Consider the following 261,694-nt stretch of genomic DNA (forward strand, 5'->3'; position numbering starts at 1 on the left):
AGGTCAGTGTTGACGATGAGGGGCATCTTGGCAGGGGGCAGGAATGAGCAAAACAACAAAAAGATGAAGGAACATCAGGATTACAGAAGAGAGAGAAAGATGCTAATAACACAGTATTTTGCATTTCTTTCTTTATTAGTACTCATTTAGGCACTGTTATAAAAGAAATGCATTTTCTTGTGTAGTCAAATGTTTAAGTGTATGAAAACATTTTCTTGGATGTACGCAACATGACGGAATACACTTTATTTTCTAAAATACTTTTTTTTTTACTGAAATGGCTTTCATAAAGGTATCGTAATAAACCTTTAGTAGAGAAATTTTTAAGTAAAAATCTAAACTAAATAAAAAATCTTTTCAAACTTACAGAACTGAGTTTTTGAAAAGTTCTAAAAGTTCAAGTCATAGGATGTTCTGCTTGTTTTAAATAAAAAGACTAAAAACTTGCCTAATTTTCTGTGGTGGGGTTGTTTCGGGCTAGACAATTATGGAAGTGCACGAGCAGCAATGGATGCAAGATGTGGTTTTATGAAATAGTTTCTTCTAAAACCACTTTATCAAGAAATTGGAAATGCAAATAAAAATTTATGTTTTTAATTTTTGTGCCAGGAAATAAAGTACTGGTTTTTGACTCCACATACTACAAAGAATATATGTGGCAAATGTAGCACTGTTGAATTTTAAACAACAAGAAGCATCTCACAGTTATGACTGAAATGAATCTGAATTGGAAAAAAATGTAGTAAAGAATTCTTGGTTAATGGATTTGAATACGTTTTTATTTGTATTAAATGAAAAGTGATATTTTTTATCATAGCCTTAAACTTTTAAAACCATTATTTAAACAAACTAAATACTTAGGCTAGATATTGTGCACTCCTTTAAAAAAAACATACATTCTAAATGTAGGTCTAGTACTTACTTTATATGCAGTACACATTGTAAGGGGTAAAAATGTTTTACACGTATTTTTAAACTATAAGAGAAAAAAAAGCTAGTCTTTAATGCCTTTTCCAGTGAAGGGAATTAGTAAAAGGCAACATATATTTTTCTTTTTTGTAAATTCAAAAGTACTACAGTACATTATTTTTTTTACGATTATATACGTTTAAAAATTAGATTATCTTTAAAGTAGCCAATGTCTAGGACTGTTTTATTCACATTAGCTGTATAGTCACATTAAAATGTTATTTTCCCCAAGAAGTGCTTAATTTTAAATGGAAATGTTTAAACTAAACATGCTGCTTTTTTCTTTGATACTTTTTCACTGCATGCCGTCATGAAGCTGCTGCAATGAGTGTTTGCTACATTATCGCCCTCTAACGACCCGGAGGTAGAACTGCATCACATCCCTCCGGTGTTTTTAAACGAGCTTCCATCGAATCGATACTTAGTTACAGATGTACAGAGATGGCATCTCCATTTATTCAGCAACATTTGCTTTAAATAGAATTCGTTTATTTAAAGTAAACATGTGTAGGGGATGTGTTTGGATTATTGTTTTTTAGTTTATTTTTGTAATACTGATTTGTCAATTGAAAAACTATTTATTAGACAGACTGAAACTAAAAATACTATGTAGATATGTGACACACACATGCGCGCGCACACACACACACTGAAGGAGGAGGGTTTAGGGAAGAGAAGGAGGGCGGTAAGAATGGGTGTCCTGTCTAGGCTACCCCACTTTGGTGGGACACAGCCTGGGTATATAGATAGATAGATGTAGATATGTATAAAAAATTTAAATAGATTTTATCGCGTCAAATGACCAGGGTTTAGGTCCCTGATGAAAACATTCTTGTTTAGTACATTTGAAGGTTTTTTCCACGATTCAAAAAACAAAGTTAGTCAAATGTATTATTTTCTTTTACTAAAAAAAGTGATGTAAAGAAAATCTAAAAGAAAAAAAAAACACTGACATAAGACTGATTAGACTAGAACAGAGCACTGTAGTGATACATTAAGTATCGTTTAGATGACATTAAAAAAGTATCCATACAAATTAAATTAACTTTTTAGTAAATGGTAAATTCGGTTTAGACTCATCATAGTCATAAGAAGGCACTTGTGCTTAAGTTTACAGCATAACCGAAAAGAAAAAAAAAACAAGAATATGAATATCTGCAAAAACAGCTGTATTTGAACAGAATCCACACAACAAATTTAAAACGCTTCACCCTGGACAACAGAGGAATGTAGTGCGTGCTGGTTCATCGGTGCTCGTCCTGAGAGACAAAACCAGAAGAAACACATTTTACACACATTAAAAAAAAAAAAGATGCAATGGAACAATAACAGTACAACAAACAATTATACAACTAAAACACATAAAACAGAAATACTTGGATTAAGCTTCTTTAGCCATTTCTTGATTATTTTTAGACTTCTGACATAATTAGCTGCCCGTTAATTTAAAAATCAGAAATTTTGGCACATTGGTAATTCCATCCAATTCATGGGATTTGCACTGCTACAAAAATATTTAAACAGAACTTGGGCCACACAGTACTAATGGCAAACCATAAATCATAACACCCGTCAAACAAACAGCTGACTGTTATGAGTAAATCAAAAAATCCTTTACAAAGAAAAGTGAAGACATTGAGAAATTATTTTAAAAGGTATATCAACCAATGTACCCCCCAAATATAAATTAACATAGCAACAAAATAAGAAAACTTACAACTGTCCCCTATTTTAGTTCCACTTTGTTTCAATACAACAATGTTCAAGAAAAAAATATGTAACCAGTCAATCTAAAAATCAAATATGAGCAATAAAGTATTTCAAAACAATTCGCCTGCTTAACAGACTGGATCTGAAGATATGCATCAACACATGATATGCTTAGTGTTTGTTAATAAAAGGCCAAAACGAATCTTTCAGATCACAAATTACTGATCAGTTTGTGTCTCAAAGCTTGAACACAGCCGAAGGTCATGGCTTGTCCAACTGAATTCCTACCAGCATAACGCAAAATAATTTGGCAGATATTTCTGTTAAAAACATTTCCTAGAAAATTTCTAGCATCTTCATATCTATTGTGTTACAAAAAAAAGTATCCAACATTCATTAAAACAAAACAGAAATGTTGGAATTCTTCATTTAAAAATGTGATGCAGTTCAAAGACGACTGATTATGGGAAAACAAAGAGGATGAGGGGAACTGTAGTTTGTGCACAAAAGTCTCTGTTTAATTATTCCAGCTAAAACGTGTCTCTAAAGAGAAATGTTCTCCGGGGAAAAAAGGGATGCAAGGCCCTCCACTTCACTGTCCACGACATCTTTGTCTTGTTTAGGCCTCTTAAAGAGCGATGGAAGATTGCGGATATGTACCTCCTTCCTGAACTGCTCGCACAGAGCTTTCTATGGTCAGGAAATGGAGAAAAGAGAGGTTAAACATCCATGAGCACGGACACCATTTCATTTGATTGTCCAGCTTGGTTGAGGCACTGCCGTATTTTCTTCTGCCGAGCACAACCAGCCAGAATCATCATGCTGCTGACTAATGATGGAACCAGCTACTGTACACAGCAGGTTGCCATTACGTTGCCAGGCAAAGTAGCAGTGCCCTCTAGTGGCTAAATGTGACATTACCCCAATGGTTCCCGCAATGAGTTTCCTGAACTGGTCCTTCCTCTTTTTCTCTGTAGGTTTCTGAACGCCGGGGTCCATGAGCTTCTGATCAAACTGGTCAAGGGCCTGAATGTTGATGTTTGGGATTTGGATCATCACGCCTCTCAGCTCCACATAGCGTGGCCGCTAAAACAGAAACATGTCCTTTCAGAATAAAAGTTCCAATTTTGGAAAAATTGTATGTACATTGTATGCAAATATCTCCTCCTTAAAGTAGTGATAAATAATTTTAGCCTTCAAACATAAAACACCTACAATTGATTTAAAACAAAAAAGTAATTCACACTTTTTTAACCATTTCACAGTTTAAAAAAGTGCAGATAAATTGGTAAAACGGTTAAAAACAAACTAGTCAGCAAGGGGGTAAACAGTAACTGAGAAGGTTTGGGCCAGCAGCCTCACCAGGTTTTCATAGATGACCATAGCAAGTTGAGAGAGGGTCAAGTTGCAGGGTTCATGCTGCCCATGAACCTGAAGCGCCCTAAGAACACTGGTGAAGAACCACGTGACTGCTTCAGGAAGGAGATTCCCTGCTGCAACCTGCAAAGCATCAAGTCACAGAATGATAAGGACAAAACGATAACTTCTGATAAAACAATAAAGTGGCATAAACAGTGTGAAATGAAGTGTTACCTGTCTGAGAAGAGTCCAGCAGACCATGGAAGCTGTGCGATTACAGTTAGTGGCGTCCTTCCAGGACAGCGAAGTGAAGGACAGCGTCAACAGCAACATGCAGATGTCCTGAGAAAGGAAAAACAAGCAGGTTTACGGAAAATATACGCAGTGACGTCCTTTAACCCGCGTGGCGCGCCTCAAACCCACCTCGTGTTTCATGAGGCACTTCCCCAGCTCGGTCAGGTCTTCCGGGACGGACGAAGTCTGCACCGAATCCATCATCATGTCTTCCTCTGCAAGAACAAGTTTCAAGCAGAAAGTCCTGACACGCTGTGAGTAGAACACCAACTAATCAGAATTTCACTCTTACCCCCATTTTCTTCTTTGCTTGCTGCTGGTTCGGCCACTTTTTTGGAAATGCAGCTCAGATCTTAAGGCAGAAGAAGGCAGGAATTATGACCATCAGAACATATCTCATTTCATTTTCAGCCTGAAAGTAGAGGCTGATCAGGCAGTAATGAAAAAACTTCCTCAGTCATCCTACAATGCAGTTTTCTCTTCTGTCTATGGGTCTTTTTAGTAGCAAATGGATTCAAACATTTGTTTCGCATTCAAAAACAATACATTAATATTTGTACACATTCCAGTTAAGATTAGGTATGCATAATCATTTTAGTCACATAAAAGGAAGCGGTATATCTAAAAAAATGTAGCTAAATATATATTTTTTTATATAATTAATATAAAGAATAACTTTTGTCTTTGAAAGTTAAAAGAAAATCTGCTTCAGATTGCAAACATAACTGAAAATTCCCATCAATCAGATTAATCTTTCATTCATTTAAGTACAAGAACCCCGCCAGAACTCAAAGAAAAAGAAATTAACCCTCATTCATGAGGTTTATAAAAATCCATCTCTTATCTTTAAAGGTCAAATCTGACACAAAACTCAACTAATGGTGTCCCAAATGTGGGGTGAGGAGACCAGGGGACCCACACCAATTCAGTGCTTGAGTCGGGCTGCCAGAAAAACAATAAAAAAATTAAAAAAAAACAGGTTTTCTATTGACTACAGTTTTTCCTGTTCGGTTTGTTTTTTCTAACCCAAAGGGTTTCCTTTTTTGAAGGCCCACTCTGATAAAATTGTGCTTTTGGTGTCAACACCAAATAAAGGACATTTTTGAAGAAAATTAAGCTTAAAATGGCATTTCTGAAAATCTTTATTCAAATCATCCTGAGTCAGGAGCAGACAAAAAAATGCCGTTTGAAAAAGCTTGTAGCAGTGACGTAGAAACTACAACTGGCAGGGGGACAAGGTCCCTGCTCCGCTTTATTAGAACACATCCACTTTTAGACAAATGGATCCATGTATGTCTTCATTTTCCTGTAAGGCTAGATAGCTCCAATATTGCTCACCATTTTTGTAGCACTGTTAGTGTTAAGTTGGGGTTGTGAGGGGATGCAAATTAGCGGGAGAGTGTAAACAAATGGGTGACAGGATGTGGCTTGCCCTGCGCAAACAGTCCCACTCAGAACTTGGAATCAAATTTCTAATTAATTACTGCTGCCTATATTTCTAAACTATCTAGAAAATAACAGGTTATTTTTTATTTTAGCAATAAACAGCATAATCATAATTAAAAGACCACTTTATAATAGATCAAAAGATGATCGGAGTGGGCCTTTAGCCGGATAAAAACATGGAGGCAGTGAGAGCAAACCGCTGATAAAGGGGGCTCACTGAGAAGATCCAGGACTTCTTTGGTGAGCAGCCGCACCAGCTGCTCTTCCAACATCTCCTGCGTCACCTCGCTCTTCTGGCAGACCACCTGCTCCTCCTCATCATCACCACTGAAAAATGCACAGTTCAAAAAATACACAGTCAGTGAAAATGAGGACAAACTAAAGCTTTCAAGAAATTATTCATTTCTAGCCCTTTAGACTTCATTTGTCTTTTGACAAGAAATACACTTTAATCTAAAATGTTATGACTCTTAAAAAAAAGGCCTTACTCAGCAGATGCTCTCTGGCTGATGACCTGCCACTTCATGCTGAGTCTCTGTTTCAAGAAGCAGAAATTCGATGCAAAATGTGACATTAAAAGTTCTCAATTGCAGAAATAGTGGGATTCTAACCTGCATCATATAAGCAAACAGAGGTGCCAGCAGGGGGCGCAGCAGACTTTCATTATATTCTGGGGGACATGAAACCACAAGTGGCTTCAAAAACAGACGTGCGATTGTCAAGGTCAATCCGGCTTGATAGAAAAACATGGGAACCCAAAAGGAAAGTCGCATCACAAGTGAAGCAACGTCAAGAAAGGATATGAATGATGGAACGGAGTCTGTGGTCAGGCACTTGATCGAGTGAGACGAAAGCAGAGCCGGCGATTAATTCAGCCAGCCCGTCAATGGTGTAGAATTCCTTCTGCAGGGATGCGCCTGCGCTCCCGAGCAAAGAGAAGCTGTGAAGTGGAGGAGAGGAGTAGGTGGAGTTTAATCTGCAAACACCACATATGGTGCATCAACAACGAACCAAATAATAAAGCCGCAGGAAAACACACCAGTTGTCGTATAAAGTTCCCAAAAACCCCTGCATGCGCTCCAGGTTGCTCCTATACACGGGCGAGTCATAGAAATCCATTGGGAGTTGAGGGAGACCTGAGAAGATCACATGACCAGAAATGATAAGGCTCACGCTAAGAAGAAGAAAAAAAAAAGACGTGCAGAGTTTTACCCACCAATAACTATGTTTTTCTCTGTGTCCATCAACTCGTGGGCTCCAACGAAAGTCTCACTGAGACGAGCAATGTTCTCTGGCATGAAGAGACTGTTCTGAGTCCTTAAGGCAGGCAAAAAAAACACAAAAAGAAAGAAACTTTTAAAAATTAAACTAAAACTGTAAAAGGGGAAAAGAGAAAAAAGATATAATTTTAAAGAGAACAAGTTTGATCAAAGACTTTTAAAAACCTGATTAGTGCCAGCAGGTTGGGCATAAAGGCCAAAAACTGGGCGCTGCAGGGGTTTCTGTAGATGGGGGCTCCGGTGAGGTCGTAACCCACAACAAACCCTCCAGACTTGGCTTCTTCCACATCTGCAGGCCAGCGTGCTCGCTTAACCACCGCCAGCACGGCGTTCAGGCAGAAACTCATCTGTAAGACAATAAAGATGCTCATAGTCTGCCGTAAAAAGGATTTTGAAGACATGAAAATGCTTGGATTCAAATAATCTGCTCATCTCTTTGGTCCAAACTCAAAGTTTTTATACCGTTTTCAAAGTACAGAATGTGTTTTTTAATACCCTTCTTACAGGTTTGTCACATTCTACTTAAAAAATCTTGAATTTATAATGCAATTCTAACAAGAAGCGAGGATGGACAGCAGTAGTCATGGCAACAAAATATTTACTTTTTTTGCGATTCTATAAAGCACAACAGATAAAAAAAAGACTCACAAAATAATGTGAGAGAGTGAAAACAGAATCAGATCAGTATTTTCCAAATGACTGTTTATTACAGTAAATATTTTGATATTTAAATGCTGGAAATGGACCAAGACACAAACAAAAAAGTGTTAAGGCTTGTTGATTTCAACTTTCCACAATACTGTCTTGGTATCAAAGTTACATATTTTTTTAAATATTTAATTTGCAATTAAAATATATAAAATGTCTCATTGTCAGGTTAAGTCGGAGTAAGTATTTGGTGCAGTTTCTATTGATTTACAATGTTTTTTATAGTAAAAAAAAAAGAAGGTCAAACAAAATAAATCATCATAGAAATTTTAAATGAGGTCATTTTACATCTCACGTTTCAAATATGGACTTACCCGTCCCCTGTTAAGGCTTGCCATATTTGTGTGTTCATCTTGCTCAGCGACCACCTGGTCAGCCCCAACAAATGACAATAACTTGACCGGATCCCACAACACACTAAAAGACAAGACAAGCAAAGTGAAAAAAAAAAAAAAAAAAACTTTTTCAGATGTTATTGAGTATTACTGGAAGAAGAAGAAAATAAAACATGCCTCCTCATCTCCTCTGAGGTCCACTCTGCAAGAACAGGAGCCAGCAGCTCATCTAGAAACGCCTTCTGCTTTTCAAAGTCTTGAAACTTGTTACTGATGAGCACCAAGGATTCCACCAGGGAGGCCTTCTCCATGCAGGTCTGTGAGGCGTCGCTTGACAGCAGCTTCTTCACGTTACTGTGAAACATGTCATAGCAAGGCTGAAGAAAAAAGAAAAGTCACACATGCATCATCGCAGCATTTCAAATCGACGGGGATGGAAGGATCATTACCAAGATGAACTGTGGGTAATCCCGGCAGATCCTGATGATGGAGGAGCAGGCGTGTCTCCTCACATTCTTCACAGATTTGGTTCGAGGTCCCTAAAAAAACAACATGTAATTAAGTAAAAAAAAAACATTAACTTGAAGAATGAGAAAATGGACATTAGGCTGGTGAAAACGTACCTTATTTTCCTGATCAACTTCAAACGTCACCGCCTTAAATAACTATATGGCAAGAGATAAACAGACTTACTGACAATTATATGTAAAAAAAAACAATTCTATAATTTTACATTTTAAACAAGTTTATTTCCATCTAGCAATTCCAGCAGATTTTAATATGAAATATAACATACCAGTACATTAAAAACACAAACATCTTTTAAAATGTATATACAATGAGACCTTAAGGAGAACTTGTGGCACCAGCTGTTGTCTGTGGACGAGGAAGGGGAGAAGGATAGAGACGGTGGTGAGCACACAGGAAAGGATCAGCGGGTCTTTGGTGTCGTAGTTCAGCACCGCCTGCAGCAGCTCCATGCTCTGATCTACGGGTAACTTCTGCACGCATGAAAGTGAAAGAAAGAAAAAAAGGCACTTTATTTGTGGAAAAAAAGAAAAAGTTCTACCGTTTGATTGTAAACTGGATACCTCTTCTGGGAGAGTTTTGAGGATCTGCGACACCACGCACTCCATGAAAACAGTCATAGCATCCCACTGAACCACTGATGGAGACATGAGGGAACACGAGCCCTTGGAGCTCTTCGCTGAAAGAGGCATGCCATGAAAAGATCAGTTATTCATGTATTTATATAAAGAACAAAAATAAATGACAGATACACATATTCAATTTATTTAGGAAAAACGTGTTTAATTTGGGATAAAAAGATGAAGAAATGAATTAATTGTTTCTTTTATTTTTTTTCAATATCCACAAATCCTGGTTTATTTCTACAAAACATTTTTTTATGTTTTTTTAGTTAGTGGTGCTATGGCAACCTGAAGGCCCCACCCAGATCCTGACAGCAAAAAGAGCTAAAACCAGTTCCAAATTTTTTTTTCCACAATTTATTTGTTCTAAAGTGCAGAAACACAAAAATCTTCTGAGTTGCCATTTCATTTTGTTATGGTTTTGTTCTCCATGTTTGCATATCGCAATTAAAAACGTACATCGTGTTTTCTAAGGCTGTTTTAGAAACCAACATTGAAGATGACGGTTTAATCTTCCTCTTTGCTTTTGTATGTGCAGAATGGGATTAAATGCTTACAGGCGGTTTGTCCGAGATCAATCGGACAGGCAATCTGGTAATGCAACCAGTCTGCTGCAGTCTGGAACGCCTCCAGAGGAACGATGCGACTTGCGGTCTTCAAAACGTCTCCCTGCTGTCCTCGGAAAGCTGCGAACAGCAACCACTGTTATTTAGAAACCATGCACACCATGAAACACTGATCACCACATGGAACTTGTTACACCTACAGTAGAAGAAAAAGTGGAAGTCCTCATCGCTGTGGAAGTCCATGCGGGAGTATTCCGAACTCGGGTTATCGTTTTGGGATGGAAACCCGGTCTGGAGAGGCAGCAGGAACATTTAGGTACAGTTTCGTGTCAAGCTCCACATCCACATAGACACCAAAGTCTCACCTTGACAAGGTTAGTCATGGACACTTTGAGGTATTTGACAGCCATCTGCACAATCACAGCATCTTTGGACAGAACCTCGTGTTTGAATAGAGCTCCCCATGTTGCCAGAGTGCAGGATTTTAAAAACTGCAGGGGAGAGGAGGCAGAATTTGATGATTCACACATGGATTTGCCAATAAAAGAGCCTTAAATCCGTTTTCTCACCTGGCTGGGATGCGTAGTGAAGGCTAATAAAGCTTCTGTGTACTTGCTAAGATTTGCAGGGACTCCAACATTTACATCTGACCCCTGTGGGGAGAAAAAAAAACATTTCACTTTTGCTTGTGTGGACAAGATCCTAAAACAAGATGTTGCAAGATATCAGTGAAAAATGTAAGCTTTTTAAAGTCTGTTAAAGAAAACCATGAAAACAGAAAAGTCCATAATGATGAGCCCTGCAAACTCGGCATTAAAAGTGCAGGAAACGGTACTACGGGACTTTTCTGGAGGGGCAAACCAATTCACTAATGGTTCCCACAGAAAGCCCTAGAAAATGTCGGAATAAAGTTACTGTAAAAGTGAAACTACCTGAACTTACCACCACTGAGCAGAGCTGGACTCCCAGCGCACACAGCACCTGACAGAGCCTCTTCAGGAAGACGTAACGGCGCTCCACCACATCTCCTGCTCTACAAACAAAACTGTTGACTTAAAGCCTTTTGTGTGACACAAACGCTCATTCCTGTTTGCTTTCTACAAAAACAAACCAAACACTTACAATGGTTCAGAGGAATTCATCGACGTCGACAGTCCATCAGCTGACCTGCAGAAGAACCACACCAAAATTAAATGGAACTGAGGGGTGTATTGAAGATGACAAGAGGGACTTCACTCACTGAGCTGCAGAGAGGATGCACTGGATGGCCACATCATCAAAGAGCAGCATAAATGGCTCCCTGTCCTCCAGTTTGCCCTACATCAGAATGGCACACATTCATGTTTTGTTAAACAGACATAAATTCAATCAGCACAAATAGGAGATGAGCTTGCTACAATATTAATAATATAATCCCTTATGGAGAAAAATAAATATACCGTAAAAGGAAATTAAGAAATAATAATCATCCAGCGAGAAGAAACTTTGATCAAATCATGAATCAAGAGTATGCAAAACTAGGCTGTTTGAAAAGGAGCTTATTTGTGACGTAGAATACATGCAGGGCGAGCCACAGGCTCCCTGTTCCGAGCTCTCAGGAATAGGAAGGGAAAGGGGGGCGGGGCTGCTCCAATCTAATAGTCCCACCCACAACTTTGAGGCGAATTTCTAATGAAATACTGCCGCTCTACAGAAACTCTTTTAAAGGTTTGTTTAACTGTAAGTAAAATACCAGCTAATCAAGAAAGTATTTTTAAATGCCTTTTGAAAAATAAACTATCCATTTTGGCATATCTGATAGCAAAATTCTCTTGATGCCTCCAAGAAAAACATCTAATAATAAGATAAAGATACTTTATTGATCCCAACTTGGGAAATTGGGTTGTTGCAGCATCCGCATTAAGCTCAAAGATACAAACACACAAACAATGGGTGACAATAGAAAAACAGAACAATCAGAAAAAGAACCATCATTGAAAAACAATTGGTTTGCATGGCAGATCTGGAGAAAAACAGACAGACCTCAAATGAATTTATCTAGGATGAAACTGGAAACTGTTCCACTACAGTTCAGGGTTAAAGCTGGAATGAACTACAGCCTTATTTCCACTGAACGGTGCCGTCCAGTATGGTCCATTTTAGAATGGTCCAGGCAATTCAGGTGAATGCTTCCACTCAAAGTTGGACCACCATGGTGCTTGTGGGGTGAAGCTGACAAGAACAATGGAGGTCATCCAGCAGCTCATTTTTTCCCCATTTGGTTTTTGGTACGTCGTATAAATGAAGCATTATAAGTGGTTTGAGAGAAGATTGCTGGCAGCAAAGAAAAATACATGCGCTTTATTAGAACTTCCAATCAACAATAGCTTCACCCTAACCCGTCCATTCCATTTTTCTATGGACCTACAATCATGGGGGGCCCAAAAATGGCACAATTCGGTTGGCTAAATGGGTCCATTTTATAATGAAAACGCTCAAAATTTCTGACCGGACAGGACAAAACCGCTCAGTGGAAACGGAGCTAAACTGAGCTGCAAATTGTCTTGTGGTCCTGCACTCAGTCATAACCGCTGGGTTATTTTCAGAGGTTTGGATAGTATTGATCTAAACACATTTATTGCCACAAAGCTAGAATACTGGATGTGATCTCAAACTCACCTTTCGGCTCAAAGCGATAAGCAAACATTCTGAGGCCTCAAGCTGCAGCTCCGGCTCGCTCAGCAGCAGACACAGTGTCTCCAACAGATGACAGTTTCCACAGGTGATGTGGGTCAGCGAAACCCAGTCGATGTAGCCTGCGAGTGTGTTCAGCGTAGCCACGGCAACTCGACAGTGAGCTCTGACCTGAGTATGTGGAGGAAAAAAAACAGGAAGTCACAGCAGAGAACATAAACAGGTGGATAAGAGATGATTGAATAATTTCTGACCTGCAGTTCATGACCAGGCTGTCCTTTCTACAAGACAAAAAAAACAAACAAATAAGGGACCTTTAAACTGATGCTTCAGTTAATTTGCTGCTCGATGTGAACCTCTCACTGACCACTTTGTGATAGCTCTCTACGTGGACATGCAGAACAGCCAACAAGAAACTGAAGATGTTATCCATGTTTTGGGTGAGCGTCTGCTGGATGTCTCTGCGCCTCTGGCTTGGCAACGTCTGGAAGGTGATCACGTCCTCTGCTAGCCTCAGCAGAATCCACATGACCACCTCTGTCTGCACGTCCTGTGTCAACCAAAAGTCGATTCAAACGATTTAACCGATGCTTGCCTTCAGAAAAAACAGTCAAATCTTAAACCATTGGCAACCATAACAATGCCCAACCTCACAAGATTAGGTCATATGTAAATAAGAATGAGTAATCATTTGTATGGAAGCCTTGCATAACTATTCAAATTGAGCCACACCAGCAAAAGGGAAAAAGGGATACTTCCTTTACAAGTCATGACTCACCCCTTGGCTGGTGAGAGACTCCATCTCTTTCAGCATGTGAGGCCAGTGTTGAGGCCACTCCCTCTTGATCATTTCCACTATGATTCTTGACAGAGCATCCTTCACATGGCTCTCTTCCTCCAGGATGGAATGGGTACCCTATTGAAATCCACACAGCATTTAGGCTTAAAATCCCACTGTGATCACCTTTTGATCCATTTAAAAACCGTTCAGTTTTTCGCTTTTGTTTTTCATTAAGATTATGCTGTTTGTAGCCAACATATATAAAAAAAACTTTCGTTTTCTAGGATATAGTTTCTGCAGAGCAGCTGCAGCTCATCAGAAATGTGCCTCTAAGTTGTGGGGACAGTGAACCCACCCCCACATCCCGTCATCCATCTGTATACACTCTCCCGCTAGCTTACAGCGCCATCATAACCCCAAACTAACATTACCGGTGCAACAAAAATAGCCAGCTATCTTGGAGCTTTCCAAGTGTACAGTTCTGAGCCAAATGCCAGTGGGGAAAACAAAGCGTAATGTGCTCCAGTTGTTAGCAAGCAGATGCATCAGAATGGAGCGGACCAGGGGCAATTGTGGCTCCTACGTCGCAACTACAAGCTTTTTCGAAAGCATTTTGGCCTCTGCTCCTTATTCACAACAGGATGAAATAAGAAATACTCAGAAATGCTATTTTAAGCTGAATTTTCTTTATATGTGTCCATCATTAGAAAAATGCTACAAAGACGTTAAAGACAGCAAAGACATCATTTTCATGAGAGCTTTGTTTTTTTAACCAACACATCCACACTTACACTGGATAAAAGCTGCATGGCACACTCCTTAATCTGCACTTTCTCTTCTTGTGGCATGTTGTTCCACCTGAACCTGCAAGAAGGAGAAGATCATTTCAATATGAATCCTTTTATGTATTATTATTGTTATTTAGAAATGCCCTGTCGGTGCTTCACTCACTTAATGACGTGCTCCAATGTTTGCAACCCGAAGTGTCTCACTACAGCCGGCTTGGTTTTGTCAGCTAATTGCAAAGCACATGGGATGCAGAGGTCGCTTGACTCTTTAAAATCTTCACAAAACTGTGAAAAAACAAAAAAAATATAACCCAATAATGTCGGTATTAGTTAGGATGGAAATTGTTTAGCTTATTATGGAAGTATTTGTGGAAACACGTGAAACGTAGTAAACGTTGAGCACATGTCATGACTTAAGAAATCAATACATAAACATTACAATAAGTGCAACAAATCAAATAAAAAATTATCCTGGAAAATCTACATGTATACTTTAGTTAACATATTTTAATTTTCCACCAAACATTCCCATACGTATTAACGTTAATTATTATGAAATGTTGAAAATTAATTTTGCGAGAAACCGTAGAAAACACAGAGCTGTTGTTTGTTACCCAGACACCACCAACTGATTAGAATCAACGCCTGATTTGCAACACAAATAGAATCCTTCCAGGCTAATAATAATAATAACACCGCCGATATACTATTACAAGATCAGCTAGCTAGCGGCTAGCTAGCAGCTAGTACCTTTAGGGCCTCCAGCCGGTAAACTTGGCTTGTTTCTACATCCATCATCACGAGCACAGCTTTGGTGAGCTGATCGCACATGGCAGCCACCTGGTCAGCCATGACTTCAGGTAGCGCGTGACACACCGCTGAGGAAAATGCAAGCAACTCCCTTATGCAAACTACCTACGCTACCGTGAACTGCAGGGGGAAACCGACGTCAGCCAACGTGCACAAAATGTGGTTCGTCTTCTGGTTGCTGCTGCCGAGGGGGTTTCTGGGTAATGTAGTGTATATTTCTTTTCTCTGTTTAGACCAGGGGTTTGCAACCTGAGGCTCTCGAGGCTCTTTTACGCCTATTGTGGCTCTCTGGTTAAAGAGAAATAACGCGTTTGTAATTTAAAAAGTTACCAAAGAAGTAAAGGTGGGTAAGTAGTTAAAAAAAAGAACTAATCCAAACTTTATTCAACTATTTTAACAGTTGAAGGACAGTAGGTATCTCTCCATAAGGCTATTGCAGCTGTAAATTTCCAAGGATACATCAATCTTTCGTTATGTACTAAGGTCATATCAAAGCACAGATTTCTGTGCTCTGTGTACCACTGTAAATCAATCTGAGGGCAGTAAGACCAACCACAATTTGTACATAAGGCTTTTTTTTAACAGATTCAAGGATTTTAAGTGTGCCTAATGATGAAAATACAGTTAAATTTATGAATTTCTGCCTTAGATGCACCGCAAATGATAAAATAATCTTCTTTTATTTTCATTTTTACTGCTGACATTACACTACTTACAACTAGGCCTACATTTACTGCACTGAGATGATGCTATGTGGCACAGGGTGTCTTTTATTTCGAAAGGAAGTCATGTCAATGTTTGTCAATAGTTATAAACTATTTCATATTTTTCATATATTTCATATTATCATTAATGCCAGGGGTCGGGTAGAACATTCCAACTCTTAACGAAAAGTCTAAGCTAGGATTCAAAACAGGGCCTTAGCTGTGAGGAAAGACTATACCACTGTGCCACCCGACAGCCAAAGTTCATCTATAGCTATCTTAATAGTAACATTAAACTAAATACAATTTCTGTCTTTTTTTTCTAAAGAAAGAAAACTTAATGACTCCCACTGGGTTTCGGTCAGTGCAAAATTGAGCCGAATGGCTGTTTAAGGGTTGAAGTTTGCATTACCCTGATCTAGACTTATGGTTATTTTCTTCTTTCTTTTTTATAACAGTGTTAGGGGTAGCTGTGGAGCACTCCAGAAAAAATGTCAGATGTGAACATTAAAAAATAAGTATTTTTCTATATACAAACAAATCAATAAAAATCCTTTCAAATTAAATTATTTAAATGTGTTTATCCTTGACCGTTTTTATAACCCATAAGTTTAAGAGGTGTAGCAATTGGAAGTAGACACAAGGCATGTGTTGGGTAATTGGAGTTAGGCTTTGTTTAACAGTAACTTTAGGTATGTTTTATGTCAATAGTTTATTGTTCAAAGGCTGCCTGAGCTTTTTATCTTATGCAAATCTCTTTGAATTGTCACTTTATGGAGGGTCCTGTCCTGTACAAATAAAAGTGGCTTGCACTGCCTAGGGCACGTGTCAAACTCAAGGCCCGGGTAAAAATGAGTTTGACAACCCTGGACTAGGGGGTACATAGATTTTTACTGTGTTTTACATAATGCTTGGAGAAAGAGGGGGAATAAATCATTGGTCTTCTGGACAATAAATGTAAATTATTAGTGGGTTTTAAAAATTTGCATTTTGGTGATTTCTGGTGCTTAGATCATATTTAGCTAATAGTTTCACTAGGTATTTTGCTTTCTGACTTCCACGTGTGGAACAATAAAATAAATACATATATGGTTATTCTGCACTCAGACTTAGGCTATTGAAAGAATAAAACATGTCAGACATACTAATTTATCATTTTTTTTTATCATTATATGGTGGCTATTCCTAGAAAACAGTTTAGTCTGCCATGAAAACCACAAAAAAATAAAGAAAGAAAATAAGAGCTTTCCTTTTTTACATACACTATTTTAGGGCCACGTGGATCTCGACTGTCCATGCAAGTAGCAGGACAAACATGAGTAAGCCTTAAAAAAAACTTTCATTACAAGGTCATCCAGAAAGATAAACAAAAAATATTAGAGAGAAAAAAAGACCAATAGCATTTTAATTTGTTGTTATGTTGTTAAGTGCACTATTTTTAGATTTAATTTTGGATATGCACTTAGAACAACAAGCAAAACCAGACAATAATGAATTAAAAGCATTTTTTAACATAGTAGGATGGGTCACTGTAAAATACCATAATACTGCTTGTTCAAACCACTTCAATTTGCTTTCCGAAGTTGTCAGGGAAAAAGCAGAGTGAGACCTCTTACTTTTGTCGCTTATAAAATAATTTTTGCAGTTTCCTTTCAAATTCACTTTGTTGTGACTTGTTACACCTTTTCAACTCTCAAATCACAATTCAAATACATTTCAGTGGAAACCGGATTTTATGTCTTGCTTTAAGAGTTTGTTTAATCTACGTGCGCGTGTCGCCAGTGGGGCTGTTTTCTGCTGGGAGCCGTGTGGGGGGCGGAGCCTGAATTCCAAAGTGGAATAAACTTCCTGCCGCTTCGGCACTACAGGATAGGCTGCGAGCGGAGGAGCAACGCTGTCTGTCAACGGGGTTTCGACTCGATTACCTACGCAACCAGGGGTAAGTAAAACATTTGAAAATGTGACTCATTTCCACAATACATCATAAAATTTGTATTTTGAAAAAAATGTGAAAACTTGTGGCGTTTTTTTCCCGACGTCTTGTTAGTGTCCAACCGTCGTTTTGGAGTTTTAAAGCGATGCTTGTTGCTCGCAGCGAAACTTTTGTCGTCAAGCCAAGGCCCTGTGTATGTGTAGCAACAGGTCCACGACGTAGGATGCCATTAACAGTAGTTTGTTTTGAAACTGTTGAAAGTTTTAACCATTTTGTGAATCCAAGTAATTTCTGTCTGTTTTTAATAATGCAGGGCGGGAACCTCGGAGCTGGAAAAAGTAGCTGTCGTCGAGGTCAGGCTTTGGGATTAAAGGGATCGCTGGTGGTTTCACCGTTTCTTCATCGAAACTGCCAGGGAGGATTCATGCCGAGAGTCGGTTAGCTAAATCAATGCGGTACGAAACTAAAATGATGCCGGTGAGTTCTTTAAACTTTATTGAATTATTTTAACGTTCAAATGATTTTATTTTTTATTTTTTAGTCTTTATTAGTCGAATATTTTTGTCGAATTGAACCTGCATTGTGAATTCACTGGACATTTAAATTGGCACAATGGTACAGTGCCTTAAAACTGCCTTTTATTGTAGACATGGTGAATTTCCTCTCCCTCTTTTCCAATTAATCTGATTTTATATATATATATATATATATATATATATATATATATATATATATATATATATATATATATATATATATATATATATATATATATATATATGAGAAAGAGAGAGTTGGGTTGTTTTTAGATGTATATTTGACGTATAAATTCTCATTTTACTCAAGAAGGAATTACCTGCCAAATGTGCCAGGTAGTGTCTTGCCTAAACTCTGAACTCTGGCTGATTATCCTCCTCTTCATCTTCAAAGGTCCATTGCTTTTTGCTGCAGTGCAAGGCTCTATCTCAGCATTTCATTGATGCGTGTAGAGAGGGCAGTGGACAGTAGACCGCCTGCAGGGGAGAGACACCTTAATCCTTTCACAATTATTATTTGAGCAATTTAATTAAACTATAACTAGACTCCAAATCTGCTCTAACTGCAGCCATCATTGCAAATGAAATATGATTTTCTATTTATTAACCACATCAAAGGGACATTATCCCTTTCTCTGCTCGCAACTTAACTGCAAATCCAGTGTGTTTTGTTTTTTTATTTCTGATGTTGCTTCAGATTAAAATTATCATGTGGAATGTTTCAAAAGTCCGACTCCCATTCATCTTTTAATATATTTTAAAAGCGTTCCAAGTGGTCTTTTAATTATTTAATATGCTTGTGTTGTTTACTAAGACATCGTTTCTGCAGAGCAACTGTAGTTCATTAGTAATTTACCTCTGAGTTGTGTGCAGGACCGCTGTTGGACAGTAGGCCCGCTCCTACTTCCTGTCATCAATCTCTTTACACGCTCTCTCACTGGCTTACAGCCTCTCACAACCCCAACCTATTACCAGGGCAACAACAAAAAATGAGCGATATCGGAGCAATTCAGCCAGACGGTTTTGAGTCCGATACCAGATCAGACGATGACAACAAGACGTACATGGATCTAGTTGTCTACAAATGGATCGAATAGAATGGAGCAGGGAGCTCGAGTATTTTTTGACTGCTCCTGATTGACTTAATCCAGAAATAAAATTTTAAGATTAATTTTCTTAATATTTGTCCTCCATGAGAAAATGCTACAAGAACATGTTAAAACACTATTTTCATTAGAGTGGCTCTTAAAGGTTGATGCATGGTTGTTAATGAGTGACTAGCATCTGTTTAGTCTTTGGTTGCCATCCATTTACTACCAACAGCTTTAGTTTTCATTGCTACAAATCATCACCCTTGTGTTTTGGATGTGTACCGGTGTGCTCAAGTGAGATACGGCTTGTGGTGGTTGGCTGATAAACACAAAGTGCCTTCTATAAAGCATTGTATGATGTAAGGTATTGTCTGGGAAATTGCACCAATAACCAATGACTTCAGGCTAGTGGGTATGGGGGTGGTGAGATTATAGTGTCATAATTGCTTGCTGAAATGCTAAATAGGGGGTCAGTGTTTACTGAGCACATTGAGTCCAAGACTCTTTAACAATGTGCTGTGGATGGTGCATTGTTTGTGTGTCCTTTTAATGGCAGCAGCTTGATGAGGAATTCCCTTCCCTGAATTAGATCGTAACTTCTTTATTTATACTTCAGACAACTTTGTTGTATTCACAATTGGTACATTTTGTTTTCAAGCCCTCAGATAAATTGCTGTGCTTGCTATGCTGAATGTTACACATATTTACAAATTAAGTGATGTAGAAACTAAAGTGAATTTGAATTAAAAACTGCCACAGTTACTTACTTCTTTGTTACTTTTGTGACTGATAAACTAATTTAGGTTAAGATGTCCACTTCACTCATCATTTGGTTAACCATTTTTTCTTTCAATGAGCAGATGTTGCAAGATGTCATGAATACTCTTCAAGAAATGTTTTTTTTTAATATAAATATCTTACTTGCGCTGCATGTTATTTGAAACACAGAGAACATGTTTTTTTTTTATGTCTCTCCTTTTTAACTAAGACGTTTTTATTTGTTCCGTATGATGATTACCGGTATTCTCTGAGATTATCCTCCTCAGCATATCAGGATATTTTCCGGCCACTTCTTAGTCAGCTGATGCCATTTTTCTACGTAGGGGCACAAACTTTGGCTGGTAGCGATTCAGGAACCGATGGAAATAGCTGGGGAATATTTCTTGGCACCTTGCAAAAATGAAGACGGGTCGGCAGGCTCTTCATCTTTGCTCCCCTCTTCAACTGCGGCAAGCACCTCCTTTGGATGCAAAAGTCTCATGCAAGCGTCTTAGCTGAGTTTTTGTGATGAACCAGAGGAGTCACATGACTAAAAAAACGCGAATACGTGGAACGTGGGGAACACTGTACCACGTTCAGTCAAGTTCCATCACAGAGCTGGGTAGTCAGCGCTATGATGGATGCTTGTTCAACTTCTGTTTATTTGAAAGAAAATCTAAACTAAACATAGCAAAAGTTTTTTTGTGAAACAAACTTTTTACATATAAAAAATGATTGGATTTGATCAAATAATGATTATTTGAGTGTAATAGTTTAAATATTAGTTTTTTATAATTTTAGTATAAATGTCATCCATGAGCACCAGTTTGTGGTGGTTGTGATGAATAGTCCATTGATGTGTGTTTGACAGAGATTCAATTTTTCCTTTATTACTCCTGTAATGACGTTTTTTGTGGTCTTAGTTTTTCTCAATGAAAAAGCTTTTTCTTTTTTTAAAGTCAAAACGCTTTTATAAGTGCACCAGATTCTGTTTAGTTTTCTTATTCTTGACTCCCATTTCCCCTATTTAGTTGATAAGCGCAAAACAGGAACTGTCTCATTATGTAGACAAATAGTGGAGGAGTATTGCAGGAGCAGTAAAGGGAGTACTGCAGTGCAGACAGTGAGAGGACATTACCCCCTTGGAAGTGTCACAGCTTGGTGCAGCTTCAGCATGTGGTTAAAGGACATTGTGTGTTTTTTTTTTTCCCCTTCACATTACATTCGGCAAAACCATCTTGTTCTGATTGTCTGTCTACTTGCATGCACCTTTATGATGTCTGTCCTCTGTACTGCAGATGCCTTAGTAAAACTGATGGGGTTTAATGAGAGAGGTGAAAACAGTAATTTGGGTGTTTTCTGTTGCTTCAAGTAGTTGAATGGTTACTAAGCAGCGATAGAATAACCCCCTCAAAGCGGTAGACATAAAACAAAGCCCCACAGACAGATGCTGCTGCAGGGCTGCGCGGGAGGCAATTAGATGCAGAACCAACCTCTTTGACAAAATCTAGTTAATGTATTCGCCTAATGATCTCTGAAACTACAAGAGTGTGAGGTAAAAGGTTCAGCAGCCCAGATGAGGAAATCTAACTCGATTTTGTAAAACATAATTGATGCTTTAAGCTATTTAAGAGCAATGATTTAAACATAATTTATTCACTTACAGACAGTAAATACTTGTTGTTCATAACAAGTAGTTGACAATGTAATTATGTCACTCATTAAAGGACATTCAGTCTTGATTTTATCTGATTAAGTTGATAAAAGTGACTTAAATTAAAAAAAGAAGGTGCTTTTGGTATTTAAGCAAATTAAATATACTTTACAACCAGTGAACTACAGCACAACTAATTTTTTGGGCAAACCAAGACGCTAGACACAGACACTTAAATGCTGGCCTCCTCTATTTTTTTTACTGTGGAGCGATGTTGGTTCCTTGTAACTGGATGGGACTCTGTGTGTCAGTTATTTTGATATTGCGGAGTAATTTAATTAAAGTCAATCTCCTGCAGATTAAAAATTGCAGTAGAGGATGGCTTCGCTCCCTTAATTTAATATATGACGAATGGCATTTAGGAAGTGATCTCCAGAATGTGCGGCTGCAGAAAAGACCTTTCCATGGAGGGTCATCTTGAAGGAGAAACCTGAGGCAGGATTTTCAGATTCCCTATTGAATCTTTTTTTTAATAGTATCAGAACTAAACTTGATTCTCCACAAATTGATATTAAGTCAAGGTGTGGCTCTACATATTTGCACCAGTCATGTTCCTCCATGGATGTTATCTGAGTAATCAGTAAGGAGTGCCCCACACATACAAAACAGCAGTGCATTTTTCTTTGTTTCTGGTACAGGTTACATTACTGATACTTCAACTATGGTCATCTCATGGTCTGTTTGAGAGGCTTGAAAAGCCAGTTTAGCAGATAGTTTCTTCCCTCTAGAACTCTGTGCAAGAAACAGGGTTTCTAAAAGGCGTTTTAACATTAATAATCTTAACCCATAAGAACCCATGGTTACATCAGTGTAACAGAAAAACATCAGGAATGGATTCTGTGGTCCACCTGGTTTGTGGTAAAATACACATTTGTACATGTTTTATCCTGTGGTTGTTCACACAATCTGTTATACAGAGATAGAAGTTGTTGCCATATAGTGTACTCGAAGATGGATATAGAACTGAATGTTTAACTGAATCCTCTAAGTAATGTATTTGTTGTCAATATAAATTTGCCTTGTATTAAAAATGTAAATGGAAAAAAAAAGGCAATCATTGCTTACCAGGATAAAAAAACTTGTTTTTTTAAATTCAAATTTTTTGTGGACTGAGACTAGTAATTATTTTGCAGGTGAATCATGTTAAATTAACTAAATAAATTCTTTTTTTGGATTTGCACAGATTCTGGGAAAACTGATACATTTTATTCACTATTCAGGATTCTAAATTCTCTACTTAAACGTGGTTTTAATCTAAAAAAGATGCTTTATTTGTGTCATTGACTCCTGCAGAGATTTATGTTAACATTTCTATGGATGTATGTTAACCACGTTCAGCCTATTCTAAACGTCAAATGCTATATGGATTTTGCTACCAGATTAAGGGAAACCATTGTCTGAAAGCTTTTCAAAACCTTTCAACTCCTTTCAAACGGGACATGTCAAGCACTGCCAGCTGCAGTCACTCTCCTGTTCTCAGATGTCTTATTAAAGTCTCTTTGTTTGATGTTTTTTTTTTTTTTTTTTTTTTTTCATGTTGTATGCTTTCATCACTGATAATCTGCGATAGTTTCTTCAAGTCATCTTTGAAGACTATGTAGGTTTTAGAAATGATGCACCTTTAGCTACACCAGATCATTTGTAGGTGAAATGGTGTACTGTTTGGTTTGTTGTCCATCCATACAACATTAAATTTAAGCTTACTATTGTAAGCCAGTAAACTGTTAAAAGGCTATATTTTATAAAGCAGATTAACATAATCTCTGAGATGCATCCCTAGCGACCTTGTCTGATGGGTGTGCTACTTTGCAGCAAATACATGTTTCCTCTTTTTTACCATGTTTGTTGTAATAGTTCAATTCTTGGTTGTCACATCAGTCATATTCTGAGAGACAGCTTTAGGGGTGTTTATGCTGTGATTGAATACCAAATCTATTGCTATAATGCTGAGCCACAGCTACAAGGGAACCTTCCCTGCCTTATTTTATAGGTAACTGCTTTATTATATTTGACAAGACAGAAACGCAATTGCTTCAGTGTTCGGTTTTGTACTTGATGGGTTGCAGGCAAGTTTTCCATAGCTATGTATAACATGTTGTCATTCAGATCTTAAGTTAATGTTTTTCGGAAAATAACTCTTTTTATTTTTTTTAAATGTTACAATTTTTCCTTTTTTGTTTAAAGATTTTAGTTTTTTTGTCACAAAAAATGTTAAAAAATCTGACAGCAAAAAATATAAAGTCCTTGTTTGATTTATTACAATTTAATGTTTTGTCAATCTATCTGGATAATTCAAAACTAAAACTGAGCAAACCTTTTTAGGCTCAGAACTCTTGCGCTGAGGGTCTGTTAAAGAAAAACAGTCAAACGAGCTACCCAAGAAAAAAATAAAACAAAATTTACGATGTATTTATTCTCAGATGGCATCTGCATTACTGTACTTCTTCTATAAATGCTATAAGAACAGGGTTGGAGGTTGGCAACTGTATTAATTTATGCAGAGGGATGCCACAACTGGACAGCGTTAGGTCTGGATCATTAAGTTTAGTATTGAGGTGAAATGGCTTTCTGTATTGGAACATTCAGGCTCTGGATTCTGTATTGTGTTGAAATAAATGGTTCCACCTTCTCACTATGGCAGTCAGGCATATGGTTTATGATCCTAATAAAAGCAAGGTCACTTAAATGACACGGCTACTTGAAGTTTAGTTTGTTTCTGACTTTCTTCTTTTGTAATTAATAAAGAATAATATGTAAACATGGTTATTAGCCGAATTCTTTTTTATTTAAATTAGAGCCTAGTTTCATTTCCGTGAGCATGGTAGATACTATTGACAAGAATGACTCACCATTCTGTAACAAAGTTATTTATGTATTTTTCTTCTTTTCTGTTGCCATACCCATAAACCAAACCAACTGAGTCAGGCTTACACAGTCGGGCCATTAGCCAACAGCTGTCACTTGTAATATTAAAAATGTATGCAAATATGTACTAAGCGGTACTTAAACATCCATGGAACACCACTGATCACAGGACTGCTTCACTTTGTTCTGTGTTTTCTTGTTTTAAAGCAACCTTTATTTCTTTGTGAAGAAAACAGCTGCTCGCCCTTTCTATCCCTTTGCACACGTGACCCAGTGTGCCAGCCACGGTCCTCAAGGCATGCGTGTTCACTGTGGCTCTGCATATTAAAAAAAGGCAGTCCAACATAGAGGTCCAAAAGGAACAATAGATCTTTGCTTCAGCTTATTCACTGTAGAAAAATTACTACAGAAGCAGTGATCTGTAGTAGAATGTGGAAAAAAATACTCTTTGATTTTCAATAAGTAGTTTTTTTTTTATTAATATAACCTTTTATTAGTTTTGTTAAAATGAAATGTAACAGATTTAGGATTACCTTGTATTAAACAGAGAGATTTTAATAAAAAAAGTATTTAAGTGAATGTTTTTGGTGATAACAGGTTATGTCACCTACCTGTTTATTTTGACCCAACACACATAATCATATTCTGAACTGACAATACATTTTTTTATCATCATATCCTAATGTCAGATAATCTTAAATGTTACATTGGATTTATGTTTTTATTTTTATGTTGACAATAACTAACAATGAAAATCAGCGAGTTGCCCCAAAAATGTATACCAATTTATAAGTGTCAGAGAAAGTAATAAAGTTTAAAAGAAAAAATATGAATGCAGACGGTTGTAACATAACACAGCTGTACTAAATCGACACCAAGGAGAATGCCTATGGGTATTTTCCTTCTGGTTAGCCTAATTTATTAACCAATGAACCTGAAGAGATTTAATAAACCTATACCCTCTCTAATTCTCTTTCTGTTCTTTGCTCTTATTTTTGATTTATTCAAATCTTCATTTCAATACAGCAGGATCTTTTTTTCCGACGAGTTGTGCTCTGCCAGCTGTTTCATCTTTGCCGTGCCTGACATCATTTTTTTCCTTTCATCTTTTTGGCATTTCAGTCAATTTCTTCCTTTTCTTTTTAGATTGTCGCAGACCATTTTACAATCTGTCACTCAGAAATCCAGTTTTCTGTGTGTTGATGCAGAACGGTCACTTGTTGGGGACTGCTGTTTGTCCCAGTTGTGTGTTTTGGATTATAGAAGAATTCTAGGAAATTACTCAGAAACTGATGCTGCCACCATGAAAAGTCCTATTTTATAAATTCACGTAGAATAACATACACAATTCACTTTACCATGATAATTGGTTAGGGAACAAGATTTCCTATTTTGTGTTTAATTCTTTTTTTTTGTCTTTTCTTATGCAGATGTTCTTGACTGTATACCTCAGTAACAATGACCAGCATTTTACTGAGGTTCCTGTGACGCCCGATACACTGTGCCGGGATGTGGTGGATTTGTGCAAAGAGCCCGGGGAGACGGACTGCCACCTGTCTGAGATGTGGCGCGGCTCTGGTGAGTTACTTCTTCCTTTCCACTAGTAAAACAAGGTTTTATTGCATAGGTTTTAACCATGTTTATATTGGTTTTTAAACTGCTTCTAGCTTTTATTTTCTTAAGGTAAAAAAAAATGTTTTTTTTTCTAGAGTGGATTTGCTCACTCAAATCTCCAATTCAAATGAATAAAAGAGCATAACCCTTGTGATTACAGATACACCTACATGTCTGATCTGTCTATAAAGAGAGGGCTTTCCATTTTTCCTCATCTATTTTTCCCAATTCTTGAGTCGATAGCCATTCAAAATCAGAACTCAAGGAGCCAGACGCTCTAGCTGTTCCCATGGTGATCCCGCCACAAGAGTTTTTAGAGTGGCAATTTTTCTGTTCGAGTACTTCTACGTACTCTTGTAGGAGAAAATGCAGCATACTGAGAAAGCGAGCAAACAGTCTTAAGTGACGGTCTATATCAGCTGTAATCATCAAGTTGTAGTAATTGATCTTTTTCTTTAGCAGGATGCAAAACGGTTTATTTCTACTGATCTCTGCATCTTTCTGAAATGTAATTAAGTCCTTTTGTGTAAATAAAATAGACTTTCAGAAGAAAGTATTTCAAAAATGGAAAATGAATGCTTTGAACAAGTGACAGTTAATATAATTCACAACATTAAAAATAGTTTTCCCAGAAACGATTGGTCTGGTTTTAAAAGGACCTTTAGTGTTGGCTAGGAGAGATTTGGTAAACAGTATATGACTAACAGGTCACATGCACATCGACCTACCCAAGTCTGTAACCTTGATCACTTTTATTTAAAGCTTCATGGTGGAGTTTGTTGTTTCCTTCCCAAATCTGAGCTTTATTCTTAATATTTAATCTGCAGAGAGGCCTGTAGGTGAAAATGAAAGGATGTTGGATGTTCTTCAAAGATGGGGGCCACAGGGGTCTGAGGTCCGGTTCTTCCTGCGTCACAACCGACCTCCCAGCAGGGAATCGGGTATGTTTTGCTTTTAAATCACTTATCCCTTCACATCTAAAATAACTGACGGGTCATTTAAAGTGTTTGCATGTTTCCCTCCATCGCACATACATGATTGGATGAGGTCTGTCTGCCCAGAAAAGACAAAGTCCGTTATAACAAGATTCACTTACTGTATAAATCTGTAACTTGCCTGAAGTTCTGTTACTGTCTGCTCTTGTGAGACTGCGCTTGAACCACACCTGTCTTCACTACCTCCTCCCTTGTCTGTAACAAAGATTCGGAAATGACACGGATAAGACCGTCTTTATCCAAAAAATGTTTTTCTTTTACTGCAGCTTTCTTTAGTCATAAGGCAGATGAAAACTGGGTGTGCCAGCCTTTTCTTCTCAAGTCTTTCACTTTTCATGTTTTTAGTAACAGAAAATGATAGTGTTTCAGAAAAATACTGTCTGGGTTTCATAACGAAGCTCGTCTGCAGCTCGAAGCCGTAGTTCAACCGAGGTATTAAAGATGAATGTTTCCTCTTTCTGTTATACTTTGCACAACCTGTCTCCAGTATCGAGATCTTGGCTCTATTTTTGGATTTTTTTGGATATATTTAAAAAGTGTCCTTGATTTGTTGTATTTTTCTTTTGTGTTGAGATTGGATTTGGGGTTGGTTTGGTCATCAAAAGTCACACAAGCCTGGAGTCAATTTTCCTGAGCGTGTGTTCCAGCTGAATTTAGGTAGCTTTGTATTTTTGCCACTTTCTGGGTTCAGCGTGAGTTTTATTTAGAAATTAAAGAGTTTTCTTTAAAAAAAAACCATAAAAGAATTGTTTAATTAAAAAACAAACAAACTGAATTCTCTGTTCAGTGTGAACTTACTTGTCTCATTATTTTAGGATTATTGCATGAATACAAAAACCCCTCTCCAAAATGTGATGGCCATTAGAAATTTTTAGGCTACTGCAAAGCAGCTTTTACAACAAACCCAGAGAAGCCTCTGTGACTAAAGAGTTGTTTGTTTGAGACACTGATGGTCAAAAATCAAAGCAAACATTCCAGTCATTTTTTAACATTGGTCTGTTAAAGCTGCTGGTTTATTCAGTGTACTGTTCTTAGTTTTGATTTAATTAAAATAGTTGCTTATTGTGGTTTTTGACCCTGTTTGAGATTTTGAAGTCTCTTAATATGTGCATTTCTCAGGGGGACCAAGAGGCTCTGATTCGAGGAGAAATGGGGCGAGGGCTGCTCCCGAAAGAAGAACGGAGAATGGAGTGAGTTGTTAGCTTTGTTTTTTTTAAGAAATAAACACAGGTTAGATCAATTACAAAAACAAACATGTTTTAACTTCTTTAGATTTGGTGCCCTGATACATCAATGTTGAGACTTCAACCATATTTTTATAATTGATCCACACTATTGGTGTCTCCGTTCTCTATAGTGAAAATAGCAACAAGGAGAATTGAAGTGCTTTATAGCTATGTAAATATGAAAAACGTAATTTTTTTATGTTCTATATAAAAAATGAAGAATTTCTGACTTTCACATTTCTCCAAAAGAATAATCTTTACCTCTAACAAATGAACAAATTCTTCATTTTAATCTTTAATTTTTTCTTTTATGTGTCCAGGTAGCAACGCCCCGAATGGACATGACACTGACCGAACTACAAGAAATGGCTGCCAGGCAGCAACAACAAATAGAAGCTCAACAACAGCTCCTCGCTTCAAAGGTGCATCAGAATGTATAAGATAAAAAGAAGAGGGGGTTGAGAGCAGAGATGCAGAGGAGCTTGACTGAAGAGTGTACTGGGAAGGAAAAAAGCTTTTAGAGACAAATGGAAGCTAAAACAGTAACAAGAAAACACTCATGAGGCTGTGATGGAAAGGTTTGCTGAATTGCTGAAGGTTTGCGAACGTTGTTGGGAATTTGAGAAGCCTGAGATGACTCTTGGCTTCTGGTTCTAATTGTGTGGAGTATATCTGGTTCGGATTGTTTTGTAGAGCTTATTTTTTGCTTGGCTTTTAAGCTACTGGTTACAGAGTGAGAAATAAAATAGTAGAGAAATGGGGAATAATAAAACAATACTAATAATTAATTTAAACCAGTATTGTTTGGAACCTTGTTGGGACTCCATTTAAAAAGGTTCTGTAAAGACATTTGTTGTGGTTTTCTCTCATTGCACCTCCTAAGGACAGTGTTACACATCAAGGAATGTGACTCCCAAGCAGGCATGTCCACTTTGCACAGGAGTTGAGCAAACATACAGGAACAGGAACTATTTGACTTGCTTTTCCCTTAAAACCTGTTTTGAAAAGCTCGAGTCAGGCGCTTTGTGTAACCTGCTTCAGTTCAATACTGCTAAATTCCTAAATGTATACTTCAAACGTATGTAAAACCTGCCCCTGCTTGAATAATTAAGAAACTAGTGTACTAAAGCAGATCTATGTTTTTTGTTTGTTTTTTGCTTTTGTAGTTGACCATTCCTGTGCTTATTTCTACAGGAGCACCGACTACGCTACCTGAAGCAGCAGGAGCAGCGTCAGCAGCAGCAGGCCTCTGAACAGGAAAAGCTCCAGCGCCTCAGAGAAAACATTGAGAATCAGGAAGCCCGGCTCAAGAAGGTCAGGGCCCTCAAGGGCCAGGTGGAGCAGAAGCGCCTCAGCAACGGGAAGCTAGGTAGTCTGATTTACTTTGTAAATTTGACTTCAAAACTTTTCATAGCATCAACATACAGCAAATCTAGAGATTTAATTCCAATTAAACTACTTTCCTGTAATATATATATTGGTGCTTTACCATTGTTTTCTCTCCTAACATGCTTCCATCATCATTACCTTTCCAGTGGAGGAAATTGAACAAATGAATAACCTGTTCCAGCAAAAGCAGAAGGAGCTAGTGATGGCTGCATCAAAGGTGGAAGAGCTCAGCCGACAGCTGGAATTACTAAAAAATGGCAAAATGGAGAATTTCCATGGCAACCAAAGCTCAATGGCTGAGTTAGATCGCCTCTACAAGGAGCTTCAGGTGGGCTTAACTTAAATTTTTTTTTCTAAAAATCTCAAAAGACAATATTTTGTAAAGCAAACGCTACATTTATTTATTTGTCTTTGCCTTTAATCAGCTGAGAAACCGACTCAATCAAGATCAAAACTCTAAGCTGCAGCAGCAGAGAGAGAACTTGAATAAGCGCAACCTTGAGGTGGCTGCAATGGACAAACGCATCAGTGAGCTCCGAGATCGTCTGTGGAAGAAGAAGGCAGCCCTTCAACAAAAAGATAACTTACCTGTAAGTATTTTCTCACCACTGCAACACTCAACTTTTGATTGGGGAAAAAACATTTGGACCTGACTTTTAGTTATTGAAGAGTTATGTTTTTCAGCATTCAGAACCCCTGGTTTTATGGTTTTGCACTGAACATTCATAGAGATGCACTGCACAAACCTGTTTGTATTTCGGCATTGTTTCTTGCAGCAAATGCTAAGTTGATGAAGTTCTAAGAGATGCACATGAGTCTATGATGCATCTCTATAGCCTCATTCAAAACCACAGATTTGGCGAAAGGCTACTCACTTTTCTGTTCTCCTTTCTGGGAAAAACATGCTGACAACGTCGTTATTCCGACTCTGATCTTTGATTAGGAATTATTTTCTGTGCATGGACCACTCTTCTCAACATGCGATTCTTTTCTATTTGCAACTGCGTGTCTTTGCTGAGTTTTCTATTCCTTCTTTGCAGCAACAAGCTGTGCAGAGCAGAGTGACATAAGCACAGAGCCTGTCATTACAGGCAGCATGGAATGTTTGCAGTGGAGATCTTATCTTTGCTGCCACTCTCTAAAGTTGACTGACCTGTTTTCTCAAAGGCAATTGATGTTTAAGCCAAAGTTGAAGCATAGATTTGTTACATTTAGCTTAATCGGAGTTATCTGTTAATTACTGACCTTCACTAGAATTTGTGTATTACAATTTAGAAATATTTTTTCCCTGAAGGTCATTTCTCTACAGGCTGCAAAGAAACCATGAAGACATTTTGTTAAACTGCGATGAAAATTGTTTTTGATGTCTTTAACATGTTCTTGTAGTATTTTTCTCATGATGGAGGACATGTTTGAAAAAAAATTAAGCTTAAAACTGCATTTCTGAGTAATTCAACCATTTGTTGTAAATCAGGATCAGACAAATGTGCCGTTGTTAAAAGCTTGTATCAGTGGTGCTGCAGTCGACAGACATAAGCTCCCTGCTCCGCTCCATTCTGATCTTGTAGACAAATAGGTTCATGTACATCTTCGTTTTCCTCGTCCGAGCTGGCTTCTGGCTCAAAACTCTATAGCTAAATATTCTTTCCATTTTTGTTGCACCGCTAATGTCAGCTTACGGTGAAAACAAAGGGATGATGGGAATTGGTGCCGGGCTTACTCTTTGCCAACAGTCCAGCCCACAACTCGGAGGTGATTTTTCTAACGACCTCCTGCCGCTCTGCAGAAACTGTCCTAGGAAATGACAAGCTTTTTGATTTTGGCTAAAAATGGCATAATCATAATTAAAAGGCCACTGGGAACGCTTTGAAAATAGATCATAAGATGATTGGAGTGGAACTTTAAGGTTAGATGCTAAATTACATATTTAAATAAATTAGTTGGGAAAACTACTTAAGAACTTACATAAAATGCATAAAAATGTCTTGAGTGTTTATCTTTTCGTGTGCACAAGGCAATTTAGATTTCCACATACTTTTTAAAGTTGTAAAGTAAAATAAAACACACATTCGCTGCAGGAAGAAGCACTTGTCTCAGATACTGGACATTCTATTCTATTTACTTCTACATTTTACAATATCTTTATTTGTGACAAACGTCTGAGCATTTCCAATGCTACTTTAAAAGTCATGAGCTTTTCTTTAAATGTGGTTTTGATATACTTCAGTAGGACCAGCGCATGAAGGCATGTTTCAGACTTTAGTTGTGTGAATTAGGTGAAGACCTGAATAGTGAGTGATTTAACCACTCTCTGCCTGGAATTATAATGAGAAATGCTTTTTCACACCAGCACAAACACACGCCTTTCAAGCCACTCTCCGCTTAAACGACAAAAGTCTTCCTGCCATGATCCGACCAACGCACGGCCATATTGACTGAAAAGTACTCCAGCGTTTGCCAAAGCAGGCCATTGGAAACAAACCAAACAAAATTTGAAAGAGACTTATTTGGGATTTTGAACTGCTTTTGCATGTTTGTGCTTTTGTTTTCCCAAGAATGGCTATCCTGGTAAAGAGAGGGCTTCAAAAGACACTCACACTCAGGTAATAATAATAGTCTTGGAGATGTTTATCTGTTTATTTTAAAATATTTTAAGTTTCATTTGAATCAACAGATTTACATAGTACTTCTATTTATATTTTATTTGAAAAGTATATTTTTTTAAGTTTCTTTGGCCAATGCTGATTTAAAAAGCTACAGATTGCATAAACGTAAAAACTGAACTATCTCCTAAAAGAAAAAAATAAAGGACTCTCAAAATACAAAGATTTTTTTATCTTAACTTTTGTCCTTCTGTAATAAATAATTAAACATATTTTAGAATTGAGCTGTTTTATGACATGCCACATTAACTTTTTTTAGGACAAATTAAAAATAGGATTTCTTAGTTTCTATTTAGCTTCATAAGCCTTTGTCAATCTGAATTTAGCCTCAATTTTACCTCCATATTTGTACACTTTGAAAGCCTCACACTAGTAGCACTACCTGCTGGTCAGAAACAGTGTCTTACATTTTTGAGAATAAATTGCATGGATGTTAAAAATGAAACCATAAAATGGTTTTAAGACTTCTGAAAACAATTCAATATAATACTTTTTTTGTGTTGGCCTATTCTTTTTGGATGCTTTATCTGGCCTTAAATGGGGGTATTTTAACATGCTTTTTGTCTTCCTTCTCCATCCTTTTGTTCCATGTAGCAGCTACCGTCTGAAAGCACAGCTGGACAGCAGCCTGGTGGCTCTCGTGTGGCAGCGGTCGGCCCCTACATTCAGTCGTCCACCATGCCCCGAGGTCCAGCAAGACACGATCAGCCTATTAAACCAGCCTACCCAGACGGCACTTCCACCTTACCCGCTCAGGACCCGCAGAGCAAGGCAGGAGCAGGTGAGAAAAAAAAAAAAAACTAATTTCTGACATGTATCCTCAATTTTCAGCAACTGTTAGTCAATTATCCCTTGTGTGTTTTGTTTTAACTGTTTTGGTCTCTGCTAAAGAGTGTGGCTTACCTGCTGATAGTGACGTCACTCTGAGCTTAGAAGGTATTCAGTGGATGTTGTGCTTAATCTTTGCCTTATGAGGTTTGCAGTGTGTGAATCTGTGATTGAAAAACTGTTGATTCTGTGTTGCATTTCTCATATGTTCATATCTGAGGAATTTACCAGAAAAACATGTGATGCTCCTGTTAAAACCAGATGACAATGAAATAAAAGGATGAGAAATTCATTGGTATAAAACTCTAATTTCTAAATGTAAAATCTCAAAATCGCCCTAAAGGAACAGGAATTTGAGTTATTTGCCAGCCTTTTAAGTTTAGACTTGAAGTCTTGAAGTTCAAAAAGAAAGTTGTCTTTTGTATGTTGTTTGTGATCCAGTTATTATGCACGTTCATATGCAGTATTAATATTTCATATTAATATATAGAATTCTACTCAATTGGCTGTGAGTAGAATTCATCATGTCTAAAGTGTAATTCAGACATCAGGCAGCCTCTCTGTATGCCGCCCCCCCCCCCCCCCCTTTTTTTTGGGGGGCCACAGCCTGAGCCAAGCCAACATTTGGTTTAAAGCAAAGGGAGATCTGGAGCTTTAAAGCTGCTCTTGTTTTGTGTTCCGATGCTTCTTCCTTAGAAGCCAGGTTCTTGCTTGAGCCTTTGAAAGAGCTGCGGGCTAAGAGAACAGGTATCAGCCTGTGTTTGCGTCTGAATAGTTTCTGGTTTGAGAATGACAGTCTGGCCACCTTTAGCCAGTCGCTTGGATTTTGTTTGCTATGTCTTCTGTTTTGGTGACGTGCTGTGCTTTTTGGAGTTGTTCCCTCTTTTTCCTGCGCTCTAGATGTGTCAGAAAAACAAATGGAGGGAAATAACTGATGACCTTCTCTTCTTTCAAGCTTATTTTTGGATTCTGACCACAAAAATCAAATCTTTAATCCATTGCTGTAAATCTGAATTGCTTCATTTACCAGGAGAAAATACTTGCAGCCTTCAAGCTCAATAATTAAAATATTCAGTGTGGCTTTTGATTGGATGCTAATGTTGCCAATGGCAATTCTTTTAAGACTAGTTGCTCAATTAAAATAACTTGTGAAGAATATACATTGACTTCTAGTCTGAAAGATTTGTTTTAAGATAGCAGATGGTCTTCCTGCTTTGATTCATCTTTCTTAATCAATTCATCTGTACTTGGTTGATCCCCAGGCCTTCAGTCCAATAAACAGGCAGACTGGAGGTCCTCAGGTCCAGACTCGAACACCAATGGTTATGGTTCAGCTTCAACACTCCCACGAATGACCTCTACCTCCAAACCAAACACAGATCAAGGTGAAATAATAAAAAAAAAGTTTTTTTCCATTGTTTTTCTTTGAACATATTACTTCCTTCGACTTAAAGTTCTTTATTTTGTCTGTCGGAATAAATTATAACACATTTTTGTCTGCATATTTAATTAGTTGAATCAGATGTAAAGAGGGACAGAAAGGTGCGTCCATTCTCCATGTTTGAACCAACGGAGGCTGCTGCAACCACCCTTCGCAAAAACCCGAGCTGTGATGATTTGATCAGAGATGCTCAGGTGAGAAAACAAGTTAATTCCATCCCACCCTGAAGAAAGATCTACCCAAACATGTTTTTTCTGATTTCTTTGTCCTTTTTCCTCTTCTCCCAATTCTCTAGTCTGCCCCTAAGGCTCCTGTTAAGGTCCCTCCACCTGTTCCCAACAAGCCAAAAGGCCCAGTTGCTGTGCCGTATGGCAAACCAGGCCTCAATACAGGAACCTTCCCTAAAGCTAAACCCCAAATCCAGCAGCCCCAAGCTGCACAGGGCCGCAGCACTCTCCCTCCTTCACAGAGCCAGACACTTCCTTTACCCCCGAAGCAGGACATGCCAATTGCAGCCGCTGTTCGACCTTTCACCCCAGAGCCTCAGTCCTCCAGCCTCACTAAGCCACAGATTGTAGCAGCCAGCTCCATTTATTCCATGTACACGCAGCAGCCTGGTGCAGGAAAGCCCTTCCCATCTGGCTCCCAGAGTTCTCTCAGCAGGCCTCAAAATCGCAACGCTGGATTTATCAGCAGTAAGGAGGAGATGTTTTCATATGATGTATAAACTTTGTCTGTAACGTTGATCATTTTGAAACACCAAAAGAAAAAAAGCATAAAATATCTATATAATAAAAATTCAGGGAGCAGTTTGAACCTCGGAACCAGAAAGTAGAAGACTTCTGTTTTTAAAAAAACCCAACACGAAACCTTGCTGAATAGTTTCCTTTGAAATGCTGTAAAAAGTTTTTATTCAAAAAGGTCAAATGTCAGTTTGTAGCTATTTGAACTGATTCATATTGAAATTAAGAATCAAAATTTGTGCAATAAATATGCATAAGATAACTGACTACTTTGAAATGCATAACAAAGAAACATTAAGTTTGAAAGTAAGAAGCTTCTGAAATAAGATTGAAAAAGTTGACACTTTGATATCTTATTGGGGTTAGATGCGGTGGTGGTAGTTGGCACATCATCACTCTTAATGTGGGAGTTAAACACAAGTTTGTCTAATTTCCTGTCTTGTATGTCTTTTTTTTTCTTAGTGTATGGCAAACCAGTGATCGGAAATGGAAGTTCTCCGATTCCAGAGAATCCATACCTAGAGCGCCGTTCACCTGCACCGGAAAGTGAAGTTGATCACACAGGAGCCAACGGTGTGGGTCCCAGCTCATCCGAGGGCCCCCAGCCTGAGACTGAACGCATCCCTCGGCCGCTGAGTCCCACCAAGCTGCTGCCCTTTATTTCCAACCCTTACAGGCATCAGAGTGACGGGGAATTTGAAGCCTTGAGGAAGAAGCTCTACAACGCCCCAAGACCTCTGAAGAAGCGCAGCTCCATCACAGAACCAGAGGGCCCTGCGGGGCCCAACATTCAGAAACTTCTCTACCAGAAGACCACATTAGCAGCCATGGAGACTACTGTGACCACACCAACCATTCCCGCCTACGCTCGAGAAGCAGAAAAAGCAGAGGAGAGGTCTGTTGGGCCAAAAGCTGCAACTCACCTTAGTAATGCAGATAATACCCCAGCAGTAACGGGGCAGCCTGCAGAGCCCCTGTCTTCTGCCACCAGTGACCCAGTTCCAACCCCGAGTGAGCAGACTCTACCTCAGTCAGCCATTCTGGAGACCGAGGAAATTATTCCTCCTCCTCCACCATCACACCCGGCTCCAAGACCTGAAGATGCCCTGTTTCCCCCTCCACCCTCTGAGAGCTTAGAAGATACAAGCCTGCCACCTCCACCTCCAGAAAGTTTGGTAGAAGAGTTTCCTCCTTACCCACCCCCCCCATACCCCAGTGGAGCAGAGCAGGAGAGCCTGGGCGAAGACACCTTCAACATGAAGGCACCTGAGGTCACAGGACAAGTTGCTCTTCCACCGGTATGTATCCTCAAGTCAACATCCAATCTTCAAAATCAATCCTTTTTCATTTATTCTCCCACGGTTGTTTTATTGATCCAAAAGCCCTGAGGTGCTGCAATCCTCTCACAAGCCTGTTCATTGTTCATAAGCAGGTTACAAGGTTACTTTTCTGTACATTCTATTTTCTGATGACTTCTCCACCACAGTAACTTGGCCTGCTCTTATATAATGGAAAAATCCCTGTTAAATACTGCCATTGTTACAGTAGAAACTGCTCTCTGTTCCCCCTGCACCTCATAAGAGAAGACTTTAAAGCCTAAGAATAAACACCAAATTAGATTTTGGTTGCAGCTAAGGTCTACTTAGAACTTCTTAAGAAGGTTTGACTGTGAGGTGGTTTGAAAAGAACAATCAGAAATCAGGTCTGTGGCCCATTTCCCCCCAGAGGTTCCCTCCTTTCCCACATTCACGTTACGCCAATAAAGTTTTAAAGCGATTATTCCTTATCTCGTTGCATAACGGTGGTTTGGTGCAAGCTTTTTTTTTTCTTTTCTTTCTAGCTTATACTCATAAACTGGATTGTAGTAAAGCTGGTAAAACAATCCACTTTCTGCTTCAACTTCAGGCTGGACACCACAGAGACTGTTGGAGGGGCTGAGAGTCGCACCTTCCTCTTTAATGTTGGAATTGCTTTTCAGAATGAAGTAATGAACTTTTGTGTCTTCAGGGAAAAAGAACCAATTTGCGCAAGCTTGGTTCCCAGCGCATCGATCACAAAATGAGGGTGAAGTTCAACCCGCTGGCTCTTCTGCTGGACTCTTCCCTGGAGGGAGAGTATGACCTGGTGCAGAGGATCATATATGAAGTAAGTCGTTTACCAAAATAAAAGCAGTCACTGTTTAGGGTGCTTATTTTTCTGGATAATCTAAGTGTTGCTTTCCATTTTTTGAATTATTATTATTTATTTAATAGGTGGAGGATCCGAGCCAGCCGAACGATGAAGGGATAACCGCTCTGCATAACGCCGTCTGCGCTGGACATACAGAGATTGTGAAGTTCCTGGTTCAGTTTGGAGTTAATGTTAATGCTGCTGACAGTGATGGATGGTAAGTGTGCTGCTGATCAGCCAGATGTGAAAACAGCGGATTTTCAGCAGTGAATGACGATCAGTTGAGAATCTAGACTTGTATTTTTTTCCAATTCCTACTTTGTTAGATTGTATTAAGCTATCAAACTTTACTTCTTCTTTATTAATATTCGTCCAATGTTTTCCCCGTTCTTTTTATTCCTCTAAGCCTTTTTTTTCTGTTTTTATTCTTCAGCTGATTTCAGCAATTAAAACATCAACTCATTTTGGACAATATTACTCTTTAATCAATGTATTCAGCAAACGATAGTTTAAGATTGATCAAAACTGCAGAAAGGTTTCTACTTCAAAGGAATGAGAAATGCAGCAGCTTTAGCGGTGATGTCATCTTTACAGTGAAAAGAGATCAGCATAACCTCAGCCTTTTTCTGACGCAAAATGTCGGCTGTTTTGTTGGCTGTTTAAAATCTGTCATTTCAGTCGAACAAACGCCTTTTAAAAAAAAAATAAACCTCCAACTTTTGAGGGAAACCGGTGTCTAATCTCGCTGCCTGCCATAAAACAAATATCAAGCGGCCACATTCACCTCGGCGGTTATGAGCCTCTGAATTTTAACTATCCTCATTGAAAACCCACCCAAATCAAAAAAGCTCTGTTGTTTTCAAGGACATAGTTTCTGTAGAGCGGTAGAAGTTCATGAGAAATTTGTCCGAGTTGTGGGCGGGAGCAGGGAGCTTCTGGCCAGCCCAGCGTATTTATTTATGTCACAAATAAGCTCTTTATCAAACTGCATTTCTTCCTCTGCTCCTGATTCAACTATTTGAATAAAGAAATACTTAGAAATATCATTTTGAGCTTAATTTTCTAAATAAATGTCCTCCATCTCCATGTTAGCAACACCAAAAACACTATTTTAATCTTAGTGGTTCTTTAAATGTTTGTTAAATACATTTAAGCTGTGGAAGTCTTTTACATATACATTTTTTAAATAAATATTCTATCCCCATAAATGTATTTGACATGAATATGTATTTTTATTTTATTTTATTGTAGGACACCTCTTCACTGCGCTGCGTCCTGCAACAATGTTCAAGTGTGTAAATTCCTGGTGGAGTCTGGTGCAGCAGTCTTTGCAATGACATACAGTGATATGCAGACAGCAGCTGATAAATGTGAAGAGATGGAAGAAGGCTACACCCAGTGCTCACAGTTCCTTTATGGTGGGTATCTTTTGATTTCTACTCCTTCTTGTGTTGCTGATGCATCAGTGTTCTTAGTTTAAAGAAAAAAAAGCTTAAGATGTCCGTTCTCATCCTTCCTTAGGGGTGCAGGAGAAGATGGGGATCATGAACAGGGGTGTAGTCTATGGCCTGTGGGACTACACGGCTGAAAACCCAGATGAACTCTCCTTCCACGAGGGAGACTGCATGACCATTGTTCGCAGAGAGGATGACGATGAGGTTGACTGGTGGTGGGCGCGTCTCGGTGACGCTGAAGGATACATTCCTCGCAACCTCCTGGGGGTAAGTCATAAATCACATGTGATATTTGTATTTCGTTGAGCGTCTAGATTTTACTGTGTTTCTGACTCCTGTTATCGTCTTTTTCAACAGCTCTACCCAAGAATAAAACCAAGACAGCGCACCCTGGCATGAAACCCGCAGCAGGGCACACACAGGCTTTAACCAATCAGAGAAGAGGATTCTGCCGAAAATGGAGGAGAGGTCGGACCAAACCATATGAAGGAAATTTCTGGCACTTTTCTGTAGCTTCAGTTAATGAATTTATCCTCACTTTTTTCCCCTAGTGTGTTATGTATTCCAGACACCAAGCTGTGTTTTTTTATTTTAATGTTTGTTTCATTATGTTTTTGTATACAAAAATATATGTGAAATCGCAACCTCACTAATGTTAGGATTAAAATGGAATAAGCTGTATTTTCTCTAGAAAGTAATCTGGAACACTTTAAAAAGTCTTAAGATCGGTTTGGTCGTCTAGTTTTTACAGACTAATGCTGATGCTGCTCAGGCATCTCTACCATTTAAAACTCGGCCGGAAATGTAAAGTTTGACGTGTAATCCTCATACTTCTGGTGGAACAACTTGCAAATAAAAGGAGAGGATCAAACATCAGCTTTTAGTAGTTGTATCAGTGTTCTCCAGTCTTCACAGGTGACCTGAAAGTCAGTCAGCTTTGGAACATGGTTTAGATGCCATAAATACTACGCATTATTTCTTTTATAGTAAACTAATTAATTGTTTCTGTAGAGTTTATGTTGTTATAAACTTGACTTTTCTTTTCCAATCCTTTCATTTAAAAAGGTATGTATGCAGTATGCTTTTTTTATTTTGTGAAAACCATTCTAGTAAAGGTCATTTTTGATTTTTGGAAGGAAAAACCACAGGAGGAGAGTAGAGTAGAGTAGAGCAAAGTCTCAGTTTGAAACTTCCATTGTAAAAGCTTAAAAATGAGGAAAAGAAATAAAATAAAAAAAGTCCTTTTTCTGTCCAAGCAGATTTATTTATTTTTGTTACTTGGTTCTGTAGCGCTTTTGTTAAATCTATTACCGTAAGTGTACTGTAATACTTCAGTTACAATAAAAGACTTTGTACTAAAGGTTGTTTTCTTGTTACATTTACAAGTTGAGAGTTTGTCAGCTTATCACCATTAGCAAAAAAATGTCAAATATTCTGATACATTTTTTTTTATTTTAGTACAATGCATGTTTCCTGGAATGGAAATCAACCAAACGTTCTACTAAACCGTTTTGAAGTCTTTTTAAATGCTGCCCTCTGCTGGTGAAAGAGTGAACTTCACATACGTTCAAACTGCTGTGTATATTTATCTTCTTCTAGATGTTTTCTTAGGGCCTTACCTCCTGTTAAATTACTGTTCCTTTCTCCATTAAAATGTGGAGAATAGCAGCTGACTTAATTCTGGACATTTTACCTGAGAGTGCACCCATGAAATCAAGGAAATATAGAAAAAAAGATTAATCTTAACAGAAATCTCTTCCTGTAATGCAAGTTACTATCCTCCAAAATGTGCTGTATATATCTAGGTCAAAACTTTTTTTTTTTTTTTTTTTGACAAATGAAATTAACTTTTTCATTTCTCAACCACTTAATAAATGGTCAAAACCTATACTGAGGCATGTAAACTATTTTCAGGTAAATTGAAAATAGAACTTGACAGATGTTTTTTTTTTTTATTTATTTGTTGTCCATATTCATCTAAAGTGAAGAGAAAATGGTTCAAAATGGAAGGATGCCAAAAAAACATGTAAGTATGTCATGTTTAAGAAGACATGATTACATGTAAATTCAAGACAAAAATAAGATGGCATTCATTTTCTGTCAATTATATATTCTAGTCAGAGGTTACGAGTGTTTAATCATGCTTTCAACTAGGCAAATCTTCAATTACGTTTTCTTTTTGTCTTAATTTTTTTAAACATTTTTTTTAAAGACAAGACAACTTTTTAAAGTTTTCTCCCTAATGTTTATTGTGAAGAAGGTTTATATGTTTCACAAGCCAACCGGATTACACTGATTTCCAAACACATTCCATTGAAATAAAGATTTTTATAAAAAAACAGCTTTCTCACATGATGCTGAAGCAACAGTTCAAAACGTAGTGAGAGTCAGAAGAACTTTGGTTATCTACAATTTTTATTTTTTTGAGACGTTCAAGGAGTTCAAAAAAGATGATTAATTTGAAATGGTAAACAGTATTTTACTGTGAGTTCATTTAATCATGTTCTAAATGATCGTTTCTTCATGAGCCACAAAGCAGAAGAATCTGTTTATTTTCTAGACAGAGGCAATGTTACTGTTATCACAGTCAATGCTCCTCTGCTATTTTCTCCAACAAATCCTCTACAATAACAGGACAATTGCCATGGTAACCAGCAACAATGGCGCTTTCTTTTGACATGGACGTCAGCTAACTTCCTCACTGGAGTCTTCTCTGGATGAGCTGTGCGGGGCGAGGAAGACTGGCCTGTCTGAGACACAAGGTCATTGCTGCACAAAGCCTTTACTGAATTGGAATAAGGAGCAGAGATAAAAGGCCCATCTCAACGCCAGGACTGCCCCCTGAACACGACTAACTGCATTCATAATTGATGTGCACATTCATTATGGATTAAAGTTGTGATGGGCTAATATGAGGGGAGCTGCTCGATGGAATACAGCAGCTCTTTCATAGTAAGAGATTTGGCTGATTTTTGCTGCACACACGTAGAAGCTTGTCTGTTTTTATAAGCTCAGTGATGAGCCGCACAGATACTCTGATTTGTTTACTGATGTCTTGTGCAACGAGTGCCACGCTGATCCCCTCTGGGTATATGAATTCCTTGATTTCGTGCCTCTGAGGAACTCAACGGAACGTCTGTTCATTGCACGCCTTCATTCAGCGCTGCATATAGAAACTGCACATTTACTCATCTGCCACACCATTATTGTTGCTCATCTTAGGAAATCAAAACAAAGCTTTTCCAGCCCTGGAATTCATCTTAGATTGGTTTTTAGATCTCCATAATAACAACCAAAAAATTATGTACCCTTTAGGTCCACAGTAATGAGTTCATATGGTTATTACAATAATTAGTCTTTTTTATTGGAAACTTTTTCTATAAGATAACCAAAACAGACAAGTTTGACTAGTTCAAATTGCATAAACATTTCTTGAAATGTACTTTAAATAAATACAATTTCCAAAAAAAGTGGTTCCAGACACATTGAAAATAAAAATGTTGACTTAGTTTATTGATATTTGCTGTAATAATTGGAAAAATATATATACACCAAAAATATAAATTTCTATCTACAATGTACCACAGAAGTTAAATGTTTTCATGTTAAAAGATAAAGTATTTTATAACAGGTGCAATTTATTTTATAACCTAAAAATGTGGTTTCTTATATTATAGAATGTGGAGGTTTCTGTGGGAGAGCCGCTAAAAAAAAAACTTAAGTTCACATTTTCGGTCCAAACTTTACTGTTGAACTGTAGAAAAAAAGAACCCAGTCCGTATACTTTTAAGGTATTATTTAAGTTATCCAAAAAAAGAAAAAAGAAAAACCCCTTACACCCTTGCACATCCTCATTGTTTATTATTCCTGCTCTTGCACATTTAGAATTTGCACATCTTTTTTTGTACTTATTTATATTTTTATTTATGTTATGTGTGAATTTCCAGTTTCCTGTACATATCCTACTACTATCTTTATTTTAACTCAACTTTAACTTAACTTAACCTTGGCATTCGGAGCAGACAGCAAAGTAAGAATTTCATTGTACAAGGAACACCGTTTCTTACTGTGCACATGACAATAAACCCTTTATATTTTAAATATTGAATTAAAAACGGGAAAAAAAGAATTAAACATAAATAATTTTAAAAAAAAGTAAATTGTGGGTAATTCCATCAATGGACGCTAGATGTCACCACCTGAATTGGTGCAGTGGGGCAGGTTGTGCTTAATAAAAAACTCTTTTTGTGTTTTTCCTTCCCTGTATTTCCAAATTTTCTATGTCAATCATAACAGTTTATTTTTTTAAGCCTCTCTCCCATTAAAAAAGGTTGGTGGCACAGAAAAGGAGCGGGTAGTTTTCCCTCTGAATGCGTCTTCAGGAAGAATGGGGAAAGGGGCGTGGCCTAGTCGGGCCACCTGTGACAGCAGTGGGCTGAGGAAGAAGCCTGCAATGCTCACTGCTTGACAGGTGGTGTTCAGCCGTTCAAAGTGCATTTGGAAATAGTACGAACTCAAAAAAACAACAACTCGCGAATTATCCTTTTGAGGATTCAGCCAACCAACTTACGGTAAGTTATCCTAAATGTCACGTGGTAAATAGCATCAACTCTGTGCGTTTTATGTTTTTTAAGGTCCTGGTTGCGCTTTTTTTAATACTCAATTCATTATTATTTTGTGTCCTTTGAACATTACTATTACTATGTCATCTTCTTACATGCGTTTTATGATATTACAAAAGGATTTTACAGATGATCAAATCAGTGGAAACGCCAATAATCGTCGTGAATGAACGCGCGCTTACCTGCACCAACACACCGCGGCTGTTTCCTGCCTACAGACACACCGCTGCGTTATTAAACGGACCCGGTCAGATTCGGATCCACTAGATCACTTGGACCAAATCAGAAACATGAAGGGGAGCCAGCTCAGAGCGCAGGAAGAGTGGAAAACTTCCAGCTTCTCTTCTTTTTTTTTTTTAAAGGAAACCATGGATCATTTAAAGGCTCCATTCGATTTAATCATTTGGAGTAAACAGAAGCCTGGTGATAGAAAGCCTTATCTTACTGTCAGCAAAATTATTGACCTGTGAATGGAGGGGAAGGAAAGTCACGTGAGTGAGCTATTGGTAAATCTGATAGAAGAATAAAACACAAAGAAGAAGTCAATAAAAGAGTAAAGAGCAAAAATCAGAGTGAAAACAACTCAAGAATACATTTTCAGAATAAAATTGATAAATAATATCACGTGGATATTGGATGAAAATTTGTCTTGGAAACCTCATATATCATATGTTAAAACTCAAGTGTCCATAAATATTATCTGGTAAATCTATGGGAAGGCTGTATTCATTTTTGTTTTTGTTTGTTTTGTTCATACTATCTGAGATCTGAGTGAAGTAAGTATTTTATTGGTGTTAGACTTTGGAATTCACAACAGATTGATTTGAACAGATCTACACATGTTGTTCAGGTTAAAAAATCCATATCAAATTAAAGTTCTGATAAAGATTATAGGTGTATGTTACGTTATATATATCTGTCTATTTTTCTGTTTTTCCCTTATGGCGTTAGACATAGACATTGGGAAGTGATAGCTTATGATGGGATCATCCTAAAATATGTCTGCGTATATATAGCCCATTTAATTTAAATAAACATATTTTTCCGTATTAATTAGGAGGCAGACATAAAATAAGAAATTTACTCTTCAAACGGCTCCTTTCCATTCATGAAGTTGATTTAAAGTTGTAACATTTTTTGAATTCAGTACACGCCTGTGTGCGGAAGAAAGAAGGAAAGAAATAAAGCAGTCATTTAGGAATGATAAATATTAAAACACATAGAATCTTTTGCATATATTAAAACATATTTAGTGATAGTTTAGCAGATTGATGCCAATGATGATTATATATTATAATTTGCCTAATCTCAATATAGACACATTAGTGTGCTAAACTGTTCTGTTCATCATAACTGGGCAGATTTTGACAACCTTTTAAGTTATTGAAACATTTAAAGAACTAAATTGACTGTAAACTATAATTCTCTAAGTCGAGACACTTGAGTTGAAAATGTAAAGTTTCATTAGTTGTCACACAGATTGGTGTGTGAAATCCTTTCGACCCATCCCCTGGGGGAGCGCCAGGCTGCAGACTCAGCCGTGCTTGGTAATAATTTGGGTGTTTAACCCCCCCAATTCAAACCTTTCATGCTAAGTTGTTAAGCAGGGAGGCACTGGATCCCATTTTTAAAGTCTCTGGTATGACTCAGCCATGGATTTGAACTCACAACCTTCCAGAATCGGAGCAGACACTCTACCATGAGGCCACTGAGTTGAACATTTAACAAAATAAGATCTCAGTTAGACTGATCACAGTTTATTGCTGTGTTGAATTGTCACTTTGTTTCCTTCACACAATAAAACTACCAAATATAAAGCTATGGTGCAGCTAACAAACAGAGATTAGCTCTGATGGTTTCCTTTTATTCCCCGTGAAACACGGGTTTGTTTTCTGTGTGAGAGCTGAATCCTCTCTTAGTGGCTTTGACAATAACCCTTCATTCTATTTATCACTCAGTCACATGCGTAAATGTCTAAAACTGCAGTTTTTGAGTCCTTTAGATTCGGGGCTGTGTGTTAATTGAGCCATCACCGCTTTCTCTATTGTTTTTATAAAAACGGCCTGTTAAAATCTCTTTCAGTCAATGGATGCAATGGGACAGAGAGCTGACAGTGATATTACAAGAAGACGTATCAGGAGTTCAGGTTGGGGGGGATTTGCTCTGCATCTGTGTCTTTTTATTTCCATTTACAAGAAGAAGACAGTGAATCGCTTGTTTTTTAGACAAAACATAACTCAAAAAAAGTATGGAAATTCTGCCAAGTGGAATTTCTGCTGATTGCAGATTCTCATCTTGATCTCAAGTTTGCCTTCAATGTAACAAACTTTGTTTTTCTAGTGTGGGAAAAGCTGCCCCCCCACCATCATACTGCCTCCACCAAAATATGTTACCCAATCAATGCAGCAGTCAGCAAAGTGTCCTCAGTGCCTTTCCAACACGTTGACCCTGTGGTCCACCTGCTTTCTGCAGAATCGTGGCTGTACATATTGTTCCTCCACATGAGCAGGTTGCCGTGCATGTGTTGTCAACACTTTAGCAAACGAGTGTGAGAGGGAAGGGCCAGTCCTGGCAGCACAAACAGACTGGAGATTAGCGTGAATTCTGTTCTGGCCGTCTGGGCAGAAAGCTGTCGAATATATGGTTCTGCAAATCTGTTGAAGACGGACAAGCAAACATAACTATTTGCTGACAGGGTGAGCTTTGGTCTTCCTGAGACACTTTTTGGTGTGTCTCTGAAATAGCTTCTTAATCAGAAATAAGCATTTAGTTGGATCCCTCTAAGAAATGGGTTTGACAGAACAAAAACATCCTGTTCAGATCAGGCGAAACATGGCATGCTGAGTCTTAGAATGGACACCTACTGACCATTGTAACAGTGCCCATGCTCACACTTTCGGCTTTTGGTATCCTCAGCTGCTTTTCTTATTGGTATTGAAAGCTGGTTGGCTGTGGCAGAGAGGATGGGGCAAACCTGCCATAGGTGTCACCGCCATACCTCCATCAGCCTTTCTGCTCATCCCACAAATTTCTTGCAAATGTGGCACAGTTTCACAGCGAAATAATCATTGGCATAAGACATTGTTACCAAAAATAAACAATCTACCAACCCTACATTTCTATATTATGCAGTAAAACATGAGCCTGTGCCTCAATTTTATGAAATCAAATTAGCCGTGTGTCCTTCACTTACGCCTGCTGTGTTCATTCATTACAACGCGCGGCACTCAGCCCAGCTGTTGTCATGGTGTCAGCCTTGATGGACTGCTGGGACTTTCTCTAAAGTCTCAGTCAATCTCTCTCAGACTGTTTCAGTTTTTTTTTTTTTTTTTTTTAGATATAGTGTTACACATGAAAGTGTGTTCACATAAATTAAGAAACAAGCGGGCTACCTGGAATGCCTGCTGTTAAAGACATATGTGTGTGTGTGTGTGTGTGCACTGACAGATCCTCTGAGGAGCATTGATTCTCCGGTCCAGTCTTACTTTAGTTAACGGTGACATCTCTATTTCTCTTGCTGTCGTTCTCTGTCTCTTTTTTTTTCAATCACCCCCTCCTCCTCCTCCTCCGCTCACCATCACTCTTTGCACCCATCCACAGTTGGGGTTCTCACTCTGCAGAAGCAGCATTGGCATTCATATCACAACATACACACATCATATATAGATGCATACATTTGACAACCCTTCCATTCTCAGGTTTGGCTGCTCTCAGGTATGTCTGCTGTGTGAAACGCTCACACGCCTCATTCTTCGGGATTTCTTCACATCACAGTTTAATCCTCAGATGTTTACCTGTGATCCTGGTGTTCCACACTTGTTGTTTAATGTTTTCTGACTTGTGCGTGGAGTCAACGGTTGCTGCTCGCTCTCTGTGTGCTGTGAGATTGATGCAGTTTGAATCTCTTTTAGCGCCATCCTTTTGAAAGACGCCACCTGTGCGCTTTCAATTTGACTCAAGTCTGCGGCACAAACTTTTTATTCTTTTTTTGACATGTCGGAATTTGTGTGTCAGTCACTGACTGTGAAACTGTGTTTGCTCTTTCAGATCCTCCGGAGAACCCAGACATCGCCTGTGTGTGTTGGGTCTGGCTGACTAAAGTGTGCATGTGATGAAAATGTTGGTGTGAATGATTTTTTTTTCTACACACATTGGGGAGTGTCTGTCTGAGAGGATGCAGGAAGCTCGACCTCTGGCATCACAGCTCCTGCTGCTGAGCTGCTTGTGTGTGGCGGCGTCGGGTTACCCATTCAGACCGCCCCTGGACCTGGATGTGACTCCGCGCGTCACTGTGTTAATCAGTGGTAAGGAGAAACTCACACAATCACATCCCTGTCATCCATTCACACTCCGATGCAGCATCTTCTAATGTATTCATTGAACAAAAACGGGGATCTTCTGCTCCAGTTTTGTGAAGATAGAATTCTAAGATGTTTGATTTTGTCATTACTTTCCTGGATTCATATTGATTTTTGTGTTTTAAGGTGTGCTTTAGTTTAGTCTTGTTTTACAAACATTTTTGTTTTTTTCCCATGAATCGGTCCAATGCTTCTTCTTTTCAATGCGAAACTTTGGAGATTATGTTTCTGTCACAGATTGTGTGCTCACTGATCACAGATTTTTACTCGCTATATTTAGTTGTTAGACAGATCTTTCTTTGTTTGATTTGGCTAAATTTGGGGGCTTGGACTTAGTTTCCAAATGTCTTCTTTAAATACTTAAATTCAAGCTTTGGATGCAAAATTCTGACGATGCCCACAGGGTTTTCTTCTAATTGCCCTTCCATTAGAGTCATGACTCATGCATGTGAGGCTGCATAGCAGAGTTTAATATTCTTGAAGATCTTTGACACCAAATCAAGTGTTTAATTAGTCTTTTCTAGCAGTCCTTCAGGCAGATAGGCATGCTCCTGCTTAGATTCATGCGATGCAATGGGTGGACTCTATCAATAATACTGTATTTTATATATCTTATATAGTGAGCTTTGCTTACTGTTTGCTCACCCTATGAGGGATGGCATGTATCACAACAGGCTTCAGAGACATCGGCAGATGTGTGAATAGCTTTCACTTGGTTCCCTGCAGAGCATCCAAAGGAGTCTGACATCACTATAACACAGTAACCATGACAACTGTTTAACTGTGTCGCAAGACATTGGTATACAGTATATAATTTCAATTTATATTGTTCCCCGTGATACAGACCTGTTTTAAGACTGAGCTTCTTCACATCATCGGGTGATCTTCAGCTCAGCCAATAAGCATTCCTACACCTTACACCTCCTCCTTCAGCCATCCTCGTCTCTATTGGCATGCTGTTCTTCTGAGTTTGCATGTTTTGTGATTGCTATGTCGGTTCTCTCTGTTCTGTTCTTACTGCAGGTCTTTGTTTCATTTTTTTTTTTTTTAGATCAGTTTGATATGCAAACTCATGATCTTTAATCTCTTTGTTCCTTAGCAACCTAAAGGCAAGGCCCCTGAACTAAAGTGGGAGGACACATTTGTTTCAGCAACACAGATTAGAAAAACAATTTTTTAGTCATTTTTGATAAACGGCAAAAACGTACTATAGACCAAAAAAACCCAGATTGCTTAAGCTCCATTCACACGTACCAAACTTTTGAACTTTTTGAACAGGCTCAAAGGTAGCAAATTCCCATGTTATACTGGAACGTCACTGCTCAGATGCTTTGAACTCCTGCTTGTGTTTGTGTGTCCCTGAACTGTGTGTACTTTGTCCATCAGCTGAGGTAACTCTAAAAGTTTGCATAGTAAACAGAGTCATCTGGACCCCTCATGCTTGCTCACTCCTATCATGTTTTCTCCCATAAACCAACCCATAGACGCCTTTTCTGCCCTGATCTCATAAGCCAAAGACAAACTGTGCTTCAGGACGTGGTTTAATTGTCACACAACCCAGATAAATCTTCCCGTGTTGCGTCACACTTCGGGCTAAACTGCTTTGAGTCACCGGGCTCCACTAACAGGACCACACGCACACACGCACATTAGTCAGAGTCTTATGTTTGAATCATTTGCAGGAAATGCAGTCTTTGTCTTTGCTATGTATTGTTTTCAGCCCCAATAAAACGCTCATATTGCACAGGAGAAGTTTGTGTGTAAAACAGACTGAACTCGTTTTCTTTCTTTTTTTGTTCTTTGGAAGAAAGAGAATGGAAAGTAGACACTTAAGCACCCGGGGGCAGCATGTGAGATGAGTAACTGGCTGCTGCTCCTCAGCTGAGCAGACAGGAAATAGTTTTATGGCAACTGATAGGAATCTTAATGATAACCAAGTTGATATCCATGCAGAGGGGGAATGAACTGGCTACAGATACAGGAAGTCTGACATTTTTCTTCCTGAGTACAGCATTTGCTTGACGGGGAAAAGAAATTTGCTTGATGGAAGGGGTAAGTGGTTCACATTTTGGCTTCATTGCTAACAGTGACACCAAGAGTCGATTCATTTCAGGTTTGCTTTGCATCACTGCACATGTTGTTGTAATTTCAGCTGTTTCCACGTCTGCTTCTTTTGACAGCAGCGTTATGTTTACCCTCAAAAGATGGACTTCTGATAGAAGTTGCATAACTGTCCACATGACTGCTGCATTATTGGTCTCTGAGTGTGTTTGCAACGTCAAGAATGTCTCTTTGCAGAGTGTTTGTGTGACTGGACCTCATTAGTATCTCCACTTGTCAAACAAAAAGACGCTGATGTAGCCTAAAGAATTTTATGGGGGACAAAGATGGTCTTTATTCTGTTCTTCAGTGCTCTGAGGCCTTGTTTTTTTCTTGTAGATCAGTCTATGATCACTTTATCGTCCACTGTTGAGAGTAGATGTCTTGTATGATCAATGTATGCAATCTAAAAAAATAGAAAAAAATGGTGACATAGGAACAACTGCTGCTTTTCTCATTTACAAACGATGTTAAAGATGAGAAATACAAAAAATATGAACGTTAGAAAAGCAGAGAGGGTGTGACACTGGCTGATTATTATTTTAACATGATTATTTTTTGTTTATTGTTCACTATCCATGCCAACTTAACTTTGCATACAAGATATTTAAAAATGAAACAAGCTATGGACAATTGGAAATTGACAGAGGAACTTGCAGAAAAGGAAACATAGAGACCTAGTTAAAGTGTAAATTGTATGCATACTGTATTTTTTCCTGCAAATGAATCCTTAATCTCAGACTTGCAGGTTCTTTCAGTTGGTGTTTATATAAAATTATCTACATAAGAATTTACAAAAAAGGTACAGTGTTTAAAACTTTTGTATATTAGGATCATTTATTGAAGTTATTTAAAAGACAAACTGAATTTAAATTCAGTTTAGCAAAAAAAATATTAAGCACTCATTAAAGCTGTGATGAAGATTTAGACTTTTTATGTAACTTTTGGTTTAATTTGACACCATTTGAAAACTTAAAGCATATTTTTACACATATTGATATTGTTAACCCTTCCCCACTTACTCATCTGAAAGGTTGCCATGACAACACCACATCCAAAAAGTCACAGCGCTCAAGTGCAGGTGGTGGAAATCATAATACTTTCATAAATACTGGAGAGTGGACATCCTTTAAGTAAAGCACAGACACTGTAGCATTTATTTCTAATTCAGAACCTAAATTAGGGCTGCACGATATGAGGAAAACTTGCCATATGCGATATTAGTGATCAATACTGCGATAACGATAAATTTGCGGTAAATAAACAAATAGAAAAATAAACAAAAACATCATTCCCATTTCATTGCAACAGTTTAAAAATTATACTCCAAATGACCCTCATCGACATGGGGGACAAATGTCAGGGTGGCTAACCCTGGTCCTCAAGAGCCTCAACCCTGTCTGTTTTCCAATTCTCCCTAGACTGCTCGATAATGATAACCAAAATCAGGTGTGTTCAGTCAATCAGGATGTGAAATCACTTGAGTCAGCCAATCAACAGCAAGCTGGTTAAGGAGAGCTGGAAAACAGGCAGGGTTGAGGCTTTTCAGGACCAGGGTTAACATAATAGGCCTCCATCTGATTGGTCAACAATGGGAAGGCGTCCATCTGATTGGTCAAAGCATAAAGGGATTTATTTGATTCGTTAAATGCTTCAAGCTGCTAGAAGATTGTTTTAACACATTTTGGGTTTGCGATTTATTGCGATATTCGCAGTCTTTTGCGATATGCATATTGCAGAGCTGGATATTGCGATAACGATAAATTTGCGGTATATTGTGCAGGCCTAACCTAAATGAATGTTTCTCATAATATTTTTATGTTCTAAGCTCAATATCACTGCACTGGGCACCTGACAGGTTGCCATGGTAACATCAACATTCAATTTGAATTACATTTATTGCAAAATTGTTCTGCTCTGTTTGTCTGTCATTTATTTTTACAGGCCATTCAAAAGAAATCCCCTTTACTTGAAATGACAAAATATTTTTTGCTCTTGATACAGATTTGGAGCTAAGAAAGATTTTAAAAATTTGACTCAAACTCAAAACATGTAAATAATAGAGTTTGTAAGACATTGCGTTACAGAACTTTTTAATTTTTCCCCACATCACTTGATCAGTGCATTTCTTTCTGTTCTTGACCAGGGAGAACAGACAGTTTGTGTAAAGGTGTTTTCTGTCATTTCAGTAAAACGTTTCTGCTTTTTCTCCCAAAAAAATCCTTGTTTGCATACAAACTTCTCTCTTATCAAAAAACAAGGTCATCACACAGACATAGCGAGAAATCCTTCCCCAAATGTAGAAATCAGGTTTGGCTTTTATTCTTCTTCTGCTGTCGGGTCTGGTTGAAAAAGCTCTCCTGTTTGAGCTTTTATTTGATCACACCATGCTGTAGCTCTGCTGACATAGAAGCAATAAAGCAAGGCTGATCACTTTAAAATGCAATTGAAAACAGTAACCTGCGATTTTTTTTTTTGGAAGCGTTATTTTTGAATCTGCATTTGTTTCCATAGAGACCGGCTTTGATCGATGGTCTCAGAGGAAACCATTTGTGCTTTTTAAAGTCCAGGTAAATGCGAGGCAATATAGAAACAATGTGGTTCTCTAAACATGTCTAGCAGGGGGTACTATTGCAGGCATGAGTTGTTTATAAAAATGAGTCAAAAGACAAATAAAGTTGAAGTGTTTTGACAAACCCATTTTGAGTGGGACTTCTTGCCCATTAAGATGTTTAATCTGTTCTAATTTACAGATTTTACAACAAAGTCGGATTTATTAAAAATGTCATCCTTTGATCTATTTTAAAAGATTTTCCAGTGGTCTTTTAATTATAAAGCTATTTTTTAATTATAAAAACACTGTGTGGTTTTCTGGGATGTAGTTTCGGCAGAGCAGCAGGAGTCCATTAGAAAATTGCCTCTGAATTGTGGGAGGGACTGTTGGTACGGAACAGCCCCACCACCCCCTTCCCCTCCCCATTACTGAGAGCTCACTGTTTATATGCACTCCCACTAGCTTACAGTCCTTCACACCCCCAACAAATACGGTGAGCAAGAGTGGAGCTATCCAGCCGAACCATTTTGAGCCAGATGCCAGATCAGACGAAAATAACAAGGACGGATCTATTTGTCCCCAAGTGGATGCATCAGAATAGAGCAAAGGAGGAAGCTTGTTGCCTGTCCAGTGTAATTTCTACTGCATTTTCTATGTCTGCTCCAGATTCAGAATGATATAAAAAAGGAAGAATACTCAGACATGCAATTTTAAACTTAATTTACTTAATATATATATCCTCCTCATTAAAGAAATGCTGCAAGAACATGTTAAAAACCCAATTTTCCTTCGACACAATGAACAGTTTTTCTACAACGTGTGCAGAAGCAGCATTATGAAGTTGAAATCCTTTTCTTTGCTCCTCTCTTATCTAAAATTTATTGGTGAACATCACACTAAATAATGAACTGTATCTGGGGAGGTCATCTTTGATCTTTAGAATGGTTTAAATTGTGTTGTGCCTTTAAATGTTTATATCAAGAGACCCTTGAAAGCCAGTATGGACCTCTCCTCTGCTCAGGTGTCCAGGGCAGCAGACGTTTCCAGTCTTCTACAGTCAACTACAGCACACTGCTGCTGGAGGCTGACAGAGAGCGTCTTTATGTGGGGGCTCGAGGAGCTGTTTTCGCTCTCAATGCCACTGACATTTCAGCCAACCCTGCACCGTCTGTAAGTACAATTGTTGCTGCATGACTGCACGAGCGCCTTGTCTGCCACGTTTCTTCATCTCGGTCACAAGCTGGTTTGCATTGCACAATGCAGAAATTTTTTAGGGGAAAATACATTTCATTTGGAGGAGAAAGGTTTTTGTCTTTCATTTGAAAATAAAACAAAAAGAAAAGGTGGCTTTTTGATAATCACATAAATGAGTACATTTGTAACCCATTGATGGCAATCCATTTTGAATGTTTCCTTAAACTTATTTATATCGTATTAAAAACGTCAATTTTGAAATAGTTTAAATTTGAAGACAGACGTAAATCTGAAATCCCAACAAAAAATTTAGTAGTTGTCAAGGTCAAGGTCAACAAACATTCTAACATGTGCTGGTCTTAGTATGCTGTAAAAACTAAGACTTTTCCTTTTTATGTCTCATATTTATACTTTTATTTAACAAAATGTAATTTTGCTGTTTAATTTGAACAAATTTCTTTTTAGGTTTTTAAGTAAATACCTTATGAAGAGATTGAGAATTTAAAAATGCATTTAGCCATTTTTGAAATTCTGAATTCATTAGAGGACATAAAGACTAGCCTCTACAAAGTGTATTCTTTAGGTTGATGTTGCTTAATCTTCCAGCAGATTCTTTATCTTGTTATATCCTTGGTTTGCTTGCAGATTGAGTGGGAGGCCTCAGCAGAGCAAAAGTTTCAGTGCCTACTTAAGGGAAAAGACAACAAGGTAGGCATTAGGTTGTCCATTTACCTCCAGTCTTTTATTTACCCCTTTTTGGCACTTGTTTCCTTCCCGTCTGTTAATTTTTGTTCCGTAATTGCCATATATTTTCTCTTTTCTTTTAGACGGAGTGTTATAATCACATTCGATTACTCCAAAGGTTTAACTCGACTCATCTCTACATGTGTGGGACTCACGCCTTCAGTCCGCTCTGTGCTTACATAGTAAGACCTTGGATAAGTGTCTACAAACACATATACCATACACTTCTATGCTTTTATTTATGACTTTTGATCTGAGAAACATGTACAACTTTTTCATTTCTATGCACTTTAGAAGGGATTTCAGAATGTGTCTTTCATTGTGTTCCTCTCTCTGAAGGAGGAGAAAAGGTTTGTTATGTCATCACAGCCAGAAGAAGGCAGGGATAAATGTCCCTATGGGCCAACGACAGGTTATACTGGTCTCCTCGTAGGTAAGCAACCTAAATCTGTTCCATTACATAAGACTTTTGTTTGGATAAGTTAAAGTTCTTTTTTTCTTTAGACCAACAGTTGTACACAGCTTCCCAGTATGAGTTTCGGAGCTTTCCAGATATTCGCCGCAACTCTCCGTCTCCCACTCTGAAGACAGAAGATGCGCCCACGCGCTGGCTAAATGGTGAGATGACCCCCTAGCGTGATGAGAGCATGTAGAAAAATGCTTTTCAGTCTTAACTGAAAAGTGAGTGTACAGAAAATTCTAATAATAAGGGCCCCCTTATTAATGTTAGTTAATGCGTAATTAAGCATTAATTAGCTATGAACTAAAATGTTAACAGCCACTTTTATGCTTTACTTTGCAATACTAAGTGCACAAAAATCTGAATCATAAAAGCTAAAAAGAAATGTGCATTTCTCTTCCAACTTGCAGAAGCGGAGTTTGTGGGTTCATCCCTCGTGAAGGAGCGATTGGACAGCAGCAATGGCGGCGATGATAAGATCTACTTCTTCTTTACAGAGAGGAATCAAGACTACTCTGGAACCTACGGCCAGAGCAGGGTGGCACGAGTGGCTCGGGTTTGTAAGGTGAGGGCAGACCGAGACAGATGCCTGTAGAGACACTCGTTTGACGTATCTAACAGGAACCTTTGTAAATAAGCAAACAGACTGTTTGATGAACTAGTAGCAAAGTCGATGAGAACAAGGGGACTTGAAGGTAAGGTTTCACATCTGCCTGTAATGTAAATGTTTTACATTCCATTCAATTCCATTTTACATACCCATTCAACATGGGCATATTATGATAAGCTGTACACATTTTTTGTTGGCTTGTTTTTTGTTTAAATTGGGTTGATTCATAAGCCCTGTACTTGGCAATAAGCAAATTCCCTCTCTGATCTTTGGTTCAACATGTACCATTTGCAGTTCTTCTCTGGTTGAGTTCATTTAGAAGTGTGTGCTGGAATTTCAAAAGAAAAGCCTCGGCTTAAACTTTTGTTGTCCGGTATGAAGCCCATTGGTGCAGATACGCATTAAATCACTTCTGCTCCAAACTTACCTTAATTTAGCATACATGAAAGCAAAAACATAAGTAGATTTTTTTTTGTCATTGTTGCTGGTTTGGAAACAATGCAGCAATAGGCACATTATGAAGATCCTACCATCAAGAAAAACATATAATATAATCAGATATAGGACTTCCACTACTACTAAAAGATAAAAATATATCCATCTATTTTTTTAACCCACTTTGTCCCTCTTGGAGGCATGGGGCTGCCAGAGGGTACATTTTCTACTGTTGGGTGAAGGCGGAATACACCCTGGACTGGTCACCAGCCTGTCACAGGGCCAATAAAAGTATATTATTACTGTAAATGATATTAGTATTATTATTGGGCCTGCATGGCAGTGCACTGGTTAGCACTCTCACCTCATGGGGAGAAGGCTCTGGTTCAAATCCCAGCTTTTCTTTGTGGAGTTTGCACATTCTCCCCATGAATTTTCTCTGGGCCCTCTGGCTGCCCCTCAAAATCCACAAACATGCTTCGTTGGGTAACTTGATACTCTAGATAAGGTGTATGTGTATATGTGTGGCCCTGCAATAGAGTGGTGACCAGGCTGTACCCTGCCTTTGGCCAATGGAGGTTGGGTTGGCTACAGCAACTCTGTGACCCTGAAAGGGATTAATCACATTCTGAAAATGCATATATAAATGGATGGATAGTAATATTGTCTCATCTTGAACATTTTTTTAGATAGATAGATCTACCTCTGCTCCATCGATGATGATGGGTTGAAGTTGAAGGGTTGCAGGTGTTCGACGGAAGTCCAGCACCATCTCCTTTGTCTTGGTGGTGTTCGGGGGGGGGGGGGGGGGGGGCAGTTTTGTTGGCTCCAGTGTACAAAGTCCTCCACCAGCTGTTTGTACTCCCCCTTTATCTGTTTCCTTTTTCCAAACACCAATATTCCTTGTTTTGCCTTTCTTATTCCCTCAGGGAGACCGAGGAGGTCATTTGACTCTCCAAAAACGCTGGACTTCCTTCCTTAAGGCCAGGCTGACTTGTTCCCTGCCTGAATATGACTTCCACTTCAACATGCTGCGCAGCGTGTTTGTTATGCCTGATGTGGAACAGCAGGAACCCCTTTTCTACGGCATCTTTGGCCTGGAGTGGTGAGTGGAAATTGATGTCCTGTCAAGATCATACAGGGATGAGAGATGATGAGAAAAGGCAGCTATCAATATTTCTATATTTCTACATTAAGGCCACTAAAAAAGACAGGATGAAATAAATAAAAAAAAGGATTTACCAAAATTTCTGTAATCAGGTTTGCATTAAGTGATGAACTCAAAATGTTCCAATAAAGTTTAAGTATGATAAAATGCTGAACGTAACATTCAGAACTTTTTAAGACTCAGGAATACTTTATTGCAACAGTATAATGAAGCTATTATACCATTTTTTATTAATAAAGAAAAGTAAATAAAAGAGAACTCTACGCTACAATGCAAAACACATAATCATAAGAAAGTAAACAGACCCATTTTTCTCAGGAAAAATAACCTTATCAAGAACGTTAACGAGAGATTTTTTTCTTAAAATTAGAGATCTTGTTGAGACATTTTTTCTTACCTCATTGGCAGAATTTTTAATTGTTTAAATAAATATTTTTGGAATTTTTGACTTATTTCTAGGGGTCTGTTTTTGCAGTGTTTTAACCACTACTGGGGCTTATACGGCTTTAGTGAGTGTAAATATTAAAGCTGTTCCAATAAATCGGAAAGAGGGAAAAATGCAGCCTCCCCCCAAACAAATTCAAATGCCTACACCCACCTCATGAGTGGAGGCAGCCAGCATCTCCAGAGGGAACGACATGCCCACATCAACCTGCATGGAATGCACTTAAAAGGTTTGCTCCAGTTCTAAATCAGTTTACTGATATGAAAATGTGCAGAACTGTCCTTTATAGTCATTTAAACTATACCATGTTTTATTACATGATTGTCAAGCAATATTGACGAAAGTCAAACCTTTTGTCGGCTGTCATTGGGTGTTTTTTTTTTTTTTTTACTGAATTTTCACCTCATTGATTTTTTTTTAAAAAGGGTGGCAACCTAAAGACACTAAAACTCTGTAGAAGAATCTTTGTTTTTCTCAGAGCAAATGTATCGGAGTGAAAAAAATGTATATCTTCCATTTTAACAACGGAAGTTCATTTATAAAATCACCATTAAAAGGAACTGCTGCATGCACAAGTTAGATCAGGACCTAAAAGTATTAGCATAAAAGGGAACCAATAAAAAAACTAAATCAAAAGAATGAAAACGGTGTTATTTGATTATACAGGAGGAATTGTTTGTTCTGGTTAACTGCTTCCTTTTTATTGCCATTTCATTACTTTTAATCAAAGTCTGAAAAACATTTGCCAAAACCTAAGCATGAAATTATATCAGCACAGTGACAGTAAAAAAGCAAATAACGGTTGGTTTTATCTGAAAAACTCTTTTACAACCTTGCTTTTATCTCGCATGCAAATAAAAATGCTTAAGAAAGTGAAGTAGATCTTTGTTAATAAAGCAACACAAACAGAAAAACAGTAATAGGGCAGACAAACTGTTTTTATAGTGTTTTCTGTTCACTACTAATGCAGTTCTTTCATCTGTGCCCATATTTTAAATATTTTACTCCCTAAACCATTTCTCCTTTGTTTGAGTTTTCATAAACATCTTATTATTTCTGTCTGTTTGAGGTCTCCTTCTCTATTGCATTGCTGTTTTTCATATAAAGTTTTTTCTTTTCTTTTTGACTAGCTACCATTCCTCTCCTCTCTGAGTTTGGTAACCATAGAAACATACGGTTTTTCTTGAGCTGCTGACCATGACCCAAGATCTGTTTTTTGTCATTGTGTGGCTCGGTTTCTAAAGGAAAAACGTAAAGGCGTCTGCAGTGTGTCGCTTCAGCCTGGCTGAAGTCCAAAAGGCTTTTCAAGGACCCTACATGGAGACCCAGGACTCTGGCTCTAAGTGGACGGAATACACTGGAAAGATCCCGGAACCGCGGCCCGGAACTGTAAGGAAATGCTAACCTCAGTGATGTCATCTCGTGCAGGAAACTGTTCCCTATCCCTGTAAAGATGAGACTGACTTAAGCTGAAGATGAACAAAGAGGTTTAATCTCAATAGAAGCAAAGCATCAGAGAGGATGGGTTGAGGCTCAAAATGCAAATGGAAGCCATTTCCATGGCGATTAACTCTAGTTTATCACTTGTTCAGCGAACACTTAGAGGTGCAGCAGCCATGACATTGTTAGCGGGGTCAGACACTACCCAGGGCACAGTAGTTTCAACACTTTGTCGGACTCCATTTAACTTTGCTATTTGACAAAAAAGGAGAACTGTTGAAGGGTTTGAACTCGGAAGCGTGAAAGCCTATTTAAGGAGCTCACATGAAAAGGACAAAGGAAGAAGAAAAGAAGTTCATTTAGTCAGGTGAAGAGAGTTTGAGCCCGGACTTAAAAGAATTTTTTTCTCTTCCACGACGCCCACTTCTTTTTCTTGTTCTCTTCTGATCTAACCTCCTCTCATCTCTCTCTCTCTCTCTACTTCTTCCCCAAAGTGTATAAATGATGCTTTGAGGGCCAGGGGCATAAACATTTCCACCTCCCTGCCTGATGATGTGTTGGAGTTTGTCAGGCGCCATCCTCTGATGTCCCATCAAGTCCAACCTCTAGACAAACGGCCTGTTTTGTTTAGGCGGACAACAGACTACACACATATGGCAGCACATGTGGTCCAGGGACTCGACGGAGAAACGTACCATGTTTTATACATGGGGACAGGTGTGTATGAATAAATGTCAGGCACTGACTCTGCATCCTAAAAATCAGGAAAAAACATCCTTTATGATAGGGCTGCACGATATGAGGAAAACTTGCGATATGCGATATTAGTGATCAATATTGCGATAACGATAAATTTGCGGTAAATAAACAAATAGAAAAATAAACAAAACATCATTCCCATTTCATTGCAACAGTTTAAAAATTATACTCCAAATGACCCTCATCGACATGGGGGACAAACGTCAGGGTGGCTAACCCTGGTCCTCAAGAGCCTCAACCCTGTCTGTTTTCCAATTCTCCCTAGACTGCTCGATAATGATAACCAAAATCAGGTGCGTTCAGTCAATCAGGATGTGAAATCACTTGAGTCAGCCAATCAACAGCAAGCTGGTTAAAGAGAGCTGGGAAACAGGCAGGGTTGAGGCTCTTCAGGACCAGGGTTAACATAATAGGCCTCCATCTGATTGGTCAACAATGGGAAGGCGTCCATCTGATTGGTCAAAGCATAAAGGGATTTATTTGATTCGTTAAATGCTTCAAGCTGCTAGAAGATTGTTTTAACACATTTTGGGTTTGCGATTTATTGCGATATTCGCCGTCTTTTGCGATATGCATATTGCAGAGCTGGATATTGCGATAACGATAAATTTGCGGTATATTGTGCAGGCCTACTTTATGATCAATTATTAAAAAAAAAAAAACGACTTTGCAACTAAACTTTGTTAATGGTTAGGCTTTGATTTCTTATACGTTAAGGCTTTGAGAAACTTTATGTCTCTGCAGAAGATGCGTTAAAGCCTTAGTCACATGCACTCGTTCAGCGGCTGACCCATGCAGGTACTGTCGTTCTTTGGGTTGTCTGGACCCCTGGAGGGTCCTCGAAGGGCGTAGTTGTATTATAAGGGGAGTACAGGTTTGTCCTGCAGTTCCCCTGAGGCTCAAACAGCTACCTCAAGGGGAGCTATGAAAGCCGAACGTATGATTGCTGTGCGCGTGGTAGATGTATCGTGAATATTATTTAGGATAATGTAAGTTGCCCGCTCTTATGACGTACGGGTGAAGCTGTTTTACAGCGCCCTTATAAATGTGCAAGAACAGTTTTGCTCTATGAACTCTCTAAGCGGTCTGGGACCATGATATTTCGTGCAGGCTACCTGGCTGTCCTATACAGCTTTACCACTTCTTTGTCCGCTGACAGTCCCTATCCACCTTTAAGGGCAGTTGTGACTAAGGCTTAAGCTAATCTGACTGTACAGTTTTATTAAAAAAATACTCCTAACATGTATTTGTGTGGTAGGTGATTGCAGGGAAAGTGTTTTGTCATTCCTTCCACTTCTGTTGCAAAACTGTCTGGATTTCATTGCACAAAAAGGGCAGTGTCACACGGTCAAAAGCAACTTTTGGTTATGTCAGTGTGTTTCTATAAATGTGCATGGTCTGTGCAAATACTGAGCTGGTCAGATGACACCAGCTAATAAACCAATCCGATGTTCTAACCAACTAAAGCCATGAGTGTCCTATTAAGCACTAGTACTGCAAGATAAATGAACATAAAACAAAAAAAAAGTTTAGAAAAAGCTATTTTTGTTGTTCGATATGTTGTGTTAAAAAAATAAAATAAACTATTTTTCTTTTTGCAATGTTCACTTAGATGAAGGCTGGGTACACAAAGCTGTGGAGGTCCAAGGTCAGATCCACATTATAGAAGAGCTTGAACTGTTTGAGGAACCGCAGCCAATCACAAATCTACTAATATCCACAAAGCAGGTAGCCTTCCTACAGACATGCAAGAATGAATTTTCCAAAAAAAAAAAAACTCTTCTTTTGTGTAAAAATAATTCCTCTCCCTTAGGTGAGCTTGTATATAGGCTCTCCTTCTGGTGTGGTTCAGCTTCCACTCTCCAACTGTCGCAGATATCCTACCTGCTATGAATGCATCTTTGCCAGAGACCCACACTGTGCCTGGAACAGCGAAGAGTGTGTGGACGTTGTCGCACAGGCGAACAGGTGGGTGTTGGAATCTGCATGTGAGTTCACTGCTGGATAGAAGAACTGCAGGTGGCGTTTTGTTCATTTCATGTATCCAACTTGAGGTATCGCTGTACCCTATCTGTGTCAGCTGCACAAACAGTTGTGTAATCTAAGCGAGTGCTGAAAGCAGATACTGGATGTGACCACAAATGTAACATACAGCTGTGTACTTGAATTGTACTGATTAATCTGCACAGATAAACGGAGTCAGAAGATGGAAATACGCAGCACAGCACAGATCTTGGTGGCCATTTTTTCGAATCTTCTTGCTTATTTTATCACTCCTTTCAGATCCGCTCTCATACAAGACATCCAGCACGGCAACAGGGGATGTGAGAAGGCACACTACGGTAAGCAGAAGTCTCATCTGCTATTCAATGCTGCCGCTTCAATTTTTTGTTTTTTTAAACACACTGAAAGCAGATTAAAAATAGGGAATGCAAGGTTCAAAAGATGCACAGTTGTCATCTGATAGCAGGAAAAAACTCTTTGAAAGTTGATTATGCACACTGTGTTAATAAAACCCTCTCCTCCCTTTTTTTTAAATCACATCTTTACCATCTCTGGAGAAAGATCTGTTTGACATTCTAGGCAGGCAAATGCCTTCCCCTTACTTCTCAGTTTTAGTCTGATGAAATGTAGCCTGCTCTTCTTCCTCACTCTCTGTACGAGGCAACTTGATAGCAGAAATTCAAGCATTTCTAATTGGACGTCTGGCCCTGATAAGTCAGACAGTTTTTAAATGCCGCTGTTGTAAAACAATTGCCATGTGAGAGGAGTCAGAGGCTAAAATGAAAGATCCGATTTCGATTTTGTTTTTTAATAAAACATGTGGGTGTTCTTGTATTTTAGATGTTGCTCAGAAAAGCCGCTCCGTGCGTGTGGGTGATGACGTCCTGCTGCAGTGTGAGCTCATCTCCAACCTGGCAACACCTCTCTGGACTCTGAATGGCAAGGAGCTGCAAGGCTATGACCTTAACTCTGGTTTCAGGTCAGGTACGGATGGCCTGCTGGTCATTGAGGCCCAAGTGGGCCAGAGCGGTCTGTACACCTGTCATGCTGTTGAAAACAAAATCCGAGTTGCCATAGTTACCTACAATGTAACTATTGTTGCTGACCTGCCTCCTGCACCACCTGTTGATCCAGCTTCAACGCTCGTTGTCACTCAGTCGAGAGCATCCGAGGATACCTCTTTTGAAAGAACATCACTGGAACCCCCAAGTCTGCTTCTCACACCTTCAAAGTACTTGTCTCCCAAAAACATGGAGGCCTTGTATCTGTCTCTTATCACAGTCCTTTCTGGCATTGTTGTGGTCCTCGCTGTGGTTCTCGTCTACATGGGCTTTTGCTTGCAAGTTGGCAGCAGTGGGAAGTACTCGCTGCGTGCTGCAGCTGCTGCATATCCAAGAAACAACAAGAACAAGAAAAGCAAAACGCAGCACAGACACTCCTCCCACTTGGAGTTAAAGACCATCTCCAGTCACTGCAAGGGCAACGGCATTTGTAATGGAATGTCAAAGCTGCATAATGGCAGCATGCAAGATTTGGGTTTTCTACAAATAGTCCCTGGTGAGGGTCACACTTCGCCCAGTAGAGAGACTCCTCCCCCAGCCCCACCTCTACCTTCTACCCCCCAGCATCCCTCTCCAGAGGGCAACCACCCCAACGGGTTTGCAGCCACGCTGCCGAGTGTTTTAAGGAGAATGAATGGAAACAGCTACATTTTGCTAAGGCAGAGTGATTCTGAAAGCATATCTCCATTCCCTTTTGCTGATGAGCTCAGTAAGATCTTGGAGAAGAGAAAACACACTCAACTGCTACCCATACCAGACGAGAGCTCTGTATGAAGACATGATGGTGTCCTCTAGGACATTTTTTTTTACCTGGTGCCTGTCGTGTGACTCACTTTAGGGCTAAAGCGACGACAAAGTCTTATCTACAAAGGCTTTGGTGCGAATTTAGATTTTATGTGACTTGAACATCAGCCTGTCAGTCTGGATTTTTTTTTGTAGCATCTAAGAAAAAAAAAAAGAATACCAAGGAAAGACTAAGCCGGAAACAAAAAAATAAAAACTGCGATCTACCTCACCTCAATGCTGCCCAGAGCAACCTGTGCAGTCAGACTGGTGTAATCTGAGTGGAGATTTACGCATAACAAACTAACAAGGTATGCAGCCGCTTGGGGACACTAATAAATGTGAAGAATCAACATGGACGAGACGGCAGCTAGCCAAAGTTTGTTAGCACTAAAAGTGTGCAAATTGCCTTTGTGTTTTTGAGAAAGGACTCTCGTTAAGAGTGTTGAAATAAGTGGATTTGCATGGGAATGGGGTTTTGACTTTGAACCAAGACACAAGTGATGTTTTTATTTTGAAAGGGCAGTCACATGACCCAGAATGGTGTTTTATAGGACCACGTTACTGTTGTCACCTGCTTCTCTTTGGATGGACTTTAAGGAGCTGACGAATGGAGTATGTGCATGAACTTGGTTATGTGGGACGAGGACAAACAAGTTACCAGGGAGAAAATGTAATCATGAACACAAACTGATATGTTGCACCTTAAATAAATTGTGATTTATATGATCACAAAACAGGAACTCACAATGGCAATTAACATGCCTAACAACCCCCATCAGTAACCACTGGTGAACTAATCATCATTTAATTCATTTTAATTAATTTTTAAATTTGATGACTGAATTTTTGTTGAACAGTTTAAATATTGCCTTGAATTAGTTTTTGTAATGTTGGAACTTTTAAACAATTTGTTGGTTGTGATCATTGCAAAAAGTATTTATGCAAACTACAGTTAATTCTCAAACCATCATAGAGTTTTGATTTAATGCTTAAAATATTTCTTGCTTTTTTTGTGATTTAAAATCCGTGTTGCAACATGATCAACATAAATCAGCAATATGGCATTTATGTAATAATGATTAAATAAAAAACAATAAATCAGTCAGAAATATACAGTAAATTATTAAATAATGATTATTTCTGCAGGCACTGATGGGATGTGTAACAGTATTATTGTTTTATTGCACGTTTATATAACTCGTCCAAAGTGCTTTGTAAAAGTTAATAGACATTTTCGCCTGAGATTGTTTTTACCTTCCATCCTGGTAACACTGTAAAACCTTGGCTGTGTCTGTTGTTTGACACAAAAGATGAAAAGAAAATTACTGATTGTGTCTGAGCTGAGCCTGATTCCATCACTGAAGGACAGCTGCCACAGAACAACTGGACAGAGCGACTGCGAAGCGTGCCAGCTGAATCATTCTTCTGTTTTTACAACGCACCTCCCACGCAAGGACTTTGGCAAACAACAACTTGAAGATATAGATCATGCTTTTAAGGAATCCATGATGACTTCACTTACTGATATCTGCCTTTAAATTCCGAGGAAATGCATGTCAACAAGCTGTCAGCAGATGTTTCTAATGTGGAAAAAAAACAATTCTTTAGGAAAAACTGTGTAAAATCCACACTGATTGGGACAATTTTACAAAATAAAAGCTTCTTATTTATGTTTGATAATTTGTCACAGAAAAGTAATTGAATTGTTCTGCATGTATTTTTTTTAAACAGTTTTTGTAAATTTGTGGTTGGAACTGTATTATTACAACACCTCTGCTTTACCTGTCAGGCTGCCTCTAACATTGACCACTAAAAAGAATTCCCTCACCACAATACAAGAAAAGTTTTAATTGAGTGGCATGTTCTGTCAAAATGCAAGTCTCTCTCTTTTTAAACCCTTGAGCAAAGTTCAGGAACTTTAGAGTTTTCTGTTTGACACTTGAACACGCTTTCATTATGTGGTTTAACATTACACCTGTTGTGTCATTGCACACTCAACTGACTGAACCAGTATTTTCAGGGTGTGTGATGGCAAATGTCCAAAATCCTTTTTTTTTTTTTGTCAGCTAATAATTAAACATAAAAGATGGACTGCACCTTTTACAGTAAATGCCACATAAAGAAATCAAACAAAGACTTTGGGCTTCAGGTGGGTCAGAAATATAAATACTATTGTATGAAATGAAAAGAGCATATAGAAGACCCAGTGGAGTGTCCACTGACTGAAGAAATGATAAAAACAGAGACTAACTAAATAAAAAGGAAAGCAAAACCTATGATAGAAGTGAAGTGGTTTGAAAATATGAAAGAAAAATAGGTTAAAATGCTAAGAACGAAAGAAGACGCAACACAAACAACAAAAAGTATAAACTTTGCTAACACCTTTTTTTTTTTTAAACCTCTGTATATAATTCTTGATACTTATGGAATTATTGACTGTGTTTGGCTAAACCAAATGCAGTGCAGCGATTGTCCTCAAAACGACACAAAGCGTGCAGAGGGGACACCTCGCCAACACCTGAATATTTTTACAACTGTCTCTTGTTTCCTGGTGACTGAGTCGGGATGAATCTCCCTCTTAGTTTAATTTATGAGGGGAAACTCATCTCCTAAACTGTCAGCTGGCAGCACAGGCTGCAGAGGTGGTGTTTTAATGAGCAGAGGAACAAAATGTGCCACCTTCAGTTGACAGCCAGGTCAAGGGAGAGGGCATCAACATGATGGCCACAACACTCACCTGAAAAAAGTTGGTGCTCCACAAAGCAGTTTTTTTTGAGTAGTTATTTCTGTGTTACATCCATAATTTTGCTCCATTATTTTGTTGCGTCAGGAAGGGCATCCGGCGTAAAACATTGCCAAATTTACCATGCGACTTGTTCGCTGTGACGACCCCTGATGGGAGAAGCCGAAAGTGGAAGAAGATTTTGTCTGAATTCCTTCCCTACTCCCTAACTACTACCAGAAAACTATGTAGTGTGGTACTATAGTGCCTTGGATTATAAAAGCAGTTCAGACATGTTATGATGTCACAGATTTCTTGCAGTAAAAACTTAATAAGTATGAACATTTTACAAAGAGATCTGATGATGAAAACTTGGTCGGGCAGTTAAAAAAAAGGGGAAAACAGTAAAATACACTTTTTGTCACAGATTTGTTCAAACACAATGCATTGTGGTTTATATTCACCAATCTAGTGAACATCAATGGACTTTGGTTTTCTGCAGAGACTTCTGGGAAATTTCCTAGGCACTGGATTTTGAAATTTTAGATTTAAAGAAACAAACAAAATAAATACACTTTACAGTGGGTAGTGAAGCAATCCAGACACAACAATTGAATGGACACAACCTTAACTTGAATAAGAACCTCCTTCTTAGCTTGCTACATAAATTACACCAGAGAGTCAAAAACAAGTGCCATATTGATCTTTAAAAGTACTTTGTGGGCCTCTATTATTGCAAAACCAGAAGAAAATACATTTTTTCAAATAGGGACTAGTTCTTTGATAACTCCGTAAATATACTTTTCTGAATTATACTGTCTTATGCTCTTGTGAAACTGTTCCTAAAAACACATTTAACCATAAACAGGAAAAAAACTAGCTTAAAGTGTGCTGAGAATTTAACAGCTCAGTGTATATAACCTGCTAATAGTAGGAAAACTCACCAGTTTAAAGAAGCAAAACCACATATTTACATTTTTAGGATATTATTGATATTTTCAAACTTTTTGGCGCAAACAATACATTTGCTTGTTTGCCAAACGTGGGGTTCTTGCCAAAACTACTTTTCTGAATTAACACAAAGAATACTTTGAAAGTGCTTTCCTTCAAATGTTGCTATTCAATTTTTATATGTCAACATTTCCTTTTTTACTGTTTGCTTGAACATGAAAAAAATATGTTTCTTTCCTGTTGGAGCTACAGAAAAAAAGCCCAATTAAGTCTCATTTGTAACAGGACTCAGGCTCAGCCTTGAGGAATCTGTCTCATTTCTTTCAAAAGCTGCCTTTTTTCCCTATTCTCTGTATGACCTATGATAAGGTAACTCCCAGATTTCAGTCAGTACCACACAAAAATTATTAAAAATCTAAATAAAACCCTGAAACATGACGTCAAACATGCGTGTGATTTTCAGAGCCAGCTCCCTGCAGGGCCAACAGCTCACCGTGTGAAGAACAAACTGTCACGATTTGGTCAGATTTTCCCATCAGACTCCTTTTGTTTAGTCCACAAGAGAAGAACTAACAGGACTAAATGAGAAGTATCCACGTCAGAGATTTGTAGCAAACATAAATTCATAGGAAGATATTTTGTATCGATGTGATGGAAAAAAGGGGAGTATTGATATTTCCACATTCAGGAAATGTTTTCATATGAGCAGCAACATTCTAATAATTTCCTTTTGCTACTTTGTTTGAGCATAAGAAATAAGAACATGGAAAAGATGCTAGATATCAGAAACAAAGCAGTAAACGGGAGTATGAATGAGAAAATCATGGCTGGAATCTCTGCAGGAGCAGAAATATGTGACGGTACATGGTGGCAGCAGGCGGCATCACATGTGGGTGAAGGTTCTACTGATGCTGCATTTTCTCTGGTATTTTGGATAAATGTGTTTTTATAAAGGCAGTATTTCTAAAGGTTTTTTTTGGTTCATTTTATCTAGTAATAATTCAACAAAGTTTTGACTTTGTAGACACAGATTACCTGTGATCTGCAGTTAACATTTGCCTGTTTTTTTATTTTAAAAGCAAAAACATGTTCACAAATCAAAAACATTTGCTAAAAGATGCGATGGGTTTGAAAGGTTTGTCATGAAAGTTAAACTTTAGCAAATGTCATTGAAATTCTGAGATAGAGTTTAGATTTTCTTGTTGAGGAAATCCATTTTATTTGTGCTTTAAGCTTTCCATTTCTAAGAAACATGTAGGTTGGGTCAAGATGAAGTCATCAATTTTTCTCTTACATAAGACACACATCTCAAGGGAAATGACTCCAAGAAATGTTTGATTTTTATTCCAGAGTATTGTTCCAAAATGTGACAAACCATCTCTGGAAAGTGACGTGAAGGAGCTCTTAACGGTAGAAGTCTCCAAATGTATTTAGACCTGTTGTAAATCAACCGTAAATCAAGGTAACCTTTAGAGTGGGCTAATATAGGATTCCTATTGGAGTGGTTAATAATTCTCAGTGAGTTTTCCGTGTGAGCTCAGTTCTCTTGCTCCTATGACTGGTTGAAAGTTCAATTAAAACCACAGCAGGATTGTTTCACACAGAAACAATAGAAACACAATAGAAGAGCTTTAACCTCAAATAAACAGATTTGCCATCTGAGCAGAACATTAAAAAACCCTCTCTATTCTAGATCAGATTTCTTTTCATCTGTGGTTTCTGAAAGCTCTTTTAAGTCTTGTCTTTTGTTCTCATCGACCCTCCCTGTCCAAAGGTTCCTCATCTGATATGTTTTACATCAGGGTGTAAGAAACAAAAGAAAGACAGAAGTTGTCTGTTGTTAAAAGAGGATATACAGTCTTTTTAAAATCCAAAGTGCAGTTGCAAGAGACAAACAGGACTGCACTGTCAGCCTCTTTTTACATATAAACCCTTAAAAATAAATGCTGAGTCTGTTTATTCTGTAGTTGTGATGGAAGCACTGATGTCACCATTGTAGCGTACAGTTAACAGATTTAGCCTCACAACAATAATTCATTATTACTACAAAAGCCTGTCTCTTTTTGCTGACAAAGGAAGGAGCGTCACGCCACCCATTTGCCTCCAAAGCAAACAGATACTGTTGCTGTTTCACAACAATCAGCTCCGCTGCCTCCTCCTCCAAGACTGGTTTGACACCCGAAAGGACTGACAGGACCCACATCACTGTCAAATCTCAATCCTCACTTATCAATCAATCCCTTTATCAGCGGTCTGCATTTACACCATTTGCCGACTGTCAGTGTGTTTGTTTCATTAAAGGATTACAACTCAGTTTCCTTTTACTTTTCAGGTTTTTGTCATTGAAATTAGGCGGTTTACTCATTTAATAAAACAAGGCGTTTGGTGGTTGATTCACACACAAAGTAATAGGTGGAGGGAAACCTAAGCTGAGGTCAAAGAGCAGGACAGACACACCTTGAGACTGCTGCACAGACACGTCATTGTGAAGATTGGCTCAACATCCGCTCTGCATTCTCACCCACATAAACACACTCGTGCGCGAGCGTTGCAGTTTCTTTTGAAATCACGGTTTCACAAAAGATGAGCAGCTTAGGTTTCAGCGAAGCAATATTCCTAAGCCTGAATTTCATGAGCGAGGGTGTTTCTCTTCTGAATTAGACAAACACTACTGTTGTGTAGACATTCAGATTTCAACAAGGTCGTTCCAGACCAGCTAATCAGATAAACATGTTGACACGGAAAAAAAATAAAAAAGATTTTATGGCCTTTGAACTAACCACACACAATACACTTTACATATATTATCTTAGAACTGGACAAACATAAAATAATTAAATGTTTATTTCCGTTTAACATTCCAGATTTGTGTTTTAGTGTCAGTGAGATTTATGTACTCCCCAGAGCCATGAGTTACACACCCCACACCCTGTAATGGGTCATTTTCTCTTACACAGTGGCACCTAGTGGTTATTTTTTGCACTTTTTGTTTCCTTTACCACTAGAGGTCATAGATGTTCTGCTCATGAAAATTCACCTCAGTCAATTCCAGCTATTAAACTCAGCACAAACAATTGAATTATGGATTGTGTACCTTCCTAACACAACAATTTAAACTGGCTATGAATATTTTGGAATCTGTAGTAATATAGTGTTGTTTTTTTAACTATGGCTTCTGATGCTTTTTTATGTCTGTATGATCATATAAAATACATGGTTGAATTATATTTTTTCTGGTATTTAAATCAGAGTTTTATCAAAAGGACACCTCAATAGACAAGTCAGTTCGTCAAAATGTAATTCCTCCTCGCATTTAGACTAACTGCAGCTTCCAATCGCATAATCAGCAGCAGGGATGTCTGACAAAACAGCAGGACACCAGCCTTTGATGCCGGGAGTTTGACATCCCTTTTTTAGCTGTTTAAAATCATCCTGCTCTGCCATACAAATGTAATTCCATGAGGCAGAATCTGATGAGGCTGAAGGTTGAAATTGTGACCTTGACCCTGCCAGCCTGGTATCACTTCTTTACGTCAGCCTGCGTCCTCTGAGATGACTGTGTCATTAAACGAGCATGAGGCTAAACTCCTGCCAGTCCCACAGGCGATGCTTCGTTTCTGACTTTGACCTCTCCTTTCAGGAAAAGTAGACAAAAAAACAAACAAACAAAAAACTCCCCAGAGGGAGTCCTAAAACTGGTGGAGGTACACTTCACTCAAATTTAAAACATACTTATAAACTACAAACTAAAGGGGTGTTTTAACTATTATCACACATCTCAGAAAATAAAGATACAGTTTAGGGAAGTACTGAAGAAAAGAGCCACTTAGGTTTAGACTGCAAAAACTAAATCTTAATAAAGTAAAGGAATAATATCTTGTTTTTTTTTTCTTGCAAGAAAAATAAACTTGGTAATACTTTATAATAGGGGTTCTTTATTAATGTTAGTTAATGCATAAATAGTCATTAAATAAACTAATAAATAAAGTGTCATTACTGTTTATTATTTAATTCATTAGTTAGCAGTTAACTAATCTTTATTTGACCATACCTAATGCATTATAAAGCATTAATAAAAGTTTCCATATGCAATTGCTTAGCATTATGTGTGCATCAACAAGTTGTTATTTAATATATATGTAAAGCCTTAAAAATGTGTGACGTAATCATTTACTATTGTTGCTTGTTCTGAATTATAAGAAGCAGAAGGTAAGCAAGGTTTTACTAACTGTTTTAGGGTGATCTAACCCTTAATAAATGCTGTAAAACATTATAAACATTATTCAAGAATAGCAAAAAAGGTTTTAAATTTCAACATATACTTAGTTTAGGGGGAAAAAAATCTTAAAATAAAAATTATTCATCAAACCATTTTTCGAAGCCCTTGGCAAAGTTTTTCCTTTGCTTCTTTAAGAAAAATTGTCAAATTTCAGGATTTTTTACTTATCTAGGTGGTCTGTTTTTGCAGTGGACAATGTTTAGCTGCTATTTGGTGTTTTTGTTTTTCCTCTTTCGATATTTTGCTCCATAAAAGCAAAATCTTTTGAAGAAACAATTAAATGCATAACTCAATAACCATATGAGTGTGGCTTTACATTCGTTGGCCTTTCTCTGAATTTCAAGTTTTCAAAAAGTTGTTGCTGATCAGAATTTTAAAATTGATTGTTGTTTAAGATACGTTTTTAAAATTCAAAGAAAATCTCTTATAGGAAAAAAACTGTATATAAAAATAATCCCGAGCGTATATGTTTTTGTGTCTGGGACAGAGAAGTTTAATTGAGTTAGTGAATCCAGCTCCAATCCTGGATTAATATTCCCTGGACTTTCTGTGCGGCAACACAGGGATTTGACCCAGTTAAGCACATGCACAATCACACACTCACGCAACAAAAGCAGCAGACAAACAAAGGGTCACCACGCTGCAAATTGGAATGGAAAACAGTTTGAGGATTACCATGTTTACCGATGAATCAGCAGAACAGCAGCAGGTGTTTAACCTGCAGGGAAAGACTTCAGACCGAGGCTGCGTGATGCAGGGAGATCTGCATTGCAGCAACTGAGTCTAACACCATCACACAACTTCTCCACAGGTTTTAATACCTAAATGAATCACCAGTGGTACCATTTGAAAGCCAAGAAATAGAAACTCAGTTTTCTTTAACTGATAATCCATCTCCAGCTCCTTCAATTACCCGGTAAATTCTCTCACAAGCAAATCAGTTTTACTTTGTAAAAAACGCAAACTAAGATGTCTAAACATGACTTTATGCTACAGTGTTTGCTCCTGTAGTGAGAATCACTCTGTTTTTGGACAGGAGTGGAGCTCTGAGCTTTGTGAACAAGTGAAACACTGAATTTTACTCCTTTTAACCAGAATTATTTTCCTTTCTTCTTCCTTGTTATGGGCACACTTTGTATTTCTGAAAAGTATAAATATGAAAAGTTTTGCTAATTATTCAGCCGATCAAACAAGATCTAAAATGTGTGAAGTGAATTTAGTGGAGAACACTGAAGGAATGGTAGTACAGGTTAATCGAACTCTTTTTGACAATTATTACATTTAATGAATTCAATGTTTCATGTGTGAGATAAGTGCAAAAATGTTTATTTATGTGTCAGAAGTCAGAACTCTGTTTCCCCCTTTGGTCATTGGCGGGAATCATCTTCAGAGTTCTAAATGCACTTCATCTCCCAGCAACCCCAGCGCACAGTTTCTGGATGCCACACACCTGACTTTCATTTGCAAATCACTCACAGTCTACTTAAGCACTGCACTGAGCATTCACGCAGTGCGAGGTATTGTTTGTGCCACTCTGCCTACATTACAGAGCGTTATGTCCAGATTCGATTTTATGATTTCCTGGCCCTTTTTGTCTTTGACTCTGTTTGCCTGCAGCCAGCTCTTGCCTGGATCCTGACCATTCTTGTTTCTCTGATGCTCCCATGCTCGTTATCAACCCCTGCCTGCCTGACCCTGATTTTTCTTTGTGGACTTTTAGCTGAGCTAATAAACCTGCTGCAACTTGAACCGGTCATCTACCTGTTTTATGACATGATTAGGAACAATCACAAGCCAAAAAAACAGCATGACCGTCTTTAATTTTATTTCCAAATCTATTTTTGAAATCTTAAATTCAATATGTTAATGGGTTTTCTTTTATTTTCTTTAACTTTTTTCCCATTTTGTTTTACTGCGGAAATGGTTTGAATTAAAGAAATCAATTGAACAGCCAATCAAAATCTAGGAGATAAAAAATGAGAAATTTAGGAAAATTGATTAGTTGAGCGGCTCCAGTTTCATTCATTCATCTTAACTGTTTTGTCCCTTTTAGAGTCACTGGGCTGCCGAAGCCTATTCCAGCCACTTGTGGGAGAAGGCAGCAGTGGACGCCCTGGACAGATTGCCCCAAATCACACACCGCTGCACACTCACAGTCACACCTATGGACAATTTAGAGTAACCAGCATGTTTTTGGACGGTGGGAGGAAGCCAGAGTCCCAGGAGAAAACCCATGCAGGGAGAACATGCAAACTCCACACAGAAAGGTCCCCCCATTGGTGTTCTGTTCCAGGTCTCCCAGCCATGACTTGAACCAGGGGACTTCTTGCTGTGAGGCAAGAGCGCTAACCACTGCGCCACCGTGCAGCACCAGCTCCAGTTTCCTCTCCAAAATTTGGTGGGAACGAATCAGAAAATGTAAGAATTCTGTGCTGTAGTTTGGTTCTTTCAGTTGTGTTTTGGGGTTTTTGTCATATTTTGCTTTCATTGTTAGTGTCACCAGTTTCAGGTTGGTCATCCACAGCTGTCCTCGTTTAGTTAACTACCCTCAGTGTATATAAGTGTCTGGTTTTTCAGTTCTTCTGTCAGGTCATCTGCTCTGTTTTGCCACCTTTTTGGTTCGCCATTGTTTTAGTCAGAAGTGAGGTTATTTTAGAAATGTTTTTGTTTCTGCCACCATGCCTCGCCTCCTAAATTTTGGGTACTAAACTACCAGTTCCTGTCAGTAATTCCAAAAATGCATACATTTTTCATATTTTTTACACAATGTCAGCATAAAACTTTACTTGAAAATCTTTGGAACCCTTTTTCTTACATTTCATCTTTAAATATTTTTGTACCAGTGGCTCACATCTACACATACTTTGAAATGTATCTTAATACCTCAGTGCAATAGCAATTTTTTATATTCTCAAGTACTATTATAGAGTATTTATAATCCGTCAAACACAGCCACAGGCCTTCTGGCTCTTTTCAACTTTACCCAGCTCTTTTGAGAGAAGCTACTGGTTTTTGCTGTCATAGTAGGAGCTGTTCAGATCACACCGGGGACAGAACATACAGAGATTTTCAGAGAATCTGGGGTGGTAAGGAAGAGGAGAACAGACCGAAAGTCGTACGGACTTTAAAAACAGTTGCTCCCTTGACTGGGCCTGTCTCTCCACATTAGTGTGTCACACAGCCTCCACCCTCTTCTGTCCTTTTTTTTCACCTCACATCTGTGTCTCTCCTCCTGTTGTAAAGGGTGGGCATCTCCTGGTCCCTCCTCACCTTTCTTATATGATCCTTTTTTAACATTGCAGAACCACTGTCTTTTTTGCCTAGACACATTTTGTGATGTTGACACATAATCTTACCAAAATGATCTTGTTTGTATTTGTGGTTTTCAATTACTCTTACTTTCAAAACTAGATATATTCTTTAAATTAAATCCTTCACATCTCGTCAGTCATGAGCTTTTTTCAGTTTCACAAATAAGCCTTTACAAATGAAATAGGCTATTTCCTGACTATTGAATCGATTTGATGTTACCACATTCTATTCACTACAGGGCGGACTGGTTCATGTCAAGCAGCCAGATAGCTCCGTTGGTTGAGTTCTGGACTGGCACATGGGAAATTGGGATTTGATTCCCAATTAGCTTCATCCAGTGTGGATCCTTCACACTACATGCCTGACTCTGTAGCCACAATGGGGGCCAGGTCTGGGTCACCCTGTGCTGGTCCATAGCCCTGATAAAATACACATCTTTGTCATCTGGTATAAAAAGCTCTGCCAAAGCTCTGCCAAATCTGCTGTGGTGACCCCTAAAGGGCTGTGCCAAAAATTATACATAGGGTGCACCAGGTGATATATTGTCAATTACAAATTACAAGACTACAAGTTAGCTGCATTACAATAACACCCAACCTTGCATTGAATTCTTAAAAAAAAAAACAGACTGACCTTTTGAGAGGGTGCCATGTTCCCTTTCAAAACTGCCTCTCAAAATTACTTTGAGATCGGTAAGCACAACCAGGAATAATCCATAAATGAGGCGCTCTGGATTATAAGGTGCACCGTTGTTTTCTGAAAAAAATTAACGCTTTGAAGTGCACAGAAAAAAACAGTAATACACAAGTTTACAGTTTAAATTCCCTCTACCGTTGATTAGATTTCAACAAATATCAATTCAACTTTCATGTTTCCATTCATTCACTTTCATGTAAGGGCACACATTTAAATTTGAAGACACATCTAACCTTTTTTCTGTCCAGCAAAGATGTGACTTAAATCGCGTTGCCTGGAGTTCATGGATTAAAAAAAAAAGCATTTATAGTTTCAGCTTAGATGACCTCAAGCATGATCTGGGCAGACACTACAGAAGGATTTCTGCGTGTGCACACGCACATCTGCAGTCCCCAGGCAGTCACTGTTTTTGCATCGGCGCAGCCAACCCAAACATTTCCACAGCTGCTGCTTTAATCTGCATTCTGCTTTTTTTCACACGGCGTCACATCTTTGCGTTGAGTTTAGGAATGAAACAAGGGTGAAGGGAGCATAAAAATAATCTGTGTTTTGTGCCAGCACAAAACAAGCGCAATTTGGCATCTTGATGCTGAGCTGTGCTGATGTGACACAGTGTTGCTGACTCTTTTGAAATTAGAAGCTGCTAAACCGTCCAGTTTCATGATCAAACACGGTAACATTTGATAACAGCAAATACCATCAAGCAAAAAAGGAGTAGTACCAGCAAAACCACTGATTCAGGTAAATAAAGGCACTCATTGTTTTGGTTCACCCTAAAGGTCAGTAAACTTTAATTCCATCAGGGCCACTGATACAGAAAATTGTTACTCACCAAATGCTCATGTTACAGAGCACAAAAAAATTACACAATATATTTTTTCTCTTTTCTCATCCATCATCCCTCAAAATATGTCCTGATCTCGTCATGAACCTGCAGGGATGAACCACTTTTCTACAGTCAGATTTACACAAAATGACAGTGAGCCGCCTGCAGCCTCTGCCTGACAAGAATAACCATCTGCACTAAGTGCTGTGGGCCACGCGCTGCCTAACTTATTGGAGCTCAACGCGAACACACATTTGTGTTCTAATCTGAGACTCGGACTTGTTTTATATTACAACTTCACCCCTTCTTGTAAGTCACGGCGGGTGCATGGACTCCCTCGTGTTTGTGAGTAATTGTGACACTCGCGACATTTAGAAAAACCTTCACAGGAAAAGGTTGGGCTGCGTATTTTCTACTTGACCTCTATGTATGTGATCTGTGAACAAATGTGTCCTGAAGGCTGCAGCTGCCCAAACAGCACATGACACTATGGACTCTACAGTAGGTTATGTACAGTGGTGCACTCCATACTTGCAGAAATGCAGGAGAATTTGTTTTGGCAAGATTGGGATGTTGTTGCATAAAGCACTGCAGCAGCTGAACTAAACTGCACATGCATGTGTAATTTTTGCAGCTAACCTCCAAAAAGAAAAGTGTGGTGTCTGTGCTTACGTTGAGCACGTCTGAGGTTCATTTCTAGTTATGGTGACATTTACTCTTTGGGTTTTTGCATATCAATAATGCAGGATTATGATTGCTCTCCTTTGAAGTGATTAAGGGGATTTCTCCAGGCATCCAATTTTCAGCTCAGTGAGAGGAATGAGTTGCTCAACTAACAAAAAATAAATAAAAGAACCCACATTGAGGCTAAGACGAAGAGTTGGTTGGCTGTATGTTGACTGATTAGCATCATGCAAAGTTACAGAAGCAACAAGATTTTAGGTTCTGGCACGCTCCTGGAGTTTAACCAATCAAATTATTTCTTAGATTGTTAACCTCACTGTAATTTGACCAGGGCTGATGTCTTATTGTATGCAAACCTTTTTATCTTTAAATGCCAAAAACATGATTTTTTTTCCCCCTGACATCAGGCCACACATTAATCCAGATTTACCTAATCTTCAACGTTAGGTCATGAATTTCACGCTTGGCCAACCAGAAAAATGTTCCAAGAAACAACTAAAGTGGAAAGCATCAGATGTGGTTAAATTTAGTTCATATGCACAAAAGGCTAGAAACCTTACACGGTACTTTTGGTTTTTTTTCCCAACATCTTAAAAATAATAAATTAGAGTCTAAACCAAATTTATGTTGACCATTTAATCTGTTTTTTTCTTATTGTTTATACTGTAAGTACATGTTGTACAAGGAGAGGATGAAGAAAATAAGAAATCAATTTGATTCATGTTGTTTTATTTCTGCATCAGTTTATCCTCAATACAGGATATGAATAGCCACCATCTCATTAGTATAAAAGCTGCAATGGTTAATAATATTATGGAAAATGTTTCCTTTGCCATAACATTTTTGTTAAGTTTTTGGGTTCAGCTGCAGTGCCGCAGAAGTTATTCCCACATATGGGACAGCAATTAAAATGTATAAAAGCGTGTGAAAAAAGGAGAAAAAAAAGAGGATCAAAGGGGTGGCTGGTAACTGAATAAATTATATGGAGTTTTTGTTTCACAATTAGGTCCTAACGAGCATGTGCAGAAAAGCTGCATTAAATAATCATCCTCAGTGTGTGGTTGAGTGAGTTTGCACTGCAAAGGACCCGACTGTAGCAGCAAAACATTTCAGAGAATTAGACAGAAACTGAGACATCATGTTTGTTTACAAGACTCAGCTTGACAAAAAGGGATGAGATGATCTGAACAGAGCGCGGCCTGAAAAAAGGCGTGATGCTCATTTCCGTTCCTGCTCTTTTCATGTTTTTTTTTCCTGCAGTCATGGTGTTTCTCCTCATGGATAAAAATATATTCAATATTTGATGGGCGCAAAAGAGCGAAACCTCAGGTAATGAAGTGTTTCATGCTACACTGCACTCTCCTGATTTGGTCATTATGGAAATGTGTAAAAACACCTCTGCATAGTGCTGGCAGAGCAGCAGATCTCCAATTAGGAGCATAACAGAGATGTCAGAGTGCTTGATGAATTTTTAAAGAGCCACAAAGATAATTGCATTACTCAAAATCCTCCCACACGCACACACGCGCTGCTTTTTTGTGCGACTGATTAACCCATGGTGCACTTTGAGCTTCATTGTTTATTGATCAAGCAAAATGTATCCATTTTACAAATGGATCATGAACAATTAATGAGCTATTAAAAACAAAGTTTGCTTGAGTGAATGCAGCCTTAAGTTGGATGGGTTGTTTTGAGTTGGATGAATGTTTGTGTTAATCCATGGAGAAGCCTGCATGAGACCCCTTTGATATTTCAGAACCAGGATAGGGCTGAGGGTCAGGATTTGGTATGGTCTCTGCCGATGGCTGAAGACCCCGAGGGGACCAAGCATGTGCGAGTCATATGATCCGGGGGTCTTGGTATCAACAGGGATAGCTGTGAACGGGGCAAAGAGGATTGGAAATTAAAAACAAAGGCTTGTGTTCAGCATTCCTGCTAAATCATGACGGTGAAGAATTTCTCTATTAACCTGCAGCATCTTGTTATATGGAGCTGTGACACCATGGCTGCTCTCAGCTGCATGTCCATTCTCACTGTTTTCAGAGATGTAGCAGCCGTGGAAACGATAGCAGACTAACACAGCATGAACAGTTTACACTGCAAAGATTCTGAGAGAAGCTTCAAAGACAACAAAACATTTGACTAACCCTAGTTTTTTTCTAGTTGGATTGGAAATGTAAAACACTCTGCTTGAGGAAAGATTCAAAAGACTGCTGGGAGACAAAGTTTGATCTTCAGAGGTTTTGATTTTCTTTCTGGCATGAAAATGTAAACTGTTTTGCTTGCATCATTTACAAACCACAAAGACTGAACAAGCCAACATTTTGGGAATGAAAGTCAGACTCAGTGGATCTTCAAAAACAGAACATTTTTCTAGTTGGAACCCGTGTTTTGAAAGACAGAAACAGATGTGAAAGTGCATCATTTCATAAAGAAACTTCATTGTAAACTTAGATATACTATAAAAAAAAACCAATCAGGAGTGGTTATCTGCCACTGCTGCTACGTTTGGAGCAAGGATGCAAAGAAAGAGATATTTTTTAGACACACTGATGAAAATCGTGTGTTTTTAACAAGTTTTGGTAACATTTCTTATCACAACATATTAAGAAAATTTGGCTTAAAATGGCATTTTTGAAGATTTCTTCATCCAAATCAATGTGAATCAGGAGCAGAGAAAAAGTGCTGTTTGAAAATTTTGTAGTTGTGACATTGAAGCTACAACAGTAAGCCACAAGCTCCCTGCTCCGCTCCATTCTGATGCATCCATGCGTAGACGGTTAGATCCATATACTGTATGTCTTTGTCATCTGAGCTGAAATCTGGTTCAAAACTGTTCGGCTGGTAGCTCTGATGTTGCTCGTTATTTTTGTTGCACCTGTAATGTTAGGTTGGATGCGTAAATAAAGTGTTGCAATAGAGTGTAAACAGATGGATGACAGGAAATGGGGACAGGCTCTCTCTCTCCCAGCTGTACTGCTAACAACTCAGAGGTGAATTTCTAGTCAACTACTGCTGATCTAAAGAAAATACATCCCAGGAAACCATACAGACTTTTTTTTTTGTTTGGATTAAAAACAACATAAAGCAAAATCTCCCACGAGGCATAAAAGACTCACTCTTATCATCTTTTGAGGTATTTTAAAAGCGTTCCCAGTGATATTTTTTAATTATAATTATGCTATTTTTAGCCACAAAAAAAGAAACATTTTACATAATTTCCTAAGACATAGTTTCTGCACAGTGGCTGTAGTTCATTATAAATCACCTCTAAGTTGTGGGATGGATTGTTATGGATCAACCCCCTTCCCTCCCTACTGGTCCATCAGTGTATTTTCTGAATCAATGATAAGCTTATATTCAAACAGCATTTTTTCGCAGACAAAGGTGACGTAAGGCAATGTGGCCTTTTGCGTGAATTTGAAATTGACTACTCATTGTTTCCTGAGCTCATCTGCAAAAATGTCACTCAAATTTCTGCACCATTTTCTGGAAGCCTGAAAGTCTTTGGGTGTGTAAATCCCAGTTCACTACAATTCTCTGAAAAACTGCTCTGAACCAGATCATCTGGCACCAACAGCCATCTTTTTGAAGTGTTTTAAATCACGCTTCCTCTCCATTTTAATGATTAGTTTGAGGGTAATTTTACAAAAAGATGGAACATTCCTTGCGCAGGAACGGTAAGTGGCCAGACTTTCAGGACATGGAAAAATGAAGGATGTCTTGACAAAGAACATTAAAGTCCTGCAGTTTCTTTCTTTTTTTTTTAACTTTAAACACTAGAAAAGGATTGTAAAATTTCAAAGTAAAAAGAAGCCAAAGCAAATGGTTTTATTGAGGCTGAGCAGAGGCTTCCATGTTTCATTAAAACTGCAGCCTGCTCAAGCCTGAAGCCAAAATAAACCATGATTTGAAGGAGCAGCGAAAAGGGTGAAAGGAAGCTGAAAACAGGAAAAGATGGAGCGGTATTACAGGACAGGTGAACGCTTGGAGAGAGTGGGATTAGGTGGAAGAAAACGAGCAGAGGTGGTTCTGAAGGGAAAGATGAACAGAAAGAGAATCACATATGGGAAGGAGGACCAGCCAGGGAAAAGCTGCGGGTTATGTGCTCGTCTTCAGTGAATGAAATATAGGGATTTGTTGTAAGAGAAGAGGTCATGTGAAGTTCAGAAATGGCAGGACTCTTTAATACCCAGATTGCCTGCTGAACATCAAAGACACAGACTGATGCTCTGCTGGTGGATTAACCATGACAGAGATATGTTTCTACAAAATTGTCCAGGTTTTTGCTCACTTGTCAAATGCCGGTTGGTTTCTCTGTCAGGTGTAGAAGAGGTTGGAACATTCCACATTGTGCTCCTTAGCAGGAGGTTTTTAATGAAGTATTTAATGCTCCATACACTCCTGAAGTATTGCACGAAAGAAGCAGATGAAATAGCAGAGTGTGAAATTTTTTTTCCATTAACAGTGACTTATTGTCACTGTCACTGTCTGTATTTTTTTAGTTCAAACAAGTTAAAAAAAACTAATACCGGTCATGTTAAAATGTCTTTTTTGTGAAATTACTCAGCTTTAATTTCAAAATGAAATGCAGATAAGGTTTAAGTTAGACATGAATTAAAGTAATAAAAGTTTGATTTGTTGTAATGGATACAAGCCAGTCCATAATGAGCAACTTAAACTAGAAAAACTAACTTTTTCTTCTTGACACAAAAGTTTATTTTTGCTTTAATGCCAGTTAAATGTAAAAAATAGAATTCTTTTTATCTGCATTGTTTAAATCCCCCATCAGGCTTCATTTCTGAAGAACCACCAACTCTTTGTTTTTTTTTGTTTTTTTGCCGGTTCTATATTTTTGTTTTTTCTCTGAGAAAAAAAAAATCCTGTCATTGATTTAGGTTAAAGCCATACATTTTCTTAACGCTTTTCTGCCTCTGTTGAAGGCCCAAGGTGCTTTACAGTTACAGTCCTATGCGCGCACATTCAAACGTTGATGACTGCTTTGCTGCTGAACACTGACACCAACTTATAACCACTAGTGTCTTGCCCATGGGCACTTTGACACATGGGCAGGCAAGGCAAGAACTAAACCTGCAATCTTCCAATCAGAGGTTAACTGCCCTACTTCTGCACACAGGTTTGGCTAAAGTTGAATCTAATAGTGCAAGAGAAATTTAACTAAATTTAACTAAAGCTAGAAACAACCCCACAATTTCAAGTAAAAACAATATCAATGTTTTAAATGCTAGTTTGGTTTTCTTTTCCTTTTCCCACCTAAATTCAGTTATTTTTTAATGCATTTCAGTTATTTACCAAAGGAAAATGACAGCAAAAAAAAAAAGAAGAAAAAAACCCCAATTACTTTAACACAACTCTGCCACCAAAAGGATAAAACTACAATTTTTTCCTCAAAAAGGTGAAAGGAAACAAGGAAAATGAGCTACTGTTGGGAACTGGTGATGTAGGACCTAAATGCAGGAGAGCAGGCTTGGCGACAGAAACTTATACATTTATTACATTTATTTTATTTTTTTAACTTGTCCTGTCCAACAGCTTGAGCAAACAGATGAGAGCTGAAGGAGCTTAAACATTTAGTAAATAAACTGAAAATGAGACAATCAACAGAAATGAAAACAGCTGTGGATCATTGATTAATAATATGAACCTGGAGTGACTGACAGGGGACAACTCAAAAAATGACCAAAACCATTGCTGAAAATCCAAACTAACTGCTTAATCCTCACACCTACTTTTATGGCTGGCTCTCACTACTAAACCAGTTGGATTTACACATTTCTAATTCAATTTATGACATTGTATTGTTCATCTTAAACAAGTACTGAATAATACAGTACTTGCAACAGCTCAGTGGCCCTGTGGAAGAGTGTCCGCCCTGTGAAAGAGTGTCCGCCCTGTGACTGGAAGATTGTGAGTGCAAATTCAGGCCGAGTCATACCAAATACTCTAATAAAAAAAAAATAAGGGACCCAATGTATGTTTGACACTCAGTATAAATGGATTGCATTGGGGGGTTAAACCACTTAATGGTTCCCGAGTGTGGTGGCTGTGTCTGCAGCTCACCAAGTGCAGATAACAAATTATACCTATAGCTGCATAAAAGCTGATGGGACTTCAACTTTTAACACTTAATTTGCATTTTTTTCTTAAATTGGCATTTCTAAAAATGTAATGTAAAAATGTTTTTTTGTTTTTTTTACTCAAAATTTAATATGAAGTTTTGGAAATAAACATGAAATGTTTGAAATACAAAAAAATGTAGAAGTGGTCCCCCCCAAAAATAAAAAAAAAAAACTTAAAAATTATAGCTATACAGCAAAAACAATTCAACAGCAAAATGATGCCATGACTGCATGAAACAGTCATGAAATGACTATTCTCTCCTCTCTTATTCCTCTATGGACCAGAGAAGGAGCGTCATTGACCGTCGCAGCCCCCCCTGGCTAAGCCCCTGCCCTTCCTTCCGCTGTTAAACTCCGGACCAGCAGTCCGCCCCGCTGGAGCTCAGACTGTACGGCGGGCTCTGGCAGTGATGGCATCAAACAGACTGGAGGATCTGACTAGTCTGAGGGTCAAAGGCAGAAGTGCAGAGGAAGGGTCTGCAGTTTGATGAAAAGTTGTTGTGGAGACGCGGCCGGGCACCCCCCCCCCCTCCTACGGGAGACCCCCGCTGTTTGGGTTGATTGTGGATTCGGTGAGTTGATTCCGATTCCTTCAACAGAGACTTAATAGATTTTAAACTATTTGGCATCTTGTTAAATGAGATAAAAGTAAAAATGACGGACTTCCTTTAAAAGAATAAAAATAACGGAGCGCTTGTGGATGAGAGAGGATGTTTGTGTTTACCAACACGTGTGTTCGTGTCTGCTGTGTGCGCGGTTTGCACTGCGTCAAATGCTCGCGTGGATGTTCATTGCTTTCATGAACGGCAGCCTTGTAATCTGCCCGAGATCCAAACAGATTATGTCAGCTGTAAATCACTTTGCAGGTTTTGTCAAAGCGAGAAAAACTGAGTTCTCGTGTTGTGCGCGTGCGCGCAAAGGACAAAAACCAGTGGAGTTTTTTTTTTTTTGGTAATCCAGCTGTTTCTCTCTGTCACTCACACGCAAACTCCTAAGCACAGCTGCTTCTAGAAGGCACTTCTTGTTATGCCAGTTTCCTCTCCGTCTCCAGCTGCTTTTACTGTTGTGCAGCAACAGAGGAGGATTTGATGGAAAGGAGACAAGACACACAATGAGACGCTTCTTACTTCATGTGCCCAGAGGCCTCAGTAAGGAGTTGATGGCATAAATAATTAATGCAAAAAGAAAGTCTAAACTTTGCCAGTCATCAGAAAGAAACGTGTCAGGTAAAAGCAAAAGGAAGCTCATAATAACATGGTTTGCTGTGCAGAATCCTGCTCCTAAACCTGAACATGCAATATAGTTTTTTTATTTACCAGTAGGAGTTCATCCTAATCATCTTTCATGTCTGTGTGCTCCTGACTTTTTAAAAAATTGACAAAATGTTTGTTAAAGCTTTTCACCCCTCAGGTAAATTTACAGCAGAAGATTTAGTTGTCAGTGACCCTCCTGTTATTGTAGTTTAAATTAATCCATGGTAGGGGTACACATGACCGCACAAAAAGACAACACTTACTTACCCCTAATGGATCATTAAGTCATTAATTAGGGTGTAAAACAGTTTTATTTAGATTGTAGAAGGATCCATAGTGCCTGTAGGAAAAAAATCCACAGGGAGAGCCTGCTATCGCCACACTAAAAGGGTCTTTAAACCAGGAATTAATTGCTGCAGTGTTAACAACTGTGCACCTCCCTGCTACATTGTTGGAAAAAATGTAATATAAAAAAGGATGACGAACATAAAAATTCACCCTTATGGATATTGAATCTAACCTTAGAGGCACAAAAAGGATTTGGAAACAGAGTTTTAGCATTTTCTTTTCTGTTAAATGGGCTGTTTTACATTGAAGTGATGTGTTTGCTTCAGTTTCACCTAAAAAAGCTGAGCTGGCTGCAGCTTCACAGAAGTGAAAGTGTGATGCCTGGTTAGAACTGTTTTATCCAACACTTGCTAAAAACGCTGATATGGGACATCAAGATTACAAAACCAAAATTGCGTTTACATATTTCCTGTGCTATTTAGGAGTTAATCAAGATTCTTGTAGGGAGATGTGGACAAACAATCCCACATCTCCTTACTTATGCTTTCCAGTCTCAGTAGTAAGGCTCCATGATGCTAAAGCTAACTTATTTCACCATAGCAGATAAATCAAATGGAGGGCGGGGCTTTATGAAGGTCAGGTGTTAGTGATGGATTTGAGCAGTGGAGGCTGGAGTCAGGTGGGGAAAGGAGGGTGTGATGCTAAATGAGCATTTAAATCTAATGGCTTCCTCATGGAGCAGAAAGTTATTGGGGGATGGAGGTGGGCAGCTTTAGTTTTACTGCAAAAATTATGATAGACATTTTAATCCTAAAAAGCTGAATGCTGTTAAAGTCTCTGTTGTCACCTTTTAATTTATTTTAAAAGCGTTCTCAGTGGTTTTTAATTGTGATTAAGCCGTTTTTAGGAAAAAATAGAACAAGAGCGGCAGTGGTTCATTTGCCTCCGAGTTCTGGGTGGGACTATTGGCGCACAGTAAGCCCACCCTCGCTTCCTGTCATCCATCTGTTTACATGCTCTCTGGCCGTATTCAACCGTACAAATTTGAACAGGATCCCAGCTTGGATGATGAAAACAAAGATGTAATGGATTTAGTCGTCTACAAGTGGATGCATCAGAATTTTCCTAATATGTGACCTCCATCATCAAAATGCTACAAGAACTTGTTAAATTCACCAATAACACAATTTTTTCATCATAGTGGCTCTCTAATGGCTCGTAGTTTGTTTGCAACTGAGTTTATTCAATTCATTTCAATTTTATTTGTATAGCTTAAATTCACAACAACAGCCATCTCGATGGGCTTTGTATACGTAATTGAAAAAGTTAAACATAAAATCAAAAGGATCATGAATACATAGAATTCAATAGGAAAATACTAAATTGAACTAACAAACTGACTAAGCTGAACTGGACATCCCTGCCCTTAAACCCCCCTTCGCGGTAAAGAAATACACAATTACATAACACGGCTATATTTAACAGTTGTCAGTTAATCTCATCTTATAAAATCGGGTTTTTTGTGCACTGTGAGGCTCTACTATGTAGCTTATAGGTGAAAATCCTTCATAAAGTAAAGACAACTAACCAATATATTAATTATAAGTTAGAAAAAAGAAAACAAAGGCATTTTGATACACGCTTTGAAAGCTTATGAGGAAAAATATGTCTCTAATCATATGGGGGGAGGCCGTCGAGTGACAATCATCTCATTAGCTGCAAAAATGATGTGACAGCATCAGTGTTGAATTCCACCACAACATGCTGCTCTTATCATTGCATGCTCTTAAGAAAAAATGGGAGGAATTTTCTTTTTCAAAAGCTTTGTTTTTAATTTCCGTGTTTTCTTCAGTCTGATTTGTTTAGTGGAGCCTGGTCCTGTTTTAGATTACATGTTAAATCAAACATCTGTTTGATGCAGTGCTGTTGTTGGATGTCTCATTAGGATTTGTAGTGTTCAGATTCCTCTGTGCTGCTAATGCTCCACCAGTGATTGTGTCATGTAGACTTGTGCTGGTATCTACCGTGCGGGCCATCAGTGCAGAGCGAGAGCACAGCAGGGGAGGGACAAACTGTCAGACACAAACGCAACACAAACACTGTCCTTGTGTTTGAAAATGGAAGTAGAATCTGCCTCGGTGTGCAGCCATTTTTTTTACTGCTTTTACAGATTAAAGTGTCAGAGTGGCAACATGATGCTGCTTTTATGTTATTTTCTTTTTAACATGATTTCTTATAAATACATTTTTTATCACAACATTAAAAAGGTTAGAGCAGCGGAAAAGCTCCAAAACATTGACAGTGAAGTGGGTTCTCAGGTGTTGCTTTCAATGATGCGTTCAAATGTGGTTAATTTCTAAATGCCTTTAATGAGCTTGCAGAGATTCAGACATTCTAATTTAACCGGATGAAGCAAGTTTGACCGTTTGGAGCAGGAAAAGGGTCAGACCAAAGGACATGTTTGCTCTTCTGTAAGATGTTGAATAAATCATGTGATAAACAGCCACCTTTGGGTTATGCAGCTTAGCTTTTTCAGAATTTACATTATTTAACAATATCAATGATGTTTTTTTTTTGTTTTTTTTTACATTTGAACCTTACCATAATGATTAACAACCAGTAAACTTGTTGCTTTATGCTGCTTCATGGTCTTATCCCCCTTCCCCTCCTATTATCACCCCCTACCCCCCCTCTCTCTAACGTCCCTCTCTCTTCTTCCCCTCTTTCCTTTTCCGTCCGGTCCAACACCAAAGATTTTCAGACATGTTTGAAATTAATAAAGTTTGGCCTCAATTACAAAAGGGGTTTATTCAGACATACCTTTGGTTTGTCTGAAGATTAATAAAAAAAAATAAAAAAAAAATATCAATGATGTAGAAAGACAGATTATTTCTGCAAATTTGTTTAACATTTCTTAACGCAGTATTTTGCAGTTCTTTTTTTTTTCTTCTTCTTGAACAGGAGATAAAAAAACATCTTATATTTACATAAAAATAAATTTTGCATTTTTGCTTTTTAACCAATATTTTTGCTAAAGAGAACTGGATGAATGATTAGGGTAATCATGACTTGACAACGCATGACGTTATACTGAAAGCTTCTCAAAAAAAGCACATGTCTGCAGAGAGTTTATTAGTTGTTACAGTGATTGAAAATTATTCCATTGTATAAAACTGCAGCCTTTTAAAAGATAGATCAAAGTTTAAGCAGCACTGGCTAAGTTACGCAAACTAGACTCTAAATTATGCTTTCAGAGTCAATGTCGGCGTTGTAAATTTCATCAGTCTGTTGGGATTCGCCTAGTTGCCCCTGCAAAATAAAAACACTTGCAGTGAAAGAGTTTGCCTTTTTTTAGGTTCAGTGTGGAAGCTGAATTTGAAAAGTGTTGCACAGAATTGTACTACTTATTTCAAATAGAAGCTCAAAAAGACAGAAAGTGGACATGGATTCATCCATCCCTAAAACTATGGTAAAAAATAGTCAGAATAAAAATTATTCTCCATCATGGTTACTTTAATAAACAAAGAAAATTCCTAGAAACTATGAAAATATGCATCAACATTTCAATTACAAAACATTAAATGGATCTAAAGTTTCTGTAATTAGGCGTTTATTTTACTTTTCTTCTTCTGGTGCAACTTGCACAGTATTTAGTTATTTCTCCTTTCTGAACATTTACAGATTTGGAGTTCTGTTGTGTAAAGCCAAACAAAGATAACATACAATTAAGCACAGCTTTAAAATAATCCCTGCTGGTGTTCTGTTAAGGTGTCTTGCAGTTGTGACTGCTCCAGAAGCACTCTGTGCATCTAAATCAAAAGAAAGTGGGGATATAAAATGCATGAATAAATCAGTATCTGTTTGGCCTTTCCAAACACTTCAGCTGCTAACTGTCTTGGGCAGTATGTGGGGTATGAAACTCTGCCTCAGAATTTTCAGCAATGTGCTTCTAAGAGTTTTGTCTCTGCAACAATTTTTTTAATGGATTTTGTTGCGTGCAGACATGCATGTCCGCACTTCAGTGTTTGGTTGTGACTGAAGAGCAGACTGTAAACAAATTCGTAAATCAAAGACAACTGGCATCCATGTTATGTTGCACAAAAACGGAGTAACTGTTCGCCTCAGTCCTAACCTGTCATTTCTTTGTAGAAACGCTCAAAAGCAGCTATAAAATATCCCCTGATCATAAACACAGCAGATCTCAGATTATGGCCTTGAAGGACTCCTTTTAAGCTTAGAGGAGTCTCGGAAAATGTTTTAAACAATCACAAGCTGATTTCACCTCATTTAAAGACCCACTCCCATCATCTTTTGATTTAAAACGTTTCTCCAGTGGTCTTTTAATTATGAATATGCCTTTTTATTTTTACTCAAAATTTAGAAACCTGTCATTTTCTAGAACAGTTTCTGCAGAGCGACAGTGGTTCATAAGAAATCTGCCTCTAGTGGTGGGCGGGACTGTTGACACGGAGGAACCCCCCTTCCCTCCCATTTGTTGAGAGGTGTCTGTTAGCTAACAGCCCCCACCAACATGTCGAGCAATATCCAGCTGAACAGTTTTCAGCCAGATGCCAGCTCAAACAAGGAAAATGAAGATGTACATGGATCCATTCCGATCTCCACGAGTAGATGGATCAGAATAGAGGGGAACAGGAAGCATTCGCCACAACTACAAGCTGTTTTAAACGGCATTGTTGCATCTGCTCCTGGTTTACTGTTAGAAATACTTAGAAATGAAATTTTAAGTATACTTTTCTTTTTATATGTCCTCCAAATTTAAAAAAATGCCACAAGAACATGTTACAAACACCAAAAACACAATTTTCATCCAAGTGGGTCTTAAAATTACTAGTGAATACTGATAGTTTCTATGCCAAGAGAATATAAAAGCCCTGGTACTATGCATATAAAAGCCCTGGCAGTATGTCAGTAGAGACAGAATCGATGTAGAGGGGAGAAAGTCTTGGTAAATTGGACATTAGTGGGCAAGAAAGCTGGTACAAATCACAGAGGAGCCTAAAGTGCTGAGTTGTGATCGTTCACAAAACGTACTTGCTCAACACATGTATTTGGTCACACCAGAATGACTCCCCAGCGTGAAGAAAGTATGAGAGACGCCATGAGACTTGAAACCGCCCTCCATCTGAGCACAGTTTCTGGGTTTTCTCTGGCCGTTCCAGAGCAGCGGGGAACATGGCCTCATATGTCACAAAGTGTCGCTTCATTTCTGTCAGAGGGGTGATGTATGAGAAGCCAAACGGCCGGTGCTGAAACAGCAGACCACACACGGATACAATCAACATTGATGGATGACACAAGCATGATGTCCAGAGTGAGCCTGGTTGCTCAGTGGCACAAAATTCATTTGGGAGGCGATGACTTATGGCTGCACCAATCATATGTTTTCATTAGATGCAATTTTGTCCCTGAGAAATCATAAATGGGAAATCTTTAACCCTTGTGCTATCTTAGATGACCCCACCCTTTCATTGACGTGTTATTCTTACCATGACAAAGGTGGATAAAGGTGGAACGATTTTATATGATCCTCTGAGGCAGTGGCCCCCAACCTCAGAGCCTTAGATTGGTACCGTTTGTACCAGGCCACAGAGGGAAAAAAAAAACAAAAAAAACACAACCTCCATCTTTTCTGTTTTATTTAGAGTCTAATTCTGAATAAAGTTTATTTTGGAAAACTACTGGATCCACCCCACCACATGCGACACATTTTTGATGCACGTCAAGTCGCTTGGTCATGTGTCAAAAATACATCTGTTACTTTCTTAAGGCGCCTGCGCCGACAGCTATATTGAAACCCCCAAGCTAGCAAAGTTAAATAACAAACATATTTAGAAAGTTTTTTTTTTTGTTTTTGTTTTTTTAGATGAAGGAGCCAGTGAAGAAACAAATAAAAAAATCTGCTATTGACAAACGAAAATCATGAGTTTTTACTTAAATATGAATTTATTGCGACAGTTTGTTCCCACAGACCACAATAATGATGCTTAATATTCAGCAACTGGCTGTTAGAATGTTGCCAATGAAGTTGCTCAAACGGTGGATTCAGTTTTATGATTATATTCAGTGACCTTTTTTTCAGTATTTATCTGTCTGAAAAGTCAGACGATGGTAAACTTTTTAGCTTCCACTTTTCTGTTATGAGTTAGGTTAAGTTCATAAATCAGTATGTGGCCTAAAAAGGTTGGGGACCACTGCTTTTTTACAAACTCTTCCATTCTTTATTTACATTGTTTTTTTCTCAATGTGGTGGAGACCTCTGAGCTGACATAATCGGATATACGGTGACACCCCGTTGTTTGGACATGTGTTTAGTTCTGAAATTGGATTTCCTACACTCTCTAGGCCGGCTTCTTTCCTTGTGTTTGTGCGAATTTGCTTGATGAAGTTAAGCCAGATTGGAGGACGCATCTGCCAGATGACCCCTCTGCTGAGAATCTATCACCCAGCACCCAACCCCCGTCCTGCGTCTGCTGACAAAAGCTCAGCTAAACTGCGGTCTTGAGTGGGAAAGAAAAAAAAAGTGGGCGTTGGGAGTATTTACCATGAGAAAAGAAAAACTGTATCTGTTTGGCATCATCCTAGGATCAATCCTTTCCTCATAATTGGTGACAGATGTCTCCTCCTCATCAACCATGACTTCAGTCCTCTTTCTCATACACATGTTAAGGTTCCCAGAATTCTTCTAGGTTCTCAGAATTCTTCTGGGAAAATCTGGGATGCTGTCCCAGATTTTGGTAACTTAACTCCCACCACTCATCTTAGGCAAACCTCATCCTCCATCAACCAGCCTGGAATCTGCTTTCTTGTGAAACATTTGGGATATTGTAAACTTTTTCTGTGTGTATCTGGTGTTTAGTTCCAGCTAAAATCCTTTATGTCAGTATTCTGCTCTGAATTATTCCAATGGAAATTGGTTCTGGGGGATTCTGTTCATCTGCTAAAGGAGATTACTTTGAGGTGAGACAGAGGAAAGAGGGGTGGTGGGTGAAGAAAAACACAGTTTCTCTTGCAAATGAACAGCAGGAAAGTATAACCACGTCTTCAACCCGAGGAATGAGTGTTAGGGGATCCAGCTAAATATTAAACACACACAGTATGGAGAATCCAGATTTCTTTCAAACACACTCCGGCTGAAGCTAGCCTCTGCTTTTTGACATTCAAAGAAAGTATTGTCCAAATCAACCTTTCATATTCGCATAATTATGAACAGGCAGGACAAGCGTGAAGTTCTATTACACCCCCTCCCTCTAGGCCTTCTGAAAGCACAGACTGCCAATAGACAGAAGTAGGTCAAAGTTTAGTAGAGCGTCCCGTCTGAGCAGGAAAACCGGAGGGACGGAGGGGGGGTTAAAGGGTGTTGAAGCCAGGAACATCTTTCCAACAGATGGTGGGCTTCTCTATTTTATTCAACCACACTGACCAGCTCTTTTTAAAAAAATTAATAATCACCACCTTTAATATTCAGAAAGAGATTATTTACTTTTATAAAATGTCGATACAGTCTGCAGCAAAGATGAAGCCTGTCAGACTTGTTCTTCAGAGGACACACAGGCTTCTGCTTTCAGCTATTAAATATAAAACTAACAGCATTTGATTGATAGTCAGTCTTATCGGACGTTATAGTAAATATCTTTTAATGTTGCAAAATATGCTCAATTTTTGAATCATTTCATTTCTTTATGAAATGAGTTTTATTGAATTTTAACACACAGATATGCACTTCTGCACAATGCAAGCTTTTAATGATGCATTCCAACATGCATCATTAAAAAGACTTATGCTCATACGCTCAGTTGGAAGGTGGAGGGTTCAAATCCCCAGATGATGAAGGTAGGATTCTTCTTCAATATCATGTTGATTCTATTGTAAAGTATCAGCAAACTGAACTTTTTGGTGTCTAACGAGTTATAATGGAATTTTGAGCTATCCAGAGTGTTCACCACCTTCGCCCGACAGAGGCTGGGATAGGCACCAGCATTCCTGTGAATGAGTGAGCGATGTAGGGATTGTATTTTGCTCTATTTTCACAGAATTCCCAAAGCTCTTTTAATTATGAATATGCCGTTTTCTAGCCAAAAACGGCATATTGTGTAGTTTTCTAGTACATAGATTCTGCAAAGCTTCCAGAATTTGATTAGCAATTTGAAATTGTGTACACGCACTCCCACAAGCTTACAGTCCCCCACAAACCCTATCTAAAATTAACGATGCAACAAAAAGCACCGAGCAATATTGGAGCCATCCAGTCATAAAGGTGTCAGATGCCAGCCCAAACAAGGAAAACGGACATTAACGGATCCATTTGTCTGCAAGTGGATGCATCAGAATGGAGCTGAATAGGGAACTTCTGTGTCACAACTTCATATGCATATGAATGTCCCGGTGATGGTCAGAGGGACCTTAGGCGTGTAGTTGCAGCCACGCCTCTGTCAGTCTGCCCCAGGGCAGCTGTGGATACATCAGTAGGTACCATCACCAAGTATGAATGAGGAGTAAATGAATAAAGGACACATTGAAAGCGCTTTGAGCATCTGGAAATGTGCAGATAAATCCAAACTGTTATTATTATTACAATTTTTTTAAATGACATTTTTTTTGCTCCTGGTTTACAATTTGCACAAATACTCAGAAACATAATTTTAAGTTTAATATCCTTTCTATATGTCCTCCATCATCAGAAAACAGCCACAAGAACATGGTTAAAACGCCAAAAACACAATTTTCATTGGAGTGGGCGGGTTTAAAAATTGATGAACAGATACTTTTGATATATATTTACTTGAGATTTAGACTTTAGTGTGCAAAGCATTTCTCTGCAGATCAGAGGGCGTGCAAAATCAACAGGTGGGTTAAAGTTTAACTTGGCTCAGTTTGGGTGTAGGAGGTACCTTATTTTGAAAATTCAAGTTTAGGTGCTTTTTCAAAAACCGAGTAAAAGTCATTGTTGTTACTTCTGCACAGATTTTGTCAGCAGTGATCACTGTCAGGATGGATGTGAGATACCAGTTTTCTGTTTTTGATAAACCTCTGAACCTTTACTGGATCAGGTTGACAGTTGAATGACCCATGCAACTTATGATGACACCTCCTATCTTGTTGAAAGTAATCCTAGTCATACAGTGGAATTCACTGTTTAAAGTGAATTAAAAACAGAATAAATGCTACTGGCATGTTACTTTAAGTGAACTTTCAAAATTAAGTCATTGTATGAGTAACTAAAACCTTTCATCTTTAACCTTTTTGCTATTTTTGCACAGCAAACATAATTTCTGTGGAGAAGTTGGAATTCTCCAGTCTTTCTGCTCCACTGAGTGAAACAGGAAATGTCACGTTTCCGAGATACAAGAGTGTTAGAGCAAGCACATACGACACAATAGGGTTGAAATAAACGCAAATTTGTCATGACCTTCAAATTCTCTATTGGAGGAAATTCACTTTTTTATGTGGTATTATGACACACACAGATGTGGTTGATAGAGATGTTTTTAAAACAAACTTTCTCCCCTCCTGGTTGGAAAAAAAAAGTTTTGCAAGTTTAAAAAAACATTACTGAGCATTAATCATTTTTAATTTATTCTATTCAGCCCTGCCTTGCATTGCAAGTGTCTGCATGCTTGTATGCTCTGGTGTGACTTGAAACTGAATCACTTTACTCACTTATAAGAGACCCTGTTTAAAACTTAATAGACTTTCTGGATTTGAGATATCCACTATCATTGATATCCTTTAGTTCAGGGGTGTCAAACTCATTTTCACAGAGGGCCACATCAGCATAGTGGCTGTCCTCAAAGGGCCAGATATAACTTATACATGTAACTAAATGTAATGAAAAATAAATATAAATACTCCTTAATGTTAAATAACTCATTATTTAGTTATTATGAAGTGACAATTCCAGTTGCATGGAAAACATATGTTTGCTTGTTACTTTAGCATAAATCCTTTTACATTTGATTCTGTCAGGTTAGGTTACAAGGACAGTGTTTAAGTCCTACTGTATAGTTGCCCAATCCGATATTCCCCCTAGATATGAATAAAAACACACCAATTTTTATTTTTACTTTAAGAGATTAAAAGCTTGTAGGCTCTCGCGGGCCACAGAAAAAGACATGGAGGGCCACATTTGGCCCCCGGGCCTTGACTTTGACACATGTGCTTTAGTTAGTTTTAGTTTTTCCTATTCAAGAGAGCATTCCAGGATGCCATCTAAAAAATCTTTTATGCCCATAATGGACTACATTGAATTTAAACTTTATTTTCACACTAAAATTAGTCACACTAGATGATACACATCAGAATTGTGTCTTGAAATAGTGGCATTCCCAACATTCACACATGCACTTTGGACTGATAAATGTCATTTTTAGCGAACATTAGATGTGTGAACGGAAACAATAATGTTAATGGGAGTTTTTTCAGTTAGCTTTGTTGCAGAAACCCCAAAATCAACAATCTGGGTATCAAAAATGCAGGTTTGAATGTTGACATCTTTTCTTATAGAGTCCGATTTCTTCAGTAATTTCTAAAAAGGAGTCATCCTGCAACAGTTAACAGAAAGAAGAGTGTTCTTCAAGGGTTTACGTACAGCAAATTTGTGTACGGAGTTGCAGAAAAGTGGAGGAGCACAACAGTGTTGATTTATTCACTGAACAAGATTATCTCTGGTCATCTTAACTTTTCATTTTTTCTTAAAAGGTAGTTTTTCTCAGGTGTTCTAACTAATAGACCTCAAAATGAGGGAGTTAAGTTTTTTTTTTAGTTTTTTTATTTATTTGTTGTTTTACAAACTTTGTGTTCTGGTCAGCCTTTTAGTCAGATGTTTGCTAAATAGAAGAACTAGGTCAGCAGAATAACCTGGAGCACCTTCATGCGAAAAACAAGAGTTGCATAATGGCTCATCTGCTGTGTTTCAGTCTTGCCCTCATCGTCAGTGCGAGGAAAGGACTGGTGTGCAGAGGTTACGACTGTAGCTGCTGCGAAAGATCAAACGCAGATTAAGGTGGAGGCTGAGCGTTTTGCAGGGGTAGTGGCGGCAGATGCAGTGATAAACAGATAAAATGAGGCCAGTGTCGTTCTGTCTCATTTACCATGCAGGGATGGAAGGGGGATTAGCCTCACTTGCATAACTCAATAACCCCCCCCCCCACCACCACCACCACCACCACCACCTCTGTCTTTAGCAACCCTTGACTACCCCCCAATCCCAAACTGCACACATGATCTTGGTGTTATAAATGCTCTGTTATTTACTCGTTTTTATTTTTTTCTCCATTAATGAAACACAGAAAATATCCATGAAACATAAGAAAAAGATCAGACATTTGAACAAATATGCTCTAAAAGCAGATTCCCAGCTGCAGTAAAGTGCACATAAAGTAAAAGGGGGAAAAATAGGAGGAAAATGGGAGATGGTGAGTGGTGGTGGTGGGGGGGGGGGTGTAAGAGACTATTTATAGTTTATCCCTGCTGTTGGGTTAGACCGCTTGGCCCAGTGAAGCACAGCTCAGCATCCGTGTCAGTTCTCATGTCAGTCTGTGTTATCTCTATACACAGAAACACACATGCACGCACACGCATGCACACCCTGAGGGTGTAAAGACAGGTTGTGGAGAAAATATGGTTACCTCTGATTTGAAGATTGAGAGGGGGAAAAAAAAGGTCATGGATGAACAAAAATGAAAAAGTTAGGTTTCTTTTAACAACTTTTGGGGCAAAAAGTTCACTTTTAAAGAACACAAGGTTCATTTTAATACACAGAATCACATAAATTATTCCTCCTTTGGAATAAATTAGCAGCAAGCTCTCTTGTGTCCTTAAAGTTCACTTTTTATTCTCTGGGCTGATTTGCACATCTGTGAGTTTTCCGCTGTGCAGTCCTCTCATGAGAACAGGTGCGTGTGCAGGTGAGTGCATGTGTGTCTAGTCGACAGGCTTGTTCACTTCTCTCAGGCTACCTTTAGGCATTTCCCCGTGGCTTAGTGAAGACTCACTATCATACTTTTCATGTTTCCTCTGCAGGAAAATGCACATATAATTATATTTATATATATAATTGCACTTCAAACCTGCACTTTGTTTAAAGATAAAGTCCCACTATCTGTCACACACCTAGGTGTGTGCTTGGGAACCATTTGGTGGTTCAACCCCCCCAAGCCAACCCCTGAATGCTGAGTGTCAAGCAAGGGGCATTGGGTTCCATTTTTAAACTCTTTGGTATGACTCAGCCTGGGTTTGAACCCACGACCTAACAGTTACAGGGCAGACACTTTAACCACAAGGGTATATAACAAAAATAAGTTTAAACTGAAACTTGACCTGGCATAACATATTGATGATGATATGTGATATTTACCATTTTGTTCTTTTTTTATTGATTTTAGCCCCAGTGTTTCTTGTGGGGATCTTTTCCTCCAGGGCTTGCCAGCTTGGTGAGCGGTTGTTGCTGCAGTGCTTGCCCTTGCTGGGGCAGCTGGGGTCTAACTTTGCAGCTTCACGGCTGTGAAGTGGACCCCAGTGTTGTCCCAGTCTGGGTGGGCGCTGTGGCAATGCTCCCGTGGCCGGGCTGGCTCCTGGTATGAAAGGATTCCCAAATACCCGTTTCCTCACAGCTGAGCCAAGCCATACTTGTTTGTTTGTTTGCTTATTTATTTAAAATTACATAGTCATTATTCTTTGTACGTGGGGGCCATGGGTCATATGTTTTAACGGAGGGGAGTGGGAAGGGTGAAGGGTGGGTTGGGTTTTTATTGTAATATTGTGTGTTTTCTGTTTTTAATGTTAAAGCGCTTTGAGCTGCACAAAATACATGAGAAGTGCTATTTTATAAATAAAGTTTGATTTAATTTGATTTTGATTTAAGTGATGCATTTGAAGTATTTCAGAGTCAAAAATGTACTTTGAAAGCCTTTCTTTTCATTACATTTGGAACATTTCTTAAACCAGTTTTGGCCAATCAAGAACATTTCCAACTTATCAGTTTGTATTTTTATGTTAAAACATAAAAATACATGCAAGGTAAATTCAGACTATTTATTTTTTATCATAGTTTTTGCGCACAGAATGTTGATAGCTAAATATTTTATTTTATTTTTGACTGGACAGCTGCTGTTTGTGTGTGCACGAGTCTTAAAATGACCTCAGCAAAACCAAGGCCCTTGTTTGTTTCAGTGATTTGTTGATCACTCCAAGCTGTCAGGCTTATCCTAGAGCAGATAAAGACTCCTTTATGGACCCAAAAAAGGTAAACGTTCATGACATAAACATGTGCAAAATCATAAAGAAACTCACTTATTTACCTCTGCATATCACCCAAATCCTTTGATTCCAGCTGTTTTAGTGATTGCCTCCCTTCAAGTTGCACTTTTGTTTAGCAGTAAGTATAAAATATTGAACCTTTTAGTCACCTGAAGCTTTGCAGCTGCTGCCCTCACATGTTTTATTTGTGCTGAGTGCGTCTTTGACAAATTTATGCAGGTTTATTGCAGAGCTGCTGCCTGCCTGAGCCACAGCGGCACCACTGAGCTCTGCTTTGAGCTAAGACAAAGGGAATCCTTGCACAGAAACAGTTGGAGATTAGAAGCAAAAAAAAAGCCAAAAAAAATGAAGAATTTGATAAAGAAAGGATCGTGAGAATGAAAAGAGATCACCCTCCAGACAGGCTCAGAGAAAAAAATCTGTTTTGTGCTGGGGCTGTGATTAGAGCCCTGAAACAAATGTAAAGATTTCGCAAGTCTTTACTTGTTTACATTTATTTTATCCCACGGCCCTTTTTTTTTCTATCTTTTGTGTGTTCACCTTTTGCTACTGCTGCCCACGTCTCACCGTTTCCCCACAGAAGACCCTCATTACTCAACAGCTGTCAGTGAACATGCAAGCTCATCACTGGTAAGCCTTTCATACTAGAGGCTGATTGTGTGCAGCTGTGGCAGAGCTACAGCTGCTCTGGAGATTGCTTTCAGGGATCGACTTTACCCACATCGTCTGCTGCCCCCTCATCTCATATCATCCCTCATAATCTGGCCACCAAGGAAGATGACTTGACATCTTAGTGGAACATTGCAGGCATATTATTGATATGTGTATATATATATATATATATATATATACATATATATATATACACACATAAAACATATTCGTTTGTCGAAATGACATTTATAAAAACGTGCCCTCTAACATTTTTTAAAACTGTTTGGACTCCCCTGATAGTAAACATTTTAAAGCTTTAATCTAATATGGTTTTTAAAAAAAAGCTTTCTCCAAGAGTAAATGGAATTTTTCTTTTTTGATTCCTGCTGGAAAATAAAATTTGGGAATGAATATAAATAATTGAAACTGTGCGGGACTTTTGTGCACAAGACAAATTTGTTCTAGGGAGGGTTACTAAAGCAACTTTAAGAGAAAAAAGTTTATAGACAGTTTTGAGTAAAACCAGATGATGGATGCTGCTGAGCTCTTTAAGTAACTGGATCTACTGGAGCTTTCATGTAGTCTTTCTGCGTTTTATCCTGCTTTTTTGTTGTCCTTTTGTTGAAAACTGTATATTAATAATCTCTTACAGGGCTTTTACTCTATCCTCCACAGCCTGGATTGCAACAATAGTGATTAGTTTCTTTTTTGCTTGTTATATATTTTTGTGGAGCCTTAAGACAACTTGAGACTACACTCTCCCCTTACTTCATTATTATTAAGATTATTCACATTATTCATTATTTGACAAACTACCTTTAACTTCTTTCAAACTATAAAGGCTGTTGCACAACGCGCTGTTTCTATGTGAAACTTGCTAAACACTTATAAGTTAGGTTTATACGCATTTATACACAAAATTTATAAGCATTTTTCATGGGCTTATCAAATATCTTTTTTATTACCAGCACGAGCCAGTTTAGCTCGTGCTGGTTTGCGGCGCCTTCCATCCGTGAAACCAGGGTTCAACTCCAGGCTGCTCCCTGTTCCCTTCTCTACCTCTGCCGGTTCCAAGCCCGGTTTGAGAAGGTTGCGTCAGGAAGGGCATCCGGCGTAAAACATTGCCAAATTTACCATGCGACTTGTTCGCTGTGGCGACCCCTGATGGGAGAAGCCGAAAGTGGAAGATGTGTAATTTTATTAAACAGCGGGGTCTGATGCTCAGATTTGTTTTTTCATTGCTAAAAAAACATTGATTAGGAACCAAAAATGTGTCACTTTTCACCGTGTCTCTATTGCTAAAGAGAAACTTCTGAGAATCGAGACTGACAGTCAGTGTCGTTTGTACCCCCCTCCCTCCACCCCCCTTTGTGTCAAGCTCCTCACTCATGCAAGACTCAGCTTACAGAAAGGGGTGGATCAAGGGCGGGGCTACTCAGCTCAGCACCACTGGCCACGCCCACGCAGAGTAGATTTTGGATAAACATGAAGTATAGCTTTTTAAGACATTTAGGTTTTGGGGTTTGGTTAAATCATAATTAAATATAATCATAATTAAAACACTAATGGGAACATTTTTATTTTAAAAAATTGTCATAGGGGGACTCTAAATAGCATTTTCATGTCTGCTCCTGATTTCCAACAATTTGATTAAAGAAATACTAAAACATGAAATTTTAAGCTGACTTATATTTATATCTGTCTTCCACCATGAAAAAAACGTCATGGTAGAAACCAAAAACACAATTTTCATCTGAATGTTTTTGTAGCACAATAACATTAGGTTTTTATTCTTTTGTTTGGTTTTGTTTCCCCCCCCCCCAAGTTGGATCAGAATTATTCCAAGGGGACTCTTTTAAATGTGTTGTTGTCTTTGAGTTGCATATCAAGTGAAGGAGCTATAAGAAGAGTATAATCACTACAACAAAAGTGCCTAATTAGTTTTTTCTTTTGTGTTATTTGCAGTCTTCCTTTTTTCAGCTTCTATCCAAGGTTAGATCTATATAGATATTTCCTCAGATGCATTTACTTTAATTTTATCAAACTATTTTAAGATTAATTTTATGATGACCCAAAACTAAATTTTTTAAATGACATTTCTATTTGTTAAACCTTTTCTTCGAGATCTTCAAATTTTTCCTTAGAAATACATTAAACCAGTTATTTTTAATGTTTTGTTGCCACATTTCAGTGTCAGATGCAGCTGCTGTATTCCTACAGACCGCCCTCTAGTGGTCCAAACTGGATCTGCTTTGAGCTTGACATGGCTTCTCTGATCAAATGTGAGCAAAACCTAAGAGGATTGAAGTTAAAATTTACTGCGGCTACATCGATCAAAGCAACACAGACAAACATGGTTCCCAATGTCCTGCTCCGAAACAATAAGATGAATGTCCCTCATTAATCATGGTCTTCAGCTGCAAGTGTAGAGGTCAGTGATTAAACCTTGTTCTCTGTAACGTTGCCAACTCTTTCTCTCCTTGTTGGGATCAAAGGGAGAGTCTCGTTTTTTTTTGTTGTTTTTTTTGGTTGCTGCTCTGCTTTCTCTTTCATGGCTCTGATGTTGTCTGCCACCAAATCCCACCTGAATAAAAGTCAGAAACTGAAGCAGCAAATCATGTTTTATGTATGTGTGCTTACACAATGAGAGGAGACAGAAAGTGGGCCAAGCATCACACAGGGCATATTATGGCAGCAAAGCAGCTTTCCACTTTCTTGAAAGTAACGACAGGAGCAGCGATGAAGTTGTGGGCACCATCAGTGAGTGTTCAGGTAATAACAGAAATTAGGTGCATAGACATTGAATTTCGTAACTGCAAAGTGAAAGGGGAGTGTTCTGTTATTCCTATTGATGCTTTTCTGGCATAAAAACTGCACTTGAGTTGTCTGCTTTTTAGATGTGTGTGTAAAAGTGAGTTATGTTTTTTTTTCTTCTTAATACCGTAATTAGATCTAGAGTCATCCAAGTGTTTTGTCTGAACATCTTGATCAGGAAGTGCAGAAACCATGTCCCAGAAAACGACAGATTTTTTTTTTGGCCTAAAAGGACATAGTCATAACTGGGAATGCTGTGAAAATGAATCAAAAGATGATCGAAGTGGGGCTTTTATTAGAAAATCAGGAGATTAGTGCAAAAAATGTGGGGGGAAAAATGAAAACCTACAAGCATTAAAGGAATACGCTGAGACATCTAACAATCAAAAGCAACATTGGTCAGTGGCACAAATCTTATGACCTCTTTAGATAGAAATTGGCTTATCAAATTGTGATTAGACTTGCGTCAGACTAAGGAATTAAGAGCAATGCATTTATTTTCGCAACTGATCATTGAATTCCTTGTGTAAATATAATCAGTGTGTACTCTTGTACTGACAGGTTAATTAAAAAAAAACAATCCTTACTCATCTACAGCCTTCAGTTACTCAATCCTACATGTATGTTTGGATTTCTTTATCATTTTATATTAAAAGGACAATGTTTAAAAAAAGGTTTTAATCACAAGTTACATGTAAGCATTTTGTAAAAACTAAACAACTGTGGCAGTGAATGTAGAATTTGACAAATACATTTGTTTCATTGAATTGAGAAACTTTAAATTAAACATCTTTCAAAAGTTTTGGAGCAATACCCAGCACCGTTATACGATCACAGACAGAAAAATTGGGTTTTCGTAAGTTGGAAATTAAACAGTTTTATACGAAAACTCTGTACCTTCTTTTTGTATTTGTGGTAAGAATTTTCTATTATTTACATATTAATATTAATGCTGAGACGTGAATAGATCAAAAGAACAACTGTGGTTATGAAACAATGTCTTGCAGCTTTCTGCCTTCTCTGCAAACAATCATTAGTTTTTCTGTAGGCCCAAAAAAAATTACCAAGACACAAAACAACAAAATAATATAACATTTGACTTGTGGAGTGTAGATATACACGGCTGTCTTTCATGTGTCTAAAATGTGTGATATTCCGCAGCTGGTTCTTCTGCTTCATGAGAGTAACCCTGGCACAGACTCAGGCATTCCTATGTTGGGTTGACAACTTCTACCACTTTTACCTTCAGTTTTCTTTGCTAATTGGATTAGCGCTCTGTGTTCTCACAAGAGTTCCCCATTACCGTAGATGCACCACGTGGGGGTGTGACCCTGCAACCCAATCCGAGGGTCAGGGGTCAGTGCTGCAGTTCAGAAATGTGCTGATGGTTAAATCCATCTACCAATGCTGTTGTGGATTACAATGTCAATATAATCTGCACCTATTAGTTTATATTCATGCTGCAGAAGGAGATTTCATCTTCTGGTCGGACATGGTCCACGAACCAGAGGTTTGTGTGGATGTGTCCCTTGCTACAGGGAAAAAAAAGATCAGAAGTTTTTTTTTGGAATTGTAAAGATTGGCCTCAGTCAAATCATAGTAATGTGCACATATAGTACCTTTACTGGATGAAAAAAAAACTACTAAAGCAAACCACCTTTTTTTAGCAATTAAAATCATCTGGGAATGACGTTTGGGACACTATATTGCTTCCATTATTAAGGTTTATGCATTCATTAGCATTACAACAAAATCTGCTTCTAGACAGTAAAATATCTGCTACATCCCTGATTTTACCCCCAGCTTAACCCCTTGAGTGCCAATGGGAAGTCTGTCTTTGTCCCCTCTAAAGCCTCATCACTTCTTATATACTTATGTTTTGCTTCATGGTGTTTGTAGGGATGATGGGGGGGGGGGGGGGGGGGGGGAGGAAACATGTGGCCATCACATCATGTCTAAAACAATCAACTAATGGCAGAAATCCTAGACCGGGATCCTGAGTGGTTTTTAATCTGTCGTACCTTTGCCTCAGGTCCAGTTGACCTCCAGATGTTATAATATTTTATTCAAGATGTTGCTGATAGGCAGGTGGATTATTGCTTCTACAGTGATAGTAACTCACCCTCTGGACTGGCAGACTATCCAGGGTGTCCCCAGCCTTCACCTTCAGTCCTCGGCTCTCTCCTGCAACACTGTAACCCCGAATGGGAACATTTTAATTTAGTTTTTAGTGTTGTTTGTTTTTATTCAGTTTAAAAATTTCTAAATGTGTTTTTTGTTTTTGTTTTGTCATAATCTGGCATCCCCTGCAGTCCAAAACCATGCATGTTAAAGTTATTAGCGTTTCTAAATGGGGTGCCACCGAGAAACTTCATTTGAGTTGTTCTTTATTGCTCTTTTTTGATGGACTGAGCAGTTTGTACTGTTTCTTTTGGAGTAGACCTTGGTTCTCTTACGTTGAATAAGATACATTTGATGCAGAAAGTGTTTTAGGTGTTGTGCACCTGTCATAGTTTGGGTTTGATGTATTTGTATGCTTCTGTGCTTTGCACCTGGTTTGTGTTGCATAAATCACTTTACACCAGTTCTGTTTGTCACGTCTTTGCCCTTAAAGTCTCACTCCAGTGAAAATCCTGTTTTTGGTGTTTTTAACATGTTCTTGTGGCATTTCTCCCATGATGGAGAACATGAAGAAAATTAACTTTAAAATAGCTTTTCTGAGTATTTCTGAGGAAGTAAAAATAAAAATAAAATAAAAAATGTCCCCCCCCCCCCATTTTTCCCCCCAGATGAAATATAAGTAGCCGTTTTTAGCCAACAGTTAAAATTTCTGACACTCTGCCCATACTATGTGTTCAATCTGTCATTGTCTGTTTGCAGTCTTTGAAAAAAGCTGAGATCCAGTCAGCATCTGTCTGTCCCTAAAGGAAGCAGCTCTGCTGCTCAACCTGGCATTTGGTTGATGTGACACGAATGACCCCTGCAACAGTAACTGAGGGGGGCAAAATCAATACTGTATCATTTATCAGTAACAAGCTGATATCACTGATGGCCAAAAAACCAGGGAAAAAAGTCAAAGAGGGGGAAGCTAAAATGAGGAAAACCAGAAGATTATAAAAGCTGCAGTGAGACGAGTTACAATTTAGGGAAATTAAACCCAAAAATAGTTTTGCTTGTGAAAATGTGCAAATATTTCATGTCTCAGCTAGAGAAATTTTTTAAAATTGAAAAGGTTTTGTGTAGATGTGTTGACATACCATCTAAACCTCGTGATCAAATCGAAAGAATGTAGCTGTGCTGATGTCTTTCATTTTATCTTTCACCCATCAGTTTTCACAACTATGCACTGTTTGTTCACTCTCCCTTTAGAACCTTACAAATATTTCCAAAATAATTATAAAAAGTATTGGAGGCCAAGTTTCTCAGCAACAATGCTCTGTGTTTTCCGTCAGGTGTGAGGAACAAGCCTAAAGACAGCGAAGCTCCTGGAATGAGAGCTCCCTGCCATTCGGCTGTCTGCCCCGGACCACCAGGAGGAGCGTGCTGGGTGACACACTGAGGTGAATCACCTTGCTAAAGAAATAAAAGCCATTGAGCAGTCATTGATGATGCTGACCTTCAATATTTGCTGACTCCAACCCCCCTCCCCTCCCATTCTTCCTGCTGCTATTATTTCTTCTGTTTCTCACCCTCCTCTTCTGTTTAGATCTTTTTATTTTTGGTTTTGTTTTTCTGCAAAGTGTTGAGTATTGATGCAGATTAAACATACGCTTATTTTCTTTTGTACATTCACTCATACTAATTTTAATTAAAGGTCTTTTAAGACTCTCACAAAGAAGGTTGTGTGCAGACAGATACCTGGTTGTATTTGTGGTACAGGAAGAGAAAGAAGCACATAAAAAATGATTTGAGGTTTGTAGTGGAGTCAATGTGGCATTTGATTCCTGCAGGCCATCTAACACCATGTAAAGCAAGTAATGTGTTTTTCTATGCCTATATGTCCAACATTTTTGTCTTTTGAGCCAAAGTTTCCTGACATGAACTCCTAATTTCATCCCCCGGTTTTAGATATGACCCTAAAGAGCTGGGTTTGTTAGACAATCATGTTTGGTGTCTTCCTCGACTCTTTAAGTTGCCATAAAATAACATACATTTTCATTTTAACGATTGGATTCATATCAATATTGGTTTATTCTGAACCATACCATTTACTGATGTGAAATCGATCCAGGACACCAGGACATCTTGAGCCAAAAACAAAGTAATTCAGTAATTTTGTTGGTGAAAAGCAATATCAACATTTGACCGTTATTGTAATAGTTTAACTTCCCCATACTTTCCTTATCTGTTGGGTTTGTGCTGGCCTGTGTAGGTTCTACATGATCGTCTTAGCTGATGCACTCTCTTTAAACTGTAGGTTATTATTACCAGTTAGGAAGCTGATAGAAGGCTTTTGCTGACTCACACATGCCCGCTCCCACACTCAGTGTCGCACACACATCTAAACTCCAAACAAAAGCTTTCCAATGTGGTATTTTCAGATTGAAGAGGTGGACCATGTTAATGGCAGTAGAGTGCCCAGTCAGAGTGCAGAAGTTGGCTCTGTTTTTTTTCTCTCACTGAGGGACTCAGAGCGAGTTACAAAGTTGTTCCAGGAAACAAAAAGTACACAGATATGCACAAACACCTACACACCCCCACATAAAAACACACATTATTCACTCCTCCTACTGATTTTCCATGGTAGCACATAATAGCAAACCAAGACTGGTTGGCTCATAAAGGAACAGTAATGTCTTTGACACAAAAACAAAGGTACACAGGGAGGGTTAAGGACACAAAATGTGTGTTTGTAGCTGTTAAAGACCCACTCCAATGATATTTTGTGTTTTTTAACATGTTCTTGTGACATTTTTTTACATGATGAATGACATATAAAGAAAATTATGATTAAAACAATATTTCTGAATATTTCTTGATTCAAATTGTTGTGAATCGGGAGCAGACAAAAAAATGCTGTTTGAAAAATCTTATATTTGTTCAGTACAAACTACAGTCGGTGGGCCACGAGCTCCCTGCTCTGCTCCATTTCGACATCTACTTGGACACAAAAAGATGTGTGTATGTCTTCGATTTCCTCGTCCGAGCTGGCATCTGGCTTATAACTGTGCAGCTGGACTGCTCCAATATTACTCGTCGTTTTTATTGCACTGCTAATTAATTTAGGGTTGTGAGGGGCTGTTAGCTAGCAGGAGAGAGTGTAAAAAAGGAATGGTTGAAGGTAGGCTTACTCCACGTCAACGGTCCCGCCCACAACTCAGAGGTTCTTTTATAATAGATCAAAAAATGATCAGAATGGGACTTTAACATGCTAGTTTTTAAATGGGGTTGCACTGAATACTGGTTTTACAAATGTCAAAATGGCACAGATGTGAAATCATGCGGTTGAAAGTGTCACTTTAGACAATTTGCCATTTATGGGAAAATAGTGTCTTCATGTCACAAATTGTACTTATTTAACAAAAATGCTGCTGTTTTTTTCTCATGCTTTTTATGCATTAATTAAAAGGATTTTTGTGATTTTATAGAGGTTAGAAATGGAAAAAAAAATCCTTCCCAACAGACAAACAGATTCTTGTGAGCAACAGAAATAATCTGATATTATATTATCAGCTTCTTCACTTATTATCAGTTAAAAGTAAAACAAGTTCCTGGGTCGTGTGATTTGAGGAAACCTGCACTCACTTTCATGTAGAGCCCCACAACTGTGCCTCAGCAGAAGATGTGCAGAAACATGTTATGTAATTCACCCCATCTGAATTAATTGACCAACCCCCCCCCCCCCCCCCCCCCTTTGCTGCTTATACAGAGGCTGCAGCTCTTGATCTAGTCAATGTGGTTTGATAACCACACAGCTGCATGTTCCTGTGCCAAAGGGCAGAGACGGAAAACCGAGCAGGGGGAGTACGGTGCTCCCCCTGATGCCCGGGCACTCTTAACGGTTGGAACGTATAACATGTTTCTCAAACTGTTAAATTTGACGCAGGATCGTGTTTATGCAGGGAATGTGCAGAAAGGGGTGGATAAATTTCAGGCTAAAAAGAGACTGGGGAGGAGAGTAGCATGGGTGTGCGTTAAAAGAGGCTAACTAGAGGCAGAGGGGCTGGCAGACAAAAAGTGGGAGATGTGGACGAGGAGGGGGAGGCGGTGCTAAGGCAGACAGCAGGGAAGGAAAGCTGAGAAGAGGAACAGTTGAGTAAAGTGAAAGGAGAGGACAAGGAGAGGGCAGGACAGAAGAATAAAGGGGGGAGCTTCCATTTGAAAGTCCTTGTTCCAGGATATGAAGTCCTGGAGCGGTAAAGAGGCAACAGCAGGAAACTGGAATGTGGTTGTGAAGAGGTAGACAGACAAACGGGAGACACAGAGGAGAAAAATCTCAGTTGAGATTTGTAGGGATATTTTTTTTCCAAATTCTTTTTCCCAAGAGACAAAGAGAAGTGGATACAGCAATGCAGGGCTCTAACCAGGGTGCGTATTGTTGCATGTGTCTTCAATTCTCCAAACTGCTGTTCTCCTTCAGTTGTTTTCTGAGTGAATGGGGACTTTGGTGAAGGAATAACTTTGTGCTTCTGAGTCTGTGTGAAACCATTTTTAATGGTGGTATCCGTTGTGGAAATTGTATTAATGGAATGTGTAACGGAAAGAAGCAATTTGGTTGACAGGCGCGTTGACGCGTCCATGCAGCTTGGACTGGAAATGACTCCAGTGAGATGTTAATCCAGAATTTTCAGAGAATTTGAGAAATGCACCAAACCTCCAACAATTGTCTATGAATCACCTGATTGGCACCAGTTAGACATGTGATTAAACGTGCACAGTTTAGCATAGATTTGTAATGGTGGTTTAATGACTTTTATAGTGTTGTCTGTTTTTAAAACCCTGATCCCAGCTCATTTACTTTTTATGGTCTGTTAGGAGCATCGATCTGAAATCTTAGCCTCCAGAAAGCTGTTCCAGCCTTTGGACAGTTGGCCTGGAGCAGAGGGAGGTGGGGAGGGAGAGGGTCTGTCTCAACATGCTCCAAAGATAAGAAAGCACAAGTCACAAATATCCTCCTTTAGCGGGGTTCTTTTCAAAAGTTTGACCAATGCAAGCCATCCTTCAACCCAGTGGATTTAAGAGGAAACTACTTTTTCTTTAAATAAAAAACACAATGTATTTCCTTTAATGACAGGACTTCATGTAATTGAGACCTCCTATTGCAGCTCCTCATCGGGTTTCTTTTATCTTGACAGTGGTGTGTCAGCAGATATGTCTATAAACATCTCTTGTCCATTTACTTAGTTCTTTTGTTGCACCTTTGCAGTGATTTACGTGTTTTATTGCAGTGATCCAGGACTATAATTACCCAACACAGCCCATCAGAGGATTGCTCTATAAAAGCTCCAATGTTTTTGCGAGAATTAGCTTGAGTTAAGGAGCTGAAGGGGAGTGAGAGTACAAAAGTAGAAGACGGGTTACCTCATCTGCACTTAGCAAAATAAATGAGCTAAATGCGTGTCACACGTTGCAGGTTACAACTCTTTCCAGGCGTGTTGGGTCATGCTTTTTCAGTGTGTGGACGGTGCATGAGTTTGCACAGTATTAAATAAAATAGTCTTAAAGTGTCATGTCTTTGCTTTTGTTCTTCTTCCTCTGATTGCAACAGCATTCAAGTCCCACTCAGATCATCTTTCGATCTATTGTAAAAGCATTCCCAGTGGTCTTGTAATTAGGATTGTGCTGTTTTTAGCCAAAATCCAAAAACCTTTACTGTTTTCTAAAAATGAGTTTCTGCAGATCGGCGGAAGTTCATTAGAAACTCACCTCTAAGGTTGTGAACTGGACTCTTGCTAGCTTACAGTCCCTGACAACCACAACCTAACATTACAACAAAAATTACAACATTACAACAAAATTGCCAAAAAAAACTGAGCTATCCAGATGTACAGGTTTGAGCCAGATGCCAGCTCAGACAAGGAAAGCATAGAAGTACTTACTCGGAAAGCTTACATTTCTTCATGTGTCCTCAGTTATGAGAAAATGCCACAAAAAACATGTTAAAAACATAATTTTCTTTGCAGTGGGTCTTTAAAGTTGTTTCTATTTCAGATGCCAGATTTATTTTTGACTTATTTTCAAACCAATCTAAAGATTAACACCCTGTGCTGCACAACTGGCATATGCAAAGTTGATAGATTAAAAAGAAAGCGACAGAACAAGGTTTCACTCCTAAATGATCGGCTGCAAAATCCAATCTGTGTTGCACGATAGCGACAGCGAAGAGGGGAGGATTTAGACGCAAGTGTGTGGATAATATTAATTCTTTAAGCCTGCCGAAAGATAAACCGGTTATGTATTTGAAGTATAGCGAATAATTTTGATAATTATTAATACATCCAATTTGTTTTTACTCTTGCAGCTTCAGGCCCCCTGCTGTGGAGAAAATTATGTTTTCCTGTACTGCTGTAGGACAAAAAGTGGAGCGCAGTGTCCCTGTGGTACAGTGATGATTCTGAGTGAAGTCAAAATAAGAGCATCCCAACATAAAATATTTCAAAGTGATTTAAAAGCATTCACAAAATAATTTCCAGAAACCAGGCGGAGTGTCAGAGTTTGATACTGAGCATGGAGGAGCTCTAGGGACATGAAGCAGCATCACAAAAGGATGGAGAGACGGCAAGAGGGGAGGACCTGGCTTCTCTTTAGCTTCCTGAATAAGTATTCTTATTGCCAGTCTGTCTCCCTTTCCATCATTCTCAGCAAAGATGGAATGTTTGAAAACATCTGCACATGTGCCTCTTTGCCATGTCAGATATTTCTGAAAAGAGTGGATGTGAATTATACATGGAGGCTGGCATAGTTACACCGAAGCGTTGCTGCTTATGTAACAGCTGCTGTGCAACTCATTTGCCTGCCTGTGTTTTAAAGTGCTCCATGAGTGAGTGTGTGTGCGTGCAATCCATGTGTGGATTGCACAGTTTGTGTTGCGCCCTACTTTAGCTGTGATCCGTAATTTGACAACAAAACCTGTGACAACTTTCGCTAAATGTTCTGAAAGAGCTTTGCCATCAACGATGTCCCACTTTCCCTCACTGAAGGATGCAAGAAAGGACTCTCCTTTATCCTGCCTCATGTAAAGGTCATATTGTCAGTCAAAGTGTGGTCCTTTTCAGTTTTGCACTGTCTTGTGCTAAACTGAAACAATGGCTTTCCACTTTGTAAGCTGCTTCAGGGGGAAGGGTGAGGTGCCATGGATGGTTTACGAGGGAAAACTTTCCTTTTTCTCTCTAGCTGGTACAATGAGAGGTCAGAGCTGCCTTCGTGGCTGTTCTGGAGGTGGTCCAGCTAAAACTCAATGGTAAAGATGCAGAAAGCTTCATTAAATTCAAATTATGCTGACAAATGGTCGTCTGCTGCCCAAATTATTACCTCCATCCCTGCACCCAGAGCTCTCTATATTTCCAGTGTCTGTGGGTTTGACCGCTGACCAATGCTGGATAAATTTCACTGGCTGGAAAAAATCCTGGAAAATCCAGTATTTGAAGAAGGAAAGGAATGTCAACCAAAATCCACTTTTTCTCAAAGCTGTAACCTTATTTTTTCCCACTAGCAGCTGATTGTGACACCTTTTAAAGTCTACGATTGTCTTTTTTTTATTCTCTTTCTAAAAATATAGATTGTTGAAATAATCTAGAGAGGTCTGAATGAAGTTGTCATTAAGTGTTGATGTGGAGTTACATTAATGTAGTTTTTTAAACCTGCCAATATGACTATGATTTAAAACATCACAATGCAAAAGCTAAAAATGGATATTTTCATAAAAAGAGGTTCCAGCTTTTATAGTCACTAAAAAACCTCTATATTGTCCCTTTTGAAAACAACACTAGGAATCTTTCCAGTAAATGTTTAAAAAATGTATTAAACATCACTTAGGCTATAGTAAATTAGTCCTTTATGTCATGTTTACATGCAAAAAATGAAAAAAGATTTTTTTTTTTAAAAGAACAGTTGATTGGTAACAACAAAGAAAAACTATTAAACTGTAGATTGCCCCACTCTAATCATCTTTTAAATCTCAAAGTGTTCCCATCGGTTTTTAATTATGGTTGTGCCATTTTTAGACCAAGTCAAAAAACTTGTAATGTTTTCTAGGGAACAAAGTTTCTGCACAGCGGCAGGACTTCATTAGAAATTTGCCTCCGAGTTGTAAGTGAGACTGTTGCGTGGAGGGGTGGAGATATTTAAATCCAAATTGAAGATGCATTCTAACTTAGCTTTTTAATAAATTATTCATTCTACTTACTTACTTGAGTAATTGGCTTTTAAGTATTTTATGGCTTTTATGGTTTTCACTTAAAACTTTTTACACTGTCTTATCTTTCAATGTCTCCCTAAAATTTTAGCTACAGCATTTCCTTCCTTTTTCTGTTCGCCTTTTGTTGTTTTTATTCTGTTGTGTCTTATGACTTTTGATGAAAGGTATTTTTTTTAATGTGATGTTTTTTTAAAAGTTGAAAAACCGTAAACCTTTGGGGAAAAAATGTGAAGCAGCTCCTTTATCTTCCTTTGATTTATAATTTTTTTTACGCAAACCGAGCAAAATATTGGTATAAAAATTATAAATATAAAACTGCAACAACTTTGGACTGGCATTTTAATGTTATTTTTTAAGTATTACTGGTAGTTTTTCATTAGGTTCAACCCTCACAGGAAGTGTGGGACTTTCTGTGCCCTCGTGTGTGCATTTGTGGCAGTCTCCAGCCTGCAGTCTTAGACTCTAACCTTTGAATTAAGGCCAGATGCTTTGAGAAAAGGCCGACCTGTCTTCTGTCGGATTTTGGACTCGCACAAAAACACACTCCCTCATTCACCTATTCACTTACTCTTTCCCTTCCTTCCTCCACTCATTCTTCCTGTCTTGCTATCTCATTTCACCCTGAGCCTGAAAAATGTGGGCCTCCGCTGCCATGGCAACTCTTCCAAACACAGAGAGCGGCTAAAGTTTGCTACGGTAACAAGTCTGTTATAAAAGAAGAGGAGAAGGGGGGGGGGGGGGGGGGTCTGAAGGAGGAGGACCTGTTGCCAATTTCCTGACTCACTTTTATAAGATCTTATTTGTTTCAACAGAAAAAAAGCCCAGAACAAATGTGGATGTATGCAGCAGACTGTATGTGCAAAAAGTTTCAAATTTACAATCTTAGCAGTGTTAAAGAGCATATTCCTTATCTAGCTTGAGCTGGAAGAGATTTGGTATGGATGCAGCGGGTTAAAAACACTCCCATACGAAGCCAAATGGGGGAAGGTGACAAGAAGCATCTACTTAAGTAGACATTCATTGTGCTGGAATTGAGGCATAATATGACCTTAGGCAATTTGGCAAAACATTAAAAGGCCTTCCTCCTTTTACTCTGAGGTTGGACGACTCCATTAAAATCCCAACTGTTTGAAGTTTTATCGTAGTTTTTTTTCATTGAGTGACAAATGTTGGGGTGGATTAGGTGTGGACTTATGTCAGTACGTCATGGCTTTGCCTGTACTTGTGGATTCTCTTGTTAGCAGCTTTCAAGGATTATTATGACTCCCTTTTGCATGTTGGTTTTCTCTTTAATTCCATCTCTCGCCTCCATCTGCTGAGATCACTGGTCCCTTATTTATCAAGGCCACCCAGGCTCTGTTTACCAAAGTGCTGTTTCTGTAGAGCAAGCGCTCAGCTTCACATCACACCATTTCAGGATCTCACTTTGTCATGGAAAGCACTGTTTGACTACTGAGTTTGTGATGCAGCCACCCATTGAGGCATAACTCTAGCCGAAAAGTCTGATTTGACGATTGTTATTCTTGCCACATGTGTTGGCAATCTTCACACCATCATCTGATAAGTCACATTTTGGTTTTGGGTTAAAAGAGGCAACGTGTAGCCAGTAAGATGAGTAGAGAGATGCATTAAAAGAATCTAGATAAGAGAGATGGAAGTGATATTCCAGCACAGGAAGAGAGGAGGGAAGGATGTGGCTGAAAATAAGTAGGAACAGGAAAAATGAATGAGCATAGTGAAGGAGGTAGATCTGTCATGGAAAAAAAGTTGCCTGCATTAACCATTTCAATAGTTCTGAACACTTTGTTTTAACTCTTTGAAACCTTTATACTGCTCTAAAGGAAAAGACTGCTCACAATTTGTATAGTGTTTAAAGACCCACTCCAAAGAAAATTGTGTTTTGGTGTTTTATCATTTTCTTGCTGCTTTTTTATTTCGATAATGGAGGACATATATAAAGAAAATTAAGGTTAAAATTTCATTTCTGAGTATTTCTTTATTCAAAACGCTGCAAATCATTAGGAGCAGAAAAAAATGGCATTTGAAAAAGTTTGTAGTCGTGATGTAAAAGCTACTAGCTCCCTGCTCCACGCCATTCTGATGCATCCACTTGGAGACGAATAGATCCGTGTGCGTCTGCAAATTCCTAGTCCAAGCTGGTATCTGGCTCAAAACATGAGTCCCTTTTAGTAATTCTTATTTACTAGGACACAAAATGTTACCCTAAGTCCTCTTCAAATAGAAAAAAAAAAATGTTCTGCAGTTTAGGAATAGTGAATGGGAGTTGGCTGACTAAATATAAACAATTATTTGAGATCTCAAAGACAATGTTGACACAAAAGCCTTAATTTGTAATGAGACATTTTTAAGAAAATGCTTGTGTCCTTTGAAAGGTTGGAGTAGAATGGTCTGGAGCAACATCCATTTTACACCCGATTCAGACAAATGTGACCCATTATCAGGTCGCTTTTGAGCTGACAAGCTCAATTTGGTGTGTTAGGGGAAATAATGTAAAACATGCAGGACTGGTGTACTTGAAGACCAGATTTGGAAGACACTGACATAGATGAGGCACTATTTCTGTTTGTGAACTTTTTAAACTGAACAAACTCACCTGTCACCAATTCTGTAATGTTTCATCCACATAATTGTATCTCAGTTGTATCTCAATTGCTAGACTCTTTTTCAACTTTTTTATTTATGTGTTTTTATAAGATAAAACAGAAAAGTGCACTTCTTGCACATTCAATTGTTTTAAAAACATTAAGTTTTTTCGTGACATTTTTCTGGGCAAAACATGAGTTTTTCTGAATGATTTTGAAATTAATGCATTTATTGTTCATTGTCAGATAAAACACTGCCCATCATTTTGTTTAAAATCTGCTTTCAGTTGTACTTTCACAAGACTTGAGAGACTGGGAAAACTGGAAGAAAGTCTCGATTTTCTATTAAATAATTTTTTTTCTTTGCTAGATCCTTGCATTCCCAGACTTCTGTCTAAAACTCCTCAAACTGGATTATTGATTCCAAGTGTGCACAGTACTCAAGCCTCTGTGGAGCCTCTTTTTCTCGGACCAGTACCTGATATTGGAAAATTCCCTAAACCTCTTCAGTCCACCCCCCCCCCCCCCCCACCTCTCACACACACACACCACCGCCACTTTGCCTGCTTTGTGCCCTCACCGCTTAAATCCTTTCTTTTTTCTGCTCCCAAATTCTTGCTTTTCTAACCCCTGAGCCCGGCACTCTCTGGAACAGCTTAGAGGTTGTGATTGCAGGATACATTCTGCTGGTTAAAGTAGCCGCTAACAGGCTTCCTTTCCTGGTATTATCATTCGACTTATCATAACAGGATTATTTAGTCATCACAGAACCGTCCTCTGGATAATGTTGAAGAGCTGCTTGAGAACTTCTTTCGTCTGAAATCTCACCTTCAACTCTCATCGGTACAGTTGTTGGCAAGTGTAGGGGGAACTAACATTCAGTCTTGAGCTATCATCATTTAGCAGCGTTGGAGAGGAAAGGTGAAGTGAAAAATGATCTGGTGCAGAGATTACCTGCAACACTGCTGGAATTTATTTTTGAAAGAAAAATTGGATGTCTGGCTGAGAGAATTGCCTCATGAAAGACTTTTATCATGATTTGAAACACTAGAGATGTTTTCTATATTTAACAACTATTTTTGATCTCTGCCTGTCTCAGTTTCTTTTAGGAGACGAATATGTGTGTGATGGGGTGGTGTGGGAAGCTTCAAGGCCTCCAATAACTGGAGCGAAACAAGCAGTCAGCAACATCTGAGAGAGAAAATTAGCTTTGGAGATTTGTTGCCAGAGCAGCCGTAACAAAATGCCACTCCAAGAGGTCACAGGGGTGGGGGTGAAGAATCAAACCAGCTCCCTAAAACTCATCAGGGGTCACAGGGTAACTGCTTTGGAAGGGGGGGGGGGGTCATTTTTTATAGTCACAGAGTGTTGTTAATTCTATTATCCCTGCCTGAGAGGTCCTTGTCAGGACCTTGGTTGAGGAGGAGGAGGAGGGGGAGGAGGAAGAGGTGGCCTCTTATAAGGTAAAGGGAGTTTGAGAGGCCTGACTCTATTGGCATGAGAAGCAATCACATACCACACATATCTTGTTTTCCTTGACTCATGTGCACTCACAGTCTATCTTCTCCCTGAAACTCCTGTTCACTCCCTATTTTTAGACATTTTTAGTTCTTATGCAGTGAACTGATGGTGATTAGGTCCTACTGATAGATTTTAAACAAAGAATAAACCAGATTTTTTCTACAAATTAATAGAACAGGACTACTGTAAGACGTAGGGGTTATCATATTTTTTGCATATTTTTTACCTTCCATACAATAGGTTTGGTTTGCGCTAAAGATCATTTCTAAAACTAAGATTGTAGTGCTGCTCCTCCTCCTCACTGAAAAATGCAGCTCTCAAAAGCCTTTTGAGTCACAACCTTGAAATTCCTACTTCTCCAAACTGCAATTATGTGAATCCCTTTGTTTATAAAAAGAAATAGGAAAAAAATGGAACTTGAAAGATTTCTTTTTTCTAAGGATTTGAAATGGTTTGCATTCTTTAAATAATAGTTTTATTGGTTTTTCCTTTTTTTGTGCAACCTGGAGTGATTTTCACACCACTTTTTCTCTCTTTATTATTGCAGTCCTTTGTTATTCCTCTGCTTGGACTTTATATAAATAGGGATAATTGTGAATTGACAACTGCATTGAAAGTTTCTTTAACATCGTGAACACTTGAGAAAACAAAATCAAATTTTCCGAAACACAAATTTTTTTCCCTGATATTTTATGAAATAAAAATTGTTGGGTTCATATTAGTGAATGGACGTATATGGCTCTAATGCGTGTAAATGCATATACTGGGTGCAGACAGCCCCGCCCACAACTCAGAGGTGAATTTCTAATGAACTGGCTCTCTGAAGAAACAATTCCAAGAAAACGACATAGGTTTATTTTATTTTGGTTTAAAAAAAAGCATAATTATAATAAAAAGACAACTGGGAATGCTTTTACAATAGATCAAAAGATGACCGGACTTTAAATCCCAGTGGGAATGACAAAATGTCCCTATTTTAAAAGACCACAGTAATGTTTCATGAAAAAATCCTTAGTTTGTGTGAGTGTGATAGACCTGGCAGACTCCTTGCAGCCACGGCACCAAAAGGATTATTCTACCCATCCAGACAGGCTTCAATTGAACCCTACAGGATGAGTTTATCTATCCTCTTTGTCTCCCATGGCAACAAACACTGGCAAAACTATCTGCACATACATGGCTTAGTCTGACACTTTTTTTTTTACTTTAATAGTATCTGTTAATGTTTCCTCTACTAAAAATAGCACCCAGTCAGGCTATTGTGGGTTTCATCAAAGACTTTTGATGGGTGTGAAGCAGTGAGGTGAATTTCAAAGAAGATCAGAAGTAAAGCACAGTTGACAGCTCGCAGTTTGAGTCGCTGCAGATGCTGACGTGTGTTCCTCTCCCCGTGTGTGTGGTGCTCTTAGCGTTTACTTCCTCTTCTTTTCCCTCCTTCTGCTAATTAAAGACCTTGATAATTATAAATGGCTCATAAGGGATAAAGACTACAACATATTCGAAGTTGTTAGAAAACAGCTGTTTCTGTTACTGTAGCTAATGATGTGTGCAAGTAGCAGCTGTCCTGTAATCACTGTTGCTGCTGGGATTGTTGAAAGAATTGTTTTCATTTGCACGACAATTACCGGTAAGCGTTTTTAGGTTTTAAAAATAAAGACAAGACAAGACATTTATTTAAGCATTTGAATATCCCTACTTGGGTTAAAATACTGAAGTTTAATGTAGTTTAACAACTTCTTGCAGTAATTTTAGCCCTAGTATTTCCCAAACTATTAGTAAATATGTTATAATTGTGTTAGGTACTCACTCACTTTATTTTCCTATTAATAAAATATTGAAAATGTTCAAAAAAATTGGAAATTATTTTACTTAATTTATCTAAATGTTTTAAAAAGGATTACACTCTGAGATTAGTCCCAAGCTAAGACTGTTAAATGATGTTTCTGCATAAAATATAGGTAGTATCTCAGTGAGAGGAAAAATATTTGTCCAAATATGTAACAGTTTCTACGATCTTAGTATTTTTGTCTTTTTTCTCCCTTTTTCAGGTTTAGATACACTTAAATTGGCTGTAGAGATTGAAATAATGAACTTTTAAATTCAGTACATCACAAAACGCTCATTAAAAATCTACCAGATCATGTTTTCTTCAAAATATGCTTATGTGGTTTTATTTTCTGTTGTTATTTCAGGGGCAAGAATGATTCTGTTCGATCTAACATCATAAATGAACAGAAAAGCCTTTTTATTGGAAATGATGGCTTGATCTTACCTGAGGAAGCACTGGACAGTTTTGACCTGGTTGAAGCTTTAACACTGGGTTAAGTTTTCTCCCAAGTTAATCCAACGACCTGTCCCATCCCCACATCACTTTTTAAATTGTTTTACAGATCTTTTGAGAGTGACATTTTAAATCAATCAATAAAAACTTTATTGTCCTGTGAGAGAAATTTGTCTTGGGCTGAGGAGCGCACAGCTACAACATAAAGAACAAACACAACAGAATAAACTATTATCAACTGCTCTCTACACATGGGTATTTATCCTGCTGTTCTACACATGGGTATTTATCCTGCTGGGTATAAAACCTTTACTAAAGAAAACTAATTTAGATCCTATGGTTTTTAGTAACTGAAGACCTGTGTACAGCTTGCCATTTTTAAGCAAGGTTTTAGAAAAACTTGTATTTATTCAGCTGAGTGAGTTTCTCTTACAAAACAAAATCTTTGAGATAAACCAGTTTGGTTTTAGAATGAACCACAGTAGAGACGGCCTTGTTAAAACCTCATTAACCTCGTTAATGATATCAGGTGTGCCTTGGATTCAGATCAGATCTCAGTATTAGTCCTACTAGATCTAAGTGCAGCTTTTGATACTGTTGATCACCGGATCCTTGTAAACCTTGTAAATTTTATCTCATGGAAAAAAACGTTGTGGTAAGCATGGACATACACTTCTCTAAGGTCATCGCAATAAATCGTGGACCTTAACATTGACATGCTTGCACTGAGGAATGTCATCAGAAGCCACAAGGTCAGCTTTCATAGCTATGTCTCCTGATGACACAAGACCAATAAAAGCACTTTTTAACTACTTTAGATGTGAAAGCATGGATGGCAAATAATTTTCTGCAGCTCAGCCAGGAAGCAACTGAAATTTTAATTATGTATGCCTTCATCATCAGTAAAATTGATTATTGTAATGCCCAACTCGCTGGGTTCCAAAAAACAAATTTATTTATTTATTTATTTATTTATTTATTTATTTATTTATTTATTTATTTATTTATTTATCTTGTTTTAAGAATTTTCACTACATTATTAATAATTTATTTTGATATTCCTTATTTCAATGTTTTATTGTTTATTTGTTTATTACTTTTAATAGTATGTTGACTTTTTAATTCTCATTTTCATTTTAGTTTTGATTTCCGGTGCTTCCTCAGTTGGGTCCTCTCCCTCTGGCTCGGCTGCTGTTCAGTCGCCGCAGCTCTAGACAGGGACCTGCATCGCCGCCTTGCTGTGGTGAGGCTGGTCCCCACCTGTGATGCTGCATTTGGCTGGCTATGCAGCTATTCACAGAGAGGGAGGTCCCAAATATTAGCAATTCCAACAACCAACATTTTGTTTTCGTGCTCAGCCTATTTCCCATTGTCTATCTCCATCAGTTAGGGGGTTGGAGGTAGAAAAGGGGTGGGGGGAAGTGTGTAGGTCTGGGGAAGGGGTTCTGTTTTATCTTTTGTGCTGGTTTTTATATTATTTTGTTTTGTTTTGTCTTAATGTAAAGCACTTTGTGTTATGTTTTTATAGGAAAAGTGCTATATAAATAAAGTTTGATTTGATTTGTGGGTCAAGCATCTAATTCCTTTTCGATTAAGAAGTTTTAGAGACACTAAGCTAATTGGGACTTTGTCCAAAGGCTAATTAGAGACTCTGTCCCAATTAGCTTAGTGTGTCTAAATTGCCCTTGGGTGTGCATATGAGTGTGGGTGTGGCCCTGCATCAGACTGGTTACCTCTTCTGGGTGTGCTGTGCCTTTGCCCAACAGTAGCTGGGATGTCTCCAGCAACCCTGTGACCTTGAAAGGGATTCAGCAGGTTCTGAAGACGGATGGATGAACACTGTCTCAAGATAAACTGTTTATTTTAATTTCCATGTGAGATAGCCATAGTTCTTATGTCTGTGTGTTTCCTCTCTTCTCAGTGTGGGGTGTATCTGAAACGGCCAGGTTGCCATGGCTCTGGTTCAGGCCCTACCTGTGAGCGACCATCCCAATCCAGGTGTTGACATCCAGCAGTGCCGACCGTTGTCACCCCACTCCCCTTCCAGTCCCTGCTCCGGCCCCTGTGGGTCGTGCAGTTCTGAACCAACCATGGGCTCCGTCAGTTCCCTCATATCGGGCCGCACGTACCAGGAGAGGCACTGTAGAGCCGCCAGCGAATTCAATATCAAACCGCGGCGCTCCACTCCGGCTACCAACTGTTTCAGGATTCAGGATAAAACCCTTCGCAGTGGGAGCTCTCTTGAACAACTGCTGGTCGTCAGCAACCAAACGCAGCCTCAAGCTCAGGTTCTGCCTCCACCATTGCCCACCAAGAAGCAGCCCCGGCCTGGAAACACTGCCAGCGCCGGTGGAGCGGTCACTGGAGCAACAAGCGGAGCCTCTAATGGGAATTTTGGATATGTAAGCGACAAAGTTGTGGTTGAAGACTGGAATGACAACTTGATGCTCAGAACTACAAGCCCCTGCAGTGACCTCGAGGACCAAAAGGACAACAGGACTTTGAACGGGAACATTAGTGGACCTCCTCCTAAACTCGTCCCGGTGTCTGGACAATTGGAGAAGGTAAATGCAGAATGTTAAAAACATGTGTTATTAAACTGTATTTCGATTCAACATTAGAAAAGAAATGAACAAATTAGACTAAAATACTTGGTCCTATTTTTGAGTAATATTGAATTTCTTTAACTGCAAGCACCAATAATTTTAGCTTCAATTTTTGAGTCAGAATAATAGCTTGTTGTGAATTATTTTACTTTCTCAAATTCCCACTCTGATTATCTTTTGATCTATTTTAAAAGCATTCCCAGTGGTCTTTTCTTTATGATTATACCTTTTATACGCAAAAACCCCCCAAAAACCTGTAGTTTTCCTGGACATAGTTTCTGCAAAGCGGCAGGAGTTCATTAGAATTTTGTTATTGGTGGAAACGTTGGCGTGGAGTAAGCTTGCCGTGACTTTCCATCATCCCTTTTTTACATGCTCTCCTGCAAGTTTATAGCTCCCCACCCCAACATAACATTTGCAATGCAACAAAAATGTCAAGCAGTATTGGAGCTATCCAGCTGCAGAGCTGCAGAGCCAGATGCCAGCTCGGACAAGGAAATCAAAGATGTACATGAATTTATTCGTCTGAAACGGAGCAGAGCAGGGAGCTTGTGGCTTTCCGTGGTAACTTCTATGTTACACCTGCAAGCTTTAAATTTAGAGTTAAGAACAAGTTAAAAGTTAAAAACACCCAAAAAACAAAATTTTTGAGTGGATCTTTAAAAGTCCTGCTTTTAATCGACAAAGGTTGCTGTTTGTTTTAAAAAATATTATTGGTATTACTTAAACTTGTAAAGACTTAATTGAATTTAAAAATGCTCATACAGACATTTGTATCGAGAATTCTCCTTTTATATAATCTTTTCAACCTTTTCTTTTTTTTGTTGAAAAGCGTAGTTTTTCAAAAGGGGTCTTTGTTGATATTTTTCTTTTAATTATTGTTATCAAATTGGTTTAAAAATTTTCTTTTTTTTTTTAGAATTCAGGATGGAATGGCAGTCATAAAGTGAGGGTTTTCTGCATAATCAGCAGTTTGAAAATCCTAACCTTTTAGAAAACTCTCTATATTGTTGTCTGCTAGAAAGCCTTTTTTAACCCCATCATTGTCCTCTGAAGGTTCGCTGATCAATTCTCTCAGACATTTGGAGACAAGCTTGTTGCGTTTGAAGTGTTTTTAAGTCAGCAGAACTCTTTCCAGGGAATTATCATGTTTTAGATCGCATCAAAGTCTTCTTTGTGACATGTGTTTGAAGCGAAAATATGGACTAGAAAGTAGATACACTACCTTACTGGAAATGTTTTAGAGACTGTCAGCTGACACTAAATACCTGCTGGCTTTTTAAGCTTGACTGTGTTGTCTGCGACCTCTGTGCTATTTATAGAACACTTTTGGTCTTCAATTACAGCTGGAGATCACGTGGTGGAACATTCAATATTCTCATTAGGTTTTTTTCAAGTCTTGATTAAAAAAAAGACAGAGACTTTACACTCATTTGTTAGGCAGATGTAACTATCTCTGTTGCCTGCATGAACTTTCCTCTCAGCAGAAAATCAGAGCTGTTTAATTGGCTGTTTATTTCTATTGATCTGGGAGCTAGCTTCAACTACGTAGCCCGACAGACCTGGTTGGATCGTTTGACTGTCACTTGCCCTTGCAAATGCATTGTGATCAGTGCCAGGGCTCACTAACATTCAGTGGCGCATTTAATAAGGTTGGAGAGAGATCATTGAGAAAATGCTCACAGAATAAAGTTGCTTTTATCCTCCCTGTCTTTGTAGCACCTTCTGTTCTTTTTCAGTTTTTGTTTCTATCCCAGATAACCAAATTTTTCCTATATTCCTCATGTTTAGTTTACCATTAAAAACATTCATAATTATTAAGTCAACGAATCAAACTTGCTGAAGCTTATGCATTAGCTGTCAGTGTGTAGTTCACATTTCTTTTCTGTTTTATTTTGAAAAGGATGAGTAATGAGGAGAATTAGTCAATTTTTTTTTTAATGTTTCAGAATATGGAGAAAGTGCTGATCCGCCCGACGGCGTTCAAGCCTGTCGTTCCCAAGAACCGTCACTCAGTGCAGTACTTGACCCTTCGGGCAGGGGGCAGCAATCTGTCCGAGAGTCAGGCCAGCATCAACCTCCTGCTGCCCCTCGCCGGATCCAACGGTGCCAACAGCACAAGTGGAAACAGCGGTGGCTGCAGTGCCAGCTCTGAAGGCAAGCACAATTCCTTCACTGGAGGCCGCAACGCTCGCAGCAGCCAGTCCTGCTCCATGTCCGATTCAGGGAGGAACTCCCTCTCCAGCCTCCCCACTCACAGCAGCACAGGCTGCAGTTTGGCTCCCAGCGAAGGCTCCAATTCAGGGTCCGGCTCAGGGGGTCAGGCGGAGCCTGTGCCTTGCTTGGGTCGCAACACTTCAGTTGGGAGTGGGAGCCATGGTCATAATAACTCAGATAGTGGACGCTCCTCATCCAGTAAAAGCACTGGCTCGGGGTCGTTGAGCGGACGCGGGCAGCCTTTGTTCGACAGCGGGTCTTGTGGCCACTCAACCCCCTCTGCAGAGGGATATGAAGTAGTGGTGAGGGAGCTGGAAGACAAGCTAAGGGAACGAGACCTGGAGCTCCAGCAGCTTCGCGAAAACCTGGATGAGAATGAAGCGGCCATCTGCCAGGTGAGACAGATCTTTCTAAACAATCGCCTTGTTGTGATGTTGTGCCATTCTCTCATCGTTTTTGCTATGTTAGGTGTACGAGGAGAAGCAGCGTCGATGTGAAAGAGAGCTGGAAGAGCTGAGACAAACCTGTGCTGCTAAGATGAAGCAGACCTCCCAAAAGGCGCAGAGATCGCAGCAGGTGCTGCAGTTACAGGTGGGACTTCTGTGGAAACGTTTATCTGAACTCAAAGTGGGAAAAAATGTATAAAAACAAAAGTCTGTGTTGGATTGAATATCTTTATTTGGTGCATCATCAGGTATTTCAACTACAGCAAGAGAAAAAGAAGTTGCAGGAGGACTTCTCCTCTCTGCTTCAGGACAGAGAGACACTGGAGAAGAGGTGTGCTACGATTCAGAGGGAGCAGACGCAGCTGGGGCCACGCTTGGAGGAGACCAAGTGGGAGGTGGGTTTGTGTCAGAGACTGAATAGATTCACTATTATTTGAAGAAAACTAGTCTGAAAGATGACACATAGTATCTTAAATGAACAAAAATTAAAATAAATATGTACTTCGAGGGACTCTCATGGATTTATTTTTCCTCATATCAGGTTTGTCAGAAGTCTGGTGAAATCTCCCTCCTCAAGCAGCAGCTGAAGGAGATCCAGTCTGAGCTCAGCCAGAAAGCTGGAGACATCGTAGTCCTGAAGGCCCAACTGAGGGAGGCTCGCTCTGAGCTGCAAGCCAGCCAGGCTCGAAGCCAAGAGGCCCAGACCGCCCTCCGGACGAGATCGCTTGAGCTGGAAGTGTGCGAGAACGAACTCCAGAGGCGGAAGAGTGAAGCCGAGCTGCTCCGGGAGAAAGTGAGAAGTTTGGAGGAGGAGTCAACCCGGCTTCGGGAAGGCCTATCCAATCACTGTGGACCTTATCTACCTGGAAACATGAAGGCTCACTGTATGAGCCATTCGCTACAAGGTAGAGGTGTGTTGGGAAGGGGGGGTCCCAGTCCCTCCATGTATCGGGATGGAGAAGACTCTCATCTTGTCTGGAGCGGAGAGAGCGATGAAGCAAAGGCACAGAGACAGAACGCAGAGATTGTGCTGGGACTCAGACAGCAGGTACACGCTCTTTAACTACTTCCTGTAACAAAATTAGACATCATTTACTGCTAAAGTAAATGTTCTATTGAGTGACAACTGCCTTTGACAAAGACATTTAACAATTAGATAAAGATTTAGACAAAAATACAGTGTGTTAAAATGTAACATTTTGAATCAGTTTGTTAAAAGATAAATTACTTTGAGAGGGCAAAATAAGTATGTAAGCTCCTTTCTCACACTTTGAATATGGACTTTTTGCATTAAATGTGTGCAAGTATGCACCTTTTGCATCCTTTGTACCTTTGCTGGAGTTTCTTTGGTAGTATATTAGTAGAAACTGTGAAGAATTGTACATAATAGTATTTTTTAACTGCGTATAACTAAACTTAACAAAGATCTCTTAGAGAATTTCACTAAAAAAAATGAATACTAAGTGGCTTGAGTCATTTTTCATTCATCTAAGTAAATAACAGTTTGGAAATTGTATTAACAAGCATTTAGTTGCATATTTGTACATTTTAAGACAGCTGCCTGAGAACATTTGTTGTAAACCATTTCTAAAACCATTTTTTAAGGTGGACAGACTGAAAGCTGAGCTCATGTATGAGAGAAGAGCTGGCGAGGAGCAGCTGTCACGGTTTGAAGAGGAGAGGAGGGTGTGGCATGAAGAGAAGGAAAAGGTAAGGTGCCACACAATTAAAGGACACCTTTAAATCTCACAATGATCCTTAATTGTTAGAGGTTTTTATTTATTTTTTTTTTTAACAAACCAGGTTATCCGCTACCAAAAGCAGCTGCAGCAGAACTACATCCACATGTACCGTCGGAACCGCGATCTGGAGCGAGTCATGAGAGAGCTGAGTCTGGAGCTAGAGAACAGGGACGTGGAGGACTATGAGGTCCACAGTGGCAGCAACGACATCCACTTTGAAGAAATCACTGCCACAGAAATCTGAACACACACAGACACAAAAACACACTTCACCAATACTTGGGCACAGAAACACGGAAGCCCAGCTCACATGAGCCTCGGAACACCAAGCATCGATCTCAAAGCTAAATCTGCACTAACTAGCTCCACCTGGTAGACGAGAGTGAGCTTGTCACCACTATCACTGTCAAAAGGGACCTTTCCCAAAGGTGCATTCTTTTCTTCCTGCTAACTGATGTATTCCAATGAAATCTTAAAAGGTGTCACTTTAAATATGTTTTTTACTACTAAAAAGCCAGCACAAGATGATGTGGATGCAAAAGCAAATTAAAGGTTGTTCGTTTTTCTCCAAATCAGGGTATGAAACCGGATAGGAACCTACGTATATGTATTCTTTATACGGAACAATCTGGTCAGTGTGCATCTCCAAGCCTCTTGGTTTTATTTAACATAAAACAACTGACCACCATCATGCGTGCAATCACGCATCATTATAGCAATCAAGTTAAGGTATCCAAATAGATAACTGCTTCTCTTCTACCTTCATTAAGGATTGTTAGCATAGGTTTCTTATTCTACAAGCAGTAAAATATATATATTTATTATTTGTTTGTTTAGAGGGATTTAAATGCAAATTCTTAAAAAAATGTATATTAAAAAAATGAGCGTTTTGTCCCAATTCTTGGGCATAATTGGTTGAAAAAAACAAAGAAAAACTGGCCAACAGGAGAAAATAGGGCATTTATTTGCACAAACATGTCTGGCCTCGTTTGTTTGGTTCTCAATAACATTTTTGGAGCAAATTTAGACATTCAAGATTGATATTTTGAGTTATATTTTGATATAAACGAGGACATTCTATTCTGACATTTCTTGAACCGCATTGACACAGAAAGTAAACACACATAGGAAACACACACCATTTGAGTTTTTCACACCATGTAGATTGCGGTAATTAATCAGTTTGACTGCTTGTTCAGACTATGTGGTGAGCTCTTGTGCAGATAACACCAGGATGTTGCTGATTCCTTTTTTTTGGTCTTTGTTTTGCTTCTTTCTAAAACAACAAAAACATTACTATTTTTCCAAAATCATATTCATACTTGCCATCTGGTTATGACACCACAGCGATTTTTAAGGCATGCTTTTCAGAGTTGCCTCGTCCACTCTGCGTTGTCTTTTTGTGTAATTGCCATGCCAGGCTTGCAACCTAAAGCCAAAAACAATTTAAAATGTCTTCCTAGTCCTTGCAAGGCTACATTCTATGCTTCACTGACTGCTATACAGGTAATTAGACTGGCATGTCTGCATGTGTTTGTGTGAGAAACCTGAAGCTCTCTCAGGAAGGCTGAAAGTTTGCAGAATAGGTCGGCTTCTAAAACTGATGAAAAGCTTTTGGAAGATGTGGGCTGCAGTGAGTCTTTACCTCACAGTAAACGCAGGGTTGTGTTTAACACTGAGTATTGTAGAAGAGGGCTGCTGAGAACTTTTATTATGCAAAGAGCATATATTGAAGAAAAATTTAATGGAAATCTATGTAATAGAGGAAATGTTGTATATTTTTTTATAAATATTATCTGAGGATATTTTGTTGTAGTACTGATGTAACTGTGAGTTCATGTATATCCCACCCTATAGGTCATTTGATCAATCAATTACAAATGGTGGTGTCGACTGAATAAAGATGCAAGAGCAAACTGTGTTAAAACAGCTAGTGAATTTTGGCGTGAACCTTTGGGTTTCACAAAGTTTTTGGGGAGGTTATCTCCATATTTTGATTGGTCTTTCATTTGATTATCAGTTCTTTTTCATCATAGAAATTACACATTATAATGGTCGCTTTTTCTCACATATTTCATCTAAAATAGCATGATGTGCCATTTGTAAGGTTAGAGATTGTATGGGACCCAATGCAAGAAAATCCTGGAAATCCACTAACAAGATACCAAAACTACTTGAGGTTGCATGACAAGACCACATTCGCTGTGGTGACCTATAGTTGAGATTTAAAACCCCGAACTCCATATGACATCAAACAGCAGAATGTTTAGTTTGTCTAACCACCCTCACTTTAACCAGACCTAGACTGTTATTACCAAAGATGCTGGTTAGCATCGACTACAGGTGTCGCTAAATAAACTCAGTTATCCACTCTTCCTCATGTCTGGGTTCATGTTTAGTTTCCTAAAGGGGTTTCTGTGTAAATATGTAAAACAGCACAGTATAGCTGACAGACTTTGTCTTTTATTTACACAAAACATCTATTTCCAACATAGCCACTGTGACTAGACCAAAGCAACGTAACACGTTTTGTTTTCTTGTGGCATTTTACATCCTTTGGTTCTGTTCTTTTTTATGTATTTTAATTACATCTGTTTCAATAATTAATAATCATGTATATTTTTATGTGTACATTTCTTGTATAAATGTTTTTAATTAAAAGTAAGTTTTCACCTGAAAATCACTGTTTGTGATTGTTTGCATGTGAAGCACGAGGTTTATGCCTTTGAATTGGCTACAAATTAGCTATGAAATAGAAATATATGACATGTAATGTGCACAAGAGCATGTCAAATCTGTGTTTTTTAATTTTTTTTATTTCTAGAATTGAAAAAATCAGATTTTTACTTCAATGTTAAAAGTATATAACAAATCGGTAAATACAAAACAAATCATACAAAGATGCCGTATTTGGTGTTTATTAGTTCAGGAAAAGCATCCAATATAAAGACATTTTGTATCAATTATGACCAATGCCAACTGAAACCCTTTTCTGTTGAGCATGCAGACAAAATATTTGCCCGATCTAGAATTGTCTATGGAAATTCAGAGGTCTTACAATGCTAACACTGAGGAAATAATAAACATTCTCAGAAACGGTTAACCATAAAGATGCCAGAAATTAACCTAAACAGTGATCTGTTTAAGAAGGGACCCTCCAAGACAGGGGTGTCCAAATCCAGGTCTCAAGGGCCGGCCTCCTGCTGGTTTTACAGAATTCCTGCTTTATATGCCCTTATCAGGTGTGTATAGCCAATAAGGACCTTCAATGGCAGGCTGGTTGGAAAACATATAGGACACCCACCCTCGAGGCCTGAAATTGGAAACCCCTGCTCTAAAGGCTGTGTCACACAGCCATTTCATTCTTTCATTATTTTGTGATACATGCGTGATATACGTAATTGCGTTTGTCATTCATCGCCGCGCGCAGATTGCTAAAGGGTTTCAGCCAATGGGTTTATATGTGAATTTGATTGAATTTAGCTGTTTAAATTTTTGGTCTGTTGAGAATTATTATTAGGTTATGGGTATTTTATGTAGTATGAACCCAATTTATACGTAAATCTCGTGCAATTTCTGCTTGATTTTTGCGAAATGCACATACAAATTTGTGGCTTTCCACGACCGTTCCACGTCTACGGCGAACATATCGCACACACACACATTTTTGCACACAGATTTGGCTTTTACGTTGATTTATGTGTTCTTTGTGCGGTTCATTCATACTTCTTCCGTGGTTTTCAATTGTTTCATTTGTGATACATCTGTGAAAATTATATGTAAAGACCATAATTTTTCTCACTTTTTTCACGTATATATTATATTTATTCATATGTGCAATATGTGCAAAATGTAAGTAGTGGCTGTGTGACATGGCCTTTAGGTTTTAGTATAGGACAGGCCTCTGTCATGTTGGCTAATAATAGCTCTCAACAATACTGCTCATCATTCAAATCCAGTAATCTCAAAAAGGCTGTATTGTGCCATCTTCTAACTGATATACGTGCAAATAAATGTAAGGAACACAATATGGAGAACAAATAAATCAATATGCTGGTGGTGGTGGTATCATGTTTTGGGACCATTTCAAAGCATCAAAATGAAATGGAAAAGTCCATCGCATGAATGCTGAAAATGCTCATGTTGAAAAACAAACAGATATTTTTTATTATAGCTTAGGAAATACAGAGGTAATATTTAGAATTCAATTAAAAGAATCTTGTGTCTAGCAATAAATAAATGTTTGTTTCATTTTAAACTTTTTTTTTTTTTGCTTTTATAAGATAAAGTTGATCTAGAATACATTCGTGTAAAAATTATAGAAAATTCTAGATGGTTTCAAACCTTTAAGGTACCTTAAAGTAACTTTACCAGGATGTGGCAGTTTGAAAACTCTACAGGAACTTTATGGTTAACACTTTGTTCTTCCACAGAAGTAAGGCACTATAGACTCATTCTCCTGCCCTTATCCACTCTAGCTGACGCAGATCTAAACTCTGGCATGGGTCTTTGTGTCCTGCATTTCTCACTGACATGTTTTTCCAACTCCTCCACATGTCTGCATAATCTCAGCCCACAGCCTGGTGTAATTAAGCTTTTAAAGTGGCGGTGTTTCAGAGCCCAAGTACTTCTGCCAGAACAAATGCAACACAAAAATACTGAGCAGCAATTTGTAATAATCCCTTCAGACATCCTCTAAAACCTGACTATCCATTTTTGACATAATACAGGGGCTTAATCTGTGTATGAATCATCCAAAAAATAATCTCATTTAACAGGATGGGGTAATCTTCTGGCAGTTCTGCAGGGCTGTTGGGCTGAGAAGTGGCTCCACTGTCAAACAGAGCTCAGAGGTCACAGCACAGCTCTCATGTGTTGGACCATGGCACACTTTCACTTTATCAAAATCTTATCTTGCAACACTCTTTAGAAAATGCATCAAGTGTTCTTCCTGCATTGACAGCTCCTAAAATGTCTCCCATAACACTGAGCATCATATCATGTATAGGATGCAACTTTTCAGCTTCATTTAAATCTTGCTCTTGCAAAAGTGATTTAAAATCATTCTTTATCTTTGTAATGTTTCCAAAATGTCTCGGTTAGTCGTTAAAAAGCTGATGATTTTGTTATTTGTCTTTCAGCAGATGTACTGGGGGGGTCTGGTTAGTAATCTGAGGGACTTTGACCACAAAAACCATTGGATCTTTGGCCTTGTTACTGAATGCACGACGAATTAAATCCACAGCGTGGAGATGAGTGACTCCTTGTAGACTCTTGCCATCCACAGACAACAACTCGTCACCTGCCTGTAAATGCAAAAGTGATTCAATTAGAAATCTTTAAAAAATAAAAACACAGAAAACTACTTTGCTATTTTGCTTATTTGAAATAATCTTGACAGTTTGTGTAAATCTGCCGTGACTCGGTCCCTCAGTGGAAACCTGATTCATACAGGAGTGGAAAGAAGCTCGTCTTTCATTACTAGATATTATCACTACATTCGAAGGTCTGTCACCAGTGCACACGTAAAGTTTTTCCTTCATCAAAAAACACCACCAAAGACAAAGACACGCATATGCATGCTCATGTAGTTCCCGTTTCCTGCAGGATGCAGCAGAGACGGGCAAATCTCTGGAGCCCTGAATTGAGGAACTTCCTTTGAGGTCATCAGCCTTTGGTGAGGATGCACCTGCCTCATGAGCTCAGACTCACTGAGGTGCAACAACATACAAAGACCATAGTTATTCTTATATCCAATAAACAAAACAAAAAAGGACTTCTCCAAATCCTTTTGCTTTTCAGTAATTCTAGAAGAACTTTGTTTTTCAGCTATATCAAGTTAACAAACAAAGCAGACATTTTCCTGAATTAATTCTGTCGGGTCATCAGCCGGGTTAACTGTGAAGAATATACCAAAAACTTGAGCTCAATGTATCAACAGAGGGGAGGAAGTGAGTGCCTTTATTCTTGTGAAAACTAATTTATCGGAAATGATTGGTACACACTGCAAAAAGTTTTTTAACAGCAAAATAACCTTAGTTTAAGAAAAAAATGTCTTAGTCACTAGAATTTTTTTCTTAAAATAAGAATTCTTGGTAGGAGCAAATTTCTTACCCCTTTAGTGGATTTTTTGCTTATTTAAAGAATGTTTTTTTAATCTTAAGAGTTTTTTCACTTTTTTTAGGGGGCTTAGTTTTTTGCAGTGCACACACTCGCAAATTCTATTCTTTTTAAGATGAAATAGCAACCTCACCTCATAACTACCTTAATTTTAGCTAGGATTTTTTTTAAAGTTTTAATTCAATAAAATTTTTTGGTGCAGAGAACATACAAATCCACAGAGCTCCATGTTTCCACAGAGAAACCATTGCTCTGTTCCAAAGTGCTGGTTTGGACTGGACTACATGCTGGGTTGTCACATGTAAGTTTGTCTACAGCATGGATATCAGAATCTAGGCCTTTGGGGTCAGTGTCCACCAGGTTTTCCAAACAGCCTGCTCCTTATTGGCTACATAAGCAGCAGATAAGGCAGGATTTCTTCCTTCTTCTTCCTCGAGGCCTGGAGTTTGACACCCCTGGTCTAAAGGATGACTAAAAAGGGGAGCAGTGACCACTCAATGAACCTAGAAGGTAAACTGAGGCGCTTCACACAAATTCCTCAAAATGAAGCGTATACTAATTAATTTTCTTAGGACATCTGACTCATGTGCTTGGTGCTTAAAGTATTTGCAAGAGTGCTGATTTTGTAAGATGGACAACATCACGCTGACCCACTAACATACACACTGAGGTTAGTGTTCTGAGTCCACAGACACATATTCATCCCAACATTTTGTGACCATGCAGAACTTCTGACTCTGCCTATAGATTCCTGTTTAAAAGAACCACGTCAAGCTCATCAATGACAGTCAAGCATCTGCACAGCCATTACACTGTATATTACTAGTGCATTAGCAGACACCACTCGTGTTCCTGATTAATAATGGAGCTGCTGCGTTACCTGAGATGGCCCTGTGTTCATCCTCTCGTCCCCTTCTCTGTCACATAAAGTTACAACTCTTACAGAAGACAAAGAGTTTACAACAACCGAGAAGGGCATCTTTCGTTTCTCCAGAAGAGCTGTTTGGTTAACTTTTATTTAACTTTACGCTGAAACAATGTTCTTTTTCTGTGCTTGTAGAGGATTTTTTTAAATAAGGAAGTAAGTGGGTTCTCACTTTCAGAGCCTCATTGGTAGATGCAGCTCCTCCTGGGAATATCTTCTCAATTTTAATCATCGGCTGAATCTTTGATTCGATCCCTCCAGATATGCTAATCCCTGAAAAAGAGAAGTGAAGCAATGAATTGACTCATTGTACCAAACAAATTAACTAGTATTTACTTTAACATTTACATTGCTTTTTAACAGTTTCAAAAATAATCTTAGTCCTTATTTGATCGTTTCCTCACTCCTTTTTCGTAGTTGACTTAAAAAGTTGAGACGTTTTTGAGTACTAGTTCTGCTGTCACGCTCTGACCCCTGCTGGTGAAAGCTCTAAATTAAAGCATATACAGTAGACAAAAAACAAAGGTGATCTAAGAATGTAAAATGAATGTTTTTACCCAGTGATGGCTTGGCCTTTGAGATGGTGACAGTTGTGATTTCATAGTCCTCCACTGGCAGAGCTTGTTTTGTTTTGACTGTGTGACCATTGTCAAAATGGCCATTCATCTCCTGTGCACTCCATGTGCCCCTGCTGAGGCTCTTCTGTCTTTGGGGGTCAAATACGTCAGCCAGAAGGGTTCTCTCTCTGTGCTGTGATGGGACCCGCACACTTACTTCAGTGTATCCCACCTGTCTGCTTCGCCTGACATCTATGCTGTCAGGACTCTCCTCTCTCCTCGCTCTTCCACGGCCGTTCCTCACAGGTGACCTTCCCCGCTCAAGAGCAGTATCTTCTCGGTCAGATGCAGGCAGCTGGGAGACGGCATCGTACCTTTGCGCCCCAGTCTCCCCTCTGTTTGGAGAGGGCAGATGGTGGCGCCCGTGTTGGGTGCTGAATGGTGATTCGGGAAGGAGGAAGCTGTGACTGGGTGAGGGGGAACGGGAGCGTGAAATGTTGGATGCAAAGCTGTCCACAGGTACGTCTAACAGTGGGGTGAAGGCACGGGACGGCGGCAGGTGGCCTGACTGTTGACTGGCCAGACGAAGTCTGTCAAACTCCTCTATTAGCAGACGCTCCTGAGGGCTGTTTTGGACCGGATGAAGTTGAAACCCACCTCTGTTGTCTGCATAGACAAAAAAAGCAGTGTCCCCAAATTTGTAGTCATACTAAGAGAATGTTCATAACATGTTTCAATCTAGAGCATGCTGCTTTTATTAAAACATTAGTTTGCATCAGTTAGAAAAATTTCGTTTTTTCTCTTTTTTGCATGTGTGCCATTGACCAATAGGGGGCAGACTTTCAATGAGGCTGTCAAATGCTCCACTGAAAACAGACAAACTGGAAAAACAATACGTGCAGTTAATTAAGCATCAAGAAAATTAGGTTACACTAAAAATGTTTAAAAAAACAAAACAAAACTTAGTTGCAATACATCCTATTTTCTTTGTTCTTGGCAATATTTTGAAACTAGACAAGCAATGACAGAAAAAGTACATTTTCCTAATTTTACTGTTTTTATCAGAAAAACAGAACTGCATTAGGTTTTTCTGTGCAATTAAAGATCAGGAATCAGAAAACAGTCGTTACATTGTCATACTGTATTTGATATGACAAAAATGAACACAATTCTGCTTTTCTCTAAGACACAAAGTGATAAAAGAAATCAACAAAACAGAGAGGACTGAGCAGAAAGGACTAGAACCTAAATACCTGGAACAGGTGTGATGAGGTGTCGTCGAGGAGTTCCCCTGTGAGGAGAGCGCAGAGCTGGAGAACGCACTGAAACCAAAAAAATTCGCCAGATTTCCATCGTTTTAATTTAATATTTTTAGAAATAAAACTCTAGATTGAAAAATTTTTACATAACATTCACAAAGGTTATTCTTCTACTTACTAGAGCGATTCTTGAGGATTTCATATGCCTCTAGTTCAAAAGGCATCACCACGTTGTCAAAATGGCACAGCTCAGTTGTTGGGATCAGCATTCTGTGGAAAATGAAATCACAATAATCTTAAATTGATCAAGTTTTTTAAAGTTTTTAAAAAAAATCTATGCCTCACCTTATTTCTCTGAGAAGCAGCAGCTTCTCTGGTCTGTCCAAAATTGCCAGAAGGGGACGCACCAAATCCTCAATCACATTGTCAGACAAAAACTGGAAAATAAACTTGCTTAGTTTTTATGAAGACATAAAGAAAGACTGAATCAATGTATTATTAGATAATTTGTCTGCCTTTACACTCTACTGTGTTTATTGTTAGAAAACTAAAATTTGTGCTTCGAGAACAAAATATTCTACAGTATGAAGCAAAGCAGTTTTTCACGCAGGTAAAGTAGGAACAGCAATGGGTGGGTCAAGAAACATAATGTTTGTGGCTGACATTTGATCCTAATACTACATAATAATCTGTGTTTTGGCAGAGCAGCTAACAGAAAAATCTAAAACACGAACCCTCAGCGACAGAAAAGTTGAGGCTAGAGGTCATGTAAAGTTCCTCAGAAGCAGAGTGTCAGATTGTCGTTTTTTAAAGAATAACTTACACGCTGACAATGTCTCATCACAGCTGCTACCTCATCTGGGCTGAGCAGTTTCTTGGCCATGTCCTCCACGTGCTGCACGGTCTCAGGCCGAAGCAGTGGGCTGCCGGCACGTGATTCTCTCGGGGAGGTGAAGAGCTGGAATGGACGACTTCGCTCTTTATCTAGAAATTAGTATTACAGCAAAACGTAAGTATTTATCCTTGTTTGGTGGAGGCAAAGAATAAAACTTGACTGCGCAAAATCAAGTTACTCTGCCAGGAAAATGTGATGCATTTTTTTGGTTAAATATAATGAATTTAGGTAAAGATTTGACCTGAATGTTATTGATTTACCAACTGTAGTGAGACATCTTGATGAATCGGAGACTAACAAACCCTTTTTGTATGTATATGTAGAAAAAGGAAAACAAAGATCTTGACAGCATCCCACCTTTACCAGTATGCTGATTCTGCGATTTCTTCTCTTTGGGGTCTTTCTTGAACAGCAGGTTTACGAAGGTTTTGGAGCGTTGCAGCTTGGTCTTACCCTCTGATGGCACCTTTTCCTTCTGTTGCTTCTTTTTCTTATTATTTCTGTCCTCTAAAAAGGTCCATTAATAGAGACAAAACACGCATACATATAGTTTGTAGTCCTTCCAGATTAATTTTTATCAAAATATGTTAAAATGTTCTATGGAAGCATAAAAAACTTAAACAGATGTGTCAACCGTAATTTACTTTTAGAAAAACGGCTGTTTACAGCACCACATCTTTGCATGTTGATTAACTTTATCCGTCCAGCATCAGTTGATACACACTTTCGTTATGAGCACAGACTGTGCATGTCTTTTCCAGCCATCTGCTTTGTTTAATGCTGTAAATCTGCCTCTGAAGATTAACAGGGTCGTGTTGATAAATTGCAGCTACACTGACTCAAACACACCAACGTTTATGAGGAGCAGTAGGGTAAAGTGCCCCTGCATAAACAACAAACATCCAATCAGCTTTTAGCTTGGCCGCAGGCACACCACAAATCCTAGATAAATTGGAAGTGAAATACAAATGAATCAACTGGCTGTGCAAATACTTGGCTGAATATTTTTACACATGGTTGTTATTCATTTCTCAGAGCTACAACAAGTGAATCAAAAAAGATGATTAATATAACTTCGCATCAGCAATGTGTTTCTAGGCCTTTTCTGTCTGAAACTTAAATCAGGCAAATGAAATGTGAGTTTTTACATTAAAAAGCCCCTTTTACTTGAAAATACTTCACTTGATAAGCTCAAGTGATTAATTTTAGTTTTCTGAGCCATAGACATCCGACACCATTAAAACTGTGGGCCTGATCTGGTTAAACATAGTGGTCTAAGATGCTCTGAAAATGTTGTTTTCATTCAGAGAAGGTGATTTCCAGTTAAATATTTGAATAACACTGGAAGAAACCAGAAAATGTGGATTTGTTGTGATTTTCCAAAGTGTTACCAGTAAAACAGTTTGGCAAAAAAGGTTAAGATTATGAATGTTAAAGAAGAAAAATACATCAAATGCAATATAAATTGCGTTTTAGGTATTTTTAAGACATAGATGGTCCATTTCCCTCTATGCTTTCTTGCACGTCCTCACCTGACAACATGATGTGGCTCTGGGAACGTCTGATTGGCTTTCGTGGTTTGCTCAGGGCCATCAGTGCCTCTGTCTTTGGTGAGCGTTTCTCATCCTCCCGGTCCCCAGTGGACAATGACCTCCCCCTGTGTCGTCCTCCTTCCCTGGCTCCTCCCACTTCCATTGGCCCCTCCCCTTTCCCCCGTATGACAGTGTCCTTTAGCAGCAGTGTTTCACCCACAGTTCGACTGGTGTCTGCAGTGCCAGGCCTGTCAGAGAAGGATTTGTTTGGAGACGGGGGGTCCAGGGAGTTTGGAACTTGGAGGTCAGTCTGTATGGCCGTGTCAGTTGTTTGCTCAGAGCTGCTTGGACACTGGGTGCGGTCTTCTGTGGAGATGGCGACATCTACCATCTCATTGTGAAAGATTGGAGGAAAAAGAACCTGGGAGAGACCACTGAGGGAGCTGAGAGGGGTGCTGGATGACAGTGAAGACACAGAGGAGTTGGAATCTGAACCGTGTGAGGATGGTGGATGGCCATCGTTGGCTACTGTGGAAGACAGTCCAGAATGTCTGTGATTAAAGTCAATTTAAGATTTGGTTTTGAAGATCTAAAACCTAATAATGAACCTTTCATAATGTTCTATAACAGTTTTGGTTAACCCTGACCCTCAGTTCACACTGTCCTCCATGCTATCTCTCCTATCCTGCTCAAACACACCTGCCTCTAAACCAGGGGTCTCAAACTCAATTTACCTGGGGGCCACTGAAGACGGGGTCTAGCTGAGGCAAGGCCGCAACTTCAACGCACACACACGCAACGTGTGAGTGTCTGCGAGCCAATAATTTGGTATGGAACATATACTAAACTATTAACTATACTCTATTATTAACTGTTTTCTGTACAACATGTACTTATAAAACTCTCAAAGATAATAAAATACCCAAATGAAAAAAATCAATAAGTAAATAAATCAGTATTACATTTCTGTTTATTTAGTCTTCTATATCTGCTGTTTTCTAATTTAAACATCATTATTGACACAGTTCTGTAACCTCTATCAATGGGTTCTTCTGAACACGGCTTCTCTTGTCTACTTCTTACTGCTGGACACTTGGCAGCACTTCCTCCCTAACAGCTGAGACCCTCAGTGTGGCTTAATGATGATTGTCAGTAAACCTGGACTGTAAAGGTGTTTAAGGATGAGAAGAGAGTATGTGCTCCCAATTTTGAGTCTGCGTTGAATGTTTTTTTTTTAAAGTTTACTCTTTAAACCATAAATCAGTAAAGGAGAAAAAAAATTCAGAAACCATTTTGGGATTTTCTTTCTTATGACTTTTTGCGCATTGAAACCCTGGTCACAAGTTATTGTAGAGCAGCCGGTCAGCCACTCCTATATTTTCATACTGAATTCAAACTGTGGTTCGTAAATGAACGGGCGCTGTTCACTGGAGATCAGAACAATCGATACCGATACCTGAGATCAAAGAAAGACTCAAACGGATGGAAATTCATTTTGGCAACACCAAATAAGTGCAACCAAGATGCACAATAAGCGTGTTTGAGATCACCCAGGAGGACGCAACGCTGCACAGATCACCTGGTGTGTGACGTATGTTTTTGCTCCATCATCACCTGTCAATCATCACAAAACTATCAGGAGAAAGGGGCGGGAGCAAGGCGCCAACCTAAGCAAACACAGCTGGAAATTTTGTACTGCACTGACTGCAAGCCGCCGAATAACTACAAAACAATGCAGTGTAAGAAACGTGTCCTAACGGTTTTCATAGTTGAGTGATTAAAATAATTTAAAATACCTATTGATTAAAAAAAGGCTACATACATTACAAAGCATTAAAATAATAATAAAAGATATAACACAGATCATACAAAGGGGGAGAGGCATATTAAAACTAAATTAAATGTTAAGGACAACTCCAACTTCCTGTTCTCCTTCGGTCTCTTGGTCTGTAGTTTTAATGGCGTACAGGTCAGGAAAAAAAAAAAACATTTAACTCCTGCGTCCATTAACTGAAGAATTTTGTATAGACCTAAAACAGAATTTGGACCTTGATTATATTAACTTTGTAAATCATATACATTAAAATGATACTTGAATATATTTTTTTAATTTCAGATGGTAAACGTACATTTGTCGAGCCAGCCATACTCAGCCACCATCTCCTTGTATGCGGGGTATCTCCCAACTTCCTGTGGATTTTTCAAAAAACAAATAAAAGTTATTTTTGCATGTACCTTTATGTGGCTAACATAAAAACATATACATTTTTAATTACAAAAATAACAAACTTTATCATTATGATAAGATCACCAGCACATTTTTCCCAACACTAATGAGGAAAAGTCATAGCATGTGAAATTTACAATAATATTCTGCTATAATTAGTTGTTTGAAGAATTCAAAACCTAAAAATTGTTTTAAAAAAATGTCAGACTCAAGCCTGCAGGTGTCGCTCTAGCTGATACTTTTTAAAAAACAAACTTGAACAGATCTTAAACGTTTGATTTAAGTTAACATGTCTTTTAAACGTATAAGATTGGAAGTAAACATGGCTAAAATATATATTTTATGATTTAGTTCATATACTGTATATTGTATAGAATATTTTACTGACAACTACTTTACTGGGTTGTTAAAATTCCATGAAACAAATGTAAATGCCATTTAATCTCTAACCTAAGCATATCAATCCATCATTTCATTCATGCACAGCTGAAGGTTGAATACTGAGGCTCTATCCCAATTTAAGACTTTAAACTATCCAAGTGTGAGGTCATTTAATGACTACGGTTAATCCTCTGTTTGTATTGTGAGTCTCTGATCCAAACACAGGTCTAATAAGGGACAGAAGAAAGCTCCAAAATTAGGCTTTCAGCTTGATTATAACCTGATCTCATGCTGCCTTTAAATAATGAACGCCGTCCCTGGATGTTTTTCACACGAGGAACCTGAGATCAGAGGAGTAAAATGAGCTAAGAAGCCCACTTATGCATGCTCATGCACACCGCTCAACACACAAGCAGTCTGTCAGTTCACATTCACATGACTCTTATGAAATGGCACAAGTTAAGTGGTGTAGAGTGGCACACAAAGAATTTGAGGGCTTTGTGTTGTGAAGGGAGGACTTGTCAAGATAGGTGGTGTTTAACCATCGACTGCAACTTAAATTTAATTAAACTTGAGAAAAACTTTACCCTATACTTCCCTCTTCTTGTTTTGTCTTTGTTTTCCTCATCTTAGCTGGAATCTGGCTCAAAACTGTACGGCAGGATAGCTTCAATATTGCTCGCCATTTTTTTTTTAATTGCTAATGTTATTTTGGAGGTGTAAGGAGCTGTAAGCTAGTGGTAGAGTGAGTATACAGATGGATGATGGGAATTGGCAACAGGCTTACGCCATACCAACAGTCCCGCTCACAACTCAGAAGGTAATTTCTAATAAACTCCTGGAGCCCTGCAAAAAAAATTATGTCCTTGAAAATTACAAGTTTTTTTACTCTGGCTAAAAACCTAATCATAATTGCAAGACCACTGGAAACCCTCTTGCAATAGATCAAAAGATAATCAGAGTGGGACTTTAAGAGAATCTAGAATCCACTGATGTTGATTTACCTAGAAAATTTCAGTTTGCAGAACGGAAAGCATAAGCTAAAAGAAAGTGAGCATAAATTCAGAGTTGACCAACATCGTCACAGATATTTGACCCACTTATTGGTGCATAAGTTCTGTATCTGTAAATTTGGCATCAGCTGTGATCACTGGACTTTTCCTCACCCTGATGGTCAACATGACATGAGTGTGGCTCTTCAGGACCTCCACTGCATTGCTGTGGGTGATGTCATCGAAGCTCACCCCATTGGCTGCAAGGATTTGATCGCCCATTTTGATGCCGTGCTGCTCTGCGAGACCTCCTGGGTCCAGCCTGAGGAACAGAAACAGACACAAAGAAAGGTGGGAGACACAGATTTGTTGAACACAAACAGCTTTGAACAAATATGGTACATCACTAGAAATGTAGCCACACTGACACAATTTTATTTTTCTTTCTACGATTCATAGAAATAGACACTTTTTATACCTGTAAAAGATTTTATATTTTCCATTGAGAGGTTTTGTTAAACTAAATTAGTTCAAGTTGAATCATTTTTTTCTATAAAAAAAACATGCTGCAGTTCTCAATTTTGTGTTCCTACTTGGAAACATAGATTCCCAGGCCAAACTCTTTGCCACCTCTGATGTTGAATCCCAGACAGTAGTCGTCTGATGTGGTGAAGAGGTGTACAATCCTGCGAAGAGCGCAGTCGGAGCTGGCCTCAGATGGAGCACCACTACCCTCCTCAACCACCATACGCCGATGAATCAGGTCTACCCTGCTCAAATGTACAAACCAATCTTCACACAACTTAGACAGGCTGAACGTGCAGACATGACACATCTTACAAGCAAAACATCTCAATCACCTTATCAAATAACTATAATGCTGAGAGCAGTAATCTATCCACTGTGGCCACATGAAACCAATGATACCAGCACATCCCAAAAGATAACGACTGAGCTTCAGGTAAGTCATGAGCTTCACAAAACATGAGCCACCCATGATTTTCAGCTTTTATTTCAAGTATATTTTACATTAAGAAAAAGGAACAAAGTGGTAATATTTCATCTAAGTTTAATTAAAGTGAGGACAAACATTTTAACTGATCATTTTTCTGGATTTTTACGTATTTTCAGGAACTATGAAGCTAACTGGTCTCACCATGTGGTCTTCTCCTTGGAGTAGCGGATGCCGGGGATCTTACCCACGCGTCTCAACACCATCCTCAGCCTGTTATTGCCTGTCAGGACCTTCACAGCGCTGCTCATGGTGATGCTCTCTAGGCTGACCCCATTCACCTCCACAAGCTTATCGCCAACAGTCAGTCCAGCCTGAGCTGCAATCACAAGACGACCCAGACATGATAGATGAGAACAAGCATCAGACTGAAACCAACAAAAGCAAAAACATGCAGGACATACTCTAAATCTGTACCTGCAGAACTGTCATCATCCACTTTGCTCACAAATATGCCCAGGCCGTGTTCAGAACCACCTCGGACACTGAAACCCAGTCGCCCATCTGGGCTCTTGTCTACGGTAACAGTGTGAATGTCTTCACTGTCGTCTCCTCCTGCAATCACACAAACTTATGCACTACACAACCTGATGGAGTTTGAAAAGATATTTGAAAAGATAAGCTGATCTGCTGTGGTTTGACAGTTTGACCTTGAAAATTATAAGGCCACATGAATGAATGTCCATCAAAAGAGGAACTCAGAGTCTCAAAAGGTCAAGAGAACGGGTGTCTAAAGAAAACTTTGCGTTGCTGAAAATTATTAATTAATCTAATCTACTACTTCAATGTCATCATTATTGAGTGTTAAACATATCTCAGTCAGGAAGCTGACATTGTTTTTGTTTAGTGGTTTACCATGATCTCAGCTCATTGTTTGAAATACATCAAAATTTGCTGTAGAAAGGGTAAACACAGGGCAGAATTCTGTAAATTTAGTTAAACATTAAAAACCCTGCTACCTTAAAACATTATTATCAGCCATTTTTCCTAATAGCAACAGAAATTACGCTCTAATGAGTTGGAAACACGACATAATGCCTATGTTACACAAATTATCCAAACTGATCATATAACAAATCATTTTCACTAAAGTGTGTTTTTTTGTTCTGACTCACACATAAGTTACTCTAATATTCAAAACTTACCATCTGCAGGGGCATTGATGAGGATGACCCGCCCCATAGGTGAAGATGATCTGCGTGTGCGGCGATTCTGTTTCTTCACCATGTAGCGCATTGTGCTGTGGGAGCCCCCATTCTGTCCTCCATTTTTTAAATGGGGGTGCCCCCCTCCATTTGTCAACTCCTTCCAGGCATGAGGATTAAATGAGGTATCCATGGTATGTGTTTGGAAACCCTTTCTTCACTCATCCAGGCAGTTGGATATCCAAGAAACTTGGAATTTGACTTGTAAATGCACCTGCTGGTCCAATATCATAAAATACTGCTGCTCCACATGGGAAGATGCAAACAATTGGAGTATTAGAGATAACCAACACAAAAGTTATTTTTAAAAAAATAGTTAAAGCATTGCAGATGTTTGACCAAATCTCATTTTAAAAGATGGCATTTAGTATTGTGCTGTGACCACACAGTATCCAGGCTCCAATGTCTGTTTTAAAACCCTTTGTTTGGCTGTGCTTCATCCTAGGCTGCATGTGTCTGCATAAAAGTCAGTGGTGTGTGATGATCCTGGCTCATGTTAACGTAAAAGGATATCGCTGTAAAAAGAAAATGCGGTAATGAGTAATGGAGCTTTTAAATATGAGATCATCCTTTTTTTAAATTAGATTGCCCAATTGCCTATACTACAATTTAGCATTAAACGTGCAAAAAAGTACATAATCCTTCCTTTGACAACTTTGGGAACTAGCAAGTTCTATTTTTCAGAACCATGGACAGCGACCGACCACACATGTTAACAGGAATAACACCCGATTAAAAACAAACTTCCCACAAATAACTAACCAAAAACTTTATCTATGTTGTGAAGTTATCACTCGATATGCTGTTGAAGTGAAACGTTTTAGTCCCAAATCAAGAATGGCAGTCCTCCTACCTGTTGGTCGGTGAAGAGCGCAGACATGCACTCACTGCTACTAAAGCATCTATGACCGCCTTCAAGGTTTTAGCGCCAGCTCATTTATGGCCCAGGTGACCATTATTATCTTAACAGGTATAAGCTCCTTGCGTAAGCTTCTGCAGCTGCGCACTGATGATTTTAGGATCTTGCATTATGACGTTTTTGCATATGTCTGCTCCACCTTAACTTTATGTTTGGTGTTTTTATTAGATTAGATTTGTATTTTACATCTACATCTCTGTGTTTTACACAAAAAAGCATTTAAATTGACGTATATGTTCCTCTGCTTTATTGTAATTTAATCCATAATAAAACTGATCTTTTGTAAAGGATGTTTTAGAGAGAAAACTAGAGCGCGAGCGCCCTCTTTTGAATTGTGTGTTCTAAACCTCAGAACTTCTTTCAACTTTTGCACACATTTTAAAATGGCTATATTTAGAGAAAGGTTTTCTATTATTGTAGATAGTAAATTATTCGGAATATTTGTAAATAGTCTTTTGGGTTGGGTTGTCGTTTGCGTTTTGTGGAACACGGAAAATATGATAAAACTCAAGTCTTTTCTGTTTTAGCCAATCACGAGCGGTGTTTCGTTGACGCCCAGGGATTTCTAGCATTTCAAATGCTACGACATAAACCCCGCCCCTAACTTGTGACCATGCATGCTGCTTTCAAGTGCGCCGATATAGCTTTGTTTTTTTACTATCTAATCTAACCGCCGTGCTTCTGACTACATTTTAAATCACGAAAAGCCTTGTAAATCTACTGCATGGGAATTAATAACTTTTGAAAGTATAAAGTTAATTTAATAATTAGACAAAATTCTCCAAACTCCAAATAGATGTGTTTTATATCATGTTCTCATCTCTCTCTGAAGAAATGTAGTTGAACGATTTGTTTGTTACCCTGAAAGCATCGCGAATTCAACTGGCTGTGCTGTGATATTGAGAGGTCATACATTTTCAAAAAACGAAGAAATTACAGTAAGTAAATGTTTTGCTAACATTCTTATTCTCGTGAACTGCCTTTTTAAAAACAACCCGGACAATTCTCCGCGTGTTCCATTTGGATATTTGTTTCCAGCGCTGTCAAACGTTAGAATATTTTAGCATGCACACAGAGAGAGTCACTAGCTGAACCCGTTTATGCCCGTATTTGTTTCGACCAACTCTGGTATAATTTGTTTATTCACATTTTTGATTCTGCATATACCTCATTATTTGTTAGTTTTTTTTAATGCTTTCTGTTTTCTCCAGCACGAGTGTTCCGTTGGTGCTTTGTTGCTAGCTTGAATGCTACATCGTAGGGGATCTAGCAGCATGTCGTGATGATAAAGATCCAACACCATCTGTCTTCGAGTTTCTTTGGAAATCTGAATTCATTTCTGTGGGCCCTTGTTAGTTTATGCCTTGGTTGTCTTTGAACGCGTTGCGGAACAGACATATTTTTGGATAAACCTCTTTGATCCCCTTCCATTGATTGTCCTTGAATGTACGTAGCTGATCATGACTTTGTGTACAAGAACTAAAGCAGGAATAATAGCACTCCGGTTTTATTTTGTGTTTTTTTTTCTTCTGAACCGGGGCCATGATTAAGAGAGAGGACGAAAGCGAAAGCATGATTTGTCAATAATGTTTTCATCATGTTCTGCATGAATCCATTTTACTCTGCATAAACACATCTGACTTCAATGCCTGTCATTAATTGTAAAGTCTATACAAAGCTCGAGGATGAGTTAAATCAGGTGTTTGAGTAGATTTTTTTTTTGTTTGTTTGTTTTTTTAAGCACAATGTGCCTGACAGCAGATGTTTACCAAAGCAGGTCATAGTATGGATTCATAGATTTGGCATTCAATGGCACTCATACAGAAGGAATGCTCCTCTCTGCATAGATTCTCGCTCATCCAGGTAGATTCCATTGAAGTAGAAGCTAATAAGTAGTCGATTGGACTTAGTTTATCTTTGATAATAAAAGACATTTCTCCTGTTCTCATAGAGGCCTTCTTATATTCTGAAATATAGTAGTATATCAGAATGTGGCTACTCACTAAACCCTATTTATAGCTGAATCACCTATGTGACAGACAGCTCCCAAGTTACAGCATTAAGCATCAATGCCACACATAATTGTAAAACTTAAGATTGAGTATCTTGTTAGCTTTGTATAGCATAATCTTCTATTAAATATTTTGCTGACATTGCCATTATTTACTAGTCATTTTTCTCATTTCTTTCAGAAATGGACATTCTCCAAATAGATTAAAAAAGTATTCTTCATTTTATTTAAATAACCTTTTACCCAGTTTTTAGCAAATAATTGAATGTTTAAATAGGACAACTTTATTTGGATGTAATTTCAAGCAAAAATGCAAAAAAAAAAAGTTTTTTAACTAACTCTAAAATTGTTTTAAATCTTTAAATACGATGCCATTTCAATGCTTTAAAATAAATTAAAAAAATGATTGTAGTTTGATGGTGAGGCATTTTTTTTATGGTGTCAGCTGACTTCCATTACAGCTCACAATGATTTCCTTCCTCTTGAAATCACAGCCATAACTGATGAAAACCACAACCTGGTATCTGCAATAAAAAGCAAAAAAATAGATAAACGGGCATCACAGAATGTTTTTTTTTTTTAACATAAGTAGCAACTGATTCTGTAGGAATCAAGCAGCTTTATTCAGCTTGTGGTTAACATAACCACATGTCAGCCAAATATTTTTTATTATTATTTTTTTAAATAGTTATAGTCATGTTGTCATGCCAGTATTCTGTGTGTGTGGTCATGGGGTGTATGCGTCAATGGAGGGGGGAGTTTGATTCGATTAGATTATGGTGTTTGATGATGGGTGAGGGGTCCAAACCCCTTTAGCTCAGGTAACCTTGAGGAACTTTCAGTTTTTCAGTTCCTTTCAGTTCTTTATTTTTTCATAATTAGCCTTTATAAACCTTACACAGAGCACAGAAGATCTCATAATATTGAACCTTTTTTTAATCTAACATTATGCTGCCATGAAAGGAATGTTTTATTTATACTACTTTTTTTTTAACATAAATTCTTCTTTCTCTTTCCTCTAATTTGTAGTTTAAATATTTGCTATCATCAGAAAAGGCCAGAATGTCTTCAGATTTGTCCCTCAACATAAACATCAAGGAACCAAGATGGGACCAAGGCACATTCATGGGGCGTGCCCAGCACTTCTTCATGGTCACCGACCCCAGAAATGTTCTGCTGTCCTCTGAAACTCTGGAAGAGGCTCGAGTGATCGTAGAGAACTACAGGTGAGGTCAGGTGATGGTGAATTTGAAGCTGATCGTGTTAGAAACAAGGATTCTTTAGAGAGTTCTTCAGAGAGTTTGGATTGTGAAGGTTCTTTTAGAAGACGTTTCATTGCTCTTCTGAGCAGCTTCTTGAGTTCCAAGTACTGCTGAAAAGGAAGTGGAGCTTTTTAATGTGCTGACTTCCCAGCTCCCAAAGAGGAAGCTGAGCTTCCCAACCAGCTGTTAGAACTAAAAATGAGACTCAAATGAGCAGCAAAACATCTTTTAGATGAACTGTAATAGTTTAGTGGCTCTGAAGAAAAGAAATGCTTTGATAAGATGTCTCGGATGAAAAGAAAATGTGTACTTCTGGAGTCGAAATGCCTTCATTTGTATAATTTGCACTGAAAAGCTTTAATTCCCTGACATCATTTCACTACTCAAATTAGTGCAATGGTGGTTTATGCATATACTTCATCATTTGTTGACCAAAATTTCTTTTTTTTAATTCTTTTTTTAGAGCTGGTGTTGTGAAGCCTGGCTTGACAGAGGATGAGCTCTGGAGAGCCAAATATGTTTATGACTCTGCCTTTCATCCAGACACTGGAGAGAAGATGTTTGTGATTGGCCGCATGTCTGCTCAGGTGCCAATGAACATGACCATCACAGGCTGCATGCTTACCTTCTACAGGTACAGGAGTTTTTGAAATACTAGATTTTATTTAGAATTATAAAAACAGACAGGGCATTAGATTTATTTTTAGGGATCCAGTGCATAAAAATAGAATATTTAATCCCTACACTGTGGAAATCCTCTTAAAAAAATATCACCATTACTGCTGAATACTGAGAACTCCCAGCACATTAACATTTTATAGGTACAGTAGATTGATTAAAAACAAAAAAGGGTAGCATTTTCATTTATTACCCAACATAATAATATATTGGATGATAAGGTTTTTACATAACTTATTCACATTTTTTATTTTCATTGTTTAGGATTTGTGCTTGTTAATCTCTGCCTGCTTCATTCTTTTTTTCAAATGAGCACTTTAGGGAGCTAAAAGTTCATTTTTCCATTCACACTTTACATGCAAACGTATTCAGTACCATTCCTGTAAATATGTAAAATTTAACAGATATTACAAAGTCAAAGTTTTATCAATTCTATTACAATTTTGCTGTGAAGTTGTGCGTAACCCTTGTGCTATCCTAGGCATTTTAATGTTGGGAGTTGGGTCATCTAGACCCACTAGACAGTGCGCTGAACCTTTTTTCTTCAATGATTTGTGATCTTCACTGGTGTCCATGGATGACATGAAATCTTTCCACCTTTATCCACCTTTGTCATGGTAGGGAGAACACGTCAATGTAAGGGTGGGGTCATCTAAGATAGCACAAGGGATAAAGTTTTGCGCAACAGCCCAGCTTTTCTTCTGTATGTTCAGCAAAAACAGAACAAAGAAACTAAATACGAAAACACTTGTCAGCTGCTGACTAACTTAAAATGTGCTAAACTCCTGATTTTGAAAGATAACCTATATTAGGTTATATTTATGATTGAAAATTTTAAGAATAGATATAAATTTCCTAAGTGTATGACTCAAACATGACTTATACTTTTAAATTTAACTTTTATTTTATATTTGACTGTTAGTAGTGTTACTAATTAGTACAAAAACACAACTTTTCCAACACTTTGTCCCCTTTTTTCTTTGCAGGACGACTCCAGCGGTTGTTTTCTGGCAGTGGGTTAACCAGTCCTTTAATGCTGTTGTTAATTACACCAACCGCAGTGGAGATGCCCCCTTGACGCTGAAGTAGGAGGACTTCTCCTTTCTCGTGACTCTTGCTTGTTCCTCCTTTCCCTCCAAAGTGGTGTTAGGAAGGAGGCTGTAGGAGATTCTGTGCTCTCCCTCCCTGTGCTATTGTGTTTACACTGATAAGCACGTTCAGCTGCGTGGCGCTGTGACCTCGTGCCGACAACCACATCCTATCTGATGTTGAGCTAAAATGCATAGTTCAGCAGGCTAAATTTTGTGAAAATGGGGAGGATTAAATCTGTGACATTATCAATTTTTTGCACGTTTCCTTGAACCTTTAGCCTTGTTGGAACTTAATTTTATTTCAACATTTGTATTTGTGGCTTCATCTTGAGCTGTCATATTAAGATTTCTGTTACAAAGAATAAAATAAATAAATGGTTTAGAAGTGTGAAAAATCTGCTTTTTGTGTTTGCTCATAGTCAACTGGGGGCAGCCTATGTCAGTGCTACTTCTGGAGCTGTAGTCACCGCCCTGGGACTGAAGTCTCTGGCCAAGGTAATATATCGTATTCACTAAATGAAGAACATAATTGAGATGTAACATCAATGCCTGTGATTCTTTGTTGCAGCGCCTACCTCCAATTGTTAGTAGGTTTGTCCCTTTTGCCGCTGTTGCTGCTGCAAACTGCATCAATATTCCCTTCATGAGACAGAGGTAAGGTTGTACATGAGTCACTGAAAGCTGTCTTGTTTTGGCAGAAGCAGTAGATTTGGTAGATGATTCTATTTTTCTTCTTTCTGATCAGGGAGTTAAAGTACGGGATCCCTGTGATGGATGAAAATGGCAACAGGTTAGGGGAGTCTGCCAATGCTGCCAAACAAGCCATCGCGCAGGTGGTGGTGTCGAGGATCGGCATGGCAGTCCCCGCTATGGGTAATGTCAGCCTTTGAGGTTTGGGACATGTTTCTTAAGAAATAAATATGAAACCAGTTATTAGTACTTTAATCTTGCTATTTTTAAATTGTTTTTCACAAGAGGCGGACTATTTGATGTGACATGTTGTCATGGTAACGGCTTCCAAGCCTGCACCAACCAAGAAAGATCATCATTAACGCTGATCCTTATATGCGTATCAACAATTTATGTCAGTAATTAATAAAGAAAAAGATTTATAAACACGTTATCACTCTATATCAAGCAAACGTAACAGGAGGGTTTAGGAAGGTGCATGCTCCACATAAGTTGTTAGAATGGATCATATCAGAATAAAAGCAGAAAACTGTTCTACCACAGGCGTCTTTCAGGGAAAAATAACAAACTTGTTTGAATTTTGTGGACAAATGAAAACTGTTGCTTTGAAACGAGATGTGTTTTCATCCAACTGTTAACCATTCACTGGGTGAATGGAGAAGGTTGTTGTGGTAACATGAACTTTAAATTCTCCCTTTTAAGGTTTAAATTTCCCTTTTGTCACACTTGGTTGGCCATAAAGCAGAAGTTCCTCCATAACTTTTTGTACTTTTTTTGTTTTCAGCCATCCCACCTGTTATCATGAATGCCCTGGAGAAAAGAGCCTTTCTGAAGGTAAACTCTCTGCAGATGTGTGAATGTTCTTCTTGCCTCAGAACTGACTTGTTCTTGCTTTTAGTTAAGTCGTTTCTTCATCATCGATGTGTTAGACTTGTTTTCATCTAAGTGTGGATGACACTAACAGAAGACCTCTCAGACCTTTTGCTCTGATTTGTCTCCTTTTCAGCGATTTCCGATTCTAAACGCTCCTGTCCAGGTGGGCCTCGTCGGTTTGTGGTACGTGAAGTTCTTTCTTATCTCCAACAAGCGTTTTTATGTAATATAAAGGAAAGGAATGTCTTAACATTTCTTCCTGTGCTCCTATTTCCAGCCTGGTGTTTGCAACTCCGCTTTGCTGCGCCCTGTTTCCTCAAAAGAGGTACCAGCTCCACATTCCTCCTCACTTACAGGTTTGTTTGTTCTTGTCAGCCTCTGAGTAACGTTCCACCGTCTCTTTGAAGCTCCATGAGCGTGAGCGGGCTGGAGGCAGATCTGCAGGAACAGATACGACAGACGAGTCCTCAAACCACGACTGTCTACTTCAACAAGGGCCTGTAGAGGAAGGCAGAGGAGCACTAACCATTCAAACGCTCACGTTAGACACATTTATGAGCACAAAAATGAGGATAAAATGATATGTATCTATGGGGATAATTTCCTCTTATCATAAAAGCAAAAGATTTTAATGATTTTTTTTTTTAATAAGGTTTATGTTTATGAGAAAATTCAACTGTAGTTTTGAAGAAAAAAAAGATTACAGACCTTAAGTGAGAAAAACATTTTTTTTTTGTCTTCCACAGATCAGAACTATACATTTAGTTGCATTTAATGATACTGGAAGTTTGTCATTTTTATGCCATTTAAATAAATGGTATTTTATGAAATATATATACAGTAAAAATCAAGCATCCCACAGTAACATCCATGCAGTTTTGAATTTTGCTCTTTTCACTGGGTTCTATTGCAAAGGTGTTCTAAAGGTGGTCAGACGTTTCATTTCTTTGAACATGCTTGTGTTCTGATCGACTCTGCCTCCTGTTTCTTTTTTTGAGGTCGGCCTTATTAAGCCATGCAGCTATAGTTGCAGAAACTTGAAGGCTCTTGGAGAACCTTCACTGCACTTTTTCAACTCCTCCAACATCTATTTCGGCTTTATTTCTACTCATTCTCCTCCTTTTCCAAACAGTAATTAAATTGTACACAGTAGAGGTTTTCTTCCTTAAATCAGCTTTGATAGTGAACAGAAACCTCTAATACTGATGTTCGAAAAAATACCCATACCTGTGACCTCTTCATAAATTTTAAAATTCCCTTGTTAAAAACACTTTTTCATAATATTGTTCACTCTGCCACAGACTAAAAACATGCAGATCAGCACATGCTTTTTAAAATAACCTTTTTTTCTGACCATGCGAGTCAGTGTTGTGTAAGAATACACTTCTTTTTTGAATGGCACAAGTTTTTAGACAACCACAGTTTGGAATAAAATCAACTTAGAGGTGCTAGGAAGTGATTAAATGACACAATTGATGTATACACAGGATGTAGAGGAACCCTCATACCTTCATCCACCCATGATTATTTGCCTGAGTTTTGTGCTTTGCCTCTTGTCCATCAGTGCAGCTTCTCATTCTTGCTCTCCTTTAAGTGTTCTTACGCCCCTCTGACATTCCTAATACACGGCAACGAGGTGCATGTTAAAACCAACATCATTTAGAAAATGTTATTTTGTGAATATACATGGACAAAGGTCACCTGTTTCTAGACTTTTAGTGACAACATTTGCTGTTCTAACCTGCAGGGAAGAATGTATTGCTGCTTTTAAAACAAAGATGTTTTTATTAGCTGGATGTAAGCTTGTGCAGGAATTATGAATACAGTTTTTACCAAATTGCATAAGTAATCTGACAGTATCAAAGTACCTAAATGATTGTTCAATTGGATTAAAACTGTGTCTTTATGTGTTGAAGTGGTCAGTTTTAGTTTGGCCACAGGGTTTTCTGAAGTTTGCAGAACGCGTTTCTGTCCAGGAGAATTTGAAGTTGCTGATGGAGAAATAGATGCATTTATCCTATTTATGAACATGTGACTTTGTTTGTCTTGGAGATATTTATAAATGCAGTATATTTGACGCTTGTGTGTGTATACATATATGTGGGAAAACTCTGCGAGCTGCTGGTGTTACAGGATCGGATTGCTGCACATAAAGAAGTGGGCTTTATGCTCTAGTGCTCCCTGATTTGAAAAGAGTGTCTCTGTTCTTGTAAGCAACAAATTGGCAACAACTATTAGCGTTTGTGCAGGGCAATTTTGGTGTTTTTAAAATGAAATACTCTATGGACTGTACAGGTGATTGTCCCACTGTAAGACATTTAACTTATTTAGCAGAGTTATGGTCAAGACTTTGAAGTGCTGCATAGTTTTTTTTAAAGGGTATTTATGCAAAATTCCTGCCAGATACATGGCTGTGTTTGGATTTAGTGGTGTGATTCAAGGTTTTTGTTACCAATAAATTGCAATAATATTGGTAAATGTCTTGTAAAGATCATTACCAAACTACTATTTTCTAATAACAATGTACACAATGTCATAATAGCCGTCTCTCATTGGTGGCACATTTAGTCAAACTAGGTTCTTTTCTCAGGCATCTTTGGAATTTTGTTCTGCTTCAAAGTAAGACTGACTGCAGCATTGTGGTGGGCGATAGTGGTTTTCCATCCATTCATTTTCCAAACCCGCTGAATCCCTTTAGGGATCATGGGGGTTGCTGGAGCCTATCCTAGCTAATAACAGACTCCAGTTTGACCCAGACAATGAACCTTTTATTAGATTTTTTTTAGTAGCCCTTGTTTTGCTGCCGTACAAGTTGTCAGGGTTTGTTTGCATTGAATTAGATCGTCACTATAAAGTTGAATGAACTGTGCTCAGAGTTGCACTGCTGCACAAATATTTTTGTGGTATAGAAATGTTTTATTTTATTTTTGTCTTACCAAGAAACCTTTTTTTCAGCATTGTTATTGCTTCTTCCTTTGACGCTGTTTTTGTTTTAAATTATTGAACAAACTAAAGATTTAATGCAGCAGGCAATCGTGTTTTTGTAGACTTAATCTCAGCTTATGTCTGTACTGTAAACCATAGCACATCACAGCCACAGATCCAGCCAAAAATTCCACGTGAGTCAATCAAGTTGAAGGAAAAGGTGAACCTGTACCGCATTTAGTTCCACAAAATTCAGAAGGATTCAAGTCGCACAATAGCAAAGGTATGACACACAACCTTCCTGCAACACTCCATGAATGTTTGGTTTCTTTTGTGTTTGTAAAAACTCACATATTGTCAGTATTGGTGCACAATGTTTTCCTTGTTTTGTATGGGTTTGAAAAGATGTTTTCTTGATGTAAAATGTATTTTAATCAGAGCAACAGAATAAAACGTGTGAAGTCCAAAGGTGTCTTGGACAGACAATTCCAAAACTTCTGTGGTTAAGTGTGTTAATGTGGTTTGAATAAAATAAGACAAAAAAGTATATACGTGTATAACACACTAAAGTAAGCTTTCCTTTGGTAGGTCTCATTATTTAGACTGAAAAGTCCTTTCCATTATGACATTAAAAAATACTGTAACTTAAGTTTCATAATATTGTTAAAGTTTCATTGTCTTGTTAAAAAGAAATATCAAAGTTGTTTAGTACCTAAATCTTCTACAAAAGAAGCTATTTGAATCATAAATGAGTGAATTTAAACTTCAGAAGCTTCTTTTTTTTGAAGACCTCCCATTTAAATCTTGCTGAAAAAAATATTTGTCCTCAAAAACTGTATTTTATCATTGTTTAATCTCAGTTAACTTTGGATTTTTCTATTTGATTAACCTGTTAAAGACAGACTCTGGTGAAAATGGTGTTTTTTTCATGTTTGGGGAATTTTCTGATGACAGAAAACATAAGAAAATTAAGATTTAAACTGCATCTCTAAGTATTTCTTTATTTAAATTGTGAATCAGGAGCAGACAAGAAAATGCAGTATAATAAAAGATTACCGGTACATTCGTCTCTTAAAAACTTTTCTTCGTTCATATTTTTCCTCGCTTTCTTATTAATTACTGCCATTCTACAGAAACTTTGTCCAAGAAAACAACACAGGTTTTTGGATTTTGGCTAAAAACGACAATCACAATTAAAGGACCGCTTTTACAATATATCAAAAATGTTTTTTTTTTATTTAAACTTTCACTTTTGCTACCATGGATTTTCTATTGGTGAAGACATGAACACAAGTTAACAGATATAGTGATCTTTATTTATGAGCAATTGAAATATAAATGAGGTATTAGATCCGTTTCTAACACAAACAAATCAACTTATAAGAAACTGCATTTTCCTGCAAGCAACACAAACTCTTCTCATGGTGAGGACGGAAGCTGAAACCTGTGCGTGTGTTCGGCATCGAACCAGCTCCTCTCAAAACGGAGTTTAGAGTCAGGTTGTCATTATCACACACACAGTTCACACACTTCTGCCTCTCACCCCTGAGGTGATTCAGCTGCCTGCAAAGCAAATGAAGCATTTGCAACCTGCCAAAAACTGTCACTAACAAACAATCAGAATAAGTCCTTTTTTCAAGTAAATCGTTTTTGAACATGACATTTCAATTAGCGTTAGGACTACCATACCTGATTGAAAATGCTGCATTTAAACCCCTTAATGCCCCAAATCATATCTAGCTTTTTTCAGGGACGTGTAACGCCATCCTGCGGTTTATACCCCAGATTTTAAACGCAACAACAAGACATTTAGCTGATTAAATGTGACATTAGACATTTGTTTATAAAAAGCTAAGCATGCCAACAAAAAAGAATTCTGAATAATCTTTCAAACTATTTCAGTGTTTCTCTATTGCTCACAAAACTTATTTTGCTGGGACAATTTTCTGTATAGCCTTCAGAACATCTGCTGTGTCCACTTTATCTCCAAACTGCTTTTCACGGTGCTCCAGGATGATTCCCTGCCAAAAAAAACAAACATGTTGTTGAATGCAGCAGGGCTTTTATTAGCAGTCGATCAATATCTGTGTGTTTGATCAAATACCTGCTCTCCTGCTCCGATGACATACACGCCTCCGAGGATGAAGCCCTCTCCGTTCATGTTTCCCTGATAACCAGATTTCCACGCCCTGATGAAATTCTGCCACACTCCAATTCTAATGAATCCGAGACCTCCCATCCTCCTCTGCAGCGGACCGTAGAAGCGTTTCTGCCAAAACACGAACAGGCAAGTACATGGACGAGCATTAAAAACAAGAAAAAAGTTGCTTTACTTTCAGATTGTTGATGTATAATTGTATTTAAAGTCAAAACATATCAAATAAAACAGTTGAAAAATGATTTTTTTTCTGCACGATATGAGGAAAGCTTGCTATGTTTGATATTAGTGCGATGATGATGTTACATGCGATACATGAAGAAATCATTTCCATTTTTTGTTTTAAATAAAAGTCAACATAAACTACAAATTACCCTCGCTTACACAGGAGACAGACACCTAACATCAAATAGACTCCATTTGACGTGAAGAGTCCATAGATTGGTCAAATTCATAACATGCTCTTTTTAATTTGTTCAATACTTCAAGCTGTCATGAGATTATTTTAGCACGTGTGTAAACATTTACAGTGATCTTTTATCGTAATTTAGCGTCATCTTTTGCGTATTGAACAGGCTGACAATAAATGTTGCGTGTATTTTGCCTACTATGTATATAAAATAATTGGCAGCCAACCTCTTCATCTATGTAGATGTCCCCAGCGAAGTGCGGTCGGAAGTCCTGGATCTCTGAGCCGAGGTTCTCCTTCACCACAGCGACCAGAGGGACCCCGAGCTCTTCCAGCTGGGGCTTCAGAGAGGAGAGCTCAGAGGCCTCCTGCAGCACAAAAACTGAACTGTCAGGCCCAATTTGACTCGGATGCTTGAAGGTAAGGATTAAAATACAAAAATCACGACACCTCTCTGCACAAAAATCATCCAGGTCGCCGTACAGCCATGACCACAGCTCCATTCTTATCCCACAGCCTCTTTGCTTTGATGACCTTGGTGTCTGTAGACAAGCACAGTTATTTAATAATTATTATTCTAATCTTTGCATATCTAAAGGAGAAAATACAAACTTTTATGGTCGCATAAAACATTTATCCAGTAAAAAAAGCAGCTTCTAGCAGCATGCCCCCTTAGTTTGGGTGGTGGATTGTGGCGTGCCACTCACGGTCGAGGGTGCATCGCAGGTCAGCCTCTTCAAGAAACTCCAGGGAGGCATTAGCAGCTTTAGGAAGACAAAGATCTGTGTTGGCCAAGAAGATTCCAGCCAGGGCAGCTCCCACAGCCCCCAGCCCCAGAGACCACATCCCCATTGCAGAGAGATCGCCCTCCAACCCGGACACCAGCGACGACACTGCAGCACCAGGCAAAAGACGTCAAGACACGCGCAGCACGGATCCTGCTAACGGCAAGAAGTGAAAAGAACTTTTCCTTTGTTTGAAATACAGATTTTTTGTTACAGTATTTACTATCAGGCTGTCAACACATTTAGAAATAAATGGGATACATTTTAAAACTTTTTATTATGAACTTATTAATTATTTTGAGGATGAAAATGACTTTTATGTCAGTTAGTAAGCATACATACATTTATGTATATACAGATGTTGAATATAGTGTAAGGATAAATGGAAACATTGAACTGCTCAGTGTAACACTGTTCAACGATAAGAATAAACCAATTACTATTGCTGCTATTTTTTTTTAGGTAGATATTTTCTTACCAATATGTTGTTTTTCAAAGCTCCTTTACTATTTTTCAAAAGACGAAACAGAACAAATTTTTATATTTTAGTTGTTTTTTTTCTTTTTGACAAATGTAAGTTTAAATTTTATTTTGCACTCAGGTTACATTTGTATTTATAGTCTGTAAATCCACATTTAAACTAAAATTACTCAAATTTTTCCTAAATCTATTTTATAGCCTTTTCTTGTTGAAATGTAACAATCAAGTAAGTTGTTTTTATTGGGTTATGAATGTAATTGAATCGACTAACAAAGGTTTGCCTTTGAAACAGATCATTGACTGTATAAGAGAACTGGACCGAGTGAGTGTGACGACACCCGTAGAAAATACTTCTGGCTCCAACGAAATGAAGTCAGTTCAGTCGCCATTTTTTTCACCATACAACGCCACGATGTTGGAGCCAGACATCGTCAGTGAGCAGTGATTGTTCAGAGTCAATTTGAGTCATCGTTTCTATGCCAACCACTCTCCCCAATCAGGAGTGAGCTTGTTGGAAGTCCACCCCCTACCGCTCAAAAGCAGGCTATTAAATCTGGCAAACGTTGCACATGTGGGGCCAGCAGGCCAGGCACCATATACTTCTACTGAGGCATCTGATTGGTCAGGTTATGACTTGAATAACTTGCAATTAAGGAAAAAAAAGGAGGATTAGCAAGAACGTGTCAAAAACAGGTAGCAGAGCAAGAAAGGTTATTCTGACATATAATGAATGAGTTATAGCAGTTTATTTTTCTTTAGAAGTCTATGGAATTTTGGTTTCTTGGAGCCAGCGGCTACTTTCTGTTTGGGACGTGAGTTTTCATACGTGCATCTGGCACAGGTGCTCAGAGCTTCAGGGGGTTGGATGGCTCAGTTGGCTGCGTGTGGGCTTGCCTCAGGAGAAACCAGGCTTCGTTTCTCACGGGCCACAAGGGGGCCCAAGTCTAGGTCCCCGTGCCTGTCCCCAGTCCGAATAAAATACAGGGCTGTGTCGGGAAGGGCATCTGCCGTTAAAAAAAAAAAGCGTTACTAAACCACCTGTATGAATTGGTAAAAGCTGATTCGCTGTGGCGACTCTGGAAGGGTCGTGCCGAAAGGTGACCATGCTCAAAGCATCAGGCGCACTCGTGTGGTCGTTTCCACACGGAAAATTAGTGTGGAAATTTGTTTTTGTCATATCTTCAGCAACTGTTTAGTAGAACAACATAGTAAACATGCCTTCCCTTCACTTACAATAGATCTTAAATAACGATATTTGATATCTACATGTTTAAGCATTTGTCAGTGCACAGTTTGGTTTTGATAGTTTCCTGGTTGTCCTTAGACGACTGCATGTGTATATTTTTAGTCATTCATACCTTCCAATAGTTGCTTTAAATATATGCACTATTGCAATGTGAAAACCATGTGTTCGGTTTCATGAGTAGTCAGTTCTGCTGCAGGCTGTTTCTTGGTTTTCTGGGGAAATGTTCAGGCTCACACCACAAACGCCCTGCAGTGCTGCGTCTGTCGGAAGTCTCTGACGCCCGTCAGCTGGATCTGCACTCAAGACTACACCGTCTTCCCAGAGCTGTACTGTACCTCCCCAACTGAGCAAAAAAAAAACACAGAACAGTTTCTACCTGAAGCCTTTACTCAAAACAACTTCACTACCCGAAAACATTTTAGGATTATTTTCCTTTCAGAACTTCAATTGAAAATCACTCATTCAAATGTTCCTCCACAGCGGTTTTGGAGCTCCTGGAAACAAGATCTACCTGAAAACCGAATTACAGGTTCAGACCAGCCAAATGCAACATCCTACCACTGAGCTGGACTCATAAAAACAAGAAAATCTCTGACTAAAATCCAAGGAATTAAGAAAAAACTTCCAATTTGTCAGCAAACGACTCCAAAAAAAATCCTCTCTGAGGAGCATCAGAATAAAGATCAGCAGAAACCAGACACATGCAACTATTTCAAGACACAGGACCTAAAACACTGAAGATCCTGAGGAGTCATCAGATGAACTTAAGGTTTACAGTCAAATCGCTCATGCAGAAGAACATCCATCTACAGGAGGAGGTTGAAAGGATTCAGAACTTTGGCTTTTGAACAATACTAGCAGGAGAAGAACTGATCGCCTCCAAAAGAAAGACCTCCAAAGACGACGTGAAGAGGAGGCAGAAAGGAGACACCGCCATGCTTCCATTGTTGCAGGAACAAAGTCAGAACACGGTCATAGAAACTCAGACCCATCAGCTCATGAAGCAAAACAAAGAACTCTCAGCGTGCAACAAAAAAAGTATAACTAAGAATGGAAAGAGCTTTAAGACACGATTGCCGGTTTGGTGGATATGACAAAGCTCATAATGCAAGCTGCATTATGCAAATAAATCCCAAAAATGGGGGGAAAAAACACTAAAATGTGTAAAAAAGATGATGAAGAAAACTGTCAAAAAAAGAATGTAAATTCAAAATAAATGTAGGGATGAATACATATCTGAAGTTTTAATAAAATACAAGAATGGGAAATTTCAAAGAGAATTTTACCGTATTCTAAAAGAAAATCTTATTTATCCAAAAAGTGAGGACAAAACACATCATTACAGAAAAGCTACAAATGGAATAAAAGATTTCCCCTCTAGCTTTTAGGTAGCTGTTTCACATGGGGAAAGCCAAAGCAGCTTTTGAGCTATACATTGATCAATTTGTACGGAATTTTTAACAACTTGTTTTTAAATAGCAAAAAGGGTGAAAAAGAACACAAGTAAAAGATGTTATCAGTACAAGTTAAATCCCTTTAAGGCAGGGATATCTACAAGACCCAGCATGCACTCTTCAAAGGTCCAGAAGGTGGTGCGGATCAACGGACACACGTTGGTTTGATGATAAAATATGAAACTAAAACACCAACGTCAGAGAATTTTGGCCACATCTTGAGATAGAAATGTATTAAATTGCATTAATACTAGACTTTTTATAGTTAAACTGATACAAACTTGATTTTAATAGACGGAAACCCTTTGAGTATTTAGGAAAAAACATAAAGATAGAGAATTATTTTAAAGGTGTTGCAGCTCATTTGACTTTACAGGCAGGACGTTTTTTTTATTTTGCGACACAACAACGTGCTTTTTGCCTCAAAAGTTTGCCAATAAATTACAAGATTTCTTTGAAATATTTAGCAAAGCATAAGTTATGTTTCATGCACTTCTTCTGGTATTACAATAACTTTGGGATCACTCGAGAAAAACTAAAGAGACGCTTCAGTCTGAGCTGCTGTGACACAAAGAAAACATCTATCTGTGGAGCATGATCTTGCCTGGAGGGATCTTGTTCGGATCGGGGCCTGTTTTGGCTTCACTTTGGTGAAAGAGAGCCGTCTGGGCTTGAAGGTGGGGTCTGGGTGGAGGGCTGCTTACAGTGGGGCTCCCCAGAGGCAGCGCCGCACGGCGCAGGGGCATTCTCCACCTCAAAGTAGCCGAACATCTGTGCACAGCTTGCATGTTGAGCGTCAGTAAAAGTCTGAGTCACTACACAAACCCTCAAGATTTCACTGGAAGACACAAACACAACAAGCGGAACCCTCAACTACGGTATCAAAGCAACAACGTTCACCTCAACACCCAAAAAAAAGGATTATTCAACCTGCTTCTGTTAAACCAGTTGGATAGGTGGTATTAACAGTTACAACAGATATTTATTTCCCACACTTTCCACTGCAGAGAAAAGGTCCAACTCCTAAATGCAAAAATAAATCAATAAAAAGCAGATGCATCTGAAAACTTCACTTTTTGTGCTCTCTGATGCATGACAGATTGCACACACAGTATGCATTAACACTAAAACACAAGCATGCATACAAACGGGGCAGAAATTCACTTCAAAAAGAAGGATAATCTGTCCTCTCCATCAAAACAGATCAGAAACGCCGCATACTCACTTATCTTAGATGGGAGGCAAATCATAAACCTAGTCTCTCCTGTGCTTGAGCTCCTGCGGCTCAAACCACCCAAATGCTTTTGAGACGTCTTTGCCTCAGAAGTCAAGAAAAAAAAGGAGAGAGAAAAAACCCAGAGGAGGAGCAAACAGTCTACAAAAACAGACTTAAGATGTGAAACCACAGTAAAAGTGCTTATAGTGTCACTTTTACCCTATAAGCTTTTATTAGTAATCAAGTATTTAAAATCATAACGAGGGTCAATTTAAAACATTTTACCAGTAAGTTTTATTCAGTCCTTTCATTTAAACTGTTTTGCAGATTTATTACCTAAATAAAACAAATCTAACAGATGATCTGAACGTAGAAAGGAGCCTTTTAATGATTTAATTACTGGATAGGATTTTTGGGAACATAGAAGGACGTTTTTCATGAATGATCTTTCTTTTTCTGGACTTCCTACTCTTATTTAACCATCCGGATAAAATGTAGGTGAAATTTTGAAAAATAAACATGTTTTTGATTCAAAGAAAACTGCAGTGAACACTGGCAGTATCAGTAATATTGTGTAAGACAACATGAAAAAATCAGCACTGCAAGTTTTTTAAATGTCTAATGTTTTTTTCTTGTTTATTGTATATTTCATAAATGCAGTTATGCTTTTCATATACGCAAAACTAGAACACTGACCTTGATATATTTTGTGTAACTAAGGAATAACTCATTCTATAAAAACGTGTATAGCGTCAAATCATTTTTGACAGAAACCTGCAAAGATCTTGTCATTCGTCATTTAATTTGGTCCAGTAGAACAAAGTTTCAGAAATTTGACACCCGAAGTGACGAGGGACGATTTATTAGCATAGCAACAAATTCAACCCATTGGTCTCGCGCGCGTGGATGACAGAGCTTTCACCTAAATTGACGTACTTATTTGAAAAGATATAACGGTTGTCAAAATGTTACGCATTTTTATTTCTTGGAGAAAAGACTTACCAGAATAATTTTGTAATCCCTCAGGTGTAGCGAAAGCGATTTCAGCGCATGCGTACTAATCCATTTGCAACGCAGGAAAAGTAATCGAGCAAGATAGACGAGACTCGATGGAAAACTGTAAGCACACAAAAATTATTTATTGGTTAAAAACAAACAAAAAGACAAAATATTGGCATTGTGTTATATTTTAAAAGTGTTACATGTTAACAGACACAAGATTACTTTTTGCCTGTGGTGAATATGCTAAAAAATATTTCACCTTTTTTATTTAAAGTCTGTTTCATGCTTTTAAAACAAGTCCTTAGAACTGGAAGGTTCCAGTTTTTCAAATTTAATTTTGTTACGTGTATTTTTTCTGCTTGTTTTTTTTATTTACGTTTTTTGTTTGTTATGTAAAAAATAAAAATTTGACAGAATGTTTTAATTTTTATACTGGAAAAACATAATGCATAGTAGGTTCAGATCATAACTCAATAAAAAGAAAAAGTCGCTGCTTATTGGAATAAACGGATGCCAAGATTTTTTTAAGGTAATAAATAGACCATTATCGTGTTCGTAACAATGTAATAACACCTGTTTTTTTCAACAACGGAGTAATTTAAATTCTTCCTATTTTTGTTTTTTACTGCGGTTTTATCATTATCTGAATGTAAAACCAGGTCCGTCACTTTGAATTCATCTATAAACCAAAAGCACCACCCGCTGGCGATGTCTGTCTTTCAGTCAGAAGGAAAAAAAGTGGGCGTGTCAACATTGAGATTGGCGATTGTGATTGGCTAAGAGCAGCGTCATGTTTCGTGGTAGCCAATCGGAGCTAACGCTGCTTTTAAATTTGGAGAGAGTTAAAGTTAGTTATTTAATGTTTTTAACAAAATATTTAGAAAATATTGCAGATATATAAATATATACATTATACTCATTTTAATGACTAATAAATAATAAAAAAAATAATAAATAATAAAACCTGATAAGAAAGTAAAATTTTGGCAAAGAGAAACTTTATTTATTTATTACAGTTATGCAAATTGTTTGTTTGCTGGTTACTCAAAGCTTTTACCGTAGAGTAATTCGGTTACTAACTCTGTTACTTTTTATAACGATTAAGCGTAGCGAGTAACTACTTACTTTCCTTAAGTGACAATCCCAGCACTGTTTTGTAATTGCACCAATGAAGCATTCACTTATTTTTTTCTCACAGGTAATGGAGAGTTGAGCCCTTTTTTATCTCACGTTTTTTTTCTACGTTTTTGGCATAATCAGCAATGTTTTCTGACTGTCATTGTGAGGGTACCCCTGTTTTTGCATACCAGCTGTTGGAACAGCAGCACTTTTACGATTCAACAATACATCTTATGAAATTGCAAGTGCTGTTGATATTTTTGGCAAGTTAACTTGTCTTATGTGCTGAATTCTTTATAATCAACACTTTTTAAAAATAAAGTTTAGACAAAAACACATTTAGTTCTTACGACGGAGTATTAGGGCCACCAAAAAAAAAAATTAGAGCCACCAAAAAAAAAAAAAAAGTAAAATTACGAGATTTTATCTCGTAAATTTAGGAGATAAAAACTCGTAAATTTACGACTTTTTATCTCATAAATTTACGACTTAAAATCTCATAAATTTACGAGAAAAAAGTCGTAGATTAAGGAAAAAACACCGAAGTTGTCCGTTTTTCGGAACCTAGCTTGAAGATGAAGTATGTGGAGCCTTTTGTGAAGCTTCATTTCCGGATTATTATAGGTTTAAAACAAAGAGATTCTGAACCTTTTGGCGACTCAAAATCAGATTATTGTCAATGTAGCCGTCTTTCCGGGGTTCAGTGTCAGTAAAGCGGAGTTTAATATGTAAAATAAGGAGCTCAGAGACGCGTTTGGGTGTAGACAATCGCTGCAGCCTTTATTCTCATTTTCATTCACATTTTCTGAAGTTCATTTGTCTCATTACGTCATGAACCTGTCATCCCAACACCAATGCGGAAGTAAACAGTGTTACAAACGCCCCCTTCTGCAGATGAAATGTCCCGTTTCAGCATAAAACAATAAAGAGGAATGAAAATAGTGTTTTATATTAGCTTTGGAACGTTGAAAATGCCAAAAAAGTGCTCCTCCTTTTGTGTGACGGAAGCGTCACACAGACGTAGAGTCTTGTCTTTGGTGGAGGAAGAAAGGATTCAAGCAAACAGCTGCAGGGACACCGACGACGGCTTCATCGGGCTGCAGAGATCCTGCAAACCAACCATCAATAAATAGAACTTTAATGAATCGTAAATCAAACAAATGAGCTTCCAGACATTTGGAACGTTATCAATAAACATTCAGCTCACCTGTTCAACAAAGTTTAGTCGGTCTTCTCTGCGGCTGCACGGCGTTCACCTGCTGCTCTGCATGCTAACTTCCACTGTAATCTCCTAAAATTACGAGTTTTTTTCTCCTAAATTTACGAGTTTTTATCTCCTAAATTTACGAGTTTTTATCTCCTAAATTTACTAGATAAAATCTCGTAATTTTACTTTTTTTTTTTTTGGTGGCTCTAATTTTTTTTTTTTTTGGTGGCCCTAATACTCCGTCGTAAGTTCTGAGTACTGCCTAGGGTTTTTGTTTTTTTTTTCCGTTACATGCACTTTATTCATATTGTTTCGGTAGAAACCTTCCGGGAAAAATTTAAATTCAACAAGTTGTCTTATGAAGACTAACAGTCTAGTAACTAAACACCCGACTTTGATTCTGTCCGTTATGTCCTGCTACACTTCCTGTCTTTATGACAGAGTTTTAAGGATTTATAAACAGAATTAGGAATCACCTTGATGATTCATTTTGTGCATCTTGTGTCTTTTATAGGTTAAAGAATTAAAAAAAAAACCTTTACTGAAGCTAAATAGTAGACATTTCTGCAGAGGAACTAGCCTAAGAACTCACAAAATCAAAATAATTTGTTTTACAGTTTACTCTTTTTCATCACCTTGGTCTAACTTTTAGTCTCCTAGTCTAAAATTCTTTGTATCATTACATTTTTTTAAACATATATTTTGCCATCCAACTAATACAAATTGGTCTAGTGTATTGACAAAAAGCTTTTTCCGTTTTTAGTTCTCAACATAAAATATAAGTTGGTCCATATTTCTCTGCAACCAGAAAAACTACCCTCACACCAGGACAACTATAACCATGTGCAACACTGCCTCATTTTGCTTGAAACATTTATGTAGATAAATCATCTCTCCCTGGTCCTTCAGCTTTACACTTCAGGAATAACTCAACCTCCATAAGGTTCAAGAAGTTATTTTAACAATGCAGTCTCATGTAATCTAAAAGAATAATTCAACTCAAGCTTAAAATAAATATAAAGGATAAAAATGTTGCACTGCATGGTAAAAGTAAACTTCATGGCAAGAATGACCCCTGCAGGGCGTTACTGGAGCAGCAAGTCAGTATTATTTCACAGAACACCATATTTATTCCATTTCTGTATTTTAATTTTTCTTTTTAGTCTGTATGGTTTGCCAGAAAACCAAGCTATTTATGACCATTTTTACAGCCACTGGGAAACAAGATAAGCTGTATCATTGATATAAACAGTACAAGGGGGTCAAAGTGTCTGAGGTGTGTGTTAATAGGTAATATTGGAGTGCAGTTAATGGCGTGTTTTGCTTTTATGTGTTTTGCAATAACTCGTCTGTGAAGACATTTATCCATAGAAGGGGATAACGGGAATGTAAGCATCTCACAAAACAGTATTATGGGTTTAGAGATGTGGAAGTGACGCAATAATACTCTTCTGCGGCACTCTTCCTGACTGATGTGCTGACTCACTTTCTGTTTCCTCGCCCAGATGCTCTCTGATAAGGCTGTTACTGATGTTCCAGTATGGAACTTAAATTGAAGGATTGGTGGGTTTCGTTGGAGAAAAACGAGGCATGTGATCCCATTCGGTTGTCCTGCAGCAGCTTTCTGTTTGGCAAATACTGTTATAGTAAGGATTGTGTAGGACTGACAGCCAATCACAGCTGACCGTTTGCTCCCCACCTCCTTTGGAGAGTTCCTCCTCGCAGTCATTGGCCAACATGTTGTGTTGTTATTGCGTAAGTGAAGCCTGTCAGAGAGCAAAGTTATGAAGGAAGGTAAATAAAGTATGATAGTAATGAGTTTTCTGACACATTAACAAAAAAAAAGTTCTATTATTTGATCTTTCATTTAAGTTTGTTCCTTATTTTGCATTCAACTTGAATTCAATGCGAAACCAAGCAAAGCTATAAAAGTCGTTGAAAATGCAAAGGAAGGCTGATAAGAGAAGATATTGATAGCCCTGTAGTAAGCTTGTTTATCTCCTGTTTATTGACAAGTAGCTTCTTATATAAGTAGCTGTATACACAGAGCAGCTCTTTGAAGCCTACAATAAAACTTCATGCTTCGTAACACTCAACTTCTCGCTCCAGATGAAACTGGTTGGAGGCCAGTTGGGGCCACAACATGGAGAAACGAGCAGCGGATGAAAACTACGTGTCCTTGAACCCGAGGAAAGACAAACAGGTGTTAACAGCCCCTGAGGCGGAGAGGCTGCCTTTATCTATGCCTGTTCTGTCAAGTTTGAGTCTAGCTGACTCTAATGTGGCACCTTTTAATTGTTTAGTCTTAAAATTTATTTTTTCTTTTTCAATTTGACAATTGAGCCTTGATTTTTTTTTCTTCTTAATCAGAGGCGTCTCATTGAGCTGTCAAAGTCAGAAACAAGGAGTAACTTCCTGCAAATGCTTCATCTCTTTTAGGGTCACGTGGGTCGGCTGAGGGCACATCCCAGCCGTCACTGGGTGAAAGGCAGCGTACACCATGTACAGGATGTCATAGGACTTATGAGAATCCCACACGCATGATTTAACTTCTTTAGAGAAATTACAAACATGGAGAAAAGGCCTCAAAAGGCCTCTAAGCATGTAAGCTGTATGTTTAGTGTTTATCAGACTTTCACAATAAAAGCTGATGGACGAGATGAGATCCAAAACATTTTATGACATTTTTACTGCAAGTGGAATTTGTTGTTGTTTTTACATTCTTTGACTTATCTTATCTATGTTTCAGGCTATGTCATTACACTCAGTAGTTGTTATTCATGAAATGATGTTAACATGGCTCCTTAAAAGTTGAATGTGAAACTACAAAATGTTTTACTTTTAGAATAAATACTTTTGGGCTAAAACCAGTTTCTTTCACACAATTTCTACACAAAAGCACCAGTAAATAAAACCCGTTTGAGTTATTATTGGTAGATTGTTGGTGGTTTATTGTGTTAAAGCACAAATAAAGTGGCAAAATGTGCACAAGTCTTATTAATACATCAATTTATATTAATAACTTTTGAGAAAAATACACATATTTAAAATCTCTACAGTTGCATTTTAAAAATTAACTGATTAATTCTGTTCTTTTTTTTTTCTAAAGAAGATGACATATATCCACTATTTTCATGCACTTTTGCATCAATTTTGTCATAACCTTTATTAAAGTTATCTCACAGGTAACCAGACAATACTCTTAAAGTAAAATCGTTTTTTCAATTCTTCGGAATTGAAAAAAGATCAGTCTCTGTGTGTGTTTTAGGGAGTGTTGGTCTGTTTTCAGCTCTGACAGGTTCGTTTGGTCAAAACAGAGGTGCACCATCCAAAGGTCGACCGCGCTGCTTTTTTTGGGATCGGGCAGGAATTTCATGCCTTCTCTAGTTTTTTCAAGTTCAGTTTGTGACATCAAACAGCACGGGAACTCTGACCTCTTTCTTCCTGTGCGCTACTTTGCTTTTCCTTGTTTGTCAATACACCTGGAGAAGTGACAAAATCAGTTAGAAAGATTGAAAGATGTGTGTTTTTGATCATTTTTAAAATTACGTGTGGTGTTATTTTAATGTGCAATTATAAAAGAGGAATTAAGTTAAGTGGCATCAGACCATTTAAGTGACTGTTCTTGCTTCTTCTTACTCCAATGAGTCAGATGATTTTCTTTACCTTTTTTTTTTGCTCCATATTATTTGAAGTTACTGTAAAACAATTCATATTCATCTGAAAATTAGTTTAATGTATTAGTTAATACGTTTTTTAAATTAAATTCTATTGCATGTACAGCTTTTTATAGTTTTACAGAATTCTTTTCAACTACACTGCTTTTCTGAAAAAAATCTATCAAAGTTGCAACAAAACCTGCTGTAGTTTACAAACACTAACACTACCAACTCTGACGGTTATTTTGCTCCAGTATCTTATTATAATGTAATTTCTATGTGTTATAAAGGAGTCACTAAAAAGCTTTATTTTATTCACCATGGAGAGCTACTCAAGGGTTTTGTCTCCTCTCACAAATAGTACTTTTGTAGGGTTTTATTTTAACCCTTGTGCTATCCTAAGGGGTCCAGATGACCCGATCCTTACATTGACGTAAGGATCGGGCTCCGTGCTTGCTCTGTAAAGATGCTGAGCGTGGAGTACCTGAAAGGCCAGGAAATATCGGCGAAACGCATCTTTGTTATTTGATCTTCTCGCAGGAAATGGCCAGATATATTCTGCAGTTGAACCTGAAGAGCCTGAGGCTGGGACTTGGATGGAAAACAGCGTTTTGACAAGAGGTGACTGGCTGCTTCAAATTGAATTACCAGCACTTAGTGAGAACAACTAACTTAAACTACATACATCTTTTCTGAAGTACATATTCTATGCATTTCTATCTCTTTTATGGGTTTTCTTGTTTTTTATTTTTTGTTTTTTGACAAAATATTGTAAAGTTTGTACCTTCTATTTCCCATTGTAAATATTATATTGCTTTTTTCCACCTGGTCACTCAGTAGTACTAAATGTATTGAAATATATGGGATCGGACAAATATAAAAGTTGTGCATGAGCTTAGAAAAATGATAATCAAATCTCAAACTAACAATAATAGGCATTTGAATGTTAAATGCTCTGTTGTAGTTTCCTTTTGTATAATTATTTAAACTTTCATAAGGTTGTACATTAAGTCTGCTACAGAAATCTGCTTAGTTTTGCTTTGTTGTGAACTCTTTAGCCCTAAAACCAATGAAAAAACTCACTGTTCATTATTGCAATGCTGTTTTTTTTTTTAATTTGTCAATTTTTGTTTCAGTTTCTCTCAAATTATGTCTTCTTTCACCACAACACAAACAAATCTCTCTCATGTGACGTGATCAGAAAAGATGACATCATCTCAACAACAACTTTTTCTCTCTGAGGCTGCCACGACCGTCAACGCCAAGCACCGTCCCACCGACCGCTTTGATGAGAGGGGAGGGATGCCCCGTAATCAAAACATTCCTGCTTTCACACCAGAGGAGCTCCTTCCTTAAAGCAAAGCCGGCAAATCAGGTGACATCTCATAAATCATGCAGCACACAAGGGGTTAACAAGCTGTTTCCATGAGCTGAAACGCCCACTCACGATTCACTCCCCTCTAAAATGGACTGTCCCACAGTTAAACTTGAGTGTGTGTGTGAGTCTGTGCATGTGTGCGTGCGTGTCCCCCTCTCTCCATATAAATTGAGCCATGTGGATGCAGACGTGGAGTTTTGTGACAGACGTATATCGCAGCTGCACACCTGTCAGCGTCGTCTTCTTCATTCCCTCAGGAGGATCAGGAATACAAAGACAGCAGGAGGTCTCTCTGGACTGCTCGCAAGCGGAGTCATAAAACAAAGCAACAGCTGAAAAAATGACAGATATACTGGATGACAACTCCTTCATGTTCACCTCAGAGTCCGTAGGAGAGGGACACCCAGGTAAGAATCCAGTGCAAACACCTGTCCACGCACGAAAAGTGAAGATAGCAGCATATCGAAACTTTTTAAATGACCAGTATATTTATAGTCAAACATATTAGCTCTCTGTGAAAGTTTGTGCAAAAGTTGCACAATGAAAAGACAGAGTGACATGTATGCGCCATGTACAGGAAAGCTTGTTTAACTTATAACCCAATGATAAAAGTGTACTCTGTCCTTTACTCTGCTGCATCCAGATGCACCTTGTTGCACCCTGTCAATGTGTTGTAATCCTTTTACAAATATGTAATCTTGTGAAGTCTCCCGTGCAGAATCGATTATCAGTCGTTCTTCGTAAAGCAGTTCCACAGCCCTGCACTACATTAATCGATTACATTAATTGACTCATCATTGGTCTATAGCTGAAACTTGGCACGTTAGCTGACCTTGGTGGAAGCTAAAACCCTTGGGTACGATAACACACCTCGAGGTCTGGCCTGTTCCCACCAACTCTGACCGTTTTCCTGCAGGCAAGAAGCCAAAGTCTGTTTGAGCAAATGAAAAAAAAAACTGCTTTAAAAATATCTACGTCTTGCTCTTCTGCTGAGCCAGATGTTCAATGTTCAGGTTGTTTCTGATGTAACCTGTCAGTCGGGTTGCTTCAGTGTGAGGACAAAGACCAATGAATGGGGTGGCCTGAGTGGCATTGTACTGCTGCTGCTGCTGCTGTTGCAATCAGAAAGCACAAAACTCCTGAAAATAACATGTACAAACAAGCAGGCTGCCATTTATTGATGGTAAAATCAGAATCATTGACTTTCAAACTGGCTAAGAAGTCTGCAAACACTGTTAGAATCAAGCCGGTTCTGTTGTGTGATTTCTCCTCCTCAGATAAGATTTGCGACCAGATCAGTGATGCAGTCCTGGATGCACACCTAAAGCAGGACCCCGATGCCAAAGTGGCCTGCGGTGAGAGAAACTCTTTAATATGAGGCTCGATTTGGTCGTGTGAGCTTTTTGCTGACGACAGCACGTTTCTGTTGTACAGAGACTGTGTGTAAGACTGGCATGGTGTTGCTCTGCGGTGAGATCACATCCCGGGCCAACGTGGACTATCAGAAGGTTGTGAGGGACACCATCAAACACATCGGATATGACAACTCTGATAAAGGTGGGCGGAATGTGAAGCAGAAGCAGACGCAGTTGTGTTTTGTGTCCTCAACTCTGACTTTTGCTGTCTTCCCTCCAGGATTTGACTACAAGACATGCAACGTGCTGGTGGCTCTGGAGCAGCAGAGTCCGGACATTGCTCAGGGTGTCCATGTTGACAGACAAGAGGAGGACATTGGAGCAGGAGATCAGGTGGGAATTCTTTGCTTTGCCTGGTAAAAGAACAAAATGTTCTGGAGACAAATTGAAACTTTTTTCCTACCTGACAGGAATAGGTTGGATTTTTTTTACAACACAGATCATTTTATATGATACTGTAAACCAATAGGTAGAAAGAGACTCAAAAGCCTACAGATTCAAAACTGCTTTTAACAACATAAACGTTGTCATATTTGATAGTGGTTGTTTACATATATTTATATTTTTACTTTTTATTTATTTATTTTATAAATAAAAATCCATCAATCAAACCTGCTTAATCCTTTTTCGGGTCTTGGGGTTGCTGGAGCCTATCCCACCTACTGTTGGGCGAAGACAAGGTACACCCTGAACAACTTGCTAGTCTGTTGCAGGAAGATAAAGCTATTTGTCTAAATGTGTTTAGTAGCAAAAATAATTGAATCTACTAGTTTTTTCTATTAATGTTAAACACAGATACATGTTTTAACCTATAAATAATATTTTTAACAAAAGCTGCACTTCCTTTTGTTGTTTAAAGAAGCGTTGCATTGTTCCTTTTTCTTCAGGGTCTGATGTTTGGCTATGCCACAGATGAAACAGAGGAGTGCATGCCCCTGACCATCGTCTTAGCTCACAAGCTTAACGCAAAGATGGCTGAGCTGAGGCGCAATGGCACGGTGCCCTGGCTCCGCCCTGACTCTAAAACACAGGTGATGCAGACCTCTCACAGAAACACATATAAACAGTGAATAAGCAGTGAAAACAAAGCTGTTTGACGTTTCAAAGGCAGTCAGCTGAAACGTCCAACTTTTAAACAAAAACCCACAAAATGTCCTTGTATAGCCTGTTTAATGTTAATCATTTAATTTATCAATGCTGGACTTTCTATTTGAGGTTTGTTTCTGCTTGTAAAAAATCTGCATTGTTTAATTCTGTATTTAGCAAGAGCGCTTCAAATGTTTCTTTCAAAAATCCGTTCCCTAAAAGATGCTTCACTCTATTTTACAATATGTTGTCTTTTTTTACACAAACCAGTGACAAAATGCAAATGATTTTTTATTTCTAATTTTACAACTTTCATAAAATGTCACTACAAGCACTGATTCTATTGAGAATTGATTTTAAAAAATCCTCCCAGTCTTACTTTGAGGATCGATAGACCTTATTCTGTTTTTGTACTTTAGGTGACGGTACATTATGAGCAGAAGGATGGAGCTGTGATTCCTAAGAGAGTTCACACGATTGTGATCTCCGTGCAGCACGATGACGGGGTCACCCTGGAGGAACAGCAGAAAGCCCTGAAAGAAAAGGTGCCACTTTGCAATGATTTGCGTATTAGAAAGTAAATGTTCCCACCCTTCTGATTCTAATGATTCTATTCTTCTTGTGTCTGTCAGGTGATCAAAGCTGTGGTTCCTGCAAAATACCTGGATGACAAAACCATCTGCCACCTCCAGCCAAGCGGTCGGTTTGTCATCGGAGGTCCCCAGGTTCATATCTCCCATAACCTTAATCTTAACTTGCTAAAATAGTGTTTAAAAAAGAAATAACCACCTCCTCTCGTGGGCATTAGGGTGACGCTGGTGTAACGGGCAGGAAGATCATCGTGGACACATACGGAGGCTGGGGCGCTCATGGTGGAGGAGCTTTCTCTGGTAAAGACTTCTCGAAGGTGGACCGGTCTGCAGCGTACGCTGCTCGCTGGGTGGCCAAGTCTCTGGTCAAAGCCAAACTGTGCAGAAGAGTTCTGGTCCAGGTGAGCTTCATACATGTGTGCAATAATCCACTCAGACAAGCAGAAAGTGGAAGTGATGCTAAATGTCTGTATGTGTTTCCACATTCTATAGGTGTCTTATGCTATTGGAGTGGCTCAGCCTCTGTCCATTTCCTTGTTCACATATGGATCTTCCAAGAAAACAGAGTCCGAACTGCTTAAGATTGTCAACAAGAACTTTGATCTACGACCAGGAGTCATTGTCAGGTCAATGGCGTTTTTTTTCTTCAATTTGTTGTCCAACTTTTTTCCCTTGTTCTGTTTTCTTTACGCACATTTTCTACATATACATATTTATTCAAATATAATCAGGACAAGAGGACATAAAAGTTTAAATATTGGAGTTTTGTTCTTTTTGGCTTTCCAAGTGTTACATTAGATAACTGACAACTTCTTTTTTATATGACTGAGCTTAATTTAGACTACTTGTTTTAGTTGTTCTGGACAAATATGATCATTTACAAATAAAACTGGTTAACTAGAAAAGCCATAAACTGCAGATTTAACAATGTTTGAGCTGTCCGTGTCCTGCCGTTTCTGGATTTTATCACATGGTGGCATCAAACAGAGCTGTCTGTAGCTTTTCCAAGTCTTTACTTCGTTTAGAATAAAAAGGATTCTTTAGTTTTCTGTTTATAAATTCTGAAATTTCAATTTCTAATTTCCGAAATGTAATTTTATCAACAGGACAGTCATTTACTTCCAGATTGTTCCTAATTTTCTTCATTTGTTTTTTTTTCTTTTTCTGCAGGGATCTGCAGCTGAAGAGGCCGATCTACCAGCAGACGGCCGCTTATGGCCACTTTGGACGGTCAGAGTTTTCTTGGGAGGTGCCTAAAAAGCTCGTGTTCTGAGCCCTTCACCTGCATAAATGAATCCACCCACCAAGTCCTCCTCTTTGCTGGTCATAACTTATTGCTTATCAACCAATTTAACAAGTAGAAAAGAACAAAAACACAGAGTGGTTGTAGGTACCGAAAATGCAACAGGAGATTCCTCAGGGAGACCTTACGGATATATTTCACTTTTTTTTTTAAAGCCAAACGCATTGTTATTAGTTTTTAAATTTTGGGAAAATCACATATTTTTTAGGGCCAACGAATATTAAATCCAAGTAGTAAAAATGGGTCAAACACATAAGAACATGTTTAACACTTTATTTTTAAAGGTGCTAGTTAACAAAAGTAAGGATTTCATTAGAAAGGCTTTATGTGACAAGCGAGAAGCTGCTATCCAAATGTATGGAAATAAAAGACAAGTAAATCTTTTTGGCGCAAAAGAAAACGAGTCTTGGTGGGACTGGATGTTGTAAAGTAGCTCTTCCATTAACAGTCAACATTACAGGTTTTCTTTGCTGTAAAAAGTAACAATCAGCCACATGTAAACATGTAAAATAGAACTGCATTTATTTCATTTTTATCATCTAATGTTCAAACTTCTCTGCACGCATTTCTCGCTACACTAACCTCCATGCAATCTGTGAACATACATCTCCAAAGAGGTCTTTTGGCCTTAAACTGAGGTTAAACGTTTATTTATGCAGATCTCCGTCGGTGGATAATTTGAGTTTTTTAATGCATTTGGAGCAAAACATAAATCACATTCAGAAAACTTCTTAAATGTCAATTTTGCTTCACTTCAGTGAAGGTAAAGCATTCAGTATTCATGTTTTTAGTCTGATCTGTGTCTCATTTATTACTAATATTTGTTATATTCCAAAACAGATGTCGTCTGGTTGTTCACCTCATCAGGGTTTTTCTTAAGCGTCATTAAGAAAACGTCATTTTCAGTTTTGATTTGTCTGTAATTAAAAACGATTTCATTCTCTTGACGTTTCCATAAGGACTGATGACGTTTTAACACAAACAGCTGCTTTCTTCTCTGCCATTAAGTGCTTTTGTAATTGTTAGCAGTTTTTGCCAAACTTGTCGCAGAAGAAACCGAAGCATGTAAATAATTAAACAATTAAAAACACAACCCAGCGTGTGACCCTTTGGATCAACTTCATTGCTAAGAAAACTGTCAGTTTATCATCTTGTGTTGGTTTTCACTTTTTAAAAATTTTTCTAGACCAATATTTCAATTTGTGTCTAAAACATGATTAACATTTTGTTCTTTTTTCAAGCTATCTTCTTGTTTTTTATTTAAAAAAATATCAATATTTATGGTTGAAACAACCTGTTAAGCTTAGGAAATTTGTGACACAAAAAATTAAAAAAAATACAATCATTTATAATCTATGGAGTAAATTCTATTGAATTTGATCAATGACACTTTTTAATTATTTATTCAATATTCAAAAGCCTGCTTGGAATTGCTTTTTTTTCAGCATTTAGGAATTTGCTTACAGCATTTAATGAAGGTGAGTATCAATGGTTTAAATAATAAATAATAAAATAACATTAAATATTTTCCAAAATCTTTTATTGAACAGTATATAAATGTGACTTTACAACAAAATAGAATTCAAAACATTTTCCTCTTTGGCTATTTTAGAATATTTAAGGCACAGGGACACTTATTGATTTACAAATGGGCTACCAATTTGTTATTTCGCAAGACCTCCACGTGCAGGTTAGTTTGTCCGTGTTCAAGATTTGCTGACCGATGTTCAACCACATTTGTATGAGCGGCATACTGTTGCTTTAAAACCACAAGGTTTCAGTTTGTTTTGGTTTTTATAGGGTTCAGGTGACAAAAAGAATCATGGGTAACACCTATGATGCAACAGAAAAAAACAGTTCAACATGAGTTGTTTCAATGAACACAGCAGATGGCATTTACAGACACATTTCCCTCTGATGTGGACCACAAAGTACAAGCTGGTTTTAGAACACTTTCCTGAGTGCAAAGATCAAACATTAAATTAAAGACAGAAAGTGGAGGCACTACCTTAAAACCAATATTTGTATAAAAAGAAAAACACGCAGAATGTGAATAGCTTGAAAGTAACTTCTGTCAAGCAAAAAAGCCAGAAAACAAAAAAAAAGTAACTTTTGCCATATTAAAATCCAAATAAAACAGCAGCGACAGCACCATTGTTTGGCTTGATATTTAAAATATGTAGAGATTGTGAAGGTGGCGATATAAACTATAAACATATATAATGATTCTTATATATGACTGCAAACAAAAGCATTTGTAATTCTTAACCCCACCTGTGACCTGAGCTGCAGTCACCTTTGTTTGTTGTGTAATATTCTATTTGACCACTAGAGGGCAGCAGGCGACCAGTGCACTTGTTTCTGCCTTTCAGTTCTTTCCAAAAAACTCTTGTTTTTGTTGAAAGCATGCGCCTGAGAAAAAAGCCACATGCATAACTGTATACACAGTGGAGCTTCTGCGACAGATTTGGTAGCTGTCGGGAATTTTCTAGCCTAACGTATAGTGTGCTCAATTTTGGTGGCCAAAATGCAAGAAATTTAGTTATTTAGAATTAGAATTAGAGTTTTAATAAGGCACAAATTGTTTACAATAACTTGCAGAGATCTCCAGCTTACAGCAACCAGTGGTAAACTCTTCTTGCACATACATCTATAATCATCAGAAGTTACAACAAAAAGGTTTATTGCTTTTTCTTCACCACATGTAAATGTTACCCAAGAACATACTGCTATACCAGCCAGATTTGTGGGGGGAAAAATCCTACTCCGGTAACGGAAACTTTCAAAAATTGCCTTTAAAAAATTCACATTCACTTCCTGTTTGATGGGAAATAATGAGATGCGCAGCTTCTTCATGGAGACCTGTGCAACACGTGCAACGTCTTATCACTAAACTCAATAAACTCAGACGTCTGGCATGAATTAGCCAGAATGTATTTGGCCTCTGGTCACTCCTTTTTGCTATCATTCTTCAAACGGGAAGTCAAATCCAATATTTGAAGGTTAACGGCAGTGCTCCTCACACACAAAAAGACGTATTTGAAATATTTCAGCATATAAAGGCACCAGTTTGGCTGCTGAGTCTGGATGCACTTTGAAAAAAATACAACACAAAATACAAAAAAATTGGACACTTTTTTAGAAGGTGTAACCCATCTAACTGAACATCATTAAGGCACATTATGACTAATTTCCAAAAACATATTCAGGGACTTTAGCTTTGCCATCCTTTTATCTTTGGCTTGAAGGCGACTCATAGAATAATGCATAAACTAGAGCTCCAACACTCAGAACAGTTTTTACAAATACAGCTTAACTGAGCAAAAATGATGATGATGATGATGACTCTCTTCCGTCAGCAAAATAGATCAAATCTTTTCATTTTTTTGTTTGAAAGTTTGCCTACAACATCCCTGCCTTTCTTTCTCAACAGAGCGTCTGACCTCTGGGCTGTCCAGCAGCCTCATCTCTTCAGTGGAAACATTGTGGCTACAAACAGTTTGTCCTTTTTCCATCTTATTGACCCTTCATCCTCTGCTGGTGTTTGACAGGATTGAGTTGAATAATTTGGTGTCACAAATGCGCAATGTGCAAAAATGCAAAGTTCATTTTTTTTAGGCTTAAATCCTGATGTGAGTACAGCATAGACCCACCTGCTGGACTGGCTTGCTTTTGTTTCCAGACTTCCCGATGAACAGAAATGAATAACTACAACCATGCAGCTCAGCCGGCTCTTGTAAGTAGTAACAAACGAAGTGAGCGGGCGGCGTCTGCGGGTGCTGTGTGGCTACAGCATGGTCAGGTTCTCCGTTGGGTGTGGATGTGAGGCAGGTCCTCCTAAAACTCCCAGTGAGTCCATCTTGTGTTCCCTAACAGCAGATCCCAGGGAGCCTCCCCTGGCTAGCACCATCATGGCATCCTCAGACATGCTGGCAAACTCAAAGGCAAACGTCCCGTAAAACAGCATGGTGATAACACAGAACACCCACTCGAAGATGGCAGAGGCGTGCTGCAGGACGAAGCTCTCCTGACAGAAGAACACACCACCTGAGAATGCGGTCAAGGAAGGTCGTCCCTTTTCCATTTTCCCTTCAAAATAAAATGATGTAGAAAATACCACAGACCAAAAATGTAGATATTTTTCTGTTAAAGTGTTCCTTCGCTATATTGGAATTCAGCTTTTGTGGTCTTGCTGTTTCATAGATGTTTTCATCGCAACTTTATAACACTGGACTTATTTTTCTATGGAGATTTCAACTTTGATAGTTGAAATGAGAGAAAAGTTTGGGAATGTTCATGTCTGTCTGAGAAAAGTGTACAAAGTGTGTAGTGAAGAGTTTTACAGCCTTAAAACGTCTGTGATCCCACTGGGTGGATTTCACAAATCGCAGGTCATTTATGGAACGTATCTCCGGCGATAAACGATAGAACACTGTACACTGATGTCACCATGGATTCCCTTGGGGTAAGATTACCAATTTTTGTCTTTATTCTTAGAATCCAATAAGAAATAATGACAGTTTGTATCTTTAAAGTCAGTTAAAACTACACTTTATTACCAAAGATATTCACTCACTCATCCAAATTTTTGGAAGAGTTCCTATGAACGCACTCTTCAACCTTGTGGACAGCCTTCCCAGAAGAGTTGAAGCTGTAATCGCTCCAAAAGGTGGACTGACATCATACTCTAGGGCAGGGGTCACCAACCCTGTGCCCGCGGGCGCCAGTGCGCCCTCGAGCACCCCTTGTGGCGCCCGCAGGGAATGCACCCAAAAAAAATCTTTTTTTTTTTTTTTTATTGAAGCAAATATTCAACAAACAACCACGGCATGTCTGTCAATGACAACAATATCAATTCTGAGATAAAGGTAGACAAAGAAAACCCAAATATGTAAACAAATATAACTTAAAAAATAATCACTAAAAGTAAGGGTCTATTACAAAAGTTTAAATAGATCAAATAAATTACACAATTTCTGGACATTCTTATGATTCATGTAATGTAAAGATTTTGAGAATAGGTTGAGGTGGTTGAGTAATCCATTAATGTGAGGATTAATATTCCTGTCTGTTTTTATTTACATTTATGTTTAAAAAGTTAAAATTAAGTTAAAGTTACAAAGGTTTAAAAGTTTAGCTTTAGTGTGTTCAATAAATATTTATCTTGTTCGGCTGCAACCTAAAGTCTGTTTTGAATTTAGGCTCCCTCTGCAACTGAGTTTGACCCCCCCCTGTAATACGAGTCTAGAAAATTCATGCATGTTTTTGTGTGTAAAATGAGCAAATAAAAATAGGGCACAAAAGGAAGTCCTCAAATTGTGTTGTTTTTTTTTTTGTTTTTTTTTTTGGGGGGGGGCTAGGAGGTTTTTAGTGGCGCCCTTCATACAACTTGGTGCCCATGAAATAGCCCTCGGTCTCAAAAAGGTTGGTGAACCCTGCTCTAGGGGTTAGGTATGGGATGGCACTTCCATTCATAAGTGAGTGAAGGCAGGTGAGTGAATACTTTTGGTAATGCAGCGTATGTTCTCTCATTTACTCCCCTTTTTATCCAGCTAAAGAAAACCTTATTTCTAAATATTACATTTCTCTGAAAGGATACTCAGCACCAAAGCTATGAAGGCCAAAAAGGTCATGAAGAGTCGGAGGTGGGCCATGTAGTACTCTCCCTGTGTTTTGGCCAGTCTGTACGTCAGCGCCGACTGCAGGCTCACAAACAGCATGCTGGTGGGAAAGGCGATGCCCGCTCCGACATAGTGGAGAACTTTGGCATTATCCACCTGCCGGGTGACAGAGTTGAGAGGCTGTATCATCATGGGTAAGGAGGAACTCAACTGTTAGGAATAACGAGTCGGGTTAGTCAGCTTTGGGTTAATACTTTGTTGGAAAGGCAGAGCGACAAAGAACAAAACACAAAAGAGCTTCTTTGCAGCATGTGACCACGACTCCTCCTGGAGGCTCCACATTTACACACATATGTGGTCTGATCTAATATGAGATTAAATGATGGAACAACTGAGAACCAAATAATTTAGTCAGATTAAAAAAAAACAAGAACTACCACCCAGTTAGTGCCTAACTTTTAAAGGATGTTTGTTAAGTCTTTGCTCAGCATACCATATTTGTCTGGGACCATTAGAGTGATTGCAGAGAAGTTAAGAAGTTTGGCTTTTAATCCCCACTAGTACATACTGAACATTCTTGTGCGGTGGGCAAATCCCAGATATGCAGCAGGATAGAAAGAGTTCTCCATAGATCTACATTAAAGACACTTTAAGCACTAAAAACATCTTCTTAATCGTATTTATCTAATACGATTTGGTTTTTGAATAAGGATTTTCATCAAGTACATGTAATAAACATAATGGGCTGCAAAATGTCTTTAAAATTACAGTTGCAAAACAAAGCAGAATACTTTGCTTAAGGAAAATAACTGTATCAGATGGATAGACTTAATTTTTTTTTTTGTTTTTTTCTGAGTTCTGTCAAATGTTTTACCAGTTTGCGCAAGGAGAAGTGACACCAACAAGGAACTGGTAGAAAATGTGGTGACTGATCTAGTCAGAGCACAAATGGTAAAATAATGCTGACGTCAATGACGATGAGAAAGGGCCTCACTTTGAAGAAACATTTACATAGAAATGACAAACAACGTTTTTCTAAACAACTCGCAGAGGGACAAACATTATTTTTCTGTCATGGACTCTGGAAGTTGTCCCACTTTAACAGATTTATATTGTTCATCGTTGGTAGTGTGAGACAGACTGTAAATAAAGATTTTTAAGAACACATATTTGTCAAAAATAAGTATTTGGTCGATATCAAAAGTTCACCTCAACACGTTGTAATGGGTCCCTGGTCAAAAATGGCAGAGGTCAAAGGTTTCCTGGAAATCTTTACCAGGTTTTTAGGAAGCCACTTCTTCATTACCGTTAATAAAAGTAACAAGTAGGGGATAAAATAGCTTCTTACTGAAGAAGTAGCAGGTCTGGGGACAGAATGTTTGCTTACTTTAAGACCTAAATATGTATTTTTTGCACATTAAAAAAAGTTCTTTTTGTACATTCTGTCTCTCATGATAGAAGTATATTTATGATGAACGTTACAAACTTCTCACCCGCAGAATCAGGGACTGGCTAATATGTTTTTCCCCTCTGTAAGCGTTTAATCTAAACATTGCAGAATGTATACAACATTTTGTTTTATGAGGAACCCTTTAGCTCTGCTGAGTGTTAAAGCTCCCAGACATGATCCTGTCCAGCCTTCGTCAGTGTGTAAGACAGGACTTGATGACCAAACAAGATCAGCTTGATAAACAGCTTTCTGCGGGCTGACACTGACCAGCAGTGAGTCTCTACAAATGTATAATGAAGGTGTTCAAAGCAAGCTCAGGCTTTATTACACCATTTAGTAACAATCAGCTGTGTTTCGCCTTGAAAACGTTCTTCATATTTTTGCATATTGCAGTGTTTAAGCATAAAAAGTGTTTAGTAACGATTGTATGTAAGCATAGTCATGAGGGAACAAACCCAAGCGATTGATTGCACATTGTGCAAGCAGAACTAAAGGAGATGAAATTCTGAAGTACTCTGTTCTGACCTTCATAAATGACAATGTATTTGGTCATTTGAGCCAGCAGCATGGGCTTCTGTGGGGTAGAAAAGTGCTTTTTTATTGTCTATCAACGTGTTTCCTTCTGACAGGAAAACCCTGGTGGCCCTGACACTGATGTTCTGCCAAAACCTTATGTAACACCAGTAAGAAATTAAGCTGTTTCTGACTCTCCTCAGCAAGTTATAATTTATCGAGACTTTGAGACCTTTTCACTGCCTTAAAACTGCTGGGTTAAGGTTTTAGTTGTCAGTTTTTGTTTCAAAGACTTGGCCGTTTGCCTAAGCTAGAGTACACACATCTTCAAAGCAGTGTATTCCCATTCAATTCCACTGATACTTGTATTCCCCCGGTGCATCTCTGACTGTAGAAAGCAGCCTGGGAATGAGGGTCTGGCATTAAGCTTCTGATTGGTTCTATGTGGGGCCTCTGTAACACACACCCTCTCTGCCCAGACTCAGTCCATGCATGGTCAGACTTGATGATTCACTTTCCCCTGGCTCTCACTGTAAAATTCCTCCCAGCTCTGCATTAACAAGAAGGCAGAGAAAACCTCTTTGCTCCATCTATCCTATGTTTAGAAGATGGAACGTCTTTGTCGTTGTTGTTGGGTTACCCTAAAATATTTTTAGATCCCTTATGTCTCAATAGAACAGCACAACCTCTCTTATCGCTTACCTGGCAAGAAATAAAATATAGAAATAGGCTCATAATTTAAATTCTACGTGTGATTTTGGCCAATTTTAGGAGCTCTGAGCTTCTACCAAAATTGACCATAAACAGATTCAGAACACTTGAATATTTTTTCCAGGCATGTTTCCTTTTAGAACAAAAATGTTTCCACTAAAAATTGAAACATTATTTTTTGGGGTCACTTGACTCATTTCTCCCCATCTCATTGGTTCCTTGTTCCGGTTGGCAAACTAAGATTTTTTTCAAAGTTGAAGGACAAAAAGGAATATTGGTATTTTATTGACTCCATTAGCTAAGTTAGGATTGTATGTAATGCATACATAAGTGTGACTAAAACAACAAAAATGATTTTTTTTTCAAAATAAAATACATTCAAAAGTTTTTTAAATGAACACTATTGGTTGTTTAAAGTGATCAAAACATTAAAAAAATCTGACTTAATAAGATGTGACAAACTTTCTTCAAATAGATATATATCTATGTATATTTTTTTTTTTTTGTGTTTGTCATCATTTTGTTTCCTACCTGGAAGTTTCCAACCATGATGAGTCCAGCCGCACAGATCCAGCCCGTGGAAAGACTTGCCATATTGAGGACACAGTTCTGGTGCTTCTCAATGACTTGGGCATAGCGGAGCAGCACAATCACCATAACTGCGGCGGGAAAAAGAGATGAAAGTGAGTCCGGTTATTGCCCTGTTAAATGAACTGCAGCATTTGAAGAAGAAAGAAAGGAGAAAAGGAACAAACTATAGTTTTGATGATTTTTAGAAGAGAACTGGATCAAGTGGGTGGTTTCAGTTTAAACAAACATTGCCGTTTTCCGAGAAACATGAACTTCTTGGAAGCTGCATTGAGAACTAAAGTAAGTCGAAAAATTTGCCCCACAAGTAGAGATAGAGGGGGGAAAAAATCAGTGGGAAAGTGGCCCAAACTGAGGCTCAGTCCATATGTGCGCGGCAGAATTAAAGAGTAAAGGGGAAGACAGTACAGTACATGAGACAGAAGACAGCAGATGTGCTAATAGGCTCTGACTGCATCTTTTGTTGGAGCACTAAAGGGCTGGCCCCCGCTTGGTCTGTCTTTGTTAGACAATCACAACTGGGGCTTGATGGAAGCTGACTGGGGAAAGAAAGCGGGACACAAATTAGTAAAAAAAAAGGGGAGAATTGGAAGGCAAAAGAGCCCCTCATGTCTTGACCTAAATCTGCTCAGTGTCAGAACCTTAGAAGCTTTAACATCAACTCTGTTATCTTCTCTGCTTAGACAGCAGAAAAACAGTCACAGTCAATACGTTTATAGCTTGTCTGACTTCAAACTACACCATCAATGACACATATTGATTATTTACTCTATGATGGTTTTGTATTCACAGAACTCCACATCAAGCTGAGTTAGTCGACTTGCAGAAGTCTGATAGCAACACCCGATCAATGGAAACAACTGAAAAGTCACAGAACTGTCAAAAAGTTAGCTTACTTTAGCTAAGATTTGTAACACACTGTTAATCTATGTAATGAATCTTGTGTTTGACAGCAGGAGCCTGTATTTCAAAAGTTCAGACAATTCTTTCGTTCATTTTGATGAGTATTTCCAGCTGCAGGCGGTCATGCTCTGTCACACTTCATGTTGGGACCAGGTCTGCTTCTACACAGCTTAAAGTAAAAAGGTTATATAATAATTATGCAATGGCTTAAATAGTATATTTTTCTTTCCTGAAAGAAACTTTTGAAGGACTCTCTTGGAGGAGTTTTGGAACTGCAGCTCCAATCATGGAAAAGCAAACATCAGAACTCAGCAACAATCCCTTCACTGTTCTGTTCCGCTCCTTTGAAAATGAGAACATGCTGTATCACAGAGGAGGCAGAAGAGTGAACTGTAACTTATTCAATGACATACTGCAGGTCGGCATCACTGCAGCCGGCAGGCAAAAGTTCTTACTTTACCAGGAATCCCTTTTCACCCTGACAAATTACAATGTAATCTCCTACCTCAAAGATGATTGTGATAAAATCGTACAGGCCTTTCTTTTTAATCTACAAAGCAAAGGAACAATATTTCTGAAATTATGAGTTCCTTCAACACAAAGCTGATAACTGAGCAGCCTAGCTGACCTCCACTTAGCTTGTAAAAAAGCCAGAATAATGTTGCTTCCTGACACTTTGACAATAGAAATAATTTTGCATGAACACGGCATGCTTCGACCTCTAACCTCTGTTCCTTTACACAGCCTGGGTCTCCTTGTTCTGACTCGGGAACTCCAGGGCAGGAAGTGCAGCGCTGTAAACACTGACGCATAAAGTTTTGTTGCAACAACATGGACAGAATGTAATGCGTGCAACAAAAGTCAAACGGGCCACAGCGCACCTCCAAACTAAAGCCCAACGTCCCTACAAGGGGATACGTTTCAAATCTAACACTGTTTGATTTCCTCCCACGGGAGGAACACAGTCAGAGAATGCACTGGCTTTAAAGTCCCACTCTAATCATTTTAGAGCTATTTTCAAAGTGGTCCCAGTGGTCTTATAATTTTTATTACGACTTTTTTAGTCAAAAAAAAAAAAAACATATGTGCGGCAGGAGTTCACAGACATTGACGGGACTGTTGGCGTAGAGTGAGCCTGCCCTCATTTCCCATCATCCCTTTGTTTGCACTCTCTCCTGCTGGCTTACAGCCCCTTACAACCCCAAACTAACATTAGTGGTGCAACAAAAATGGCGAGCAATATTAGAGCTATCCAGCTGTACAGTTCTGAGTCAGGTTCCAGCTCAGACGACGAAAAAAAGACACGCATGGGTCTATTTGACTGCAAATGGATGCATCAGAATGGAGTGGAGCAAGGAGCTTGTGGTCTGACGATGTCACTGCTATAGGCTTTTTCCAGCTGTATTTTTTTCATCTGCTCATGATTCACAACGATTTGAATTTTAAAAATATATATACCCAGAAAGATAGTTTTAATCTTAATTTTCTTTTCATATGTCCTCCTTTATTAGAAAAGAACATGTTAAAAACACCCAAAGCACAATTTTCATTGGAGTAGTTCTTTAAAACCCTGGGTGTAGGACATGAGCGGAAAGGTGGGAGCTGGAATGAAATGGAGAGGAATAATTGTGAGGCAATACACGGTTCACTAAGTCCTTGTGATTGCTGCCTTGAGCTAACAGTCGCTGGCACAGTTTTTAGGAAAGATGTGAATCAATAGGCTAGAAAGCTAAGCACAGATTACTTACAATAAATAGCCTGATGTAGAGCTACATACCACACCAACTTAACTTACTTTTGTGGAAACATCAAGATTTGATCAAAAGCCAGCTTTAACGTGGCTTTATGTTCAGACTTAAAAGATGGAGGTCACAGTTATGCAATCAAGATAACTCGAACAGCGGTGGTGCAGTTTGACTAAAAACTAATGCAAAGCAACTTCGATGTACCGGTAGTTGCAAAATGCATTTTGTATTGTTTGATCTAAACTTCCTTCCACTTCCTTCAAATGACAAATGAAGAATCATATATGTGAACCTCAAGCAAGTGACCGAGCAGCAAAGACCGCTGCCTCCTGCAAGGATGAAAACAAAATGTACATGGGGCTCATAATGGCCTCACTGAACTGGACACGGGCCGCCTGCTGCCGCCTGAGTAGACTTCACACTAGGATGCAGGAGTCATTATCATTCTCACATTCTCACAATATCATTAAGTCTTGCATGGAAAACACAAGAGACACACACACGCTTTCCTAATTTTCCACACAGTAAAACAACATAACCACCGACACAGGAAAAAACAGCTGTCAGTAGTTTAGAGTTAGTTAAACAAAAAATTGCCAGAGGCACGGGGACAAAAAGGGTTAAAAAAAAAAGAGGGAGGAAGGCTCTTTGCTGCTACAGTATACACACAAAATACAGAGGAGTCTTAACCACAGCTGGGAAACATTAACTCCATCTTGGAAGTCCAAACCACCAATGTTGGGCAAAAACACACGTGCTTTTTTTCCCTGTGCCTACTAAAACACACACTCACTGCAGATGTGGGCTGCAACATTTTCCACTTTTCCTTATAACTAGGCTCAAAGTAAAGTTTCTCTGTGACCTCCTACGCTTAAAATAAGTCACCTTAAAGGTTTCAACAAATTCCTGGTCAATGTGTCGGCATAGCATGGCATAACTCTTTAAAAAAATCAACTTTAAGGGTTTTTTGTTTTAAAGACCCACAGCAATCATCTTTTGAGATATTTTTAATCATGGTTATGCCATTTTTTGCCAAAAAAATAAAACTATCTTTTTCTAGAACATAGTTTCTGCAGAGTGGCAGTAGTTCATTCGAAATCTGACTCTGAGTTATCAGATTACTCTCTCTCCCGCTAGCTTACAGCCCCTTAAACCCACAAACGAACACTAGCAGTGCAACAAAAATGGCAAACACTATTGGAAGTTGTATGGTTTTGAGCCAAATGCCAGCTTGGATGAGGCGGTCATGGATCTAGTCGTCTACATGTGGATTTATCAGAATGGAGCAGAGCAGGGAGCTTGTGGCCTGATGATTGTGGCTTCTTTTTGACAACTACAAGGTTTTTCAAACGGTCCTTTTTCATCTGATCCTGGTTCACAATTTGAATATAGAAATACTCAGAAATGCAAATTTTAGCCTGACTTTCATAATATATGTCCTCCATCATCAGAAAAATGCCACAAGAGCATGTTAAAAAAAACCCAAAACACCATTTTTATCAGAGTTAGCGGATGTCTGTCTGTGTTGTCCTCTGAAGCGATGTGTGTTTTGTTTGTATCCATACCCATGAAGGAGCCCATGCTGCAGATAAGGCTGAAGAAGCAGCTCTCGGGGGGAAAGGTCCCACATTTACTGGAAGAAATAATACATAATGCATCAGGGAAAGCTGGGCATCATCCAAAGCACAATGCGGCAAACAAAACCAGCATGCGTCTTTCACGATGAGTTTCCAAGTCTTTGACTTTTCACCTATTGTATACTGCCTCCCCTCTAGGAATGGGAAATGTCTGTCGGATAGGAAGCCAGGAGACAGTCCGCACTTGCTGCCTGCGCCCAAATTCCTGTTCCTTCTGCAGAGTGTACGCCTTTCCAGCAGACTGCAGTCACCTACACTTTTCATGGTTAAAGATGTACATTCACTGCTCTGATGTGGAGATTTTTTTCCTCTTATAGGTAAATCACTGTTTCCGTTGGCTCTGAATTTATTTTAAAGTTGGAATCTCTGGAGGTCAAACAAAGGAGCCGAACTGTCTTAAACTCCCGGTAAAGGTAAACAGACGCCTCTCTGTGTGTTTACATGCTTAAGTGTTGTCTCTGAATTGACACAGGGGCAGACAGGATATTTTAACCACAAGTTATTTTCAGAACGCACGCACACACAGGGGGACCATTTTTCATGCTAACTCACTTTTTATCAACAGTGTAAGACGAAACAATGGAACGCTGTTCCTGTTTTTAATTATGGGGGGGGGGGGGGGGGGGGGGGGCTGTGCTTGTTCTGTGTAGAAATCCCACTTACCTGATGAGAGGTATATTGTCTAGTGTGCAGCAAAAGGAGGGCCCACTCTGCAAATACAGCTTCTCTTCACATGACTGGTTGTACAACCTGCAGCAACAAGGACAGAACAAACAAAGTTTACACAGGTGCTCGTGCAAAAGCAAAAATGACTTCTTTTTTGAAGACCCGATCCCATGAAAATTTTGCTCTTAAGTGTTTTTGTGGCATTTTTCTTATGATGGAGGACATAAGAGAAAATTATGATATAAACGGCATTTATGAGTATTTCGTTGTATTAAATCATTGTGAAGCAGGAGCAGATGAAAAAATGCAATTAGAAAAAGCATGTAGCCGTGATGTAGAGGTCACTGTGGGAAACCAAAAGCTCCATTCTGATGCATCCACTTGCACACAAATAAATCCATGTATGTCTTATGGATGATGGGAAGGGGGTGGGGTTACTCTGCACCAACAGTACCGCAAATTTATAATGCTGCTCTACAGAAACTATGTCCTGGAAAACTACACAGGATTTTTGATTGATTGAAATGTCAAAGTCTAAATTAAGTGGGAACGCTTTAAAAATACATCAAGAGATAACTGGTCAACATCTGTGACCAAATAAAGTCACACTAAGTGAATATTTTACTCAACATTCCGATTTACTTTTTGGGTGTGGAGTTTAAACATTTACAAAATAAGTTTATAATCTTGAGAATAAGTATTATTTCTAAGTAACGCCATCTTTTCTCCAAATTAGAAAATAAGAAAATGTAGGAACAGATAATAATTTTAGTGAATCTATTCACTTTTTGTTTTCTAAACAAACACAAAACAATTCAATTTCTTTGAAACTTTGTCTAATTCCACTGATCTTGTTTAAAAAATAAGTGTGTGTTAGGGCTGCACAATATGAGGAAAACTTGCGATTTACGATATTAGCGATCAATATTGCGATGGCGATATAACTTGCGATACATGAACAAATAGCAAAACAATCAAAAACATCCTTTTCATTTCACTGCAACAGTTTAATTTAAATAAGAGTCAACATACCTTAAATTACACCTCAAATGACCCTCGTCTACATAGGAGGCGAACATTTAACATAAAAGGGCTCCATCTGATTGGTCAATGATATAAAGGAGTCCATCCAATTGGTCAAATGCACAAAGGGAATCATTTGATTCATTAAATACTTCAAGCTGCCATAAGATTGTTTTAGCACAGTTATGATGACCATTTATCACAATTTTTACTGACTTTTTCGATATGACTTTATCGCGATAATGATAGATTTGCGATTTATTGTGCAGGGTCATAAATGTGAAGCAAACAGAAAACTTTCAAGGGCTGAACTTTACTGAAAAAAACAACTTACCAGTTATCCACAGGGCAGACATGCTGGTTGTACAGGGCCATTGCATACCTGGAAAAAGAAGCAAAATAATAGTATTTCAACAAAAGGCAATAGATTTTTTTGTTTTATTACCACATCATGGCATTTTTAAAAGTAAAAACAAAACACCTGCTGCTTTGAAAAAAGTCTTTCACACTTTAATAGTTGTTGGATGTATAATTTTACTTAAATTGTGTTTGCCCACCTTGATTCCCATATAACATATGTATTTAAAAAACAAATCACATACATTTTATTAAGGTCTCTGGATACTGAGGCCGTCCTTTCTCCTACTCTCATGACCATAAAAGTCCATAATCTTGTTTTTTTGCAGTTACCTTGAATTTGTCACAAAAAACAACACAAAATAACAAAACAGATGGATCCGGGAAGAGTAGAGACATAACAAGACTGGGGGAGTACAGCCTGAACAGGAAATATGTAAGCTTTTGGTAATCTGCTAGGAAATTTAAAAAAAATCAAAATTTACGTTAAGGTCGATGTAATTTGGGTTAGTATTTTATATTTTGATCCTCTGCTAAATGTAATTTCATAACCATCCCTAAAGCATGTAAATCCAGTTAACATCATAGTTTGGGACCAGGTGACCTTACTTTTTTCTTGTTTCCTGGATTTCTCAACTGTCAGCAAAGGATTTTGGGGTCAAAATGACATTAGATGAGACTCGGTCACCCTAAACTGGCTTGACTAGCACCAGAAATCTATCACAATGTTTGTTTTGTGAGGTCATTGATCCAGCTCTTTTACTGAAAGTTCAATGTCCGAAAGTACAAAAGCTTAAAGTGATATGAAACTTAATGAGGTTTATTTCTCCAAGAGCAGCATCTTGTACTTAACTGTGTCAGTTCTGTCCACAGAACACCATGAAATATGCGTTGACTACATATATTGGAAGAGGTTTGCATACGGAAGTTGGACTACACAGTATTAAGAATACAATAAAACACCACTAATTGGAAATTGAAGAAGTGTTTAGATCCACCAAACTACAACAAACACTTTTTTTAAATCCTTTTAGTATTATTTCTAGATTAAACATCTCAACATAAATAAAACTATGGAAGGAAACACAAATGTCAGATCTGCACAATTCTTCAAACTGTGAGCAGAAGCTGGGAGGAGGATCTGAAGCGACCATTTGTCCTAATTTGTGAACCAGACTTAGTTCAGTGTGAGGTTAAGCACCAATTTGAAATGTTTTCGTGGTGGATGGCATCCTTCTCACTAACCAATCCTGGAAAAATGACGATCATAGTAAATCATAAATCCACGCTTCCAACTGAGCTTCCTTAAATCCATGAGGATTTTTTTCATGTGGGCAATTTCAATTCAAAACACAGAAAAATGTGTTTGCTGTTGCACAGAGAGGCACTCTGGTGTCATTTCCTGCAGTAACTTGCAAATTTAGACTCCAATTTTTACTGGCCTTCTGCATTTATAGACAAGCCACATAATGCAAACATACCCGATTTAATATTCATAAAATCTCATTAAAATCAGTTACAATGAAATGTAATCCAAGATTTTTCCTCCTGTTTATGTACCGGTATGTGTTGACACTCCCTTCCTGGACTGTCTGCACTTGTTCAGCTGCTTTTCTGTGAATCCCCGTGAGCTACTTGGGGCATCGCTCTTACATAATCCAGTCAGTAAATTTACTGGAGAAATGTGTCTGTCAGGTAGAAGACTGTCAGAGTAAACCTCTGAGCCATTGTCATGAAGTAAAGAAAACTATACAGTCACAAAAAAGCAAGTACTTAACATTATTACACTGAAAATACAGAAAAGGGGCTAAAGCCAGCTAAACTTACTAAACTGTTGTGCTTTTGGTCAACATCCAAAACTAAAATAGCCTAACTGTAGCTCTCATTTTGTGCATTTAGGTAGCTAATAACGGGTTTGTTTATATAAAAGAGCCTTTATCAAAGCTCTGCAGCAGCTGCATGCTATAAATGCATACCAAACAAGAAAAAGGTGTAATTTTTTCTTTAAACAGAGACCATAAAATCCCCAAACTGTGCAAAAACAACTACAGGAAAGGGTGTGATGAATGCTCGGACGATTTTATGTTGACAAAACTGCTTCTTCTGGTTGCAGAATCACAATTAAATTCATCGTTTTTCTGCTAAAAGTAAAATACACGGTGCTACAAGAGTTTAGAAGTTCCTACAGGATGAGGGAATCGCTAAAAATGTTAAAGGTTTAAACATAACTGATGAAAGGTCAGCACACGTAATCAGCACAAAAATCCCCGTTTGGGAAAAACTTCCATACCTGAGCGTGGCAACCAGATGCTGAGTAAAAATCCACCCAAATTCTCCATTACCCCTTTGTAGAAGTTACCTCAAATGCTGAAAGGAGGAGTTACGTAATAACTTAGCATCCATCAACATTCCACAAAGCTGGAAAAAAAAAAAGCCTACCGCCTTTTTGATAGGTTTTTAAATACAGTAGTACTCCCTTGTTTCACACCAGTTCAAATCAATAAACTATTGCACAAACCTAGAAAGAACGTTATTTTCTACTTTGGGTTTCTTCACTATGCATACTTCTGCCTCTTACTTCTGAGATGGACAAACTTGCACACCTTCAAAAACAAAAAGCCACGCAAAGTGTCAGCTCTGGTTCTGGATTAGACGGCTTCATATTTCAAAACTCATCAATGAAGCAACACATCTTAACAATTACAAACTCAGGATTAAGCAATCTGTTTTTGTTTTACTGGGGGGGGGGGGGGGGGTGAACTTCCTACTTGGAGTGCGACCACAGAAAAGAACTGTCAGCAAAAATCTAATCCTATTTTGGGAATGTCTTTGTATGAAAAATATCCCTTTTAATGCTTTTAAAAGCCTGGCAAAAATATACTGAATCGGTCTTTTTAGGCTTGGCCAACAACAAAACTCTAGATTTATCTAGGATCAGTGATCATGCGAAGATTAGAGATCAATTTATGCTCTTTTTACCTTTCGGTGCAAGTGGAATTATAATACTTACACCACCCATATCCCAGTGATGCTCAGAACCGGGAGGCTGACAGGCAGGATCATCCACAGAGACATCTTCCAGCACCTTTAACTGTCTTTTCCTCTTTTTCCTCTTTAGCCAGCCAGACGAAATCCACTCAAGTATTAATAACATTTATTTGCTGGTGACAGAATCATTTCCCTGAAGATAGAGAATGGCTGTTGGAACAGTGGCAGGACAAAAGTGTCCTTTATGCTGAAAGAATCAAAAGGAAGTGTTAAATCAAGATCTGTGATCTCATCAGAAGCGCTATCCTAATGAACCTATGCAGTATTCTGCACAGCAGCCAAACGATGTACTCAAGTAAAAGTATCATGTAGACATTTTACACAACTAGGAGGAAAAAGATGCCATCAAACTCATTACTTGAAAAACATTTTTACTAAAATGTTGGAAACATGTTTCATTTTTAACTGAAAACCTTTTTACATTTATTTTATTTTCATAAAGAATTGATTCATAACTGACAGAAATAAACCATAAATTCAATCAAAGACTCAACTAAAACAATAATAATAAAACTATTAATGGTTAATTGTTATAGTTATAATTTGATGTCACAAATGATGGTTCAGTCCAAATCCCCTCAAACAAAAAACCAGAAAAGCAAAAAACAATCTAAATTAAAGTGCAAAATCAAATAAATCCTTTTTGGAAATAGTAACACTTTTACAGCTATTTATTTAAACATGAGTATGCAAAAACCAAAGAAATTACAAGTTACCAAATGTAACTGAGTAACTTATTACATCACAAATTGTCGAGAAAACATTTAAATATCCATGTTTTTGCTGTAAAACTGCTCCTAAAATTTATTTTATTACTTATTTAAAAGATATTGAACTTAGTTGGATAAATTAAAGTCATGGCAATATGAAAAGAAAACAATGACCCAACCAACTGCTTTGAAGTCAAAGGTACTTTTTTTTGCCTGAAAACAAAGAACAATACTTTGCTAACAAAGTACGTAGGGACAACGTCAACGATTCCAAACGTGCTCTCAGCGGTTTAAATGAAAAACTTCATCAGTATTTCTGAAACTTTTTAAGTTTTCCTTCCTACCCGGTGCTGCAGCCGGCGTCCCGTAAAGCGTCCGTTTGAAGCTCGTGTTCAGTCTCCCAGCTGCCACGAGACACTTCAGTGGATCCAGCTGTTCACTCCTCCCACGTGCGGTTACGCACGAGGGGGCGGGCCATGTCCATAAGTCTAGCCGGTTATTTATCTTTGATGAGCAACACATCCACACCCCCTCTAATGCGCAACATGGGTCTAAAATGACCCGCATTCATTTTCTATGTAGGTTTATGATGGCTGAGTTTTCATTTTGTTGTATCTTTTAAAATATATATTTTTACTGATAAATATTCCAAGTATTTTTCACATATCTTGTTTTTCATTAACCCAGATTAATATTTTCATTTTTCCTTTCATACCTTATGGATAAGAATTGTTTTTACTACAAATTTACATACACGGATCAAAAACGACCCAGTCATTCAAGTGTGATTTTAATCAAATACTTAATACCATAATAATAGCATTTTCATTTTGTAACACATCCCTCTGATAACATAACATGTCAATTCTTTCAAATTGTGTATTTGATTTTAACTCATCATTATTGTCGGTACATACTTGTGCCAAACTCCATGCTACTGTGACAAGGAAATTTCCCATTCGTGGGATTAATAAATCTAATCTAATCTAATCTAATCTAATCTAAACAATCTGAACTGTATCAGTATTTTAACAACTTTAAACTTGTGTGGCGCATCTGTTTACCCAAATTGCAACCTTCATTTTTACATGCCTCACAACTTACAATGTGATATCTGTGCTCTGCACACAGGTCTGGTGCAGTGAGAACACCAGCTTTTGACTTTTCTGTCTTTAGAAACTTGGCAGATCGCACACCTCCTCCTCTTCCTTTGGCCCTCCTGTTTGATGCTCTCTTCAGGCTGGATGGTGGCTCTGTTTGTTTTTTTAAACCCTCATCTTCCCATTGTTTGAATATCAATAATAATAATGTATCGGATTTATTTATCTGCACTTTTCCAGATGCTCAAAGTTCTTACAGTGTGTCAATTATTGATTCACTCTTCATTCATACATGGTGACGGTAATCTACTGTTGTTGGAGCCACAGATGCCCTAGGGCAGACTGACAGAGGCGTGGCTGCCAGTTGGCGTCTACGGTCCCACTGACCATCACCGGGACATTCATGCACATTCACTGGAGGCAGGGAGGGTCAAGTGTCTTGCCCAAGGACACAACGACAGTTTACTGGGGGGGAGCGGGAACTTAACCGCCAATCCTCCAATCATTGGCCGCCTTGCTCAACCACCTGAGCCACTGCCGCCCAAACATCTTTTTGGAGTTGGGGTGTACCCTCAATGCGCCTCTTCATATGTGGCATGACATGCTTTTTGCCCAGCTCCTTGATAAAAAGCTGCCATGCATTGCTCACACCACCCACAAGCCAGGGTGTTGTGCAGTGAAGGAATAGAGGGTGGCAACATCCATCATGTTGTACCAGAGAACCATGGGCCCCCTCTGTGTTCTCCACTGGCATGAATAGTTTCTAACCATTTGATCCATTGTGTCCACGCATCATTTTGATTTGTTATAGTACTGGATCCCTTGTGGTTTCTTCTTCTGACTATTGTCATCCACTGCTTTGTTATCAAGCATGGTGCTCAAGAGGCACAAAAAGCAATATATTTTAAACATATATGGGGTAATAAATGATTAAATGTAATTTATTTCAAAGTTATGTTGCGTAAATACTGATCCATTTGAGAAAAAACATAGAAAATGAATGCGGGTCATTTTGTACCCATGTTGCGCATCAGAGGGGTAGTGATGCAAAAACAGTTTTTATTCAAAAAGTAAGAAATGAAAAAATAAGATAAAAATGTGTGATGGTCTAAAACAAGTTAATTGAGGAATACCTAGACTGCTGAATGATAATATTAATTTATTGCAAAGATATCAGAGATAAAAACGTAGCCAGATCACTTTTGACCCATGTTGCGCATTAAAGTCATAGTTCACCAAAAAAAAGAACAAGAGTTAAACATATCGTTTTACTTTTAACCGTATGATGATTTTATCTTAAACGGAAGTTAGAGCTTCAGGCATTATAAGAAGTTTCAGAAACAAACAAAATTAGAAAATTTGAGTTACACTGTCTGGAATTTTGGGTCTAAAAGTTTGTAGAACTTTTTTCTATGAGAGAAAATAGAAAAAGGACTTTTTACTGCCTCCTGGTGGATTAGCTCGACAGTGTCACCAGTATGAGTCTCCACTCTTAACTTTTAATGAGTAATGTTAAATAAAAATTATACAGACTTTAATTATTACCTCGTGTGTTTGACTCTCATTTTCTTATGGCCTTTCTATTGCTTAAATCAACAATTGTGTTAGGTTAAGTATTAAAAGCGAATTATAGAAATATAAATTTGAGAATTTGGTGGATATTTTTGCAAAAATACATGTTTAACTTTTAATTTAGGAATGTTTATTTTAAATCAAACATACTTTAGGATTTAATACGCTGATTCATAGCTTATTTTTATAATTTGATTGGTAACTCATTTTCAATTCGTTTTCGTTGTATAAAGTGTTCAAACAGTTCAATCTCATTTAAAGTGTGTTGGAAAAACATTTAAAACATTTTCTTGTGTAAAAATCTTACATTTTGGGGGGCTTTCAGACAAATTTGTTGTATATAAGGTTTAACAAAACCTGTTATTGGCCTTAGTTAGCATGAAAAGAATCATTTACTGGTACCATAAAGGTCATCACGGGATGCATCAAGTCCCTCCAGGAAAATTTCCCAGAAGGCACCACTGTCTGAATAAATGTGCATTTGTCCACATTTGTTCTTAACATGAGTGAATAAAGACAAAGAAACTCCAAGTTTTGTACACTTCTCCATTTGCCTGTAAATGTCTGACTCCAAAATACTACGACTACCATAAGACTACCATAACATTTATTAGGGTAGAGCATGTCCATGAAGGTTCTCGCTAATCCAGGTGACGCTGTCTTGAAGTTTAATCATGGCATCTAGAATAAATTTCTTTCTTTACAAACATTTCATCACTCATCCAAGAGGTTTCATCGGACTAACGACATGATTCAACTTCAAGACATGAGGTAGAGCCTAATTACATCATTTGTATTGATTATTTCTTTGTATGATGATTGTGCCCTTTTTTTTTTTTAGATATTTACAAGATTTATGTGAGATTAACGATTCTTTTTAAATTCCTATCTTCACATTTATTTAAACAGATTTTTTAATTTTAATTTAAAACACATTTTTTAAAAAGGGATCTAACCTAAAACTGTTATGTTTCAATCAGGTCTGTTGAAATTTGCCATCAGTCCAGTCCAATCAGGTCAATCACATCACTTACTTTTACATTTACTGTCTTTCAATGGCTGATTCCAAATGCAAATGTAACAGAGTAAAAAAACTCAGAAAATAAGAGAGCAGCAGAAAGGCAAATAAGAAGATTGCAATGCCACACTACTCCACCAATGTTCCGACAGGAATTTATTTTTATTATTATTTGTATTTGACAAGGTGCAACAGTGTTCAACATTTATTCATTTTAACTTGTTTAAATCAGAAAAAAAAACCATCAACTTGCCAGTATTCAAGACCAGTTATACCAGCCAGAACATGTCAGTCCATCAGTCAAAACCAATCTGAATTCCGAGCGTCCTTCACATTTACTTTACCCCCTTGTTCCCAGACTTTTCCATCTGGGTTTCTGTAGCTTGAAGTTCTGTCTGTCTTTGCTTCAATAAACTTTTCTCTGGATTCTCAGCACTCATTCCTCTTTGCCCAAAAGAAAAAAAGGCTTTTTTTTAATTAAATATACTTTAAATGTAAAGTAACAAGTGCAAATGAATGAATGTTTGAACAAACCACTTTCTTTTCTCGGCTGCAACTCCAGGTGGGACATAAGTAAAGAGGAACGCGAAGTCTGCTCTCAAAACAGTTTTTTTTTAACGTATCAATTACAAAAACACGGCAAGCTTTTATTTTGAAATCACTTTAGAAAACTGTAAAAATTATCTGAATTTGTTTTATTTTCCCACCACCCTCCTAATCCCATACAAATTATAAATTAAACAATTCAAAAATAGAAACATTTCAATCTAAATTGTAAATTCATTAATGACATGACATGTCAATGTTTGAAGTTTCAGGAAAAAAACATATTGTCTGATGCCCTTTGTTACAACCGTATGGTGCTTCCAAAGCCCCACACACTGAAAGCAGGGTAGACTGGCTCTGTGAATGTTGTGTGGATTTTATGCAGAAGGCGAAAGCCACCACTGATGTCATAAAATGCCAATGTTCCCTTTGCATGATCCACATAGACACCGATTCGGGAAGTCAGTTGGGCTGGAATGTCTTGGCTCTTATTGTTGTGCACAAAGGAAAATTTGTCAGCGCAATACAAACTCCAGGACTTGTCGTTCCAGCCCACGCTGCACTCGTTGCCTTGTCCTTTGCGGCGGATTCCCCTGTAGGTTATGGCTATGTCGATCTCTGTTCCACTCCAATCCACCTCCCAGTAACAGCGAGTCCCACTCACACTCTCCCTGCACAAGACCTGAGTGGGAACATGGAAAAACACGCCTGTTCAGATGACGATGCACCTCCAGAAACTTGAATCATTTTTGGAATGTTAGCACCAAACCATCACTATAGGCTACATTTAAGACAGGTTTTTTTCAAGGTAAAACATCCCAGTGAAGAACAAGTTAGTAGTAAAAAGAAAGGAAAGACAAAAATATATGTATCTGTAAAAGTACAGCAATTGTTTAACATTATTTTATCAGTTTCTGTATCACGACAGATTGATTCTCACCTGCTGCCAGTGGTCAAATCTATCTGGATGGTCAGGGTAGTTCTTTGGTTCACTTTTCATCGTAGCTCTTTGGTTTCCCTCAGACAGGTGAAGACTGGGGTGAACCGTGTTGACATCCAAAGTCAACTGGCGGGAGTCTAATCATGCCAGAACAATTTCAAATACTTATTTTTATTTGGCTTCATTTTTATTCCTTTTTTTTTTGTTAAACAAAACATGAGAAATGTGCAATCGTTTTATGTAAGTGTAGAATAAGTTCCAATATTTGACAGGTGGGTGAGGTCGACTGGAAGTGCCTATGTTTGTCCAACTGATACTTAAAAGAAAATATGCTTTGTGGCAGGTCGTCAAACCTGTTCAGCAAGCTGAACACCTTTAGGTTTCAGTCACTTTATTAAAGAAACGTCCCCATCCTCAGAAGCCAAGATGGCAATTTACTAAATATGAATGTTTAGGGTTATATGCGCATGTGTTCACATCCACTTTTCATATTGAAATGTATTCGATAACTCACATTTTAAAAAGTCCTCTCTTGTCTTTGGTTCTTCTCCAATTCTTGGTTCTTTACTCAGATATGAATCTTTCCTAGCATAAATCTCATCTTCCTGTGTGATGTGCACTTCTTTCACTGAAAGAAAATAGCATGGTGAGTAAAAAACGTCTTCATTCTACCTCTGTAGTAGCAGAAAATAAGGACAAATAGACCAACCTGCTTCAGAGATTTTAAACATTTCGGTTTTTATGACCTCTTCTGTTTGGACTCTCAGTGCAGCAACAGCTCTCTTGGAAGCCTCAAAAGAATAATGGGGCGCAACCTTGATTTTGTTCAGATCTTCATACCCAGAGGGCCCAGCCAAAGATTGCCAGCTCTGATTTTAAAAAAGAAAGATGTGATGAATGAAGCACTGTCAGCAGGTGTCCTCTGACCTTTAACTTGACTGGTGTTATTTGGGGTTACTAAAACACATCGGCCAGACCTGCAGAAAGTGTATGTGATCGTCGGTGCGTGAGAGCTTCTCCAGATCAGTGTGTCTTTTCCTCAGCAGAGTGATCTCCTCTTCCAAGCGGTCGAGCAGCAACTCACCCTTGGTCACGGTGGTCCTCTCGTGAGTTCGGATCATCTCCTTCACTTCATTGTACTTCCTCTCTATGGAAAGCAGAAGCTCAGAGAAGATCCGCTCATTCTCCTCCATGACTGTTTGAGCAGAGTGCTGATAGAAAAGAAAGGTTTTAGTTTGAAACTGCTTGAAATGGACTTAGGAGAAACAGATTTGAACTTACTTTTACTGATTCAACAGCCTGTCTCAAATCCTGCCACTTCTTAATTCTTTGATCAATCCTTTGTTGGGATTTGTGCAGTGTGGGACCCAGTTGTTTCTACACAGTACACATACAATCTGTCATAATTAGTGCATATTTGTAACACTCTGTGACTGTGCACTACTTACTTGTTTCTCAGTCCTCTCAGTTCCAGCCGGTACAATGTCGTGGTGTTTGTGCTCATCCATCATGCACAGAACACAGACTGAGGTCTGATCGGTACGACAAAAAGCTTCTAGAAGCTTGTCGTGCTGAGCACAGATCTTTTCCCTCATCTGACCGGTCGCTTTGACCAATTTGTGTTTCATCAGAGTTGGGTAGTCGTAGTGGGACTGAAGGTGAGTCTCACAATAGGATGCCAGGCACACCAAGCAGGACTTCTCAGCCTTCTGCTTCCTCGACGTACAGAAATCGCACAGAACTTCTCCATGTTTAGCCCTGGGTCTGATCTGCTCTCGACTGGCCGACCGACGAGATTTATCCAAATTGCTGTACCTGTCTAAATCCAGACCGCTGCTGTTGGACATTATCTTGACAGACGATAAAAATTGTGGTCCAGAAAATCAAACTAAAAATGTAAAATTAGCCAAAGTTTGAACGGAGCAATTGAAGATGAAAAAATAAAAAACAGGCAATATGGGCAACCAAAAAACAAACCTTCCAGCTTCAGTGAAACTGGTTGACTGGTAAGATGTCTATGAGAATGTTTGCTATGTGGTTCACTCCCATGATGAAACCGGTTTTACCAGTTGGTGCCTAATGAAGTGGGAATGGAGCAAAAAGAAAACAACAGAAAAGCCCAAAAATTTGAACTTAACTGAAAATAACAAAATTCTAAATATTTCTTAGACGATTAGTTGTAAATAGTGAAAATACTTAAAACATGTTTTTATTTAACTTTGTATTTTGCCCCAAAAAATGTTTACAAGTGACAGCATTGAGAAAACAGCCCCACAATCCGCTTGCTTGTGTGGGTTTTATCTGGACATTTCACCTTTTCAGCTTCCTCCCAAAGTTAATTTAGTACTAAATTAACTTAGTGTGTGTGTGTGTGTGTGTGTGTGTGTGTGTGTGTGTGTATGTATGTATATATATATATATATATATATATATATATATATATATATATATATATATATATATATATATATATATATATATATATATATATATATATATATATATATATATATATATATATATATATATATATATATATATATATATATATATATGTTTGTGTGTGACTCTTGAGTTAACTCTTAATAGTTTGATTAAATAAAGGTTATTTCGGATAAATTCCATCTGAAAACCTTGAAAGGTAGGGGCCGAAGCCTTGCATTGCTAATTTTGTAATTATTTTGTTTTACTGTTATATTTTATCTTTTAATTTTCACTGTTTCATCCTGCAGTACACCTCCAAGCCTGTAGGGGGAGACCATCGTTTTCGACTTCACTGAAATGACAATGGTTGCTTTCGCTAAAGTGCGTCGGTGGTCCAACGTTGGCGCCAGATGAGCTGTGGCGCCAGCTATACACACAGGCCGAGAAAGGAAGGGAAGACACGCACAGCAGTGTGACGAGGCTCACTACAGCTTGCAGAAAAGCCATACTCAACCAAGAGTTTGAAACTTAACTCTTTTCTATTATCTTCTACTGCATCCTAAGAGTAATCGATAGGAGAGGTGGGTGACTGTTTGATACATCATAAGTCCTTAACTGGGATTTTTGTTTTTTAATCTCGCTGATTATTTTATGATTTCTGTAGAACTTACTCGGTGAGTCGGTCTAATATACATAGTCCAGTTCGGTTCTAGTGAACGTATTTTTTCTAAAAAAAAAAATCAACCAAGGCTTCCGCTTTATTTGTGCTATGGCTGGTGGATTATTATTTTCTTGCAGTTTATAACTTTGGGATGGGGAAAAATAGGGGCCTTGACCCGCATTAGATGCAGTACCGTTTAAAAAACGATCTAGATGCACAGTTGTGGTTTAAATTGTAAAATAGTAGTGTCTATAGGTTGACCCAGTCTGTCTCTTGGACAGCATTTCTTTTTTCGCGTTAACGTATAGTTTTAACCTCAGCGTGGACATTTAACATGGCTGGATGGGCGGTTAAGCAAGCTTCCGCTCCAGTCTCTTGAAATCTGCATAATAAACCAGGCTAGTATGGATACTTTAGCTTTACTAGCATGCTGGATTAGCTGGATCGTTAGCTTGACATCGTGGCTATGCAGCCATGGCGCTAATGCGGTTGCACTTCGGTAGCTGCTAATATTGGCAAGGCCGCCATTGGCGTCGTGTTTGCCGTTTAAACCGCTGCAGCGAAGGAGGGTGGGAGCTCGTGCGCTCCTAGCTCTTTCGTGCACATTGTTTTCTTTTTTTCCCGATCGTATCCTTACTTCGACACTTTAAGGATAATAGTTTACCTCGCAACGTGTCGTCTGTGGTTTTAGTGTAAGTAAGACTAAGAGGGGTGTCTTTCCTGGGTTTTTTAGGAACATGGACGATCTTGGATGGTTAGCCATCTTTGTTTCAGCTAGCTAGTATCTTCTTGGAATAAACTCCTGGCCTGCTAATGTTTTCAGTTCAACTCTGTAGAGACTGTTACACGTTGTAATATGCTATAGTCAGGCATGAGTTATTTTTATATATACAAAAGAAAACTACATTTCCTTAATATCTAAATCGATTTAATCCGAGGTCGTTTTGTTGCAGTATGTCGCGAATGGCGGAAGCTAACAAAACTGTCGTTAGCCAAAGGCAGCCATCTTAGGCGGTGCGATGTTGGCTAGCGCCTCAAATTGCTGGTGGGGCACAACAAGATGGCCTGTTAACACTCGCACTGTATTTCCGCGTCTCTTGTTGGCTTAAGTAACACGAAACTCCTTAAGACAGATTTTCCGATTTGATGTAAGTACTTTGCTGCCATTATAGATCTAAATGGATGTGTTGCTTTATCGGTTTTCAGTGAAGCTAGTTAGCTGGCTATATCACGATCATTAGCAGCTAACAATACTTGTTTTTTGGTTAACCAATCGCCCTTCGACCATAGCCAGCTAACTAGCGGCTATAAAGGCTATTTGTAGCTTTTTTGGAAGGCTAGCAACCACTTGGTGAATGTTTAATAACAAACTATCTTGATAACGTTTACATGCAATTAAACATTTAATCCCCGTTTTAGCCGAACTGCTTTTGGTATGATGGAGATTAGCTATCCAGACAGGGTATCCCTTGTTTCTGTTTAGAAGAAACGCCTAATTTAAGAATCAATACACAATATTTTTTATCAGCTGAATTAGCTTCGGATTTGAAGCTTGTCTTGTATGCTAATGTAGCTAACAAATTATATCCTAGCCTGCTAATTAACCCGTTTGCACATGTTATCATTTTTGTTAACAATAAATATATTTATATATTTTTGTCAGACTTTGATTTAAGTTTTTTGTCTGAACAATTTCTCTGGTATTTGTATCGATAATAATTTATTTTTATTTATACGTTTAATGTATATTTTATTCAAATATTAGTTTGAAAACTTAAGAAACCCTGGAACAATATAGCGTACAAATAGTATTTATTGTACCGTATTTATGTTTGGTAAACTACTACATTTTTACGATACAATTGTAAAATGTTGTTTAATAAATGTTTTTTCTATTTGGCCCTCTTTTACAGGTGTATTTTGTCACAGGATATTCTGTGTCAAGGCTGCTAAATCCACATCCATATACCCCAGTTTCTTAATTTAGTCCTCATCCGGCATAAAAACGGAGGTCGCCGGGCTGGAGTGTGTTCTCATGGCCGAGTCAGAGACTGAATGTGACACGCCTGGCCTTGACACGCTTGGGTCGGAGTGTGTCATAGCCCACAGTCATGTCGACCTTCACTATGGAGCGGAAACGGAGATCATGACAGAGGAAAAGCGTGGCCTGGAGCTGGAGATCCATGGAGGTGACCTAAAGATTCAAGGGTTGGGGACAGAGCTTGGTGCTGTAACTTGTGTGGAGGCCATTGTTGCTGAGTCGGATCATGATTACATTAAGGTGGAACCTGCTGATATGCACTGCTTCACAGCAGCTGAAATCAAGACCACAGGGACGGAGACTCTGTTGGGAGAGGTTCTGCTTAAGACAGACAGTGAGCACATGGTTAAAGTGGAATCCGACCACGGCGGGGAGCTGACAGTGGAGTCCGAGAATGGTGTGATCATACACGAGGCCCACGGGCTGCAGTGCAATGAGTGCGGGGAGATTTTCGGTAGCATAGCGGATCTTCACCAACACTTTGAGATCCACAAAGATCTCAACCCGTACATCTGCGTGCACTGCGGTGAGAGCTTTGCCGTTGAAGCCAGCCTCAAGCAACACATGAAAATCCATATGAAAGAAATGCCGTACGTTCCTCCCGGAGTTGAGATCATGGGCAAAGATGTCATAGATGCCTTCAGCCTCAAATCACATCAAATGATTCATTTGACAGACAAGCCCCACAGATGCTCAGAGTGTGGCAAGAGCTTTGCAGCAGCAATCACACTGAGAGAACACATGAAGATGCATTCTGAGGACAAGCCGTACAAATGCACTCAGTGCAGAAAAAGCTTCGTTCGTAGAAGACATCTGAAAAAGCACCAAGAGGTCCACGCTCGTGAGAAGCCATATACTTGCGGCCAGTGTGGCAAGGGCTTCGCAACAACTTCCAACCTAAAGCAGCACCAGAAAACCCACGCCGCGGTCGTTCTTGGAGACAAACCCCACCGCTGCGCACAGTGTGGAAAATGCTTTGCGGCCGCCGCCACTCTTCGAGAGCACCAGAGGGTCCACTCGGGAGAGAAGCCGTACAAGTGCAACATGTGCAGGAAGAGCTTTGTCCGCAAACGCCACCTAAAAAAGCACCAGCAGGTCCACGCTGGAGGGAAGCCCTACACCTGCAGGCATTGTAACAAGGGCTTCAACCACTCCTCGTCTTTGTCTCGCCATCACAAAACTCACCTGCAGAATCCTGTCTTTTCCCCGCCTCTGCCTGGGAAACCCATGTCCTATGCCACACCCCCAAAACAGAGGGTGCTCCAGGAGGGAGAAAAACCCTACATGTGTCATTTCTGTGCCAAGGGCTTCAATCATTCATCCTCTCTGTCTCGCCACCAAAGAGTCCACTCTGAGGGCAAGAGCTACACCTGTGGGCATTGTGGTAAAACATTCACCCACTCCTCCTCTCTTGCAAGGCACCAGAGAGTCCACTTGGAAAACAAGCAGCAGCAACAGCAGGAGCAGCAGCCACAAACGCCTCAGCCTCAGTCGCCGCAGTACGTCACCATCCACACAGGAAAGGCATTCCCCAACAATGCCTTCTCCAAGCAGCACACCCCGACCAGTGAAAAGAGATACAGGTGCTCACAGTGTGGAAAAGGCTTTAACCATTCATCATCCCTCTCCAGACATCACAGAATCCATGTAAACCATTGAGCCTTGTCACGAGTGGTCCCATATTAAAGCGCCCACATTCCCAAACCCCCTCGTTTCTGTCCTATGAATTTTTTTTTTTAATGGTGTCCCACTTTACAGACACGATACACAACAGAGAGGTCTGTATCGGTGTGTGATGGTTTAGTGGAGCATCTGGACAAACTTTAAAATAGGAAGTGGTTTTGTGTAACGGACATGGAACTGGACCCCGGCGGGGCTTTGCGCCCAGAACACGATGCTAGATTGTGAAGGAATCTGTTCTTGAACGAGAATGCTTCCATTCCTCCAAGACATCCTGATCGAAAAAAATATGATCTATGTGAAAAGGTTGTTTTTATGGGGGATGGTCAGTGCTTTCCTTCCTGGGCTTTTGATAGATGTTTGGTTTGGGGGCACATTAGCAGTTCATCTACAATTTTAGTCAAAGCTATATAAACGAGCGGGGGGAAAAAATCTTGCTTCTATATCTTTCTTATACCTACATAACTCGGATGAAGCAAATATGAAAAGAATCCAGTGTAAATAATCCACTGATTTTTCTTTTATATTTCTGTATAGGTGACTAGTGTGCTGTTCTGGAAAAAAAATGACAGTTTTGATAGTATGATCCACTTGCTCCCTTTTTATTTTCTTTTAAGTGATGAAGATGTGGGTGTTCCCATGCACACTGGGCTCCAGCAGATTCAGAGCCGTCTTGTATATTTATGAAATTGTTTTATTTTTTTTTTTTTTTTGTTTTGTATGTCTATGATGGTTTAGCACTGCGGCATAGACTGTACAGAGCAATACTGACTGACATCCTGAGTCTGTTATTACATGCAATTTAATCATGATAAAAATGCATTGTAGAAAATAAAAGCCCTTTGGGTAGCATATTGTATCACGCCCCGTGTCCCAGTTATTTACCATGTGCTTTTTCAACAGCACACAAGTTCTGAATGTACATGACCAGCTATATAATACTATATTGCTTTGGAGACAAATGACTTGTGTATAGACTAGGTAACTATTGTTGCTCCTCAAAATACTACAATTTGATCTGAAAAGGTTGTGTATACTGAAAGACATGAGAATCTCATTTTACAAGAATTTTATGAAGTCCAGTGGATTGCGATCGATTTACTGTTCGTGTAAAATATCTTTTACAAACTGATGTATTTTTTTAGACATGGTTTGGGTTCTATGAAAGGGAATGAAAAAGAGAGGCAGTTTGAAATGAGTGAACACTTTGGTGAGCAATATTTTTCCCTTTTTTTTTAAATTTTGGATTACAGTTCTTCAAACTGTAGCATAGGTTTCTTCCTTGTGTTAGTTAGGTGCCTTATTGCATGCTGTGTAGAAATGTATGCCAAGCTGTTATTTGAGAAAAAAAACTTAAGGTTGTCAAAAGTCTTTAGTTCTTCATACTTACCCTGCATTTTTATTTGATGTCACAGCTAACCTTTTTTTTTTTGATTTAATGTATGTTATGTGTTTACAATGTTACAACCAAATTGTCTCTTATTTTTGTCCCTTCATTTTTGTTTATGGCCTCACAGAGAAAAATGTAAACGATCCATTTAGAGTCCTCTTAAGGGCGAATCCTGTAACACCTCTTCCCTATCTGAGTGGCACATTTATGGATAAATAAAGGTTGTTGACTGTCTGGTTGTTGAGTCAATGGAGTCCTGAAAAGAACTGCTGTTGCTCTCATGGCTGCACCACCAAGGTTTGTCCACAAAGTGTCACCCTATCATAGTTATTCAGCCATAGCTTGTGTGAGAGATTTGTAGATAAAAGCAATTCCTACATTCCTTCCTACATTACAGATCTTTAAATTAAACTGGAGTTGAGGTAAAATATATATATATATATTCGATGTTCTGTTGTAAGTTTATATAAAATTCCGAAACAACCTGCAGTTTTACTAGATGTGACTTGTTTGAATAGAAACAGTCTTCTTGGATAGAGAGCTGATTAAAGTCATAGTTATTCTGGTTTAGTTATCCCTTGTGCTATCTTAGATGACCCCACCCTTACTTTGACATGTTATTCCTACCATGATAAAGGTGGAAAGATTTCATGTACAGTAATCCATGGACACCAGTGATGATCACAAATCAATGAAGAAAAAAGGTTCAGAGCACTGTCTAGTGGGTCTAGGAGACCCAACCTCCAATGGTAAAGTGCCTATGATAGCACAAGGGTTACATTGGATAAGGTTACGTGTGACCCTTGTGCTATCGTAGGCACTTTAACGTTGGGAGTTGGGTCATCTAGACCCACTAGACAGTGCTCTGAACCTTTTTTCTTCAATGATTTGTGATGTTCACTGGTGCCCATAGATTACATGAAATCTCTCCACCTTTATCCACCTTTGTCATGGTAGGGAGAACATGACAATGTAAGGGTGGGGTCATCTAAGATAGCACGAGGGATACTTTGAATATCAGTCTTATACCGATTTGATGTCCAGCACTAACTGCTGGTTCATGTAGTTAGAAAAAAGTAACAGTTCTTTGAACCAAAATAATAATATTCAAAAGATTTGGGGTAAGTATTTCATGACCATTTGAACCATTTTATGTATATATGTAAATTTATTAATAGAGCAAGATAAATCAGAAAAACGAAAATGCTTGGACATAGTATTGATAAACAGTTGAGAAAAGAATATAATAAAAGTTACATGAATTTCTTATTTACATTTTCACAAGTTCACAACTTTGATACGGGTGTGATATTGCAAACCCTCCTGCATTTGGGATCCGCCAAAGTTAGATTCTCACACAAACTTAGGCTTTTTCAAAAGTAGCAGAACTCTTGTCTGCTATACGTTCATAACAGGTGTTAGCTGGAGCAGGGAGCTCTGAGGTCGGATGGTGCTGCTCTTTGAGTGCAGTTTCTCCAAGTTTTGCAGGAAGCCTCTTTTCTTTAGACCTTCAAAAATGGCGGCGTTTCGGGAGACCAAAGTGAGTCTATTCCTGCCGTAGACAAAAAAAACATACGTGTTTAAAAGCTTGACATGTTCATCCACTTTATTGAATTACCGTTTGCACAGGGAGTTCAGTGTCAGAAAATACCTCTTTTCCTCCTATTTAATTTTAAAATGAGTGCTTAAGTGCTGCAGAGCAATTCTGTGTAATTATCAGAAATGAGTCCCTTCTGTCCAAACATTTGATGCCATAATTGGCCACAAGGTGTTTGTTCAGCTTATTGCAATATACTTTACAAGGGGAAAAAATTATTTTGGGAATGAGCCAACCACAGGCATGTGGACCCAAGGTTAAGGAACGTCGGCACCGTTTTTTTTCCCTCCCATGTGTGAGGATGTGCCTCATTTTAAAGACTTTTTATTCAGATGACATGCAATATTTTGTTAGAGGCACTCACCGAGGGGAATCTATCCCACTGTCTCCAGTGATGCTGTGGTTCTCCACCATCTCGCCAACATCCGGCCTGCTGGCAGCACTGAGCATGCTCGGGACAGCTCTGCGGCTCTGGGAAACGCTCTTCTCCTCAAAAGGCCGTGTCTGCACTTCCTCCACACCAGCAGCCCAGTGAGCCGACTTAACCTCACTCTCGTCAGCTGATTTCCGGACCGTCTCGGAGTCTGACTCTATTTCACTAGCCTGGCAGTAGTCGAAGATGCTGCTGTCTGATACTTCACATGCTTCTGAGCAGTCCATTTCCAGATTTATGTCATGCTGTTTTTCTCCCAGGTTGATTGCTCCTCTTGTGGGACTGTAGTGACTTTGTGTTTCTTGGGATCTAGCCCTCTGTTGATGCCGTCTCCAACTGGTCCTGGTGGGGTTGAAAGAAGTTCCCGTCTGGGCTGCTGGTGGAGTTTTATCCTTGGATGTGCTATCTACTGCATCTTCTGTGGAAGCTCCAGCAGGTTGTTGAAAGCTGGCTTTAAAATAGTGACTGTGAGGTCCTTGCAGCTGCATCTTTACTTCCTGTCTGTGGTAAACCCCCTCATTTTCTGGATAGTTCTTTGCACCACCTTGATGCACATTGGCAGTATAAATGTCATCCACATTCAGACACAAAGAACTGCAAGTGTCATCATCTTCTGCCTCATCGGCTCTCTGATACAGTCTGTGGTCATCCTCTGTAAATTCCAGAGTGTCCGTCATTAGATGAGTGCTGTCAGGTGTCCGTCGCAGCTGCTCCCCCTCCCCTAGGGTCCTCTGCTCTCTTCCATTCAGTAATCTCATCTCCTGTTGGTCAGGAAGTGATGGAGAAAGCTCATCCGACCTTTGAACTTCATCTTTTTGTTGGTTGTAAAGCCTCAGGGAATGTTTCCGCTGCAAAGATGGCTTACCCCTCGTAAGGCTGTGGTTAAATGAGTGGGTTGTGATGGGCCCAAAAGGGTGTTTAAGAGGAACCGTATTCATATACCCATCCTCTCTGGTCTGGGTGTGGTGTGGTGCATCTTGTAAGTTTTCACTCTGTCCGTCTCTCTCACAGATTTCCTTGCTGCCTTCACTCTGATGTCGGACCTTCTCCTCCATCTGGAGCGTGCTGCTCTGTGGGTAGGCTGAGCCGTAGTCCAAGGGCAGTTCACTGTTCAGATTCCGGTCTGTTTGGAGCAGATGATCAGCACTTAAGTCCTTCTGGTAGGGAGACTTAAACCTCGCTTCAGACAAAGGGAGCTTCCCCCTGCTTTCTCCATCTGCGAGCATCACTTTGGCTCTGTGCGGGTCCCAAGACTTAGAGCGATGACTTGATCGTTGTTTCCTTCCTAGCCCCGAACTCTTGCCGTCTTTCACCTCCTGCCTTCTGAGCTCTCTGGGGGTGGGGATTATATCCTCATTGTCTTTGACTGGATGGGTCTGGAAAGGGTTATCAATGCGCTTCTTATAAAGAGATTTTCTCTCTGCAGTTCCACACTCTTCCACCTGATCGGGTACATCGACTGGGATTTCCTCTTGGAGCCGGGTTGGAGTCAAATCTTCCCCCCTTGGATAGCTGTCCACACCTTCAGGAGCCTTATGCTTCACTCTTTCCTTCTCTCTTTCCTTCTGTTTCTCTCTGGATGAGTGAGTTCTCCTCTTGTTGCGAGAGGCCCTCTGAGAAGATCTTTTACCGCCTCCTACTTTAGAAGAGTGATACGGTCTATGTTTGGTTAGTAAGTCGGTCGACATCCCCTTGTCAACTCCCTTATCATCTTTCTCTAGACACTTATCCATCAGCCTATCCATCCCTTCTTTTCTTCTCTCTTCTAACTTCTTCATCAGAACTGTGTGGCGTGTCAAGTTATCCACAGTCAACTCTGGGTTGATCCGTTTGATTATAGCATGTTCAAGGTCTCGTGGTAAATTATTTAAGTCGTCTTCGTCTCGTACTGGCCACTCCTCAGGAGGAAACTGGCCAGAAAAAGAGGCATACTCCTTCTTTGGCTTCTCCTTTTTGCTTCCATTCCTCCTGAACAAACTGAGACCAAACTTTCTCCCGGGTTTGTCTTTTTCTTTTCGACCGCTTGCGTTCGTGGTGACAGTCGTTTTGCTGATTTCACTCCCCTGACAGTCTGCCACTGTGGAGGTGGACTGATGCTGCACAGTAGGTTTGTGATCTGAAGATCGGGGCCACTTCAAGCCTTTTCCGGTGCACTCGCTTACGGACACAGAGACGGAGTGCTGGTCAGGGACAGCTGCTGGTTCGGCTGAGGCTGCAGTGTTGGAGGAAGTCTGGGGAGGGCTGAAGCAGCTGCAGGACTTGCAATGGGCCACAGGGAGCGTTTGAGAGCCATCAACACATATCTCATTGCTTAGAAGGTAAGTGATGGGCGGTGACGGATCATCTGTCGAAGAAGAAGTCCACCAGTTTTTCTCTCTGGTCATGTTGTTGGTGATGAAATAAGTCTGAGGTGTTACGATGAAGTAGCCCTCGCCAGTGTGGTAAATCTTACGCTCCTTGATCAGAGTGCCGAGTGCGTTGTAGAGGATGTCCTGGGTAGGGATGGTTATTCCTGGGGCACACAAACACTGTAGTGTTAGGAACAACTTTAAAATAATACACAAATTCTCTTGAATGAGAATAAAGTCTTAAGACAAGCCTTTCAATTTGGTCTAAACAAATTTAAACTGACTATTTTTTTGCTTGTCATTCATAAAATATTTTATATTTTACATACTGGAGTAAGAAATGAAACATATTTTTACTATTTTTCAAATATCTCATTTTCCATGCGACATCACCAACATTTTTCAGTGAAACTGAGATTTATTACAGATGATTAACATACTGGTGATAAGATCTAAAAATATCAATAACAGCATATAAAAACTTGAATGAGCTGTTTAACTAAATTGGGTTTTTGACTTTAACCTGAAAACTTAAAAAAACATTCATTGCATCAAAATGTGCACAGTTTATAAGAATGAACACTCTTAAACATTAAATTGGGTTTTTTAAGTTTTGCAGAATTAAGACCAAAAAAACTGCTTTTTGAGAATAGAACATAATAGAATAGAAAATACATTTTTTGTCATTTAGTGAAATTTAAGACAGTTCTTATTAAAGTGGGCAGACAATACCAACAAATAAATAGAACAAAAAGTGGTTTAAAAGAACAATACATAAATACAAAACCACCTTTAAAGCTGCACCTTTAATTTACAAGTATGGTTTTACTGATTTAGCTTTTATGTTTTAGGTTACAAGCTGTCCCTAACATACAGTGGTGTGAGGACGTTTTGGCCCCACTTTAAGATTTCTTATTTTTTTTATGTTTTCCACACTTATATGTTTCCTATCATCAAACACATTTAAATATGAGTCACTGACAACACAAGTAACAATAAAATGCAGTTTTCAAATGAAATTTCTTATTATAAAGGGAGAAAAAAATAAAATCTTTATTGTCCTGTGTGAAAAACTGATTGTCCCTGACCTGCACGGTAGAATTCCAAGAATTCCAAGATGAAAACCACTGCTGAGCATAAAGAACAATAAGGCTTGTCTCCATTTTGCCAAAAGACATGATGATTATGCCCAAGACTTTTGAAATCGTTTTCTGTGGTCTGATAAGACAAAAGTTGAACTTTTTGGAATATCTGTATCCCATTACATCTAGTGTAAAAGTGACACTGAATTTCAGGAAAACAACATCATACCAACAGTAAAATATGGAGGTGGTAGTGTGATGGTCTGGGACTTTTTTTCTGCTTTAGGGCCTAGAAGAATTGCTTTGATAAATGGAACCATGAAGTCAGCCGTCTACCAAAACATCCTTAAGGATAATGTGCGGCCTCTGCCTGAAACCAACTTGGGCTGTGCAGCAAGACAATGACCCAAAACATACCAGCAAATCCACCTTGGAATTGCTGAAGAAAAAAAAAAGACTTTGGAGTGGCCTAGTCAAAGTGGCCCAAAGTGGCCCAACTAAATATTAGGTTTAGGGGGCAATTCATTTTTACACAGGGAAATGAAGGTTAAATTTCTTTTCTGAAAAAAAAAATCATTTGAAAATTGCATTTTATTGTTACTTGTGTTGTCTTTGACTCATATTTAAACGTGTTTGATGATAGGAAACATTTGAGTGTTGAAAACATGGAAAACATAAGAAATCTTGAAAAGGGGCAAAAACTTCCTCACACCACTGAATGAACTTGTTTTAATAAAAAGCATGTTGATGTAAGACAGTAGGCGTTACCTGGATGGACTTTGCTCATGTGGTTCACAAGCGCCTCCTGGCTGACGGTGATTTGGGCGGTGTTCATGTCGGATATGACCGAGCATAAAACCTCGGCCAAAGGAATGAACTGGGACTGAGGAACGGGGGACATCTGCACTGGCGACAGGTCACCTGTAACACACATAGCAGCAGGTGAGTCCTGGATGAGGGAGATAATTCATTGAAGATATTTTAAAGATAACTCCAAATACAAAAGTGGGCATTCCAGTCCTCGTCACCTCCTAAATCTAGACTTTGAAGGTCTGCATATATCAAATACATGAGGTATGCCTGTGTGCTTTTGAAAAATCAGCAGTCCAAGATCAGACCACAGAATTCCATCAGTCCATCATCGACCACAGCTCTGCATGTTATGCGGATCAGGTATCCTGCTCCTCACATCATAGGACCCTACACATCACTTACAAATGACGCAGAGTTCAAAGACCCAGGCTTTGCAATCAAATCACCTTTAAAAGCAACTATACATGCCTTTACATTTCAATTGAAAAAGGCGCCTTAACCCACTGTAGTCTCTGAATATCATAGGCTGTTTATTGATAGAGGAGTGACACATTCGTTTTGTTTTCATTCATAAAATAATGTGAGGTTTATAAAAAAGGTTGTAGCTTAAAAATTATTTGTTTCAAAAGAACATAATAGGAGTTATGACAAATAATTGTGATTCCCTTGGAACAAATCCTTAAAATGTTATATAAAGTTAAGTGGAGTTTTGCTTGTTTTTTTGTTTTTGTTTTGTTTTTTCAGTTTAACTTTGTCTTTACTATGTTTTAGAAATATTCCTTTTTATTGTTTCTCTACCTTTGTTAGAAAACATAAAATCTGTTTAATGTCAATTTGTGTGATCTTAACATTTACAACTCACAATTGAGTTTTTTGGACGGTTGTGGAATTATTGTAGAATTATTGTGAAAAATGAAAACTTTCTGTAAAAAAAAGGAAGCTGGGGTTGTACTAAAACATGTTTAAAGATTACAACAAATTGTAAAGTAGTAAAAATGCTATAAAAAGTTTTTTTTAAAGGCCCTGGGATAGTGAGTGGTTAAGCTGCTTTTAGAAAATGCTTTGTAAAGAATAGCTTGATAATAAGAAGACACCAAAAGTGAGTTCATTTTGACTGTTTTGTAAAAATCATTTTTCAAATTATCAATTTTGAGATTGACAGACAGAATGGTGGCATCACTGGAAAGGTGTCCCTTTTTTGTGCCTTTTTTAAAGAGGTACAGACAGTTAAACTGCAACAATTGACCTTTATTTGTGTCTACAGAAAATAAGTGAAATCACCAACAAATATGGCCAAAGACTCCGGTTCACATCAGCAAAGCAGAGATTTGAAACCCTTGTGTCCTGCTGGGATATTGAGCTCAAATTCGGCCAAACCACAAGAATGCGTTTAATCACTATATAACAAATGTAAATGTTTTTTTAGAGCCGTAAACCTTTGTGTGGTTACTTCAAGGCATTCATTATAGTCCAAATGCTTGTGCTTAGCTTGGAATTAGTGATGACTGGAGTCAGACTGGGCTTTGATGGGGTTGGAATTCAAAAAACAATGTGGGTTTTGTCTGTGTGGGAATGTGTTACAAACCCTCCGAGTGATAATATAAAAGGGAAACAAATGTTGGCTCAGCCCATGCAGTCTTTTTCTGAAAAGTTATTGTGTTATTGCTGCTAAATTCCAAAAGTAACATCTGTTTTTTTGAACCTAGATCCACTTCAAGCAGATTGCACACACACAACAGTAGTAATATTAAAAGACACCCAAACAAACTAATCTAAGTAGTTGATGAATGATTAAGCAGCACAGACACTCCTCCAGTGAACAGCAGATGCAGGGGCACACTCACAACCTTACTCACAGGCCTGGAAAGCGCTCTTTAGTTACTAAGCAAACATGTTAATAAAAAACTGTAGACTTAGAGGGGATTTTGCCACACAAATAAAGAAAAAACTTCAGTGTGATTAATTACCAAACTTTAATCAAGGATCTGTTATTTTTTATTTCCAACATATTTTCTGTAAAAGTTAATGGTTCACTTGTGTTTTTTGTGTTTTTAACACGTTCTTGTAGCATTTTTCTAATGATGGAGGACATATAGGAAGAAATGAAGGGCGAAATTTCATTTCTGAGGATTCCTTTATTCAAAATATTGTGAATTATGAGCAGACAAAAAAAAATGCTGTTGGAAAAAGCCTGTAGTAGTGACATAGTCGGCGGGCCACAAGCTTCATTCGGATGCCTCCCCTTGCAGACAAAAAGATCCATGCATGTCTTTGTTTTCATCATCCAAGCTGGAATCTGGCTGAAAACCGTTTTGCTGGATTGCTCTAATATTTTTGTTGCACCGGTGATGTTAGGTTGGGGGTGTGAGAGGCTGTAAGCTAGCGGGAGAGGGTGTAAAAAAAGGGATATGGGAAACAAGGGGCAGGTTTACTACACACCAACAGTCCCACACACATCTCTGAGGGGAATTTCTGGTTAATTACTACAGCTCTGCAAAAAACTCTGTCCTAGAAAATGAACAGTTTTTAAAAAAAATTTTGCCTAAAAAATATAATTAAAAGATCCCTGGGAGGGCTTTTCCAATAGATCAAAAATGATCGGAGCCTGGGGCCTGCCTGCGACTGTGAGGGATCCCCCCTCAAAACACCCAACACAAACATTTCTGGACTCACACTTGACGTAAGCTAAACATTTTTAACCCTCCCACTTGAGCCACTTGTGTGCATGGCAGGCAAAATATCCAACTAATCAAATGTGAGCTAAGGTAAGTGTGACTTACCACACTGTACACACATACTGACAGGTACCAGCGAGAGTTTGAAAAATTCCATCTGGATTTCAAACATTTTGTTAGACAAGCAGCTTTACTTTTAAACAAAAGTGTGGCTTATTTTTCTACAAGTGACTACATTTATCTAAGGAACCTAATCAGTTGACAAATAATTATGACACCTTTTTAAACAAAAGTGTGTGAAAATTTGATATTTATAACAAATTTGCACTTTTGTGGCCCCTTTTAAGTTGATTTTCTTAAGAATATTTAAGGTCTTTAGAATAAAATGTCAGGGCAAAAATTTGAAAATTTTTTGAAATTATTCACTACATTTTTTGAGCTTTTTAAAACATCCCCCAAAATACGACAAAACAAACACTGCAGAAGTTTTTTAATCCACCAAAATACACTTAATTGACAAATAATTATTTAGAAATGGTATAATAATAACGGATATAATAAATGGATAAATAGAACGTTCAAATTGAGAAACTTTAATAGCAAAAACACATTTTAAGAGCTTCAATTGCAGCTCAGGTAGGGATTTTTTTCAACCTTTGCTTGCAGGAATAAAAAAATTACTAAATAAATTACAGCTGCTGACCAAAATTTGTGTTGTTTATAACTTCCAGCAAGGATGTGTGGTTAATCTTTCATGTGGAAATGTATGACTGACAGGAAAAACAACAATGCACAATTTTACCTAATAAACATTTAGCTATTTCATGCATATAAAATTTGAATGTTTTTATTATTGTGTTAGAAGCTTGGTACCCTTTTGCAGCGCTGCCAAACACAGGCTAAAGCAGAAAAATCACAACAAACACCTGAATGTGTATGTTTGTGGGAAAAAGCTGGTGTGTGAGGGTGGAGGGACAGAGGCTCAGTGTTTATCCAGTCTAAAGTTAGCAGGCGTAACTGTTACTCTCTAAAGAGAAAAGGCCTCAGTGTTTCTGAAATGTAAGACTCGGACAGCAACATTACACCCTTTGTCATCTGCAGCATGAATACCCAGGTGGGTGTCATGGCAACGATGTCCTGTGCCACGATCAAGCAAACAGCGGCTCGACAGAAAACAGGACAGCATTGAAGGGTTAGCTGTTCAGTTTATGAAAACTGTTGTATGAGTTGTTCCTAATGCAGCAAAATTTGCCCACAACCACAAAACTTAATGTTAAGCTTCAAAGGTGTGCACGCAAGTACAATACATTTCATGTAAAATACATACCGGATAGTAGGAACGTTTTTTGAACACTTTCTGTAAAGAATTAGCAAGAAAAAAATGTTGATTTTATCTATTATTTGTAACATCTTTTCTATTTTTTTCTACAAACAGTATATACATGCCTTAATTATTAATATAAAAGCATTTTTTATTGTAAACTTAATATAGTTTATTATGTTGTCATTAAGTCTTTTTTCCTTACTTTCAAGCTTTTCTATCAATAAAATCTACTGTATATTTGAATTTTGGGGATTTTAGATCAAAACATTTTGGAACAGCATTACCTTTTTATGAGGGCTTTCTTCAAAAAGTCTACTTATTCTGATCAAATTTTACATTGAAAAGACACAATGGATATGTTAAAACCCATACATATTTTTTTTACATTTTGTTGCTTTTCTAATGTAGAAAAAATCTCTAAACATATCAAAATTGCCATATATTAATCTAGAATTAAAACTTCAAATGTGCCTTTTTTCTGAGTGTTACACTCACAGCAGTAACTAGCATAAATATCCTATGGGATCAAGAAACAACTCTTTCAGCACAATATGATGCATGTTTAAAACTGCGACTCCGACACATCAATAAAAAGCTGTCACAAAGCCCACCCTGTGGACCTCATAGACGGAATAAAACCCAGATTTCTTCACAGGTCGTTAACTCTCCATACAAGCACAAACTGCTGCTTCGGGGATTCATTGAAATATACCTGAAGTTGGCAGTTCACATTGCAGAGATGATTGACAGAGACCTTCTCTCCTTTATTCCCACTGAGATCTTTTTGGCTGCAGACACTGATCAATGCCACATGTCTTGGCATGGCTGTGGCCTCAGAGCTGCATGAGACCCATTTCCAATGTGATTGCATTACTCTCAGTCCCCTGGAAAGAAAACACTCCACACTATGTAGAACCTCCAGATGCTGCAATAATGCACATGTTTAAGTATGTCTAAATCATTTTTCAGAGGCAAAAAAGTTCCTACAATTTAGTTTTTTGAGTTCCTTTTATTGGCACATGACCTTTTATTTTTGGCAAATTTCAACCTTAAAAGTAGATAGAATTTTTTTGAAAACTCCAGCTCCACATGTTGTGCTATGTAGAATAATTAATGTGATTGCAGTTCAGACACAAAGAAACCACCATGTGCATATCACTTCACAGTGCAGCCATTTGGCTGCTCATATACATTCATCATATACATTACTTGACATTTTACTAACAAGCAAAGCAAGCATGAAGTAATCTATTTTACAGCCATGGCCACTTTCACAAGAGAAAATAAGAAAAAAACAGTTTTTAATTTGTTCTGCCAGGAAATACAACTGGATTTCTGTTAAATACACACTCCAATGAAAATCATGTTTTTAGTGTTTTTAACACTAAAAGGTGGCCTATATGTAAAGGTGATGTCACACAGCCACGACATCCATTTTGCGCACATTGCACGGTTGAAATTGGTCATACGTGAATATACGTGGTAAAAGTGAGAAAAGTTTACGTGAAATTTTTACAGATGTATCAAGAATAAGTATGAATAAACCATGCAAAGAACACATAAAAGTGGGATTATTGCACTGTTTATGTGCAGTTCATTGGTAATTTGTGCGTCAATTATGTAATTTTAACATTACATGTGTGCATCATTTACACAATACTAAAGTTATGCATCACATGCCTAAAAAGTCTGTTAGTCATATGTGGCAGGTCGTGGAAAGTCACAAATATGAGTAGGCATCTCACAAAAATCATGCACAATTGCATAATAGTTACATAATTGTGCATAAACTACGTAAAATAGGCTTATACCATAGTCCGGGTGAATTCTCGATTCTGATTGGCTGCTGGGTGTGTGTTAAAAAGGGGTAACGCACAGTGATAACCGCACGCCTAAAAAAGTAGTTCCAGTCACATAGCATAAATGTTCTATATCCCTGCGCTGGCTTCTTTAAAACAAACTTTAGCTTCATCATCATCGTGACACCGTACGATCAGCATATATATCGCTTTCCTTTGCCGCTGCACTCGAGGTCCACGCCAGCTAAGGGGCAAGTTGTCACATTACCGTGACAAAATCGGTCACATTACCGTGACAGCGTGCCGCACCACATAACAAATAGTCTACTTTTTGTGAAAAAAAAACAAAAAAACAGGACTTGAATATTTATTTCTTTTGTGACTATGGTATAAGCGGGCGAATGGCCTTTGAAGTGTGCAAAGGCCATTCTTGTGAAATTTACGCAGTTCACGGTAACACGCTTCCACGGAGTGGATTAATTTCTGATAATGCAGACTTTGTTGGTCATTAACCCTTACAAAAACTGAGATCAAACATTTTTGAACAACTTAAAACAGATTCCGCATGAAGACCCGTCTGCCTAAACCGTCGAGGGACATCTATGCACATCGACAAATGACGAATGCAAGAAACACTTATGACCTACGCATATCACACATGTATCGCGGAAGACCCAAATTTCATACATGGAAAATGTGCAAAATGTGCTTAGTGGTTGTCTGACATGGCCGTAACGATGAGACAAAAAGTATTGGCTTGTCAAACTAAAAATGTGTTTGGATATTGCCTCAGTACAAAGCTCCCCCTTTAAGGGGGCAGTTCAGTTGGATGTAGTTTGTCAGTGTGCACTTTTCTACAGCTAAGTAACAGCTGCCTCATTGTTAAAAGCGGCCTGTTTCATCATTCTGGCTGTTCACAGGTTCACATCTGTTTTTACAAAAACAGGAAGGTGTAACAAAGGCATAAAAAATGTACACCACTCAGCAGAGGAGCGATTTACATATCAAAGTCAAGAGAAAAGGGATTTTACAAAGGGACATTCAGGTGAAGGTGGCCTCACAGACACTAAAACTATTTCCGAGGGGAATCACAGGTCAGCACTATGGCTCCACCAAAAGGTTATTACAGTCCAAATTGTATTTTCTAATATTGACTTTAATAGGTTTATTTCACTCCCCCGTGAACCGCCACCTGAACGTGGTGGGGGAGTTTGAGAGCTCGAGTGATCCCAGGAGCTAAGCTGTCTGGGGCTTAAGTCCCTGGTAGGGTCTCCCATGGCAGACAGATCCTGGGTGACGAACCAGACAAAGAGCGGTTCAGAACCCCCTGATGAAAGGAAACAACAAGGACCCGATTACTTCACCCAGATTGGCATCACCGGGGCCCCACTCTGGAGCCAGGCCGGGGTTAGGGCTTGCGCCTGGTGAATGGGGCTCTTCCCACGGACCCCAGTCGGGCACAGCCCAAAGGAGCAATGTGGGACCACTCTACCTTGGGCCCACCACCCGAAGGAGACCTCAAAAGGGGCCGGTCCAATGTGGTTTGGGTGGCAGTCGAGGGTGGGTGCCTCGGCGGCCCAAACCCTGGTCATGGAACTTGGCTTTTGGGACATGTAATGTCACCTCTCTGGGAGGGAAGGAGCCTTAGCTGGTGCGAGAGGTTGAGAGATACCGTCTAGATATAGTCGGGCTCACCTCCACACATAGCCTGGGCTCTGAAACTCAGTCCTTAGAGAGGGGTTGGACTCTCTACCACTCTGGAGTTGCTCAAGGTGAGAGGCGGCAGGCTGGTGTGGGCTTACTCGGGAGCCCCCAGCTCAGCCGCCAAGTGTTGGAGTTCACCCCGGTGGATGATAGGGTCATGTCCCTCCGCCTCCGGGTGGGGGACAGGTCTCTAACTGTGGTTTCGGCTTACGGGCCGAACAGCAGTTTGGAGTACCAATCCTTCTTGGTGTCTCTCAAAAGTGTACTCGAAAGTGCTCCAACGGAGGACTCCCTTGTCCTTCTGGGGGACTTCAATGCCCACGTGGGCAATGACAGTGCCACCTGGAGGGGCGTGATTGGTAGGAATGCCCCCCCTGATCTGAACACGAATGGTGTTTTGTTATTGAAATTCTGTGCTCGTCATAGTTTGTCCATAACGAACACCATGTTCGAGCACATCCGGACACCCTAGGCAGGAGGTCAATTATGCACTTTGTAATTGTTTCAGACAACTTTCAGCCCTGTGTCTTGGACACTCTGGGGAAGAGAGGCGCAGAGCTGTCCACCGATCACTACCTGGTGGTGAGTTGGATTTGCTGGTGGGGAATGAGGCCAGAAAGACTTGGAAGACCCAAACGTACTGTGAGGGTCTGCTGGTATAGTCTGGCTGAGCCCTCCGTTAGGGAAGTCTTTGACTTCCACATCCGGGAGAACTTCAAACAGGTACCGAGGGAGTTTGGGGACATTGAGTCCGAGTGGACCATGTTTTCCTCTTCCATTGTCTCTGCTGCTGCTCGGAGCTGTGGTCGCAAGGTCTCTGGTGCCTGTCGCGGCGGTAACCCCCGAACCTGGTGGTGGACACCAGAAGTAAGGGATGCCATCAAGCTGAAGAAAGAGTCCTACCAGGCCTGGCTGGCTTGCGGGACTCCAAACGCAGCTGACAGGTATCGGCAGTCTAAGCCAGCTGCGGCCCGGACTGTTAAGGAGGCAAAAACTCGGTCCTGGGAGGTGTTCGGTGAGGCCATAGAGAAGGACTGTCGGTTGGCCTTGAAGAAAATCTGGCAAACCATCCAGCACCTCAGGAGGGGAAAGCAGTTCTCCACAGGCACCGTTTTGAGTGCAGGTGGGGGGCTGTTGAGTTCGACTGGGGACATTGTCGGGCGGTGGAAGGAATACTTCGAGGATCTCCTCAATCCCACTGACACGCCTTCTTTTGAAGAAGCAGAGAACGAGGACTTTGGGGTGAGGCTGTCTATTATCCAAGCTGAAGTCACTGTGGTAGTCAACGCGCTCCTCCTCCCGGGAGTGGATGAAGTCCGCCCTTAGTACCTCAAGTCTCTGGGTGCTGTGGGAGTGTCTTGGCTGACACGTCTCTGCAGCATCGCGTGGCAGTCAGGAACTGTACCACTGGACTGGCAGACAGGGGTGGTGGTTCCCCGCTTTAAGAAGGGGGCCGGAGGGTGTGTTCCAACTACAGGGGAATTACACTCCTCAGCCTCGCTGGGAGAGTCTATGCCAGGGTACTGGATAGTAGAGTCTGTCTGATAGTCGAACCTCGGATTCAGGAACAACAGTGCGGTTTCTGTCCTAGTCGTGAAACAGTGGACCAGCTCTACACCCTATCTAGGGTGTTGGAGGGATTGTGGGAGTTCACTTGTCAAGTCCATATGTGTTTTGTGGATTTTCGTTCGACCGCGTTCCCCGTGGTATCCTGAGCAGGGTGCTCTGGGGGTATGGGGTCCGGGGAGCCTTACTGTGCTCTTTGACCTCTGTCCCACAGCTGACAAAAATCAAACATAAATTTTATTTTGTCTGTAATTGTTTATTTCTCTAAAATCCAAAAAAGCACAGATCCAGTTATCCTACTTTTCTGTTATTTTCTAGATTTTTCTCCATAAGAACTTCATCCCTTTCCACACAAGCAATGGCAAAGTCCCCCTACTCCACTGAGTAAGTCCTTGCCAAAGGTACGCTTCAGTGCATCTGCAGGTTGAACATGAAAAGTTCCAGCCTCCAATAAGCCAGTATTAAACATTTATATACAATGTATGACCCCAATCCCTTGTTAATCGTTTCTCCAGCGCTGGAGGTATTTTGGAAGGGCGAGCCCCCATTACCTCCCTATTTTGTGTATGTGTGCTTTACGAGTTTACTTCTCTAGAACACACAGATGTGGGCGTTGCACCTAAATAGCCTAATAAACTGGGTGAAAAGAACCGTTCAGAAAGCAGCAAGAAGACAAATATTTCAACAAGCAGACCTGAACTGCTGTTTTTTTGTCTTTCAAGTCCTTTTAAAACCACATTACGATCAAAGAAAACAATAAATTTATTCCTTTGAATGCATTTAATACTCACCAGTAAGCAGTAAAACATTAAGACAGATCATTGATTGTTTCCCTACAAATCTACCAACATTTCAGCCAAAACTAAGCCATTGGTTAAATATTAAATCAGTCTTGTTGATCATTCAGTGACTCAGAGTGCCACTGCTTAAATATTAATTGAGGCAATGAGGAGAAGGAAATAGTTCAATCTGGACTATTTTTAAATTTCTTTTCTTAGGTGACTTTAGTCTTAAGCACCTTTCGTCAGTCTAGGAACTTTTCAGTGAGGTGTGTAAAAGTCAACAAGAGAAGGTCAGAATGAAAAGCCAAAGTATTGTGACAAAAGAGTTTTCATGAGCTAAAACCGCTCAGGATTGTGTTGACTCCCATCGCCATAGAAACCTTTATAATAAAAAAAAGTCTTCTAAACCACAAGAACACAATATAATGAACGAAAACCTTTGCAATGTGCATTAATATCACAGTTGCAATAGTTTTGTAAAAAATGTAAACTGTGACAATTAACCTGATAATTGGAGGATTTTTTTTTCATTGAGTTGTCAGGTACATTTTAGTTACATTTTAAATTAATGGGTTTAGTGTGAAAAAAGCATACTTTTAACTGTAAATGTTTTCTACTTTGTGCTATTTACTAAAGACTTCAAAATACTTTACATTTAAAGCTCTGAGGTTGTTTTAAAGTAAACAAATATGTCATTTTGTCTCATAATCCACAAAGTACCTAAAATTAATCATTTTTTATTCTGATAAAAACTTTGGTAATGTGATGCCAACACAGTGAAGCCAAGAGACACATTAAAAGCACAGCAGTTTCCCATCTTTTTATTTGACGGACCACACCCCATATCTGGTTATCCTCTGCTTTTATAGACATAAACACGACTCCAGAGTAAGCAGGTGCCACTTCTGTGTCACAGAACCTTTTGCTCAAAGCCAGACATTTATGCTGGAGGATTTAGTGCTCTGTCTTTCATTCGTGGATTGTAAGATTGCCTTATTTATCATACTCACTCACTCAAATATAACATTTCTAAAGCTCTATACACCTCAAAGTTCATAATAGGATGATGTGTTGATATAACTGATGCAACTACAGTAATAAAATCAAAACAATATTTGTAAAAGATGTCAGATTCAATTTGGGCATTTTAGAAATTCACCTTTGAGTTGTGGGCGAGACTGTTGGCACAGAGTATGCCTGCACTGACTTCCCAAAGTCCATCTTTTTACACGCTAGCTTACAGCCCATCACAACCCCAAACTAACATCACCGGTGCAACAAAAATGGCAAGCAGTATTGGAGCTATCCAGCCGTACAGTTTTGAGGCTCGAAAGAGGAAAACAAAGACGTAGATGGATTTAGTGCATCCAAATGTGGATGCATCAGAATGGAGCAGAGCAGGGATCTCGTGGCCTGCCAATTGTAGTGCCTAAGTCACAACTACAATTTTCTTGAAATGGCCTTTTTTTCTGCTTCTGATTCACAACAATTTGAATGAAGAAATACTCAGAAATACAACTTTGAGTAAAATTTTTTATATACATCGTCTATTATTAGAAAAATGCCACAAATCAGAAAAAAACTGAATTTTCACCAAATTGAGTCTTTTAAATGTTAGATTTTTGATGTGTTATGAAAACAGTAAAACACTGAGTATTTTGCCATACTGACAAGGTACTGGGTTGTCTCTGTAAATCTCTGTTTGACTCTTCTCCCATGTTACTGAATTTAATTGTGGGTGATTTTCAAGCTAACTCTGTTTCTTATCAGTGCGGTTTACAGACGACAGTCGTAATTTACTGCATATAAACATGGAGCGAAGACGTCACGAAGAGATTGAAGAAAAAGTTTTAAACCAAATTTCTGCAAAATATTCAAATCTAAAAGCTTAAATGAGCAGACAAAGTTCATTTCAGCTTAGTTTAAACATTTTTTTGTATTAAAAAAAACAGTTCAGAATTATAAGTGTGACCTAACAATCATAAAAATATATACATAATTTGGATCTTAAATGCTAAAAAAAATATTATTGAAGGGAAAATGCAGTTTTTCTTGGTTTCCCACTAGAAAAGGCAGGCAAATCCTGTTCCTAAAGGAAGCCTTTGTGAATCACCATCAGGAGATGATGTTTCCTGTTTACCTCTGATTTGTACAACTGTGGACAAAAGCAATAAGTTGCATCTCAGCAAGTATCTTGTAAAACAAAAAAAGCTGCATTCTGTTGCTCTTTTTTCTGCTAATTGTACTAGTTCACTAATTGATTGAAAGGGATCATATTTGACATAAACTCTGCATGTGCATGTTCTATCTTTTTAACTTGAAATAAAGTTTTAAATCAAAGTGGCGGTCAGAAACATTGCGGGCCTTTTCTGTGTGTCCACCAGAGCATAGATGCGTGCAATCTAACAGGGTTTCCAGCGCTCATTAATCAGAAGCAAGCAAGCAGGCAGCAAATGCAGATGAGGTCCATTTCCTCCTAACTGGACTCATGGTGGGGCAGATTCCTGTGTTTATTATCCCAAAATCCAGCAAGGAGCTCCTCTCCACTATCAGCTGTAGGATCCATGACGCCTCTCCCATCTGTTGCTCTGCATGATTTCTGGAAGCATTATTAATAAACTAAAATAGCCAAAAATGTCATATAGGAACAAGTTAATCAAACAAAGAAATGATTCGAAAATCCCTCATTTATCAGTAATCATAACACAAGCTTAATAACATTTTTGTCAACCCAGTGGGACCTAAAAGGGTTGGAAAGAAAATCCAAGCTGCTGCTGGAAAGTCGGACTAAGAGGAAAGTCCTCAGCTGTTATTTTTGGCGCTGGTTAACTTCCATTGCAAGACTGAGCCCAATGTTTCAGCAGTGACTGATAGGTCTGAAACTCATTAGGGGTGAGCCTCCTACTCAACAGGGAAGGACAACTGATGAGCTGCAAGCCTGAGGTCACATACGACAAGTTAAAGTCCACATTTTTGATCATTTCAAACAAGACTACTTAGAAATTATTGAACATTTTGGAAAATACATCTAGCATGCATGAATTTCTACCAATAAAAACACAGTTTTAAAGCTAAATTTAGACCATAATCCCAAATGACCAGCTGTGCTTTTCTCTTATTGTATCTGTTGAGAGATCTTATTGCATGCGCTCTGGTTGAATGTGGGGTTTGTGTAACTGCCAACTGCAATCACTTACAGGTGTTTCTGTGGCCAGACATCTGTCTGATATGCAGTCTAGTAACTTCAGCTTCCCTGTTGGCTCTTCACTGTCATATTCAGCTTTTATTACATTGGTTTCATGTATTTGACATGATTGCTTTGCAGCCACATGGTAAATCATCTTTGAAGCTGAGGACTTTCATTGTTTCCTAAATGTTTTCTTAAGATTGTGATGCTTGTTGACCATTGCTGCCAGTTTTAGCAGCCATTTTGGATCCTTCACAAAGTCAAGTGTCATTTCCACCTATAATCATAGTTTTTGTTTCATTATTTTAATCCAATAATTGATTATCGTTCCTTGTTTTTTTTCTTGAAAACGTTTAATAAGTTGACTCATTCTTTTAATTGGGATTTAACTTTTCATTTTCTTATATTATTTTACTTAAGTGTAAATATTCTAAAAACAATTCAGAATCAAATGACTAACTTTGAAAAAAAAACATTTTTAAAGAAGTGTTTTCTTTACTGCTTTTGACCTTGATAGTATTACAGCCTGGTAAGTAATTAATATTATATTTCAGCAACATTAACCCTTGTGCTATTCTAGGCACTTTAACATTGTGAGTTGGGTCATCTAGACCCCACAAGACAGTGCGCTGAACCTTTTTTCTTCAATGATTTGTGATCTTCACTGGTGTCCATGGATTACATGAAATCTTTCCACCTTTATCCACCTTTGTCATGGTAGGGAGAACATGTCAATGTAAGGGTGGGGTCATAGAATAGCACAAGGGTTAAATTCCAACTAGGTTGCTGGGATCTTTGCATTGACCGACTTAACTGAGTTATAAATGTAAGTTACAGCAGCATCCAGTCAAACAAAAAAAACATGGAATGCAAAAAGTAGTGAAGTTTATTTTATTAATAACGAATACTTGATTAAAAGTTCAAGTATTGCAATGATGCTATGGATCAAGTACTTGAGGTGTAGGAATTATACTAACTGAATCATTTTCAGATTAGATAGTATATTATAAGTGAACTTTATGTATACAGCCTCACTTTTGGTGTAGGCTAAGTACACTTATAGTACACTTAAGTACTCTTTGCTAAGGGCTGTCTTAAGAAAAAGTGTCTTATTTTCTGTCTTGCAAGAATGTAATCATATCACTAAAGTTTTTAAATGTCAAAAAAGTCTTATTTTAAGAAAACACGCCTTGATGACGATAGCAGTTTATTTTTCTTAAAATAGGAAAACCATTTTTCTTACCCCATTGGCAGATTTTTTTGCTTATTTAAGGAGTATTTTTCAAACTTTAAGAATTTTTGATTTGTGTCTTTAGGGGGTCTGTTTTTGCTGTTCAGTGAAACCTCCTGGATCCTGTTTGAATGCTTGTTGCTCCGTCTGCCTCCTAAAAAAAAAAATCCTCCAAAGCTGAAAGACTTTAGGGCAGCTTGTTAGCAACACGGCTGCAGCCTTTGACCTCTGCTGCTTGGAACGGGGTGAAACCTTTAAAGCTTGTAAGTCCTGGCTGGAGGGTGTCATGGTTAATAAGATTACATTTGGAGGAGTTATGACCATTAGTGGAGCTTTGAGGCATTTACAATGAAAGGCAACACCTCCTGTGTGAAAAAACCACACTTTCAAGTGAAAAGAGCATAAATGAGGCTAGCAAGGCTACAAGATCAGGAAATGATCTAAAGGGAAAATGAAGTGTTTCAGGAATGCCCTACTAGGTTGTGCCACGGCGGGTTAAATTAGACATACTGCTCAGGAAAAGAGCCAAGCAAAGTTCTGGTGCCCAGAAATCTCATAAACGGAGACGCACATTGGTGGACGTAAGAGGGCTCAGTGAAACGCCCTTATTCAGAAGACCAGATTAGAAGATACTGAGGATGCAGGACACCTCATTACACCAACTGACCAACAATCCATGAATGTTCCACCTAATGGAATCACCTCCTCTCAATAGCAAAGACAAAAGCAACGCTTTAAATAATGAAGGACCGGGGCACATTTTAAAGCATCTGGTTGCAAAGGCAGAGCCTGAGCTGCTCTCCAGTGAGAAGTTACCTTTGAAAACATGTCAGTGTGGCGTTATTTGCATCACTGGGTTCAGGATCATAGGAGGTTGCAGCTTAGTTCAGCTGTTACTCAAAAAGGAGCAAAGCATACTGTATGAAAATCCAACAAACTGGGTATGGCAGAATTGATACTAGGACCAAAAGGACGCAACGATTGAGAAAATCTACTTTGTTCCTGTCATTGACAAAAATCTTTGTGAGTGATTTTATGCCATTAATCCATGCAAAACACTGTTTTCAGCATAAAACTCGAATACATTTGTGTGCTCAAAAAGCTGGGCTGTTTTTAACCCACTTTCAAGGTTAAAAAGGGACTAACTTTTTGCTGGGTTACAATAACTCATAAAGTGGGTTAAAATTAGGCCTCTATAACCCAAAAAATGTGTATTGCTCCAAAACGTAACCCATATCCCAACATGAATAACCCAATACTTGAGTTGAAGAAAGAACCCAAGTATTTTAAGAGGGAAGGCATGAAAATGCAAAAGAATCCATAAAAAATATTAATCCAAGAAAAAGCAACAATCCTTACAATGGTTTTAATCCAATTAAATCCAAAACATTCAAGTTGAAAACTGCCTAAAAGTGAAAAACTTATTGCCTGAAAGGATTTTCAATGTTCTGAACATATGAATAGGCCACAGTGGAGAAGAAAAGTCTCTTTTCATGGTTGAATAGCAGACCACAGATGCACTAATGTAATTTAACAAATTGCTGTGGTTCTAAATGATGCTAAACCCCGTCACCACACTGGTAGGACGAAGGAAAGCAGAGACTTCTCTCTGCGATTTCCTGACGGATTACCAACCGCTTCAAGGCCAGCTGGTATAAATAATCCCTGGGTCGACCTTTGGACACTGGCGCAGCTGGCCATGCCAACATCTAAAACGAGAGATTAAGCAGGAAACCTGATCGAAGCACCGAAACCTGGCAAGGGCTGGCTTTTACTTGAAACTTTTGGAAGACTTTATCTGGCCAAAACTTAGAAATTGTATACATTTAAGAAAAATCTAAAATTTAGATTAATGCAGTAATTCAGAAACAATATTTACCAAATGTATGTACATACATCGTCTAGTACATTTACCCAGATAGAAATGTTTAAATAAGGGTGCTGCTTCTTATACTTCTACTGTTTTCTCCATGACACAGAGAAGGACTAGTAAAATAATCCCTTATATGGCAAAAAAAACACATTTTCTTAGTTTTCTTTTGGTGTTTTGGGGCTTTTTGCTGTAAAAAGTTTGTGTAATGGGCTGCACGGTGGCGCAGTGGTTAGCGCTCTTGCCTCACAGCAAGAAGGCCTCTAGTTCAAGTCCCAGCTGGGGGACGTGAAAAACTACATCAACGGGGGACCTTTCTGTGTTGAGTTTGCATGTTCTCCCTGTGCATGCGTTGGTTCTCTCCAGGGTCTCCAGCTTCCTCCCACTGTCCAAAAACATGCTTCATAGGTTAATTGGCAACTCTAAATTGTCCATAGGTGTGAGCGTGAGAGTGAATGGGTGTGTGTTTGTGGAAATTCTACCCTGTGACAGACTGGTAACCTGTCCAGGGTGTCCCCTGCCTTCGCCCACAAGTGGCTGGGATAGGCTCCGGCAGCCCCGTGACCCCGAAAGGGAAAAGCGGTTAAGAAAATTAATGATGAAAAGTTTGTGTAATTAGCTGAACAACATAATTTACTTTTAATCACTGGAAATTTTAAAAATTATTATTCATTAAAGACTAATCGTTTTTTTATCTATTTTAAAAGCGTTCTCAGTGGTCTTTTAATTATGATTATGGCAATTTTAGCCACAATCAAAAAACCTGTGATCTTATCGAGGACATAGTTTCTGCAAAGCGGCAGGAGTTCATCAGAAATTCACTTCTTAGTTGTGGTCGGGACTGTTGGCGCGGAGTAATCCTGTTCTCACTTCCCATCAGCCATCTGTTTACACTCGCCCACTAGCTAACAGTCCCCCACAACCCCACGCTAACATTAACGGTGCAACAAAAATGGTGAGCAGTATTGGAGCTATCCAGCTATAGAGTTCTCAGCCAGATACCAGCTTGCATGAGGAAAACAAAGACGTACACGGATCTATTTGTCTGCAAGTGGATGCATCAGAATGGAGCGCAGCAGGAAGCGTGTGGCCTGCCAATTGTAGCTTGGATGTCACACCTACTAGCTTTTTTAAACAGCACTTTTTTCGTCTGCTCCAGACTACCAACGATTTGGATAAAGAATTACTCAGAAATGCAATTTAAAGCTGAATTTTATTCACACTGTATATGACCTCCATAATGAGAAAAAGGCACATAATTCTGTTTTGTTTTTTTGTGCTTCTAGTTGTCGCCACATGTTGGTTGATATTGTGCCACAGGGTCACTGTAAAGTGATTTCTCACAGTACAATCAGAGCTGTCAGTTCAAAAGGATGTTGACTCTGCTCATGCTGCTCATTACTGACATGATTTTGAAGCTGGCTGGAGAGATAAGTAAACAGAGAATAATGAGAAAAAAACCCTGCAGACATACAGGATTTGAAGCACGGAGGTCACTCCTAGTACCAGTGGGGCCCACTCCCACAACGCAAGCCTGTATATATGAACTCCTCTCCATGTCTGTTTACCTCCCCATAGACCCCTTCCCCCATCCACCCTCCTGCACACCTCCTTTCCTGCAAAGCTCCCATTGGAGGTGGCTGTGCAGACTCAGCTCTGATATCCAGACAGGAGTTCCCTCAAATTTAAGAGGCTGGTTTGCATGTCTGAAGGCTTTGTCATGACTTCTCTGTCTCCCTTCTATTGCTGTCATCTGGTTTAGTTCACTTCAGCATTAGTTACTTACATACTCCCTCCAAAAACACGCTTTGCTGTAGTACTAACACATTGCAGCCTTGCTCTGTCCTGGGAAAGGAAACATTGCTGTTTGAAACTCACCGCAGCCCATACGTCAAACATTTCTGTTTTCCGGATGACATATTTATTCCAGGACAATGTCAAGGCTTTCGGCCCATGCCTGATATCAATCACAGTCTGACATCTATGGGCCCTCAATGGCCATGAAAGCTGGGGACATCAATTCTGCTTGCAGAGCGGTGGCAGCGGTCGGCTCAGTGATTCACCGCTGACCGGTCCTCAGCGAGGAAGGCTGTAAACTAGGCTCTGACAGCCTGCCAGCTCTGATTTCCATACAAATTGCAGTAGTAGACTCACTCCAGTGAAATTTGTTTTTGATGTTTTTAACACGTTCTTGAGGAATTTTTCTCAAGATGGATGACATTTATTAAGACAATTAAGATTAAAATTGAATTTCTAAGTATTTCTTTAAGCAATTCCTTGTGAATCAGCAGTAGACGAAAAAATGCTGTTTGAAAAAGAGCTTGTTTGTGATGTAGAAAATAATCTGGGTGAGCCATGTCTCTGTTTTCCTCGTCTGAGCTGGCATCTGGCTCAAAACTGTACGGCTGGATATCTCCATTATCACTCACCATTTTTGTTGCACCGCTAATGTCAGGTTGGGGGTGTGAGGGGCTGTAAGGTAGTGGAAGAGAGTGTAAACAGATGAGGTGGCCTTGCTTTGCACCAACGGTCCCACCCACAACTCAGAGGTGAATTTCTAATTAACTCTGTAGAAGCTTTGTCAAACGACACAGACTTTTGATTTAGGCTAAAAACTACACAATCTTGACAGGAACACTTTTAAAATATGTTGGAGCCATTTGGCTGAATTTCGGTTATCTATTAGATTTAATGCATGCATGTGCCTGTAATTCTTTGGCCATGCAGCTGTTCCGGCTTCCTATTGGTTAGGTGCATTTTGGGAGCCGCCGTGTCTTTTATGGGCATTGGCTTTTGGATTTGAACTTGGGAAGCACGGCAGCACATTAATCTTAAACATAGCTTAAACTGTGTTTAGAACATGTTATTTTTACAGTAAGGAAGTATTCATGCTTTTGAGTATTTTTGTGGTTTGTACTTTATATTTGTACAGTTCAAGAAAATAAATGCCATGAAAAGGAAGAACAACGACCCTTTTTCTGAAGCACGCGTAAAGACGGTTCCTGCTTCCCAAGATATCCGAATGTAACTGCAACGGCAGTTACAAAATAGATCAAAAGATGATCAGAGTGGGTCTTTAAGGAGGACTGGAGGGTGACTTGTATGCACACAGAGGTGTTTGCCAACAAGTTCCTGGTGTGAAGCTCAAACAGGCGGAGTGTGAGATCCCGATGCCAAACATTGCATCCAAATCTGAGCTCATGAGTGCTTGTTTGCACCTTTTATAGCTCAGAATAACAAGATCAGCACCATGTTTTGGCCCATTTGCCGTTTGTTTGTGCGCTGAGTGCAAGCAGCCTCAGAGTGTTTCACAGCAGGATGGCATTTCAGCCTCTCCTTTCCCTCCACACCCCCCCGGGGTCACCCTCTGTGTGGTCTCTCATTCACAGTCCTCCATTCACTTGTCTGAAGGGCCGATAGATTGACAGACAGACGCAGAAATGACATCCAGTAGAGTATATTTAAGGTGGAAGGGTAAGAAAGTTTCAAAACACTTAATTACAACCTAAAATTATAAACATGTGAATTAAAATGTATAATGCCTAAAAATTAAGTCATTAGAATCAAAACCCCCAAACACATGATTGTCATTTTCCCCTGAACTCTGAGGTCTGACAGACATTTACAACCCATGAGATCACCCATAAGAGTCTGCTGGAAGGTTTCCGCTCCAGCTCCTTTGTTTCTGCACAGCTTAAGCTGCTATAAAGATAAACGTATAAGGAAAAGGATCAATTACAAGTAATTGCAAGCAGTTTTGCAAACAACAAAAGGACACTGATCAAGATGTCTTCTATCGCCTCTAGGACTTTTTGCAGTGAAAGAAAGACTGAAGAAACAGAAATCTGGGTTGCCTTGCAATTGAAAGCACCTCCTGAAACAGAGGAAACCTCTCCCAGCACGATGACATGAGAAAAGACACCACCCTGTAAATTATTTTGGTGTGATGAAGGTCACTTTAGCCAAATGGAAATTTCAAAGTAAAAACATAAATGTGAGTTTTTGTGTTTTCTAAAATCTTCTGAAATCATTTTTCCGTTTTAGTTCGAGAAACCACACACACATATATAATAACATTTCACTAATATAAACATAAAAAAGAAGGGACAACTGGTCTAAAACAGCAGTTGTCTGAACTGTTTGATTATAACCTTTTGTGTCAAAAGTTGTTTTAGAAAGATGTTTATTCATGGTCAAATTGACACCCCCCCTACAGTGGCACCCCCCAGAACAACATTGATTCCATGGTGAGTTCACGTACCGACAGCCTTGATGATGAACCCCTTCGGGGATCTCAGAGCTCTGCGCATCCACGCTTCCCGCAGCACCTCCAGGTTGTTTGCGTTCCCTTGTACAAAAAGCACCAGGTTTTCCATCCATCCCTGAAAGCACACTTCAGCTATAGCCTTAACCAGTCTCTTATTCCAGAAACTGCGCAGGTTTTGCGCCTTAAAGTCCGCAAAGATCTCCTGACCGCTCGTGCTGTTTGCGTTTACGCTCCCTCCGCCGGCGCGTAAACTCTCCTCGTCCGGTCCTAGGACGACGGCGAGCGAGGCAGCGCTGAGCTGAACGAGTCTCTGCTGCTGAGCCATTCTCAAACCACCGTTATCGACACCAACAGATCAAAAAAAGTTCGGTAAATTTCTCATAGAAAACTCCAAACGAACCGCCAGACATTCCTCCAATGCGCGCCTGAGTCCTGCAGTGAAGGAGCTGCGGCTTTCTGTGCGCTTTGGTCGGCTCCCAGGGAGACGTGTGACGGTGGCGGGGGTGGGGGCCTCATCAAGCTGCAGATGCGGCTGGGACAGGTGGAGCTCCCACCCACCGTCCACAGGCAAAAGTTGAAGGAAAACAAACCGGTTCAAACTCAGGATCTGGATGGATTCCATATTTTTTATAGGGTTCCATTTATGCCAAAATACTGCTTAATGAACGTGTTCAGTAAACATACACAGTGGATCATAGGCAGAAATAATGAACCCAATACATAAATGAACCACTTAGATTTGAGTCAATAGGGGCTAAAGGTACCCAAAAGAGACTTTCTACAGTCACCTCTGCACTCTACTAGGCAACCAACATGTAAAATAATGAAAACATCTCAACGTTTTTTTCTTTATTACCCCTAAGTGGACATCGAAGAAAAAGAAAAAACAGATTAAAACTGGTGTCTCAGCAAGACCAGAAGAAATGAACCGATAGGGAGGAAACAGGCAACGTGACACACGATTCGGGTCTCGTGAGCCACGACTCTGGTCTCCTGAATCACGACTCAAGTCTCGTGAGTCATGACTCGGGTCTCGGGAGCCACGACTCGGGTCTCGGGAGCCACGACTCGGGTCTCGGGAGCCACGACTCAGGTCTCCCTAATAACAGACTCAGGTCTCCTGAATAACAGACTCAAGTCTCGTGAGTCACAAACCAGGTCTCCCTAATAACAGACTCAGGTCTCCTGAATAACAGACTCAGGTTTCCTGAATAAAAGACTCAAGTCTCGTGGGTCACGACTCAGGTCTCCTGAATAAAAGACTCAAGTCTCGTGGGTCACGACTCAGGTCTCCTGAATAACAGACTCAAGTCTCGTGAGTCACAAACCAGGTCTCCCTAATAACAGACTCAGGTCTCCTGAATAACAAACTCAATTCTCGTGAGTCACGAACCAGGTCTCCTGAATAACAGACTCCGGTTTCCTGAATAAAAGACTCAAGTCTCGTGGGTCACGACTCAGGTCTCCTGAATAACAGACTCAAGTCTCGTGAGTCAGGACTCAGGTCTCCTGAATAACAGACTCTGGTCTTGTGAGTCACAATTCAGGTCTCCTGAATACCAGACTCAGGTCTCGTGAGTCAGGACTCAGGTCTCCTGAATAACAGACTCTGGTCTTGTGAGTCACAATTCAGGTCTCCTGAATACCAGACTCAGGTCTTGTGAGTCAGGACTCAGGCCTCCTGAATTACAGACTCAGGTCTCCTGAATAACAGACTCAAGTCTCGTGAGCCACGACTCAGGTCTCCTGAATACCAGACTCAGGTCTCGTGAGTCAGGACTCAGGTCTCCTGAATAACAGACTCTGGTCTTGTGAGTCACAATTCAGGTCTCCTGAATACCAGACTCAGGTCTCGTGAGCCACGACTCAAGTATCGTGAGTCCCGACTCAGGTCTCGTGAGCCACAACTCTGGTCTTGTGAGTCCCAACTCAGGTCTCGTGAGCCACTACTCAAGTCTTCTGGCTCACAACTAATGATACTTGAGTCGGGACTCACAGCCATGAGCTGTGAGCCGGCTCACCAAAGCTTCAAAGGAATTTTATGCCATAAATTGGGCATCTGAGCGCTTTTTGACATGGTGGATTGTTTTGTTCCATCATATTCACCCGTAGCTCTCTGTTTGTGAGTTTGGTTAATAAAATGAGTGGATATGTGGTAGGAGTGGCTCTGAGCGCTGACTTTTGCCTTGAGCTGCACCTGACTCACAAACTTTGGTTCGCACTATGCGGGTGTTCCTCCCCTGGAGTGGAATCCACAAGCAATGCGAGCCCTTGAAGTTTGAACTCAGTCATAAGATTTCATTTAGGCATACAATCAAAAAAAGGTTGGATTTAAATTAAATAAACAATAAAAAGTTTGGATCTTTTCTGATCCAGAGCTAAGTTTTCCATACCTTACACTGTAGCTTTTTTGTCACGGATGTTATTTGTGCTTCAGGTCAAATTAGCGGATATTATGATGGCGGAAATTGCGATGTCTATGCTTTATCAATAATTTATCAATATGCTTTATCTCACACTACTGAGAGCCACAGGATAATATGATGGTGCAAAATGGATCCAGTTTATGGCATTAAATTGCATGTAAGCTTTGGTGAGCCGGCTCGCGGGTCACATCTCATGGCTGGGAGTTGCGACTCTCGTGAGTCGTGACCCACGAGACATGAGTCAGGTAAGCCACTGGCGGCAGGTTGGGGCTGTTTGCAGCGCTTGCTGTCTTGCCATTTAATTTTCTGGATTAATTATTCTTTTAGTGTTTAGAAATAAAAGGGGATGTGATGACCTTTTCATGGTATCCGTCATTACAAATACAATTTGGATATTGTAGTGCATCCTGATAAGAAATGCAAAAGAAGTTAACAACAACAGTGAAACCAGCCCATAGCTGAGGAAGACTTCTGGTTTTTCTATTATAAATCCAGCCATCCACTTTCAGAACCCGCTGAATCCCTTTCAGGGTTTTGGGGCTGCTGGAGCCAACCCAGTTACTGTTTAGCAATCGTGGGGTACACCCATTGACTGTGAATGAGAACTTTACAAATGGTTACTGAAATACTGCAAAAGTAACAGAGTAAGCTTGTACAACCTTCATATTCATATGTGTGCAAGGATATCCTGGTATTGTTACAATCCAGGAAAGAACACATTCATGGCTGATTGAAAATGCTAAGGTCAGTTTTTTTGAGCAAAATTTGCCCTGAAAAACGGAAACAGCCCAGCTTCAGGCTCATGGGTGTTTCATTTCTTTTTTCTCTTATTGATAGAAGATTTATTCCTGAGTGTTGTTTTGCTTTGGAGAACTCTCTTGACTTTAGAAAACCTTTAGCTATCAAAACTTTTGCAGATGGTTTCCTATCAAAGATGGTTTAAGTTACGATCCTTCTAGACTCTTTTATGATGATGCTTTCTTCCAAAAGCATGATTACGCAGACTTGTGTGACTTACTCCGGTTTACGGTAAAAAAAGAGGAAAGAAGAATCAGTTGCTACAGAAAACACAATTGCCACAAAAAGAAGAACCTGCTGTGCTCTTGACCCCATAATGTCCAGCTTTTATGGATGTAGCAACAATCAAAGCTTAAAGCAAACACAGAGGCACACTCCATATATCACAGAGGAGCCAAGGTTTTAGTTTCAGCCCGATAGGCCTGGAGCCAGTCAGCTTGATGTGGCAGGGCTCATGCTTGAACAGGATATTAGGCTTCTCTTGTCCACTCAGGATTAATAGTGGGTTGTCTGTTGCAGGAAGCATGTGGAACGAGGGCGGAGGAACTAGAGAAAACCCTGAAAATTGATCTGTTTGTGGAACTTTTTTTAAGAAGAAGAAAAAAACTGAACATAAATGAATATTTTACCTAAGTTAAAGATGACAGCTCAACATTTTCCTAACTTACTTTCTCCATCTTGATCACTAAACCATGGGTCTGCACCTTTAAACGCTAAAAGAGCCATTGGCGCCATTTCTTAACCCAGCAAAAGCAACAAAGTTCATGGTTTAGAAAAATACACTTTATTTATGTTTTTGTGACCATTAAGCCATTAATTTATAAAATGTAGCTTTTACATTTACTATATATAACTGGTTCATAAAAGTGTGATCCCTGCCGTTGCCCATAAGTGTCCGGGATAGGCCACTTAGGCCGAAAGGGATAAACGGAAGAAAATGAATGAATGAATAAATAAAAAGTGTTATTTTTTATAAACAAGTGTAATTTTCTTAAATACAAGAAGTTTAACTTTTCTTACTTTTGACAGCAGCAAATACAAGCTCCTTTCAAAATAAAGCGAACCCTGTGTCACATAAATTCCTCCTGCTGCAGTAGATTTTTACTTGAATTAAATTAAATTTATTTGTTTAATCATAAAAATTGGTTTTAAACATGTTAATAGTAAAGTGCATTCAACATGGCACTCATAGTGGATAGTAATAATAATTACAATAATAGCAGCAACAACAAAAAATAATGCAGACACGTTTGAAAGGCAGAAGCTTAGCTCATGCCCCTTAAAAAAGAAAATAAAATAAAATAAAACAAAAACAACAACCAAACCAAAAAATGCAAGAAAGCAACCCTTTCCCATTTCTATTACTGTACTATGTCTAAATACGTAAATCAAAATTCTTTTTTTAAGAATTTCCCTCTTAACAGCAACTACATGCTGCTGTTAAGCAGAAGATTAGATAATGAGCTACAAGCTTACTCTAATAATTAATAATAATTTGCTAAGTTTTCTTGTAAAATATATTTAAAAGATGGCAAAACTTAATTATCTAAATCAAAGTAACCAAAACTACAAACTCATTATTTATTTAAAATGTTACCATTTTTTTCATAGCCAAAAAGCCACATCAGAGAAATAACCTATATAAGAAATATCTTAAACAAGAACACATTTATTTACCTGGTTAAATAAAGGTTCAATTAAAAAAAAAATAGAGCAACATATGGCTCAGGAATAGACACTTACAATCAGCACCACAATGTAGAAAAAAATTGTACTGGTACCTCACTATTGAAAGTGAATGTTCCAAAATGTATTCTTTTATTTTGAAATTTCTGTGAATTGTCATAAATAATGGTATTTTCCTTTGAGCACTGAGAGTGAATTTTTATGGGGAGGGCTAGAAATAGACTCATTAACTTTTGTTTATGAAAGTAAATGCTTGTGTATTGCAGTTTGCTAACATTTCAAATCTGAAAATAAGTCTAATCGTGTTAATTTAGACTCAATTGTTGCAAACATTAGATTCATTGTGGTAACATTGACATTAACTGCAACAAAAAAAGTGCACTTCTAAAGAATGATTGTCTCCACTTATACTAAAATACTTTGTTTTGCGTCCCTTAATACAAATGTGTGCTCCATTACACACATGAACAACACCCTAAACAACCTCAGGAGTGTTTGCAATACCTGGAAGTCTGCAGAAATGCGCTCATTGTTTGATCCTGGGGACTTCCTCCAGATAAAAGTGTTGGCTTAAATTGTTTAATTTGCTGGTGGACAATAGGACCTAAGCTGCCAGCCGGACAAACATCTCTTCCAAATGTTTAGTCTGCTTTTGGCCCTGATTATCATGAAGCAAAGTTCACCAAGTTACCATAATGAGCTGAAATTCTGCCCTCGATCCCTTGATTTTTTAATGAGCATGCACGTCTTCCTCTTGCTGCTCACTGAAGCAATTGCAAAGTAGTTTCAGATGTCTGTGAAGCTCCAACAACCTTGAAGTGTATATTTTCAATATGGTAATTTCAGTTCTGAGCCAGAAGTTTGTGTCTATACATATAATCTCACACACCTGGCCCTACTAAAAAAAAAAAGAAAGGTTGAGTTTGAATAAATAGTACTTTGTTTAGCATATTGTGCTATGTTGCATTTATTAGCTTTGCAAACAGTAGTATGGTATATTATGTTGCAGGGTGTTTTGTAGGCATGTGCAATGTTGTGTTCTGTAAACAATAGCATGGCATAATGTATCCTACAGTTTATTTGTGGGTTTTTTCGTGTAGTTCAGGGTTTTGTGTTTTGTAAATAAGTATGGGATATAGTGTAGAGTTGTGTATTTTAGTTGTGAAAAAAAAACAGTAAAATAGTATATTAAGTAGTGTGGTGTTTTGGGATTTGTAGACATCAGATGTGTAAAATTGTGTATTGTAGAGTAAAATTCCATATTGCGTTGAGGTTTATATTTTATAGATGAATATGGCATATTGCGTAGAGTTGTGTTGTGTATTTTTTAGATCAGTGTGGGAATTAAATATTAAGTGGGTTTAGAGAAAATCCAAAATGCTACATTCGCAATGGAAAGTCAATATAAATGGGTGTAAATGCATGTTTCAGGATTCAACATTCGAATCTCCCATCTTCACGTGTCGCTACGCATGTTTTTTAAGTCTTTTTTTAGTCTATTTTTTAGTACAAAATCCGTGACCATTGAACTGACCATTGAAAGTTAAACCAGTAGAACTTTGACCAATCAGGGAGCGGAATTTGGTAATGATGGATGTGTTCCCTTTAAATTCATAGAAGTGCCAACCATTTTAAAATTGCTCATGGAAGAGAAATTAATATTTTGGTTTCACCTAGCCAGAATTATATGACACCAAGTCTTTTTATTGTAATGGACCTGTGAGGGGAAAAAGTTTGGGGCAAGATTCATAAAATTTGTCCCACTTCAAAATTTCACACCAAGCCCCTCCCAACTGTTGGAGCATGCACTATTGGGCAGCAAACACCACACGCTAAAAGCGTGTTCAATAATAACTTTTAGTGCGTTCTTGAATTCATTACACACACCTAGTGTGAACTCAGAAGAGTCACTTCTGCTTTACAGAGGAGGTCAAAGGTCATTAGCAAACTTGGCATTAGCCGGGCTGCTGAGATAACCACCGCTAACCTTCGGCTGAAACATGAGAGTTTTGTCTTCTTACCTAAATCCTAAAAAAGACAAACAAGTTAATATAAGTACGGTATGACTGAATTTAATTTTTGCTTCTTCTCATAAATGTTTTTGTTTACATTTAGTCTTTTTTCTTAAATAAACCAGATTCTGCATGTCACACAAGCAGGCTTTTGTGAGTCTCAGCATTGAGTCTGAACTAAAAATCCAGTTAATGCATTTTCTATTGCTGCAGAACACAAGTCAGTGCACATCTGAGGGAAAACATGCAGAACTAACTTGTTTCATGTATTCAGCAGGCAGCCAGACTAACATAATGATAGAGGTTTTGCTATAAAACACAATAACTTAAGCAGGAGCCATAATTTAGGCACGTTGTTTTAGGTCTAGGATGAGAAGGGAATCCAACAAAGCACTTACCATAGCGACGAGGAGCACGGCTGCAATCTTCTTAGAGGAAATTTCAACAAAAACTACAAGATAAGACAGATTTAAAGCTACTCTGAGAGGCCTGTTGTGTTAGAAGGCGCTGAGTGATAGATTACTCTCACAACCTCGTGAACCACACACACACACACACCGACAAAGACCCTGTGGACACGCTGGAGATCACAGCCATGTGAGAGATGTCTGCAGCTGCACTTTGAGGTTCTGTGAGAGCAAAGTCTTTCAACAGCAGCGTGAGATGTGTCTGCAAGCGGACAACGGGCTAACCGGGCATTCTGGGATTTATGCAACGGACACTTAATGCAAACACTCCCTCTAAAGACAAAAGAGCCTCTTTTTGATGTACCTCCCAGCTGTTGCCGTCTTCCTGTCAGACAGATTTTTAATGACTAAATGCTGCGAAAATAAATGTTGCTCAACAGTTTGTGATATCCGAGCAAAGATGGTGGACCAACATGACTAGATAAGCTAATTCCTCTCTCTAGGAGTCCTGCCACATAGCCTGTCTGTCCTGGGGAGGATCCCTCCTCCATGTGGACACCCCTGAGATTTCTTCTTTTTTTCCTTACCGAGGAGGATCTAAAGTTAAGGATGCCCAGCTTAGCCTAGTCTGTTTAGTTTAGTTTAGCCAATACCTAATGAATTCTATGACTTCATGTTGTTTATGATTCATGTTTACTATACAATTACCGGTATGAAGCCCATTGAAAAGACTATTGTTGTAATATTGGGTCATGCAAATAAAATTGAATTGACCATTTCAAAGGTTAAAATAGATCAAATTTGTTGTTTTTTCTAAATGTACTGTTGCTACTATTAAATAATTACAGAAAATAAGGTAGAATAACATGTAAATGTTTAATATCATGTAAGTGACATTGTTTAAAATGAGAATTCAATGTGGATTGGAAACTGCATTCATTTATGTCATTATTATTTGGATATTACATGTTTTTCTGTTGAAAATGGCTTCAAAACATGCCGGTTTTTGCTTTTTTTCTCCAAAGAAAAGATTTTTAGTTTAAAAAAGTTTATACCATGTATGACCATTCTTTGTGCAGCCTCAGTTATTTAACTTTCATGTCATGATTTGTGTGGTATTGTTTTTTTTGGGGCCTCTTGTTTTTCTGCAAATAGTTTAAAGCAGTCACATCAGGAGATGGAAAAATTGCTCGAACATCAAGGCTTGCTCTGGTCTGCGATGTGTCACCTGTCAGAAAATTAACATCCAGGCAGCCGCAAACTAAATTAAACCAGGGTCTGAATGAGTAAAGCTTTGAACTGAGCCAGCAGAGCCTGCAAGTCTCCATGGTAATGTGACATCAAAGATGGGGCAGCATATGAGCTTCATTAGAGCTCTAAAAGACTCGCCGTTATTGGGGTGAAAGGTATATATGAAGTTACACAAGCTCTGGCTGTAAAACATGCAGGAGCACGGTGGGGACACCCCTGCTAGAAAGAGTGGGTCGTTTCCAGAAACTACTCCTTTAAGCTGATGGCAAATATGCAGGAAATGCCTCATGGTGGCTTCCTGGTCAGTTTCAGAGCTGTGAGGCAGGAAGACGAGCCGGACAGAAAGACTGAGCTAATACTGTGACAGTAACTGAAAAACAGTCTCAGGAGCAAGATTCTTCTATCTGCAACACTGCAGTTGTTCAAAATGAACTAAAACCAATGTTGTGATCAGTGGTTGAATAGAGGTCATCTTTTGCTTTAATAATAATAATAATGATAATAATAATAATAATTGATTGGATTTATCTGCGCTTTTCAAGTCACTCAAAGCGCTTACATTGTGTCCATTATTCATTCACTCCTCATTCATACTTGGTGATGGCAACTACTGATGTAGCCTCAGCTGCCCTGGGGCAGACTGACAGAGGCGTGGCTGCCAGTTCGCGCCTACAACCCCTCTGACCATCACCGGGACATTCATACACATCCACACACCAGTAGAGCCACACTGGAGGCAAGGAGGGTGAAGTGTCTTTCCCAAGGGCTCATCGACAGTTGACTGGGGGGAGCGGGGATCGCACGGCCAACCCTTTGATCATTGACGACCCGCTCAACCACCTGAGCCACTGCTGCCCAGAAAATAAGGACCTTTTAAGGTCTGTTGAATGAAATGTATTAGTTCTCACGCCATGCTCACACTTGGCATGTGACACACGTTCAAGGATGCCTGTTTAGCGAGCTCTTGAACGCACATTTATCCCGTGGTGTTCACACTGGACGAGCAAGGAGGGGCTTCTTCTTCTATTTCAACCGTTTACTAGCGCATGTTCACCACCTACAGTTGAAAGAAGTTTGGTGAGAAATGTCAAATCAGTGCAAATCTCGTGAATTTTGCTCTATCTAGGCTTTTTCTTTCACAGCTCTACTGTATTCCAATATATGAAAGACTTGGTGTCAAAATTACGGCCGGGCACAAAACGCAACTATAAATTCCTCCCTCCATTAAACAGTTGGCACTTAGCACGTCATCCATACGCCACCACCAAATCCAAGTCCGTGATTGGTCAACCTGGTTTAACTTTCAAAGCACCTTCAGTGGCGGTGCAGTTTGTGCCCGAAAAGTGTGACAGAAACCTTCACAGCTATGCGCAAGAGCTTCGAACGCAAAAGCCCAAAACGTGCCTATACCTGTGTTTACATGGACTTGGAAGTGGTCACTTAAACACGTGTTGTCGAGGGCGATGTGAACATGGCCGTAGAATAATAATAGCTCTGTAGACTAATAAAGACATTATAGAGGAGAATGTACCAGTTCTACAAAAACCTTCATTTTTTTAAACAGCCCGGATGTTTGAAGCCAAAAATGCAACGCTGAACTCATTCAACACATTCTTGAACCTTTACCGCAGTTACTACATAAGGCGGTACAGTACGTGGCAGGAGTCACTTCTTCTATCAGCAGTGAGACATGTTACGGTTTTTTTTACAGCCCCAACTATTTGATGAAATTTTTTTTGGCAATCCTAACAGCCTCATATAGCCTAACCTGTGACTAAAAGGTCACAAGTTGTAGGCCTCCATATATGTCCTACAATTCATTTCATTATCGTGCAACTATTACTGTGACACAATAGAAATAGTCTTCTTTTTGTTTTCAATAAAGGTGAGCTGTTCCCACAGGTGTGTTTGGCTTGCATCTCTATTGGGTCATCAAACATGTGTGAGATCTCACCGAAAACTAGTCCACCTGAAAACGAGGGTCTTGTTGTGTTTGCAAAGAAAACCCTGGTCATGTTGTGAAACAATGTGAATAACCCAGAGTGAAAAAGGATCACATAGATCAGTCTGTACCAAAAACGCCCCTCACAAGGTTATACAAAAAAACCTAATAATACACACGAGTTTGCAAGGCTGCAAACTCAAAACACTACATCTACTCATCATCTTTTCTATATCCTAACCATGACGTAGACTTATCATCCCATTTCAGCCATAATCATGTTTTGAAGTTATCAGAACCGGTCTTTGTTTAACATAAAGGCTACTGGTCCCAACAAGAAACAGTATGATTAACCCAAAAGAGTAACAGAAAAGCATCCAAATCGTGTTCTGTGGTCTGTAGTATATTCTACAGAGTTTTCATTTGAAGGAAAAATGGGGGTTAAAAGGCCATAACCAGGCATCAAAACAAGAACCTGCACACACTCTTCTCAAAGACATCAGAACATTTTCTGCATTCTTCATATCCAAACCTATAATATAAATTTAAAATCAAAAAGTTTAAGAAGTCAAAGATTTCCTCCTGGTTCCAGCAACCTTTTGTTCCTACTGTGTGATTATCTCATTGCTTCCCTCGGGGTGAGCATGCATATGAAGGTAAGAATGTTCCAAAATGGATGAGCTTGTAGATTTGATGTAAGAACTTGTAAAATAGAAGGTGAAAACTTGCGCACCAAAAATCTGTATCTGTGTGTAAAAATCTTCTGCTTTAAAGTTTGACAAACAAAATCACAACTGACAAATTCACGTTTGCATGTGTTTATTTAGAGTTACAACCTCAAATCTGTGATTACAACTACTCAAATCTGCTTCTGCGTGTGCACGAATGTGCTGGCGCAAATCACAAGTGCGCTACAACTGCGCTCTGACTTCTGACACATTCATTGCGAGAAACTTGCACCAATCAGAGTGCAGGACTCAGAAGACTGGTAGAAAGTTTGAAAAGGTCTTCACAGATCGGACTTCCTGCTTCAATAACTCTTCTGATGAACGTTCAAATGTGACAGCAAGTCTCTCAATCACTGTGTATTAACACAGAGTGAACTACAAATGCATTTCTAAAGAAAAAAGATCGTTTTTTTCCTACCTTTTAATGAGAAATGATCTCTTTGAGCTGTAAATGCAGACATGCAGCAGGACAGCTGCCAGCTGAGTCCTGCACTCTGATTGGTTGACCCCCCTCCCCCCCTATTTTCAGTCCCCCCCCCCGTTCCAATTTTCAGACAGATCAGTTTTGATACAAGTTTCTCGCAAGGAATGTGTCAGAAGTCAGAGCGCAGTTGTAGCACACTTGTGATTTGCGCCAGCGGATTCGAGCAGACGCAGAAGCAGATTTGAGTAGTTGTAATCACAGATTTGAGGTTGTAACTCTAAATAAACACATGTAAACGGGAATTTGTCAGTTGCGATTTTGTTTGTCAAACTTTACAGCAGAAGATTTTTACAAACAGATGCAGATTTTTGGTGCGCAAGTTTTCACCTTCTATTTGACAAGTTCCTACATCAAATCTACAAGCTCGTCCATTTAGACACAATCTTCTTTCTCTTTCGGCTTTTCCCATCAGGGGTCGCCACAGCGAATCATCCTTTTCCACCTCACTCTATCATGAACATCTTCTACCCTAACATTAGCCAACTTCATGTCCTCTGTCAAGACATCCATGTATCTCCTCTTTGGCCGTCCTCTTGCCCTCCTGCCAGGCAGCTCCATCTCCAACATCCTTCTACCAATATATCCACTATCCCTCCTCTGAACATGTCCAAACCATCTCAGTCTGGCTTCTCTGACTTTGTCGCTAACACAGGCAACATGAGCCGTCCCTCTGATGTACTCGTTCCTTATCCTGTCTAACCTGGTCACTCCTAAGGAGAACCTCAACATCTTCATCTCCGCTACCTCCATCTCAGCCTCTTGTCTCTGTCTCACTGCTACCGTCTCTAACCCATAGAGCAGAGCTGGTCTCACCACTGTCTTGTACACCTTTCCTTTGAGTCTTGTTGACACTCTTCTGTCACACAACACTCCTGACACTTTCCTCCACCCGCTCCAACCTGCCTGCACTCGCCTCTTCACCTCTTTTCCACACTCCCCATCACACTGAACTGTTGACCCCAAGTACTTAAACTCCTGCACCTTCTTCACCTCAGCCCCCTGTAACCTAACGCTTCTACCTTGATCCCTCTCGTTCAGACACATGTATTCTGTCTTACTACGACTGACCTTCATGCCTCTTCTTTCCAGAGCAAACCTCCACCTCTCTAGCTGTTCCTCCACCTGCTCTCTACTCTCACTGCAAATTACGATGTCATCCGCAAACATCATTGTCCAGGGAGATTCCTGTCTTACCTCGTCTGTCAGCCTGTCCATCAGCATAGCAAACAAAAAAGGACTCAAAGCTGATCCTTGGTGTAGTCCCACCTCCACCTTGAACTCCTCTGTCTGACCTACAGCACATCTCACCACCGTCATACTTCTCTCATACATGTCCTGAACTACTCTGACATACTTCTCTGCCACTCCAGACGACCTCATACAGTACCACAGCTCCTCCCTCGACACCCTGTCATACGCCTTCTCTAAATCTACGAACACACAATGCAGCTCCTTCTGACCTTCTCTGTACTTTTCCATCAACATTCTCAAAGCAAAAATGGCATCAGTGGTGCTCTTACGGGGCATGAAACCATACTGCTGCTCACAAATCTCCACCTCTTTCCTAAGCCTGGCTTCCACTACTCTTTCCCACAGCTTCATTGTGTGGCTCATCAACTTTATTCCTCTATAGTTGCTGCAGTTCTGCGTGTCACCCTTGTTCTTAAAGATCGGAACCAGAACGCTTCTCCTCCATTCCTCAGGCATCTTCTCACTCTCTAGAATCCTATTGAAAAAACTCGTTAGAAATTCCACTGCTGTCTCTCCTAAGCACTTCCATACCTCCACAGGTACGTCATCAGGACCAACGGCCTTTCCGCTCTTCATCCTTTTCAGAGCCTTCCTAACCTCATCCTTTCCAATCTCTGCTACTTCCTGCTCCACAACAACCACATCTTCCTCCCTTCTTTCCCTGTCATTTTCCTCGTTCATCAGCTCCTCAAAATACTCCTTCCATCTTTTCTGTACACTCTCCTGGGTTGTTAGCACCTTTCCGTCTCTGTCCTTAATCACCCTTATCTGTTGCACGTCCTTCCCATCTCTGTCTCTCTGTCTGGCTAGCCTGTACAAGTCCTTCTCTCCTTCCTTTGTGTCTAACCTGTCATATAGCTCATCGTAAGCTTTCTGTTTGGCCTTTGCCACCTCTCTCTTCACTCTACGCTGCGCTTCCTTGTACTCCTGTCTACCTTCCTCAGTCCTTTCTACATCCCACTTCCTTTTAGCCAACCTCTTCCTCTGGACGCATTCCTGTACTTCCTCATTCCACCACCAAGTCTCTTTACCGTCTTTCCTCTTTCCAGATGACACACCTAGCACCTTCCTACCTGTTTCCCTGATAATCTCTGCTGTAGTTTCCCAGTCATCTGGAAGCTCATCCTGACCACCCAGGACCTGCCTCAACTTCTGCCTAAATTCCTCACAAGTTTCTTCATTCTGTAGCTTCCACCACTTGGTCTTCTTTTCTGTTTTCCCTCTCTTCTTCTTCCTGACCTCCAGAGTCATCTTACACACCACCATGCGGTGCTGTTTGGCTACACTCTCTCCTACCACCACTTTGCAGTCATTAACCTCTCTCAAATGACCTCGTCTACATAGGATGTAGTCCACCTGAGTACTCCTACCTCCACTTCTGTATGTCACTCTATGTTCCTCTCTCTTCTGGAAGTAAGTGTTGACTACAGCCATTTCCATCCTCTTCGCAAAGTCCACCACCATCTGTCCCTCCAGATTCCTTTCCTTCACACCAAACCTGCCCATCACCTCCTCATCACCTCTGTTGCCCTCACCAACATGCCCATTAAAGTCTGCTCCAATAACAACTCTCTCTCCTCTGGGGATACCCTCTATGACCTCATCCAACTCACTCCAGAATCTCTCCTTCACTTCTAACTCACAGCCAACCTGTGGCGCATACCCACTGACTACATTCACCATCACCCCTTCAATTTCTAACTTTAGACTCATCATCCTGTCTGAGACTCTTTTCACCTCTAGAACACTGTTTACAAACTCCCCCTTCAGAATCACACCTACCCCGTTTCTCTTCCTATCAACACCATGATAGAACAGTTTGTATCCTCCTCCAATACTACGTGCCTTGCTGCCCTTCCACCTTGTCTCCTGCACACACAGTACATCTACCTTCCTTCTCTCCATCATGTCTGCCAGCTCTCTGCCTTTCCCTGTCATTGTGCCAACGTTAAGAGTCCCTATTCTCAAACCTATGTTCCTGCCTTTTCCCTTCTCTCTCTGGCCACGGACCCTTCTGCCTCCCCTCTTTCTTCGACCAACAGTAGTCAAATTTCCACCGACACCCTGTAGGTTAACAGCATCGGTGGCGGTCGTTGTTAACCCGGGCCTCGACCGATCCGGTATGTCAAAAGTGTTGTGGATGATTCGCATGGTTATTTTGGCAATTTTTACGCCGGATGCCCTTCCTGACGCAACCCTCTCTATTTATCCGGGCTTGGGACCGGCACAGAGGCAACTGGCTTGCAACCCCTGTGGCTAGATTACAATATTACCTTCATACATGCAGCAGGTATTTAAGACTATCTGTTTTTCCCCCTAAGTGTGAATGCTGAGCTCAGATGGAGGCTTTGTGTAACTGTTGTAAAGCAGTGAAATGTGAAACAGACTTCAAGCTGTTGTGAGACGGTGTACAGTGACAGGGACAACACTTTGTCGTGTATTTATTAGGGGGAGGGGGGGTTGAAGCAGTGGACCGTCCACACTCTTATGATCTGCACTGGTTGCACCGACAACACCGTTCAACAACCAACCCCCCCAAATACACACTTGGGAGAAAAACAAGCAGGAAAGTTTCTCACAGTGTAACTCAGTACTCCCAGAGAAAGGTGCCGGGGCGGGGGATCGTTTCCTCATCGACCAAACACCACTTTGCTGTGCCACTCCCAAGGACCCCACCCCCCCATCTCTTTGCTCTCCTGCAGAAACTGAGCGGGCCGCTGAAGAAGCAAAGCCCAAACTTTTCAATGGAGCCTCTCAGATATCAGTTCCTGAAATATCAAACTATGCCTGAGAGGGCGGTTGACTTGTTTGACTGTGGTGGTAAGAGTCATTTATTTAAATGTTGATTTAACCCAGAATGTGTGCATGTTTGCGTGTCAGATGTCAGCTCCATGCTCTTATTCAGTGTAACTTATTGCTTTGGATATACAATTGTTTCCGAATGGTTGTCGACAATGGAGAGTGAAACATCTTGTACAAATCTGAGGTGGAGGGAAGTTCAACATTTAGTTTCTGGGAATATCAATGTTTTTTTTCCCACTCAGATTGAGGCCGGGGGCTCTTGATCTAATCAGCCCCCCATCACAGACGGCCTAGTTCAGGAACAATGTGGACTATGAGTCCTGAAACGCTGTGTCACATGTGGGGGGCCGTTCTCCTCATGAGAAGCATGTCTAAACGTACACTTAAATAAAAACGTGCTGACAAATAGGAGAATATAGATAAATGCACAAGAGAACGGATGGCGTGAGGTCATGCAGCTGAAACCTCCTAAACATAATCACCCACTAATCCAAACTCCCTTTTTTTTTTTTACTGACCCCCCCAGTAAATGGTGGATGGTGAACTCTTTGATACTGGTAGGGGTGAGGAGGCGGCCATAAAAGCTTTCTGTTGGGAGAATGGGAGTGGGCTTACTCGTCCCGCTTTTTGTGGTGGAATCTAATTTCACTTATCACGTGCACATGCATAATCCAGCAAACCTGACGCTCACACAAATACACTCAACCGCAGCAGGAAAAACATGCTAAGAGGAGTAAGTGTTCTTTCACAGAATACCTTATAGCTGAAGAAGCCTTTAAAAGACTTATGTTTTTTTTTGAATAAACCAAAAATGCTATTCAGCTTCTGCTGAAGTTATAATTTGAGTTTGGTATCACTTTTTAAGGTTAGAAATTAACCCTAGGCATTACTTTATAGGGTGAAAGTTTAAGTTTAGGCTCTGGATTAGGGTGTGCAAAACAAATCAAACTCTACACAACGCCTTGTTGTTTTTGTGCATGCAGATCCTATGAGGACAAAATGAGTGTCTTTTGCATTTAAAGGATGACAGCAGACCTAAGCAGCCACGTAAAGATCCGGACAGAGGAATATGCTCGGCTTTTAGGAAATTTCTTGGACAAACAGCTTAAAACAGACAGTTTGATGTGTTTCGTTTAACTCCTTTGTCTTGGAATGAAGTCTTTCTTGGTGGAAATGCACCATTTGCCACCGTGCAGACACAGACCAAACCCACTCTGGGCCAAAGAGTGGGTAACAAACTAAACTATAAATTTGAAGCCACAAAATTTCAAAGGTAGGAGATGTGAACATCGCCGGCAGGCAGGAACCTCCCAGTTCTGTCAAACTCAGTGACTTCATGCCACATTAATAATATTCCTACTTTGTTGCTCGTCTGGTCACACCCACATTCTGGGTTTCCGACTTCACAGTTACTGGTGGTAAATGAGCCCTCTTTTATGTGGATGTGGGTCTCTTCATCCTGTTTCCACACCTGCTTTTGATTACCCGGCTAGAAAGTTGGTTTCAGGACTCAGTGGAAACACCCAGGTAAAATCATCTCAATCTGATAATAACACTGAGGGGGAGCTTTAAATTAGTGTCCATAATGGACTATAAAGTTATAGTAAACTCCCAAAAGTTACCCTTATGTAAATACAGACAAACGCAAAGCTAAAAATGTTGTTTTCAAGCAGCCAAAACACAAAAAAGTTAAGACAAAAGAAATATACACCTGTACATGAATTGACTTGAAAGTAAAAATAGTAAAAGAAGATTAAAGCTACAAGTAGCATTTAGCGGGCCCGAGCACGTGCGACCGCATGGCACGAGCGACCGCCCCGTGAGCAACGCCCTGCTCGAGCCATTCTCGTCGTTTTTTCTTGTCCATTCTGGAGCTCCAACTTAATGTTAATACGACAGCAGCCTGGGGGGGGGGGGGGGGGGGCTGTAATCTGTTGCCTTAAGGGACAAAGACTTTTGCATATAGCATGAAAAAAATTCAAGCAATGATGATAATTGCTATCACTGTCCCTAAGGATGAGAACAATAGAACTCATTCAATTTCCACTACAATGTCTAGATGAGTGTCAGCTATGTCTGATAACTTGGCCAATTAGCTGGACCGGGATCTTGCAAAGTGCAGGTGGTTAACGTCCAGTGTGATGAGTCTGTGGACGGCAACAGTACAGCATAGCTTTTGGTTTCCACAAGAGAAGAACTCCTGACACATCTGCCCTAACAGACAACTACAAGAGGAGTTGAAATGTATAACACGGTGAAGGAGTTTTTGTGCAGAAAAAGGTACAATTAGAAAAGCTGGTAGCAGTGACTGCAGATGGGACTCCTGCTATGATCAATAGACAAACAGGTTTCATCACTCACTGTAAAGCTGACCCAGACTTTCCAAAATGTCTGCATTACTGCTGCGTCATTCACCAGCAGGCCTTATGTGCAGAAGTGATTGGCTCTGGACATATAATGACTCTTATTCTGAAAATCGTAAACAACCTCAGCTGCAAAGCAAAACAGCACAGGATTTTTAAGGTGCTATTGGAGGAGATGTCTGTTGAATATGGTGAATATGAACATTGTGAATCTGAACTTGCATTCTTGACTGACATTACTGGAAAACTAAACCACTTGATCTGCGAGCTGCAAGACAATGGCAAAACTATTTTTTTTGACCAGCCTGCCTGAGCCAGTGTTTTTCTTGTGGGGATCTTTTCTGCCAGGGCTTGTCAGCTTGGTCAGTGGATGTTGCTGCAGTTGTCTCCCTTGCTGGGACAGCTGGAGTTAAACACAGCAGCTCACGGCTCTGAAGTGGACCCCGTTGCTGTCCCAGTCTGGATGGGCACTGTGGCGATGTTCCAATGGCCAGGCTGGCTCCTGGTATAAAGAGATTCCCAAATACCATTTCCTAACCGCAGAGCCAAGGATGTGTTTACATGTTTAGGTCAAAAATGTGATGGACAGCTTCATGTTGTCTAAACATGCCACCCTGTTATTAATCCAGTTGATATGGTTCTCCATCTGTGTCTAGGTGATAGAAAAGCATTTTTTTTATATTTAGAGCTCTAAGCAAACAAACAGTTGTCTATATAAAAGAGCTTTTACAATTGTGCACTTTTAGCAGGTCTCTGAGTTCATGTGACCAATGTATGGTGGATTTTCACAGACCTTGTTTAAAACTGAAGGTGAGAGAGACTTAGAGAAATGGCTTCATTGTTCTGGAGTTCTTTGTTTCATCCACAGAAGAGTAGAATTGGTGATTGATTTTGAAAAGCTGCTGAAAAAAGTATCTTTTTCAAATTGCAATTTCTAACTTGGGTTTTACATTTTGTGTTCCATTTTTTGTGCTTTAATTGGGAAGCATTTGTTATTTGTTTGGTGTTTTTAAGGTTCTGCAAATATACACATCATTTTTTAGAGACATTTGTTATCAGTTGTGTTTGTTGATTTGTAGTTTAATTTCATTGGATGTATAGATGTCGTGTGGGGGGGAGGCTCGAGAGCAGGTAGGACCCAGGCGCAGAGACGGGAGGCAAACGGGTTCAGGGCAAGTGGGTTTATTTAACTAACAAAACGTGCTGCAGAGCAGGATGACAAAACTAAAAACAAAAACTTACTGTGGCATGGCAAGGGACATGGACGCCAGACAAGAAGACGTGATCAACATGAGCAGAAGTTAATGGACCAGCACAGGAGGAAGGCAGAGACAAGACTTATATACAGACAGGGCAGACAAGACACAGGTGAACACGATTAGGGCAGATGGGGACCAAAGGAAGTAAAACTCAAGAAACATGACAAGACAGGAAACCTTTCAAAATAAAACAGGAAACAGAACCAAACAAGACAGAACAAGAACTAAAGCGAAAAAAAAAAGACAACAAACTGAAACCATGACAATAGAAAGGAAAAGAAGTTCAAACATTGATTATAAAAAAGGATATAAGAGATAAAAAAAAAAGAAAAAGGAAAAGAAAAAAGATAAAATATTGATTTAATTGCATTTTGAATGAATAAAAAACAATGATTAATAGAATCAGAAATCAGAAAAAGTTTTATTGCCAGGTTCAGTAGAGCGCACTTTACAAAACGAGGAATTTGACTTGGTGTATAGTGCAATTAAGAATAAGTTAAAAATTAAGTTAACAACAACAACACACTATATACAGTAGAGTAAGGTGAATTAAAGTGGGAGCACAGATGGGCTGGGATGGTGGGGCCTGTAAGTGGCACCGACAGTCCTTTGGTGGGCGGGGGGGGTGGGGGAGGGGGGGTCACCTGGGGGAGTTGGGGTACTGTTCAGCAGGCTGACTGCAGTGGGGAAGAAGCTGTTCTTGTGGCGCGAGGTCCTGGTCCTGATGGACCGGAGCCTCTTGCCAGGAGGGAGGGGCCGAAAGAGATTATGTCCTGGATGAGAGGGGTTGGCTACAATCCTGGCTTCCCGCCTCCAGGTCCTGGAGATGTGCAGCTCCTGGAGAGACGGGAGGTGGCAGCCGATCACCTTCTCTGCTGAGTGGATGACGCGTTGCAGCTTGGCCTTGTCTCTGGCCGTGGCCGCAGCGAACCAGACTGTGATGGAGGACGTGAGGGTGGATTCGATGATGGCGGTGTAAAAGTCTACCAACATCTTTTCAGGGAGGTGAAACTTCTTCAGCTGCCTCAGGAAGTACATCCTCTGCTGGACCTTCTTAGTGATGGAGCTGATGTTCTGCTCCCACTTGAGGTCCTGGCTGATGATGGTTCCCAGGAAGCAGAAGGACTCCACAGAGGTCACCGGGGAGTCACAGAGGATGACAGGGGGGAGGGGGGCTGGGGCCTTCCTGAAGTCCACTGTCATCTCCACTGTCTTCAGAGCATTAAGCTCCAGGTTGTTAGCGCTGCACTATGACACCAGCCTGGCTATTTCACTCCTGTAGGCCGACTCATCTCCGTCAGAGATGAGGCCGATGAGTGTGGTGTCGTCAGCAAACTTCAGGAGTTTGACAGACAGGTGACCAGCTGTGCAGCTGTTTGTGTACAGGGAGAGTAACAGGGGTGAAAGGACACAGCCCTGGGGGGATCCGGTGCTTGTGGTCCGAGTATCTGAGACGAGCTTCCCCAGCCTCACATACTGCTGTCTGTCCGTCAGGAAGTCTGTGATCCACCTGCAGGTGGAGTCAGGCACATTCATCTTGGAGAGTTTTTAATACTAAGTCTAGACAGATTTAACACAGGTTTTTGGATGAAAAAGGATTTTTTATAAATCATCTGTTACACTTTTAAGTCTGAAAAAAATATGGAAGGCAGCAAACACAGATCCCTACCATTTTTAATTTTTTTGTGCTGATATTTGAAAGATAAGTTATGCAAAAAAATAGGTGTTTGCAGTTTTGCCTAAAAAGACGTTTTCGGACCTTTTTGGATCAAATGTTGTCTAAAAGTTCACCTGTAACTTCAATCATTCTGAATTTTTTTAGGAAAACTAAACCACTTCAACTGTGATCTGCAAGGCAATGGTAAAACTATATTTTTTATGGAACAGCCTGCAGTGTTTCTTGTGGGGATCTTTTCTGCCAGGGCTTGCCGGCTTGGTCGGTGGTTGTTGCTGTTACCAATCCAGTTGATATGGTTCTCCATCTGTGTCTAAGTGATATAATCAGAATCAGAATCGTTTATTGTCATTGTACATGGGGATACAATGAAATTGCAGCAGCCTTGGAGTGAAGGAGTTACATAAAATAAAAATAAAAATAGAATAGAAAAAGAAATACTGTATTTACAACTCTTAACAAAAAATGAACAATATGGACAGAAACTGTTAAATATTAAATATTTGTGAATAAAATAGAATGGAATTACATGAGTTGCTGTGAGCACAGCTTAATAAATATCAAGTTATTGCACAGTGACCCGGTTAGACAGTCAGGATATTGCACGCATTGTAGTAAAATTAGAGTGAGGTGTGGTTGGTGGACGTATGTGCATTCCGTATGATAATTGCCTGTGGAAAAAAGCTGTTTCTTAGTCTGTTTGTCCTGGTTCTGATGGACCTGTACCTCCTTCCAGAGGGCAGCAGTTCAAACAGAGGGAAAGCAGAATGGGTGGAGTTAGTGGTGATGCTAGTCACTCTGCTGAGGCAGCGAGACTGGTAAATGTCCTTCAGTGAGGGGAGGGGGCAGCCGATGATCCTCTGCGCTGTCTTTACCACTCTCTGGAGACTCTGCCGTTCTGCTTCAGTGCAGTGGGAAAACCACACTGTGATGCCATAGGACAGAATGCTCTCAATGGTTGAGCGGTAGAACGTTACCAGCAGCTCCTGGCTGACGTCGTTCCTCCTAAGTTTTCTCAGGAAGTGCAGGCGTTGCTGGGCCTTCCTGATGACAGTCATGGTGTTGTTAGACCATGTGAGGTCAGCAGAGATGGTGGTGCCCAGGAGGGTGAAGCTGTGGACCCTCTCCACACAGTTTCCATCGATGTAGAGTGGGGGTGGATCTGTTCTGTTTTTTCTGAAGTCCAGGATGATCTCCTTGGTCTTGGTGGTGTTCAGGATGAGGTTATTAGCCTGACACCACCTTGAGAGTTTCAGGACTTCGTCTCTGTAGGCCGTCTCGTCGTCCCCAGAGATCAGCCCCACCACAGTAGTGTCGTCTGCAAACTTCACCACGGTGTTGCTGGTGTGGGCTGGTCTGCAGTCTGCTGTGTACAGTGTATACAGCAGAGGACTCAGCACACATCCCTGTGTGGAGCCTGTGCTCAGCGTCCGGGTGGAGGAGAGGTGGGGGTCAAGTTTGACTGTCTGTGGTCTGTTTGTCAGGAAGTCCTTGATCCACGAGCAGGTGAGTGGGTGGAGTCCTAGTTCAGACAGTTTGTTGACCAGAATGTCAGGAATGATTGTGTTAAAGGCTGAGCTATAGTCCACAAAGAGCATCCTGGCGTAGGTGTCTCTGTGTTCCAGGTGGCTCAGCGCAGTGTGGAGGGTGATGGAAATGGCATCATCCGTTGATCTGTTTGCTTTGTAAGCAAACTGGTGGGGGACGAAGATTGGAGGGAGGGAGTCTTTGATGTGTCCCAGGAGCAGCCGCTCCAGACACTTTGTGATGACAGCAGTGAGTGCAACTGGGCGGAAGTCCGTGAGGAAGGCTGTGGATGAGGACTTTTTGGGTATCGGGATGATAGTGGATGACTTCAGGCAAGCAGGGATGAAAGCCTGAGCTAGCGACAGGTTGAAGATTTTTGTGAAGACCTGGGAGAGTTGATCGGCGCAGGCCCGCAGAACCTTTCCGGGAACTCCATCAGGTCCCGCCGCTTTCCTGGGGTTTACCCTGCTGAACATCCGTGCCATCCGTGCCACGTCCATAAAGGCATTGTTTTTATATTTAGAGCTCTAAGCAACCAAACAGTTGTCTATATAAAAGAGCTTTTACAATTGTGCACTTTTAGCAGGCTGAAAAAATTATCTTTTTAAAATTGCCATTTCAAATTTGGGTTTTAAATTTTGTGTTCCATTTTTCTGTGCTTGTATTGGAAGGATTTGTTATTATTTTGTTTAAAAGTGCTACATATTGTATATACACATAATTTATTTAGAGAAATTTGCTATACGTTGTGTTTTTTGGTTTTGTAGTTTAATTTCATTGGATTTATATTAAGGAAAGAAGTTGCAGCATTGATTAAAAAAGGATAAAAGAGACATTTACTGTCTAAGTCTTATGTTACATCTGTAGAACTGTACTGAGAGTTGGGTTTTGTTTTGGAGCACATTCATATGTTTTGTTTGTAAAAAAAAAAAGATAAAATATTAGGTTAATTGCATTTTACATGACTAGAAAAGCAATGATTATTCATAAAAATCTATGAAAGACATACAAAACAAATGAAAAAGCAGTCTGCCCTCCCTCTTGTGTCTAAACTCTTGTCACCTCACTTCTGGGTTAGTTAGCATATGAACTGGCAGCTGGTGTGTGTGTGTGGGGGGGGGGGGGGGGTGAAATTTGACTCCAGCAACAGGGATGATTGAGGAGCAGGCTGCAGCATGAGGAAAAGACTTAAGCATGTAAGAGGAAATGACATCCTACAGTTGACCAGTTCATTTTATATCTGTAAAGAATATTCAAGAAGCATTTAGACATGTTCAGCTATATGCGTGTGAAACTTGGTGTGGATATTTGAAGCATAAGTAATTTTAAAACACACTTGTTTGGAGTCCAGACGGAAAAAGCACAGGTTTTGGGATGAATCAGGATTTTTTTAAAATCATCTGTTTCACCTGGACTTCTGAAAAAAATATGGAAGGCAGCAAACACAGATCCCTACATTTAAAAAAATAAATGGTGTTGATATATGATGATTAAGTTATGAAAAAAAATAGGTGTTTGTAGTTTTGCCTAAAAAGACGTTTTCGGACCTTTTTGGATGTAATGCTCTCTAAGATGTCACCTGTAACTTCAATCATTCTGAATTTTTTTAGGAAGCAGTAGCACATAAATGCCTATGAAAGTTGAATTCTTGGTGCTGATAACCTAAACAGAATTTATGCTAAAAATCTTTGTTCAGTCCAAAATTTCATTAAAAAAATCAAGTGATGAAGTTTCTCGTAGACCCTATAGTGTTACATATCAAAGCTGGAGGTTATTAAAGGCATCTAATTCTGAAATCTCAGCTTCCTGAGACAAACGGCTGATTTATAATAAATTTCTATTATTTGGGTGCACATAATCGACCACTTCCTGTTACGCAGGCACCGTCAGGTGTACACCCATGAAACTTCAGATTATGAGAGAGGACCCTTCTGAGTATCTCCAGTTTTAATTTCATGCACATCGGACAAAGCAAAGAGAAAATACAGGGCAGAATGTGCCCAATGCAATAACTAGGTGGCGCTATAGAGCTCGTCCAAGATTGTCATATCCATGGGTTCAGAATAGAAGCTTCATCATATCCATTGAATTTCAGTGAGATTGGACAAGGAATGTGCACGTGAGAGCAACTTTTGTGTGCATGGCGAGATGCCCAACTTTGCCGCTCTGTCACGACCACACCCCCGCATTGAAAGTTATGGTTTTTTGTCAGAGTAAACTTCAATGGCTTTTCAACAGGTGGATGTCATTTTCAGGTGTGTCGGCTCATCCTACTCAGAGCAGTGATGCTCCAAGTAAAACATGTCATTTCATCTTGCCAGCAGGTGGCGCTACACTTTTTCCAGATTCTTTCACTGCAGATGTGTTCAGAGTCAGACTACAATCATGCATATCAATCTTGGATCAGATTGGAATATGCATGGCTGAGTTATGGCCATTTTTCTTTTCATGGCGTGTTTTCGAAACAACGTCAAATTTCTACGCGCCGCCACGACCACAAACTTCTGTAAAAACTTAAAAGCTTTGCAATTTAACATCGGACATGTGTTTAGTTTACAAAACCAAAGTTTGGAGTCATTATTCACAAATCTCTAGGAGGAGTTCGTTCTAGAAGGAGGCCTGCAAATGTCCAAAATAGAACAAAAATGACATATTGACCTCAATATATCAGACTTCCTGTGCGAGTGACAGGTGGGTCCTTTCAGACTTTTTTGTAGGTCTCCATCTGAAGAACATGCCCTGTAAAAATCAAGCTTGTACGTTAAAGCGTATGCGGGGCGTCGGGACAAAAGTCACTGTAGGTGGCGCTGTCGAGCCATTTTTGCGCACCCATGCCAATTTCCCATAAAATACGAAATTTTTCGCGACTCCTGATGTGTGTGCCAAATTTGGTGAGTTTTGGGGTATGTTAAAGGCCTCAAAAATGCGATTCTTCCGGCAGAAGAAAAATAATAATAATAATTAAAGCTACAAGTAGCATTTAGCGGGCCCGAGCACGTGCGACCGCATGGCACGAGCGACCGCCCCGTGAGCAACGCCCTGCTCGAGCCATTCTCGTCGTTTTTTCTTGTCCATTCTGGAGCTCCAAGCTATTGTTAATACGACAGCAGCCTGGGGGGGGGGGGGGGGGGGGGGGGGCTGTAATCTGTTGCCTTAAGGGACAAAGACTTTTGCATATAGCATGAAAAAAATTCAAGCAATGATGATAATTGCTATCACTGTCCCTAAGGATGAGAACAATAGAACTCATTCAATTTCCACTACAATGTCTAGATGAGTGTCAGCTATGTCTGATAACTTGGCCAATTAGCTGGACCGGGATCTTGCAAAGTGCAGGTGGTTAACGTCCAGTGTAATGAGTCTGTGGACGGCAACAGTACAGCATAGCTTTTGGTTTCCACAAGAGAAGAACTCCTGACACATCTGCCCTAACAGACAACTACAAGAGGAGTTGAAATGTATAACACGGTGAAGGAGTTTTTGTGCAGAAAAAGGTACAATTAGAAAAGCTGGTAGCAGTGACTGCAGATGGGACTCCTGCTATGATCAATAGACAAACAGGTTTCATCACTCACTGTAAAGCTGACCCAGACTTTCCAAAATGTCTGCATTACTGCTGCGTCATTCACCAGCAGGCCTTATGTGCAGAAGTGATTGGCTCTGGACATATAATGACTCTTATTCTGAAAATCGTAAACAACCTCAGCTGCAAAGCAAAACAGCACAGGATTTTTAAGGTGCTATTGGAGGAGATGTCTGTTGAATATGGTGAATATGAATATGGTGAATCTGAACTTGCATTCTTGACTGACATTACTGGAAAACTAAACCACTTGATCTGCGAGCTGCAAGACAATGGCAAAACTATTTTTTTTTGACCAGCCTGCCTGAGCCAGTGTTTTTCTTGTGGGGATCTTTTCTGCCAGGGCTTGTCAGCTTGGTCAGTGGATGTTGCTGCAGTTGTCTCCCTTGCTGGGACAGCTGGAGTTAAACACAGCAGCTCACGGCTCTGAAGTGGACCCCGTTGCTGTCCCAGTCTGGATGGGCACTGTGGCGATGTTCCAATGGCCAGGCTGGCTCCTGGTATAAAGAGATTCCCAAATACCATTTCCTAACCGCAGAGCCAAGGATGTGTTTACATGTTTAGGTCAAAAATGTGATGGACAGCTTCATGTTGTCTAAACATGCCACCCTGTTATTAATCCAGTTGATATGGTTCTCCATCTGTGTCTAGGTGATAGAAAAGCATTTTTTTTATATTTAGAGCTCTAAGCAAACAAACAGTTGTCTATATAAAAGAGCTTTTACAATTGTGCACTTTTAGCAGGTCTCTGAGTTCATGTGACCAATGTATGGTGGATTTTCACAGACCTTGTTTAAAACTGAAGGTGAGAGAGACTTAGAGAAATGGCTTCATTGTTCTGGAGTTCTTTGTTTCATCCACAGAAGAGTAGAATTGGTGATTGATTTTGAAAAGCTGCTGAAAAAAGTATCTTTTTCAAATTGCAATTTCTAACTTAGGTTTTACATTTTGTGTTCCATTTTTTGTGCTTTAATTGGGAAGCATTTGTTATTTGTTTGGTGTTTTTAAGGTTCTGCAAATATACACATCATTTTTTAGAGACATTTGTTATCAGTTGTGTTTGTTGATTTGTAGTTTAATTTCATTGGATGTATAGATGTCGTGTGGGGGGGAGGCTCGAGAGCAGGTAGGACCCAGGCGCAGAGACGGGAGGCAAACGGGTTCAGGGCAAGTGGGTTTATTTAACTAACAAAAAGCGCTGCAGAGCAGGATGACAAAACTAAAAACAAAAACTTACTGTGGCATGGCAAGGGACATGGACGCCAGACAAGAAGACGTGAACAACATGAGCAGAAGTTAATGGACCAGCACAGGAGGAAGGCAGAGACAAGACTTATATACAGACAGGGCAGACAAGACACAGGTGAACACGATTAGGGCAGATGGGGACCAAAGGAAGTAAAACTCAAGAAACATGACAATACAGGAAACCTTTCAAAATAAAACAGGAAACAGAACCAAACAAGACAGAACAAGAACTAAAGCGAAAAAAAAGACAACAAACTGAAACCATGACAATAGAAAGGAAAAGAAGTTCAAACATTGATTATAAAAAAGGATATAAGAGATAAAAAAAAAAAGAAAAAGGAAAAGAAAAAAGATAAAATATTGATTTAATTGCATTTTGAATGAATAAAAAACAATGATTAATAGAATCAGAATCAGAATCAGAAATCAGAAAAAGTTTTATTGGCAGGTTCAGTAGAGCGCACTTTACAAAACGAGGAATTTGACTTGGTGTATAGTGCAATTAAGAATAAGTTAAAAATTAAGTTAACAACAACAACACACTATATACAGTAGAGTAAGGTGAATTAAAGTGGGAGCACAGATGGGCTGGGATGGTGGGGCCTGTAAGTGGCACCGACAGTCCTTTGGTGGGCGGGGGGGGGGGAGGGGGGGTCACCTGGGGGAGTTGGGGTACTGTTCAGCAGGCTGACTGCAGTGGGGAAGAAGCTGTTCTTGTGGCGCGAGGTCCTGGTCCTGATGGACCGGAGCCTCTTGCCAGAAGGGAGGGGCCGAAAGAGATTATGTCCTGGATGAGAGGGGTTGGCTACAATCCTGGCTGCCCGCCTCCAGGTCCTGGAGATGTGCAGCTCCTGGAGAGACGGGAGGTGGCAGCCGATCACCTTCTCTGCTGAGTGGATGACGCGTTGCAGCTTGGCCTTGTCTCTGGCCGTGGCCGCAGCGAACCAGACTGTGATGGAGGACGTGAGGGTGGATTCGATGATGGCGGTGTAAAAGTCTACCAGCATCTTTTCAGGGAGGTGAAACTTCTTCAGCTGCCTCAGGAAGTACATCCTCTGCTGGACCTTCTTAGTGATGGAGCTGATGTTCTGCTCCCACTTGAGGTCCTGGCTGATGATGGTTCCCAGGAAGCAGAAGGACTCCACAGAGGTCACCGGGGAGTCACAGAGGATGACAGGGGGGAGGGGGGCTGGGGCCTTCCTGAAGTCCACTGTCATCTCCACTGTCTTCAGAGCATTAAGCTCCAGGTTGTTAGCGCTGCACTATGACACCAGCCTGGCTATTTCACTCCTGTAGGCCGACTCATCTCCGTCAGAGATGAGGCCGATGAGTGTGGTGTCGTCAGCAAACTTCAGGAGTTTGACAGACAGGTGACCAGCTGTGCAGCTGTTTGTGTACAGGGAGAGTAACAGGGGTGAAAGGACACAGCCCTGGGGGGATCGGGTGCTTGTGGTCCGAGTATCTGAGACGAGCTTCCCCAGCCTCACTTACTGCTGTCTGTCCGTCAGGAAGTCTGTGATCCACCTGCAGGTGGAGTCAGGCACATTCATCTTGGAGAGTTTTTAATACTAAAGATGTATGAAAGACATACCGAAAAAATATGTCTTTCAGTGTTTAACTGGCTGTCTTTGGATTATGCATGCCTGAGTAATGGCCATTCTTACTCCTCATCTCTCTGTTCACTGCTTGCTAATTTACATAGCAGGGGTCCCAGCAGGAGGGGGCGGGGTTGTAACACGACTCCTTCAGCAGAGCCAGGCTGAGAGAG

General features: G+C 39.2%; 12 protein-coding genes and 1 long non-coding RNA gene across 30 annotated transcripts; 7 read left to right on the top strand and 6 right to left on the bottom strand.

Moving 5' to 3' along the window:
* Positions 1 to 2,117: 2,117 nt before the first annotated feature.
* On the bottom strand, positions 2,118 to 14,983 carry xpo5 (exportin 5). Of its 4 annotated transcripts, XM_023963285.2 has the most exons (34): positions 14,811 to 14,983; positions 14,224 to 14,345; positions 14,064 to 14,136; positions 13,270 to 13,407; positions 12,859 to 13,041; positions 12,746 to 12,772; positions 12,477 to 12,662; positions 11,059 to 11,135; positions 10,941 to 10,985; positions 10,761 to 10,851; positions 10,388 to 10,471; positions 10,184 to 10,309; positions 10,019 to 10,109; positions 9,810 to 9,938; positions 9,193 to 9,308; positions 8,947 to 9,102; positions 8,725 to 8,766; positions 8,551 to 8,640; positions 8,279 to 8,478; positions 8,081 to 8,183; positions 7,224 to 7,405; positions 6,995 to 7,095; positions 6,818 to 6,914; positions 6,582 to 6,718; positions 6,390 to 6,487; positions 6,267 to 6,313; positions 5,996 to 6,105; positions 4,625 to 4,684; positions 4,462 to 4,547; positions 4,273 to 4,380; positions 4,042 to 4,179; positions 3,601 to 3,765; positions 3,340 to 3,369; positions 2,118 to 2,228 (listed from the first exon to the last, which is right to left on the bottom strand). In XM_023963285.2, exons 1-34 carry the CDS (start codon positions 14,910 to 14,912, stop codon positions 2,214 to 2,216), a joined length of 3,555 nt encoding a protein of 1,184 aa, XP_023819053.1. In that variant the 5' UTR covers positions 14,913 to 14,983; the 3' UTR covers positions 2,118 to 2,213. The 4 variants fall into 4 exon arrangements, with proteins under 4 accessions (XP_023819053.1, XP_078788138.1, XP_023819054.1 ...); XM_078932012.1 differs by having other exon boundaries at positions 2,118 to 3,369; positions 8,947 to 9,099; XM_023963286.2 differs by lacking the exon at positions 3,340 to 3,369.
* Positions 14,934 to 40,354, top strand: tp53bp2a (tumor protein p53 binding protein, 2a). 5 transcript variants are annotated; one of them, XM_011484443.4, is made up of 21 exons: positions 14,934 to 15,070; positions 17,443 to 17,513; positions 17,821 to 17,984; positions 25,903 to 26,050; positions 26,914 to 27,027; positions 28,201 to 28,271; positions 28,628 to 28,729; positions 29,502 to 29,676; positions 29,843 to 30,024; positions 30,122 to 30,286; positions 32,252 to 32,299; positions 32,954 to 33,140; positions 34,450 to 34,572; positions 34,701 to 34,822; positions 34,924 to 35,323; positions 35,834 to 36,669; positions 37,379 to 37,516; positions 37,624 to 37,757; positions 38,792 to 38,958; positions 39,062 to 39,261; positions 39,352 to 40,354. In XM_011484443.4, the coding sequence occupies exons 3-21, from the start codon at positions 17,958 to 17,960 to the stop codon at positions 39,391 to 39,393; spliced, it is 3,381 nt and encodes a 1,126-aa protein (XP_011482745.1). In that variant the 5' UTR covers positions 14,934 to 15,070; positions 17,443 to 17,513; positions 17,821 to 17,957; the 3' UTR covers positions 39,394 to 40,354. The 5 variants fall into 5 exon arrangements, with proteins under 5 accessions (XP_011482745.1, XP_011482746.1, XP_020565230.1 ...); XM_011484444.4 differs by having other exon boundaries at positions 32,957 to 33,140; XM_020709571.3 differs by lacking the exon at positions 32,252 to 32,299 and having other exon boundaries at positions 15,014 to 15,070; positions 32,957 to 33,140.
* A 3,042-nt stretch (positions 40,355 to 43,396) lies between these two features.
* On the top strand, positions 43,397 to 65,584 carry LOC101156913 (semaphorin-4G). The gene is made up of 15 exons (XM_011484447.4): positions 43,397 to 43,565; positions 47,664 to 47,920; positions 53,650 to 53,798; positions 54,468 to 54,530; positions 54,650 to 54,748; positions 54,906 to 54,999; positions 55,071 to 55,184; positions 55,437 to 55,591; positions 57,001 to 57,176; positions 58,929 to 59,073; positions 59,619 to 59,841; positions 61,496 to 61,611; positions 61,697 to 61,851; positions 62,167 to 62,225; positions 62,728 to 65,584. The coding sequence occupies exons 2-15, from the start codon at positions 47,746 to 47,748 to the stop codon at positions 63,720 to 63,722; spliced, it is 2,718 nt and encodes a 905-aa protein (XP_011482749.1). The 5' UTR covers positions 43,397 to 43,565; positions 47,664 to 47,745; the 3' UTR covers positions 63,723 to 65,584.
* Positions 65,585 to 82,883: 17,299 nt separating this feature from the next.
* On the top strand, positions 82,884 to 128,081 carry lzts2a (leucine zipper, putative tumor suppressor 2a). Of its 3 annotated transcripts, XM_078932016.1 has the most exons (10): positions 82,884 to 83,132; positions 83,630 to 83,916; positions 105,081 to 105,188; positions 120,312 to 120,954; positions 122,946 to 123,608; positions 123,682 to 123,804; positions 123,908 to 124,054; positions 124,201 to 124,707; positions 125,265 to 125,369; positions 125,463 to 128,081. In XM_078932016.1, the coding sequence occupies exons 4-10, from the start codon at positions 120,343 to 120,345 to the stop codon at positions 125,643 to 125,645; spliced, it is 2,340 nt and encodes a 779-aa protein (XP_078788142.1). In that variant the 5' UTR covers positions 82,884 to 83,132; positions 83,630 to 83,916; positions 105,081 to 105,188; positions 120,312 to 120,342; the 3' UTR covers positions 125,646 to 128,081. The 3 variants fall into 3 exon arrangements, with proteins under 3 accessions (XP_078788142.1, XP_078788143.1, XP_020565232.1); XM_078932017.1 differs by lacking the exons at positions 82,884 to 83,132; positions 105,081 to 105,188 and having other exon boundaries at positions 83,719 to 83,916; XM_020709573.3 differs by lacking the exons at positions 82,884 to 83,132; positions 83,630 to 83,916; positions 105,081 to 105,188 and adding an exon at positions 107,793 to 108,156.
* Positions 128,082 to 129,539: 1,458 nt separating this feature from the next.
* On the bottom strand, positions 129,540 to 143,497 carry pdzd7a (PDZ domain containing 7a). 2 transcript variants are annotated; one of them, XM_011484449.3, is made up of 16 exons: positions 143,360 to 143,497; positions 142,447 to 143,021; positions 141,719 to 141,856; positions 141,446 to 141,620; positions 140,883 to 141,059; positions 140,464 to 140,611; positions 138,819 to 138,879; positions 136,690 to 137,217; positions 135,515 to 135,664; positions 135,086 to 135,246; positions 134,608 to 134,699; positions 134,441 to 134,532; positions 134,257 to 134,325; positions 133,004 to 133,669; positions 132,619 to 132,719; positions 129,540 to 130,707 (listed from the first exon to the last, which is right to left on the bottom strand). In XM_011484449.3, exons 2-16 carry the CDS (start codon positions 142,637 to 142,639, stop codon positions 130,528 to 130,530), a joined length of 2,931 nt encoding a protein of 976 aa, XP_011482751.1. In that variant the 5' UTR covers positions 142,640 to 143,021; positions 143,360 to 143,497; the 3' UTR covers positions 129,540 to 130,527. The 2 variants fall into 2 exon arrangements, with proteins under 2 accessions (XP_011482751.1, XP_078788140.1); XM_078932014.1 differs by having other exon boundaries at positions 142,447 to 142,747; positions 143,360 to 143,454.
* A 537-nt stretch (positions 143,498 to 144,034) lies between these two features.
* Positions 144,035 to 153,449, top strand: sfxn3 (sideroflexin 3). 3 transcript variants are annotated; one of them, XM_011484450.4, is made up of 12 exons: positions 144,035 to 144,172; positions 144,258 to 144,363; positions 146,466 to 146,662; positions 147,162 to 147,332; positions 148,363 to 148,461; positions 148,887 to 148,962; positions 149,036 to 149,121; positions 149,213 to 149,340; positions 149,942 to 149,991; positions 150,164 to 150,213; positions 150,308 to 150,355; positions 150,438 to 153,449. In XM_011484450.4, exons 3-12 carry the CDS (start codon positions 146,499 to 146,501, stop codon positions 150,532 to 150,534), a joined length of 969 nt encoding a protein of 322 aa, XP_011482752.1. In that variant the 5' UTR covers positions 144,035 to 144,172; positions 144,258 to 144,363; positions 146,466 to 146,498; the 3' UTR covers positions 150,535 to 153,449. The 3 variants fall into 3 exon arrangements, with proteins under 3 accessions (XP_011482752.1, XP_020565237.1, XP_078788144.1); XM_020709578.3 differs by lacking the exon at positions 144,035 to 144,172 and having other exon boundaries at positions 144,361 to 144,553; XM_078932018.1 differs by lacking the exons at positions 144,035 to 144,172; positions 144,258 to 144,363 and adding an exon at positions 144,733 to 144,871.
* Positions 153,450 to 154,842: 1,393 nt separating this feature from the next.
* Positions 154,843 to 161,743, bottom strand: selenou1a (selenoprotein U 1a). Its single transcript, NM_001193545.1, is given in 6 exon segments — positions 154,843 to 154,976; positions 155,060 to 155,224; positions 155,750 to 155,890; positions 155,973 to 156,064; positions 156,230 to 156,415; positions 161,706 to 161,743. Coding segments are annotated over 5 exon segments (639 nt in total). The 5' UTR covers positions 156,375 to 156,415; positions 161,706 to 161,743; the 3' UTR covers positions 154,843 to 154,880.
* LOC110016531 (uncharacterized) lies at positions 161,695 to 166,958 on the top strand. 2 transcript variants are annotated; one of them, XR_002291855.3, is made up of 3 exons: positions 161,695 to 161,822; positions 166,141 to 166,234; positions 166,471 to 166,958. It is a non-coding gene; the product is annotated as an uncharacterized LOC110016531 (long non-coding RNA). The 2 variants fall into 2 exon arrangements; XR_002291856.2 differs by lacking the exon at positions 161,695 to 161,822 and adding an exon at positions 165,764 to 165,825.
* Positions 166,959 to 169,169: 2,211 nt separating this feature from the next.
* Positions 169,170 to 174,555, top strand: mat1a (methionine adenosyltransferase 1A). Its single transcript, XM_004077131.4, has 10 exons — positions 169,170 to 169,475; positions 170,346 to 170,423; positions 170,503 to 170,625; positions 170,704 to 170,816; positions 171,371 to 171,514; positions 171,989 to 172,114; positions 172,202 to 172,294; positions 172,378 to 172,560; positions 172,652 to 172,785; positions 173,330 to 174,555. The coding sequence occupies exons 1-10, from the start codon at positions 169,409 to 169,411 to the stop codon at positions 173,430 to 173,432; spliced, it is 1,164 nt and encodes a 387-aa protein (XP_004077179.1). The 5' UTR covers positions 169,170 to 169,408; the 3' UTR covers positions 173,433 to 174,555.
* Positions 174,556 to 174,985: 430 nt separating this feature from the next.
* On the bottom strand, positions 174,986 to 192,903 carry zgc:154058 (Transmembrane protein 150A-like). Its single transcript, XM_004077371.4, has 8 exons — positions 192,779 to 192,903; positions 191,687 to 191,911; positions 188,654 to 188,701; positions 187,294 to 187,380; positions 186,559 to 186,626; positions 182,289 to 182,416; positions 179,062 to 179,239; positions 174,986 to 177,509 (listed from the first exon to the last, which is right to left on the bottom strand). The coding sequence occupies exons 2-8, from the start codon at positions 191,749 to 191,751 to the stop codon at positions 177,250 to 177,252; spliced, it is 834 nt and encodes a 277-aa protein (XP_004077419.1). The 5' UTR covers positions 191,752 to 191,911; positions 192,779 to 192,903; the 3' UTR covers positions 174,986 to 177,249.
* Positions 192,904 to 196,267: 3,364 nt separating this feature from the next.
* ftr14l (finTRIM family, member 14-like) lies at positions 196,268 to 199,618 on the bottom strand. The gene is made up of 7 exons (XM_004077132.5): positions 199,059 to 199,618; positions 198,892 to 198,987; positions 198,588 to 198,821; positions 198,320 to 198,479; positions 198,125 to 198,238; positions 197,611 to 197,747; positions 196,268 to 197,352 (listed from the first exon to the last, which is right to left on the bottom strand). The coding sequence occupies exons 1-7, from the start codon at positions 199,455 to 199,457 to the stop codon at positions 196,972 to 196,974; spliced, it is 1,521 nt and encodes a 506-aa protein (XP_004077180.1). The 5' UTR covers positions 199,458 to 199,618; the 3' UTR covers positions 196,268 to 196,971.
* A 756-nt stretch (positions 199,619 to 200,374) lies between these two features.
* si:ch211-198a12.6 (uncharacterized) lies at positions 200,375 to 206,040 on the top strand. Of its 3 annotated transcripts, XM_078932021.1 has the most exons (3): positions 201,257 to 201,387; positions 201,649 to 201,843; positions 202,609 to 206,040. In XM_078932021.1, the coding sequence occupies exon 3, from the start codon at positions 202,731 to 202,733 to the stop codon at positions 204,393 to 204,395; it is 1,665 nt and encodes a 554-aa protein (XP_078788147.1). In that variant the 5' UTR covers positions 201,257 to 201,387; positions 201,649 to 201,843; positions 202,609 to 202,730; the 3' UTR covers positions 204,396 to 206,040. The 3 variants fall into 3 exon arrangements, with proteins under 3 accessions (XP_004077420.1, XP_011482753.1, XP_078788147.1); XM_004077372.5 differs by lacking the exons at positions 201,257 to 201,387; positions 201,649 to 201,843 and adding an exon at positions 200,375 to 200,615; XM_011484451.4 differs by lacking the exon at positions 201,649 to 201,843 and having other exon boundaries at positions 201,158 to 201,387.
* Positions 206,041 to 206,954: 914 nt separating this feature from the next.
* Positions 206,955 to 239,942, bottom strand: stox1 (storkhead box 1). Of its 3 annotated transcripts, XM_020709580.2 has the most exons (5): positions 232,692 to 232,974; positions 232,479 to 232,599; positions 212,035 to 212,187; positions 207,768 to 210,348; positions 206,955 to 207,358 (listed from the first exon to the last, which is right to left on the bottom strand). In XM_020709580.2, the coding sequence occupies exons 2-5, from the start codon at positions 232,591 to 232,593 to the stop codon at positions 207,205 to 207,207; spliced, it is 3,003 nt and encodes a 1,000-aa protein (XP_020565239.1). In that variant the 5' UTR covers positions 232,594 to 232,599; positions 232,692 to 232,974; the 3' UTR covers positions 206,955 to 207,204. The 3 variants fall into 3 exon arrangements, with proteins under 3 accessions (XP_020565239.1, XP_078788146.1, XP_004077421.1); XM_078932020.1 differs by lacking the exons at positions 232,479 to 232,599; positions 232,692 to 232,974 and adding an exon at positions 239,805 to 239,942; XM_004077373.5 differs by having other exon boundaries at positions 232,479 to 233,001.
* Between the last annotated feature and the right edge of the window lie 21,752 nt (positions 239,943 to 261,694).

The sequence above is a fragment of the Oryzias latipes genome, chromosome 15, assembly GCF_053564925.1.
Source record: "Oryzias latipes strain Hd-rR chromosome 15, Olatipes_Hd-rR_3.1".
NCBI lineage: Eukaryota > Metazoa > Chordata > Actinopteri > Beloniformes > Adrianichthyidae > Oryzias > Oryzias latipes.

Coding starts and splice junctions, on each gene's coding strand:
- si:ch211-198a12.6 (XM_004077372.5), top strand. CDS start 202,731: ATGGCCGAGTCAGAGACTGAATGTGACACGCCTGGCCTTGACACGCTT.
- LOC101156913 (XM_011484447.4), top strand. CDS start 47,746: ATGATTTTTTTTTCTACACACATTGGGGAGTGTCTGTCTGAGAGGATG. Junction 54,749..54,905: donor GTCCGCTCTGTGCTTACATA/GTAAGACCTTGG, acceptor CTCTCTCTGAAG/GAGGAGAAAAGGTTTGTTAT. Junction 55,185..55,436: donor GCCCACGCGCTGGCTAAATG/GTGAGATGACCC, acceptor TCCAACTTGCAG/AAGCGGAGTTTGTGGGTTCA.
- sfxn3 (XM_011484450.4), top strand. CDS start 146,499: ATGTCTTCAGATTTGTCCCTCAACATAAACATCAAGGAACCAAGATGG. Junction 148,462..148,886: donor GATGCCCCCTTGACGCTGAA/GTAGGAGGACTT, acceptor GTTTGCTCATAG/TCAACTGGGGGCAGCCTATG. Junction 149,341..149,941: donor CATGGCAGTCCCCGCTATGG/GTAATGTCAGCC, acceptor TTTTGTTTTCAG/CCATCCCACCTGTTATCATG.
- mat1a (XM_004077131.4), top strand. CDS start 169,409: ATGACAGATATACTGGATGACAACTCCTTCATGTTCACCTCAGAGTCC. Junction 172,295..172,377: donor TTGTCATCGGAGGTCCCCAG/GTTCATATCTCC, acceptor CGTGGGCATTAG/GGTGACGCTGGTGTAACGGG. Junction 172,561..172,651: donor GCAGAAGAGTTCTGGTCCAG/GTGAGCTTCATA, acceptor CACATTCTATAG/GTGTCTTATGCTATTGGAGT.
- lzts2a (XM_078932016.1), top strand. CDS start 120,343: ATGGCTCTGGTTCAGGCCCTACCTGTGAGCGACCATCCCAATCCAGGT. Junction 123,805..123,907: donor AGCAGGTGCTGCAGTTACAG/GTGGGACTTCTG, acceptor GTGCATCATCAG/GTATTTCAACTACAGCAAGA. Junction 124,708..125,264: donor TGCTGGGACTCAGACAGCAG/GTACACGCTCTT, acceptor CCATTTTTTAAG/GTGGACAGACTGAAAGCTGA.
- xpo5 (XM_023963284.2), bottom strand. CDS start 14,912: ATGGCTGACCAGGTGGCTGCCATGTGCGATCAGCTCACCAAAGCTGTG. Junction 11,136..12,476: donor TTATCGCTTTGAGCCGAAAG/GTGAGTTTGAGA, acceptor ATTCTGATGTAG/GGCAAACTGGAGGACAGGGA. Junction 6,488..6,581: donor CAGACTCCGTTCCATCATTC/ATATCCTTTCTT, acceptor TGACAATCGCAC/GTCTGTTTTTGAAGCCACTT.
- pdzd7a (XM_011484449.3), bottom strand. CDS start 142,639: ATGGATACCTCATTTAATCCTCATGCCTGGAAGGAGTTGACAAATGGA. Junction 135,247..135,514: donor GAATCAGCATACTGGTAAAG/GTGGGATGCTGT, acceptor ACTAATTTCTAG/ATAAAGAGCGAAGTCGTCCA. Junction 132,720..133,003: donor AAAGGCCAAGCCATCACTGG/GTAAAAACATTC, acceptor TCTCTTTTTCAG/GGATTAGCATATCTGGAGGG.
- zgc:154058 (XM_004077371.4), bottom strand. CDS start 191,751: ATGTCTCTGTGGATGATCCTGCCTGTCAGCCTCCCGGTTCTGAGCATC. Junction 188,702..191,686: donor ATCACTGGGATATGGGTGGT/GTAAGTATTATA, acceptor TTCTTTTTCCAG/GTATGCAATGGCCCTGTACA. Junction 177,510..179,061: donor CTTCATAGCTTTGGTGCTGA/GTATCCTTTCAG, acceptor CCGCATTCTCAG/GTGGTGTGTTCTTCTGTCAG.
- ftr14l (XM_004077132.5), bottom strand. CDS start 199,457: ATGTCCAACAGCAGCGGTCTGGATTTAGACAGGTACAGCAATTTGGAT. Junction 198,822..198,891: donor AGGCTGTTGAATCAGTAAAA/GTAAGTTCAAAT, acceptor CTTTTCTATCAG/CACTCTGCTCAAACAGTCAT. Junction 197,748..198,124: donor AAGAGAGGACTTTTTAAAAT/GTGAGTTATCGA, acceptor TGGCATGATTAG/ACTCCCGCCAGTTGACTTTG.
- tp53bp2a (XM_011484443.4), top strand. CDS start 17,958: ATGCGGTACGAAACTAAAATGATGCCG. Junction 30,287..32,251: donor AACAAAAAGATAACTTACCT/GTAAGTATTTTC, acceptor TGTTTTCCCAAG/AATGGCTATCCTGGTAAAGA. Junction 33,141..34,449: donor GCAGAGCAAGGCAGGAGCAG/GTGAGAAAAAAA, acceptor GTTGATCCCCAG/GCCTTCAGTCCAATAAACAG.
- stox1 (XM_004077373.5), bottom strand. CDS start 232,809: ATGGCTCAGCAGCAGAGACTCGTTCAGCTCAGCGCTGCCTCGCTCGCC. Junction 210,349..212,034: donor CATGAGCAAAGTCCATCCAG/GTAACGCCTACT, acceptor TGTGTGCCCCAG/GAATAACCATCCCTACCCAG. Junction 207,359..207,767: donor AGTGGGATAGATTCCCCTCG/GTGAGTGCCTCT, acceptor TGTCTACGGCAG/GAATAGACTCACTTTGGTCT.